This window comes from Ambystoma mexicanum, chromosome 11 (genome assembly GCF_040938575.1).
Source record: "Ambystoma mexicanum isolate Mex_15411 chromosome 11, UKY_AmexF1_1, whole genome shotgun sequence".
NCBI classification, from domain to species: Eukaryota; Metazoa; Chordata; class Amphibia; order Caudata; family Ambystomatidae; genus Ambystoma; species Ambystoma mexicanum.
Genome location: NC_090934.1, coordinates 96,007,134 through 96,248,980, shown reverse-complemented (window position 1 = coordinate 96,248,980; position 241,847 = coordinate 96,007,134). Strand labels below are relative to the sequence as shown.

Below are 241,847 nucleotides of genomic sequence, written 5' to 3'. Positions count from 1 at the left end.
TTACCCCATGTGACCAGGACACCAAAAGTTGAAGGTACCATGTCCCCCAGAGGGGTGACATGTAACACAACCTAGGGTGACCAGACGTCCTGAAATTGGGGCCATCTGCCGCCGTGTCCCGAGGAGGTTTTTGCAATTGAAAAACTCTTTCCCGCTTTTCGGGAGAGCTATGTGACTGGATGGAAGAAAAGCAGCAGTGAGGATATACCTCTTCACGCACAATACTCGTTTACCGACGATTCAAGATACATCTTATGCTTTGGTAAACTCACATTAGCAGCCGCATCTCTGCTGTATAGAAGACACGAACCCCCACTTTTCAACCTCTCACCTGCATGTACTGAGTGTGCCATAGAGAATGCGTTGGCAATGGCTCCACCAAGGCCTGAAATGCTAATCGGAGCAAACGCTGCTTTGTTTTTGACAGTTACACTCAAATGGCACAGTTAATATATCATCTCCCTGCCTCCCCAAACACTCCCATTTCCCCACTACTGAAGTTACAGTAGCTGCTATCTTTTGTAGTCCTACTTTTATGTTGCTTGCCTAGCCCAGGTTTTTTTTCTTCTTTTTTTTAATCTTGTGATTCTAACGTTACTTGGAGCATTCAATGTAAGGCCCCTGTGTGAGTTAAACATGGGCAAATGTTTTCACTTTAGAGAAATCTTTCACCCCATGTAAATCTGCTCCAGTGCAGCCAAGTGTGCAAATTAAATACCTCATTAAAAAAAGGTCTTATTTATACACTAAAAAATGAAACCACATTTCATTTGCTGAAACGCTTTGTGCGCATGTTCACACTCTGTTAAACTAACATTTCTCACTTGCGCACCACGACTCCAAAACCTATATTTCTATTACGACCGTACCTTTCGCCCCACAGACCTTGGGAGTGGGGTAATTATCGCTTTGATAATGACCCCTCTATTTGAACCCTACACTATTGAACGCCCCCCCTCCCCCGCGTTGATTTGTAGTGCTTAGTTATGTGTGCCATAGCTTTCCTGTGCTCTTACATGAGTTTCCTGCGTTTAGAGGGAATTAGTTCGGGTGAACTGAAACGATATTTTGAGTCTAGGAAGTGTGTCACAAGGCAGGTAGATACTTATCAGGTGGGTGTGTGCTGTTCATTAGTTACGCCAGCAGAGCCACAATTAGAGAGGGTCCACTTTGTCATCTTGCCCTTAAAATGGCGATGTTTTTTGCAGCTATTTTGCAGCAGTGTGTGGTTTTCATGTAGCATTTTCGGCCGATGGCCTTTCACACATTTCTTCCACTACACCTTTAACCAGAAGAAAAAAAAGAGGAGGAGAAAGGAATGGGGGTCAGGGGAGGGCGTAAGGGATGTGGGTGGCTTATTAAAAGTAAATTCCCTGGGGGAGGACTCAAGGCAGGTAGGTGGCTTTTTCAAAGTAAATTCCCTGGGAGAGGATTCAAGGCAGGTAGGTGGCTTGAAGTAAATTCCATGGGAGAGGGTTCAAGGCAGGTGGCTGGCTTATTCGAAGTAAATACCCTGGGAGAGGGCTCAAGGAAGGTGGGTGGCTTGAAGTAAATTCCCTGAGGAAGAGCTCAAGGCAGGTGGCTGGCTTATTTGAAGTAAATTCCCTGGGGGAGGGCTCAAGGCAGGTGGGTGGCTTATTCAAAGTAAATTCCCTGAGGAAGAGCTCAAGGCAGGTGGGTGGCTTAATCAAAGTATATTCCCTGGGGGAAGGCTCAATGCATGTACTTGGCTTGAAGTAAATTCCCTGGGTGAAAGCTCAAGGCAGGTGGGTGGCTTTTTCGAAGTAAATTCCCTGGGGAAGGCTCAAGGCAGGTGGCTGGCTTAATAAAAGTAAATTCCCTAGGGGGCGGCTCAAGGCAGGTGGGCTTGATGAAAATTCCCTGGGGGACGGTTCAAGGTAGGTGGTTGGCTTAAAGTAAATTCCCTGGGAGAGGGCTCAAAGCAGGTGGGTGGCTTGAAGTAAATTCCCCGGAAGAGGGCTCATGGCAGGTTGGTGGCTTGAAGTAAATTCCCTGGAGGCAGTCTCAAGGCAGTTGGGTGGCTTATTCAAAGTAAATTCCCTGGGGGAAAGCTCAAGGCAGGTGGGTGGCTTATTCGAAGTAAAATCCCAGGGGGAGGGTTCCAGGCAGGGGGGGTGGCTTATTAGAAGTAAACTCCATGGGGGAGGGCTCACGGCAGGTGGGTGGCTTATTCAATGTAAATTCCCTGAGGGAGAGCTCAAGGCAGGTAGGTGGCTTATTCAAAGTAAATTCCCTGGTGGCAGGACTCCAGGCAGGTGGGTGGCTTGAAGTAAATTCCCTGGGAGAGGGCTCAAGGCAGGTGGGTGGATTATTCAAAGTAAATTCTGTGGGAGAGGGCTCAAGGCAGGTGGGTGGCTTGAAATAAATTTCCTGGGGGAGGACTCGAGGCAGGTGGGTGGCTCATTCAAAGTAACTTCCCTGGGGGAGGGCTCAAGACAGGTGGGTGGCTTATTTGAAGTAAATTCCCTGGGGGAGGGCTCAAGGCAGGTGGGTGGCTTATTCGAAGTAAATTCCTTGGGGGAGCGTTCAAAGCCGGCGGGTGGCTTATTTGAAGTAAATTCCCTGGGAGGGGGCTCAAGGCAGGTGGGTGGCTTTTTTTCGAAGTAAATTCCCTGTGAGTAGGATCAAGGAAGGTTGGTGGATTATTCAAAGTACATTCTGTGGGAGAGGGCTCACGTCAGGTGGGTGGCTTGAAGTACATTCCCTGGGGGAGGGCTCAATGCAGGAGGGTGGCTTTTTCAAAGTAAATTCCCTGTGAGAGGGATCAAGGCAGGTGGGTGGCTTTTTCAAAGTAAATTCCCTGGGGGGGGGGGGCTCAAGGCAGGTAATTGGATTGAAGTACATTCTCTCGGGAAGGGCTCAAGGCAGGTGGGTGGCTTGAAGTAAAGTCCCTAGGAGGCCGGGGGGGGGGCTCAAGGGAGGTGGGTGGCTTGAATTAAACTCCCTGGGGGATGGCTCAAGGAAGGTGGGTGGCTTATTCAATGTAAATTCCCTGAGGGAGGGCTCATGGCAGGGGGTGGCTTATTCAATGTAAATTCCCTGAGGGAGAGCTCAAGGCAGGTAGGTGGCTTATTCAAAGTAAATTCCCTGGTGGGAGGACTCGAGGCAGGTGGGTGGTTTGAAGTAAATTCCCTAGGGGAAGGCCCAATGCAGATGGGTGGCTTATTCAATGTAAATTCCTGAGGCAGGGCTCATGGCAGGGGGGGTGGCTTATTAGAAGTAAACTCCATGGGGGAGGGCTCACGGCAGGTGGGTGGCTTGAAGTAAATTCCTTGGGGGAGGGCTCAAAGCAGGTGGGTGGCTTTTGCGAAGTAAATTCCCTGGGAGAGGGCTCAATGCGGTGGGTGGCTTGAAGTGAATTCCCTGGGAGACGGCTCAAGGCAGGTGGGTGGCTTTTTTTTCGAAGTAAATTCCCTGTCAGTAGGATCAAGGCAGGTGGGTAGCTTATTCAAAGTAAATTCCCTGGGGGAGGACTGTAGGCAGGTGGGTGGCTTGAAGTAAATTCCCTGGGAGAGGGCTCAAGGCAGGTGGGTGGCTTGAAGTAACTTCCCTGGGGGAGGGCTCAAAGCAGGTGGGTGGCTTGAACTAAATTCGCTCGAGGACGGCTCAAGGCAGGTGGGTGGCTTATTAAATGTAAATTCCCTGTGGGAGAGCTCTTGGCAGGGGTGGTGGCTTATTCGAAGTACATTCCCTGGGGGAGGGCTCATGGCAGGTGAATGGCTTATTCAATGTAAATTCCCTGGGGGAGGACTGTAGGCAGGTGGGTGGCTTGAAGTAAATTCCCTGGGAGAGGGCTCAAGGCAGGTTCGTGGATTATTCAAAGTACATTCTGTGGGAGAGGGCTCAAGGCAGGTGGGTGGCTTGAAGTAAATTCCCTGGGGGAGGGCTCAAGGCAGGTGGGTGGCTTGAAATAAATTCCCTAGGGGGGGCTCAAGGCAGGTGATTGGATTGAAGTACATTCTCTGGGGGAGGGGTCAAGGCAGGTGGGTGGCTTGAAGTAAATGCCCTGAGGGGATAGGGGGGCTCAAGGCAGGTGGGTGGCTCCCCGGGGGATGGCTCAAGGCATGTGGGTGGCTTGAAGTAAATTCCCCGGGAGAGAGCTCATGGCAGGTTGGTGGCTTGAAGTAAATTCCCTGGAGGAGGTCTCCAGGCAGTTGGGTGGCTTATTCAAAGTAAATTCCCTGGGGGAAAGCTCAAGGCAGGTGGGTGGCTTATTCAAAGTAAATTCCCAGGGGGAGGGTTCCAGGCAGGTGGGTGCTTAATGTAAATTCCCTAGGGGAAGGCTAAAGGAAGGTGGGTGGCTTATTCAATGTAAATTCTCTAAGGGCGGGCTCTTGGCAGGTGGGTGGTTTATTCGAAGTACATTCCCTGGGGGAGGGCTCATGGCAGGTGGGTGGCTTATTCATTGTAAATTCCCTGGGGGGAGGACTCAAGACAGGTGGGTGGCTTGAAGTAAATTCCCTGGGAGAGGGGTCAAGGCAGGTGGGTGGATTATTCAAAGTACATTCTGTGGGAGAGGGGTCAAGGCAGGTGGGTGGCTTGAAGTAAATTCCCTTGGGGAGGGCTCAATGGTGGCTTATTCGAAGTACATTCCCTGTGAGAGGAATTAAGGCAGGTGGGTGGCTTATTCAAAGTAAATTCCCTGGTGGAGGGCTCAAGGCCGGTTGGTGGCTTGAAGTAAATTCCCTGGGAGAGGGATCAAGGCAGGTGGGTGGCTTTTTCAAAGTAAATTCCCTGGGGGAGGGCTCAAGGCAGGTATGTGGTTTATTCAAAGTAAATTCCCTGGGAGAGGGCTCAAGACAGGTGTCTGGCTTGAAGCAAATTCACTGGGGGAGGGCTCAAGGCAGGTGGGTGCTTATTCGAAGTAAATTCCTTGGGGGAGGGCTCAAGGGAGGTGGGTGGCTTGAAGTGAATTCCCTGGGGAGGGCTCAAGTCAGGTGGGTGGCTTGAAGTAACTTCCCTGGGGGAGGGCTCAAAGCAGGTAGGTGGCTTGAAGTAAATTCCCCGGGAGAGGGCTCATGGCAGGTTGGTGGCTTGAAGTAAATTCCCTGGAGGAGGTCTCAAGGCAGTTCAGTGGCTTATCGAAAGTAAATTCCCTGGGGAAAAGCTCAAGCTAGGTGGGTGGCTTGTTCAATGTAAATTCCCTGGGAGAGGGCTCAAGGCAGGTGGGTGGATTATTCAAAGTACATTCTGTGGGAGAGGGGTCAAGGCAGGTGGGTGGCTTGAAGTAAATTCCCTGGTGGAGGGCACAAGGCAGGTGGGTGGATTATTCAAAGTACATTCTGTGGGAGAGGGGTCAAGGCAAGTGGGTGGCGTATTTGAAGTAAATTCCCTGGGGCAGGGCTCAAGCAGGTGGGTGGCTTATTCAAAGTAAATTCTCTGGGGGAGGGCTCACGGCAGGTGGCTGGCTTTTTCGCAGTAAATTCCATTGGGGAAGGCTCAAGGGTGGCTTATTCAAAGTCAATTCCCTGTGGGAGGGCTCAAGGCAGGTGGGTGGCTAGAAGTAAATTCCCTGGGGGAGGGCTCAAGGCAGGTGGGTGGATTGAAGTAAATTCCCTGGGGGAGGGCTCAATGCAGGAGGGTGGCTTTTCAAAGTAAATTCCCTGTGAGAGGGATCAAGGCAGGTGGGTGGCTTATTCAATGTAAATTCCCTGGTGGGAGGACTCTAGGCAGGTGGATGGCTTGAAGTAAATTCCCTGGGAGAGGGCTCAAGGCAGGTTTGTGGATTATTCAAAGTACATTCTGTGGGAGACGTCTCAAGGCAGGTGGGTGGTTTATTCAAAGTAAATTCCCTGGGAGAGGGATCGAGACAGGTGACTGGCTTGAAGCAAATTCCCTGGGGGAGGGCTCAAGGCAGGTGGGTGCTTATTCAAAGTAAATTCCTTTTGGGAGGGCTCAAAGCAGGTGGGTGGCTTGAAGTAAATTCCCTGGGGGAGGGCTCAAGGCAGGTGGGTGGCTTGAAGTAACTTCCCTGGGGGAGAGCTCAAAGCAGATGGGTGACTTGAACTAAATTCCCTAGGGGGGCTCAAGGCAGGGGATTGGATTGAAGTACATTATCTGGGGGAGGGCTCATGGCAGGTTGGTGGCTTGAAGTAAATTCCCTGGAGGAGGTCTCAAGGCAGTTGGGTGGCTTATTCAAAGTAAATTCCCCGGGGGAAAGCTCAAGGCAGGTGGGTGGTTTATTCGAAGTAAATTCCCAGGGGGATGGTTCCAGGCAGGTGGCTGGTTTATTCAATGTAAATTCCCTGAGGGAGGGCTCTTGGCAGGGGGGTGGCTTATTCCAAGTACATTCCCTGGGGGAGGGCTCATGGCAGGTCGGTGGCTTATTCAATCTAAATTCCCTGGGAGAGGGCTCAAGGCAGGTGGGTGGATTATGCAAAGTATATTCTGTGGGTGAGGGGTCAAGGCGGGTGGGTGGCTTGAAGTAAATTCCCTGGTGGCGGGCTCAATGACGGTGGGTGGCTTATTCGAAGTGAATTCCCTTGGAGAGGGCTCAAGGGTGGCTTATTCAAAGTAAATTCCCTGGTGGAGGGCTCAAGGCAGGTTGGTGGCTTGAAGTAAATTCCCTGGGAGAGGGATCAAGGCAGGTGGGTGGCTTTTTCAAAGTAAATTCCCTGGGGGAGGGCTCAAGGCAGGTGGGTGGTTTATTCAAAGTAAATTCCCTGGGAGAGGGCTCAAGACAGGTGTCTGGCTTGAAGCAAATTCCCTGGGGGAGGGCTCAGGGCAGGTGTCTGGCTTGAAGCAAATTCCCTGGGGGAGGGCTCAAGGCAGGTGGGTGGCTTGAAGTAAATTCCCTGGTGGAGGGCTCAAGTCAGGTGGGTGGGTGATTCAAAGTACATTCTGTGGGAGAGGGGTCATGGCAAGTGTGTGGCTTGAAGTAAATTCCCTGGGCAAGGGGTCAAGGCTGGTGGGTGGCGTATTTTTTTTTAAAACTTTTATTTTTGACGGCAGAGGTTCACAAGGCACATACACAAATCAACACGTGTATACAGCAGTTACATCATAGAGCAGCACGTTAATTAAGAAACAGCAATCACAGCATTTGCATAAGAGTGGCACTTGAAAGAAGCATTCGCAAGGCCTCATGTGGTGGGCTCAGGGTCCGGCAAGGCGGGGGACAATCCAGACTCGGGCGTGCCCTCGCTTTGATTGTTAAGATAAGTGTTAAATTCAACCCAGATGTTCTTAGGGCGAGATTAGGCGGGGAGCATAGTCAGGTATTCTTCCTCACAATTTCGTGACCAGGTGAGCAAGCGTAACCATTTCTCATAGACCGGGGGGAGGGGTTTTTCCAGCTCTGGAGTATACATTTTTTTTGCAATCATACAGCTTATGTTTAAAAATTTAGCCAGACGCCTTGTATCGTCTGTTTTCCAGGCCCCAAACAGGACCGCCAGAGGATCGGGGTCAACCACGGTTTTGGTTATCGCAGACAGTGTTTTCAAAATGCTTTCCCAAAAGCCAGATAGCTCACTGCAGGTCCAGAACATATGCAAGTGGTCAGCTTCCTCGGCACCACACCGAGGGCACAGGTGCGCCATGGTGAGGATGAACCTCAAGGTCCTATGTGGGGTGTAGTAGAGCCTGTTGGGGAGTTTGTACTGCATGGCGCGGTGGCGGAAATTGAGGGAGACTTTCTTGGTGTGTAGGCATATTTCACCCCAGGCCCCATCGGATATTTCTAGGCCCAGTTCGTTTGCCCAATCGTTATGCGCCCTGAGTGCTGGGGTCACGGTGCTCTCCTGCAGGATTTTATATAGTGAGGAGACGACGCCACGGGCGCTGCCGGAGTTAGCAATGTATGCGATCGCAGGGTGCTCTGGGGGTTCGTCCGGGAATGAGGGCCATGCAGTGGGGAACGCAGCCCGAAGTCTGTAGTATTGAATGGTCTGTCAGGCAGATCTGGTGTGCCCTTGCTTCCATGTTTGGGGGTTGGTGAACCTACCATCAGGGTAGAAGTCGGAGAGTGCCTGGTATCCCAATGCCCCCCAGTGTCGGTCTAAAGCAGTATCATGTGTGGGCTCCAGGCCAGAGAAGTCCCACACCGGGAGCCATTTATAGTAAGGGGAGGCCTCGGTTGTCGGATACAGCAAGCGTTTCCAGGCATAAATGGTCGCTCCAACGGGGTCAATAGGAGAGTCAGATGTATAATGACGCTGCAGTATAAGGGACATTATTTTGGTATCGGCGGCCGCAATGCGCTCCAGCTTGACATGTGGTTGCGCCGGGGAGCCAGGGTACCAATGAGTGGCATGCTGAGCCTGGGCCGCGGTCCAGTAAAATATCAGATCCGGGGCAGTGAGACCCCCTTGTTTATATGGGAGAGCCATATCCGTCCACTTCTTGCGCACCGCACCAGAGTGCCAGGGGAACTGTGCACATTGTGAGTGAAGTTTGGCGAAGTATCCCCTCCTGGGCCATACAGGAATGTTGCTGAAAGTATAAAGGAGCTTGGGGAGCAGAATCATTTTAATTAGGAAGAGCCAACCAGCCATGGATAATGGGAGAGAACGCCACCGTAGTATCTTGGTCTCAACCGTTTGTGCTACGGCAGAATAGTTGTCGGCGAGTAAAGTGGATTTGGTTAAGGAAATCTGCACACCGAGATATCGGACACCATTGGGGGACCAGCGAAGGGGGTACTCGGTGGTAGGTTGTTGAGTAGATTTAGTAAGCGGAAAGATCTCCGACTTTGAATAGTTGATCGTGAAGCCGGAGTAGGTGCCGATGCGGGTGATATCCCTCAATATGGGGTCAATATGGGTTGTGGGCTCTCTGATGTACAACAGCACATCGTCCGCGCATAAGGATATGATTTCAGGGTCACCTTGTAATCTTATTCCCCTGCGGGCATGGTGTGCACGGATATAATCCGCCATAGGCTCTATAGCGAGTGCGAAAAGAATCGTAGAGAAGGGGCAGCCCTGCCGGGTGCCTCTAGAAAGAGCGAAGGGGTCAGATGCCAATGAATTAGCTCTTACTCGCGCCACAGGGGAGGTGTATAGTAATTTGATAAATCCGATCATATTCGGTCCGACACCCATTGTCTCCAGCACTAGCCACATGTAGTTCCATGAGACCATGTCAAAGGCCTTCTGAGCGTCTAAGGCGACCGCCACGGCTTCAGCATCTTGATCTATGCGGGACATAACATTGAACAATCTCCTGATATTATGGGAGGTGGACCTACCAGGGACGAAAACTGCCTGATCCTCATGGACCAAATATGGCATAATGGGCAGAAAGCGGTTTGCTATGATCTTTGCAAAGATTTTAGTGTCCAGGTTCATGAGGGAAAGAGGTCTATAGGACCCGCACTTGTCTTCTGGTTTGCCAGTCTTGAGCAAGACTGTGATGACAGCTTTGTGCATAGAAGGGGCGATGATGGAGACGCGGAGTGCTTCGTCCCAAACCTCGAGTAGCTTTGGGGCTAATATGGCCACGTGTCCCTGATAAAATTCGGCGATAAGGCCGTCGGGTCCCAGCACCTTGCCTTTGGGTAGGTCTGAGATGGCCGTTACTATCTCGTCCAGCGGAATTGGTGAGTCCATCTGGTCGCGAGAGGTAGGGGATATTTCAGTGGTGGGGATCTGGTCTAGCAGCTCGCGCATGTGCTGTTCGGTGTGTTCAGCCGGCTGGGAGTAGAGGGACCTGTAGAACTCAGTGAACACATCTAAGATTCGTTGATCCGCCCATTGCACATTGCCGAATTGGTCTTTGATGGAGGTGATCTGGGTCTGGCCAGATTCCCCTCTCACCAGCGTCGCGTTTTCCCCGGTCTGTCCCCCTCGCCATATTTCCTGGCAGCTTGCGGGCGGCTGAAGTATTGGACTTCGCTAGTAGCCAACGCGTTGTACACCTGCAGTTCACTATTAATTTGGGCAAATATAGCGGGGTCGACGCCCGTGGAGCATTGCAGTTCCAATTGCTTCAGTTTGGCTTCGGAGCGGACGAGGGTACCACGGATTGATTTTAGTACCCCAGCCTCCAACGAGATGGACATTCCCCTAATGTACACCTTGAAGGCATCCCATCTGATCACAGCTGACGTGCCCTGAGGGGAGTTGTGCTCAAAGAAGGATTCGATGTCTGCCAGGATTTCAGCCTTAAACACAATATCCCTGAGCGCCCCGGACTTAAAGCGCCAGGTGCTGAGTGTCGGGATGGGTATCCCTAGCTTCACAGATAGTGTAATTGGAGCATGGTCTGATAGTGTACGAGGTAGGATCCACGACCCCTCCACCCTGCCCATGGTTTCTTTTGACACAAAAAAACAGGTCTATTCTGGATGAACTGTCGTGTACAGTCGAGTAATAAGTGTACTCCCGGCACTGGTGGTGCAGTGTCCTCCAGGCATCACAAATATTGAGTGTCTGCATGTGACCGTGTAGCCTGCGTGCAGCGCCAGATAGGGCTTGAGGGGCCGTGCCGGTTCTGTCCAGGGCAGTGTCCAAAATAAGGTTCAGGTCCCCCCCCCCATATAGTCTGGATTCCTACGTAGCCTAGCAGTATGGCGGCCACCGCGTCAAAGAACTCAGGGGAGTCCACATTGGGGCAGTATGTATTGACAAGTATTCTTTGGTCGCCAGGGTACAGTGCAGTATAACATAGCGGCCTTCAGGGTCTATTTAGCTTTTATGCAGTATAAATTTAATCCATTTATGGATCATTGTGAGGACGCCCCTGGATTGGGAGGAGTAGGAAGTGAAGAATCTAGCAGGGCCCCATGACTGGGCCATGGTGTTTGGAATACGGCCATTGGAGTGTGTCTCCTGCAGGAGTAATACCTTGGAACTATGCCTATTAGCGAGGGCCATGACCTTACGGGCTTTGGTGTGATTGCTTAAACCGCGGTTGTTCCAGGACATTATGACGGTAGATATTTCAATGGCAAATATCTTCGCACATAGTACACGTGTTAATGAACATCCCAAGTCCAGCGGTAGCGCGGATACCCTAGGTCAAAGTAGTGAGTGCGCTCATAGCCTTCCGGTGCGCGCGCCGTGGCACCTCACAATGCCTCTTATTTGCAAAAACCCATTCCCGCCCACCAACCTCACCACTAACCCAAATTCAGCAGTGTAAATGGCACCCACCCTCAACAGTGCAAAGCTGAGCCGACCCCAACTAGGCCCAGTCTGTCCAAAAGCCCAACTGGGGCTGATCCACAACAAAATCAATACCAGGAACAGTGCAATCGCAGTGGGGTGCGCTATTGCCGTGCACAAGCGCGCTTGGAACCAATTAGTTCCGTTACAAAACGAACAGTGTTAGCGGTCATATAAGAAGTGCCCCTATTCACTCAGTGGGGTATAGGAATCCACGCCTGAGCCGGAGTGGTGTCGCAATTCAGAAAGGGGATTCAGCAGTTGTGTAATGCGTGTCACCATGACTGTGAGTGGGGGATAAAGGCCTGTCAGCGGAGTACCGGGGCCTTTCATATCAAATAGCAGCAAGAGCAGGTGTGAGCGGATAAACGGGGCAGGGTAGCCACAGCTCCATGGCGAGTGTGTGTACCAAGCAAAAATGAGATGTGCGTAGTATATGTGTATACCAGGGAGAACCCAGACGTGTGGTTGCTCAAGGGTGCGCACAATAAATGGCAGGACTAGATCAGCATATAAGCACAACAACTAGACAGCATCAAACAAGCATGAATTTCAATTATCACTCATAGCGTCATCATCTGGGGGTTGCAGGGGGACGTGCGCTTCTATGAATTTAACCGCTTCAGATGGCACTGTGAAAAAGTACAGTTTGTTGTTGAACGTGAACTTCAAGCAGGCAGGAAAGAGTATGGCTTAAGGGATGTTCTTCTCTGAGGAGTTTCTTCACTCCAAGGAATTGGCGCCGTTCCTGCTGAACTCCGGTTGAAAAATCGGGGAAAATCCTGATCACCTTCGAGTCTAACTGTAGCTCGCCCCTCTCACGTGCGAGGCAGAGAATTTGGTCGCGATCCTTGAAGCTCAAAATCTTCGCAATGATGGGCCTTGGAAAGTCACCAGGTTTAGGCCGCGGCGACAGCGCCCTGTGGGCCCTTTCAATGGTGAAGAAGGGATACATATCAGGATTGCCTAATAAGTCTTTCAAGAGATTCTCAACTGCCAGTTCAAGTCAGCCCTTCAGCACATTCTCCGGAACGCCAACAATGCGTATGTCATTTCTACGTGACCTGGATTTGAGGTCATCGCATTTGGCCTTGACCGCCTTCATGTCCGTGACCAGAGTGGATACGTTGCCCTGGAGTGTGGCTATATTGTCTTCGTTGGTCCCTATCCTGTTTTCAGCCTCCGAGATTCTCGTCCCCTGCTGGTCTAGTTTGGCTCTGAGCGATGCTACATTGGCATTGATGTCGTCAAGCTTTTCGTGGAAGGCTGCGAAGTTCCTAGCCATTGATTCCATCATCCCTGTCAGGTCAGTGGCGGGTGCCTCGGCAGGGAGCGTGTCGTCCACATGATCGCCTGACGTGTGGGCTGAGTCGGACCTAGGGGTAACCTTAGCAAACTTGTCCATGGCCCCAGATTTGTTGGTATTCCTGGATCTGTTGGACATTGTGGAGGGTGGTGCCAAATCGCCAAGTGCACAGATCAGGAGCTTGAGTAAGCGTGTCGAAACAGAAGGGCACGTGGCGTGGAGGTGCGGGAGAGGGCACGGCTCAAGCCCCACAGCTGGGGAAACAGGTCGGTGGAACGGAGCGCTGGGCCTCAATCGCGAAGATAGTACTTAGGTGGAGGCAGCCGAGTCAATGGAGGGCGCAGAGAAACTGTGAGAATAGTGCACCCCTGGTGGATGTGGCCAGCGTATGGTCAGACCCCGGAGTGAGTGAATCAGGAGGGGTAGGTAGCAAGGCTAGCATGGGCCATCACCGCATGATGTAGTAGAGGCAGAGTCCGAAAAAGTCACAAGCTACGCCAGGGTGGAAATGACAAGTTGGCAGGCGGGCGCAGCGGCAGGAAGCGTGTGTCGAGGGCGGCCTCCTCTCCCCAGATCAGCCCTCCAATCAGTTGTTCAGCCGTGGCAGCAGTTATGTTTGGCAGGGGCCTACAGAGCCCAGAGCATAGGACTAGAAGCAATGGAGGCAATACCAGCGATGTAAGCAGAGGCCCGCCGGGGCGTGAACCATGAGAGGTGCCTCTGAATATGGGCCCAGCAGTGGAGGCAAAGTTCACATGTCACAGGGGTAACGCCGGGGTGCCCAGCACGGGGGACAGCCCCAGCCAGGGGGGGTGGTCCGCAGAGGTTGAATGGAGGGAGTACTGGAGTCCGGCACGCAGCGGCCCAGCTGCACCTCACCTGTGATGTAGACAGCCGCAGGCGGGTGGCCGAATCCACGAAAAGTCTTCAGGGTGGCCTACGGCTGGCAATCGCGGCAGATTGGCATCAGGCGCAGCCCTTCGGGCAAGGCCTCACCGCCTGGATGATTAGGGGGTGCGGGCGTGGGGCGGTCGAGGGCTCCCTGGCTCTGGTTGTTCCAGGCGACAGGTCTGGGCGTGGCGCGCCCAGGCGGCCCCGGCAGCAGTGCAAGGGGCCAAGGCGGCGCGAGCCAATGCAGTGCTCAGACCAGGCCGCAGGTGCAGGGCCAGCGGGAGCTCGACGCTGCCCGCAGCACCACCACAGCGGGACTCAGGCCGAGCGTGCCGCACGCCACGCAGGATTCAGGCAATCGAGGCAGGCAGCTCCAGCAGGTGGATCCAGTAGGCGGGTGGGTAGGCAGCAGCAGCGGGGCAGCCCGGGCCAAGGGGAGCGTCCCGATGGGCCGCCGCATGTCGCAGCAACCTCGAAGGTGGCTCACACGCCGATCTCTGGCCCCCAAAGTCCGATTCGTGCCCGGATTTCAATGGCAAATAGCCCCCATCGTGGAGAAGGCAGGGGATCTAAAATACAGGCAAGAGGAAGCGGCAGACTGCAGATGTCCTCGGATATGTAGCGACGGTGCACGGAGCTCAAGAGCTAGGCAGCCATCTTGACGGCTGCTCAACAGTGCCCCGGTGGATGGCGTATTTGAAGTAAATTCACTGGGGCAGGGCTCAAGCAGGTGGGTGGCTTATTCAAAGTAAATTCTCTGGGGGAGGGCTCAAGGCAGGTGGGTGGCTTGAAGTACATTCCCTGGGAGAGGGCTCAAGGCAGGTGGGTGGATTGAAGTAAATTCCCTGGGGGAGGGCTCAATGCAGCAGGGTTGCTTTTTCAAAGTAAATTCCCTGTCGGAGGGATCAAGGCAGGTGGGTGGTTTATTCAAAGTAAATTCCCTGGGAGAGGGCTCAAGAGAGGTGGCTGGCTTGAAGTAAATTCCCCGGGAGAGGGCTCATGGCCGTTTGGTGGCTTGAAGTAAGTTCCCTGGAGGAGGTCTCAAGGCAGTTGGGTGGCTTATTCAAAGTAAATTCCCCGGGGGAAAGCTCAAGGCAGGTGGGTAGCTTATTTGAAGTAAATTCCCAGGGGGAGTCATCCAGGCAGGTGGGTGACTTATTCAATGTAAATTCCCTGGGGTAGGGCTCAAGGCAGGTGGGTGGATTGAAGTAAATTCCCTGGTGGAGGGCTCAATGCAGGTGGGTGGCTTATTTAAAGTAAATTCCATGGGGAAGGGCTCAAAGCAAGTGGGTGGCTTGAAGTAAATTCCCTGGGGCAGGGCTCAAGGCAGGTGAGTGGATTGAAGTACATTCTGGGGGAGGGCTCACGACAGGTGGGTGGCTTATTTGAAGTAAATTCCCCGGGAGAGGGCTCATGGCAGGTTGGTGGGTTATTCAAAGTACATTATATGGGAGAGAGCTCAAGGCAGGTGGGTGGCTTGAAGCAAATTCCCTGGAGGAGGGCTCAATGCAGGAGGGTTGCTTTTTCAAAGTAAATTCCCTGTGAGAGGGATCAAGGCAGGTGGGTGGTTTATTCAAAGTAAATTCCCTGGGAGAGGGCTCAAGAGAGGTGGCTGGCTTGAAGTAAATTCACCGGGAGAGGGCTCATGGCAGGTTGGTGGCTTGAAGTAAGTTCCCTGGAGGAGGTCTCAAGGCAGTTGGGTGGCTTATTCAAAGTAAATTCCCCGGGGGAAAGCTCAAGTCAGGTGGGTGGCTTATTCGAAGTAAATTTCCAGGGGGAGGGTTCCAGGCAGGTGGGTGGCTTATTCAATGTGAATTCCCTGGGGGGAGGACTCAAGGCAGGTGGGTGGATTGAAGTACATTCTCTGTGGGAGGGCTATATGCAGGTGGGTGGCTTGAAATAAATTCCCTGCAGGAGAGCTCAAGGCTGGTGGGTGGCTTATTCAAAGTAAATTCCCTAGGGGAGAGGTCAAGGCTGGTGGCTGGCTTATTCGAAGTAAATTCCCTGCATGGGGGGGGCTCAAGGCAGGTGGGTGGCTTGAAGTACATTCTCTGGGGGAGGGCTCAAGGCAGGTGGGTGGCTTGAAGTAAATTCCCTCGGGGACGGCTCAAGGCAGGTGGGTGGGTTCAAGTAAATTCCCTGGGGGGTGGGAGGGGCTCAAGGCAGGTGGGTGGCTTGAGTATATTCCCTGCGGGAGGGCAAAAGGCAGGTGAGTAGCTTGAAATGAATTCCCTGGGGGAGAGCTCAAGGCTGGTGGGTGGATTATTCGAAGTAAATTCCTTGGGGGAGAGATCAAGGCAGGTGGCTGGCTTATTCAAAGTAAATTCCCTGCGTGGGGGGGCTCAAGGCAGGTAGGTGGCTTGAAGTAAATTCCCTGGGGGCAGGGCTGTCAGAAGATGTGTTGAAGCTCGGGTTAAAACATTTGGTGAGGCCCCCTTACAATTTTTTGCACTCAGCCAGCGGTGGCACCTCCACAAACAGGAGACTTGAGAACTCTCCCTTTGAGTTTGTGTGCAGGATCCCAAATCTGGTTAATTAATACAGCTCCAAATCAACTACAGCAAAGTTAGATTTCTCTACTGAAGAAAGTTTATGCTGGACTAACTTTTGCTTTTGTATCATATATATATATATATATATATATATATATATATATATATATATATATATATATATATATATATATATATATATATATTGGTATGAGCTCTCCACTCCGTCACCTCCAACTCTCTGAGAGTCAGTTACTTTTCCGAGCAAAGAGTTGAGGGCAGATCTCTTTCTTCGGCTGGGGCCTGCCTCTGAAAACAGCCTCCCTGCCTCTCTGAAACTTGAGGAGGACCATCTCCTGTTCCAGAAGCAACTCAAAACCTGTCTCTTTGCTTCTGCCTTCTCTCTTCCTCTCCGTTGCTGATCACCTGCCTGATCCATGCACTGGTCACCTGGTCAAGTTCTGAATTCAGGCACAGGTCCCTGTATGTCCTGTTGCAATCCCACACTGCCTCTTGGCTCCCCTGTGGTCTGTATCTGTAACCCTACAGTCCCTCTCTTTCACTTATTCTCCACCCGTTGGCTGTACTTATGATTACCCAGACTTGCCACCCGTTGGCTGCATTCTTGTTTCTCCTTTGTTCCTGCACTTCTGCATCCTACCCCACCCTCGTCACTTCTCCCCTCCCCCTTCCCTGCTATTGGCAAATCTGAATGACACAAGGCCTAGTAAGATCTGTTTTTTGTCCTACTCTTTTGTTTCCCCCTCCTTGCCTTGTCACGCCTAGCAAAGCTTGTGTACAGACATGTTATAAATGCCATATCATATCATTAAGGAGCACACTGCCCCTGTGTGCACATTAAAACACATATCATACAAAGTGACGAATGATGTCCAGTGGAGGCTGGTACATTTCTGAACTGAAGAGGCTTAGAAGTTTGTGCCAATTAGGCAGGATCAACAGAACACAGTGAGGGAGCCCAAACCAAACAAGGGTTGCTTGAGGGGGTAGGGGGGGGGATCTCACTCCCAAGAAAATGTTTGAAACATTGGGTTAAAATTATGCATTTTACAGCACTTTCTTTGCAAAATTGGGTAGAAATCCATAAAGTTTGCAATTGGTTTTGTATGGAAGCACAGGAAGAATCCCAATAGTTGCAAATCACAAACTGTGCGCATGAACATTTTCCAATACATTTTATGCCGCCTTTCCACGCAAGATATGCTAGCATAAAAATATATTCATGCTGGTTGTTCTCATGTATGTCCATGCAGACTGCATCAATATATGCCATTGGTATTATGTACGGACTCCCAGCCAGTAAAAATGCCATGCCACAGAAAGTATATCCAGGCTGACTGTGAACCATAAGTGTTATTACTGGCTAGATTGGCCTATATTCAATGTGGGCCAATTTAGCCAAGTAGTATGTTTGCTTTAACCTTGATGCATAGTCCTGTGCATCAAGGGTAAAGCAAAAATATTATTGGCAATGCTAACAGTTTGGGCATTCGTGTAGGCATGGCAAAGGCACTTCTGTATTGGTATTAGCTGCCCATTAATAGTGCCGGTGCAAAATGGTTTCAGTATCTGAGCAGCTAATAGCAGTCCCTGGCAAATGCCTAATACTTGTACACAAGCCAAAACTATTGGCTTTGCCAATGCTTGTTTTTAATAGGACTTCAGCAAAAGACACACAGGGTATTTTTAAATCGAGTGGCTACAGGCAGACCTGTTTAAGATATTTTTATTATACCAGTTCCATGTTTACAACTCCAATGAAGTCATGAACTCTCAGAAGACTCCTTTAAGAAAACACTTGCAGGCACATTGAGGGCAAAGTCTGATGGCAAGGCGTGTTTAAAGCTAGCTCAAAGAGTTCCAGTGAGGAGGTGTTTTGGGTGGGGAGGGCAGGAACTGGGTGAGAATTGCCATAGGGATTAGCATGGCCATGAGAAGTCAATTAGTGGGCAAATAACTAAACAACATCTACAAGTCCCTCCTCATATGGCATTTCTTCCTATCTGTACTCAATGCTATCATTGGGACTGATCTTCCGAGACCCAGGATCTGGCAAATAAATACTCGCCAGATTGGAAATACAGCTCCAGAATCTGGGAAATCTGTGCACTATATGTTTATTTTAGAATGCTCTGGTGTGTTCGTGCTTTAACCTATGTTGGGCAGGGATTTGAACTGTGGCCGCTAGGTTCCAAAGTGAGACACTTCCCCACAAGACCACTTGAGGGTCTGAGCGGGAGCCCTGTGAAATCCCTTGTCAATGTTGCACTGTACTGGCAGTATTGATGTGAATTTTTTTTTAGGTTTAAAAGGGTGCAGATTTTGAACTTTGCCGACGATAAATCCTCTGAGGGGAAAAGGCAAATGTTCATGGGGATGACTAAAATACCTGCCCTACACCCTCCTAATCCTCCCGTCACTGGCCCCAGCCTCTTTCACTGCAGTAGGAGGGATGCCCCACACAAAAAAGACCTTTTCCACTGTTAGGGAGAATTCTCTGTTTAGGCTGAATTTCCCTACCTAGTGAGTCCCCCAGCAGCTTTGCTGGATTTCTGGGGTTTATTTTTTTCTCCTGCCAAGAGTGAGACTCTTTTACCCTCACTCTTGGACATGTTGAACGGTGTTATCTTGGTCAAACCTTGTGTTGAATGGGCTATGGGGTCTTTTACTCCATAGGGCATCATGTATTTTTTGGATGTGGGTTACACAGCACCCTCTGTGCAGTGACCCAGGGGTGTCCTAGGGACCCCCCAACATAGACTCCATACCCTGGGACTGACTACTGTCTCCCAGGGCATGTAAAGTCACAAAAGGCTTTATTAGTCTTGAATCCTGAACAGAACCAGTACAAACCATCATATTGTGGACGTACTGGCTGGGGCAATTCGATTGCCCCAGGGTCTGTTAGTCGAGGGGGCACGTCTCCGTCCCCCCTGATCGAGTTTTGGCTGGTGGCAGTGGAAACTACTTTTTATATTCGACCGCGAATATTTCCCTATGGGATTTCCCATTGTTTTAGGCTAACACATTTAATTATTTATTTACGGTAGCCTTAAACATACCGCCGGTTTATATATTTATTATTATAACTCCGGTCGGGTTATTTTGCCAAAACTTGATCCTAAAATGGCGTTGGTATTCACCTCTGTAATTCTGACCCAAAGTGGAGCCCTTTGTTCCACTTTTGGCGGGCTTCTCCACAGAAGCCCTCCAAAGTGGTGCCACTCTGTCTGGGGTACTTAGGAGGGGTGGAGGGGAATTTAGGCACCCTGGACTGAGTTACCTTGGTAACTCAGGTCGCACTCCATCCTGATTGGCCCAAGTGGTGAGCCGCCCGGCTCACCACTTAGCATGTTTGAGTGACAGCTAGGCTGGGTGAATGGGGGTTTGCTGCATAAAAGCAGGGCTTTGGGGACTGGAACTTCAGAAGTCGCCACAGGACCAAGAATCCGACGAGGGAAGAGCTGAGCCGACCTGCTTCGACGACACCAACCGGTGGAGCCCTGCTGAACCGTCTCACCACTTTTCCCAACGACCGAGGAGAGCTCTTAACGGAGTGGCTCCTTCCTTTGACTGGTGGGGACAACCAGTTTTCGCCTTCTTTCCGCTTCTTTGGAGTTTCTCGTGGCCGCCTTGCCTGTGCCAAGCACCCCGGCAACCGGAATACCACACTTTACTCCCATACCGCGAAAGTCGGTACAACCCTTTAACCGGAGGACTCCGCGGCTGGTTTCTTCCCGGGCAGTGCTACGACCTTTCTCTTCTGCTCTTCAGCGAGATATTCTTCTCCCCTGACCGACGTCGAGCCTTGCTGTCACTGCCTGGAACAACTGCCCCCGCTGGAGGATCCTTTCCGTTTGAGGTACTGTGTTCCGCCTGGCTTCCCTGGCCACCGACTGTACGGGGTAGATTTAGTCCCCGGCTTTCGACCCTAGGAGTGCCTGGGACACTTTGGCTAAACTTTCTGAGCCACTCTAAACTCTTTTTGACTATTTGCAAGACTTTGAATCCCTAACGAACAGTGTGATCTTGGGCACATTTTCGCTCCGGCTGCTCTAAGAGTGAGCCCTGCCTAGTGACTTTTGCTCACCTGTGACTTTGTTCTTCTTTGAGCCTATTGCAAGTGTGTTGGACCTTAGAGTGGTGTGTTTAACCTATTTCTGCTTTTTCTCTCCCTTTCTTGGAAACTACTAGAGTGTCATCTAACGTTAAGCACTCACCTCTGTTTTAATTAAGTGGTGTTAACCTAGAGTTGTCTAGATAGGAGAAAGGATTGAATCTACTTTCATTATAACTGTGTTGAAGTGTTTTTACCATATTCTTTGCTAGAGTGATTTTACTTATGTGTGTTTTTAAATAAATAACTATATTCTTTTGAAACTAAGCTCTGGTCAGTGTTTGCTTGTGCTATTGTACGTTGGTACCTATTGTGTATACTTTGCATACTGCCTAACTCTTCTTGAGAGAAGTCTGACTGCTCAGCCACAGCTACCAGGTAAATCTGGGTGGTACAGACTGCTACCAAAGGGGTTTACTGCTATACCTGTAGTCTTAAATCTTTTGCAGTGTTCCCCAAGGGAACTGCACAGGTTTCTGCCTAACATCCACCACTGTCTGTTCGCTAAAGCAATAGTTTTGGCTTATTGGTGGCACACCTAATAACCCAAACAAAGAGAATGCCATGCAGTGGTGCAACACCATTGAGCAGATCAGGCTCTAGCCCCGTCCTGAAAAGTTGGGCTTTGTTGACTCGACCTGGGTCCACTTTGAGGCAGAAGGTCTCTTTCGATGTGTTGCCAGCCCATAGAACTCATTAAGGAGCAGCATCACCATCAAACATGCAGAGCACAAAAACCTATCCATGCGATATCAACAGACTCACTTTGATAAAGCCAAAGTCTTAACTTCTGGTTTTAGCTTTTAGATGGGCCACCTCTCCAGAGATTAGCATAGCACTATGAAAGTAAACGGCCTCTGAATCGGATCATTTTGATGTTTGGGTCACCCCGTCTGATTGGAACAATGGTCCAAGGCACCTGTGGAGTGCTTAAATCAATAATGAAGTCAAAATAATGCAGCATGGAGGTTCAAAGCTGCAGATTATCAGTGGGTTTCTGTGTCATAAGACTGCCAACAGGGGGGCAGCTACTTGGGGGCCCATTTCAACTGTTAAAGGTGAAAGGCCCAGATGCCATCCCTCAGGGGGGGGAGACCGAAAGTGGGATGGGTTTATTGACCCCACTCACTATCTGCTTTCAAAACTGTCATCTAGTCCCTGCCGGTTTGACCGACAGAGCCGTGGTCAGACCGAACAGAACACAAACATTAAATGGTGCCTTGGCTTCGCTGTTAACAAAGGCCCTGCAATTACTAACATAAAACATTTTACTGTTAACACCTGCATTCATATGCATACATTTTTAGGTAATTTAAATTGTGATGTGGGGTTAGCACTTGCATGCTAGGGGAGTGATTAGAAGGGAAGTGGTGACATGAGACATCTCATTCTCACAGAGGTCCTTAAGTGTGACGCTTCAGAAATGAAGGCAGAGGTAGCTGCTTGTAACATTGAAGCTTCACCAGAGTAGTCTCATTCGAATGTGAAAAGATGTTCAATGCCCCACACAAGGAACTTTGCCCCTCCCTCACAGCCTCTGATGTTAGCGCCTCTCCCAACATTTCAAGTGTTAGTCGTCTGCCCCCTCGACATTTTAGCTTAGGTGCACTTCTGATGCCATGAACCCACCACTTAATTAAGTGGCCCCCAGGACGGCTAAATTTAGGGGTGGGGCTGAACACAAATTCACATAAAACACTTTCACCCATGCATTCATCCACCTGTGACACAACTCTGTACATGCATGCATACATAAAACCAAACACAGGATTGACACAAACACCAACATGCACGCATGCATTCATACATACACATATACATACTAATTTAATTACACATATATACACATTTAATTTAAAATAAAATAAAAACACTTACCTTACCTCCACGCACCCTTCAAAAGCATCCACGCAGCCGACACGTGGACATGCTGCCTGACGAGAGAGAACTCCTCTCCCATCAGTCAGCGTGGTCACTCTGAGCAACGTGAACACACTGACTGACAGGAGAGGAGTCCTCTCTTGTCATTCAGCAGGTCCACGTTTTCAGCTGAATAACGGGAGGCAGCAGAACCCACTTCTGAGCCCTGCTGTCTCCCATTATTTTGCCGTTTGTTGCGGAGCCAAGCGGCTTCGCAAAAAACAGCAAAATCATTGCAGGGGCAGAGAGCAGACAGCACAGTCCCCCATGTGAATAAAGGACACGGGAGACTGTGCTGCCTTCTCCTTAGGAGAGGGGGACACGAGGCCCTCCCACCCGCAAGCGCAAGGCCTGGGGCAGTTTTCCCCCTCTGCACCCCCCTCGTAAAGGCCCTGCCTGGGGGAGGGCTCAAGGCAGGTAGTGGCTAGAAGTAAATTCCCTGGGGGAGGGCTCAAGGCAGGTGGGTGGCTTGAAGTAAATTCCCTGGGTGAGGGATCAAGGCAGGTGGGTGGCTTATTCAAAGTAATTACTGTCGATGAAATGACACGGAAGCCTTTTAAATTGCCCCTCTGCTTGCCATCACACACTTTATATTTTCTGGATATTTACCAGGGCTGATGCTTACCTCATTGATCGCAGAGATATTGTTTCTCGCCCCTGCGCGTGTTACAATTGTCATGAGCCGTTTTGGCTGAATAAACTTACTTTTTATTTTAAATCTTTTGAAGGGATGACCCTTGAAAGTCCATCTTTCAAATGTCCTCTGGCCATCTGTCAAAAGAATGATTTGTTGATGGGTCCTCCGTGTGTTTTCGGGGCGTTTAAGGTGCCCGGCTTGCGACCATCTCCCATCTTGGCGCTTTAGAACACTCTCTGGCACTTTAATGTTTGGCTCTCTGGCACTTTAATCCCTGTCAGGCCACAGAGCCAAACATCACACCAGTGTTTTTGTTTTTATATATACTTTGTGAACTCTTTGGCGGAGCCATAAACTGTGCTGAAGCTAGGACACGTCAATGACGGTAATCCGCGTGAAGATCTCCCCTGTTCTATCTACTCTGTGCCTATTCTCGGCTAGCGAGATAGCTCATTGGGTAGCAAGACAGCTCAGTGGGTTGAGTAGATATCTGACGAAACCTGTATGCAGTGGTCCAAGTGTATGAAAAGAAGTAGAGGAACTATGTTCCCTGTTGGCCTGTCCCCGCTCCCCACAAACCGCATCTCTTTGCTCCCTCCCACGTGCAATACAAACCCCCAGAACCGTGCACCAGCTGTTTAAGGTAGCGTTCAGAGCAGTGCGCTGAAGGGCAAGTTTCAACTTCTTCCTACACTTTTATTTTAAAACTAAACCATTTTGGAAAGGTTTCTTTTTTAAAGAAAAGTATAGAACAGTCAAACTTAATTTAAAAAGACTAAAGAAGCATCGCTCCCGCCCACTTCGACCACTGCCTGTAAGTCACAAATTAAAGGCCTGTTAAGGACGACTTTGTTGTTCTTCGTTCTGAAGTCAACAAAAACAGTCCCACAGATTTGGGGTATAATTACACTTGCTTGCTGTTAAGCGTGACAAGACAATTTACTTTGGGCTAAATACACAGTGACCTAATTTTATTGTGGACTGGGAGGATGATTGTTTTGGGGTGTCAGGTGAGTAGCTACATGCCACCCAAGGGATATATGCAGCTCTAAGGATACACAAGTTGAGTTGTTTTTTTTTTTTCTGGTTAAAACTGGCCTCCGCTTCCTACCAGACACTATGGGTGCCATCAGGGTTCGGGCGGACCGGTAAAAAAGCTGCGGTAATGCTATTATCGCTGCATTACCGCTCTGCCAAATCCTGAGTTTGTGGATCCTCAGAACATTCGTCCCCAGCTGAGTTGGGTGTAAATCCGCCTTTCCACCCTTTTCTGTGTAATTGCACCAAAAATGCCCCATTCAGTCCTATGGATTCGAGAAATGGGGATTTACTGCACTGCTGCAACTTGGTTTCTGTCGCTAATAGCGCTGGACCAAGTTGTGGTAACACTAATTGCATTTGGCGGTATCCTGGCTGATTTACTGCGATACCGCCTAACTAGTAATGACCCCCTTTGTCTTATCAGACTTTACCTCCATGGCTAGTCTGTTTTGAGCTCACCTGCTGTCTGTTTTCCATGTTCATTGATGGCTTTTTTTGTACTATGTCTTCAAACAAAATTGTTATTGAGGCCTTCTGACTAAGCTGTCTTTTGGAGCACAGGCAAGGTCTCTGCTTTTGTATATGTAATGTCCGTTTATCATGGAAAGTTTAGAACCAGCCAGCAACGCTCTTTGTGCTGAAGAATTGCTTCTCATGATGCTTTGCTGCCGGAAGGGGCCTCAGTCAGGGAGAGTAAGGACAGGACCGAGCATGGACCATGGGCTAATGTGTCAAAGCCACTGGAAGTCACCAGAAATGCCAGATGTGGGCCTGACCTGGTGAAGTTGGGTTTAGTCAACCAGGTGAAGCCATGAAACGGGTGCCACACGAAATCTGCCAGGGGTCTGGCAGGGTCAGTGGTCGAAGTGTAAGAAAAGAAGTAGTGGAACTATTTTCCCTGCTAGCCTGCTCAGCTACTCACAAACCCCATTGCCCTGTCCCCTCCCACACACAATGCAAACCCCCAAACACCTTTGCCTGCTGTTTAAGAGAAGGTTCAGTGCAGTGCACTGAAAGTGCAAGTTTCAACTTCTTCCTACACTGTTATTTTAAAACGAAACCGTTCCGGAACGGTTTCTTTTTTAAAATAAAAGTATAGGAGCTGTAAAACGAAATTAAAAAAAGTAGAGGAGCACCGCTCCCGCTCACTTCGATCACTGGGCAGGGTATGCCCTATCGACACAAGGACCCAGCAAGGAAGTGTTGCAGGTTCATTGGGTAATCGATTGTGTTGGCCAGGACATCTTCATCCAGGGTACTCCACTGTCTTTCCACGCATCATGGTCTAGCTTTGGTCATCATTGCTCAACTTTTGGTCGCTCCTCCACTTTCTTGTGGGCTTCATCACTTAGATACCAGAGGTACCAAATGATTGCTGGTCAGTCGCTCTATGTGACGTGTGACCCACTGCCCCAGATCTGCTGAAATATCGGGGAGACGCCTTGCGGCTCTGCAACCCATGAGAGAATTGAGGTGTAAATATAAGGAACTCACGTGATCCTTCCATGGTCTTCAAAGCAACACCAACGCTTTTATTGAGATCAAAGCCAGGGTAAGGGTTGAAAGCTACACTTCTCTTCATCTAAGGTTTTTCCAAGTCATGATATCTGACTTGGAACCCAATCCAAGCGGTTCCTGTGTTGTGAAAGGAGGGGAGCCGTACCCTGAACGCGCAGTACCTGGCCGGCCTTACAGTAGTTCATCTGTCGTCAACGCCAGCTTCACAGGGGGAGGAGCTCTTTAAAGTGTTCCAAATCTGTCTAGTCACTTTGAACAATTCTCCTATTACGTCTGGGCTTCATCATTTCATGACCGTATTCCAGCATTCCCGGCAGCCAGCAGCGTTCCAAGAATAATGCAACAAGCATCTTGATTATACGTGATGTTGAGCAGGATTGTTACTTAAGCGACAAGCCTTTGAAAGATGTCTTTGAACTCTGTTTCTTTTTCTTTCTCCTGCTTTTTTTGTACTATGACCCATCTACGAGCTCCCATTTCACTTTCACCCCCCACCCCCTTTCTCTTTTCATCTGCACTGCTTTAAAGTGGTCTCAGCTGGCATCAACTGCTGTAGAAGAAACCTTCATTTAAACATAACATGCCCACCATCCCCTTCGTACTTGGAAGGTCTGACTTTTGGCAGCAGGCTTTCTGCATAAACCAGCCAGTTCACACGAGAGCGGGCGCGCCTTTGCTTTGACTGAGGTCTACGTCACCACTTTACTTGAGGTCTACGTCACCGCTTTACCTGAGGTCTACGTCACCGCTTTACCTGACGTCTCTGTCACCGCTTTACCTGAGGTCTACGTCACCGCTTTACCTGAGGTCTCTGTCACCGCTTTACCTGACGTCTCTGTCACCGCTTTACCTGAGGTCTCCGTCACCGCTTTACCTGAGGTCTACGTCACCGCTTTACCTGAGGTCTACGTCACCGCTTTACCTGACGTCTCTGTCACCGCTTTACCTGAGGTCTACGTCACCGCTTTACCTGACGTCTCTGTCACCGCTTTACCTGACGTCTCTGTCACCGCTTTACCTGAGGTCTACATCACCGCTTTACTTGAGGTCTACGTCACCGCTTTACCTGAGGTCTACGTCACCGCTTTACCTGAGGTCTACGTCACCGCTTTACCTGACGTCTCTGTCACCGCTTTACCTGACGTCTCTGTCACCGCTTTACCTGAGGTCTACATCACCGCTTTACCTGAGGTCTCCGTCACCGCTTTACCTGAGGTCTCCGTCACCGCTTTACCTGAGGTCTACGTCACCGCTTTACTTGAGGTCTACGTCACCGCTTTACTTGAGGTCTACGTCACCGCTTTACCTGAGGTCTACGCCACCGCTTTACCTGAGGACTACGTCACCGCTTTACCTGAGGTCTACGTCACCGTTTTACCTGCGGACTACGTCACCGCTTTAGCTGAGGTCTAAGTCACCGTTTTACCTGAGGTCTAAGTCACCGTTTTACTTGAGGTCTCCGTCACCGCTTTACCTGAGGTCTACGCCACCGCTTTACCTGAGGTCTACGTCACCGCTTTACCTGAGGTCTCCATCACCGCTTTACTTGAGGGCTCCATCACCGCTTTACCTGAGGTCTACGCCACCGCTTTACCTGAGGTCTCCGTCACTGGCTGGTTTTCATGGTGTAAAATGATTGACTGCTTGTGAGTCTTGCAGTCATCCTCGCCAATCAGGCATACGTTGCCTTGGTTCTATGTTCTTTCATCGTCTGAAATTATTACGAATGGCTTTTAAACGTGTATAAATTCACGAAAAGGTGAATTTTTTACTATTCACGAACCCCACAATCCCTTATCTGCCTTTTCCCACACCACCCCAAAAATTTCAATTACCTTTTTCGTAATTTCATACACGTTTAAAATGCAGTCGTAGAAATGACAGGCGATGAAAACATGTTATACCGTTACCTTAAGGGGGCAAGTGTTTGATTGTACCCCATTATCCTTCCTCGTCTCCACCAATATTTCATGACCCCACCCCACCCTCTACATTTTGGTGGTACAATTCGAGAAAAAAATGGGCAAAATAAATTTGAGCAATTTTTGGTTGATCAATAGAAGAAGTGATGGATTAAATAATCACACCCTTTTTCTTTCCTCTGGGGAGACTTCTACATCCTAATTTTGTAGTCCGTCTGTGTCATTACAGAAGGGGACCAGCCATATGCTAATCAGTCTTGCTCCTTCCACCAATGGATGCTGTTCGGTCTGAACTACTTGAGAATGTGCCCTCTGCATGGCAGCACCAGTGGGTGGTCTCGCCGTTTGAAGCAGACTGCTCGCCTTGGTGGCAGGACGACTAATAATTGGCATTTGGTGGTATAGAATTCTGCCCAGGGAAAGGCAGGGTGGTCATTGATTTAAAGCTTCAATCCCCTGCTTTTTATTTTTGGCTATCGGTTGGTCTTTAGCACCAACTAAAAGCCTAAACTACTCCATTAAAGATAACAGGTCGATGGGATGTGAGGAGGGATGCGCTCAGTCTGTGGGTGTGGCTTATTTACCCACCCATTTATTGCCCATGGCCATGCTAATCACTATCGCCATTCCAACCCACTCCCTGCCCAAAACACACATTCCTGGACTCTCTAAATGCTAGCTCTATCCTGAAGTAACATTAAACCATCAAACATTGTGCTGTGTACGGCCTGCCAATGTTTTATCTAAGCAGTCTTCTAAGGGCTTGTTGACCATGCAAATGAGCTCCTTACTGAGTAAATGAGCACGAACATCCCAGTTTTGAAGCATGTCAGGACTCTTTGCGCCTACCTGGACGCGGAATTCAAGATGACCAAACATGTCAATGCGTTGGCATCTTCCACAGCATATACGTCCAAGCTCATCCCCCTGAGTAGGTAATTCCTCTCTCCAAACAACTGCCTAACGGTTGCCAGAGCTATCATAAACAGTCAAATGGACTACTGTAATGTCCTTCTCACGGGCACATCAGTCAATAACCTCGACACACTACAACATCTGCAAAACAAAGCCCTCAGTGAAGCTTCGGGCCTAAGACGGTGAGACAACATCTCGACAACCAGATGTGATGGCCACTGGCTCCCCATTAAAGCCTGCATCGAGTACAAAACGTTGGCTATTGCGCACCGCTCTGTATACAAAGAGGCACCCCACTACCTCAACCCCCGTATTAACACCAAACTCTGTGTGCACCCTCAACGATGCTCCTCCAGCCTAGCCCTGCTTACTCCAAGATTCAAAAGCAAAAGAGCAGGAGGCGCAAGCTTCTGTGTCACAGCACCCTCCCTATGGAACTCACTTCTTCCCAACATCAGACATTAGCCTTCTGTTATATTGGTGTGTGGATGGGCGCGTGCGCGTTGGACATTCTTTGATGTGTAGTTTGGGATGACACACCTAGAGTTCCACAGTGGCAGTTGGGGACGTTATTTGCCGGGTGGGATGTTGCCAGTGTCACTCTCTGTCTTTCTCGCTACCCAACACACGTTACATCAAGGAATAAAGTAACAAGGAACTATCGCATGTTTGGCAGTGATTTACTTACCATAGGAGATCACTACACTGGCGATTAGGATTCTTGCCGTTGCGGAGGGGGCAGCGCAGTGACCGAGGACACAGCCCTCCACTGTCATCCATCCCATCCGGCAGAGCCAGAATTCCGGACCTGAGGTGTAGGGTCTGATGGAATTGCTGCTGGCCGTGTTGTGATGGCCGGCGTTGATTTGGTCCCATTGCAGCTGGGCAGGAAGCGCAGCTGGAGTCCGGCGTAAAGTTGATGTAGAGCAGTACCCTAACTACTGGAGCTGGCTTCAGCCAGCGTGCAGTGCCGGAATATAATTGGAGCGTAATGACAACGCTGTAGCAGGGTTTTGTTCGGCTGGGTCCTGTGGAGCAGAGTGGCTATTGCCGGAGACAGAGCAAGTGTTTTGGCGTAAAGTTGATGTAGAGCAGTACCCTAACTACTGGAGCTGGCTTCAGCCAGCGTGCAGTGCCGGAATATAATTGGAGCGTAATGACAACGCTGTAGCAGGGTTTTGTTCGGCTGGGTCCTGTGGAGCAGAGTGGCTATTGCCGGAGACAGAGCAAGTGTTTGTAGGCCAGTGTGAGCAAACCTGCGGAGCGGACTCGACGTGAGCGGTTGCCCGTCCAGTGGGCAGAGAGGTGTGCGTAGAGGAGACCAGTTTGTTTAGTGTCCCGCGTACGCCAGCCCCATCTGCTGCTGGTAATGGCTGGAGGTGTCCCTGGTCCCGCTCGGGCGACGACGGTCCGGACCATTGAGTCTCCAGGTCTGTCTGGAGAGGTGGACGGTGCTCGATTGCACCAGGAACTTTATGACCAGGAACTTTGTGACCGAGGTTCGTGTGTTGACGGTCATGTTTTCCATGCAAAGTTCGCTACATGTCTGGAGAAATCGTTGGCTGAGGAGTCGACGTCCCAGCATGAATGTCTGGTGTGCAACGTTGGAGACGTTGCCTTGGAACAGGGTGTGTTCTCCATGGTTCCAGAGTGGTTATGCACTTCGCTTCAGTTCCTATTGGTGGTGAGCAGGGAGCAGCTACGTCTTGTATGACGGCTCCGGACACGGGAGTGGTTGCTATGGATGGTGAGGGGGGGGGGGGGGGGGAACAGCCATGAAGAGGAGGGCTTCAATTAACGTCTGTCTTTCCGGTGAGCAGAGCAAGAGGACATGCTGGCATCAATGTCCTGTTTGTGAAGCGGATGGGTGCCTTCATGACAGTTGTGATGGTTGTGGAGCCCTGCTTTGTGCCCTGAAAGAGTTGGATCCGAAGTTATATGACTTCTATGTGAGAATAAACAACCTCTCTTTGGTTGAAGATTAAGTCTTGAGTGTCTGTTGGGGCTGTGTACGGGTTGTCATGTTCGGTGTTGTGGCCTCATTAGTTTGTCAGTCGTTGGGCCTGTCTGGTGTGCATGCGCGTGTGTGTCATCGTTGTGGCCCTTATTGTGTGTGCACAGAGGTATTGTGATGTGAGGAATGTTTTGACGTGCGCTGGTCCTGGTACAGGCCTGCTGTAATTAATATATGTGTAACATTTTCCTTTGCAGGGGGGGGGGCGGACGTATTTACGGACTTGGGAGCCAGGTGAAGTGCTGGTAATAGAATATTTTTCGTGTGATGTTTTCCTTTGCAGGGGGGCGGACAGTTTTGGAACGCGGGGAAAGCGTTCCGGACTCCTTCATTTGTTTTCTGCGGTTCAGACGGAGTTGAGGGCGTGGGGTTTCCTCTTTTTGCTACTGATCACCGTAATAGAGCTTTGGGGTATTAGCTCTGGCTCATTTCGGGTCTGGCGCGCATAATAAACACTAAAACAAACAAACATTTGTATGGTCGTGAGCATGTGCACTGAGTTGATGTGCTTGTGAGTGTACGATGGAAAGTTTAATGTGCGTTACGTTCTTATGGGTAGTTTGCGTCGGCGTGCACGTTTAGAATATTGTTGACATGCGTGTGGTAAGTTGAGGTTTATTAATTCTCGACAGGATGTCAATGGGTTTTCATTTTGCCTTTGCCGTTTGGTCTGCTGAATGGTTGTGGGTTCAGTGGGAGTTGAGTGGAGTACGGTTCGTGGGTTCGTTTGCAGTTGGGTGAGTCCACTCATCACTGAGTTGTCCATATTGAGGACATCAGTTGAGTTCCGGTTTTGGAGTATGTCTAGGGTAACCGTGTTGTGCTAGGGTAGCACAGGGATTGTGGAGTTGGTTTTAGGCGCCTCATAGATGGCCGGGTGGGTCTACGTTTGCATTGGATTTTGTTCACCCCTAGTGGTGGTTTTTGTTCAGCCCTGTGTAGTGGGGGCCATTCATTCTTCTTCCGTAGTGGGCGCAGGATTCCAGCCGGGTCCTGTCTGTGGTGCTGGGGGTACTCCTGTATACTACTTGAGGTGCCTTTTACGAGCGTCTGTGCTTGAGTGGTGTTGTGTAACCCTGGTTGCGTGCCCTTCGGTGTTGCGTTATTTACTGAGTGTCGGCAGTGGCTTGGGTGCGTGTTGTTGCTCAGGGTGAGCTGGCATGTGCTCGGGAATGGCAGGCCTGAGGCCCTGAGGCGCAGCTCAGGGCAGAAGGGGCTAGTGCTTGCTGGTCTTTTGTTGGTTAGTTTTGGTATCTTGGGACGGTCTGGCCATGGCAGGCCTGGTTCCCGAGGGGTTGCTCGGGAGTGCTGGATGTGCAATTTTTTGTTTTAAGTCCTCGTTGGTTCTGGGTTTTCCCTTGTCATTGGTAGGGTCTTTATTATGCGGAGAGGTGGTTTGTGTGTGGAGTGTTGACGATGTGTGCTGGTGGTGAGGTGGCTGTGGTTGTCACTTTTGTTCTTGTTCTAATGGGTTGGTGTTTCGTGTCGAGTAAGTTGTTCCACCTTGTGCTATTGTGCGTGTTTGGGGGTTTATGGTTGCTAGTGCTGGATGGGGTCACGTTGTGGTTACCGTTCCATCGTGTTGGTTGTTTTTGTTCATTGCATGATGGCCGCTGTGTATGAGGGGTGAGCTGTGCAGGGCCTTTTCGTTGCAGACGTATTGACGGGCGGAGATGTGTTCTATTGGTGTTTTGATGGGCTCGTGTGCGTCGGAATGTGCGGGGGCATTCGTTGATGTGTAGTGTGGGATGACGTACCTGGAGTTTCACAGTGGCAGTTGGGGACGTTGTTTGACGGAAGGGATATTGCCAGTATCGCTCACTGTCTTTCTCGCTACCCAACCCACGTTACATCAAGGAATAAAGTAACGATGAACTATCGCATGTTTGGCTGTGATTTACTTACCCTAGGAGATCACAACACCTTCCTATGAAACCTTCCGAATGCGTGTGAAAATCTGGCTGTTCGATAAATATGATTAACACTAACGCTCCAGTCGCCTCATTGTAAAATATTGAATGCTGTACTTACGCCATGATACCCTCGGGTCTGGACATTATCTAAATGTAATAAATAGAAAGGTCCAAACATCAACCCTGGTTCAAATTGAAGAAATTCAGGGGGTCATGTTTTGAAATTCAGGCACCCCTGGAGTGGAATGGTATCCCTGTCACTCTCAGATCCTCTGCCTCTCTGGTTAAATTCAAAAAGGATGTAAAAACCTTATTGCTCAACTCCACCGGCTGATTCTTGGCTTCTCTTTCCTGATTCCTCCTTTGCATGTTTGTATGTGCTTATTTGTGTGCTCTGAGGCCCAAGGGCGTGTGGCGCTTTATGCACATTCAAAATAAATAAGTGTGCCTTCACCCCCTTGATTTATTAGCAATATGTGTGTCCTCGCATTTGTTCCTTGCACTCAAGTTCTGTTGAAGACTAGCATTGGGAAAGCCAACCTTTTTGGCTTGTGTATATGTATTTGGTAGACATTCGTCAAGCGGTGACATCATATGTCCAGGCACATGCACCATTTCCCACTGTTACCAACTTAGGGCCAGCTAAAGTGCCTGGCAAATGTGTATCCCATGCCCTCCCTAGCTGTGCCCCGCTGATTAGGCCAACAGAAAGCCCTAGGTTTCACGCGTGACATAGCCTGGCCGTTATAACCGAGCTGTTCCCAATTCTGGCAGACCCACGACTGGTTTGCAAATGGTTAGTCCCCTTTCTCTATTGGCAAAGAAAGGCTTAAAGAATGATGGTATGGAATGTTGGGTAGGGCAATGTCAGTTGTTATGAATAATATAAAACCTTCCATCCGTCACTTAGTTGCTTTAGAGGAGTGTAAAAACGAGGCCTAGCCAGGGAACCTCCCATATGCACTTGCCTGTGATATCATTTTATGTAATGTCGGACACCATTTTCAGAGGGTGCTTCATAGAGGCCTCCGGTGCTCCCAGCCCCGCTGTAAATTGAAATGTTGGCCCCTCTGCCTTTTGTTACCCAATGCATAGCTTTCAACTCATCCGCTTTTGGCGGGTGTTACCCGCCTTGCAAAGGGCTGACTCACCCGCCAAGCCTCCTGCACGCCCATTCATTCCAATGGGCGTCTCACCCGCCAAAAACAAAATCGGGTGATTTCACCCGCCTTTGCGAGACAAATGGTTGAGAGGTATGCTAATGACTGTAAAAATACAAATGGCAAGTTAATCAATTGATCCCAAGTTCACTATAGAAAAGTGTGTGTAAACTTGCAAGGGTGTGTACTTTACATGGCGGCTGTGAGTAAGACTGCCCATGTAACTTTGATACTTGCTAGCTGAAGTTAGCGCTGCCCAGATACTAGCTGCTTAATTGTACTGTTTAAAAGATTTTTTTTATCGAAATTGAAGTGAATCCTATTTTGTGTACTTCGAAACTGTTTGCCAGTTATTACAATCTGTTTTGGCAGTTGTGTTTGGAAAGTCTTTCCTCTCGCTCTACTACCACGTCATGCTCCCGCTCTTCAGGCTACATTTAAGCACAGCCTGGAGGGACGTGGGGTGGACGCGCCCAGAATCGCTTGCCTTTCGCGCGGCAAAGTGCCTTAGGCCCGGGCCTCTGCCAAAACTCTAACCGTGGAAAAAACCTACAAGGGGAACACGTTAGGAAATATGCTCACACTGAGCGCCTAGAGTTAGCCTCTCCTGGCACTAGGCTGTTCAGGGGAGCTGAAAGCTTGAGGAAAACTGCCGCTCCTCAACCACTCGCCCTCCCTGGTGAAGGTAGCAGGGAGGGGGAACTGCTTTCTCTGCCCCTTTAAGTGCCCGCTGATTAATGCTAGGTTGGCAGGTGCTCATCGTCATATTTATAATATATTGGGGGAGACCCCCAGGCTTTCTGTCTGTTAAAGAGACCTGGTTTTCACCTAGTTAATTCCCCGATCTCTGTCGGGTGCTGCCTAAGGACTACGCGGCACTACATTGGGATAGGCCCCTCCCAGACCGTGGTGGTGGTCTGGCGATAATCCATCACTTCTCCCTGCAGTGCTGGCCTATTCCGATAGAACAGTCATTGTCTTGTGAACTTTTCGTGACTTGAGTGCAGGTGGCCCATAATGTGACTATTCACTTCCTGCTGTTATACAGGCCAACCGCACACAGTCGTATGAATTTCCTTATTCGTTTTTCACAGTTAATGACTGGTTTAGTTTTGAAATACCCCAATCTAGTTTTACTGGGTGATTTCAATCTCCACCCGAATGATCCAACTGATCGTTGTGCAAAACATTTAGTGGCTGGCTTAGCTGACTTATCTCTAAGCCTATACAACGGATCCATGGATGGATTCATAGGTTGATCCATGAATGGATGGGTGTTTTCATGGATGGATTGATCCATGGATGGATCGGTTGATTGATGGATGGATGGATGGATGGATGGATGGATGGATGGATGGATGGATGGATCGATCCATGGATCCATGGATGGATGGGTTGATCCATGGATGGATGGATGGATGGATGGGTTGATCCATGGATGGATGGGTTGATCTATGGATGGATGGATGGATGGATGGGTTGATTCATGAATGGATGGGTTGATTCATGAATGGGTGGATGGATGGGTGGGTGGGTTGATAAATGGTGGATGGATTGGTTGATCCATGGATGGGGTGATCCATGGATGGGGTGATCCATGGATGGGTGGGTTGATGGATGGATGGATGGATGGGTGGGTGGGTGGGTGAGTGAGTGGATGGATGGGTTGATAAATGGTGGATGGATGGGTTGATCCATGGATGGATGGTTTGATTTATGGATCTGTGTATTCATAGATGGATGGATGGGGTGATCCATGGATGGATGGGTGTATTCATGGTTGGGTGTTTTCATGGATGGGTGTATTAATGGATGGATTGATCCATGGATGGATCGGTTGATTCATGGATGACTGTATTCATAGATAGATGGATGGATGGGGTGATCCATGGATGGATGGGTTGATTCATAGATGGATGGATGGATGGGTGGGTGGATGGGTGGGTTGATAAATGGTGGATGGATGGGTTGATCCATGGATGGGTTGATCCATGGATGGCTCTATTCATAGATGGATGGATGGGTTGATTCATGGATCCGTGTATTCATAGATGGATGGATGGGGTGATCCATGGATGGATGGGTGTATTCATGGTTGGGTGTTTTCATGGATGGGTGTATTAATGGATGGATTGGTCCATGGATGGATCGGTTGATTCATGGATGACTGTATTCATAGATAGATGGATGGATGGGGTGATCCATGGATGGATGGGTTGATTCATAGATGGATGGATGGGTGGGTGGATGGGTGGGTTGATAAATGGTGGATGGATGGGTTGATCCATGGATGGGTTGATCCATGGATGGCTCTATTCATAGATGGATGAATGGGTTGATTCATGGATCCGTGTATTCATAGATGGATGGATGGGTGGGTTGATAAATGGTGGATGGATGGGTTGACCATGGATGGATGGGTTGATGGATGGCTGTATTCATAGATGGATGGATGGATGGATGGGTTGATAAATGGTGGATGGATGGGTTGATTCATGGATGGCTGTATTCATAGATGGATGATTCATGGATCTGTGTATTCATATATGGATGGATGGGTGGGTTGATAAATGGTGGATGGATGGGTTGATGGATGGCTGTATTCATAGATGGATGGATGGGTTGATTCATGGATGGCTGTATTCATAGATGGTTGGATGGATGGGTTGATGGATTGCTGTATTCATGGATGGATGGATGGATGGGTTGATTCATGGATGGCTGTATTCATAGATGGTTGGATGGATGGATGGGTTGATGGATGGCTGTATTCATAGATGGATGGATGGATGGATGGATGGATGGATGGGTTGATTCATGGATGGCTGTATTCATAGATGGTTGGATGGATGGATGGGTTGATTCATGGATGGCTGTATTCATAGATGGTTGATTCATGGATCCGTGTATTCATAGATGGATGGATGGGTTGATAAATGGTGGATGGATGGGTTGATTAATGGATGGGTGGATGGATGGGTTGGTTCATGGATGGATGGGTTGATCTGCAGCCTATCGATGATGCTATTACGTTGAGGGCCCTTACTGGTCTGAAATCAGCTTCACCTCTTGATCCGGTGCCACTGCACATACTAAAAGCTTTGCCGCAGAGGGCCAGCTCTATGCTTACAGCAGCTCTACAGTGCTCTTTTGTCTCGGGGGAAATTCCTGCACCCCTGAAACATGCACTAGTCACTCCGCTTCTAAACCAATCTCATCAGAACCCTCTGTTGGCTGCCAATTACCGGCCTATATCTTTAGTTCCGGTCCTAAAGAAGCTTATGGAAGCTGTGATTACACCGCTCTCCTCACAATTCCTGGAGTCGAATACTTGCCTGCATCTATTTCAATCTGGCTTCAGGCCTCAGATGGGCACTGAACCGACATGATATCACTCCTGGATGATCTGACACTTCTCCAGGAACGCACCAAGGTCGGAATGTCAATTCCCCTGGACCTCTCTCTGGCTTTTGATACTGTGAACCGTGGTATTTTGTTGGCCCGTCTGGACCAGACAGGGATTACAGGGGGTTTACTGGCTTGTTTTAGGTCTTTTCTTGTTGAGAGGACACAAACTGTTTTTTTTCCCAGCTTGCTAGTCTCCGTCCTCTGCACTGACTTGTTGGATTCCCCAAGGGTCATCACTGTCTACCCTTAATCTGTATTAGCGTCCATTGGCAGACCTTATTTCGCAGTCGGGAGTCCTATTTTACACCTATGCCAATGGCATTCAATTAGTGTTTCGGTTGGTCTCCCCATCAACTGAGCCTCCCATCAAACTCAGATACTGTCTTGCCACTATAGGCAAATGGATGTCTGCCAGCTCAAAGGAGAAATGACAGAGATAATGGTTACCGTCCGCCAAACAGCTAGCAGCTCCTGGAGCTTCCGATTCTGGCCTGACTCACTTGGTATTTATACAACGACTAGCGCATCTGTAAAAATCTAGGAGTTCGGGCATAGCCAATGGCTCACGCGAAGCACAGATCTCAGCTGTTTGCAGTGCCGGCTTTGGTAAACTTTGAGTCCTGAGAAAGATCCTACCTCTGCTGCTACCAGACAGCTGTACTATGATGGTTACTGCAACCATAATGGGCTCGCAGGATTACTGCAACTGTATTTACGAGGGGTAACCTAAGTATCAGATGCATCAGTTGCAGGTACTCCAGAACTCTGCAGCTAGACTGGCTTTGAATGCGTCTCGTCTACCTCCCTCGGCTGTTCTGTTACATCAGCTCCACTGGCTGCTGGTTGCAACGCGGATGGAGTTTGACTCTGTTTCACTCATCAGGCTCTCCATGATGCAGGGTCGGGCTACCTTAAAACCAAGATAGAGCACTACCACGTCACTAGACTTTTACGATCTTCTTCAGTTGAGCTCCCTATGGTACCCAGGTACCAGTGTGCCCAGTCTGGGGGTGGGGAGGCTCTTTCTCCTTGCTTGCCCCCACTCTATGAAATGGTCTCCCGCTATCGCTGAGAATCATTGTGGGGCGTCTCTCCTTTTGCAGGGTGCTTAAAACCCACCTTTTCTAGCTAGTTTGGTGTTGCGATATTGCAGGGGCATCCTGACCTTCTTCCTACCTGTGCCTAGCGCCTAGACGCCTGAGGGCCTTATTTTTGCTTTACAAGTCTTTAAATAAATGAACAGTCAGCTTCTTTACATTCTCAAGCTGGCTCAGATGATATGCATAAAATGTCTGATTGGGCTGAGTGTGGTCAGAGATGAAATATGCGTTTCTGAGGAGACAGGGGTGAGGTAGTCTTACAGAAGCAGGTGTCAGAGTAGGTATAATGCTGCGTTAGAGAGTCCCTGATTTGAGTAAGTCTGATGCAGTGTGTGAGAGACTGCAAAGAATAGTTCAGAGGAACTGGAAGCCACTGCTTGAGGTAGGTGTGATTGGTGTGATGCAGTATCAGAGAATCTCTGATTTGAGTATGATAGCCAGTGCAAAGACTAGATTGGATGGATGGGTGAGGTGTTGAGCAGGGATGGGTGGAACCATACTTGGAGTGCATTGGGATGGAGCAACGGTCTACTGGGAGGAGGGACTCGGGGGGGAGGGGGTGGAGGAGGCGTGGCTCGCCTGATTCTTCTTGCACTAATAAATGTACCTGAGTGTGAGCCAGGTGCCGCTACTTCCTTCGCCGCACTGACAATATAAGACATGGCGAGGAGGGAGTTGAATAGGAAGCGATGCAAAAGCAAGTGGATCTGCCTCGGTGGAAATATAGAAAAATGTTTCCCTCATTTGTGCACCCCCACAGTCACTGCGACTTTGGAGGAGCACAAAATACTGACTTCCATTTCTGCACCCAAGCAGAGCGGGGATTGCAGGAGTGGGCCCTGCTCTCCTTGGAGGCAGTAACGGGGGTCAGGGGCTGCGGGGAAGAAGAATGTTTTTAAAAAAGCACCCTGCAGCATCAGCTCTGACCCACACAAGTTGAATGAACCGACGCTGCAAGGATAGCAGGGAGTCAGCTGCACACGCAGAAGTGTGCTGCAGTAAGGCAAGTGGGCTGGGAGGGGGTGGGAGGGGGTCGGGTAGGGGTATGCGGGGTGAGAAACGTGGGTAAAGTGATCTATTTGATCACTGCACCACGCCGTAATTGGCGTTGACATTTTCGTCGGTGCAGTTATGGGCGGCAAAGTGATCACATAGATTCGTCTCAGTCACTGTGCTCTAGAGAGTAACATACATTTTCTGATTGCAGTAGTAGTTAAGCGGGGATGAATGGAGAGGGTGTTAAGTAGGGTTGAATGGAGGGGGTGTTCAGCAGGAATAGATGGATTGGTGGAGGCAGTGTTAAGCATGGATAGTTGAGTGAAGGAGATGTTTTAAGCGGGAATGGATGGAAAACTGATTGAATGGATGGGTAGAGGAAGCACTAAGCAGGCATGGGTGGGTAGAGATGGTGTTAAAGGGGGATGGATAGGTAGGGGGTGTTGAAGAGGGGCGAATGGATGAATGCATGGAGAAGGTGCAAAGCAGGGATGGATGGGTAGAGGAGGTGTTAAGCATGGATGAATGGAAGGAGCTGTTAAGCAGGGAGGGAGAGATGCATAGAGGATGGGTTAAGCAGGGGTGCATAGATGAATTGGTAGAGGAGGTATTAAGCATGGATAGGTGGGTGGATGGAGGTGTTAAGCAGGGATGCAAGGATGGAGGTGTTAAGCAGGGATTAATGGATGGAGGTGTTAAGTAGGGATGGGTGGGCAATGGAGGTATTAAGAATGGGTGAATGGATAAAGGAGGGTGTTAAGCATGGATAGGTGGATGGAGGTGTTTAAGCAGGGATGAATGAATGGACGTGTTAAGCAGGGATGGATGGAGAGAGGAGGTGTTAAGCAGAGATGGATGGATGGATGGACGTCCGTCCGTCCGTCCGTCCGGACAGACAGACAGACAGACAGACGGATGGGTGGTTGGGTAGATGGATGGACAGATGGAAGGACGGAGGAGGTGTTAAGCAGAAAAGGAAGGGTGGCCATTTGGTAGTGTATGAACTAGAAGAGTCGATTGTCTGGAATTGATGAGCAGAAGTCTATCCACTGTATATTTTGGTGTTGTACAACTCCTCCAGTCATTTCATTTTCTGGTTCATCTTTTGATCTCATTCCCATCCCACTGTAACCCCACTTCCTATCGGTTTGAACTAATTTCGTGGCTACACCATTAACTTCCTACACACTGCAAATGCTACTTCCATCTGCGCTCTATGCATGTTACCAGTTTCCCAATGATCCACTTGCCCCCGTGCCTAATAACTTTACTTCCAGTCAGGGGTGTTGCTAGGTCTGGAAAAGATCCGGGGCTACGCTATTGTCCATACTGTCAGGACTCTGGGCTAGCTAGCCTTTTGGTTGTAGCCCCTTAGCTTCTATCCGGGGCAATGCCTCTGCTTCCAGTCCATCATTGCAGTGCTCACTAGAATTCCCTAACCTCAATTCCTGTCACCTGCCTCTTCATTTCCTGCCCCTGTGAACTCAATCACGATGGCCTTGTGACTTTCCTTCCAGTCCTCTAGCATGTTATTTCTGTTCCATGAGACATATCTTAAAGGGCTCCATTACTTGGATTCATGCTCTCAGTTCCTAGTTCCCCTCGACTCCATTTCCTGTCACACTGCAACCTTGTTTCGTGTGTGTTTTCTACCTCTCCTTTCCACCCTTTTAATAACCTGTCATGGCATCTCCATTTCCAAATTCTTACTTTGATCTAATATCCTATTGAGTTACAAGAGCTGCTTTTGTAAATGAAATTAAGAAAAATGGAGGCTACCTAAATCTAAAGCGAGAGGCACAGAAATGGTGGATAGCTGCTTCGCGTTTGTTCTTTTTTTCTTCAAATACCACGCTGATTTTCCCCACAAACTGTGAGTCAATATTTGAACTGCATTGTCAAAAACTCAGTATAAACTCACAGGAAGTCCTTTTTTACTTTCATCTAACAAACGGTACCTTACTGTGTTACACAACTGACTGTACAGAACTCAACAAATAAGAAATGTGGACTGTGTGAAATGCAAAACAGCATTGCATCTAATCAATAATAACACCATCCCCACAAATGGTAGCACGCAGAATGTCAGAAAGCCAAAGAACCAGTGCCAGTTATTACATCATCTGGAAAACATTGTTCATTTTTAAATTAAGATAGATGTGTTCACCTGTAATTTCATAAACCAACATTTTGTCATGTGTTTTCAAATGAAACATCACAATGTACAACCCTTTAATTTCATGAAGCGTCATTCAGTTTCAAACCAAGCATCATATTGTGAAAGGTTTTGCTTTAACTTTGCATTATCTCATTTAAAACCAAGGGGATTACACTTTCAAGAATATGTCAGAAATATACTGTGATGCATTTATAGATGCAAGTAAAAAGCCTATTGCAAATGTATTAAATGTTAAAGTTATATGTGAGACTTTAAGCAGGGTATACATTACTGTTTACATCTGTATGGCCAGATAGCTTTGCCATTGCTAGTTTTGCAGATTCGTCCAGGTAACCTGACAAAAACCTTGTTTGTATGTTTTTTCCTGCATATATTTCTGGTGGTGGGAAGGCTTTAAGTCCCAGGATATTACTTTGGCCATCTGGAGATAAAAAGACGTATGTATCTCGAACCTAAGAAACTAATTAACATCCATATGACAAAAGCCCATCTGTTCAAGGCCTGGGATGCTCCCACCCACATGGGCTCAACTCAAGAGACATATTCTTAGAACAATATTAGAATACATTCAGGTGGACCCAAAGCAATGGTCATCTGAATAGATAAGAATCTGGACTGAGCACATGAGATGAGGCCCTGTATTCCAGACCCTTGGGTTCAAACACAGCCCATTGCACCTAGATTGTCACCTTTGATATAGAATTACCCATTAAAATTCACTGGAGGGCCAGTTAATGGAAACTTAAAACAAAAGAGACCTGTAAGGTGCCCATATCAGTCATGGACTGAACTCTTCACAAAAAGGTGCCTCTGAGAGTTGCTCACATGGTTTATTGTGCTGACCCAAACAGAAATAAGATGGGCCATTTGAAGCAGCATTATTCATGCATTTAAAACAGTTTATGTTCTAACTCCACAGTGATAAGACTTTGAGCCAAAATAATTGGTTTTGAAACCTTAGGATTCTACTCTACAAAATGAGTCTAACTAAACATGTGTCTGGAGTTATTAATAATTAATGAAAATGTACATAGTAATAGCTTTCTGATATATAATTGTACAGACTCCTGTTGGGTGTTTGAATTCATGAGAAAGAGGCATGTCTATGAATCTGTCTTTTACTGATGGGATTGTACATATTGTATGTCCCCACTCCTTCCCTACTCCTTCACATGTTCAGATGTATGATCAGCCTATGAAATTAAGGGTAGTATTCTGTAGAGGAGTCAGCCTGTTGAGCATGCCATTAAGACTCAAAATGTGTGAGGTCACCATAACATAGTGTGGAAAAGTATCCCTTTTATAAACAGAAACCCACACAATTGTGAAAACAGCTAGGATTTGGAAAGTTGCTGAAAGGGGGATCCTTGTTCCAAATGGATGTGTGCTGAGATTGTATATTATCAGAGGTGACGGGGCCTCACCCAAGGGGAAGCCTGAAGTAGATTTGACCAGAGGCAGACCTGGTTTCCTAAGGGAGAAAAAGACCAGCAAGGGCCCTTGCTGACTTGGAATTTCCTGGAAACTCTTCAGCGTTCTTCGCTGGCTCTGTGTCAAAAGTGAGTATACTCCCCAATGTTATTAGATGTACAGGCCCTATAGAACCATCTCTTTGCTAAGTCACAGAAGTTGGTGGACTGGAACGGATTGCCACCAAGGGTGAGGATCTTATTTAAAATAGAATACTTTGACATTTCGGTGTGAACTGCAAAATTGCCTTCTCACTATTCAGTTGCTCTTCTCCATTCTCTGAGTTATAGAATATCAAAATAAAACATGATCAGCAAAGTATTTTCTCCTCTGAAAAATAATAAAATCTTCTTAAGTAAAAAGAAATAGGCATGAGGGCTCGTATTGGTATGGTAGACTTTATTGATGAGTTATCAATACAATCAAGTAGTGTACTTTTAATTTCCTCCTGCAGACTAAGCCAGGTATCCTTATCACAGACAGAAGAGTGGATATTTGTTTCCAAATACACAACAGTGCACGTACTGTAAATAATGAGCATTTACAAAACAAAAAACCAGAAAGATAAAGTCTACATGCTAAATCAGAAATGAAATACTGGAGGCGAGACAGAAAAAAACACAGTACACATTTGTATATCAATATATAAAAAACTCATGTCAGATTTCCTTTATCGTAGTTACAGGATTGGTGTGGTCTCATGGTCCATAGCGCAGGATAAGGCACACACTTACATACAGTCACATACACACACACACATTTGCATGATACAAAAATAAGCATTTGGCTGACATGTGCCACCATCTTGTTTTTTGGGAAGGAGAAATTGTTTACGGCTGTTCCTTAGAATCGTTGGAACTTAAGTGTACGAGGCCAACTTAGGGGTCTGCAATCTATGGCTCTTCAGATGGTTTAGACTACAACTCCCATGATCCCTCATTTGCGATGATGGATAGGGCTGGTGGTAATTGAGGTCCAAAGCATCTAGAGAGCCAAATACTGCAGACCTCGAGTAGTACGCTGCGCTTCCCAGCCCTGGATTAGACAAAAGCCAGAAACCTTCACTTCACTGCTCAGCGTTCCTTACGGAAGGATAGGAATGGGCTGAGATCCTGATGTTTGGTGTCACTCCAATGGCACATCTAAAATTTGTGGTAACAATGTTTTCTTGTGGCTAACATCTTGACTGTGGAATGACAGCATCTAATTTGTAATACCGGATTTCCTGCTTTTCCCAAACTGCGTCAGGCCACAAATGCTTTATCTCCTTTTGCCTCGGATTCCTTATCCGTGAAATTTAAAACTGAATTGAAAAAAGTGACTGCTATGTGGGAAATTGGACATATGCATAGTGTACGTCTTGCTAACATTGAGGAACTACAAACAACCAATTATAATAAAGTAGAAAAGTAAAACAAACCTGCCTAACCTACGGGTTTGTCCCAGAGTCTCCGGGTTTTCATGCTCTTCTTGTGTTCTCCGGGAAAGAGCATGACATCGCTGGGTTTGCAAAGGCCTGCAATAAAATGCAATTCTTGTCTTGCCTCGCCTCCTCCCTCGGCAGTGATTCGTGGAAGATTGTGAAACAATCAAGTTGAACAAAGCTACTGAGGCAGAAAAACCCACAGGGTGCCCACTGGGGCATTTGGCCACTTGAAAAGTAAGGTGTCCACAATTTGTGGACACTCCCATCCCCTGCGCGCCTTGGATACTGACAGCAAGGTCAGTCCACAGTTAAATCATATTCGAGATTCACTCTGGGTTAAAGTATAATATTGACTAAAAGTCATATATAATGGACATTGTCATAGACCAATCCAGTACATTTAAGTAAAACAGATGATTTATTCTCAATTTTCAACAAATAATACAAGTATACTAAAAGATCTCAAGGTGTTTTGAGAACTCAAGTCCCTTCATCGGGAACCAAAAATTCATAACATTTTCAAAATTCAGATACTTGATTCAATCTTCAGGCTTCAACTTTCTATTTCATCTATAAAGTAATCCAAAGACTGTGGTCAGTATAGATCTATCATACTTAATTTCTTTACATTACTCATTTGTATGGCTGTGCACAAAGGGCACCTCAATGCATGCCCAACCATGTGAGTTTGCTTATCTGTAGATCAAAGGATTCTTTTCAACTTAATGTTCACATAAGGGGTCACTATCATCTCTTCTATTCTATAAAATATCTTGAGAAATGATCTAGTGTTTCTCAACTACTGATCAATGTTATGAATTGGAAAGAAAGACCCTTATTTAAAGCAGTGCACCTTTCTCTCGGTTTTAGTGCACCCCTGAAGTGTTGTGGTATTTCATCTGTATCACAGTCACAGAGTTCCTATTGTTTCCTTGAGTCACCTCATCTAGAGAGAATGCATATATGCCGATCAGGTAAACATTCTCACTTCTAAATGTCCATAGAGACAATAATTACTTGGAGTGCTTTCTTACCTCACTTTCAAATTTAGAGTTAATCACAATGAGGTTGTAAGGATTCATGGTATCGAGAAAGTAGAGGGCCAGGAAGTTACAAAATCTCCAATCTAGGTGAGAGTAAATATCAGAAAAGGGTCTGAGACTCAAACTTAAATGTATCTCAGCTGCGATTAATTTGTCAAGATGTGGAACAACTCACTGCTGCTGGGCGTATAGTTAGGTCCGCACGAGATCAGTGCAGGGACGCACTGGTCTCAAAATGGTGCCTTAAAATGACGTTCAGCATATCCTTGTGGGCGTGCTGACTTCATATGTCAAATCGTTTGGTCTATCTGACAGGTGGCCAAAGCCACGCCTGTCCGGACATCATAGCATCTATTCTTCGTGTACAAAGCATCTCTCAAAATGTGGAAATACATCATATATGTGTACATCTACCAATGTGGCAACCATAATTAGTTCATATGGAGTAATGATTGTTTTGGATCATGTTTGATACAATTAGTAACAACCGATGGAATGTCAAACAATGCAGTCAGTGCAGCGGATCAGTGATACTCGTCACGTCTCATTGTCAAACAATGGCATCAATAAATACAGCTAGGTGATATGTCAGATGCTGGGATCAATACAACGGACAAGTGACACTTGCCAAACATCATTGTCAAAACAAAGACATCAGTAAATACATGTTGTTTGCTGTTTACACCATTACTGACCATTGGAGATATCTATTCTAATATCTTGAATTACATACAGAGGGTCAATGTTCAGTTTTTGTACAAGATAGGGTCTTTGAAGTGAACATACATATAATTGTGGTCGAAATTTCCAGTCAGCATTCTCAATGTTAATCATACATTATTGTGTACAATTTGGAGATCATATGGTGAATATATGTGTGTTAAAAATGTATATTGTTGACATCATATGCCACCACCTTGTAATGTATACAAACATTGGATAATCTTTTCCGTACATTTCTAAACAGACTTCTGGCATCGATGAGAACCTCAGTGAAATATGCAGCATTGTCTAGCTAATTCATAACATTGATCAGTAGTTGGCAAACACCATATCATTTCTCGATATATTTTCTAGAATAGAAGAGATGATAGTGACCCCTTATGTGGACATCAAGTTGAGAAGAATCCTTTGATCTACAGATAAGCAAGCTCACATCGTTGGGCATGCATTGAGGCGACTTTTATGCACAGACATACACATGAGTAATTTAAAGAAATTAAGTATGATAGATCCAGACTGACAACAGTCTTTGGATTACTTTATAGATGAAACAGAAAGCTGAAGATTCAAGATTGAATCAAGTATCTAAATTTTGAAAGCTTCGTGAATTTTTGGTTCCCGATGAAGGTTCTTGAGTTCCCGAAACACCTTGAGCTCTTTCAGCACACTTGTATTATTTGTTGAAAATTGAGAATAAATTATCTGTTTTACTTAAATGTACTGGATTGGTCTATGACAATGTCCATTATATGTGACTTTTAGTCAATATTACCTATATAACCCAGAGTGAATATCTAATATGATCTAACTGTGGACTGACCTTGCTGTCAGTATACTAGGTGTGCAGGGCACGGGAGTGTCCACACATTGAGAACACCTTACTTTTCTCAGTTTCAAGCAACTTTGGTGCTAGAGTCGCATTTTTCTCACCTCCACCATTTAATCTTCCATACATTTTCTGCCAACTCTAAATCAATGCTGTATGAATAAGGTGTGCGTTTCCAATACATTTCTGAACGCATTCGACCACTTAACGCTTCTTTGTGAGGGTGAGTGAATAGAAATGAGGGTTATTCGCTATTTTGCTTCGGAAAGCCCAAAATAATCCTTCAGATAAATATTCAAGCCAGTGCCTTTTTCAAGGTAAAGACACTCGAACTGTCACTCATTTTCATTTTGTTTCTATTTTGACGCACACAAAAAGGATTGCATTTAGCCGCAACTGAACGTTTTCTTGGAACTACAGATCAATAAGCAGAATGCCCAGGTTAACCAATGAACCAGCAAACCTATCACACTATCCTTTATTTTGGGGCTTTAAGTGCTAAGAGTACATTTGCAATACAAAGATAATGTTTTAGGCTTGCATTATTTTGCGTTCTGAAAGTTCTATTCCTTCACTCGGGGGGCAGTAAGGGGAGTGAGCTGCCATTCTATTGTTTTTGCTTAACATGTTCTGTATGGATTTGTATATTTCTCAAGCTGTTTGTTTGTATTGGCTACAGAATGTGATATTCTGTAGCCGACAAGTGAGTTCAGTAGTAGAGTATTCTTAAAAGAATAAACATTAATACATACTCCTACCAACTGCGCCGGAGACGATATGCAGTCAAGTGCTTAAGCCACTTCACTAAAGTGTGCGATCTTGGGCAAATAATTTTATCTCACTGCGCCTTCTCTACAGATTTGTATGTGCAAGCCCTGCTTTTGCCCTGGACATATGGTGATCTAATAATTAAATAGAACACATCTTTGCAGTCGTTTTGAATTAACAATGGAGGATTATTGAAATGTTCCCAGATGGAAAGTCATTAGAGCTGCTGGTAGTTCATAGCACTCAGGGATTCTCATTTCCAAATGTCGGCAGGTCTGACTGAAGTAAGGTAATGTTATGTGATGGGCCCTAATACGGAGAGTACATTTACTCGACCCGGTGAGCGATTCACATCGGTCATGGTGCATTTGTTTTTTCCTTCAAATATATTTACATTTTAAATACAAATGCACGCCATCCGTGCATTCCAAGGTCTATGTTGCACGTGTGCATCTTCGTCTTGCACCTTGATTCTCGTGTGAATGTCCCCGGGGGACACGGGATCTGGGATGTAGTGTGTGTGAATGGCCGTATAGTGCCTTTCTGTGCGGTACAGTCATTTTTTCATTTCCTTCTAAACATTTGCTCGCCCTAACATTGAAATGGTTTGCTCCTTGGTTTTGTAAATGTGCTACAGCCTTGGAGCTTGTGTTCTCATTGGCTAGTCTAACACCTGTTAGAGGATGCTCTGGTTACACCAGTGCTATATGGAATCTGCTAGAGTTCCGCTTCTTCCAATAATGGATTTCCCCTTTTCAAAAGTTTGTTTCAGCCTGATTCAGAAGTGGTGGTGCAGTGGCGCCCACTATATCTGATGTCATCACTGTCTAACAGAGTGGTCCAAAATAAGGTAGCAGTGTGTGTGCACTGCTTACCGGAGATGGCCTTTGACCATGCCTAGTTGCCCCACCCCCCCACTGTACCAGAAACCCATGGCCTTTGCTATGGCATGTGTATAGTGCACCTGGGGCATAGGCCTACTGGAGGGATCTGCAGTCTTTGGCTCACAAGATGCTTTGGATCCCCCATGCTCCCTCTCCATTGTCCATGGAGGCTACTCCTGATGGGAGTTGTAGTCCAAAACGTCTGGAGAGCCAAAGGTCGCAGACCTCTAGCCTACAGTCATTCTGGGAACAGGGACGCCATGTCACCAAAATGCCTGGGGTACCGGAAATGGCATCACATGGCCCTTGACCTCTGATGACATCACAGGAAGTGATGTCATTTGACCCCACCCCGAAGTGACATAATGTGACGCGATAGGACACGAGCTCTCAACCCTTTAATCAGACTAGCAATTATTGTATAGAATTCCAGAAAGACAAATTATTTGTTATGCCTATTCTTTCTTATTTAGGGTCACTGCTTAAAGTGTTACACTTGTAGAACCCCCTGTTTTTTTTATTTATTAAAGAAGCCTGAGCAAGAAAGCCAGCCACTCTAGAAGCAAAGAGTCACATGACATTGGCCACATCCCAGGAACTTCAATTTGTAAAAAAAACAACAACAAAAAAATTAGGGGTAGCAAGGGAACCTCTGGCAACCCCTAAATGACGTCCCTGGCTGGGAATCCCTGGTGATCAGAGTAAATTGTTCTGTGGGACGGTATTCTACTTTTTCCCGTAGACGTCTCAAGTAGACCAGGAGCAAATAAAGCAGTGGGTAAACAAAATGAAAGCGCGGATAGCTCCAGGCGCTGGTTTCTTTATTTATCTCAATGTTAATGTGTTTTGTTTCTTTATTTATCACACTGTTATTGTGTACATAGATGTCCAGTTTTATAAATATGGGGTACGTTTTTATACTGCCTTAAATCCCCTTTGTAGTAGTCTCGGAGCACCTTGGCCTGTCTGAAAAGAGGCGTACGTGCCCCTCTAGGGGGTTTCCAGACAATAGTCTGTGCAGAAAGAAAGTGGGGGAAAGGGTAGAGCACAAGAGGAACCAAACAAAGTACAAACGGGGTAAGACCAACTAAAGCGGTAAAGAGGAGGGGGTAATGACTGTGGAAGCCACGTAAACACACAATGGGAACACATCCTGCGGGAAGGGGCAAGTAAGGTCCAAGGTGCCCTTGGCTCGAGGAGATGTCTCTTGAGGGATGTGTACTATTAACTATTCTATGGAAGCGTGAAGGCTCGGGCTGTCTGAGGATGAGCGGAAAGTCCTTGATAAAAGAAGCAGCAGCAGCTTAGTACTAAAGGGACTGCCAAGCCAGAAGGACAAGAGCGCCCTCTCCAGGATGGACTGTGCCATAGCGGATTGTGAGGTGGCAGGGGGTCCAATTTACAGAAACCCGTGTAGGCCATGGCTCCCTAGTGTACAATGTTTTATGCCATCAAATTGGGATGGTTTTTGGATGGTCGCCACGCGTTATATGAAGTACTTGGCAAGCTATGCAAATGCTAGCTGACAGCAGGCCCGAGAGGCACGGGGGTCCAGCATCAGAGAGCTTGGTGAAGGTTTAGGGTTGGAACCTAGGCTAGGTGTCGAGCTTCTCCGGGGCCGACATATGGCACATCCGACAGCCCTACATATAAGATGCCAACTATAAAAGTAGAGACCAAGTGACCTCTAATCTTTAGGCCTGTCCTGGGAGGAACCTGCTCTCTCTGTGCCAAGTGGTCTTCTGTGCCTGGCACACTGGTGCTGCGTGGTGGCAAACCAAGCGGTACTTGAAAGACGAAAAGTGGACAAAGGAATACGGTCCATAATGGCTAATGGCCCTTATTGCTTATTACATGGGACAGGATGCTGTAAGCCACCAGGAATGGATAACTTGTCTGGTTTGGTAGTGGGAGCGCGTCAGACCACCTGCCTTCAGGTGCATTCTCCTCCCTCTCGCCGGACCTGTCCAGCAGGTTCACAGGCGTCACATTTATCTAGAAGCCTCGTTTCGTCTAAGCGGCACTCGTTCCGGGCACTAGAGTGCCCCCTTGTGTTTCTACCAAGACAGACAGTGGGGAAATGCTGAGCAGGAAGACTTCTAAGCGCTCTATGGCTGTAGAAGCCACTGAACTCTGGTTCCTGAGCAGTGCCTCCAACATCCGGGTCATGTCAGCAGGTTGCACTGAACGCAGTGGCCCGAGTTCTGAGGAATCTGGCCTGTCAAAGAAGGGCATGGCGTATTGCATGATTGTTGTGTAAATAACCTAACTACCACTGACCATCTAGATTATGGTGGGTTTTTAAAAAAAAGCAATAAAAAAAACCCTTGGACTTATGTGTGTGAGTAGAATAGGCCGTTTCAGCTAAAAGGCCACACGAGCTCAGCATCACCCATCAGCAATCACGGGAAGCTCGCCCCCAGACCAGAGCCACACAGCAGTGCACTATGGGTATGTAAATTAGCTGAAAGGCTTGCTTTTTGCACCATAGGAATGCACGTTGTTGGAAATAGCACCATTCTGAAAAGGAGGGCTCACAGGAAAGAACTGTCGTTTGCGCTGCAGTAAGCCTGTGCAAGAAACAGAACATACAAACAGGCGAATGCTTCACGTGTTACTTGCAGCCATACACACTCCCACACCCATGAGCAGAGACCAGGGGCACGCTGCAAATAAAATGCAGCCATCAAATCTTTACAAAAAGGGAATAATCGAACATATTGCCTAGACCAGGCTGGTTGCAGTGCACCAGGGGACATAAACCTTACTGAGAAATGTACAGGACCTGATAGGCTAGTTCTTCTTTTGCCATTGCCTGTGGGAGCTGCACAATGAAGAACCTTTGAAGAACAAGCAAGCTCTGACAAGGCAGGCATGCCTGGCGTGAAGCGGTGTCCGTCGCGGACCGATGGCCAGATACAGAGCCACACTCTGCTGTGCCGAAAACCAGAAGGAGCCATGCCTGCTATGTCACAGTCTGCTTAGCATATGGAGAAGTGCTTTTAAAATACCTGCCCTTGTGAGAATGGTTTGAAGGCATGGAGATGAACATGTGTAATAGGCATGCATGCATACGGTGTCCTATGATGTGTATACCTTCTGCACATATCTGTTGGCTCATGCAGAACATTTCTAGTTCTAGCAACCGGATTGGGTAGAAGTTTAATTAGGTTTAATCTTGTTCACCCTCTCCTCGTATTTTGGTTGGCTGATTCCAATTTTAACATTTGAATCGGCAGTCTGCCACCTTTGACTGCCAAGATGTTTTGTTTTGGAGTATAACGCCTATCAGACCTAGCCAGCACATTCAGTGGTGAAGGATCACGGTACTCGTAGTCCAAAACATCTGGCGAGCCACTGGTTGCAGACTCTTGATATGAATTAACAGACTCTATTGGTTGTCAGTTGTGAATGCTTGTCTCTTCAGCAACCTATCAACGCACAACGTGAATGGTCTAATGGTAACTGTACTATGGTAGCATCGTAAAGATGGGGCTTGGTACCCTAACTGATTTTAGTCAAACCTACAGAAAGGTTTTGCCATTTTATTTAGATGGCACCAACCAACTAGGTATAGTCGTAAAAACTTCAGTTTACTATTCAAATTGTGGCTTAAACGTTTTGGCAAACTCACCGGCAACATTATGGGTCAAACCACAGTGCATCATTTTGACAACATCCTCCTCTCGTTGGAAGAGGCGCTCTTGTGTATGTGGCGCACCCCACGGGCTGATTCATGTGAATCTTGAGTAATTTGGTCAATATCTTCTCCACCTCGTTCTAACACTGAGATACAAACGGGACATAATGAAAAGATGGGGTGGAGGCCTTTGCCGGCTCCCATCTAAGGTCCTGGCAGAAAGTGGTGATGGCGGGACAACTTTGCCTATGATTTCAAAGGGATCATACCCAGCGTTGGCACCCAAATCGACAGGACACTACGATTATTCCCTCTATGATGGAGCAATACCATGTTGTCCACGTTTAAGATCTTACGCCCCCAAATTATTGCACAGCCTCCTTAATCGAGGTAGGGTATATGTTCCGATTCCTATATCCTGCTGTGGTCCTTATGATTGTTGAACTTTCTCTGGGAATGTCAGGAGTGGGAACACACAGGGAGCTGTCTTCCTGGCAAGTGATGGCTAGAAGATACTTTTGTGCTTTAGCGTCGGCGATAGAGCCTCCATCACTTGAGTGCTTGACTTGTTCAGATGTGTTCCAGAACTGAGACTCCATGAACTACATGTGAGGTGCAGGACCTACCCTACCACCGCCGGGTGGGATCAACACCCTCTGTATTTGGCAACTCTGATGGGAGTGTGAAGTGACCTTCCATTTTTATTGGGCCACTGGATCGTACCCCAGTTAAGGCTGCAGTCTAGCACCCTTTCTTTGACAGTGATATGGTCAATTGGCATGCTTCAAAAAGGGTGATCAAACGAATGTATAAATAGAAATTCTCCTACATAGATTCCCTGTGTCATAATTGGGGGGCATTTTTACTGCCTCTCTCTTGGTTACATGACCATTAAAATCGTAAATATGTAGTTCTAATAAAGCACAAAGAAATACTCAATTTCCATCTCTCAGTTGGTCCAACCAGATCCGCCTGGTGGCAGCCATTTTGTTGGATCCATGTAGGAAGTGATGTCACTGTCAAGCATGCATTGGTTCATCAAAGGGCAGCCATTTTCTTTAACTTAAAAGAGGAATTGCGGTCACTTTCAGTCATCCGAAGGAGACCTTCTTTGCACACATGAGGAAGTGATGCACTGTCGCGGGCGGTGCCATGGTGTTGACTGAAGATCAGGAGAGATTGCATCATAACGGCCACCCAGGTTGATCAAAGTTCTGCAGTTTTGTGCCCTTCATACAGATCTTATCAAAGGGGAGTTCATTGTTCTCTAATGGACGCCCCACTATGCCACATGATGCCACAAAATGGCTGCCCCGTTGACCAATTAGGTTAGGAACTTCACCTAGCCTCGATAGCCTAAAATCAGGATGTTAATTGTTTGAAAACATTTGTTGTTATGTTTGGAAACGGGGGGAGGGGTTCTGTGCTTATTGCAATCACTTCTTCTAGAAGGTTTGTTGGTGCGAAAAGGTCATAATATCAAAACATTATGTCAAGCACGCGTTTCGATGACCAGGGTGTTTACAACAGTCTCATTCCAGAACTATCAAATCTTCATTCATTTACTAGAAGAAAGCACCCTATTATGGTTGCTGCTTGTCTCTCCCAGTGATGTATGTTTTTTAGCGTCTTAAAAAAGAGAGTTCATGGCTGATAAGCAGATCCTTGTCCATTAGCCGTTATGTAGGACAAATCAGGAACCCGGAGAAGGTTGAGTGGATATATTCTGTAGAGTATAGTCCATTGGCCTGATCCGACGGCATTTGCACCCAGACTTGGTCGTTCTCTTTGAGTTCAAGCACCGCGCTCCCTGAAGCTTGGTCAAGGAATCCTTTCTTGTACTCGTCGTAGGTGTACGTTGCAGGTATGTTGTTTTTGTAGAGTGCCACCCAGACGTTTGTCCCTTTGACGTGGACGTGGTATGCAAAATAGTACACCCCGGGAATTGGACATGTGAATATTCCAGTCGCTGTGTTGTAGCCATTGTGACCGTTGTACAAAGTCTTGTCAAACTTGACTGGCATCCCGGATGCCGGGAAGGGTGAGCTGAGAATGGCAGTGAATGCAGGAGCGATGCTAGCGGACAGTTCCCCTCTTCCGTACTGGGGCTTTCCTGGTTTCCCATTTCCCAATATGGCACCTTCTACACCGCCATCTGGCAGATGAAGGCCGGCTATACTTGATTCATCAAAGATGCCCGGTGGCCCTGGAGGACCTGGCAGACCCGGAGGCCCTTGAAGTCCATTGAGCCCGCGTTGTCCTGGAATTCCAGGTGGACCAGTGGGACCTGGCACTCCATTTTCTCCTACTTTTCCATTACCGGGAATTCCAGGGAGACCTGGCTCCCCCTTAAAGCCAGGTAATCCTTGTGGTCCGATCGGGCCTGATGGTCCTTGCAGCCCTGGAATTCCGGATGCGCCCCTCATACCAGGTTGACCTGGATATCCTGATTCACCCTTTTGACCAGCAGGCCCACTTATTCCTGGCACCCCTGGAGAGCCTATGAACCCCGCCTCACCTTTAGGGCCAATTGATCCACCGCTACCTGGCACTCCTGGCAAGCCTCTTTCACCTGGTACACCTGGTTTACCAGAAAAACCATTTGGACCTTGATCTCCAGGCAGTCCTTTAGAACCGGCAGGTCCAGAGGGCCCCATGTCACCCTTTAGTCCTGGCATCCCATGTTTACCTGGCATTCCTATTGCACCAGGAAGCCCTGGTGGTCCAATTATTCCTTGGGGCCCTGATTCACCTGGCTCCCCATCTAAACCTGGTTCGCCTGTGTCTCCCACTGGTCCTGGAGTACCGTTGGGTCCCCGATCTCCTTTCATACCAGGTAAACCAGGTTTTCCATAACCTGCAGCTCCTGGCATACCAGGTAAGCCACGCAGTCCAGCTTCCCCTTTAGGCCCAATTGGTCCTGGCATACCGGGCAACCCATTTGTACCAGGTTTCCCTAACCCATCAACACCTGCTGGGCCAGGTGCTCCCTGAGGACCAGGTGGCCCACGAATCCCAGGCTCACCAGAAAAACCAATGTCTCCTTTCTCCCCTGGAATGCCTGGTAGTCCATCAAGTCCAGGTTTTCCTATCCCATTTGGACCAGGAAGGCCAGGTGGGCCCTGTGGACCTCCACTCCCCTTAGGTCCAGGAATCCCAGGTTTTCCAAACCCATTTTCACCTTTTATGCCCTTATCCCCCCGAGGCCCTGCCTCACCCTTTGATCCAGGTTCTCCTCTAAATCCTGGTGGACCTGGTACACCTTGTGTTCCTGGCTTTCCATTTACAGAGAGGCCTGATGGCCCTGGAATACCGGGAGGGCCAGGCAATCCAGTTGGTCCATGCTCTCCTCTAAATCCAGGTTCACCTTTAGGTCCAGGAAGTCCTTTGTTCCCTCCTTTTCCTGGAACTCCGGGCATTCCTGGTTTACCCACACCAGGAAATCCTGGTGGACCAACGGGGCCTGGTTGTCCATGTAGACCCGGCTTTCCAATTCCTGGTTTTCCTGGAAATCCTGGTGGTCCAGGGGGTCCTCTTGGGCCAGGCTTCCCTGGGACACCTGGCTCCCCTTTGATGTCCATCGGAAGTACTGGTTGCATATCTGGCAGAGACACAAACCATAATAGAATATGTTAGATTACTTTACTTTATATGCACCAACAATAAACATCACATGATCTAAAAAAGATAACACAAGACGAGCTGAGTTAACTGGTCAGAATTTAGCATGCAATTGGGAATGAAACTTAATGCAAACAATATCTTGACTTCAAATGCCTCTCCATACCCGAGTGTCAGCACATGTGTTTGATGCAGAGCCACTGCTAGTAAACTGTAGGACCGGTCACGTTTGGACCACTTTGGAGGCCAACCCCACCGCGTGAAGAGAACTGAACATTGGTGAACATGTGGAGGAGACACAACATGCATCCATATTTGATAACCTTCAACTGCTACATTTCTACTGCCTAGAAATCATCAAAGCCAAGAAAGCGCTCTACTCCAGACGCACTGAATCAGCGCAACACAGCCGAAAGGAAATGTTCACGAAAATTAAAGAATTCCAAAACCCGGCAGCCTGCAACACAAACCTTATTCCAGCCCAAGATCTATGCCATCAAATAGCAATGCACTTCAAGAATCCCTGGAAAACAAAGGACAAACACTCCCCTGCCCCAACAACAAGCACTCCCCTGCCCCAACAACAAGCACTCCCCTGCCCCAACAACAAGCACTCCCCTGTCCCAACAACAAGCACTCCCCTGCCCCAACAACAAGCACCCCCCTTCCCCAACAACAAGCATTCCCCTGCCCCAACAACAAGCATTCCCCTGCCCCAACAATAAACACTCTCCTGCCCCAAAAATAAACACTCCCCTGCCCCAACAACAAACACTCCCCTGCCCCAGCAACAAGCACTCCCCCGCACCAACAACAAGCACCCCCTCCCCAACAACAAACACTCCCCTACCCCAACAACAAGCACCCCCCTTCCCCAACAAGCACCCCCCTTCCCCAACAACAAACACTTCCCTGCCCCAACAACAAGCACTCCCCTGTCCCAACAATAAACACTCTCCTGCCTCAACAATAAACACTCCCCTGCCCCAACAACAAACACTCCCCTGCCCCAACAACAAGCACTGCCCCGCCCCAACAACAAACACTCCCCTGCCCCAACAACAAACACTCCCCTGCCCCAACAACAAGCACCCCCTGCCCCAACAACAAACACTCCCCTGCCCCAACAACAAGCACTCCCCTGCCCCAACAACAAGCACTCCCCCGCCCCAACAACAAGCACCTCCTGCCCCAACAACAAACACTCTCTGCCCCAACAACAAGCACCCCCCTTCCCCGACACGCACTCTCCTGCTCGAACAACAAAAACTCCCCTGCCCCAACAACATGCACTCCCCTGTCCCAACAATAAACACTCTCCTGCCCCAAAAATAAACACTCCCCTGCCCCAACAACAAACACTCCCCTGCCCCAACAACAAGCACTCCCCCGCCACAACAACAAGCACCCCCTACCCCAACAACAAACACTCCCCTGCCCCAACAACAAGCACTCCCCTGCCCCAACAGCACACATTCCCCTGTCCCAACAATAAGCACTCCCCTGCCCCAACAACAGACACTCCCCTGCCCCAACAAGCACTCCCCTTCCCCAACAACAAAGACTCCCCTACCCCAACAACACGCACTCCCCTGCCCCAACAGCAAGCACTCTCCTGCCCCAACAACAAGCACACACCTTCCCCAACAACAAACACTCTCCTGCCCCAACAACAAGCACTCCTCTTCCCCAACAACGATCACTTTTTTGTCCCAACAACAAGCACTCCCCTGCCCAACAATAAAAACTCCCCTGCCCCATCAACAGGCACTTCTTTGCCCCAACAACGATCACTTCTTTGTCCCAACAAGAAGCACTCCCCTGCCCCAACAATAAACACTCCCCCGCCCCAACAAAAGACACTCCCCTCCCCTAACAACAAATACTCCCCTGCCCCAACAACAAACACCCGCCTGCCCCAACAACAAACACTCCCCTGCCCCACAACAAACACTCTCCTGCCCCAACAACAAACACTCACCTGCCCCAACAACAAACACCCCACTGCCCCAACAACAAACACACCACTGCCCCAACAACAAACACTCCCCCGCCCCACCAACAAACACTTCCCTGCCCAAACAACAAGCACTTCTTTGTCCCAACAACAAGCACTCCCCTTCCCCAACAATAAACACTCCCCTGCCCCAACAACAGACACTCCCCTTCTCCAACAACAAAAACTCTCCTGCCCCAATAACAAACACTCGCCTGCCCCAACAAAAAGCACTCCCTTGCCCCAACAACAAACACTCCCTGCCCCAACAACAAACACCCCCTGCCCGAACAACAAACACTCCTCTGCCCCAACAATAAACACTCCCCTGCCCCAACAACAAACACTCCCCTGCCCCAACACCAAGCCCTCCCCTGCCCCAACAACATGCACCCCTTCCCCAACAAGCACTCTCCTGCTCCAACAACAAAACACTCCCCTGTCCCAACAACAAGCACTCCCCTGCCCCACCAATATAACACTCTCCTGCCCCAACAATAAACACTCCCCTGCCCCAACAACAAACACTCCCCTGCCCCAACAACAAACACCCCCCTGCCCCAACAATAAACACTCCCCTGCCCCAACAACAAACACTCCCCTGCCCCAACAACAAGCCCTCACCTGCCCCAACAACATGCACTCCCCTGCCCCACAAATAAACACTCTCCTACCCCAACAATAAACACTCCCCTGCCCGAACAACAAACACTCCCCTGCCCCAACAACAAGCACTCCCCTGCCCCAACAATAAACACTCTCCTGCCCCAACAATAAACACTCCTCTGCCCCAACAATAAACACTCCTATGCCCCATCAACAAACACTCCCCTGCCCCAACAACAAGCACTCCCCTGCCCCACCAATAAACACTCTCCTGCCCCAACAATAAACACTCCCCTGCCCCAACAACAAACACTCCCCTGCCCCAACAACAAGCACTCCCCTGCCCCAACAATAAACACTCTCCTGCCCCACCAACAAACATTCCCCTGCCCCAACAACAAGCACTCCCCTGCCCCAACAACAAGCACCCCCTGCCCCAACAATATACACTCCCCTGCCCCAACAACAAGCACCCTGTGCCCCAACAACAAACACTCCCCTGCCCCAACAACAAACACTCCCCTGCAACAACAACAAGCACTCCCCCGCCCCAACAACAAGCACCTCCTGCCCCAACAACAAACACTCCCCTGCCCCAACAACAAGTACCCCCCTGCCCCAACAAGCACTCTCCTGCTCCAACAACAAACACTCCCCTGCCCCAACAACAAGCACTCTCCTGCCCCAACAATAAACACTCTCCTGCCCCAACAATAAACACTCCCCTGCCCCAACAACAAACACTTCCCTTCCCCAACAACAAGCACTCCCCCGCCCCAACAACAAGCACCCCCTGCCCTAACAACAAACACTCCCCTGCCCCAAAAACAAGCACTCCCCTGCCCCAACAACACAAATTCCGCTGCCCCAACAATAAACACTCCCTGCCCCAACAACAGACACTCCCCTGCCCCAAAAACAAGCACTCCCCTTCCCCAACAACAAAGACTCCCCTACCCCAACAACACGCACTCCCCTGCCCCAACAACAAACACTCCCCTGCCCCAACAACAAGCACTCCCCTGCCCCACCAATAAACACTCTCCTGCCCCAACAATAAACACTCCCCTGCCCCAACAACAAACACTCCCCTGCCCCAACAACAAGCACTCCCCTGCCCCAACAATAAACACTCTCCTGCCCCACCAACAAACATTCCCCTGCCCCAACTACAAGCACTCCCCTGCCCCAACAACAAGCACCCCCTGCCCCAACAATAAACACTCCCCTGCCCCAACAACAAGCACCCTGTGCCCCAACAACAAACACTCCCCTGCCCCAACAACAAACACTCCCCTGCAACAACAACAAGCACTCCCCCGCCCCAACAACAAGCACCTCCTGCCCCAACAACAAACACTCCCCAGCCCCAACAACAAGTACCTCCCTGCCCCAACAAGCACTCTCCTGCTCCAACAACAAACACTCCCCTGCCCCAACAACAAGCACTCTCCTGCCCCAACAATAAACACTCTCCTGCCCCAACAATAAACACTCCCCTGCCCCAACAACAAACACTTCCCTTCCCCAACAACAAGCACTCCCCCGCCCCAACAACAAGCACCCCCTGCCCCAACAACAAACACTCCCCTGCCCCAAAAACAAGCACTCCCCTGCCCCAACAACACAAATTCCGCTGCCCCAACAATAAACACTTCCTGCCCCAACAACAGACACTCCCCTGCCCCAAAAACAAGCACTCCCCTTCCCCAACAACAAAGACTCCCCTACCCCAACAACACGCACTCCCCTGCCCCAACAACAAGCACTCTCCTGCCCCAACAAGCACTCACCTTCCCCAACAACAAACACTCCCCTGCCCCAACAACAAGCACTTCTTTGCCCCAACAACAATCACTTCTTTGTCCCAACAACAAGCACTCCCCTGCCCCAGCAACAAACACTTTCCTGCCCCAACAACAAGCACGCCCAGGCCCCAACAACAAGCACCCCCTGCCCCAACAACAAACACTCCCCTGCCCCAACAACAAGCACTCCCCTGCCCCAACAACACAAATTCCCCTGCCCCAACAATAAACACTCCCCTGCCCCAACAACAGATACTCCCCTGCCCCAACAACAGATACTCCCCTGCCCCAACAACAAGCACTCCCCTTCCCCAACAACAAAGACTCCCCTACCCCAACAACACGCACTCCCCTGCCCCAACAACAAGCACTCTCCTGCCCCAACAAGCACTCACCTTCCCCAACAACAAACACTCCCCTGCCCCAACAACAAGCACTCCTCTTCCCCAACAACAAACACTCCCCTGCCCCAACAACAAACACTCCCCTGCGCCAACAACAAGCACTTTTTTGCCCCAACAACGATCACTTCTTTGTCCCAACAACAAGCACTCCCCTGGCCCAGCAATAAACACTCCCATGCCCCAACAAAAGACACTCCCCTTCCCCAACAACAAGCTCTCCCCTGCCCCAACAATAAACACTCTCCTGCCCCAACAATAAACACTCCTCTGCCCCAAAAATAAACACTCCTATGCCCCATCAACTAACACTCCCCTGCCCCAACAACAAGCACTCCCCTGCCCCACCAATAAACACTCTCCTGCCCCAACAATAAACACTCCCCTGCCCCAACAACAAACACTCCCCTGCCCCAACAACAAGCACTCCCCTGCCCTAACAATAAACACTCTCCTGCCCCAACAACAAACACTCCCCTGCCCCAACAAGCACTCCCCCGCCCCAACAACAAGCACCCCCTCCCCCAACAATAAACACTCCCCTGCCCCAACAACAAGCACCCTGTGCCCCAACAACAAACACTCCCCTGCCCCAACAACAAACACTCCCCTGCCCCAACAACAAGCACTCCCCCGCCCCAACAACAAGCACCTCCTGCCCCAACAACAAACACTCCCCTGCCCCAACAACAAGTACCCCCTTCCCCAACAAGCACTCTCCTGCTCCAACAACAAACACTCCCCTGCCCCAACAACAAGCACTCACCTGCCCCAACAATAAACACTCTCCTGCCCCAACAATAAACACTCCCCTGCCCCAACAACAAACACTTCCCTTCCCCAACAACAAGCACTCCCCCTGCCCCAACAACAAACACCCACTGCCCCAAAAACAAACACTCCCCTGCCCCAACAACAAGCACTCCCCTGCCCCAACAACACAAATTCCCCTGCCCCAAAAATAAACACTCCCTGCCCCAACAACAGACACTCCCCTGCCCCAACAACAAGCACTCCCCTTCCCCAACAACAAAGACTCCTCTACCCCAACAACACGCACTCCCCTGCCCCAACAACAAGCACTCTCCTGCCCCAACAAGCACTAACCTTCCCCATCAACAAACACTCCCCTGCCCCAACAACAAGCACTCCTCTTCCCCAACAACAAACACTCCCCTGCCCCAACAACAAACACTCCCCTGCAACAACAACAAGCACTTCTTTGCCCCAACAACGATCACTTCTTTGTCCCAACAACAAGCACTCCCCTGGCCCAGCAATAAACACTCCCCTGCCCCAACAAAAGACACTCCCCTTCCCCAACAAAAAACACTCCCCTGCCCCAACAACAAACACTCCCCTGCCCCAACAACAAACACTCCCCTGCCCCACAACAAAAACTCTCCTGCCCCAACAACAAACACTCACCTGCCCCAACAACAAACACCCCCCTGCCCCAACAACAAACAATCCACTGCACCAACAACAGACACTCCCCTTCCCCAACAACAAACACTCCCCAGCCCCAAAAACAAACACTCGCCTGCTCCAACAAAAAGCACTCCCTTGCCCCAACAACAAACACTCCCTGCCCCAACAACAAACACCCCCTGCCCGAACAACAAACACTCCTCTGCCCCAACAACAAACACTCCTATGCCCCAACAACAAACACTCTCCTGCACCAACGACAAACGCTCCCCTACCCCAACAACAAGCACTCCCCTGCCCCACCAATAAATACTCTCCTGCCCCAACAATAAACACTCCCCTGCCCCAACAACAAACACTCCCCTGCCCCAACAACAAGCACTGCCCTGCCCCAAAAATAAACACTCTCCTGCCACAACAATAAACACTCCCCTACCCCAACAACAAGCATTCCCCCGCCCCAACAACAAGCACTCCCCACTGCCCCAACAACAAACACTCCTCTGCCCCAACAACAAGCACTCCCCCGCCCCAACAACAAGCACCTCCTGCCCCAACAACAAGCACCCCCCTTCCCCAACAAGCACTGTCCTGCTCCAACAACAAACACTCCCCTGCCCCAACAACAAGCACTCCCCTGCCCCAACAATAATCACTCTCCTGCCCCAACAACAAACACTCCCCTGCCCCAACAACAAACACGCCCCTGCCCCAACAACAAGCACTTCTTTGCCCCAACAACGATCACTTCTTTGTCCCAACAACAAGCACTCCCCTGCCCCAACAATAAACACCCCCCTGCCCCAACAAAAGACACTCCCCTTCCCCAACAACAAAAACTCCCCTGCCCCAACAACAAACACTCGCCTGCCCCAACAACAAACACTCCCCTGCCCCAACAACAAACACTCCCCTGCCCCACAACAAACACTCTCCTGCCCCAACAACAAACACTCACCTGCCCCAACAACAAACACCCCCGTGCCCCAACAACAAACACTCCACTGCCCCAACAACAAACACTCCCCTGCCCCACCAACAAACACTTCCCTGCCCAAACAACAAGCACTCCCAGGCCCCAACAACAAGCACCCCCTGCCCCAACAACAAACACTCCCCTCCCCCAACAATAAACACTCCCCTGCCCCAACAACAGACACTCCCCTTCCCCAACAACAAACACTCCCCTGCCTCAATAACAAACACTCGCCTGCCCCAACAAAAAGCACTCCCTTGCCCCAACAACAAACACTCCCTGCCCCAACAACAAACACCCCCTGCCCGAACAACAAACAGTGCTCTGCACCAACAACAAACATTCCCATGCCCCAACAACAAACACTCTCCTGCCCCAACAACAAATGCTCCCCTGCCCCAACAACACGCACTTCCCTTCCCCAACAAGCACTCTCCTGCTCCAACAACAAACACTCCCCTGCCCCAACAACAAGCACTCCCCTGCCCCAACAATAAACACTCTCCAGCCCCAACAATAAACACTGCCCTGCCCCAACAACAAACACTCCCCTGCCCCAACAACAAACACTCCCCTGCCCCAACAATAAACACTCTCCTGCCCCAACAATAAACACCCCCCTGCCACAACAACAAACACTCCCCCGCCCCAACAACAAGCACCCCCTGCCCCAACAACAAACACTCCCCTGCCCCAACAACAAGCACCCTGTGCTCCAACAACAAACACTCCCCTGCCCCAACAACAAGCACTCCCCTGCCCCAACAACAAGCACCTCCTGCCCCAACAACAAACACTCCCCTGCCCCAACAACAAGCACCCCCTCCCCAACAAGCACTCTCCTGCTCCAACAACAAGCACTCCCCTGCCCCAACAATAAACACTCTCCTGCTCCGACAATAAACACTCCCCTGCCCCGACAATAAACACTCCCCTGCCCCAACAACAAGCACTCCCCCGCCCCAACAACAAGCACCCCCTGCCCCAAAAACAAACACGCCCCTGCCCCAACAACAAGCACTCGCCTGCCCCAACAACACACATTCCCCTGCCCCAACAATAAACACTCCACTGCCCCAACAACAAAGACTCCCCTTCCCCAACAACAAAGACTCCCCTACCCCAACAACACGCACTCCCCTATCCCAACAACAAGCACTCTCCTGCCCCAACAAGCACTCACCTTCCCCAACAACAAACACTCCCCTGACCCAACAACAGGCACTCCTCTTCGCCAACAACAAACACTTCCCTGCCCCAACAACAAAGACTCCCCTGCCCCAACAACAAGCACTTCTTTGCCCCAACAACGATCACTTCTTTTGTCCCAACAACAAGCACTCCCCTGCCCCAACAATAAACACTCCCATGCCCCAACAAAAGACACTCTGCTTCCCCAACAACAAACACTCCCCTGCCCCAACAACAAGCACTCGCCTGCCCCAACAACACACATTCCCCTGCCCCAACAATAAACACTCCACTGCCCCAACAACAAAGACTCCCCTTCCCCAACAACAAAGACTCCCCTACCCCAACAACACGCACTCCCCTATCCCAACAACAAGCACTCTCCTGCCCCAACAAGCACTCACCTTCCCCAACAACAAACACTCCCCTGACCCAACAACAGGCACTCCTCTTCGCCAACAACAAACACTTCCCTGCCCCAACAACAAAGACTCCCCTGCCCCAACAACAAGCACTTCTTTGCCCCAACAAAGATCACTTCTTTTGTCCCAACAACAAGCACTCCCCTGCCCCAACAATAAACACTCCCATGCCCCAACAAAAGACATTCTGCTTCCCCAACAACAAACACTCCCCTGCCCCAACAACATACACTCGCCTGCCCCAACAACAAACACTCCCCTGCCCCACAACAAACACTCTCCTGCCCCAACAACAAACACTCACCTGCCCCAACAACAAACATTCACCTGCCCCAACAACAAACAGCCCCCTGCCCCAACAACAAACACTCCCCTGCCCCACCAACAAACACTTCCCTGCCCAAACAACAAGCACTTCTTTGTCCCAACAACAAGCATTCCCCTGCCCCATCAATATACACTCCCCTGCCCCAATAACAGACACCCCCCTTCCCCAACAACAAACACTACCCTGCCCCAACAACAAACACTCGCCTGCCCCAACAAAAAGCACTCCCTTGCCCCAACAACAAGCACCCCCAGCCCCAACAACAAACACTCCCCTGCCCCAACAACAAACACTCCCCTGCCCCAACAACAAGCACTCCCCTGCCTCAACAACAAGCACCTCCTGCCCCAACAACAAACACTCCCCTGCCCCAACAACAAGCACTCCCCTGCCCCAACAATAAACACTCTCCTGCCCCAACAACAAGCACCCCCTGCCCCAACAACAAACACTCCCCTGCCCCAACAACAAGCACCCTGTGCCCCAACAGCAAACACTCCCCTGCCCCAACAACAAGCACCCCCTGCCCCAACAACAAGCACCCCCTGCCCCAACAACAAGCACCCCCTGCCCCAACAACAAACACTCCCCTGCCCCAACACCAAGCACTCCCCTGCCCCAACAACAAGCACCTCCTGCCCCAACATCAAACACTCCCCTGCCCCAACAACAAGCACCCCCTTCCCCAACAAGCACTCTCCTCCTCCAACAACAAACACTCCCCTGCCCCAACAACAAGCACTCCCCTGCCCCAACAACAAACACTTCCCTGCCCCAACAACAAGCACTCCCCCTCCCCAACAACAAGCACCCCCTGCCCCAAAAACAAACACGCCCCTGCCCCAATAACAAGCACTCCCCTGCCCCAACAACACACATTCCCCTGCCCCAACAATAAACACTCCCCTGCCCCAACAACAGACACTCCCCTGCCCCAACAACAAAAACTCCCCTTCCCCAACAACAAAGACTCCCCTACCCCAACAACACGCACTCCCCTATCCCAACAACAAGCACTCTCCTGCCCCAACAAGCACTCACCTTCCCCAACAACAAACACTCCCCTGACCCAACAACAGGCACTCCTCTTCGCCAACAACAAACACTTCCCTGCCCCAACAATAAAGACTCCCCTGCCCCAACAACAAGCACTTCTTTGCCCCAACAACGATCACTTCTTTGTCCCAACAACAAGCACTCCCCTGCCCCAACAATAAACACTCCCATGCCCCAACAAAAGACACTCTGCTTCCCCAACAACAAACACTCCCCTGCCCCAACAACATACACTCGCCTGCCCCAACAACAAACACTCCCCTGCCCCACAACAAACACTCTCCTGCCCCAACAACAAACAGTCACCTGCCCCAACAACAAACACCCCCCTGCCCCAACAACAAACACTCCCCTGCCCCACCAACAAACACTTCCCTGCCCAAACAACAAGCACTTCTTTGTCCCAACAACAAGCATTCCCCATGCCCCATCAATATACACTCCCCTGCCCCAACAACAGACACTCACCTTCCCTAACAACAAACACTACCCTGCTCCAACAACAAACACTTGCCTGCCCCAACAAAAATCACTCCCTTGCCCCAACAACAAGCACCCCCTGCCCCAACAACAAACACTCCCCTGCCCCAACAACAAGCACCCCCTTCCCCAACAAGCGCTCTCCTGCTCCAACAACAAACACTCCCCTGCCCCAACAACAAGCACTCCCCTGCCCCAACAATAAACACTCTCCTGCCCCAACAATAAACACTCCCCTGCCCCAACAACAAGCACTTCTTTGCCCCAACAACGATCACTTCTTTGTCCCAACAACAAGCACTCCCCTGCCCCAACAATAAACACTCCCATGCCCCAACAAAAGACACTCTGCTTCCCCAACAACAAACACTCCCCTGACCAACAACATACACTCGCCTGCCCCAACAAAAAACACTCCCCTGCCCCACAACAAACACTCTCCTGCCCCAACAACAAACAGTCACCTGCTCCAACAACAAACACCCCCCTGCCCCAACAACAAACACTCCCCTGCCCCACCAACAAACAGTTCCCTGCCCAAACAACAAGCACTTCTTTGTCCCAACAACAAGCATTCCCCTGCCCCATCAATATACACTCCCCTGCCCCAACTACAGACACTCCCCTTCCCCAACAACAAACACTACCCTGCTCCAACAACAAACACTTGCCTGCCCCAACAAAAATCACTCCCTTGCCCCAACAACAAGCACCCCCTGCCCCAACAACAAACACTCCCCTGCCCCAACAACAAGCACCCCGTGCCCCAACAACAAACACTCCCCTGCCCCAACAACAAGCACCCCGTGCCCCAACAACAAACACTCCCCTGCCCCAACAACAAACACTCCCCTGCCCCAACAACAAGCACTCCCCTGCCCCAACAACAAGCACCTCCTGCCCCAACAACAAACACTCCCCTGCCCCAACAACAAGCACCCCCTTCCCCAACAAGCACTCTCCTGCTCCAACAACAAACACTCCCCTGCCCCAACAACAAGCACTCCCCCGCCCCAACAACAAGCACCCCCTGCCCCAAAAACAAACACGCCCCTGCCCCAACAACAAGCACTCCCCTAACAACACACATTCCCCTGCCCCAACAATAAACACTCCCCTGCCCCAACAACAGACACTCCCCTGCCCCAACAACAAGCACTCCCCTTCCCGAACAACAAAGACTCCCCTACCCCAACAACACGCACTCCCCTATCTCAACAACAAGCACTCTCCTGCCCCAACAAGCACTCACCTTCCCCAACAACAAACACTCCCCTGACCCAACAACAAGCACTCCTCTTCGCCAACATCAAACACTTCCCTGCCCCAACAACAATGACTCCCCTGCCCCAACAACAAGCACTTCTTTGCCCCAACAACGATCACTTCTTTGTCCCAACAACAAGCACTCCCCTGCCCCAACAATAAACACTCCCATGCCCCAACAAAAGACACTCTGCTTCCCCAACAACATACACTCGCCTGCCCCAACAACATACACTCGCCTGCCCCAACAACAAACACTCCCCTGCCCCACAACAAACACTCTCCTGCCCCAACAACAAACACTCACCTGCCGCAACAACAAACACCCCCCTGCCCCATCAATATACACTCCCCTGCCCCAACAACATACACTCCCCTTCCACAACAACAAACACTACCCTGCCCCAACAACAAACACTCGCCTGCCACAACAAAAAGCACTCCCTTGCCCCAACCACACACACTCCCTGCCCCAACAACAAACACCCCCTGCCCGAACAACAAACACTCCTATGCCCCAACAACAAACACTCCCCTTCCCCAACAACAAACGTTCCCCTGCCCCAACAACACACACTCCCCTACCCCAACAACAAGCACTCTACTTCCCCAACAACAAGCACTCTGTTGCCCCACCAACAAGCACTCCCCTGCCCCAACAACAAACACTCCCCTTCCCCAACAACAAGCCCTCCCCTTCCCCAACAACACACACTTCTGTGCCCCAACAACAATCACTTCTTTGCCCCAACAACAATCACTTCTTTGCCCCAACAACAAGCACGTTTTTGTCCCAACAACAAGCACTCTCCTGCCCCAACAACAAACACCTCCCTGCCCCAACAACAAACACTCCCTGCCCCAACAACAAACACTCCCCTGCCCCAGCAACAAACAATCCCTTGCCCTAACAACAAACAATCCCCTGCCCCAACAACAAACAATCCCCTGCCCCAAAAACAAACAATCCCTTGCCCCAACAACAAACAATCCCCTGCCCCAACAACAAACAATCCCCTGCCCCAAAAAAACACTCCCCTGCCCCAACAACAAACACTCCCTGCCCCAACAACAAACACTCCCTGCTCCAACAACACACACTCCCTGCCCCAACAACAAACACACTCCCTGCCCCAACAACAAACACTCCCCTGCCCCAACAACACACACTCCCTTCCCCAACAACAAAAACACTCCCTGCCCCAACAACAAACACTCCCTTGCCCAACAAAAAACACTCCCCTGCCCCAACAGCAAACAATTCCCTGCCCCAACAACAAACAATCCCCTGCCCCAACAACAAACAATCCCCAGCCCCAAAAACACACACTCCCCTACCCCAACAACAAGCACTCTACTTCCCCAACAACAAGCACTCTGTTGCCCCACCAACAAGCACTCCCCTGTCCCAACAACAAACACTCCCCTTCCCCAACAACAAGCCCTCCCCTTCCCCAACAACACACACTTCTGTGCCCCAACAACAATCACTTCTTTGCCCCAACAACAATCACTTCTTTGCCCCAACAACAAGCACGTTTTTGTCCCAACAACAAGCACTCTCCTGCCCCAACAACAAACACCTCCCTGCCCCAACAACAAACACTCCCTGCCCCAACAACAAACACTCCCCTGCCCCAACAACAAACAATCCCTTGCCCTAACAACAAACAATCCCCTGCCCCAACAACAAACAATCCCCTACCCCAAAAACAAACAATCCCTTGCCCCAACAACAAACAATCCCCTGCCCCAACAACAAACAATCCCCTGCCCCAAAAAAACACTCCCCTGCCCCAACAACAAACACTCCCTGCCCCAACAACAAACACTCCCTGCTCCAACAACACACACTCCCTGCCCCAACAACAAACACACTCCCTGCCCCAACAACAAACACTCCCCTGCCCCAACAACACACACTCCCTTCCCCAACAACAAAAACACTCCCTGCCCCAACAACAAACACTCCCTTGCCCAACAAAAAACACTCCCCTGCCCCAACAGCAAACAATTCCCTGCCCCAACAACAAACAATCCCCTGCCCCAACAACAAACAATCCCCAGCCCCAAAAACACACACTCCCCTACCCCAACAACAAGCACTCTACTTCCCCAACAACAAGCACTCTGTTGCCCCACCAACAAGCACTCCCCTGCCCCAACAACAAACACTCCCCTTCCCCAACAACAAGCCCTCCCCTTCCCCAACAACACACACTTCTGTGCCCCAACAACAATCACTTCTTTGCCCCAACAACAATCACTTCTTTGCCCCAACAACAAGCACGTTTTTGTCCCAACAACAAGCACTCTCCTGCCCCAACAACAAACACCTCCCTGCCCCAACAACAAACACTCCCTGCTCCAACAACACACACTCCCTGCCCCAACAACAAACACACTCCCTGCCCCAACAACAAACACTCCCCTGCCCCAACAACACACACTCCCTTCCCCAACAACAAAAACACTCCCTGCCCCAACAACAAACACTCCTTTGCCCAACAAAAAACACTCCCCTGCCCCAACAGCAAACAATTCCCTGCCCCAACAACAAACAATCCCCTGCCCCAACAACAAACAATCCCCAGCCCCAAAAACAAGCACTCCCCTGCCCCAACAACAAGCACTCCCCTGCCCCAACAACAAACACTCCCTGCCCCAACAACAAACACTCCTCTGCCCCAACAGCAAACAATCCCCTGCCCCAACAACAAACACTCCTCTGCCCCAACAACACTCCACTGCACCACCAAAGAGAAATCACCCCTGGAAGCATCTGCTCTGTTGCTAACCACCTGCTGCCCCTTCTTCTTGAAGGATTGTCTCCCTACTGTAGACTCTTACCGTGCAAGATTTCCAGAAGATGCCTGCTCACCCTCATCCCCCCAGGTTTTTAAAAACCTCATGAAACATCAGGAGCTAATATCTGCATATTGATACTTCTTCGATAATTCAATGAAAACCAGGAGTGTCCCTCTACTATTAAAATCAGCTTATGTCAGGCAACTGCTCCAAAAATAGAGAGCTTACCCAAATGGCCCTGCCCACTATCGCCCAATCTCAAGCGATTCTTTCATCAGGGAAATACTGCAAAGGAAATCATGAATGGGCAATTCAGGGATTTAATTGAAACAAGTAACCTGCTTAATGCGGCACAGCAAAGCTTCAGAGTAACAAAGGGCTCAGAATCAGTCGCCATGGGACCCACTAAAGAACTATACGGCCAATACACCTGGAAGAGCTCTCATCCTTTTGGACCTTTCAGTAGCTTTTCATACCGTTATCCATGGGACTCTGCTGAAAGGCTGGTAGATATCGGGATGAAAGGAGTACCCTTTGCTGGGCTACCTCCTTCCTTACCAACAGAACTGAAACCGCTATTATGGCCCCTTTCAGATCCCAGCCACTTTGCCTCGACTGTAGAGTAGCCCAAGGTTCCTCACTGTCACCTCTCCTGTTCAACATCTACATGACTCCACTTCTTAGACTGGATTACCCAAACGGCCTTCAGCTAGGACTGCTGGAATATCTTCTGGAAAAGCTACAAAGAGCACAAAGGGCAACAGCTGGTCTACTCCAGAAGATGAAAAGGCTCAAACACATCACGCCGAACCTCTCCTGTTTCACAAGGTACCCATCAAAAACGAATACACTTCGAAACCCTCTGGGCTCACTACTGTGCTTACCATGGAAAGGGCCCAAGGTGCTGCATGAGGATTTTTCGGCATTGCAGACCCTCCTGTACTCTTAGGTCAAGTAGTACCACTCTCGCCCTTGTTCCCCATGTCAAAGGTATAAGACAAGGAGAACCCGCTTTCTCCATATAGGCTACCAGACTTTGGCACATCCTTCCCAAACATCTTTGCATGAAAGCGAACCACCAGGCATTCAGGAAGCACTGAAAATGTGGCTCTTTGAACCGGGTGAACAAGAACAACCCCAGATTAACCCGACTGGAATCACTGGCATCTATACATGCCAAGCCATTAAGCCTGTAAGCACGTACCTGGCCAACAAACATAACTTTAGACAATGGAGACGACTATGTTGAAACAAAGCAAGCTTGCCACAAACAACGCTAAAATCACTGAACATATACACCAGACCTTGTCACAGCTTATCCTCCCTCACCGATTTATCACTGCTCAATCTTTTGTTTAACATCACTTTAACACCCATGCAGCAGACAGGTAATGGGTGCTTCCAACCTGTACTCACCCGCATCACAGCCTTTCCGTCCCTTGCCGAACCCACTATCCCATTAACATTACCCCCAATCCCTTTTTTTAGAGATCTGCATTCAAAGTGGTCAACTATATCGGTAGAAGGGCGCTGTACAAGACTACTTTACCATACCCCACCTTTGCCTTCAACATAAAGGACTCTTTGCCTTACTGTGGAGGCATCCGGCTTCCCCCCCTAGAGTGGCACAATTTTAAACCATACCTACAAACGCAATAACTTTATTTAATTTATAAAGTGCCTTTCGCCAAAAGCGCCATTGCAAAAATGAGAAAACGGTACCATTTACATGATAATCCAAAAAAAAAAAACAGAAGGAGGGCGGATAGAAACAGAAATTCCCTAGGTAGAAAGAAGAGAGAGAAGTGCTTTCATGTTAGGTTGAAAAATATGAAGAGATGAAGAGCGAATGGAGAGAGGAAGAGAATTCCAGTGTTTAGGGGCTAAGAAAGCAAACGTTCACTAATGGGACGAAGCACAGGGGCGTTTGGGGACAGTGCAAAAAGGCAGATTCTGTGAGACCTGCAAAGAAAGATAAGGAGGAGTGAAGCTGTGAGTACATTTCAAAACAATAGAAAGCAAATGATAGACAAGACATGATTCAAAAGGAAGTAGTGAAACAGAAGGAATTGTGCGATCGGACCAACAAAAAAAAAGGTCCAACAGTACAAAAAGTCTAGAAAAATGCTACCACCAAAGGTTCGAAAACCAAAAGTTCGATCCATTATAGGTAAGTATAAAAAATAAAATTAAAAGAAAACTGTGGGGGATGTGGGGGTATCCCCCACAACACCCAGCTCACTATACTTTACAGTATAGTGAGCAGGGGTTGCAGGGGAAACTCCTGCAACTCCCGAAGAAAACAAAACAAAAAAGGAAAAGGACCCTGCAGCGCCAGTTCCCGATCACGGAAGTGAACAGGAACAGGTGTCGCAGGGACACAGCTTGAAGAAAAGCTAAGTAGGGTTTGTTTATGTTGGGGGTGTGGGTGTGTTGAGGGTGTGGGTGGGGGGCGTGTTGTGGGTGTAGGTAGGGGTGTGGGTATGTAGGGGTTTTGAACGTGTGTTCGGATGTGAAATGTACAAACCTTTTGTGGTTTGTACATTTCACATGCAAACTTTTCGGCCGCTGGAAAATCAGGCCAGGGGAGTCCTTACTCTCATCCACCCATCATCCTGCGGTCGGATCACGTAGATCCAAACAGACAGTAAAGAAGCTGTGATAGAGGAGCACAAAGGTTAATAGAAGAGAAGACAAACCGAAGAAATATAAACAGATCAGAGAGGAAGTAGATGTGAGGCAGGAAGGCCAAGAAGAAGAGAAGAGCAGTTGTCGATACGAGAAAAGACCAGGCAGAACAGATGAAGTTTAGAGATTTGTTAAAAAGTGCATAGCGGCAGGAGCGAGCAACAGAAGAGATATGCAGTTTAAAGGAAAGCGAGGGATTAAAGATAACCCCAAAATTGCATGCAGAAGAGGAAAAAGACAGAGAGGAAGGAGGAAAAATGAGACGGAGGAGGAAGAGTATACAGAATAGTTGAAGTCGGAAAAAACAGAACCTCAGTCTTAGAAATTTGAGATGCAGAAAATGAGAAGACATCCAGTTTTGGACAACAGAAAGGCAAGTTGATACAGTGGAGTGCAGAGCAGAGTCAAAGTAGAAAAAGAGAGAAAGATTTGTGTATTGTCTGCATACAGATGAAAGGAATGATTACATGAAGAAATAAGAGCAGAGAGTGGGACAGTGTAGAGAGAGAAAAGGAGAGGACACAGTAAAGAACCTTGCGGGACAACGAAGAGACGAGGAAGTGAGGAAGAGGTGTATCCAGCCCACGTTACTAAAACTTGTAGTTTTAACTGGAACTACAACTTTCTTCCTCATTTGAAATTGCCTCCTACCGCAGCCCTGCAGAACACCTTAGATTTGGGTTAGGACAGTAGCTGAGGCTGGCACTTGACAGACCACTTTTGGTTCTACTAGAAGCACCTAAACGGAACACTGGGCGAAACAGCCTGAGATACTGAGTACCGGGTAACCATTGATATCTCTGACACTCCTAATGGCCCACTCCGGGGACAGCTGATCTGAAGCGGGGGTCTGTTATAGGATTTCCTGTGAAAACACGTAGAAATAAAACTGGACATACGAATGAAGTACGAGGAGATAAAAGTACCAAATGTATTGATACAATTAGTCGAAATTGTAAACATATCAGAAAAAAACTGAACACAGTAAAAATAACAAACTCAACAAAGATAAATGAACCAATTTAACAACAATTTCACAAACGTAAAACAGTAGTTTAAACAAAACTAATAGGTGATTCTGAATAGCATATGGCAATCATAATATGTTGGGGAACCCCTCCACCCAGGCAATCATAATATGTTGGGAACACTCCCTAGATCTCCTAATCTCCAAGCCCTCCTTTCCTTCTACTGCACTATGCAGTTGCCTTACACACTAACACTACATTGAAGTCCTATTTCTAGATGAATCTATGCACACACACATATGTTGCTTAAACATGAACTCTTGGGATGTTGACCTCCATGGAGGAGATAGTTCACTGGTAAGGTAATGTAATGATATGTAAATAGGTTTGTATACTGCGTGTCTGCCATTTTGGTGGCCTCTTTGTGTGTGTGGCTTGGCCAGAAAAGAGATGGGGTAGGGGTTTGTGATGATTCCCTTTACTGACTAATTATAATTGTTCTTTTATAACGCACTCAATACCAGAGTTCTCGATACCAGAGGTTGATTTCTAAGCGCGGGATCGGGATTCAAACCTGTATTGTGCTGCGTGGCCTTGCTCCCAAGACAAACACGACACCCTTGAGCTATCCCCCCTCACTCTGAGGTTGAATGGCATGGGAACAATGGGGGTGAAATGCTGCAGCCCACTAAGCAATGCTGGGCCTGGGGGCGCTAAAGAGAGACTGCCCTCAATCATCCAGCCTCATCCCAGTTGTGGGGCACAGGCTTGTCACAGATAATGCACTAAAGGTCCTGTTCCTTCCAGGGGTGGCTGTGAACCAAAGGAAGTCCTAGACATAATGTTCAACGTGCCCCATATTACACATTTTCAGCAAAACCATCTCTTTTCCTATGAGAAAGTTTGAAACTAAACTAGGTTACCTCACAAAAGAGGCCCAGGGAGCAGAGGCCTACCAGGAAATCTCCAGAGTTCCGTATAAGCCAGTCCACCTCTGGTCCCTTTGAGGGACTTGGGTGCCGTAAAGCTCCCGATATTGATGCAACCTACGTCTGTCCCTGGTAAGCTGGGAAGTGCTGGTAGAGTATAGGTGGCACGGGAGACAGGAATGCTTGGTCAACATAAAACAGAGGACAGACTTGAAAGCACGTATGTTCATGCCGGGGAAACCTGTGTTGCAACCTCAGACTCACAAACAAGAGAACGTGAGCAGGTATGCAGCGTGCAGAGCTCCAGTACGCTCATCTCGCCGGATACACATTGAAGATGGCGCAGACCCAAATGTTACCTCGGTCTTTAGAGGCATGCACCCGGTCAAGGAATAGGAGCCGTGAACAAAGTAGGAACAGTAGAACATTAGAAACTTTCCATTGGTTCTTTCCCTTCAATCCTTTAGAAGTTGGGCATGTACTTAATATTTCTTAAGTTTAACCTTAATGACCTTCAGTTGAACTTATTCATTAGTTCCTCCAGGGCAAATGAAGCTAAATTAAATGTAACATATATTGTATACAGGCACAACCTTTGAATGATTGACTAGAGAGATCCACAGAAACGTGATAATTTTCTGCTATCCTTTTGCTTCGTCGGTAGTGGGGGCCACACATGTTGACCACGTTGTCTGCTCATTATCCTTAATGAGACTGTTTGGCCGTACATACATTGATCCGTGCAAAGGGGTATTAACACCTGCTACTATTTTATTCTATAGATTGAACCAATCATGTTACACTAGGGACAAGTAGATAAGGTCAGTCCATTGAGGTGGGGGTTAGACCCCGATTGAAGAAAGTGGATCTGACAGAAGAGTGTGGGATGTTGAAGCGAGTGGAAGCTCGGTGTAGTTGGCTGGAGAAAGGAGTTTTAGGAGATGCTGGAGAGAGGGGCAGGGGTATGGAGGGACAAGCACGGAGTCGAGGAGGAGAATTTGGAAAGTTGAAGAAAGGTTAATGAGAGAGGTGAAGCATAAGAAGGTGCTGAGAAGGATATCAAAAGAGAGAGAACAAGGAGAAGAAGAATCAGGAGTTGGCATGGAGCAATAACAGGAGACGCAGGGAAGAGTAAGGATGTGGTGATGCAGAATATTAGGATGAGGAGAAGGTGCCAGGAAGAAGTTGGAGGAAAGAAAGTGAGAGGACAGGAGGAGTACACACAAAAAGAGTGATGGAAGTGGAATGATATTTAGCAAGAAGAGGATGAGAATTGTGGTGCAGAGGACCTTAGGTTTGCAGAGGACCCAGAGAGTCATCCAAACATTGTGACATCCGCGAAAAGTAGGAGCAGATAAATGATCACATGACACAGCACCGAGGAGATGCGACAGCGGCCTAGAACTGAACTCAGAATCAAGAAGTTAGTAAGCCCTTTAAGAATGAGATCGCCCAACTCGTCAAGGAATATGCCAGAGCAAGAGGCCCAGCCCTTGGTGCAGACTTTTGGCTTTAGCCTGGCAGCACCCCTAACATGCCACCTTGGCCTTTAGAGTTGGAAAGAAGGATTTGCAGAGGACTAAACAATCATCCGAGGCCAATGTTTTGATCTGGGGGGGATTGTTATGGTGCCGAAGATCATAATTGCGATTTTGTTTGGGTTACGTTTGATCCGGTTTGCTATCATTCGAGGGTCTAATTACGCCGGGCAGGTGACAAGATCGGGCTCATTTGACCGTGAGTTGTCAGTACATTTGTAGATGATTTGGGTATCATCTCTGTAGTTGAAGCATAAGTGACCTGAGTTTTGTTCTGAGTACAAGGAGAGGTGTCTTGTACGTATTGAAGAGCAGCAGTGAAAGACTGGATCCTTGGCGTACACTGCACGTCTTTGCCCTGTTTGTGAGGAATGAGGTAAGCCAGTTTAGTGCAGTTCCCTCTAATTCAAGGTAAGCTCTGTAACAAGATGTCGTGCCTGATAGTCCAGAATGCTGCTGATATGTTAGGGTGCATGAATGCAAATGGTGTATTTGTGTCAGCATTTTCTCAAGAACCATTTGTGGTATGAAGACGGCCCTCACGCAGTGTTAGGATCTTTAGGTCAACTTTTATTCACACTGGTTTAACAATGGTGGGGTCGTGTAGAGACTAAACACAACCCTGATTATTCAACAAATGTTCCTAGTAACAGTGGTGTCGCTACCCATCATCCTTCTGTCTGAGCGCAGGTTCCTCCCCTTCTAGCCAACCCAGTGGGTTTTAAGTGCAACACGAGCTGGTTAGGGAGGTTTTCCTCCTGATTAGTGGCAAACACATAGGGCCCGCTTCATGGAACCTCTAGCGCGCTGCAAAGTGACGTTGCACTGCCACCAAATACCATGATTCACAGAGAGGTGCAAAGTGTATCTTTGCAGCGCACAGTGACTTTGAACCACTTTTGCACCAGTGCAAAGTCACTTTGCTCCGCATGAATACACTTTAGAGACAGGGTGTTTGTTGACAGTGCAAAGTCGCTATTCACCGCACTCAATGTTCCATGAATCGAGCCATAGTGTTTTATCATTCCCTCCTGCAGGTGGGCTTTCCCCTCCAACAGGAATATGATGCTGCAATAAGCAAATGACATGGAGGAAAAGAGTTCATAGAAATAAATGGGTTGGGTCCGAATGGCAACTTCTTCGAAGTGGCCCTCCCCAAGCGTGCAACCACAATGTCTGTCAAAATCAATGTCTCTTCTGGGCCTGCCCCCAGCCTCACTCACAGACCTGGTCTGATTTTTGCTGTTGTTTTATTCTTTCACGGGCCAGGGTTCGATCAGCACTTGGTCTTCAGCCAGGTCAATTCTTAGCTGCATGCCAGCAGCTGCTACATGGCACGCAATTCCTCCCAGGGGCAAAGCAGGCCTGGCGAGCTTATGGGTGGGACGCAGGCTTCCTGACCACCTCCCTGTGCCAGGCGCCTGGTACTAGTTTCCCCCAAGACACTCTCATTTTCCTCATTGTAGCCCTGATGGAACCTCATTCCCAGGGGACCTCTTGCTACTTCTTGGGGAATCTATCTCTTCACCAGCTCCTCAATGCCTTGCAGTGAGCTCATACCTTCTTCCACCATTCTCACACACCCCTTCTGAGTGGGGTGTGTGTAGCCCTCTCTCCACACCGCCAGCTCCTCTCCTCTGTTCTCCACCTCCTCTTCACCGCCTCCTTCCGTCCCACCAGCTGCCTGCCCTCTACTCCGCTTCTCCTCCTCTCACCACCTCATCGACAGAAGCATCTTTAACCCACAGCCTTCAACTCTGTGTTGACAGTAACTTACAAAGTCTAGCCAACTTACAATGAAGTGTCCACATGACTGGTGTATTGACCGGAAAGAGCAACGCCACCAAACCAGGGGGATAAGTCAAATAGATGAAAAAGAGGCCTGGTGTCCCTGCCTCCAGGCAGCAGCATTCCTATATCGGCCTCATGGAGTTTACAAAGGTCCTTGGGCTTACAAGCTTGGGAGCCAAGAAGCCATTCTGGTAGCCTGCTAAGCACTACCCTGTGTGGTTATGATTTAATACATGTCTACAGCTAAAACATTGACTATAACTAAACGTGCTTTCAGTGTACACATGGCTGCACTCACAAAGCGCATTGAGGCCATGCAATTGGGGAAATGGTGCTATATAAATGACGACTACAATACAATACAATACGCCAATCCTTCGTTGTTTGTCAATGTGAAAAACATTGATCGTTTTTTACGTTAACGGATAACAGTATTTGGGTGCACTCCTTCCTCCTCACTATTTTTAACTGTCCTGTGAGCTCTGCTTGGGCTCATATGGGTTAATGAGCATAATAAAGGATTGGCTATAATGACATTATATTATTTTCATAGCGCCACGAGGCCCTTCTTCCTGGATCAGAGCCCGACGTCTACTCTACTCAATGTTTCTACTCAATGTTGCAGCTGTATCAGGCCGCCAGACTAATCAAGGCCACAATGAAACATTATGGTGTGACCTTTAACATTGCAACATTTTAATTCTTCAGGCACACATTTGGGAAAGTTACCAATCATTTTCAGCACCTTTCATCAAAATGACTGAGGCTCACCTTTGTACTTGTGGTTAGGTTAGACCATCACATGATTTCCTTAACCCCCTGTACCTCCCATGTTATCCCTGTGCCAGCAACAAGACCATCAGTCCCTTTCATAGGACCCCAATCTTCTTCAATTGACCTCTGGTGAACTCCTTGTGTGCAATAGAAATGGTGGATTTGGTGCACATGTGAAGGGGGAGGGTCCTCATAATGCATGTTCTGATAAAGCTTTCAGCCCATGTCCAGTGTGTCTTTCCTGTCTAGGGTTCAAGTCCTACTTTAAAGAACCCCATCAAACTCCAGTCTAGTAAATACCACTACTGCTCTACTGGACGTCATAGCACCATTAAAATCAGCCTTCTCTGCTACACACAAAACAGAGCAGTTCTAATTCATATCTTAATGGAGAGGCAACATTGTGTGTATCAGATTGCCTTGCTGGTGTGCATGCATCTAAGCTTCATGTGTGTGTCGTAATTTGCTGCTTTTGGGTTTGGACAAATATAAGGGCCACCTTGTGGCCACAACAATGCTACAGAGAAGAGACAGATAAGAAAGGTTGTTCATAAGCAGTCTTGCCCCTTCATCACAATCCTTCTCCTTTACAGTCCTTTGTCACAATCCTGACTCGTCAGTACATCTGAACTGTCCTCCTGCTTCACAATCCATCCTTCTCCTTCATCACAGTCCTTCTCCACAGTCCTTCTCCTTTCTCAGAGTCCTTCATGACATTGTTTCTCCTTCATCACAGCACTGCTTGTTTCTCAGTCTTTTGTAACAGACCGGCTAACCTTTCCTTCCCCTTCTTCACAGATCTTCTTTGTCTAAGTCTTCCCCCTTAATCAGTCCTTCATAACAACCCTCTCCTTCATCACAGTCCTTCCCCTTCATCAAGGTCCTTCCTTCTCCTTCATCACAGTTTTCCACAGTTCATCAGCTTTATCAGAGTCCCTCATTACATTCCTTATCCTTCATCACAGCCCTTCTCGTTCCTTACAGTCTTTTATCACACACCATCTCCATCTTTACAGTCCTTCATCACAGACCTCCTTCATCACAGTCCTTCTTTGTCACAGTCATTCTCCTTCATCACAGTCCTTCATCACATTCCTTTAATTTCTTCCTTTCATTTCTTTAAATTCCTTCTCCTTCGTCACATTGCTTTTCATCACAGTCGTACATCATAGTCCTTCTCCTTCACTCCCTTCCTGCATTAGAGTTCTCTTTCATCAAGGTCCTACTTCATCACAGTCCTTCTCCTTTGTCACAGTGCTTCTCCTTATTTACAGCCCTTCTCCTTTTCACAGTCCTTCACATCCTTTCTTCCGTCAGCCTCATTTGTCACAGTTATTTTCTTTTGCCAAACTCTTTCTCCTTTGTCAATAATCCTCCTCCTTTATTACAGTGCTTCTCCTTCTTCACAGTCCTTCACTTTTGTCTCAGTCGTTCTTATTCACACCCTTTCTTCAGTCAGCCTCCTTTGTCACAGCTGTTTTCTTTTGACACAATTCTTCTTCAGTGTCAAACTCTTTTTCCTTATGTCACAGTCATTTTCCTATATTACAGTCCTTCGGTTTCATCACAGGCCTTTCTTGGGGTGGTCAGAACGGGCCCTCATCATTACGAGGGGTTCATGTTGCGCGCAACATATTGATGACTGGGGGTGCGGTGAACTGAGCACTAGTGTTACTTTTTGTTTAGAACTGATACATATTAGCTTGCATGCGTGCAGAAAGATAAAGTATTAAATCCACCAAATGTAAAAATGTGCATGCACATTAATGGGAATACATGTGGAATGCATTAACCTCAATATAAGTGGCCTTTTCACAATGAATCAGAACACAGTGGTTAGGGCTTTCTTGCTAAATGCACTTTGACTACTAAACAGGTTTTCAGACAGCAGAAAAGTAGGTGAATGAGAGACTTTAGCCTTTCGCGGTCGGCAGCTGCAGGAATAGCCATGAGTTTTCGTGGTCTGATAAATCTCGAAGATAGTAGATATAATCTCCTGCTGTTTGAGAGCGTGACCAAAAGAGTTTTGTTATTTATTTTGGTCATTAGTACAACACGGGGTAAGCTGGTGCCTAAATCTATTTAGGAGTTTCAATTGTGCAATGAAGTGGGAGCTTTGTAGATTGGAAAGTTTCAATTGAACAGTGACCTGGTCGATGAGGTAGCATCACGAACAAAGAGAAATCATTCACCCAGCCTCCTCATATTGCGGGAAATGTCCATCGGAGCCATCTGCAAATCAAGAGTTAGCGTTTAAACAGCTTAGGGCAGTTATTGCTAGTAATTAATTATTTTTTCAATACCAATATTTAACCATGTGTTGTCGTCATGACCTACTATGGATAAATCATAAGAAGATCTGTGTTACGAATAGAATCGGAAGATAATTATTGAGATAAACCTGGCCAATGATAATGTAGGAATTGGGAAAAGGTGGGAGTTCTTTGAAGAGGTTTGTGCCCAATCATGTTGGATTGCAATAAATTATTTTGGGAGCATTTTAACTGTTGCATATATTTATAAAAGATGTGAACTGATATGGTATTGTTGATACTTGGGTTAGTTTGGTCCTGAAACACCATCATACTTCTCCCCGGTATGTTGTACAATAAACTTGCTATATGTACAAACGTGTACTCACTTCTTAAGTGGTGAGCCTGTTTGGGTTAGGGGATTGAAGGCCCATCTGTACACATTCTCCTTCATTACAGTGAACCGTCTTTTATTTCATCAATGCATTTCATCATTGTTGTTCTTCTCCTTTGCCATAGTTCTTGGATCAAAGATAAGGACTGTGATAAAGTCCCTCATCACAGTCATTCTGTTTAGTTGTGGAAATCAAAATAATATTGTACCTCTAATCACATTGTTTAAATGTATGTTGGCCTACGCCAAGCTGTCTAAAAGAATATCGTGTACATAGGTTCCGCGGCAAGGTCTTGACCTTAATGTGTTGTGCAAACCGCCATCTTGGATTAAGCCGCCATTTTAGGTGCTCTTGCAGTGTGGAAGTCACCCTGAAACAACAAAATGGAGGCCGAATGACATTTCGAGTGAGATTCTGGCCGTTGTGACCTCCGCACACGTGAATAAATAATATGTCCGCAGGCCACTTGTTAGGGTCGCGAACTAGGACCTTGTCCTCTCTTTAACCTATGTGTAAATGTATAACTGTATCAGCGGAACTGATCAAATTGCATAAATTATGTGTTCGACCTGGCTACGAACCCTAGCTACTGTTCCGAGAATGGTTAACTTGTAAGAGGGCTGGCCAATGCTGGACAAAAGTATAAAAACCCAAACATCCCGATGATCGGTCTCTCCCACTTCCATTGCGAACAACGTTGATGGTTCGCTTTGTTAGTCTGAGGGCCGAATAGCTATCCGTATGTCAATTGACTTTTGGTAACTTTGTAACTTTGAAATAAAGCGCTTTGTATGTCCTTTGTAACCTGTGTTGGTGTGTTTCCTTTTGGGCTTCCCGGCCTCATATCAATTTCTCTGTTTCCACAGTTGGTGCCCGAATAGGGACCCTCAAGATTGATGCCGGATCATTGAAGGTTGACGCAGACTATCGAACCGGGATCGGACGGTGTGATTCTGCGGGCCCGACCGATCGAGACGCGATACCTCGGCAGCGCTGCACGATCCGATCCTTGGACGATAGTCGTGTGGTCTGACACGGCATCTTGACGAGGGTCCAATTTCGAGGCGGGCAGATTTGCCGAAACCACTGAACGCAGGTAAAATTTGTTAGCTAAGTCCTTTGTAAACCGTACGGTCCTCCTTAGGTTTGGTCAGGTGCAGTCGTGACCCGGCTCTTAATTTAACCCTGACAATTTGAATTTGGCGTATTGTATCTGCAGACACAATTATTGGACCAGGTAACACCAATTCTTTGAGAAATGCCTGGGAAATTGTCTAGCTGTTTCAGGGCTCTGTTCCGCAGCGATCGACAATCTTTGGAATTTAGCCGTCCGGCACCACAGGAGGGGTCGCCGGCGTGTACTATTTACTGTAAGTATGGCATTGGTAGTATTGTATTTAATGACATTTGGCACAGACAGACCAGACATGCCTCCGAATTTCAGTGGCCAATCAATGGTAGTTTTGAGATCCCCCGTATTGAATACTTAGAGTCGATCTTGTTAAAGAAACAGGCTAGGCCAGCAGCCTTTGATGTGTTACAAAATTGGAAAAAAGAAGCATTGCAGCAGCTTAAAAGTAGGGATAAACATGCACGCCGTCACAAAACAAATGCCGAAAAGGCATTGTTGTATGATAAAGAAAAACGGTTAGAAGTAGTTCAGAATATGGATAGAGCCTTTTCACTCGGGGTCCAGAAAATTTACCCCTCTAAAGATTTCCATGTTTCTGAGGAATTTATTGAGAAATTGTTGAATGAACGGAGGTCCGACGCCTCAGCGCCACCTCTGTATGCTCCTGTCTTGGGCGCCTTGCCCGTTCCTGCTGTTGTTCCCGCTGCTATTCCTGCTCCCCTTGCACAGCCTACTGTTCCTAGTTCTCTGGTTGTCGTTCCTCCGCCTATCGCACTGCCCCTTTTCCCTGCACCTACACCCTTGTTAAGCTCACCTTCACCTCCGCTCCCGAGTAGCCCCGTACTGATTGAAGTAGATCCTGGTGCAGGGTCAAAAATCGTGACTCGTAGTACTGTTCCTGTGGGCAGGAAACAGGAATTATTTGCGTGGGCTAAGCATTGCATGGAGAAAGGTGATCAAACTGATGTATTTTCTACATTATCCAATCTGGATAGTTTTCCCGAGAAAAATGTTTTTATCGAAGGGTTGGGGACTCATTTGTGTGTGATGTGGGGTAGATTGCAAAATTCGGATCTCCCACAAGGGGTGAGAGATCTGAATGCTTTGGCCCTTTCGAGGGATACAGAACAGAAAGTATATGGACATGTTGAAAGGTTGTTTGAGTTTAGGAGAGATTTTGAAAAATCACGAGATGAGGATGAGGAGGACGATAGGATATATGTACAGAAACGGTTCCTTTCGTGCCGGAAAACAGCACCTGAGGAAGTACGAATTTGTACCAAAGATGCGGTTCGATGGATCTCAGATTCATCGATACCGCCAGACGAAGTGTACGACACATACAGTCAGTACACAGTAGAGATGCAAAGAAAAGTAATCCAGGTGATGGTACAGCACCTACAAGAGGAATGTATAAGAAAGAAGGTTAGTTGCCCCATAGAGTTATTGGTTATTTGTAAGAGAGCTTTTTCGCCCGACACTTCTACAGCTGCCTTAGCGCTCGATCTGGCTTTATTGCTTAGTAAGCGGCCGGAGGTCCCTATATCTCAGTTGCCTATGAGAGAGGTTCCTCCGACCTTCGTCCCAAAAGTTGAGATCCCGGCCAACGCGGCGACTGGTGCTCCCGCGGTGGATATCCCTGCACATTATGTATCGCAGTTTGTTCACGTCCCGTTCTCGCGACAGGAAGTGAACACGATTAGACAATCAGTTCCCGATATTAGGAAAAACCCGACGGGGTTTTATAAAGAAATAGAGTCCGTCTTACAGTCTTCTGTGTTCACCTTGAGTGACATTGACTTGTTGTTTCCCGTGCTTCTACCTGTAGATGTGTGGAAGCAGGTACGGACAGTAGATGATGTGCCGGGGTTGGGCGATACATGGGTGAATCTAACTAGAATAGATGGGGAAAGACCAGCTGGTGAGAAACCGCCCCAGGTAATACTTACTTTACCTGATAGGATTGTTGCTAAATTAAAAACTATAATTCCAGAAAAAAGGATTATTTGGGACAAGCTTACGGCCTGTGTCCAAGGGAAAACTGAAGGTGCCACCGAATTCTTCAATAGGTTCGAGCAAGTATTTTCTGACTTCAGTGGACAGGATTTAGGTACAGAGTCGGGGAAGAGGTTGTTTGTGGACAAATTCGTACGTGGATTGTTGCCCGACATCCAGTCATAAATTATGTCCTCTGAGAGCGCTTGGCAGGCAAAATCTCAATCTGAGGTTTTGCACATGGCTCAATACTATGAGAATCGGGTTAATAATGAAAAAGAGAAAATTGAAAAGAGAAAGGGTGACTTGAAGACTAAGGTATTGTTGCAGCAAATTGTTAGAAACCCCAGAGGAGGTACGACACAGACTAGAGGTCAGTACATTCCAAGAGGAAATACTCCTCCAAGTTCTATAAATATTAATCAATGTGCTTATTGCCGTCAGGAAGGTCATTGGCGAGCACAGTGCCCTGCCCTTCGTCAGAGGTCAAGTGGTACATTTGGAGGTATGGGTAGGCAACCTAGGGGCCGCCCTGGAGCAGGGGGCCCTGATAGGGGTCAGCTTCTGCAAGATCCCCAACAACCTTTTTCACGGGAAAATCAGACCTCGAGTATGGACTCGAGAAACATATTTGATCACCCTTCTGCTGCCTATCTTTCTGAAGAACTTCCTTCTGACGAGGTTCTGTTTTATTAGGATTGCCCGAAGCAGTGTTTGGAACCTTTGCCTATTCCCGTTATTCAAAAAGGCCCCTACGTTGAATTAATAGTGGGGAATAGTAAACACCAGTTTTTGATTGACACTGGGGCACAGAAGTGCTCCATTGATCATTCTAGGGTTCCAAACATTCCACTGTCAGGGCAAACGAATGTTTCTGTAGGGTTTTCTGGTATACCAACCGTCTGTCCGGTTTCTGCGCCGGTACCTGTCTCTTTGGGTCCCTTCACGGACCATTGCCCTTTCCTTCTCACTTCGAACTGTGGAGAAAATTTGCTGGGGTTGAATCTGTTAAAGAAATTGAACGCAGTCATTCATTGTTCCTCTGATGGGATAAGGCTAACGGTTTCACCACAGCAACCTTTTAACTCCCAGTACCTGATTCGACCACTCCCTCTCGAGTTTAGCATTGTTCCGGAATGTCTGTGGTCCATGGACGACAATGATGTCGGAGTATTGCACATTGAGCCCGTTAAGATAGTCCTGAAACATGGGGTAAAACTGCCACGCATTCCGCAATATAAAATATCAGCTGAGGGTGAGCGTGCTTTGAAATGCATTGTCTCCGATTTTGTACATCGTGGGGTGATCGAAGAGATTACAGGTAGTTTGTGTAACAGCCCGATCTTACCAGTATATAAGAAAGGCGACAATGCAATTCCGTACCGGTTTATAATAGATCTTCGTGCTATTAACCGAGTGGTTGCCCCACAATTTCCAATTGTGCCCGATGTGACGACGATAATAACAATGATCCCTGCTTCGGCTACGCACTTTAGTGTTGTGGATCTGAAAAACGCTTTCTTTAGTATTCCGATACATAAGGAAAGCAGGTATTTGTTCGCGTTCACCTTGGGGGGACGCTCATTTACATTTACAAGGGCACCTCAAGGGTATACTGAAAGTCCTAGTATTTACAGTAGAGCTTTAAAGGAGCAGTTTGACACCCTTGAATTGCCACCTACTTGCACGCTGCTTCAATATGTTGACGATTTGCTTTTAGCCGCAGACTCTGAGAAGGCCTGTAAAGAAGGCACTATATTGTTGCTTATTCACCTAGCTCAAAATGGTCACAAAGCTTCGCTTAAAAAATTTCAATATTGTTGTCAGGAGGTTGCCTATTTAGGCTACCTCCTGTCAAAGGAGGGGAGAAGATTGACACCTGAAAGAATAAAGCACATTTCTGGCATGTCTGTCCCAAAGATGCAGAAGGACGTCAGAACCCTGATAGGGATGGCGTCCTACTGTAGGTTGTGGATCCCGCGCACTAGTGGTAAAACCGATGTTGGCTTTGACGAAGAAGGGCATTTCTCTGCCACTGCCATGGGAATCGGAACATCAACGATCATTTGAGCTTCTCAAAACCGCGCTATGTTCGGCACCGGTTCTGGCTATACCAAATTATGACAAGGCCTTTGTGTTGTTTGTGCATGAATGTGATGGATGTGCTTTGGCTATGTTAACACAGGAGCATGGAGGGAAGAGTAGGCCGTGCGGCTACTACTCCTCCGCCCTTGATCCTGTCGCATGCGCTTTGCCAAAATGTTTGCGCGCTGTTGCTGCTGCTGCTGCGTCTGTAAAACAGAGTGAGGGGATGGTCCTAGGCCATGATTTGATTTTGATGGTACCTCACTCTGTTGATATTCTATTGAATAAAACCCAAACGCAACACCTCACCTCTGCTTGGTTGACACGGTATGAACTAATTCTGTTTGCCCCTCATATCCAAATTAAGAGGTGTTGTGTTCTCAAACCAGCTGAACTTTTACCTTTCCCGCAAGACACTGTTTGCCGTGACAAAGGATCACATGATTGCCTGCATACCACCGAGCAAGAAACAAAGGGCAGGATAGACCTCTTAGATACTCCTTTGGAGAATGCAGAAGGGGAGCTGTTTTGTGATGGCTCCTGCTTCAAACTTTCGAATGGTACATCTACAGCTGCTTATGCAGTTACTACATTGAGCAATATTGTTGAAACTAAGAGAATTTCGTATAACTCCGCGCAGGCCGCAGAGATTATAGCATTGACCCGAGCTTGTGAACTGTCCCAAGGGCGGAAAGTAAATATATATACCGACGTCAGTACGCCTTTGGGGTGGCTCACAACTTCGGAAAACTTTGGTCAGAAAGAGGGTTTCTGACCTCACATGGGACCAAGATTCAGCACGGTCCCTTAATAGTACAACTACTTTCAGCGCTCTCACTCCCTAAACGATTAGCGATCATGAGATGTGCAGCACATCGTAAGGTCACAGATGATGTGGGCAGAGGGAATGCTTTTGCAAATTTAATAGCCAGACAAACGGCCACAGACCTTAGCACAGACATGTATACCTCGAGGGAAGTGAGAGATGTTTGTGTAATAGATGAAGGCATTGGGTCTGTACGAGATATTCAGACTGATGCCTCGATGGAAGAATCTAGAAAGTGGGCTGAAGGTATGGGAAAGTTGGATGACGAAGGGTGTTGGGTGGATACATCCGAAGGGAAATGGTTGCTTCCTGATTCTTATGTATTAGCAATGGTTACGATGGCCCACGGTCCTACGCATGTGTGTGCCCAGCAAATTACGAAGATATTACAACAGGTTTGGGTGAATGATAAAATTCTGGAAACTGCGAAGAGACATGTTCAGAACTGCATGATTTGCCTACAGCATAATGTGGGTAAAGGGACAATGACTCCAAGGGGAAGTTTTGGGCCCCCCTCTGTCCCATTTGAAACCATTCACTTTGATTTTATTGAAATGGAGCGATGTAATAATTTGAAATATGTTCTTGTCATTATTTGTGCTTTTAGTAAATGGGTCGAGGCTTTCCCCGTCAAAGATGCTACCGCCATGACCACTGCAAAGATCCTGGTGAATGCTGCTTTACCTGTACGGTTCACGGGCCCAGGACACGATATACAGCCCGGTAGCTGGGTCCTTGTGAAGGCCTACGAGAGGTCTTCCTGTCTCGCGCCTCGCTGGCGTGGACCCTACCAGGTGCTGTTGGTCACCAGGACAGCAGTGTGGGTGGCTGGAAAGAAGAACTGGATTCACGCGACGCACGTCAAGAAACTTCCTCACCCGATGCCACACGCTACAGAAGAAGCAGAACCCCTTGCTGACGCTACAGTCGTTGATCTCGGAGTAGCAAACAGCGCTGTGAGTGCGTCGGAGAAGTTCTCTGAGCCTGAGGAGCTTGGGGAACCGTCCATTTTGTCTCCGCACTCTTTCGATCAATCACTTCCGGAGAATCTTGTTTCGAGCTCTGCGACTTCCGTCGCCACCGACACGTCGCTTCCCTCAGGAAGTGACGACACTTTGCTTTTGGATCAGACAAATTTGGGTACCATCAGGTACAACCTTCGACCGCGGAAATAGAACTACAGCACGAGTGTCGTGCATCTGGAGGAAGAAGTGATTGAAAAATTGTTTTGTTTTGTTGAACAAAAGGAGGGTTCTGCTGGCTAGGGTTGGGAAGGACTAAGAAATCACGCGACCGAAGTGTCGCCAGCAACGAACATTGGGGCCGTCGATTGAGAAAATACGATGCCTGCCGCCTTCACCGCTGCTCCCCGCACTGGACTATTAGATAAGGGGGTGACCAAATCGAACAATGAACAATGTGCCTGGGCCCCGAAAACGTACTGTTGTACTTTCATTTTGATTATTGTTATTTTTGCAACTGCTGCCGTAGGACTTTGGTATTTCGAAGAAATCTATCCTTTGAAACCTCTATTACCGACCAAAATCGTACCAACTGTTTTGACTCCCTCTGTACACCTTCACACTCTGTCCCCTAGGGACTCCCAACATAGACAGAAGTATCATAATAACACCTTGATGATAGTGATGAATGCTACACATGCCATTTTCAATAAGAGTAATTGTTGGATTTGCACTCACTTACCGCAACATGGGAACAAGGGACTGGGATGGTATATACATCCTCTACCTCTAACGACTTCTTGCTATGCCTCTCTTAGAGCACTATTCTTTGGCCGATGGAATGATAGCATCTCAGGGAACTTCGATGGGACTAATTTGAATGAATTTGAGAAACGTGAATTGACTCCCCTGGGATGCTCGCTTTTTGCAAATAGAAGTAAACCTAACGTCGCTTCTATTAGGCCGTCTGACAAACTATCTTTTCCTTTTCAAAACCTGGTTTCTTTTAAGATGGCTCCGATAGGCAATAAGGATGCCATGCCTCCTTCTTACTCTGTGAATCATAGTCCTGATTCGGTTCCCTTTTGTGTACAGAGAAATGGCACTAGGCCAATGGGAGACTTCGAAACTTGTATAAATATTGTAAATTTGACTGGGGAAAATAGGCCTCTGTATGTAGGGAGACCCGTTTATTTTGTTTGTGGTAGTTTAACATTTCCCTGGTTGCCCAAGGACTGGCAAGGTACTTGTTATTTAGGAATATTGTTACCCGGGGTATTTATAGCCAGTACCTTGGAAGTATCTAAAGCTCGCCCACGACGAGACAACAATGGAAATACCCCTGGGCAGGTGTTTGGGGATATAGCCAAATCAGTTGTGCCCTTTTGGGGACAAATAGAAAATTCAGAAAATATTAGCGGATTAGCGAGGGTATTGGAGAGAACGATCAACCGGACCACGGACATACTCTACAATATGACCTTAGAGCAAAAGGCGATAAGATTGGTAGCGCTCCAAAATCGGATGGCGTTAGATGTCATCTTGGCAGAACGAGGTGGAGTATGTAAATTAGTGGGGTCCGCTTGTTGTGTTTTCGTACCAGACTCTTCGCCAACAATTTTCAAAGCAATTCAGAACTTGCATACTCTCAGTTCTGAAGTCCATATCCCTGTAGGAGACTGGAACCTTAGTACTTGGTTTTGGGATTCTTTGCGATCTTGGGGTTGGAAGGTGCTTTCTGTCATTCTGGTTATTTTAGGGATCCTGTTATTTCTTTGTTGTTGTTTTCAATGCCTCCCGAGTATATGTGGAATGATGGGAGGGTGTTGTGCGCAGGTAGTGAGTGCAATAGGGCATAAGATATATACCCCGAAGACAGCATCTAAAGAGTTCATGTTGCAAGAGGTTCTTATGAACGACCTTATGGCTATCGACATTACAGACAATGATGCGGAACCTATAGATGATAATGCCTTCAGTCGTTTTCGAAGGTATTAGAGATGATGTTTTAGCACTTGGCATAGGCCAAAAGGAGGGTCTGTGGAAATCGAAATAATATTGTACCTCTAATCACATTGTTTAAATGTATGTTGGCCTACGCCAAGCTGTCTTAAAGAATATTGTGTACATAGGTTCCGCGGCAAGGTCTTGACCTTAATGTGTTGTGCAAACCGCCATCTTGGATTAAGCCGCCATTTTAGGTGCTCTTGCAGTGTGGAAGTCACCCAGAAACAACAAAATGGAGGCCGAATGACATTTCGAGTGAGATTCTGGCCGTTGTGACCTCCGCACACGTGAATAAATAATATGTCCGCAGGCCACTTGTTAGGGTCGCGAACTAGGACCTTGTCGTCTCTTTAACCTATGTGTAAATGTATAACTGTATCAGCGGAACTGATCAAATTGCATAAATTATGTGTTCGACCTGGCTACGAACCCTAGCTACTGTTCCGAGAATGGTTAACTTGTAAGAGGGCTGGCCAATGCTGGACAAAAGTATAAAAACCCAAACATCCCGATGATCGGTCTCTCCCACTTCCATTGCGAACTACGTTGATGGTTCGCTTTGTTAGTCTGAGGGCCGAATAGCTATCCGTATGTCAATTGACTTTTGGTAACTTTGTAACTTTGAAATAAAGCGCTTTGTATGTCCTTTGTAACCTGTGTTGGTGTGTTTCCTTTTGGGCTTCCCGGCCTCATATCAATTTCTCTGTTTCCACATAGTCACAGTCCTTCATCACAGTTGTTCTCCTTTGTCACCATCCTTATTCTTCATCAGTCCTTCTTTCTCTTTCCTCACTCTCGGGAGGATAGCTCAGTGCCAAAGTGCTCGACTTGGAAGCAAGACGACATAAAGCAGCACACGTTCGATCCCAGAGTCCGTGCTTAGAAACCTCTGGGTATTAAGCGTGTTATAAATAACCTATCATATCATACTTTTTGTCCTTTCTGACAGTCTGTTGCATTTCTCTTAGTCCTTCTTCATCCCAGTCCTGTCCTTCATCGCAGGGCTTTGTCACAGTCCTTCCTCATCACAGTCCTCCTTCATCACAGTCTTTCATCATAGTGCTTCTCTTTTGCACAGTGCCTCATCAAAGTCCTTCCCCATCATCACAGTCCTTCCCCATCATCACAGTCCTTCTCCTTCATCAAAGTCATCTTTCATGGTGCTTTTTCTTCACAACCCTTCTTCTTCATCACAGACCTTCCTTGTCAGCCATTATCCTTTGTCACTGCTTTCTCACTGTCCTTGCCCTTTGTCAATCCTTCTCCATTATCACAGCCCTTCCCTGTGACAGACTTTCTCCCCCATCAGCCCTTAGGCATAGTCCCTCTCTTTTGTTGAAGTTCACTTGTTTTGGCACAGTCCTTTATCACAATCCTTCCCCATTGCTGCAGCCTTCGTCCTTCATCACAGCCCTTCATCATCATCCTTCTCCTTGACGTAGTCCTTCATCAGCCGGTCACCTTCATCACATTCCTTCTCCAATTTCACAGTGATTTATTATATATTTATATAACACTTTGCCAAAGCGCTGTACATAGAACCTTTTACATACAATTATCACCTAACCGAACTTGGTACTCATTTGTCGACCTTGGAATGATGAAAAACTGGGTTGGCCTTCCTAGGATTCAGACTTGCAGATCATACAAAGTTCACAACTGCGAGCACTCCACTCGCTGAGGTGTCTCACTGGTTGTGTGCCATAAGAATCCTTCTCCTTTGTCACATCTTTTAACCATCATCATCTTTATCTTTCTTCGCATCCTTTCTCCATTTTCACAGTCCTTCATCACAACCCTCCTTTGTCACACTCCTCCTTTGTCGCAGTCCTTCTCCTCTGTCACACTCCTCCTCCTTTGTCAGCCACACACGCAATCTTCCTGTCTCTGGAATCCCCTCTGGATCACTTTATCCATCTTTTCTTCTTTTCCCCCTCAATATAATTTCTGTCTTGCTCGCTATCCCTTTCTCTCATCATCACTTTCACTTTGTTGTGTAGCAAAGGCAGGTTCAATATAACACAATATAAAATCATCATTAAAAGTTAGAATAAAATATGTCATGTGTATGCCACAGTCCATAGAATATGGCACAACCTTTCAGATTCCATATAACAACCCCCACGCCCCTTTCTCACAGGTCGTTCTACCTTGGTATTAGTAATGCAAGCAAATCTAGGGGACAAAGGTACCCACTCTTTTTACTGAAAAGGTTTTACTGCAGTATTTTTTTACTGCAATTTTTATATGGCATTTTTGGCTTTGTGCAGGTTTTTTCTTTTTTTAAAAAGGTCATATGAACTAATACCCTTCACACTATTGGAGGTTCCTTACATTGTTATAACTAGCATGTTTACATGAATGTTGATGCCCTCTTTGAAAAGGCATGGCTGTAGAATCGGTGCAGTGTCTTTGTACAACACTATACTCGTGGTGCGGACTAGCTTTCCAACAGTAATGACATCATGTGGTCGCGCATTTCACGTGCTCTATTCCAGAGTGGTACAGTCCTACCTTTCCTTTTGGATTGTTATGGGTTATTCTGTTTTTCATCGTTTACTGCCCGGCTTAAAGTTATGCTGTAACATTGACGATGCCGTTGTGGAAGGCACAGAGATCAAAAACATCTTTAGGACGATCAGGACCCGTGCCTCAGATGCTGGTTTAAAATGTTAGAAGTATTTAATCAACCTGCAGAGGCTAACAGCTCACCGGATAATAGTCACGTGGTGGCCGGCACTTGAGCTTGTATGCTCTTTGAGCTGTATGTGTGGGGTGAACACAAATGCGAGCCTAGAGACACGGAACGCCACGAACAACTGCAAAAGCCAAAACTGTGTTTGGCGAGGCGCATGGGCGTAATTATAGCTTGGTACAGGGGGGACATGTCCCCCCCCAACTTTTGAGGCCTGCCAAACTGTCCCCCCATCTTTTGGCAGGGACATGGGGGGCTACATTGCAGCTGCTGCATCAATTAAGTAATTGGACAGTGCAAGCCTGCCTGAGGCGCCCATCCAGGCTCGCGCTGTCCATTACATTCAAGCGGGCGGCAGGGATACCCCACGCGGCTCAGTCCCTCACCCTGGCTGGTGGCCTGACTCAAAGTCAGCAGCCACTGCCAGGGTGCTGGACTGGGTGGTATACATAGTGTTCATCCATGTTCACATTTAGTCTGTTAAATAAAAAAATAATTTTGGTAGGGAGAATGTCACTTTTCACTCGCATCATATAAAGCATGCCTTTGCCAAACGATGCAAAAGGTTACCATATCGCCTTATCTTTTGTTATGATTTAGTCATCAAAGACAGCCTCTGAGCCATTCTTTATAATTTTGTGGAATTGCATTCTGGTATTTGTAGTCTTCGAGATGCAGTGAAAATAACACATTTGTACTCTTATTGTTTGACATATTTCAAAAGGTATTCCTATATTTCTGCAGTACTTTAATTATGAGGTGTGTACTATTTAAGTCCGATTTATAAAACAGAGTATTGTGGAAAGCCAAGCCAAACGTTGTGGTGAGGTGGGGAAAGGATCAGAAGGCACATTTGTTGTGATGATTTACCAGGTTCATGCATGTGGGAAGAGATGTTCTCCATGGTCCTGTGTTGATTTTCAAGGTACAAGTTGAGATTACTTGTGGGGTTTTTCACAGTGTTGACTCCATTCCCTGTTCGTGGTGATCGTGGAAGGAGGGCTGGAGCCCTCCCTCCTCCTAACTGCTGCAGAACACCATCGTACTTCACTGGATCTCCAACTGGGGTAAGGCACTGTGCTCAGCTGCACCTCCGCCTTTTACAGACCCCCCTATCTATCGGTGGACACCGCCCCCCAATATTTGCAGTCTGCTTCCCGATGACTGCGTGGAATTCTGCTTTGCTCCACCGACACGCAATTTGATCGAGTCCTTCAGGGCCCTTCTAAGATGGCTGCCACCATCACGGGCCAACTAGTAGCCTAGCAACACATCAACTTCCCAGATGCGTGCCTCCGATTGGTTAACCCATTGTTTTGTTTCCTATAAAGGAACCGGAAGGCGATAGCCAGTGAGCCCGATCTCTCAGACCCGGCTGGTAATACCCATCGGCTGTCTGCGGCTGTCTGCGGATGGAGGTGGATCTGTGAGTACAACCTGCTATTCCTACGCTTTAATTTGACACCTTTTTGTGGCAAAGCATATGGTATTTCCAGCCCATTCTAATAACCACTGCACATCATGCTTATACCTGCAGGACTCCCACTGCTATCCTAATCATCTAATTGGACACCCCCCAGTCTGTAGAAGCAGGAGTCCGATCGGAGTTCTCTTTGACAATGGAAAGAGATTCCTAAGTAAGGGATTTTCAGCTGCATCACTGTGGAACCTGCTTCACAGCTCCAGAAACCAGGACCACTTATGGCTGCCTGGACAGAATTGACCTGCTAGACATCAAGGGCCTGGGCAGATGCACTTTCGCAAACTTCCTATCGAACCTCTGAACGCAGCCGGCTGTTTGCCCAAATGTGATCCCACCTCTTTCCACCTGCAGACCCCTTTCGGCCCCCCACTGTATTATTACCACATCAGATGCCCCCGGCAGCCAAAGTGAGATACTACCTCTAAACACTGTACTCCACCTAAGGAATTTAGCTGGGTCCATCTGGTCTTTAATGACCATATGCTTGTGGATTAAGTAGTCACAAAAGTCTCCCAGTAGTTTTTGCATTAATGTTTCGGTGCTAGTGAGTAGGACAGTGTTTTCCACAGACCGCAGGGGTCGAATGCCCTGGCCTCCCACCCTTGCATATACAGTTGCTGGCAGGCCAGAAGCTCCTCCAAGTAATTCCTATGAGAGGTTAAATAGGGTGGGCGCAAACACACACCCCTGTCTGATGCGCACCCCTTTAGGTGACCGCCCTATTAGTTCTCCATTTAGGCCGCACCTGGCACTTAGCACATCACACATCGCCATTGTGAAGCGCTCCAGTATCTACACAATCCCTTCCCTCCTTGACTCCCACAGCAATTGCCCTTTTCATAGCTACACATTGTTTTCCTCTCCCTTTTCTCTGATCTGGCACGGGATTGTGGTGCACGTTGGGATGTGAAGAGTGCAAGTGAAGGCTCAGAAAGAATTAAAGGTTGAAAGGAGAATATGGAACATAAAATATGATGAGATGTAGGATCATTTTGCTCTGGTGGGCTGAAACAACTCCTCCGAGCCTGCATATGGATCTGCGTGTGGTATTTCTACATTTTGCAAATGCGGGCCTCACGTGGTTGGAGGGTTGGTGGTATGCATGGAACATGAACTATATATTTAAGTCTGAAATTTGCAGGCAGGGCAGTTGGTAGAGCAGGTTAGGGAGAATTTTCATTTTTGTGCTTAGTTCCTCCCACCTTAGGGGACCCCCCAGCTCTTTTGCTGGACTTTAGAACTTTTTAATTTTAACCCTGGAGTGAGTGAGCCCTTTTTCTCACTCTCTCATGTGTTTTAGATTATGTGTTTCCTTTGTTTTTGGATTCTGACAAACTCTATAGGCATCAACGTTTTGTATGGTGACACACAGCACCTTCAGTTCAGTGTCAAAGAGAAATCGTTAAGATTTCTCATAAGTTTTAAATACCTTTTCTTGTGTGAACTACTGTTCCCAAGAGTAGTAAAGTGAAATTGACTTTACTTATCTTTTCTCTTTGTAGGTCTGGCACACCCCATTTTATGTGGAGTGCTGGGGGGTTACTTAGTAGCCCCTTTTCCTACCTACTCATGTAACATTTTTTATGCTACCCTTACTACTTTAAATGGCTGGTGGCAGTGGATTCATTTTCCTACCATTGTGCTTTTCTACCGCAGGCTGAATCCTCAGCTGCAGTATAGCACCCATGGGTGACCATTTTATCAAAATTGCCCCAGTCTTTTTTTTTCACCATTTTCTCTTTGTGAGGTCTTTCTTGGGTTTTACTCTGTGTGCCAAACCAGGTTTGAGCCCTTAGTTCATTTAGTCTTTGGCGACTTCAGTACTGAAATCCGTCTCTGGCTCCAGTGTGTCTGGAAGAGCAGGAAGTGAGGGAGGTTCCCGAAACTCCCCTGTCCTTTGTCTTTAGGAATGCCTGAATGCACCCAGTCCTGATTGGCTAGTGAACAAAGCTTGCTGCATCCTCCTAGACCGCTGAACTACCGCCCAGTGAAGCCCTGCTGCTGTGCTTTAAAGTTCCTTTAAATGTCCTTAATGTTGTGTTAATAGGTACAACTATGTCCTTTTTGCCTATAAAATGTACGTGCTGCCCGGTACTTTCAGTTGTTGAGCTCTGTGTGCTCTAATTCTTTTATTGTCTTTTCTTGCAAGTCCGGACCAGAGGGGGAGCTGTGATGCCGGCAGATCGGGAGTAGCGTCAGAGCTTCGGGTCTCTGCTGATGAGGCGGCAGCCACATGAGAAGAGGAGCGGCGCAGCAAGTGAGTGGTTCAGGTCTTTAGGGAAGGTTTCTGGAGGCTTCCTTCACTGACCTTTTTTTTTAATGTTTCAGGTGCTGGCGTGGGCCGGAAGATCACGGTAAGCATTATGCTGCGTTGGCAGAATTAACGCAAAGCACTGGAACATGTGTGGGTGTGACTTAAATAGCAGCCCACCCACGCGTATTAGACCGTATCCAATAGAACGTGCTGGCCAGGCTGTCAGCCCTATTGGGGGAACTTAGATGCAAGCATCTAACATGCCAACTGCATGGCCCGATGAGCGACAGGCACACCATAAAGTGGTCCAGCCTTCCCTTCCTCTCGCCCTATTGGTCCTCAGTGTGCAGTAAGAGTGTGTGGTGTGAGAATGAATACCAGTGGTCATGGCATGTGCTGAAACTCCTTTTTCTGTTTGACAAGTGATGCTCCGGAAAGGACGACTTCTTCCCTTGGGTTAGTGGGACCAACTAACCCCGAGACGAACTCTGCTGGACCATCTTCCCCCACTGGCTGTACTTCTTTGCTGCTGCAGGAACCGAATGCCAGGGGTCGAGAAATCCATAGTCGAGTGCAACGTCTGTGATCCGGCCAGAAGCTCCAGGAGTCTACCCAGGAGCCTCCAGAAGCAGGATGACCAGAGTTTGAGTCACCACACCAGAGTGCAGGCCTCATGGAGTGAAGAAGCCCAAACAGTATCCAAGATCTGCGGTGGTGTGAAGTGCCGCTGATCCGAAAAGAGCCCGTAGCTGCCGCTGATCATTGAATTGCTACCGCAGCAGTGCCCAGATGTCCTCCCGCTTGTCCCCATGACTGAGGCCCAGGAACACAGGATCTGCATCGCTCCAAGCAGACAGAAGCCAGCTGGACCACTATTCTTCTAACCAAAGGTAGTGTTCTGACTTTGGGGTACTAACCTCAGTGTCTGTAGTTTGCTCTTCTCAGTTGAGACTTCCAGTAGCTGCTTTTCTAGAGCTGATCTCAGCTCTAACCTTCACAAGTGTAACAGCTTGTGACCCTACAGTAATTTTTATTCAACAAACTCTATAACTTTGTGTACGATTTTTACTATCTAAGAAGAGCCTCAGCTTCATAGACTTTGCCCCAATTGGCTTTGGCTCTCCAGGCTCCCTGCCGACTCTTCTATTCCATTTTAATTTGATATTTACTGTCCCTCATAGGTGATGCATTGGTTTTAAATGGATCCATGTGATTATTGCGACCCTCACCAATGCGACGGCCGAAAATGCCAACCTTTTTTTTTAAACCCTTTTATACCACATATATATGCGGGGGGAGACCCCGCGCACCACACCCAGATTAATATTATATTCTATACCCCCCACATATATATGTGGTGTAAGGGGGTGGTCTAAAAAAAAGTTGGCATTTTTGGCCGTTGTAATTGTGAGGGTGACATTTTGGTACGATTCCCGTTTTAAACTAATATTTCTAGGAAAGGTTTTGATCTAGACTTCATTAGAAGATGTAAAGTGCTCACATGCTCTGAGAACCTGTTCAACCTTTTTCCTTCCCCTACCTTTCCTTTCTGCCAACATAAGGATCTACAAAGTGTACTAGTGATATATAAATGCAATTACTGTCCTACTTAGTGAAGTCACCTCAGGGTGAGTGTGTAAAAAGCATCTCTAAAGAGTATCTACTAGCTTTGTCTTGATTCTGGAAAAGTATTTGAAGTGTATTTTATTGCTGCATATATTGCCCTTTTTAAAGAATGCGTATTTAAAAACGACTGTTAAATAAATAAATAATTATTTTGTACTACAAACCTTGAGTGTAAGTGTTACTTGGCTACTTGTATTGGTGGATGTCATTTCTACAGCTCTACAGCTCTACAGCTCACATGTACCCCTCCTAAAATAGGCCTGGCTGCTCAGTCACACTACCAAATTGTCTAGTACAGGCCTATACCAAGTGGACAAGTGCTGTGTAGTCTTCCACAGGGTTACGACGTCATTTATTGCCTAACAGAGCAGCTACTTCAGTTGCTGCAGTGGTGAATAGCAAGGCATGAATGCTCCCGGAATGTTTGTCCACCAGGAACGGGCACGTGGCCTACACATGGCTCCATGCCATTTTTTCGATTTTTTTAGGGCGCCTAATGAAAAGACAGATTGTTTTCAGACGATTTTAGGAGGCCTACAAAACTTTTTTTTTAAAGGACATTTCTTCACTACCATCACCCACCCCTCACGCCCAGCCTCCAACCCCCATCCTCTCTTGCCTCATTTGTTAATGAAACGGGGGGTTTACCCCCCAAAACTCCCACCCTCAGCCCCTGCCACCTCCCTTCCCAAGACTACCCCCCGCCATTACACACACAAAAATACACACAATTACGTACACCCAACACAAACAAACACACAGGCACACGTGCACTTACCCGTTCTCCCTCTTGACCGCTTCCGGGTGCTGGTGTGCCTGTCAGCCCCTGCGCGCCCTTGTGTGCACCGCAGGGGCTGACAGTTCGATTTAGAAAGACTGCTTTGTGCTGGTTTTTTTTTAAGGTCATATGACCTAATACTCTTCACGCTGTTGGAGCTTCCTTACATGGTTATAACTAGCATGTTTACATGAATGTTGATGCCCCCTTTGAGAGGGCGTGGCTGTAGAATCGGTGCTGTGCCTTTATACAGCACAATACAGGCGATGCAAACTGTAGCTTTCCAACAGTAATGACATCATGTGGTCGCACATTTCGTGTGCTCTATTCCAGAGGGATACAGTCCTACATTTTCTTTTGGATTGTTATGGGTTATTCTGTTTTTCATCGTTTACTGCCCGGCTTAAAGTTATGCTGTAACATTGACGATGCCATTGTGGAAGGCACAGAGATCAAAGGAGGACGCGCAGGCTGCGGGACCCGTGCCTCAGATGCTGCTTTAAAATGTTAGAAGTATTTAACCAACCTGCAGAGGCTAACAGCTCACCGGATAATAGTCACGTGGTGGCCGGCACTTGAGCTTGTATGCTCTTTGAGCTGCGCCATTCTGTGTGGGGTGAACACAAATGCGAGCCTAGAGACACGGAACGGCACGAACAACTGCAAACGCCAAAATAATTGTGTTTGCCCAAGGCGTGTTCCCATTTGGTTCCGTGTTTTTATTTCTGTATTACCATTGAAAGATTGAAAGTGAAAGCGGCAGCGTCTGACGCGGCCGAGACGTCCAATAATGATTAGACGTCCTTTCACAAGATGGATGCTACTGCTTTCTGGGAAAAGGAACGAGGGGGAAGAAGGCGACATTTCTTCTTTTTCTAAAGCTGTAACCAGAGAGGAAGAGTCACATTATGAATGAAGTTGTAGGGCGCTGACACGGAGCCCTGCCAGTCCCATCACGCCTATATAATGCAGGATTAGCACTAAACGTGAGTGCGTGCTTGCACGCAGTAACACCTGGGCAAGCATAATAACCGAGAATGAAGCACACGGAGGTGAAACGAGGCCGTGAAAAGTGCAACATTGACACGGACAGTGTTTGAAACACAAACAACTGTAAAAAAAATATATAAAAACGTATTATTTTACTTACATTATGTTCTGTTAGAAGATTATGTTTGGCTTCTTAGTTTTTAGAATTCGGATCTGGCCTGTATCACCGATTCTGCTACTAATTTCTCCCTGCGCAATATTCTAAAATCTCGGGAGGATAGCTCAGAGGCAACGCGCTCGCCTAGGAAGACGATAAGCAGCAACACAGGTACGATCCGCGGGTCAGTGCTTTAAAAACTCTGGGTATTAAGTGTGCATTATAAATATCCAATATAATTATAAAGTAAATTCACATATTATAATTGTTTATTTATATATCCCCAAGACACCTGGCTTTTAAGTTTGAAGGTGCGCGTGCACGCACCAGATCCCCCAGACTCTGGACTCCTGTGATATGGTAACTGAAATTGAAAAAAACTGAAAAGAAACGGGTGCAAAAAATGTTTGCTGAAAATAACCAAGTAAAATAATAAAAATGAAAATAAACATAGGCTGTATTAAACACACTTGTGACAAGGATTTAAGAGGTGACCACTTGGTGATTTACAGCAAACATTGTACCCGTTTCTTTTCAGTATTTTTCAATGTCAGTTATTTTTTTTTTTACTGAAGTATCACAGAAGGAGTCCAGAGTCTGACCCAGGCCCGTTTCTTGGCCCGGGCGAAGCGGGCGACTGCCCGGGGCACAATCGCCTCGGGGGCGCAATCGCCCACCGTGATGAGGGATCAAATTGCCCTGGGTCGAATTTGCCTTGGAGCGGACACCATTGCCTTGGGCTTTCCGCGATTGCCCCGGCACATAACGTGAGCATATCAGAGGTAGCGCCAGCTCCAGCACCTGCTGCCTCTACTCGAGCAATCGCGCACAAATGACTTCCGATTAACTTCCCAGTCCCGTCAGCCTTCTTCCTTCCAATCCCCGCTGCGGCGCCAGGACCCCTGCTGCTAAGTTTCATTAGCAGTAGGGGGCACTATCAGACTCAGCGCGACAGCGGGTGAAGTGAAGAAACAATACGCCACGGGGAAGTTAACTCCTTTTTCACTTATGTTAGGCTTATCGGCAGCGCAGAGCACTGCTGCAAAGTTTCATGGGCTCAGCGCCGCAGCATGTCCTGAGACCCCTTCATTTTGCACATGCGTCAGCTGGTACCACAGCAGACAATACTTACTACTCCAGTGTCTACTGATGGTACATATTTCACAGGTTCAGGTCATTTCATTTGTGGTTTTATGGGGGCAACACTTTCATAACAAGTGTGCGCAAATAAAAGGAAATGCTGTTTTGAAGAAATTAAATATTTTTTCTACAGAACTTGTACATTAGAAATGTCTATAAAATAAAGAAACAGGAATAAAGATTATACTTGGTGTGTCTCACACAAAAGTACTGATCAGCTGTGGAATGATTATAGCATACCCTCTATGAATCACTAGGCGGGACAGTCTTGCTTTAAAGGGAGAAAAGGAAACGGGATCTGAGGAAATTAAAGAAAAGCATGTCCATTAGCACTTTTTATGACCTGGGCATCTATTAGCAGTACCTGGCAAATGCCTAAAACGTATACACGAGCCAAAATCAGTTGGCTTTGCCAATGTTTTTTTTAACAGGACTTCACTGATGGACACGCACAGTGCTTATAAATCGATTGGCTGAAGGCAGACCTGGTTAAGACATTTTTACTACACCAGTAGTGGTTACAGCTCAAATTAAGTCATTAGCTCTCAGAAGACTACTTTGAAAAGACACTGCCTGCACTTCGAGTGCAACGTTTGATGTTAAGGCTTAAGTAAAGAGAGCTGAAAGAGTTTCCTTCTTGCTCAGTACATTGACAGGCCAACTCTAGCGTGAACCAGATGACTGAGTCTTTTCGCCAGTACTGCCATAGCACTTGGCACTTGGCTTGTTCACTTGGGGGAGTACAAGTGGATGCTTTGTAAACACACTATTCTTCCCTTATTTTACCAAAAATTCTTGGTAACCACCCAGGTATTTTATGATTAGATCAAAATGTGAGGAGTGATTAACTAGAGGAGCAAATCATGAGGGAGACAATAACCAGAGGCTTGATGTGCCATATGTACCAAGGACCAGAGGAGTGATGGACCAGAAGAGCAACTTGTGAGGGAACCAATGACCAGAGAGGTGATGGGCCATATGGACCAAGGACCAGAGGAGAGCGATCAACCAGTGTCCCCAAGACCAGTAGGGCGACTGAGCACAGAAGAGTGACTCACAAGGGAGTCAAGGACCAGAGGGGTGATGGGCCATATGAACCAAGGATCAGAGGAGTGATGGACCAGAAGAGCAACTCCTGAGGGAACCAATAACCAGAAGGTTGAGTGGCCATATGAACCAAGGACCAGAGGAGTGATGGACCAGAAGAGCAACTTGTGAGGGAACCGATGACCAGAGAGGTGATGGGCCATATGGACCAAGGACCAGAGGAGAGAGATCAACCCGTTTCCCCAAGACCAGAAGGGTGACTGAGCACAGAAGAGTGACTCACAAGGGAGACAAGGACCAGAGGAGAGTGACGAATCAAGGACCAGTTAAACGATGGACCAGAAAGGATCCAAAAATTAAATGATGTGCTTTTATAAGTCACACATACAAAACTTTAAAATAGACACTAATTGTAAGAAAACTAAAAAGCAATTTTGATAAAAATGTCTTCAATCACAATGTAATAAAACCTGTTTCATGTGTATAACAGTGATTGATTGACATTGGGTAGCAGTTATTTAACGGCAGGGTATAGTTTGTGAGTGGCGCACATGCCGAGTGTGCGCAGGGCGCAATTTTGTGTTTCGCCCTGGGCACCAAATGGACTAGAAACTGCCCTGGTCTGACTCCTCTCTGCAGAGGAGCTGGGACCCCTGCACATGCGCAGTGAGCTAATAGAATTCGAGATTAAGTTTAAAACAGTACATATCTAGTGCACACAGATGACACTCGGGTGGGATCCGGTGCGTGAACCTTCAAACCTAACATGAGGATAGCAACATGCATTCAACACGAGACAGCTATTATCCCTCCCGCAGAACCTCTGGTGTTCGTACTCCTAGCAGATAAACTCATGCAATTGCTGCCACCTAGTGGTCAGTCTGTGTTTGCAAGCAAGCCTGCATTCCGCTTCTCTGGCAAAGGGGGTCGCCGGAGAGTCAGTCTTTACTGCTGCATGGGCGTGGAACGAGGTGTGCTACAAGGCGTGGGTGGAGAATTGCAGATGGCTTTTAAGTCTGGGGCTCGGCCCTCTGCAAGTTCAACCTTGTGGGGCAGAGGGTGCAGCATTTTTAAATACAGCATTCTGTGTACACGGTGTGCTGGATTTGAACATTTAACAATGAGTTAGTTGTCCATATTAAAAGAACAATTTCAAGTGGCCTAACACTGCAGTCCCACTCACCACACGAAACAAATAACAACCGACAGGCCAGCATGTCTGACGGAGGAATTGCACAGCAGCCAAAATAATGGAACGTGTACAGACATGCGCCTTGAATCAATAGTGCTTTTGACAAGGTGCTATTCGTGGTTTACTAGGAACTGTTGAAGTTCTTTACTTACGTTTTGGCACTTATTCTGACACCGATAGGTGATTCTCTGTTACTGCCTCTTTTTGCCAACACTTTTGAAAATCCTGCTTTAACTCAACCGGATATCATACAACTCACTCTTGAAACCAGTCTATTTTTGCAAAATGTGTGTACGCTGCGGCCAGCGGCAATATCTTCTTTTTCATGTTTAATTCTTGTATGCAAGCTCGCGGAACATCGCTGCAGCCTGCTTCCAAGCGCTGCACGTCATTTTGTAACAATCACAACACTGGTCTAGGCACGGCATTTGGTGTTGCCCCTTAAATTCACGTCAGTTAATCTTTGGTCACAACACTAATGGGCAAGCGTCTGCCCTTTTGATGGTCGCGTACATGCCAACACTAGCCATTGAGTTTTGGGAGATGGTAGTCCAGTCCTGTTTTTGACTCTCTTTTATGGGGCTTGTAACCCTGGACTACCCCATTATGAATCCAGAAATGCAAAAAGAGAAGAAAAAAACAGGACCGGACTAGCATCTGCCGAATGGAACGGGTCATGGTGGAGTGTGTGAATGTTTTAGTATGAATTGAGAAAGCCTTTCAGGACAGCCGTGATGTTCTACTGCGCTGCGATCACTTTATGGAAATGATTCCACTTATGTCCACTAGGTGGCAACATTGTCCTATTGAAGAGTGAGACACGTTGTCCCTGCCAGATCAGGGCTCCCCATTCCTCAGACTATTTTATAGGAGTCGTTATGCTGTTGGGATGTCAGTGCTCCCGGAGACATGGGCTCATAACCTTTCAATAAATGTCCAGAAGGGGCATCATCAGTCAGATCTCATCACAGGACCACTGCGCCCCCTACGGGTTTATGGGTGTCATTGCACTGTGAAAGATCAGTGACTCGATTCTTAGCAGCAATGTCCCCACTGAGCTCTTGCTATTATTCTACGTTCTATTATTATTAAGTAGTACCCAGTTGTGTGGCAGCCTCCCAGCCAATGGCGAGGCTCAGAATGTGGGCATTACCACATTGTAATCCCGCTGCCCTGAGCCTCCTCACGGCCGGCAGCCGCCTTCTCCCCTCGCCGTGGAATCAGGTAAGTCTTCTCTCCCCCACAAACGACCTCACCCATCCACAGAATTCCCTTCCCGCCCTCCCACCCCCCACTTGCTTTCTTTTTGTCCATTTTACAGTCCCCATCGCGTCTGCGACCAAGCCGTCATGGAAAGGGAGAAGGGACAACGTGTAGTCCATTCTCCCTTCGCCTGGCAGCAATTTTGTTTACTTTTTTCCCTATCTTTTCAATGGCCTCCATGGAAAGGGATGACAGACTTTGTTTTCCTATCCCATGTGGGCATTTAAAAAAAGAAATTCTGTTTCTCCAGCATTGGATCTTTCATGGATTCACATGCTTAGAATATTCCCCGTCGTCAGGCTGGGAATCCTCAGTAAGTTATTTAGACATTTTTCCACTTTTGTGTCCTATCTACGTCGTTTTGGGCCGCGCACGCTGGCGCCACTAGGACGTAGAGGTATATATAGCCCCGCCCCTGCGGCTCCCTCAGATTTCAACCGTCTTCCAAAGTAGTGGGATTACCTCACATATCTGCTATTTGGTTAGGTTGTACTTTCTACTTCTGCGACTGTTTTTTCTTCTCGAAAAAATGTCTGGAAAGGCGTTGTTTCGTCCGTGTGCTATATGCGGTCTTAAGAAGGTGTACGAAGGGGATGGTCATATGGACTGCATTTACTGTCTTCATCCTCACCACACAGCAGACACATGTGAAATCTGTCAGGGCTTCTCCCAGAAGACCCTCAAAGACCGAAAAAGACGCCTTGTCGATTGGCTCAATGACGGGGCGGGTGCGTACCCGGCATCGGAGGTGGGCTCCACGGCCTCGAGAAGTAAGTCAGAACCCCCAACGAAGAAGGCGCGTTCTGCTGAAAAACGCCCCTCGGAGAAGCATTCGGAGAAACATTCGAAGGTCCCCTCTTCACACAAGGCGTCGTCTTCTTCCTCCTCGTCTAAAAAGGAGAGAAAAGAACCATCTAAATCCTCCTCAGGAGACCGTCATAAGTCTACCTTGAGTCGAGAGGCCTCGGCCAGCAAGTCGGCCCTGAAAGCGGCGGGAACACCTCAAGGCCCTGCGCCACTTGCTTCGTCGACAGCCCGCTCGTCGACGCCTGTGTCATCGGCGGCTCCTCCCACGGTTCAGACTGCGGCTGTAGGAAACATATCGTCGTCGACGGTGGTTCCGTCTTTGGGATGGCAACCAGAGGTTTTCGACCCCGTTCCGCCTAAGGCCCTGCTGCAACCAGAGGCGGCTCTTTCCATCTCGTCGGCTGACGAGGCACGTGGCCCGGTCGCGCACCCAACCGATCTGGGGTTGCAACCAACCAGTGCGGTGACGCTCTTGAGTGGGGGTAGCATCCCTATGACCTCGTCATTACTGAACCCCCAGGCAGTTCTGTCCTTGCTAAATACGCTACAGAACCTGTTAGAGCGTTTGGACACACGGATACCTCAGCCCAGTGTCCCGGCACTGCTACAGTCTACGCCACTCATCGACGAGCCGGGCCCGGCTCCTCGATCGACGACCAGGATTACTGCCGCTTCCCAAGTTGTGGAAGATCGCCCTCGTCCACAAGAAGAGAGAGAACTACCGGACTCTGATTCAGACCGCGAAGGGTCGGGTTCAGACATCTCACTATCCCCCTCAAGGGACCCACATGGGACTCTGAAGCGGAAATGGAAGCTCCGAGAAGTCCGGCGCAGCCATCACCACCTGACGGTGTGGGGCCGTTCTATGCCATGATGAGTAAGGTGTGTGCTGAGTTTGGCCTAGTCCCTGAAGAAGAGAAAAAGGATTGCTTTCTTTTTGATCATATGGGCAAGAGAAGGAAATCCATATTCGCCATCCCTATTTTAGACCATGTCTGGCAAGAGGGCCTGAAGACCATGCGTCATCCTTTCTCGGAAACCGGCAGTAAAAGGTAGTTTGGAGAAGAAATTCAAGGCTCTGGAATCGACTCCCAAGTGCTTGACGTCTCAACCTTCGCTGGAATCGGTGGTATCTGCAGCGGCGGCTAGAAAGGCCAGGTCTCAACATAAATGCACGACCCCGCCGGACAACGAAGCCAGGAGGCAAGACGCTTTTGGCAAGAAGGTGCTGTCGGTTGGCGCGACTACAGTTAAAGCAGCCAACTTCTTGGCGATTATGTCTAGGTATGACAGGGAAATGTGGCACCGGCTGGCTCCTATCTTGGAACATTTGCACAAAGAACATAGAAAGTCCGCCATGTTGCTAGTACGGGAAGGAGAAGAGGCCTCCAACCATGCTATAAACATTGCTGTCGACCTAGCCGAGTCCGGATTTAAGCAAATCAATAATGGTGTAGTACTACGAAGACAAGCCTGGCTCAAGTGCACTACGTTCAGACCGGAGGTGCAATATAAAGTCTTGGATATGCCGTGTGAAGGGGAACAACTGTTCGGTGAAAAAGTTGATGAGGCCTTGAAGGGCATGAAAGAGGATACTGACACAGCGCGCTCACTCAGAGCCCTCCAGAGTGGTAGGAATTTTCGTTCCTTTCGTCCTTTCAGAGGGGCTTCTGGTAACTCCCGGTTTGGGTCATCTAGAGACCGAGGTTTCAACAGACCCTCCTACTCGTCCCAAGGCTACAGACGTGCAGCCCAGTCTTCTCGCAGAGGCAGAGATTACCAAACCTCCAGACGGCAGGGTGCCTACCCTTCATCGACGAAAGATAAACAAGCCAAGAACCAACAATGACATGTTTCAGGATGTACTGGGGAGCCGAGTGTCTCGTCACGTAGACGAGTGGGAGCGCATAACAACAGACCAATGGGTTTTGGACACGATTCATCTGGGACACTCTCTACAGTTCAAGGACAAGCCACCAGACATTCCACCGGTGTTCTCAGCTCAGCCCCACCTTCAAATACTACTGCAGGAGGTGGCGCTTAAGCTGCAGAAAGGGGCTATAGAACTGGTCCCGGTGGCAGAAAAAGGACAGGGAGTGTACTCCCGTTACTTTGTCGTCAAGAAACCAAATGGAAAATGGCGTCCCATTCTGGATCTACGAGCACTCAACAAACTGCTCAAGAATTTAAAATTCAAAATGCTTACGCTCCAGGAGGTGATCCGATCGATACAACCCGGAGATTATTTGTCGTCGCTAGACCTTCAGGGCGCATACTTCCATATCCCGATGCGTCGATGACACAAAAGATTTCTGCGGTTCGTCGTCGGACGAACCCACTATCAGTTCAAGGTCCTCCCGTTCGGACTAAAATCGTCCCCCAGGATGTTCACCAAATGTCTGGCTCCAATAGCAGCCTGGTTAAGAAAGGAAGGTCAACATGTGTACCCTTATTTGGATGACTGGCTAGTGAGGGGATTGTCTCCGGAAAGGGCACAAGAAAGCCTAGATGCCACGCTGTCCTTCCTACAATGTTTGGGCTTCGCAGTGAACTTTGACAAGTCCTCATTAAAGCCATCAAGGACCTTGGTCTTTTTGGGGGCAGAGTTCCACACACAGTCGGGGCTGGTGAGGCCATCCCTCGAAAGGATTTGCAAACTGCAACAAAAGGCATCGGAATGGAAGGTCGACACCAGAGTGTCAGTGCGAAGGTACATGTCCCTGCTGGGGACCATGTCGTCCTGCATACCCTTGATCGACAATTGTCGCCTCTTCATGAGGCCTCTTCAGGAATTCTTGGCGGATCGATGGGCATAGAGTCAAGGGCGCTGGTCTTGACCATCAACGGCCAGCTCGTGCAGGCTCTTCAATGGTGGAGAATTTCCATACATCTGACGAAGGGAATCCCTCTGCTGGAACCTGCGTTCCAGAGGACAGTGGTGACGGATGCTTCTCTAACTGGGTGGGGAGCTCATCTGGAGTCCCTACAGGTTCAGAGTCATTGGTCATCGGAAGAATCTGCCCTTCACATGAATCTGCTAGAGTTGAGGGCGGTGCGTTGGGCCCTGAAATCCTTTCTACCACAGATAAAGGGCTCAGTGGTGAGAATCATGACAGACAACACGACAACAATGTTTTATCTATGAAAGCAGGGAGGAACTCGCTCCAGGATCCTGTCGACGGAAGCCCAGGAGATCTGGCATTGGGCCCTCCAACACGACATACATCTGTTGGCGTTCCACTTACCAGGAGTGAAAAATGTGCAAGCAGACACTCTCAGCAGGGAGATGAATGGTCTACACAAATGGGAACGGAACGACCAACAACTGCACCGTGTCTTCGCGAAATGGGGTCATCCGGCCCTCGATCTCTTTGCGACGAGAGACAACAAGAAATGCTCACAACACGCGAGCAGGTGGCCGCAACAAGACTCGCTAGGGGACGCGTTCTCCTTCCCGTGGAAGGGCAAGTTTCTGTATGCCTTCCCCCCATTTCCTCTCATCGTCAGACTTTGCAATGGATTCACAGATATCTATGTCGGGTGATCCTGGTGGCCCCGTATTGGGCCAGACAAGTGTGGTTCTACTTCACCTTTCAGCGGCAGAACCAATGAGGTTCCAGAAGATCCCCAACATTCTGTCTCAGGAGAAAGGGGTCATTTGCCATCACGACCTGGACAGCGTCAGTCTGACGGCCAGGCTCCTGATTTCTCCGAGTTTGGCGCGTTAGCGATTCCAGCGGATTGTTGTCGCATTTTGCAAGCTGCAAGGGCACCTTCCACGAACGCTTCATATTCATACAAATGGAAAAGGTTCTGCATATGGTGCGCAGGTCAACCAGGTTTGGTCCCGCTGACGATCACACCGGAACAGCTCCTACCATACTTGTTGCTCCTGGCTAAAAAATGTTTGTCTGTTTCATCCATAAAGGTGCATCTGGCTGCCATCTCGAGATTTACTCGGAAGAGACATTCAACTCCATTGTTCAGTGACCGCCTAGTTAAACACTTCCTTAAAGGGTTGTTTCGAACCTTTGCTCCCATGAAGAAGTTTCCTCTGATCTGGAGTCTAAACCTTGTTCTGGCAGCCGTGATGAAACCCCTTTTTGAACCAATGTCGTCGACATCATTAAAATGTCTGTCTTGGAAATTGGCTTTCCTGGTGGCCATTACTTCAGCTCGACGTCTGTCAGAAATACAAGCTTTAGTGATCGACCCTCCGTATTTGAGGTTTTTCAGTAATAAAGTTGTGCTGGCCACTAACCCGCATTTCATACCTAAATTGCCTTCCATGTTCCATAAACACGCTTCTATAGTGTTGCCTACATTTTTTCCAACACCGTCTTCGGTGGCAGAGAAGACTCTCCATACATTGGACGTGAAAAGAGCTTTAAAATTTTATCTCCATTGCACTCAAAGCTTCAGAGACACGAGACAACTTTTCGTAGTTTATGGTCCTGTGGCTAAGGGTAAGGCGATCTCCAAACAAGGACTATCCAGATGGGTGTCTTCGGCCATTTCTTATTGTCATTCCAAGGCCGGAAAACCTCTAGAAAAGCGTCCAAGGGCCCATTCGACAAGATCTACATCGTCGTCGACGGCGTTGTGGTCCGGAATTCCACTGGGGGATATCTGCCAGGCGGCTTTCTGGTCGGTACCACACACGTTTACCCGGCATTACTGTCTCGCACAGCAACATGCTGAAGATACACAGATGGGGCGTGCAGTACTACGTCACCTGTTCCAATAAGGTAAGCCCCAAGTGGGGGTTACACCCTTCGGCAACTATACTTTAAAGTGTTGTGTCTTTCACTGTTAACATACTATAATGTAATGTGTTGCCATGGTAAATATGCATTGTGATTATTGTGATGTTGGTTTGCATACACGCCTCCAATGTTGGGGGATACTGCTATACAATCTATTCTAAGCATGTGAATCCATGAAAGATCCAATGCTGGAGAAGGGAATAGTTTCTTACCTGTAACTCCATTTCTCCAGCATTGGTATCTTTCATGGATTCACATGCGCCCGCCGGCCTCCCCTGAGCATGCAAACCAGAGATCCCCCCCATACTACTTTGGGGGACTGAAATCTGAGGGAGCCGCGGGGGCGGGGCTATATATACCTCTACGTCCTAGTGGCGCCGGCGTACACGGCCCAAAACGACGTAGATAGGACACAAAAGTGTCGGAATCGTTCCTATGGAAAATGTCTATATAACTTACCGAGGATTCCCAGCCTGACGACGGGGAATATTCTAAGCATGTGAATCCATGAAAGATACCAATGCTGGAGAAATGGAGTTACAGGTAAGAAACTATTCCCTTCTGAAACTTTCTGTTTCTACGCTTGGGCCTGTAACTATGGGCCCCGGGGGCATTACCTTATGCAGTAATGGCCCGCAGTCTCAGGCTTATTGCCTAATGAATTCATCTTTTATAAGACGCTCCATACCAGAGACCAGTCTTCGGGATTCGGACCTGTCTTGTTCTGTATTGTCTTGCTTCCTCGGCTGTTCTCCAAACACGTGCGGCGGCTGCCCAGAACGTCTGGTAGACTATTTGACCCACTTACATTTGATAATGCCCAGCCTTTGTAACTCAGCCAAAATAATGGAACGTACAGACATGTGCCTTGAATCAATAGTGTGTTTGACATGGTGCTTATTCATGGTCTGCTAGGAACAGTTGAGGTTCTTTACACTGCATGTTGGCACTTATTGCGACACTGATAGGAGATTCTCTGTTCCTGCCTCTTTTTGGCAATCATTTTGAAAATCCTGCTTTAACTCAACCGAATAAATATTCATAAAATTCCCTCTTGAAACCAGTCTATTTTTGCAAAAGGTGTGTAGGCTGCGGCCAGCCGGAATGGCTTCTCATGTATCTTCGTCTTAATGTTTCATTCTTGTATCCAGACTCACGGCATAGTGCTTCAGCCTGCTTCAAAGCGCTTCAGTTAATTTCTAAACTTGCTTAAAAGAAGAAAGCAGCTCTCGCAGTAAAAACAGTTCCTAGTAACTCTACACCGTCCAGCGATATGCAAGTTTTCAGCCAGAAAAGAAGGGAACCCAGGACAGGGCTGGAAGGCCGGGCAGTATACTTTAAACTGAATACAAAACTGTAAAGCAGGGGTCTGCAAGCTTTGACTATCCAGATAATTTGGACTTCAACCGACATCAGCCCCAAACAGCATAGTGAATGGTGAGGGATCATGAGAGTTGAATATATTAAACCAGCTATCCATGACCACCATATTAAAACTTTACTTATTAACACTAGATCCCTGGTAAAACATGCTATAGAGATTGCCACTCACACTGAGGAGCACAACATAGATATATGTGTGATTACCGAGACATGGGCATACTCAGCTGCTGGCCCATCGCTCAATCTTGCCATTCCTGTGGGTTATGGAATGATCAGATGCGATAGAAAAGATGGTAAGGGAGTGGGGGGTTGCTATCATACATAAGCTAACCTGCAATATTTGGGAAATCAATGCTTTCACAATGGATGGTGTGGGTTCCTTATGTGTAAAAACCAGTTTGAGTGCAGAGAGCACCCTGAACATTCTTTCGTTATAATAACCAACTCATATAACGCATGACTTTGTTAAAAATCTTTCGACGTTCTTACTTACTACGCTCAAAACAAATACGAAATATCTGATCTTGGGAGACTTTAACTTATGGTTTAACCCTATGGAAGATAAAACTGCTCTTGAAATGCAAAATACTTTGCAAGAATTAGGCTTTACACAACGTATCCAAGAGCCTACACACTCCTTGGGCCATATCTTAGATTGGGTGGTTAGTCATGAAATCAATATTAATAATGTATTGGTCTCATTATGTCCCTGGTCAGATCACTTTTTTGTGAATTTTGATGTCCCTATTGATTTCCCTACTAAATCTAAATCTCAGATTCCTGTTAAAACGCCATATCGAAATCTAAAGAACATTAAAAAGACTAAAGTGGAATCAATTCTTAATACTATAAATGACCCTATAATGGACACTCCGGAAAACTTAGATAAAAGGATTTCCTACAATCTTGAATGTGTTGCCAACACTCTGGCACCTATAAAAAGGAAAACGGCAAAAACTGAAATTAAACAAAATATACGGTTCACATCAGAGCTTCAATCTCTGAAATCAATAACCACGAAATGTTACTACTTGTGGAAGAAGCATAATACACCATTGTTTCTTAACAAATACAAAGCCGTGATTGGCATTTACAAAAAGGCTATTCTCAAAGCTAAATCTAGTTTTTTAATGACCGAATTCAAAATGCACAGCACAACGCGAAGGAGCTCTTCCGCATCCAGAAAGAACAGGAAAGAACTAATCATTCTACGCCTGTTAGAATTATTGCGGTTGATGCCACCTGGTTTAATGTCATGCAGCAATCTATGCATAAAAAACTAGCAATGATTAAGGAAGACATACTGGAGAAAAGCACTCATTTAAACCGTTCCAAGGCCACACCCACAGACTGGGTATATCACAGACCTCCAACTATCCCAATCTTTAATCTATTGCCTATAACAGACAAGGATTTAGAAATTATTATCAATCAACTAAAACCCACAAGAAATAAGAATGACATCCATACTGCTATGATAATCAAGACCTGCACCCCCTCACTAATCTCATCTATCTGGCAGTTTGTAAATACTTCCATATCTACCGGTACTGTTCCTCAGGAACTTAAGCAATCATGGGTTATGCCAATCCTAAAAAAAACGGGGCTTTCAGTTGACATGCCAAATAACTATAGACCCATTACTAACACTGCGTTCCTGCTTAAGATCCTCAACCGTGTAGTTTATATACAAATTGCAGAACATTTAAAGGCCTATCCTATCTTAAATGACCATCAGTCTGGATTCCGGGTTGGATACGGTCCTAAGACTGCACTACTCGAACTTAAATCCAAATTGATGGCCTGTATGGATAATAAGGAAGCATCCTTGCTCATGTTGCTCGACCTCTCTGCGGCCTTCGACCTGGTGGACCATGATATAATGGCCACCAGGTTGTGTGAAGTGGCTAATTTCTCACCCCTGGCCTGCAAATGGGTATTATCATTCCTTAATAACCGAGAAAGTAGAGTCTTTTGTGGCAATGGGGAATCAGAACCTATTGTAACAACATGTCGTGCTCCACAGGGTGCTTGTACATCCCCATGTTTCTACAACATATTCACAGCCCCCTTGTTTGCAATGCTCGATTATGAGAATAGAATTTTTACCAATTATGCGGATGACACGCAATGTGTCATCCCGCTTACTGGTTGTCATAGGGAGGATGAATTGGCCATTTACAGAGTTTTTACGCTTATTGAGGCCTGGATGGTCCATAATGAACTAACTATCAAAAATGGAACTACTTGTTATAGGATCACCTCATACTATTAACAAAATGGGGCCAAAGTATGAGAACTTCCAGCTGGGAGGAGAATCCATCAAACCATTAAAAAAGGTGAAAACCCTTGGAGTAACTTTCGATCAACATATGACCATGAGACGACATGTCAGCAGTCTTGTATCCTCATTGCATATTACATTAAATTGTTAGCACATTTAAGGCCACTGATCTCACAAGAGAGCGCGGAGACTATTGCGAGAGCAATAGTCGGCTCTAAAATAGACTATTACTCTAGTTTACTCATGGGTATCAATACGTCTGATTGCAATAGACTGCAGGTATGCCGAAACGGGGCTATTAGAGCTGTTATGAATCTTAAATATAGAGATCATGTAACATCGGCAAGACGTGAGCTACATTGCTTACCAGTGGCTTCTAGATCCCTATTCCGAACTCTGACTATTATACATAAGTGCAGATCTGGAAATATGCCTTGATATCTACAGCAGCTGATATCCACTAAAAACAATGCACAAATATTAAGGTCGAACACTCGGCACTTTCTGTTTGAACCGACATGTCACACCGTTAGGGCAGCTAAATCAGCCTTTGCTTTCTTTGGTCCTAGAGTTTGGAATGCTCTGCCGTTAAAGATGAGATCAATTGATTCCCTGGAATTGTTTAAGAAGAGTCTAAAGACCTATTTATTTAACTAGGTGACCCTTAGACAGTTGTAAACTCTCATCTCTGTTATGGTTTTGCTTCCTGTACTTTATTATTTGTTATTTGTTGTATAATGTCTTGTAGCGCCCTTACGCCGTAGGGTTTATGGCTGCGCTATACAAATGTATTAAAGTAAAGTAAAGTCCAAAACATCTGGGATCCAGCCAAATGCAGCTATCTGGTGTAAAGGACGCCAGAGAAGTTGAAGGGCAACAGGAGTGATGGCATCAAATTTATGAACCACCATCACCTACTGGGCAGCAGAGGGCAGAGCAGGTTTTAAAGGGACAAGTGCACTTACATGATGACCCGAGAAAAAGCGTCTTTCAGCACCCCCTCTCGGGATAAACAGGGACAAGGACCTGGGAGGACTTAATCGCGATATCCGTAGAAATGACCGAATTCCCCAAGAAATGAGGAACACTGAATTTTGTCCAATTTTGTTTGAAATGTAGGTACATTTTTAATAAAATATAGGGGTGGGGTAAGTCTATTAGTTAAGGTAGGCGGTGAGAGGAGGTGCAGGGGGTGCCCCCCCCAAATTATTTTTAAAAAAGTGCAAAAAGCAAGTAGGAATTTTGTTTTTTTTACCCAAAAAATGTAGTCATTTCTCCATTCATTTTTTAAATTTTAGTTTAATTTCATGAAAACCCTTTATCACATTGCGAATTCTACAATCATTATTGGTGATAGGGAGCATGACAGTGAGGTTTGTGCCGCTGCAGTACGCTACAAATGAGTGGTCCCTGTCTCCAGACGAAATCCAGTAGGCCACATATTCAACTACTATCTTGCGACATGTCCACACGCTTTCAGACATACAACATTTCAGACACACGCCGCCTCTGCCACCATCTTCTGTTGTGTAGATCCAACATGACTGGGGCATCCCAGAGCCGGAGGCCGATGAGCATGGCACAAGGTTTGGAGCGACGCTCCGAGGCGTCATCCCACAGGCGTCTCTGCTACATGAACAGTGCTCAACCTTTTTTGTCCCCAGGGTGAGTGAAAACAGACCATTTTGGTTTTGGTGGCTGAGACTGTATAAAGGGCTTAATTGATGAATGAACTGATTAGATGGCATGTGACACCCGCCACCAGCGTGTCAGATGAGAGGTCAGCGGCGTGTCACATGGAAGCCCTTTGGTTCCGTGGCCAGTTGCCTAGGCGTGACTCTGGCACTGCCATCTGTTGAGGGTTGTCTGTTGCGCCGGCAATGCAGTCTGATGGATACTTCCTGATGAACTCTTGTGCCTGGCTGATGAGGCTCGCTCTGGCATCTGGGCTGGCTATTTTGCGGTGTGTGGCCTTGGTGGTTTGGGGGTTTGCGGATTCCTCTGAGACTGCATTGACTTCTGCTCTGCATTTAGCATCACCCTAACTCCAGGATGAGCCCTGAAGCTGACATATAAAGAAGGCTCCCAGCATCATCTCTTCTATTGAAGCTTACAGACCGGCAGCCATCTTGAAACGGGCAGGTCTTGCTTACTCCTCTCAACTTTCTGGACTTTGCGTGCCCCTGGAGCAATGCTGTCCTATCTCTCAAGCACCTCTTGATTTTGGCCTTCTTTGTCTCACTCATCCCTTCATTCTGGAACAGTCTCTTTCCCAGCTTTTCTAATGTACTGCTAACCAATGGATGACGAAAAGCACCTTCACGACCACGGAACTGCTATGCTTGTCTACATTTCTGCCTTTGCTCTGCCTCCAGACTGCCTGTGTACTTCTTGCCTCTGACATGCTTCCCTTGCTCGGACCTAGCAAACCTTTCTCCTGCTGGATTCGAATGCGCAGCGCTTTAAATGGAAAAAGCAGTGCAGTTACTCACCAAGCTACGAAGCCAGACATTACGGCACATTGCTTTTGGCACTGGCTGTTGCGGCGCGGCACCTTGGGCACAGGTCCCCCAGTGGTGGCACTTGAACTGCTTTGTGGGACGCACCCTCGTCCCCAAAAAACACGAAAACAGGTCTTCATTTAAGTGTGAAGACAGAGGTCTGCCTCCTTGAAAACCTATCAGAAGGGTTTTTATTTTTTTGCATTGTGCAGGTTGGCACTAACCAGTGCTTTGAAGTACTGATGGTAAAAGCCGTAGCTGGGCTTCACAGGTCACAGGTCATTCCCCAAGTCTGTTTCTTTGGTGTCTTATCATGTATTGGGCTGGGGAAGAGACAGGTGGGAAATGGAGAGGGCTCATTGCCCCATTCCCTGGCCAGTCACAGCTCACTGGGAAAGGGCCATTAGCATTCCAAAGCCCATCATTCTGTGTATTCTCCACAGTAAACGCCTGCACCACATACGCCTGAAACAGTGTAATGCATGCACACTTGCACATTTTATTCAACAGATGCTTGTGTGAAACAATTCCATGATGTGAAGACAAGTCGGGCAATAAACAGATGTCTGGTTGTCTTGTGCGGGCAAGAATTCTTCAAGCATCAAGGTGTTGTCATTGTTTGCGGACTCCTTGATTTCGGAAACAGGGGGTATTGCAAATACTGTTGAAAACAAGGAAAGTGGGTGTTTTATGAAAATGTGGATGTCACCTGAGGGTGCCTCCACCGGGACAGGTCCTTTTTAGGCACACCCTGTTGTTTGAAGGCAATGCACAGTGAGATTAAATAATGTGCCAAGGAGCACACGTCTTGGTAAAGCAGTGTATCGGAGATTCTTGCACACAAACTACCAGTTTGTTGTTATGCATTGTGTTAAGAAAGTTTGCATATCTATATTAATATCTGTATCTATATTAGTTTATATTAGTTATTTTAATTGTGATGAAGTAAAATGAAAAGCTTTCATTTTCACCTCGCCACATAGTTGAGTACCAGTACTCTCTTTCAGGCGCTCAGAAGTGCAGGTACTCAAATACTCAGAAATAAGAAGTGCAGGTACCGAGGGCCGGGTAGGAAGCACTGGTAACGCGGGTAAACCTGCGGAGGAGCAAGGGTTTGCGAGACGTGGAGGTGTTCAACTGCGCCTGTGTCTTCTTCAGCCCGCAACAGCACGACTCAAGTTAGCATGAAACTCATCGCAACAGCACTGTAGCAATCTGATATTTAATAGCTGCATTTAGAGAAAAGAGAAAGCTTGCCTGCAACTGCACCAATGAGGTTGGTGAAATTGTCAATCACCACAACAGCACGAAATCGACACTGAAATCCAACCTCGATCGAGAGAGGACTAGAGAGGACATGCTGGCGGAAGAGGGAGGGCATGCACATTTCGGACTATCTCGAACAAGTGCTGTCTGATAGAGGTGGGACACACCTTGAGCGACCAACCCGGAGGCCCTGAATGCCGCCATGACCAAAATAAAAGGTTAGAACTGCCCTTAGTGCAAAACGGACCACTTATTAGGACATGCATTTACGTTCAAAGGGGACTCAAATGGTTAGGGAAGGCGTGCAATGAGTTGGGAGGACTGAGATTAATGCTGATTATCATATATCTTCCGGCGCCATGTTGTTTTGCGGCATGGGACTCTAGCGCCACAGCTTCACAGCGCAGAGTTTTTACAGCGCCGCCAAGTAGGGTGTAGGAGTTGAGGTAAGTTGGGGGTGGGAGAGGTGAGGAAAGGGCAGTAGGAGATGGAGGAGAGTGACGGTAATGGGACGGAAGCAACAGGGAGGACGGGGCGGGCAGAGACACACAGCAGGGAGGAGGGGCAGCAGAGGCGGAGAAAGCTGTGAGTGGGGTGGTTTTGTGCAAAGGCAACACACAAGTAAGGGGGGATCCCCTTTAAAGAGAGAGACCAAGGGTGGACCCACCCTTTGGAGAAGAGGAGCAGGCCGGGGCTGAAGGCTCATTGAAGTAGAGAGTTGGCGCGGTATTGGAGATGCGCTACAAATTCTGCACCATCTTCCATACCAACCCAGTGATGCTTCAGCCCATTGTCACAGCCTTCTTTATGCAAACTTAAGGCTACTTTGGAGTTCCTGGTGAATGCTAGAAGAAGACTCCTAACAATGATGTTGAAGAGGGAAAGGCCACCCCGTGCATAATTAGAATTCTTCCTGCATTGAAAAGGAAATAAGGGCACGGGTTGAACGGATAAAAAGTGAACCCGACCCATTCATTTCTTGAAGGCCCTACCATGAATTCCTACTTTTGCTTCTCATTTTCTGTGGCTCTTTTTTTCCTCGTCAATTTCTAGAGATCCAACTCTGCAACTAGCGATAAGAGTTGATCATCTCCAATTTAATATCACAATTCCAACAATGAAACTTTTGACTACCATTTAATCCAAATGTCACAATTTTTCTCGTAATCTTTTTTGCTGGCAAGGCCATCGGCCCACTAGAATGCCCCTGTTAAATGCTACAACTCTATAGTGCCTTGAAAATGTGCTTGTTATCATCAACATGTGTGATTTCCCCCACTGGCATGGGTCCCTATCTTTGGAAGGAATTCCTAGCCTTACATTACTAAGTAGGGAGGCTCCCAATATATGATCTATATGAACAGGATTAAGTGTACCTCCTTTCTTCAGACCCGGAGCAGCAGGAATAGTAGCAATTTTTCCCCGGCCCCTATTTGAGTAAAACTCTACAATTATTCTAAGTCTTATAAGCCATTTAGCTTAGATATCCCTTTTCAAGAATTTATTCCAAAAACGCACCTCGATGCGTGCTGTCAAACGGAGTCGAATAATTATATAATAGCCCGATCATTTTCAAATTTGCTATAAACATATCTGTCAAATTTTTCAAAGTAGCGCAGCCAGGAGTTGTTGAGGAGCTTTTCCTAAACCCCAGCTCAGACCATGGCATTAAGTTGGATTCTTTCCTATTAACTTGTCCAATTGAATTTGCCATCTGCGTCTGTTAACGCGACCAGCCTGTGGTTGGCTGCCTCAGAGAGAAAGCCTTTATATTTCTTTTTTTTTATATGTGTTTTAAACTTTACAAAAATAGACGTCTAACACTGTGCAAATCGCTAAAACACATTACAAGATAAATGTAACATTTCACAGATAAAGATGGAAATACGTAAAAACTAATTTAAAAAAATCTGCATTTCCAATACTGGTTACTACTATATACACAGTGTGTTCTTGTATCATAAAATGGCCAGTATCAAAATGTTATCTTGTCCCCGCGCCAACTAACCAGGGTCGGTCTGGGCCATAAAATTGTCTCAGGCACCAATGAAATTGTGGCCCACAGTTGCAAATGGGAATTCATTCCTTTTGTGACGCTGTATGAATAGTACCCGAGGGGGAGGTTTTTGATAAAGTGTTCTGGAAATTGTGCATTTTAAAGAATATTTATTCAGTAACACTGGTAAAAACTACTAGCTGCTGCATGGCGAAGTAACTCATCAAACTGGCCCACATTGGCCAAAGAAGTGTCCGACTTTGACCAAAGAAATGGCCCACACCAGCATTTTGTGTTTTTGGTTCGGCCCTGGGCCTATTGCCCTACAGGCCAGTCCAAGCCTGCAACCAGCTGCAAAACAAGTCTGCCTTGACTTCTGTGGGGTTTGGAAGGAATCGATTGAATACTAAACATTGATCAAGCTTTGAGCATTCGACAGACAGGTGTCTTAAAGTTTTAACTCCCCCACCACCCCTGCAGAAGTGGTACATTCTAAGGCCGAGCGGTATATTGGTATGCTCCTCAATAATTTCTAGTTCATTGACTGTGAATAATGTATTTGCCTCATCTTTAGGCGAGAGGGAAACAGACTCAGGTGCGGGGTCGATTCACTGCACCCTTTCAGAATGTGTCCATGTTTAGTCGGACTCTTTGTTTAAATCTCAGTTTGCCTCTAACCCATGGCCAATCACAAGTCTTCATGGCCTGTATGAACTGACCCTTAGCTGACCTGCTAGGATCACCTCCCAGGAAATGTTGTCAAGTCCTCCAATCAGTTGTCAGGTGGGCTCTTTGCCTCATTCATGTATTATTTTATTTATTTTATTGGAATATTTTCTCCACGCTGGCCCTACCCAGAGGATCTCGGAGCTACTTACAAGGTTCAAAGGTTCAAAACAGTGGTTAAAAAAATGTTTTCAGGATGGGATAGAAAGATTAGGATAGAGCAGTGGAAGAAGGGGAGGTGGATGGGCGGGGTTATGTGTGGGGAAACAGGTATGTTTTCAGGCTCTTTCTGAAAGTATGTTGGAGGGTGCAGTGCGGATGTGAAGAGGTAGGGTGTTCTATGCCCTGGGTGCCCACTGGGCAAATGCTTGCTTTTTTGTGCATGGTCGTTTGCAGAGTGGAATGTGTAAGGGATGCCGGCTCGCTTGTCTGGTGTTGCTTTGCATGAAGGGTTTGAGTGTGTCGTGAAGGTAAGATGAGCATTTGAGGTGGATGGCTTCGAAAACAAGGCATAGTCCTGTGAAGGCAATTGTTTGCGGTACAGGGTGCCAGTGGAGCCAGGCAAGAGCTGGGGTGATGTGTGTATTTTTGGATAGAGTGAGAAGGAGTCTGGTTGCTGCGTTTTGTATGGTCTGCAGGGGGGGGCAAGGATGCTGCTGGGGGGGGTCCAGTGCGGTGAGCAGTACCGTAGTTCAGCTTGGAGAGCAGCAGTGCTTGGACTCCGGTGCGGAAGTCGTCAGGGGGAAGGATGCGTCTGATCGCTCATGGGAGGCATCGTTGTAGATTGCATGTTTTGGCGACAGCAGGTATGTGGTTTGTGAAGAAAGGTTTTGGTGTGGGTCGTTGGTGAAGCAAGGGAATTGGTTGGTGTGGAGCGGGATATGTGTGGGTTGTCCACAGCCAGCTCTTTGATCCAGGGGTGAGTTTGGATGTGTGCCGGGGTGCGGCGTAGAGGGGGTGGTATTCTGTTTTGGAAGAGTTGAGCTTGAGGAAGTGGGAGAAGCAGACATCTACGTGGGCCTGTAGCCTTGCCCATTCGGAGGCCAGTGGTTCATAGACAGGGGTCCCCTTCTGGCAGCAGCGCCCCCCTTTAATCCAAACACCTAAACATTGACTAGCACACAGAAACGGGCTCCTTCCCATCTGTCACATCACCTCACCGCTCCCTTTTGCGACACTAAACCTTTCGCAACCCTCTCCGTGCAGGGCTCAGCGCCAAGAGAGCACCAAGAAATGGCAAAGGAAGGGGGTGTCGCTGAGGCTTTTGACCCTCTGCAGTCAATGTACACATTGTTCATGTCTGAAGTGTTTACGGGCACCTATTGAAACACAATTGGCAGCCCCTGCGGCTTGGCTCAAGCCACAGGTTTCCGAGGTGAACCTGAAGGCAGTTTCCCGGCTTCTAGGCCAGACATGCTCCCCTGAGTCCCAGGAGCCAGACCCTCTGGCTTCCCGATCACACAGGAGGCTGGTCCTCCCGACGCCGAGGCGCCTGACCCATCACTCGCCGCTTGGTTGGCTGCCCGTGCCAACAGAAGATGCCAGCTTGCTTGCTTTCCCTGGCAACTCCTTTCTCGGGTCTTTGTGACTTTGCCCCGTCATGGCTGCTGACACCGCAGCTGGTCGCTGTGAATGACTCCGCTGTTTGCAGTGCCTCCTGGGCACAGCCTTGGAGAGCTGGTTCTCATGGCGACAGCCAGGCCTCCTGGGGCAGCTGGGGGTGCTCTGTGCCCTCGGCGCTGCAGAATGTGGAGTGGAACCAGCCTGGGGGCCACTGGGGCTGCAGCACTTTCTGAAACCTTAGGGTCCACAAATCACACTTAAGCACCCTTCAAATATGGCGCAATCATGTGAGAAACCCGTAGTATGATTATTAGAGTATATAGTGAGCGCAGACCTAGCTTCGAGCTCGCAATGGGGGGGGGGGGGGCAGGAAATGTGGCAGCAATGGATCTACAAGCAAACAGGGGAGGAGCTGTCAGTCACATGTCAGGCTGGCCTTGCATTGCCTGACTCTACCCCAGCCTCACTGGCCTTCAAGGTGCACCAGTCTTTTGCAATGGAGCGTGCCATTTCTAAACTTTACTGGGCATTGGATTCACTGCATGGGATTTCTGGGGAGAGAGGCAGAGACATATTTTGTTTGGAAACCTAGGCTCATGGTACCAACAATGACCTACAGAGAGGTTAAAATGAGCAGAAACATGTGTGAGCTGCAAGGCGAGCCCAGGGATGGTAGCCACACTGCAGCACGGGTGAAAGCTTTGCCGGGCGCGCTGGGCTCTTCATTAGATGCATTTCAAGCTTGCTCTATAATTATAATAACTATAATTGCTTGCTATGGGGCTGTGCTCTTTCGAATAATTCAATGAATACCATTTTAAATGTTGCATTTCAAGCTTGCTTAACGGTACCCAGATCAGTGCTTTCCTTTTTCAAACTCACTGGGTCGCACTTTGAATTTTGCATTTCAAGCTTGATTCATACCACCATGATAAGTGCTGTGCTTTTTCGAACTCACTGGGTCCCACTTTACATTTTGCATTTCAAGCTTGATTCATGGTACCATGATAAGTGCTGTGCCTATTCGAACTCACTGGGTCCCACTTTACATTTCGCATTTGAAGCTTGATTCATACCACCATGATAAGTGCTGTGCTTTTTCGAACTCACTGGGTCCCACTTTACATTTCGCATTTCAAGCTTGATTCATGGTACCATGATAAGTGCTGTGAGTATTCGAACACACTGGGTCCCACATTACATTTTGCATTTCAAGCTTGATTCATGGTACCATGATAAGTGCTGTGAGTATTCGAACACACTGGGTCCCACATTACATTTTGCATTTCAAGCTTGATTCATGGCACCATGCTAAGTGCTGTGCTTTTTCGAACTCACTGGGTCCCACCTTACATTTTGCATTTCAAGCTTGCTATACGGTCCCATGATATGATATGATATTGCATTTATAAAGCGCCTGCACAAAAGTGTTTCTAGGCGCGACAAGGCAAGGAGTGGGAAAGAGAGGACACAACAACGATTTTACTAGTCCGTGTGCCAATCAGATTGTGCAAGTGCGGGGGAGATCAGTGCTGTGTCCAAACTCACTGGGCCGCTCTCTATGATGCTTTGCCCTTCATTCACAGGGTGAAGATAGAACTTTGGGTGTCCCATTTAAGGCACTAGAAAGACGGGAATTAGAGGATCCCTCTATGAGCCCGCTTGGCTTTGCCAAAGAGCAGTCTCTGCTGCTGGTAATACTCACGCATTCAATGTCTCTGTAGCACAGACAACAGGTCCCTGCTGCCTGTAAAACTCTCAGAAATGCCTGGTGGGGGAAAGAGTGCATGATCCTATGAGATCAAGTCTTAAGTGAGCGTGGTTGAACCACAGGTGAACCTTCTGGGCCATTGGGCAGTGTAAATAGAAACGTATTTACAGGCCTGCCAAATAAAGCATTAAACTTCAGGAAGTCAGGATATAATCCAACAAGCAGATGAGGAGCCGTGTCCTTTGGAAGATCAGTTTGAACTCCATCTTAAAATAAAGTGGATAACTATGTCACTAAAAGATTGTGAGCGGAGGATCTGAAAATAGAACACTGCTAGGCATAAAAACCTGATGAAAACCATCTGAGAATCACTGATGCGACTGAAACATGGCGATGAATAATGCGACTAATGCTCTGCAGCAATTGATTTTGGGTTGACAAGGGCATGACCATCATGAACATTCCACTGCTTGCCAATCTGGTTTGAGCTCGTTTACTGGGGATGTTCAGATGCATTTTACTATATGTTCACAGACAGCAGCAAAGTGTGGAGCTGGTGAATTGCATTTCTTGGGTTATGTTAAATATGGATTGCAATCACCCAGTGTGGGCATTTCTAGCACTTGTATCCCATATAGGATTGACAAACCTAAAGTATAGCATGTAAATGAACCAGTTCAGGCCTGTTTCATGATTAAAGATGTTTTTGATTTCTTCCTAGAATTAAGATAAGAGGCAGATCAGAGCTCAAGGTGCATAGCATTCCAGTTCCAAAAAGACGGTGCATTAATTACCATGTAAGGAGTTATGGATAATCCACAAGACGGCGAACAGCACTCGTTTAGTTCCTGGAAGCCAATGAAAAGAGCATAAAGCACTGGCTCTTCCTGATTATCTAACCACATGTATGTGCTAATCTAACTAAGCCGATTCCTTGTAACAGCGCGTCAATGCCTCTGGACTATTTGTGTGCTTTATAAATGCAAATAAATAAAAAACAAAATGATGAGTTAGAGTGAAATGTATCTTGGTGTCTTCGGATTGCACTCCTTGAAGCAGAGCTGGTGCCTACTGCGATAGCCCAAAGCACACTGAATTTGAGTAATCTAGCTGGGAGGTGACTTAAGCTAGCTCCTCTGAAATATGTTGAAACGGGTCTAAATAACCCAACTGCCTCCCACGTTTGCACCACTTTGCTTATCTGAGGTTCAAAACAAGGCTTTGAAGCAAAAATGACTCCCTCCTTGCGGACTCTGCTACTGAGGGATGGAGCGAGACTCAGAGCTGCTGGCCAGCAGGTGGAGGTCCAGTTCTCCAAGAGGTTTCCAAACAGAATGACATCAGTTTTGATGAGGTGAAGCTTTGAGAAACTGATGATCATACATTGGTTAATTTTACCGAGACGTTGGGGGCGAGGAATCGGTAAGACTTGTATTGTGCGACTGGCCGTGCGCAGCGGGCACCCTTACAGACAGGTAAGCAACCGGTTCTCCTTTTCAAGCACGGCTGTTCCAGAGCTTTGCAGTAGAGTTCTGGAACACAACATATCTTATGCCGGTAAGATAGCTCAGCGGGTTGAGTGCTTGCTGCTGTGATCTGAGCGTGATCTGCAGGATACAGGTTCGAATCCCAGCAAGGCCAACTCAGTCTTTCATCCTTCCGAGGTCGATAAACGAGTACCAATTTTGGTTGGGTGATATTGTATGTAAATATGTGCTTTGGATTAAGGCGCTATATAAATAACACATAATTATCATTATCATTATCTTCCTTCTCATAGAACAGACAAGAGAAGGGAAGTAGGGAAGGGAACAAGAGAGCGGTGCAGGATTCGAGGGGCGAGAGGAAAAACAAAAATAATTTGGAAAGAACACGGCAATACATTGCAGAACTACTCAGACACAAAATACATGAACCGGGTGGATACCTGCCTCACCCTTTCACTTGCTCTGGCCTTTTGACCAAGACCGAATCCGCTCTAAGCGGCACGACTACCAACCCTGGCACAACTATTCCCCACATCAGGGTCAGCACTACTACCAACCATGCCAGAGTTCTTCCTGAACACGGCTAGCCTTCCTTTCGAACACACTTCTCCTCCTTCCGGCACAACCACACTGTCCCTCACGGCTGAAATCCTCTTGGGACCAAAAAGCCTACTTTCCAAACATCTGAGGCCAAATCTGGGGTTCTTAATGAACACTAAATCACCAACAGCCCACCCTTGGCACCTCAACCTATGTTTCTCGTTGAACACCATCTTATAATGCTCATGGCCCTCGCCAACCATTTTCATAACTTCCTCTCGTTCAACAATCACCGTACATGCTGAACCCATCCACCCTGGACACAGCTTGGTGCCGGGTTGGTGACCCTTCAGAGAAACAAAATGAGATACCTTTGTCACTGAGTAAGGCGTAGTAAAGCTCCACAGATTTCATTGCCAACTGAACCCCTCCTTTAAGAAATCTGTTCACGCGCTCCACCATCCCTTTGGCCCTGGGATGATATATCGCTGTATGCACATGAACAACGGAATATTGCAACAAAAACCTTTTCATAACTTCAGAACAAAATTGAACACCATTGTCGGTGACAATCTCATTGGGAAAAGCCTCACAAAAAATACCTCCTAAAAGAACTTAACTAGCTCCACCATAGTGGCATCTCCCACCGCCTTCCACTATATCCATTTGGAATGGTACTCCACCATGACAAAAATGAACTTGAGACCATTCCCCAGACCCTGAATGGGGCCCATTACATCGACTGCCACCTTCTGCCATGGATGGGCCAGAACTCGGGCGGGGAGAGGAGCTGTCTCCCGAACAACTTTACTTATGTCACTAGCCAACCACTCACTACAATCCCTCACCTTCCTTTCCACACAACTGTGCATCATTGGCCTACAATAACTTTGGGGCAACATTCTCTTGGTGCCATTTACCCACAAATGTCCCTGATGGGCAATATCCACTAGATTTTCTCTGATACTCTTGGTGGGAACCAGTTTAACCCCTCTCCTGAGTTCGGCCCCAACAACAACAACTCATCCTTTACTTCAAAATTTGGTTCAAACTTCCTCTCCAGAATGTCTCTACTGGACCAACCTACCACTGTCTACTCCACTGTCCTTAGAATCTCCGCCACAGACCCGGAAAGTTCCCACTCCCCCTCACCCAGAACTTCCTTCTCTACACTGGCCAATGCCATTGCCTCTGTGGACTCTCCTTCCTCCACATCTCCCGCCTCCACCACAGGGAGACGGGACAAACAATCTGCAACCACGTTTTTTACTCCTGGCAAATAACACACGTGAAAATCATAACACTGCAATCCTAACAGCCACTTAGAAATCCTAGGTGATCCATTGGACCATCGTCCACAAGACGGAATCTGCACAAGGGGTCTCTGATCTGTTCTCACAATGAAACACTGCCCCAACAGAAAGAATTCTAAATGAATAATTGCCCAAAACACAGCGAGGGCATCCCTCTCTACAACGGAGTAGTTCACCTCAGCTCATTTGAGTGTTCTGGAAGTGAACGTCACCACGTGCCCCTCCTTCCCACCTTCACACTGCGTCAAGGACATTCCCCGACAAGCTGGAATCTAACGTTAGTACATATTACTGCCACTACAGAATTTTCCCAACGAGGGAGCAATGGGCAATTCCTTCTTTGATCGTCTCAAAAACATTCTTAAGTAGTGACCTTAAAGGTCGCAAAATAACAGAAACATTCTGTACAAACGTATGATAAAATTCCACCATGCGCAAGAACAACCTTTGTTGGCTCTTGTCCTTTGGCTCTGGGGCACAACTAATCACTTCCACAAGCTGTGTTTTGGAGAAACCCACTGCGCCAAAATCCTGTGACCAAGGTATGCCACACTGTCCATGCCAATCCCACACTTTTTGCGTTGCACTGTCAAACCAGCCTCACATAGTCTTCCCAAAACCTGTATCAACTCCCTGTCACGCTCCTCAAGAGAATTTGCCTAAATCAACACATCATCCCGAAAGATAGCAATATTTTTGACATTTTCAAGCACCTTCTCCATGATGCGCTGGAATACCGCCGTTGCTGAAGCCAAGCATTATACGAAATGTGAATGTTCCCTCAGTGGCAATGAAAGGTGTCAGCTTTTGCCACTCCTGTGTCAGCTGCACCTGGTGGTAGGCAGCAGAAAGGTAAATAACAATGAACAACTTGGCTTCCCTCAAAATGGCCTAGTACCTCCAGGATAACTGCCAAGGGATGTTCAACCAGGATATTTTTGTTCAACTCTCTCATGTCAATGCACAAATGCAGTTTTCTATTGCTCTTTGTCACTAGAACAACAGGGCACACCCAATCCATGCCCTCTACCTTCTCAATTATTCCTTTCTGCAACAGTGCTTTGAGCACAGTATATAGCTGATCATTTAGGTGATGTGGCAGTGGCAGCAACCTGTAGACCACCGGTTTGGCACTACCTCTCACTGATGCAATGTTCAAAGTCTTTCAATCTCCCCAGCTCATTAGTAAGCACATAAGGAAAGTGCACAGCCCACCTATCCTGCACCTCGCCACTGACACTGGGTCACTCAAGTTGGCTTGAATTCAGATTCCCAAACTCACCTGAGGTTCCCATCCAAGAAAAGATGATCCTTTTTTGCCCCAAAGATATTCACAGAGCACACTCTGCTCTTGTATTCAATCCGTGCACGTAATTTGCTGAGTAGTTCAATCTCGACTTCCCCATATCCATCGAGCTGAAAATGGTGTTGTTCCAAATCTTGAATCTTGCCTGATACAAAGCCCCAGTGAAGTAGTGAAGGTCTCACTAGAGCTGATCGTCCATGGAGACGCGCTGTTCACCTTCATGTATAGGACAAAATCATCCACAGGCCCTTCTTTGCCACCTGTAACAGCAGAAATCTCAAAAACGCATCGAGCACTTCCTTTGGAAGAGGACGACTGAGCCATTTGGGCTACTTCTTCTTCAGGGAGTGCTGACACTGGCTCAACCAGATTAGCCACACCCTCCTTGCAAACTCGGGCGAAGTGTCCCCTGCGCTTGCACTTAATGCACTTCATGTTCCTGACATGGCAGAAAAGACTAGAAGCCAAATGTTTCGTACTTCCACACTTAAAACACTTGATATTCTCCCCCCCTTCATTCCTTCATTGGGCTTGAGGACACATAGTTCATGACTCAGTTTCTCTACTCTCATATTTTTCATATAGTGAGCCGTTTGTTCAATGCTCCTGGTTAACTCAACGGCTTGCTCCAAAGTTAGGTCCTTTGCCAACAGCTTTTCTCTCACCCTGGAGCTGTTAGTGCATCACACCATTTGGTCCCTGATTAAGGAATTCATCAGAACACCTGTGATGCTGAAAATGCATCGGAGGGACAGGGCCTCCGTATCCTTGTCCTTTACTGCTTTTTATCGTGTGTTCTGTTGTGTTTTCCATGCAGGAGTTCATGGGGGACTCCTGGCGGTGCAGCTCTCTCTCTTTTGGTTTGGGCAACAGACCCATGGGATACCCTTATGGCACCCATGGGTAGGGGTACAACCCTTTGCCTCTAGTGGATGTTTTTGTGCACCTGTGTGTGTCCCACAGAGCAGGGTACGGGCTGGTGGCAGCTCCGTGCTGAAATGACTTGTGCCCTGAGCGTCCTCCATTTTGGGATGCCCAGGCCCTGTCATTGGAATCGGTAGATTCCTGATGGAGACAAAATGGCCCCCATGGCCTCTTGCCTTCCATCACCTGTTACCCTGATCTTCCCTAAGTCCCGGGAAGCCCTTCCTCTGTCCCTTCCCCCTGACTGGCTGTTGGGTGGAAGTTCCGTTTATGGTAGTGTGGGGAAGTGCTGACCAGACTGGCTGGAGCCTTCTCCATGACCGTATGTTGTGGGTACGCCTGTGGCTGGGACCTAGGTGAATGGAGTGTGTGACGAATATACATTCTATGTTGTGGCTGTCTAGTATCTGGTGGTTGACACAATGGTTGAGACAGCCCTGCCCGAAACCGATATGAATGCAGCTTGGAGTGTTGAATGGCTCGGTACTTGTCCCAATACACATAACTTGTTGTGAGTGTCTGGAGATAAGTGAATGGCCTGAATACCTCGTGTGCCTGATTGGTTGCCTGCCTGCATGAATGCCTGTAGTCATGATTGGATGCTTGAGTGCGACCCTGCGGAATTAATGGGTTGTTCTGCATCTAGCAGCTGGACGCTCACCGTGTTTGCTCCTGCATTCGGACTTCTGCCACGCCTGCCAGCATCCTGATCACCCACAAAGGAAGAGAAAGAGAGAATAGGAGAAGGAAAAGACTTTACCTGCAAGATCTGCATTCCGGAGTCAGCTCGCCAACGATCCTGCAAAGGAAGACACTTAATTTAAAAGCACATCGCATCGACCGCCGCAGCGCCGCATTCCACTCACCTTCACAGGGCGCCTCCATGTTCAGCAGCGATCAACCGGATTCGCAGCCACGCTTCCACGCCTAGGGAGAAAAAGACAAGAGCAAAGGTGAGAGAGAGAAGGGAATGAGGAAACCAAAACCTCCATGTTAAGACTTACCTGTTGGGTCATTCCCTCTTCATTTCGGGTCCGCGCCGCATCCAGGTGTTTCCGGACCCCGGCCCCTATGGGGAAAAAGACCTTAGCGTCAATGAGCGAATGAAAAGACATTACCCAAAAACGCTCATCAAGACTTACCTGATTTCTACAGGGATTGCATCTCGGGTCGGTGCCTTTTCCCTGGCATTCCGTACCCCGGCCCCTATGGGGAAAAAGACATTGACATTAGCATATTGATGCAAGGACAAAAGGGGAACCTTTCAAGGAACTTACCTGGAAGCCAAGCAAGTTTGGTTCTCATAAAACCAAGAATCCAGTGAAGTAACTGGATACCAACGCGCCCCTGCATCAGAAGCAGGAAGGAGAGCTCGCCCTTCAAGACCCTAAGGTGAGACGCCACGGGAAGCACTGAACGGTTTCGAGGAGGGTGAGAGGGGAAAGGGGGAGGCTGGTAGCATTCCCCGCAGACAGTTAATCCCTTATTCTCGCCTACAGAAGGATACTTTTGCAAGCCGGACAAGCAGGAGTTGGGAGTCCGGTCCAGTCCATCTTCTGAGCCCCGCGCAACACCTTAGAAGAGGTCACAGCAGCACGATCCTGGCCAGCGCCTCCGTGGGAGTCAGGTGAGCGTAACACCTTGAGCCCCACTGGGCGAGAAGAATTGATATTGCTCTCCTTCGCAATCGGAAAGCTGCTGTGCTTCAAGAACTGACCCAGAGAGGACCTGGTAAGGCGCCCTCTTCCCGAGCTACGAGGGACCATCGTGCACAGCGGATCTTTGCCTAAGCTCCCTGGTAGACAGACCTTCAACATGCTGCCGACCCGATACGGGACCTGCTGCGGAACTCCAAGGAGAAGCGCCCGGACTGTTGTCCGTCACTGTCGCCGACCACCGTCGCCGACTGGAGCCGCCGTGCTCCCATTGCCTAAGAACTTCATTCATCCAAGGACGCTCTTGTCCACATCGTCACCGTCGTATCCTGCTGGAGAAGGCCTGACCGTCGACGCGCCGAGGAGCATCCACCGGTGGGTTTCCCGCCACCCAAAGACCACAGAGATGCTGACGACTTGACGCCCTTGCTGGGACACAGTTCTTCAACTCTTTGTGGTCCAGAACTATCGACACCGAGGTGCCCCGCATGCCTCTTCCTTGCAGGACGTTTACGCTTCCCCTTCAACAAGCACCGCTAGGAACGACGCAGCCACTTCACCGTCGTAGCTCAACCTGTTCTCCGTAGGACGTTCGACGACCCGTGACTCCCGTCTGAAAGGGAGGACACTGGTTGTCGATTTCCCCGACGCGGAACTCTACAACATCAAGGTACTTTGGGGTTGCAGAACTATTGGGAAGTCTAAGGGTGAACAATATATGGACTGGGCTTGTATCTTTCTTCTACAGGTTGCCCAGGTGGGAGGATCTCCACACAGAGCTGTGTTTAACGGTAGTTACCAGTATTCTGCCAATTGCTCAACCATCTTGCTTTCCTTCCTCTCTCTACTGCTGGTTTCCTCTTTATTTTGATCTGTGTGTCATTCTGACCGTATGCACTTCAATAGATCGAGTAACGTTAGTGGTACCACTTTAGAATTGTACATATTTACCATTGTTGATTTTCAGAGTGCAAAGTGAGTTATCGTGATCGTGTATATGACTTTGAATATTAATTATATAAAGACTGTGTTTTAACCGATACAGTGTGTGGACATTCCTTCGTGGGTGCTGGGGGACTACACTGTACTTAAGAACCAGATCGCATCACCTCCCGAGAAGCTACACCTTGATTTCTCGACTACGTTACCATAATAGAGAATCTTTGCAGGGGTCTCTGTGCCTCCCCTCTACCAAATAGAGAGCGGAAGTGCAGACCCCCCCTCTGGTCTTGACAACCCCAAACTCACAAGTGTGGCCAAAGTCCTCAAAACGGCCACGTATCTCTCAACAAGCTCCATTGGCTCCTGACACCTCTGAAAGAACTTGGTTTCTAAAATTTTTCTTTGATTCAAAATGTTCCCGAAGTCTTTTGATGGAATCCCAAAGTCAGTTAAATCTCCTGCACCTGCGTCCAGCAATTCCGGAAGCCCATCATAAACACTGCGACCACCTGGGCCTAGATTATGAAGTAAGACTGACTGCTTCCTGGTCGGCACAAACTTGTCTCCTCCCATCGCGATCAGGTAGATCTCAAACATCCTTTGCGCGCCTCTCCCATCTAATGGGTGGCATGCCTGGCTCAGCAAGGAAGGGGAGTGGAGGAGGAATAGTTGCAGCTGCCGTTGCACAAAAACAAAAAATGCGGAGTGATGACTCCCAATGGGCAGATGCTGAATTTGTCATAGGCCTGGTAGAGGAAAAACTCTCAACAGGGCACGCTCAATAGATGCTGTCTGCAAGGACATGCAATCAGATGCTCCTTACTTGCCATCCAAAGTAAAGGTCCACAAGTATCCTGGTATACAAAGAGCACCAAATGTCCCAGATGCACCAACACAGGATAAAAAGGTGCACAACACAGTAGAACAGTCCACAGGCCCAAACGCAGCAAAGTCCAGTGCTCCGGAAACAGTTGCAACCTAAGAACATGCTGGCACACAACTGGCTTGGGCAACACTTGTTCAGCTTTGGTAAACTGAATGGAGCTCCACACAGCATCTCCGGTCACCGTGGCAACCGCACCAGAGGCAGCAGCTTCCCTGCGGCAAACAGTCCTTTCGTTTAACTTCTGTCGGCAGGAGTGCAAGCGTGGCGATGAGTGGAGGGGTACCTCATCTGAAGCACCCTCTGAGGAAGAATTGCCCAAGAGAGAGCCTTCTGCATCAGCCAACCACCAGGTTGGAGATACCTGACAACACTGCTCCGAGCCGTGGACCAGAGTGGAGGATCGCCTCGGCAGCACCAGTGCCCCTGCTGCGTATGGAGAGGGGGCCTCTGCCAGTCCCCCCCATGCAGAGGTCTCCCATTGCCACTGAAAAGATGCACTGCAGAGAGGAACGGGTAAGACATTTATTATGTGACCTGCAGAGTGCAGCGGGCACCCGTACAGACAGGTAAGCAACCGGTTCTCCCTTTCAAATCTTGCAGTTCCCAAGCTCTGCGGCAGAGTTCTGGGACACAACAGTCTTCTTAGGGATATGAAGTCTCTGGGATATTTGTGTATCTTTGGCATAGTTTTAGAATTCCAGACCATAAGATTGGATGGTACATACAAGAGGCAGCATATAGATATTATAGAGAGCCGACCCCTGAGGGACTCCAGGTATGGATGTGAAGGAGAAGGGGTAAAAGGCCTGTGGCTGGCAGTGGATTGAAAGAAATGACTAGCACTATTGCTGAAGCTCATTCAGTTTGATGAGTGCTCAGGATGCTAAATTCATGCCATCGGCTGCCATGCCTATGAAGAGTGTTTGACAATCATTCTGTTAATTGAGGACCCCCATTAAAATGGGCAGTGAAAGCCATGCCTTCTGCCACCATGTTGGCATCAGTCTTTTTGGTGGAACTAATGTAAGAAGCTTCCTTAACACAAAGCATGTCGGTTCCTGATATGGGGGCCTGGCGTCTCCGAGTGGTTGGGAGGCTGTGAGGTAGGGCTGTTGGCAACTTTGGGTTTTATGAGCTGTAGAGGAGCAGGTGGACTCGTTATCCCTAACTCACGCCCCCTCACCACCGCCATACTGGAACAGTAGGAGAAGAGCCCTAAACGGGTCTCCATGTGTTATGCTTATACCGCATCGAGTGTACGAAAGACATTATGCACTCAGACAACCGTATCGAATGTATCCCGGCACTGAGAGAGTGGAAGGATATCGTGTGGAAGGATGTCAGCACGCACTATTGGAGATCATGTAGTGCTGAAGCGAAATTTGACGAGGGCAGAGTGATGTCATGAAGAAGATATACAAGGACAGACTGAAACAATATGAAAATACTTAAGAATGACAATGTAACTGAAGCAATAAGACAAACATGTATGACATGATAAGAGTAATCATGTGTACAAAGAAGAATGAAGTAACTTAATGATCAAGATAGATGAGACACATAGAAGCTTGCTATAGAGGAAAAGATAACGCAGCAAGGACGGCCATGATAGGAAAATGGACGACGGTTCATGCAAATATTCAATCCAGCTACCTCAGAAAGAGACATGGGCTGCAGAGTCAGGAGACATTGGAGAATTAGCTTCATGTGTGAAATGTAGAGGAGTCTATGTTGTCCTGGGATCAAGGATGCTATTTCAAAGAATAGCTGCAAAGCACAAAGGGGGTGCAGACAGATCAGCCATGGATGAGACATATTTATTTTAGATTAATGAAGAAGAAAATTTGCAAGAGCCGAGTATTGGACAATTAACAATGTATAGGGCTCCAACAAAATGCAAGTCTCTAGAGGCCAAAATGAGCAATGACACCCAGCATAATTGAATAAAACAGCAGTAAATACAAGGTCAAAATGGACAAATTTGCGGTCTCCTCCATCGTAATCCATATGTTGAAAACAAGGGCTATTTGTTAAGCCTCAAATGAAGATAGTGATGTGCTTACATTCCCTTCAATGTCCCAGAACAGAGAGCCAGCAACAAGGTCAACTGCAGACAGCAAACTCTGGCTCATGATCAGACTGATGAGAGATGATGGACTAATTGGGAAAATGGTGAGTAATCTGACGTGACTCAAGCACCTGGGTTTCGGTTTCCTTACGTGTTGCTAGCCGAGTCGAAAGTCCAAGGTTGGGTGGGGATACCAACCAATGTGTGGGTCTATGGAGCAACCTGCTTTACAGTGTTGCATAGACCAATCCGCTGCCGTTTTGTCTGCTATAATCAGTATTGTACGTATTTAGAGGAAGTTTGAGGCAAGTCCAAGGTTGGGTGGGAACACCAACCAATCTGTGGATCTATGGAGCTACCTGCTTAACAGTGTTGCATAGACCAGTCTGCTGACATTTTGTCCACTATAATCAGTATTACACGTATTTAGAGGAAGTTTGAGGTATGCCTCACCGATAAGGGACAGCCAATGTAGTAACCCATATGTATTCTATAAGTAGATATGTTTCCCTACCCAATCCCTCCCTTCGATAGGTTTTACAGTTTGCCATCTAGTATGACGTCATAGATGACGCATATTGGGGTATAAAACCTCTGCGTAATCAAGTTTGTGTGTGAGTGTGCAAGCATCAGCCCGATGTCTGCCAGTTGACCCTGCCTTATTAAATTGAGAATACAGTAGTACTTTGCCATATTCTTTGAGTCTGCCCGCTCTTTTGGTCTGAGATCTTTATTGGTAATCCCATGTAGGAAGAGACGCCTTAAGGTGCTACAGCACAGAGCAGTGGGGCAGAGCCCAAAGTCTTGGTAAAACCAGAGGCCCCCAAGGGGCAGAAAGGGCTGCAGGAAATGAAGATAAATACCAAAAGGCTGGCGCTTCTGAAAGGCCAGTGCGGACGTGCAGAGTTAGCGACATAACAAGCAACGGGTTCAAGAAAGGTGTAGAATGGAAAACACACTAAGGCTGCAAAGAAGGTCACACTAAGACGGAAGAGAGATATGTCGAGGTGGGTGTGTTGTCATCTGAGAAGCCAGGAAGTTTTTTTGTTACGTGACTTCCCAACATTACAGAACTGTGTGATCCTGGACAAGCGTCTTCATCTGTCTGAGCACTGCGTCCCTAGCCTACTAATAGTGGGAGCGCTATTGTGTAGCACCACAAGTACTCTTCCGAGTAGACAATCCTCTATAAAATATCCCGTACCATTATATAACACAATGGAGTTCCTATTAAATGTATTTGGACTGAAGCAGGCTTGACGGCAGTATCCATTCGGGCCAAAACAGAAAGGCATACATTTCCATGTGGAAGTTGCAATGGCTAAACCTGAAACGTTCTTAAAGCTGCTTTAAAAAGCCATTGAGGCCGAGCTGGCCTCTTCTGCGCAACTTCCAAAATTGTGGATTGTTCATTGAAGACAATAGTTTGAAAACACCAAAAGAATGTCTGCTTATAAGAGAGCAATGCAGAAAAGTAGAGTGTAAAGTTTACCACACGCTGGCCACAAGACCATCATCAGTTGACGGATTCCCTTGTCCTAAAGAACTGAGGAGTTATTAGCACCTGAGACTGAACCAAATGACAGCCTCTGAAGTCTTAGGGCGCAGGCAGGGGAATCATTGGCAAGAACAATGGAGACATTAGTGCCGTTGAAACTCTTAAATTCTCAAACCGTGAGGGCCTTGGACAGGAGCACTGGCAATTTATTTGTGACTCCACTAGAAACAATTATGACGCTAAATTAGCCTGCCACTGACTAATGAAAGGGTCCGTAACCTGTGGCTCTCCAGATGTGTTGGACTACGACTCCCATGATCCCTCACTCTAGCTGTGCTGGATAGGTCTGATTGGAATTGTAGTGCAAATCCTCTGAAGACTAGAAGGTCCAGACCCCTCCACTAACAGAAAGCGATGATAACACCTTATGTTTAAGGGTAATTTACAGTCAGACTATGCTATGCCATTCTATGCCATGCTATGTTATGACATGTTATGCTATGCCATGCTATGCTGTGCTGTGCTATGCCATGCTAGGCCATGCTATGCTATGCATGCTGTGCTATGCTATGCTATGCTGTGCTATGCTATGCCATGCCATGCTCTGCCATACTATGCTGTGCCATGCTGTGCTATGCTCTGCTATGCCATGCCATTCTGTGCTGTGTTATGCTATGCTATGCTGTGATATGCCATGCTATGCAATGCTATGCTACACCATGCTATGCCGTGCTGCGCTGTGGTATGCCATGCAATGCTGTGCCATGCTCTGATATGCCATGCTATGCGGTGCTATGCTATGCCATGCCATACTATGCCTTGCTGGGCTGTGCTATGCCATGCCATGCCATGCTGTGCCATGCTATGCTATGGTTAAGACTCCTGGAAGCCGTGGCGATGCTGTCGTTGAACTGCACTCCTAAATTGATTGGCGGGTCTTGGTCTTACTTAAATGCGGCGTATTTTATATGCAAGATGGCATTCATGATTTTAGAAAATTAAGTATTTTAGATATCAAATTCTCTGTATTTTATCTGTGGTGGTTGCACATTATATGGAAGACTGCACTGATGGTTTTAGGAAACTGGGACTCTAAACATCAATGTCGTTGTATTGTGTCTGTTTATCATCCTGTGCACGTGTGTGGAAATCATTGTATTGCCTGCGTGTGTTCTTATAATGTCAAGCTGTATGGGTAGTGCTTAAGGTTTTAACCAAACGCACAACACAAATAGAATAAATAATTCAATACATGATAATCGTCTTTACAGCGTGTGTTTTTGATTTGTGTAGATAAGTAGATGTGCTTTTAACATGCAGGTGATTCCGTTTGCGGTTAGGCCCGTGTGGACTTCACGTGCGTTATGTCCTTTTAACCAACGCAGCACAGGGCAGCCTTCGACCGTGTCGCTGAGTTTGCAGAGACTGGGATATAATGGGGGTGGGGGTCCTCCCAGCCAGATAAAAGTGGGTTCAGTACCACTCAAGCGGCTCCCTGTTGAAAATCGGAAGTCAATGATTTCCCGCGCTTTTAACGCACTTTATCACGACCGGCGTTACTGAAATACAAGGTGTTCTCCTTCCCAGTCCCTCCCTCGTTCACACCCACATGCAGCAGAGGGTTAAACACCCCTGTTACTCCCCTGCCTCCAGACGGGCATCGCCTGTAGGGTACAGTTGCCGCCTGCCCGGATTTCGTCCGGACTGACAGTATTTTTCAAGCTCGCCGTTTGTCCGGTTTAGAACCAATACATCCGGACTGTATCTGTCTCCTTGCACGTCAGTCTGAGTTTCAAGACTCAGAAGCGAGGGGTGTTGCATCGGGTGGCAGGAGCGGCCTTTGGGGGTTTAAGGTTTTTGATAGCCAGAGCTGGATGGGGTTCCTGCAGGGTTCTTTGGAGCTGTGACGTACAGCTCTGTTGTCCGATAAGGGTTGCCCAGGAGGCAGCAATTAATGGAAACCGGGTCAGTGCTGCACGCTTTTTTCATGTGCAAAATACCAACTCTCATTGCAAAGTGCTAATGTTGGTGCTGTTCATTTTGATGGCCCATTCAAGGCAAGTCCAGGCAACTGGTTTATTTGCGAAAGAATAGCTCAATTGTATATTAATAGAAATGTACAATCCTGCATGCTTCCTTAAAGGACAAACATTTTTTTAAATGCTGTTTTTTATTTGCACTTTTGCAAAACTATATGCTGGAAGCCTGTTTTCAAAAATGAAATAAGCAAGAAAACTCCTTGTTGCAGTGTCTCGCAACACGTATTAATAATACAACCAGCCCACAGCAGACTTCAGACAACTCCTTGTTGCAGCATCATGCAACATGTATTAATAAACCAGCCCTCAGCAAACTTCAGAAAACTCCTTGTTGCAGTGTCACGCAACATATATTAATAAAACAACCAGCCCACAGCAGACTTCCGAAAACTCCTTGTTACAGTGTCACGCAACATGTATGAATAATACAACCAGCCCACAGCAGACTTCAGAAAACTCCTTGTTGCAGCGTCACGCAACATGAATTAATAAAAACTCCTTGTTGCAGTGTCACGCAACATGAATTAATAAAAACTCCTTGTTGCAGTGTCACACAACATGTATTAATAATACAACCAACCCACAGCAGACGTCAGAAAACTCCTTGTTGCAGTGTCACGCAACATGTATTAATGCAACCAGCCCACAGCAGACTTCAGAAAACTCCTTGTTGCAGCGTCACGCAACATGAATTAATAAAAACTCCTTGTTGCAGTGTCACGCAACATGAATTAATAAAAACTCCTTGTTGCAGTGTCACACAACATGTATTAATAATACAACCAACCCACAGCAGACGTCAGAAAACTCCTTGTTGCAGTGTCACGCAACATGTATTAATGCAACCAGCCCACAGCAGACTTCAGAAAACTCCTTGTTGCAGTGTCACGCAACATATATTAATAATACAACCAGCCCACGGCAGACATCAGAAAACTCCATGTTGCAGTGTCAGCAACATGTATTAATAATACAACCAGCCCACAGCGGACTTCAGACATCTCCTTGTTGCAGTGTCATGCAACATGTATTAATAATACAACCAGCCCACAGCGGACTTCAGAAAACTCCTTACTGCAATGTCACGAAACATGCATTAATAATACAACCAGACCTCAGCAGACTTCAGAAAACTCATTGTTGGTATGTCACACACGAATAGGTCATCAAGGCGTCCCTCCTGTTTTCGAATTCTGTCACTTACAGAATGAAAAGCAAAACTATAAATACCAGAATGGACCACTCCCACCTGATCGGCATGGTTTTAGGAAATACACATCTCTGCTTCGCAGGCACCATATGTTTAAGGAGGCCATGGTGGGAAAGAAGTGGACTGGTGGTCAGTGTTTGCTTTTTAGCCAATGGCAATTTGTATTTGATTTGCGGTACACACATTTGGGAAAAGCTACACTGTAGGTCCCAGAATGCAAACCGCTGTTGAATAAACAACCAGGGATGGGTGGGAGAGGCGTCAGACATGTTATGAGACCACTTATGAGTGATTAGAGGTTTGTTCCAGTGTAGCCCCCTCTCTTTAGATCGATGTATTCATCAAACCAATGTAAAGTGAGAGTTACACCCTTCGCGGTCGCCAGGCCCACATCAACCTTCGAGCTGCTACTTGTAGGTCTGTATTTCCGTTCGGAAGAGGGAACTTCAGTAGTGTGCAAGGGAACACGTTATCCATAATATGGCTGTATGATATGTGTAACAGGGCCGGTGCTACCACTAGGCAAGGTTAGGCGCTTGCCTAATAATGTGAAAATGGTAGAGCGGCAAATGCCACCGAAGGCAATAACACTGTATGCATTCTTTGTATAGATATATGTATTATTCGCTCTCTCGAGCCGTCTTCGCTACTTGAAGGCGGCACTCTCAGCACTGTTTGCAGCAGGCAGCGCAGCAGGCACAGTGAGGGTCGGCTCAGTTGTGGCCGTGGTGCTGTGCCATGCGCAGGGCCTCAGGCTGCAGCTGCGCTTTAGCACCGCACGTGCCATCGTGAGGCTCGTGCAAAGGCTCTTCTTCAGGACCGACCATGGCGCACCATGCCCCTGTATTAGCCGCAGCCTACCTCTGTGGGCCGCGGGTGGTTGCTCTGCCTGAGAGAAACTGAGACACGCACACAGACAGGTGAGATGCTTTATTGTTGTGTAATTGTTGCTCTGCCTCTCGGGCTCTGGAGCTGCAATAGCCGAACTTGGAAAGAATTGAGAAAGAGAACATTTATCTGGTGAAAGTACATGGATTGCAGGTGGGCAGTGCTAATTGCCAGCCTATTCGATGCTGCCTACGTCCGGTTGGCATTAATCAAGTCTAAAACTCAGAACACATTTTACTTTCATTGAATGAGGTTGCAGCGTGCAGGACTAGGAAAACAGTGTGACACGGCCTCCTATCTATGATCGGGTGAGTTAGAATGAGGGAGATGTTTACCCTTGTGCATCAACCTCGGTCCGCTCCGTCCCCCACATGCCTTCAATGACTGAGCAAACCTTTCCTTTGCTTTAGGCCCTCTGTAAAGGGCCCCGCTGTAAATGAGTCTTTAAGCTGTCAGGGATCAACTTCCCTACAACACTCCCAAACATGGCTGTCAACGTGTGCAGGTTTGCTGTGTAACGGGCAGCGGCAGCTGGGGTTGTAATGTCACTCGGCTGAATTACACTGCAGTGGATTTTGAGTGCAGCTTCCCTGGGGGATTAAGTCCAATTCATTCTGCATTCTTATGTGTGGAATTGACTGCAGAGGCCCTGGTGTGCTTTTATCTTAATATCTCAGAGCGGCTCATATGGCTAAATGAAGGGGCAAGGCCGATACAATTTTAACTTAACTAATGGAGCCTCAAAAGTAAGCGTGAATGCGCTGGTTTAGACCACACATAATCAAGTCTCAAACAAAAATAACCAATGAGCTTCAATATCAAGTGAGAAACAATTCGATTGGGCCGTAGACATTTCACAAAAAGCGCACCGAGCCAATGCTAAGGTTTACGGTGCAAAACATCCAATATGCTTAGTCCTCTGCACTGCATCTCTGTCCAAGAACTGCCCCACGGTCACATGGTGTCCTGGCGGCATCTGGACCCCACGGTCACACTGTGTCCCGGCTGCATCTGGACCCCACTGTCACACGGTGTCCTGGCTGCTTCTGGACCCCACAGTCACACGGTGTCCCGGCTGCATCTGGACCCCACTGTCACACGGTGTCCTGGCTGCTTCTGGACCCCACTGTCACACGGTGTCCCGGCTGCATCTGGACCCCACTGTCACACGGTGTCCTGGCTGCTTCTGGACCCCACTGTCACACGGTGTCCCGGCTGCATCTGGACCCCACTGTCACACAGTGTCCTGGCTGCTTCTGGACCCCACTGTCACACGGTGTCCCGGCTGCATCTGGACCCCACGGTCACACGGTGTCCCGGCTGCATCTGGACCCCGCTGTCACACGGTGTCCTGGCTGCTTCTGGACCCCACAGTCACACGGTGTCCCAGCTGCTTCTGGACCTCGCAGAGCAGACAGTGTTCATTTCGCTTTTTCAGAACTACTGTCCAGTCACACACTGATCCTGAATTCCTGTGAATGGTGTTGTTGACTATGTTGGCATTTTATTTAACCCTCTACATCCTCTTTCACCCTTTAGCCTTTCCCCTTCAGCATTGCAGAGTGCTGCCTTTATCTGCAAGCAATCTTCTGAAAGGTAATGGCTTGATAGCAGTTGTAAATCAGAACCTAAAATAACAAAAATGTCATAACCAAGTGTGCCTTCTGGCACTTGATTTTTAACCAATGTTTGTGCTTCCTGCTAAAACGAGCTTTAGCAAAGCCAACAGTGTGACTATTTTATAGACGCAGCATAGCATTTGCCAGGGACTGCCATTAGACAGATGGTTCATCAAAGCATCCAGTGTGGTGCTGGACTGACCTCCAGGGAACTCTGGAGATTTCCAGGTGGTCCACTGCACCCTGGACCCCTTTTGTGGAGAATTGTATATAAAGCTTCCAGTATACTGTCCCTCACTTTTAACAAATGTTATATTTTTTGTATATCTATGATCAAAGTAATGTGACAATCACATGCCCGTTTTGTGCTATAATATTGTATTTTGTGATCATTTCCAGGACAAATGTAATTTAAAATGCACTATTTGGACACATTTGTCTAAATAGTATTGTACGGCAACCCTCAAGCCCTATTTAGCTGGGTTTAGCTCGTTTGTACGGTGTAATTTGGGACCCCTATTTTATTTATTTATTTATTGTGCATTTGTAAGGCATTTATGCATCAAGAAATTGTGTTTTAAAGCGCCCACAGGGTAAAGGGGGAGGCAACAAGGGAACAAAACAGTCAATGGAATAAAATAACAATGAGCCAAAGGCAGAGGCGGTCCTACTAGGCCTTGTGAACATTCGGAATGTGCGAGTGCGGAGAGAGAGAAGGGACAGAGGAGGGGAGTAAGTGCTAGAGGGTCTACAGAGGGGGAAGTGCCAGAGAGCCATTTGCGGGGCAACTGGTAAGTGCCAGGCAACGACCACTTGGAAGGAGAGTGCTCAGCTGCAAATACAATAAGTGCAGGCCTGTGAGAGAACACAGGCCAGTGGGTGCCCAAAGGCAAGTTCAAGGGGAGGGTGGAGGCTGCAGGCGATCAGAGAGAAGACCAGGGCCTAGAAGGACACATAAGGGCCCAGGCCACCAATCTCAGCGACTGGGGGATAGCACGCGAGGGAGTGGGGGAAGGAGGAAGACAAGAGGAAAGTCTTGAGGAGCTTGCAGAATTTGAGGAGGTCTGGCTCAAGACGGAGAGGAAGGGGGAGGCTGTTCCAGAGGAGGGAGCCAGCTGAGGAAAGAGATCGACTGTCGCGCGCTGCTTAGAGAAGTGATTGACACGCAGAGAGTTGGAGCTGGATGATAGGAGACATCTGCAGGGAGAGTATTTGGTGAGAGCAAGTTGTAGATAGCGTGGTCCCCGGTCTCAGACAGCCTTATGGATGATGCAGAGGGATCTGAATTTGATTCTTGCAGCAACCGGGAGCCAGTGGAGAGATTTTAGGGCTGGAGAGATGCGGTCCTTTGGCTTCAGACCAAGGATAAGTCTCGCAAAAACATGAAAAACATGCCCTTGCCCACTTTTTATTTGCAGTGTATCCATGATCCAATGTTTCTGATAATTCTGAAACTGTTGCACTGTTGGAACATGGGCAGAGAAAATTAAATATGTCAGAGAATGGGCAAAAACAGCTTGAAAATATGATTTACTGTGCAAATGCTGGCATACGTTTAATGAAGCATCATGGTTTTCTTTGGTCAAAATAAGTATGACAACATTGTTGTGACTCTATGTATAATATTCTGTGGGCATAAGTAGCATTAGTGAATTAGGCCATGATGGCATATGTCAATGTGATGATATTCTATGGGCGCCCACAGAGTAAGATAAGGGGGCAGCACTTGCATGTATCGTATTGACTGGCCTTGTGATATTCTTAGGACACAAGCAACATAAGGGGGCATAACTGGCCTATATTGTTATGACTGTGATATGCTTTGGGCAGAAGCAGCATGACAGAGGCGAGTCAACATTGGCATATATAGTTGTGATCGGCCTCATAATATGCGCTGTGCACTACCTGGATGAACATGTGTTTTACAGTGCCAATGATGGCAAATATTGTTGAGCCTGCCCTGGTGCTATTTGTTGGGCACAAAATGTATGAAAATGTGTTAAATGTTGCCAGTGCTGACATATACTGTGGCAAAGGCACGTGGCTTTGTTTGGGGATGGCCAGCATGAACATGTGTTGCAGAATTCTACTGAGTACTGTGGGCAACCAGGATTCTATTGAAATATTTCCTGGACCACCCAAAGAACTGATGGTAAACTCTATGGCTTTTCACAGACTTAACCCCTAACCAGTGTCATACAAGGCACCATTTTAATGCATTCTGTTACTACATTTCTTGGAGGTGAACCCCGAAACATCTGTGCTTGTTCTGGGCAGTAAAAACATGCATGTCCACTTTAATAATTCACTTGCCACCACTGGACGTACGGACCTGAGTGAAAGTTGCATAATGGTGGCACAGGAAAGTTGCATAGTGTCTGCACTTCCCGTGCATGTTCTTTTTGCGGGGGGGGGGGGGCTTATTGCAGTGATGCTCCTGCTGCTTTCTGTTCTGTGTGTGCGGGACGAGGGACGTTGCAGCGCTGCCGCTGTTCTCAGTGGGAGCGGCTTGCCACGCTGCAGCACATGCTGTTCGGTCTATGCGAGAAGAAAGCGTGCACTTCTGTGTCCCGTGTTGTTTCTGTTTCTTGAGGCCGCATGTCATGCCACGCTCGTGTTGATGCCTAAGGGAAGCTTAACACTGCTACCTATTCTCTGCCTTGATTGGGAGGAGGGAGGCTTGCAGTGCTCCTACCCATGCTGTGCTGTCTGAGCAAGTGGGGGTGCAGGGGGAATGGGGTCATGCTTGACTGATGTTCTTTGTTTCCATTCTATTTGTTAGGGCAAATTCTGTTTCTGCCAAGTGAGAGAGGAGTTATGTGGGATTTACTTTTAAGATTATATAAAGTGCATCTCTGTGTTTTAAATAAAGCACAAAAAACACAGGACATTACGGAGATGGTACATTTAATAGGATAAATCATATTCTTGTCCGCCAGCTTCCAGGATGCAGTCAGTAGAGGAAAGAAATATGAGTTAGTCTAATAAAGGCATCATTACCACAAGATCCTTTGCCGTGGTAAAACGCAATAAGCTTCACGTTATTCCAGCCGCTGTGTCAAAAGAAAGTTTTAAACAGGAGTAAAGGGAATGCTGTGGGTCATTCAGACTGTGTGAGGGCACTGCATGTAACTGACGTGGCAGAACATGTAGCTGTTGGGGTGCTAAGGGATGTGGCAAAGTTACCTTTTGCAAAGAGCTGCGAAGTTCCTTGCACCTGCCCTGGACCTACGGATTGCTGGTGCGCGCAGCCGACTCAGTGGGGAGGTGGGAGGCGCGATAAAGCTATAAAGCTTGGATCCGCCACCCGGATTCAAGCCTGTGCAGTGTCCTCAGCACAGTGAGAGGAATGTTCGTATCATGCACGTACAACATGCGATCAAGTCCCTAAGTGGTGGACTGGTCTCAGCGGCAAGCTTCATCTTTTAACACCTGGGCCTCATTATAAGTATGGTGGTAAGGTAGCAACGGTGCCGGTAGCGCGCCGTTGCTACCGTACCACCATACTAGGAGCTGTGCTCGTGGGTGCCTGTCAGACCTGGCGGGCAGAGGGGCACCCGCGAGCACAGCAGGTCGGATGCACCGGCTCCATTGATACTGTACCGCCATACTACGAGCTGTGCTCGCGGGTGCCTGTCAGCCCACCAGGTCTGACCTGGCGGGCAGAGCGGCTCCCGCGAGCACAGCAGGTCGGATGCACCGGCTCCGTTGATACCGTACCACCATACTACGAGCTGTGCTCGTGGGTGCCTGTCAGCCCACCAGGTCTGACCTGGCGGGCAGAGCGGCTCCCGTGAGCACAGCAGGTCGGATGCACCGGCTCCGTTGATACCGTACCGCCATACTACAAGCTGTGCTTGCGGGTGCCTGTCAGCCCACCAGGTCTGACCTGGCGGGCAGAGCGGCTCCCGCGAGCACAGCAGGTCGGATCACCGGCTCCGTTGATACCGTACCGCCATCCTACGAGCTGTGCTCGCGGGTGCCTATCAGCCCACCAGGTCTGACCTGGCGGGCAGAGCGGTCCCGCGAGCACAGCAGGTCGGATGCACCGGCTCCGTTGTAAACGGTGCCGATGCATCCGACGTCCCCATTCCCATTGATCCCTTTGAGGCTCAAATGGGGGTGTACTGGCTCCGGTGCCCGCGAAAGGGCAATTACCGGGTCCGGCGAGGCCGGAATACCCTGGTAATTGCCCATTCGCGGGTGCCTGACTCGGATGCGAGTTTTGAGGTAGCCTTGCTGGTTTTACTGGCAAGGCTACCTCGCAATGAGGCCCAGGTGTGATCCTGGGCAACTCAGTTTATCCTTCTGTGCTTTATCTGTGGCACATGTAATATGAACCCCATAAGCCCTGTTTTGCATCAAATGGAAGATGGTTGAATGTATATTTTTAGATTTGCCTAGATGAAATGTATTAAAAGTAAGGATTCTAATGTGAAATGGTTACATTTTTTTTATAGATAGTTAGAAATGTCGGCACGAGTGTGTGTGCATCTGTGTGGTATTACCTCCATAGCGTTTTTTACCCCGAGATACCTCATTACGAGTCCGGCGGTAACCGCGGCGGTAAAACCGCCTGGTTACCGCCGGACTCGTATTACCATTCCGCCTCCGTGATTCCCGGAATTACCGGGGCATTACAAGCACGGTTTTCCGGGAATCACGGAGGCGGAATGGTGTAAATCCCCATTCCCATTGAGTCCTATGGGACTCAATGGGAATCGGGATAATGGAAACACCGGCAGCATCTCGTAATGCTGCCGGTGTTTCCTCGTCCGCCTGCATGCGGGAGGTGTTAAACCCGCCAGGTCAGACCTGGCGGGAACATCACCTCCCGCCTGCAGGGGTCGGGATCAGGCGGTCCGGAAACAACGGTGGCGGCGGGTTTACCGCCACCGTTATTTCCGGACCGCCAGGGTCGTAATGAGGCCAGTGGCTGCAAATAGCAGAAATTTCCGACATTTTGATTGGTAGAGTAGGCAGGTCTGTTTCGACGTCATTCATCCAGTTTCACCGGAACGATGGAAATCTGAGCGGGTTCCAATATATATATATATATATATATATATATATATTTTGAAAAAAAACTTGCACTGTAAACATTTTATCTTCATAAAATTCGCGTCCCTAAATTGAAAGTTGTCTTATTTCTGTTTTTTTAAGCGCCTAGAAGCAAATGTACGGTGTTCTTGATTTAGAAATAATGTGTTGAAATCATTTAATGAGACTTCAGTATAACTTCTAGAGGAGAGTATACGATCCTGCGCCGTGTGGCATGGTGAACTAGGGGTGAGCGTGCACCCATGTGGCGTGCAACACAAGGGAGCATGACACCGTTCACATGCGACACATGAGACGGCTGCACAGTCGAATGCTGTAGGAGCACCCACGGATGAACTCCAGAGAACGAGGCACGTGATGCAGGACCACGTGAGACGGCACTGCAGTCTACGAGAACAAATGAGACCGCCTTGTATGATGCCCGTGAGACTGCACTCCAAACGCTGAGGCCCACTATATGCAAATGCGGGAGACTCCCTCTCCGTACACGAAAGAGGTGAGACTGCACTGATCGAGGCCAGAGGTGTGTGCAGACATGAGACTGCCCTCCCCGCAATTCACGAGACCAGCTTTCCGCAAATGCAAGAGGCGGCAGGCGGGTTGCGGCCTGTGCGCTAGTGTACGTGCAGTATAAACCAGGCTGCACCCCGGTGCAGAGTACCGTTCCCCGGAAATACACGAGACGGCACTATAGTGCAGGAGGCTAGCTAAGTGGTAAGGGGTTTCGCTGCAACGCACGCGGCCCGTGATCTTGGGCAGTGTGCGCGCACGCCAGGCTCCCCGGGACCACACAAGGCTGCAGGACGCTGTGTGGTCGAACCTACAGCCCCCAGAAGAATTATAAAAACTGTCATCGTATCCCCCAGCAGCCCGCCTCGCAGAGCTAGAGCGGGTACCGATCTCCAAAGCAAACACCGGCGCCGCCTCCGTGCGGCTGTGGGTTGTGAGCTTTGGACGCTGTCGCTGCGTCGAATAGGAAACCGGGAGGACCTCGAACCGCATACACTTGATCGGGGTGGACCCCGATCTCAGGGCGGTCCTGGAACTGTACACTTGCGACCAGTGCGTGATGGGGGGCCAGGGAGAGGCTGCACATGCCCACACTCAACCATTGCCAGATGGGGGCCCAGGGAGAGGCTGCAACAGCACACACTCAACCAGTGCGAGATGGGAGCCAAGGAGAGGCTGCAACTGAACACACTCAACCAGTGCGAGATGGGGATCCAGGGAGAGGCAGAAACTGCACACACTCAACCAGTGCGAGATGGGAGCCCAGGGAGAGGCTGCAACAGCACACACTCAACCAGTGCGAGGTGGGGGCCCAGGGAGAGGCTGAAACTGCACACACTCAACCACTGTGAGATGGGGAGCCAGGGAGAGGCTGCAACTGCACACACTCAACCAGTGCGACGTGGGGGCCCAGGGAGAGGCTGCAACAGCGCACACTCAACCAGTGCGAGATGGGAGCCAAGGAGAGGCTGCAACTGCACACACTCAACCAGTGCGAGATGGGGATCCAGGGAGAGGCAGAAACTGCACACACTCAACCAGTGCGAGATGGGAGCCCAGGGAGAGGCTGCAACAGCACACACTCAACCAGTGCGAGGTGGGGGCCCAGGGAGAGGCTGAAACTGCACACACTCAACCATTGTGAGATGGGGAGCCAGGGAGAGGCTGCAACTGCACACACTCAACCAGTGCGACGTGGGGGCCCAGGGAGAGGCTGCAACAGCGCACACTCAACCAGTGCGAGATGGGAGCCAAGGAGAGGCTGCAACTGCACACACTCAACCAGTGCGAGATGGGGATCCAGGGAGAGGCAGAAACTGCACACACTCAACCAGTGTGAGATGGGGGCCCAGGGAGAGGCTGCAACTGCACACACTCAACCAGTGCGAGGTGGGGGCCCAGGGAGATGCTGCAACTGCACACACTCAACCAGTGCAAGGTGGGGGCCCAGGGAGATGCTGCAACTGCACACACTCAACCATTGCCAGATGGGGGCCCAGGGAGAGGCTGAAACTGCACACACTCAACCAGTGCGAGATGGGAGCCCAGGGAGAGGCTGCAACTGCACACACTCAACCAGTGCGAGGTGGGGGCCCAGGGAGATGCTGCAACTGCACACACTCAACCAGTGCGAGGTGGGGGCCCAGGGAGATGCTGCAACTGCACACACTCAACCAGAGGGAGATGGCGACCAGGAGAGGCTGCAACAGCACACACTCAACCAGTGCGAGATGGGGACCCAGGGAGAGGCTGAAACTGCACACACTCAACCACTGAGAGATGGGGACCCAGAGAGGGGCTGCAACTGCACACACTCAACCATTGCCAGATGGGGACCAGGGAGAGGCTGCAACTGCACACACTCAACCAGTGCGAGATGGTGGCCCAGGGAGAGGCTGCAACTGCACACACTCAACCAGTGTGAGATCGGGAGCCAGGGAGAGGCTGAAACTGCACACACTCAGCCACTGCCAGATGGGGGGCCAGGGAGAGGTTGCAACCTCACACACTCAACCAGTGTGAGATCGGGAGCCAGGGAGAGGCTGAAACTGCACACACTCAACCACTGCCAGATGGGGGGCCAGGGAGAGGTTGCAACCTCACACACTCAACCAGCGCGAGATGGGGGGTCAGGGATATGATCCAACTGCTCACACTCAACCAGTGCGAGAAAGGGGGCAAGGGAGAGGCTGCAACTGCACACACTCAACCAGTGCGAGAGGGGGGGCCAGGGATAGGCTACAACTGCGCACACTCAACCAGTGCGAGATGGGGGGCCAGGGATAGGCTACAACTGCGCACACTCAACCAGTGCGAGATGGGGGGCCAGGGATAGGCTGCAACTGGGCACACTCAACCAGCGCGAGATGGGGGGCCAGGGATAGGCTACAACTGTACACACTCAACCAGTGCGAGATGGGGGCCCATGGAGAGGCTGCAACTGCACACACTCAACCACTGCGAGATAGGGGCCCAGGGAGAGGCTGCAACTGCACACACTCAACCAGTGTGAGATGGGGGCGCAGGAAGAGTCTGCAACTGCACACACTCAACCAGTGTGAGATGGGGGGCTAGGGAGAGGCTGCAACTGCGCACACTCAACCAGTGCGAGATGGGGGGCCAGGGATAGGCTACAACTGCGCACACTCAACCAGTGCGAGATGGGGGGCCAGGGATAGGCTGCAACTGCCCACACTCAACCAGTGCGAGATGGGGGGGCCAAGGAGACGCTGCATTTGCACACACTCAACCAGTGCGAGATGGGAGAACAGGGAGAGGCTGCAAATACACACACTAAACCAGCGTGAGATGGGGGCCAGGGAGAGGCGGCAACTGCACACACTCAACCAGTGCGAGATGGGAGCCAGGGAGAGGCTGCAAATACACACAATCAACCAGTGTGAGATGGGGAGGCCAGGGAGAGTCTGCAACTGCACACACTCAACCAGTGTGAGATGGGGGGCTAGGGAGAGGCGGCAACTGCGCACACTCAAGCAGTGTGAGATATGGGCCCAGGGAGAGTCTGGAACTGCACACACTCAACCATTGCGAGATGGGAGCCCAGGGAAAGGCTTCAACTGCACACACTCAACCAGTGAGAGATGGGAGCCCAGGGAGAGGCTGCAACTGCACACACTCAACCAGTGCGAGATGGGAGCCCAGGGAGAGGCTGCAACTTCACAGACTCAACCAGCACAAGATGGGGGGGCCGGGAGAGGCTGCAACTGCACACACTCAACCAGTGCGAGATGGGAGCCTAGGGAGAGGCTGCAACTGCACACACTCAACGAGTGCGAGATGGGGGGCCAGGGAGAGGCTGCAACTTCACACACGCAACCAGTGTGAGATGCGGGCCCAGGGAGAGGCTGCAAATGCACACACTCAACCAGTGTGAGATGGGGGGCCAGGGCGAGGCGGCAACTGCACACACTCCACCAGTGCGAGATGTGGGGCCCAGGGAGAGGCTGCAACTGCACACACTCAACAAGTGTAAGATGGGAGCCCATGGAGAGGCTGCAACTGCACACACTCAACCAGTGCGAGATGGGATGCCAGGGAGAGGCTGCAACTGCACACAGTGAACCAGTGCGAGATGGGGGCCCAGGGAGGGGCTGCAACTGCACACACTCAACCAGTGCGAGATGGGGGCCAGGGAGAGGCTGCAACTGCACACACTCACCCGGTGCGAGATGGAGGCCCAGGGAGATGCTGCAACTGCACACGCTCAACCAGTGTGAGATGTGGGGGCCAGGGAGAGACTGCAACTGCACACTCAAACAGTGCGAGATGGGGGGGCAGGGAGAGGCTGCACTCAAACAGTGCAAGATGGGAGCCCAGGGAGAGGCTGCAACTGCACACACTCAACCAGTGTGAGATGGGGGCCAGGGAGAGGCTGCAACTGCGCACACTCAACCAGTGCGAGAGGGGAGCCCAGGGAGAGGCTGCAACTGTGCACACTCAATCAGTGTGAGATGGGGGGCCAGGAGAGGCTGCAACTGCACACACTCAACCAGTGTGAGAGGGGAGCCCAGGGAGAAGCTGCAACTGCACACACTCAACCAATGCGAGGCAGGGGGCCAGGAAGAGGCTGCACCTGCAAACACTCAACCAGTGTGAGATGGGGCCCAGGTAGAGTCTGCAACTGCACAAACTCAACCAGTGCGAGATAGGGGGCCAGGGAGAGGCTGCAACTGCCCAAACTCAACCAGTGCGAGATGGGGGGCCAGGGAAAGGCTGCAACTGCCCAAACTCAACCAGTGCGAGATGGGGTGGCCAGGGAGAGGCTGCAACTGCACACACTCAACCAGTGAGAGATGGGGGGGCAGGGAGAGGCTGCAACTGCACACTCTCAACCAGTACGAGATGGGTGCCCAGGAAGTGGCTGCAACTGCACACACTCAACCAGTGCGAGATGGGGGGCCAGGAAGAGGTTGCAACTGCACACACTCAACCAGTGCGAGATGGGGGGCCAGGAAGAGGTTGCAACTGCACACACTCAACCAGTGCGAGATGGGGGCCCAGGAAGAGTCTGCAACTGCACACACTCAACCAGTGTAAGATGGGGGGCTAGGGAGAGGCTGGAACTGAGCACACTCAACCAGTGCGAGATGGGGGGCCAGGGATAGGCTACAACTGCACACACTCAACCAGTGCGAGATGCCGGGCCAGGGATAGGCTGCAACTGGGCACACTAAACCAGTGCGAGAGGGGAGCCAGGGAGAGGCTGCAACTGCACACACTCAACTAGTGCATGAGGGGAGCCCAGGGAGAGGATGCAACTGCCCACACTCAACCAGTGCGAGATGGGGCGGCCAGGGAGAGCCTGCAACTGCACACACTCAACCAGTGCGAGATTCGGTGCCAGGGATATGCTCCAACTGCGCACACTCAACCAGTGCGCGATGGGGGGCCAGAGAGAGGCTGCAACTGCACACACTCAACCAGTGTTAGAGGGGAGCCCAGGGAGAGGCTGCCACTGCACACACTCAAACAGTGCGAGATGGGGGGCCAGGGAGAGTCTGCTACTGCACACACTCAACCAGTGTGAGATCGGGGCCCAGGGAGAGGCTGCAACTGCACACACTCAACCAGTGCGAGATGAAGGGCCCAGGGAGAGTCTGCAACTGCACACACTCAACCAGTGTGAGATCGGGGCCCAGGGAGAGGCTGCAACTGCACACACTCAACCAGTGCGAGGTGGGGGGCTAGGGGTAGGCTGCAACTGCACACACACAAGTAGTGTGAGAAGGAGGGCTAGGGAGAGGCTGCAACTGCACACACTCAACCAGTGTGAGATGGGGGCCCAGGGAGAGGCTGCAACTGCACACACTCAACCATTGTGAGAGGGGGAGCCAGGGAGAGGCTGCAACTGTACACACTCAACCTGTGTGAGATGGGGGCCCACGGACAGGCTGCAACTGCACACACTCAACCAGTGTGATATGGGCACCAGGGAGAGGCTGCAACTACACACACTCAACCACTGAGAGATGGGGACCCAGGGAGAGGCTGCAACTGCACACACTCAACCAGTGCGAGATGGGGGCTGTTAAGACGGATTTCTGAACTCTGTCCTGGCGGCGCAGAAGTTCAGAAGGCCAACCTAATTACTTAAAACAGGGTAACCTCTGGACAAGCAGACCAATCAGGGTAGCGATCGCGGCGGTCAAGACTAGGTCTCAAGAGGGGTGAGGGTGACTGAAAGCCCGCAATGAGCACACAAAGCAAGGACACTTACAAACTACTCCAAACAGGTGTTATATTAAAAATATATACACATTTATTCCAAGGCCTTTAAAACAATGACCGTAGCGAGAAATCACAATAAAACTCTAGTAAACCAACACATACCAAACCAATACAATATATATACAAATACAAACAAGTCTAAAGCGTTAGATGCACGAAATGTGTAGTCCACCTAGAAGGGAAGGAAAACAGGCAGTGCGAAATAATGCTTAGACCCAGTCCGCCTTCAGAGGCACCTAGCTAAAAGGAAGTCCGAGCCCTACGAAGAGTGGAGCCTTGTGCTCAAAAGTACCTGCACACGCTGGTGCCAACGGGCAAAAAGGGAAGTCTCTTCGAGGGAATCAGGCAGTTCAGTTTAGTGCACAAATGAAGAAGAACAGAGTTCCGCGACTCAAGCGCAGCCTCCACTGTGGGCAGAAGCAGAGCGCGAGTACGGAAAGGCGTGCTGTTTTGACACAGCGGGGAAAAGCTATGGGCTCCTGCAGGAGGGCGACCAGTTCCTAGCTATGCTACTCACCGGTCCCCGATGCAAGCAGACCCAGGCTTCTCCGCGTCAGTTTCAGTCGCTGGCAGGTTCAGGAGAGCAGGGGACGTCTCGTCGTCGTGTAGATTCTGCAGCAGCAGAGTTGAGTTAAAGATTTCCCAAACTAAGGGAACCCGCACAGTTTGTTACCACAGCTGGGCAACGGAGCGGCCGTGTGTATCTCAGCCAAATGTACACTACTCACTTCAGACCTGGGAACGCCAAGTGCACGAATCGTGTGAGAGTGACAAGGACTAGAAATACAACACAACCTGGCGGCGGTTACAGAGCAAGACTCCTGTGTAGGCTGGTCAGTCTGCTGGATGGCCCAGAGACACTTCCGAAGGCTTACGTGCAGGAGATGGTGAAGATGCCGAGAATAGCTGTCCCCGCTATTCCAAGGGTCGAAGTACCAGTACAGGCCTTCTGGTTCGATCAGAGGTAAAAAGGGTTTCACAAGGCGACAGCAGTGTAGAGGAGCAGTCCTTCAGCGGGTCACCAGCGATTCCTCGTTCAGCCTCGTGGTTGCAGGATACTTGGCTCCTGTATTCCTTCGTTCGTGAGAACTCAGGAGATCGACCTGGTAGTGGCGTTTCCAGCCCCCTCTTATCCACGGTTCCCTTCGCGCCAAAACGGAGGGGACCCAATGGGAGATCCGCTCATCAATACTCACACCATACGTGGACCTATCACGGACCACGGTGGTCCCAGGCATTCACACCACCCTAGACTCTCTGGCACCCAGGATGTGTATTGGGTCCAGACATCCCAGCCCACATCCTGGAGGCACACACAAGGCCTGTAGAAGCCCTCAAAAGCATCCGTGTTTCGCGGGAAAGTACATGCCCAAATAAGGAAGGCCCCGGGTCGGCTCGACCTGGGGAAGGTGAAGGGAGCAAGACGGTCAGCGGACAGGACAAAGGAGCCTCGTGGTCTGGCCATTTTGGGAGCCAGGCCACCATTTTGGGCTAAGCGCGAGAAACGTGCTTAAAACGCCAAAAGGAGCTCAAAACACAAGAAACGATCACTGCCACCATTCCCGTCCGTGATTCACTTGCACCGATCAGTTACAATCCAAAAAGAGTATCTAGGGCCTGTAGAAGGCTAGAGTCCCAAGAGAGCAGTAACTTAGCTTACAGTGCCCTCTTGTGTCATGTTGCACGAAAGCCGCAACATGATAAAGAAACTACGGAAAACAGCGTTTCCCGGTACTGACTGTCTTAAGGGCATGTCAGTTTCCCCGTAAGAATGGAGCGAAAGCCCAGAGGAGTGCGGCAGAAGGCTGCACTTCTCTGGCAAAGTCTAGATCATGGTGAAAAACAACAGCAAAAAGTTTAGGGGTTGCCACATGGAAGGAAAATTACCCACAATTATGAAATCTTTCCTAACAGGGGCCAGGGAGAGGCTGCAACTGCACACACTTAACCATTGCGAGATAGGAGCCCAAGGAGAGGCTGCAACTGCACACACTCAACCAGTGTGAGATGGGGGCCCAGGGAGAGGCTGCAACTGCACACACTCAACCAGTGTGAGATTGGTGCCCAGGGAGAGGCTGCAAATGCACACACTCAACCATTGTGAGATGGGGAGCCAGGGAGAGGCTGCAACTGCAAACACGCAACCAGTGCGTGGTGGGGGCCCCGGAAGAGGCTGCAACTACACACACTTAACCAGTGCGATATGGGGACCAGGGAGAGGATGAAACTGCACACACTCAACCACTGAGAGATGGGGACCCAGGGAGAGGCTGCAACTGCACACACTCAACCAGTGCGAGATGGGGACCAGGGAGAGGCTGCAACTGCACACACTCAACCGGTGCGAGATGGGGACCCAGAGAGAGGCTACAACTGCACACACTCAACCATTGTGAGATGGGTAGCCAGGGAGAGGCTGCAACTGCACACACTCAACCAGTGCGAGATGGGAGCCTAGGGAGAGGCTGCAACTGCACACACTCAACGAGTGCGAGATGGGGGGCCAGGGAGAGGCTGCAACTTCACACACGCAACCAGTGTGAGATGCGGGCCCAGGGAGAGGCTGCAAATGCACACACTCAACCAGTGTGAGATGGGGGGCCAGGGTGAGGCGGCAACTGCACACACTCCACCAGTGCGAGATGTGGGGCCCAGGGAGAGGCTGCAACTGCACACACTCAACAAGTGTAAGATGGGAGCCCATGGAGAGGCTGCAACTGCACACACTCAACCAGTGCGAGATGGGATGCCAGGGAGAGGCTGCAACTGCACACAGTGAACCAGTGCGAGATGGGGGCCCAGGGAGGGGCTGCAACTGCACACACTCAACCAGTGCGAGATGGGGGCCAGGGAGAGGCTGCAACTGCACACACTCACCCGGTGCGAGATGGAGGCCCAGGGAGATGCTGCAACTGCACACGCTCAACCAGTGTGAGATGTGGGGGCCAGGGAGAGACTGCAACTGCACACTCAAACAGTGCGAGATGGGGGGGCAGGGAGAGGCTGCACTCAAACAGTGCAAGATGGGAGCCCAGGGAGAGGCTGCAACTGCACACACTCAACCAGTGTGAGATGGGGGCCAGGGAGAGGCTGCAACTGCGCACACTCAACCAGTGCGAGAGGGGAGCCCAGGGAGAGGCTGCAACTGTGCACACTCAATCAGTGTGAGATGGGGGGCCAGGAGAGGCTGCAACTGCACACTCTCAACCAGTACGAGATGGGTGCCCAGGAAGTGGCTGCAACTGCACACACTCAACCAGTGCGAGATGGGGGGCCAGGAAGAGGTTGCAACTGCACACACTCAACCAGTGCGAGATGGGGGGCCAGGAAGAGGTTGCAACTGCACACACTCAACCAGTGCGAGATGGGGGCCCAGGAAGAGTCTGCAACTGCACACACTCAACCAGTGTAAGATGGGGGGCTAGGGAGAGGCTGGAACTGAGCACACTCAACCAGTGCGAGATGGGGGGCCAGGGATAGGCTACAACTGCACACACTCAACCAGTGCGAGATGCCGGGCCAGGGATAGGCTGCAACTGGGCACACTAAACCAGTGCGAGAGGGGAGCCAGGGAGAGGCTGCAACTGCACACACTCAACTAGTGCATGAGGGGAGCCCAGGGAGAGGATGCAACTGCCCACACTCAACCAGTGCGAGATGGGGCGGCCAGGGAGAGCCTGCAACTGCACACACTCAACCAGTGCGAGATTCGGTGCCAGGGATATGCTCCAACTGCGCACACTCAACCAGTGCGCGATGGGGGGCCAGAGAGAGGCTGCAACTGCACACACTCAACCAGTGTTAGAGGGGAGCCCAGGGAGAGGCTGCCACTGCACACACTCAAACAGTGCGAGATGGGGGGCCAGGGAGAGTCTGCTACTGCACACACTCAACCAGTGTGAGATCGGGGCCCAGGGAGAGGCTGCAACTGCACACACTCAACCAGTGCGAGATGAAGGGCCCAGGGAGAGTCTGCAACTGCACACACTCAACCAGTGTGAGATCGGGGCCCAGGGAGAGGCTGCAACTGCACACACTCAACCAGTGCGAGGTGGGGGTCTAGGGGTAGGCTGCAACTGCACACACACAAGTAGTGTGAGAAGGAGGGCTAGGGAGAGGCTGCAACTGCACACACTCAACCAGTGTGAGATGGGGGCCCAGGGAGAGGCTGCAACTGCACACACGCAACCATTGTGAGAGGGGGAGCCAGGGAGAGGCTGCAACTGTACACACTCAACCTGTGTGAGATGGGGGCCCACGGACAGGCTGCAACTGCACACACTCAACCAGTGTGATATGGGCACCAGGGAGAGGCTGCAACTACACACACTCAACCACTGAGAGATGGGGACCCAGGGAGAGGCTGCAACTGCACACACTCAACCAGTGCGAGATGGGGGCTGTTAAGACGGATTTCTGAACTCTGTCCTGGCGGCGCAGAAGTTCAGAAGGCCAACCTAATTACTTAAAACAGGGTAACCTCTGGACAAGCAGACCAATCAGGGTAGCGATCGCGGCGGTCAAGACTAGGTCTCAAGAGGGGTGAGGGTGACTGAAAGCCCGCAATGAGCACACAAAGCAAGGACACTTACAAACTACTCCAAACAGGTGTTATATTAAAAATATATACACATTTATTCCAAGGCCTTTAAAACAATGACCGTAGCGAGAAATCACAATAAAACTCTAGTAAACCAACACATACCAAACCAATACAATATATATACAAATACAAACAAGTCTAAAGCGTTAGATGCACGAAATGTGTAGTCCACCTAGAAGGGAAGGAAAACAGGCAGTGCGAAATAATGCTTAGACCCAGTCCGCCTTCAGAGGCACCTAGCTAAAAGGAAGTCCGAGCCCTACGAAGAGTGGAGCCTTGTGCTCAAAAGTACCTGCACACGCTGGTGCCAACGGGCAAAAAGGGAAGTCTCTTCGAGGGAATCAGGCAGTTCAGTTTAGTGCACAAATGAAGAAGAACAGAGTTCCGCGACTCAAGCGCAGCCTCCACTGTGGGCAGAAGCAGAGCGCGAGTACGGAAAGGCGTGCTGTTTTGACACAGCGGGGAAAAGCTATGGGCTCCTGCAGGAGGGCGACCAGTTCCTAGCTATGCTACTCACCGGTCCCCGATGCAAGCAGACCCAGGCTTCTCCGCGTCAGTTTAGTCGTGTAGATTCTGCAGCAGCAGAGTTGAGTTAAAGATTTCCCAAACGAAGGGAACCCGCACAGTTTGTTACCACAGCTGGGCAACGGAGCGGCCGTGTGTATCTCAGCCAAATGTACACTACTCACTTCAGACCTGGGAACGCCAAGTGCACGAATCGTGTGAGAGTGACAAGGACTAGAAATACAACACAACCTGGCGGCGGTTACAGAGCAAGACTCCTGTGTAGGCTGGTCAGTCTGCTGGATGGCCCAGAGACACTTCCGAAGGCTTACGTGCAGGAGATGGTGAAGATGCCGAGAATAGCTGTCCCCGCTATTCCAAGGGTCGAAGTACCAGTACAGGCCTTCTGGTTCGATCAGAGGTAAAAAGGGTTTCACAAGGCGACAGCAGTGTAGAGGAGCAGTCCTTCAGCGGGTCACCAGCGATTCCTCGTTCAGCCTCGTGGTTGCAGGATACTTGGCTCCTGTATTCCTTCGTTCGTGAGAACTCAGGAGATCAACCTGGTAGTGGCGTTTCCAGCCCCCTCTTATCCACGGTTCCCTTCGCGCCAAAACGGAGGGGACCCAATGGGAGATCCGCTCATCAATACTCACACCATACGTGGACCTATCACGGACCACGGTGGTCCCAGGCATTCACACCACCCTAGACTCTCTGGCACCCAGGATGTGTATTGGGTCCAGACATCCCAGCCCACATCCTGGAGGCACACACAAGGCCTGTAGAAGCCCTCAAAAGCATCCGTGTTTCGCGGGAAAGTACATGCCCAAATAAGGAAGGCCCCGGGTCGGCTCGACCTGGGGAAGGTGAAGGGAGCAAGACGGTCAGCGGACAGGACAAAGGAGCCTCGTGGTCTGGCCATTTTGGGAGCCAGGCCACCATTTTGGGCTAAGCGCGAGAAACGTGCTTAAAACGCCAAAAGGAGCTCAAAACACAAGAAACGATCACTGCCACCATTCCCGTCCGTGATTCACTTGCACCGATCAGTTACAATCCAAAAAGAGTATCTAGGGCCTGTAGAAGGCTAGAGTCCCAAGAGAGCAGTAACTTAGCTTACAGTGCCCTCTTGTGTCATGTTGCACGAAAGCCGCAACATGATAAAGAAACTACGGAAAACAGCGTTTCCCGGTACTGACTGTCTTAAGGGCATGTCAGTTTCCCCGTAAGAATGGAGCGAAAGCCCAGAGGAGTGCGGCAGAAGGCTGCACTTCTCTGGCAAAGTCTAGATCATGGTGAAAAACAACAGCAAAAAGTTTAGGGGTTGCCACATGGAAGGAAAATTACCCACAATTATGAAATCTTTCCTAACAGGGGCCAGGGAGAGGCTGCAACTGCACACACTTAACCATTGCGAGATAGGAGCCCAAGGAGAGGCTGCAACTGCACACACTCAACCAGTGTGAGATGGGGGCCCAGGGAGAGGCTGCAACTGCACACACTCAACCAGTGTGAGATTGGTGCCCAGGGAGAGGCTGCAAATGCACACACTCAACCATTGTGAGATGGGGAGCCAGGGAGAGGCTGCAACTGCAAACACGCAACCAGTGCGTGGTGGGGGCCCCGGAAGAGGCTGCAACTACACACACTTAACCAGTGCGATATGGGGACCAGGGAGAGGATGAAACTGCACACACTCAACCACTGAGAGATGGGGACCCAGGGAGAGGCTGCAACTGCACACACTCAACCAGTGCGAGATGGGGACCAGGGAGAGGCTGCAACTGCACACACTCAACCGGTGCGAGATGGGGACCCAGAGAGAGGCTACAACTGCACACACTCAACCATTGTGAGATGGGTAGCCAGGGAGAAGCTGCAACTGCAAACACTCAACCAGTGCGAGATGGGGGGGCCAGGGAGAGGCTGCAACTGAACACACTCAACCAGTGCGAGATGGGGTGGCCAGGGAGAGGCTGCAACTGAACACACTCAACCAGTGTGAGATAGGGAGCCAGGGAGATGCTGCAACTGCAAATACTCAACCAGTGCGAGATGGGGGGCCAGGGAGAGGCTGCAACTGAACACACTCGACCATTGTGAGATGGGGAGCCAGGAAGAGGCTGCAACTGCAAACACTCAACCAGTGTGAGACGGAGAGCCTTGGAGAGGCTGCAACTGCACACACTCAACCAGTGCGACATGCGGGCCCAGGGAGAGGCTGCAACTGCACACATCCAACCACTGCGAGATGGGGGCACAGGGAGAGGCTGCAACTGCACACACTCAACCACTGGCAGATGGGGGCCCAGGAAGAGTCTGCAACTGCACACACTCAACCATTGTGAGATGGGGAGCCAGGGAGAGGCTTCAACTGCACACACTCAACTAGTGCGAGATGGGGCAGCCAGGGAGAGTCTGCAATTGCACACACTCAGCCAGGGTGAGATGGTGTGGCCCAGGGAGAGGCTGCAACTGCACACGCTCAACCAGTGCGAAATGGGTGGCCCAGGGAGAGGCTACAAATGCACACACTCAAAGAGTGCAAGATGGGGGCCCAGGGAGAGGCTAAAACTGCCCACAATCAACCACTGCCAGATGGGGGGCCAGGGAGAGGCTGCAACTGCACACACTCAACCATTGTGAGATGGGGAGCCAGGGAGATGCTGTAACTACACACACTCAACCAGTGCGAGATGGGGGCCCAGGGAGAGGCTGCAACTGCACACACTCAACCAGTGTGAGATCGGGAGCCAGGGAGAGGCTGCAACTGCACACCCTCAACCAGTGCGAGCCGGGGTGGCCAAGGAGAGGCTGCAACTGCACACTCAACCGGTGCGAGATGGGGGCCCAGGGGGAGGCTGCAACTGCACACACTCAACCAGTGTGAGATGGGGGCCCATGGAGAGGCTGCAACTACTCACACTCAACCCCTGCGAGATAGGGGCCCAAGGAGAGGCAGCAACTGCACACACTCAACCACTGCCAGATGGGGGCCCAGGGAGAGGCTGCAACTGCACACAATCAACCAGTGTTAGATGGGGGGCCAGGGAGAGGCTGCAACTGCACACACTCAACGAGTGCGAGACGGGGTGGCCAAGGAGAGGCTGCAACTGCACACACTCAACTGGTGCGAGATGGGGGCCCAGAGGGAGGGTGCAACTGCACACACTCAACCAGTGTGAGATGGGGGACCATGGAGAGGCTGCAACTACACACACTCAACCAGTGTGAGATGGGGGGCTAGGGAGAGGCTGCAACTGCGCAAACTCAACCAGTGCGAGATGGGGGGCCAGGGATAGGCCACAACTGGGCACACTCAAGCAGTGCGAGATGGGGGCCAGGGATAGGCTGCAACTGGGCACACTTAACCAATGCGAGAGGGGAGCCCAGGGAGAGGCTGCAACTGCACACACTCAACTAGTGTGAGGTGGGGGGCCAGGAAGAGGCTGCAATTGCACATACTCAACCAGTGTGAGATGGGGGGCCAGGGAGAGTCTGCTAGTGCACACACTCAACCAGTGCGAGATGAAGGGCCCAAGGAGAGTCTGCAACTGAACACACTCAACCTGAGTGAGATCGTGGCCCAGGGAGAGGGTGCAACTGCACACACTCAACCAGTGCAAGATGGGGGGCTAGGGATAGGCTGCAACTGCATACACTCAACCTTTGTGAGATGGGGGCCAGGGATAGGCTACAACTGCGCACACTCAACCACTGAGAGATGGGGACCCAGGGAGAGGCTGCAACTGCACACACTCAACCAGGGCAAGATGGGGGCAAGGGAGAGGCTGCAGTTACACTCAGCCGGTGCGAGATAGGGGCCCAGGGAGAGGCTGCAACTGCACACACTCAGCCAGTGCGAGATGGGAGCCCAGGGAGAGGCTGCAACTATACACACTCAACCAGTGTGAGATGAGGGTCCAGGGAGAGGCTGCAACTGCACACACTCAACCAGTGCGAGATGGGGGACTAGGGAGAGGCTGCAACTGCGCAAACTCAACCAGTGCGAGGTGGGGGGCCAGGGATAGGCCATAACTGGGCACACTCAAGCAGTGCGAGATGGGGGCCCAGGGAGAGGCTGCAACTGCACACACTCAACCAGTGCGAGTTGGGGGGCTAGGGAGAGGCTGCAACTGTGCAAACTCAACCAGTGCGAGGTGGGGGGCCAGGGATAGGCCATAACTGGGCACACTCAACCAGTGCGAGAGGGGAGCCCAGGGAGAGGCTGCAACTGCACACACTCAACTAGTGTGAGGTGGGGGGCCAGGAAGAGGCTGCTAGTGCACACACTCAACCAGTGCGAGATGAAGGGCCCAGGGAGAGTCTGCAACTGAACACACTCAACCAGAGTGAGATCGTGGCCCAGGGAGAGGGTGCAACTGCACACACTCAACCAGTGCAAGATGGGGGGCTAGGGATAGGCTGCAACTGGACACACACAAGCAGTGTGAGATGGGGGGTACGGAGAGGCTGCAACTGCACACACTCAACCAGTGCGAGATGGGGGCCCAGGGAGAGGCTGCTAGTGCACACACTCAACCAGTGCGAGATGAAGGGCCCAGGGAGAGTCTGCAACTGAACACACTCAACCAGAGTGAGATCGTGGCCCAGGGAGAGGGTGCAACTGCACACACTCAACCAGTGCAAGATGGGGGGCTAGGGATAGGCTGCAACTGGACACACACAAGCAGTGTGAGATGGGGGGTACGGAGAGGCTGCAACTGCACACACTCAACCAGTGCGAGATGGGGGCCCAGGGAGAGGCTGCAACTGCACACACTCAACCATTGTGAGATGGGGAGCCAGGGAGAGGCTGTTTCTGCACACACTAAACCAGTGCAAGATGGGGGCCCAGGAAGAAGCTGCAACTGCACACACTCAACCAGTGGGATATGGGGGCCAGGGAGAGGCTGCAACTGCACACACTCAACCACTGAGAGATGGGGACCCAGGGAGAGGCTGCAACTGCACACACTCAACCAGGGCAAGATGGGGGCAAGGGAGAGGCTGCATTTACACTCAGCCGGTGCGAGATAGGGGCCCAGGGAGAGGCTGTAACTGCACACACTCAACCAGTGCGAGAGGGGAGCCCAGCGAGAGTCTGCAACTGCACACACTCAACCAGTGCGAGGTGGGGGGCCAGTTAGAGGCTGCAATTGCACAAACTCAACCAGTGTGAGATGGGGGCCGAGGGAGAGGCTGTAACTGCACACACTCAACCAGTGCAAGATGGGGGACCAGGGAGAGTCTGATACTGCACACACTCAACCAGTGCGTAATGAAGGGCCCAGGGAGAGTCTGCAACTGCACACACTCAACCAGAGTGAGATCGTTGCCCAGGGCAAGGGTGCAACTGCACACACTCAACCAGTGCAAGATGGGGGCTATCGATAGGCTGCAACTGCACACACTAAACCAGTGCAAGATGGGGGCCCAGGAAGAGGCTGCAACTGCACACACTCAACCAGTGGGGTATGGGGGCCAGGGAGAGGCTGCAATTGCACACACTCAACCACTGAGAGATGGGGACCCAGGGAGAGGCTCCAACTGCACACACTCAACCAGCGCAAGATGGGGGCAATGGAGAGGCTGCAGTTACACTCAGTCGGTGCGAGATAGGGGCCCAGGGAGAGGCTGCAACTGCACACACTAAACCAGTGCGAGATGGGAGCCCAGGGAGAGGCTGCAACTATACACACTCAACCAGTGTGAGATGGGGGCCCAGGGAGAGGCTGCAACTGCACACACTCAACCAGTGCGAGATGGGGGCCAGGGAGAGTCTGCAACTGCACACACTCAACCAGTGCGAGATGAAGGGCCCAGGGATAGTCTGCAACTGCACACACTCAACCAGTGTGAGATCGGGCCCAGGGAGAGGCTGCAACTGCACACACTCAAACAGTGTGAGATAGGGGCCTAGGGATAGGCTGCAACTGCACACACACAAGCAGTGTGAGATGGGGGGCTAGTGAGAGGCTGCAACTGCACACTCAACCAGTGCGAAATGGGGGCCCAGGGAGAGGCTGCAACTGCACACACTCAACCATTGTGAGATGGGGAACCAGGGAGAGGCTGCAACTGCACACACTCAACCAGTGCGAGATGGGGGCCCAGGAAGAGGCTGCGACTGCACACACTCAACCAGTGCGAGATGGGGGCCAGGGAGAGGCTGCAACTGCACACACTCAGCCGGTGCGAGATGGGGGCCCAGGGAGAGGCTGCAACTGCACACACTCATCCAGTGTGAGATGGGGAGCCAGGGAGAGGTTGCAACTGCAAACACTCAACTAGTGCGAGATGGGGGGCCAGGGAGAGGCTGCAACTGAACACACTCAACCATTGCGAGATGGGGAGCCAGGGAGAGGCTGCACCTGCAAACACTCAACCAGTGTGAGATGGGGAGCCTTGGAGAGGCTGCAACTGAACACACTCAACCAGTGCGAGATGGGGGCCCAGGGATAGGCTTCAACTGCACACACTCAACCAGTGCCAGATGGGGGGCTAGGGAGAGGCTGCAACTGCACACACTCAACCAGTGCGAGATGGGGGCCAGGGAGAGGCTGCAACTGCACACACTCAACCGGTGCAAGATGGGGGCCCAGGGAGAGGCTCCAACTGCACACACTCAACCAGTGTGAGATGGGGAGCCAGGGAGAGGTTGCAACTGCAAACACTCAACCAGTGCGAGATGGGGGCCCAGGGAGAGGCTGCAACTGCACACACTCAACCAGTGCAAGATGGGGGCCCAGGGAGAGGCTAGAACTGCACACACTCAACCAGTGCAAGATGGGGGCCCAGGGAGAGGCTGCAACTGCACACAGTCAACCAGTGTGAGATGGGGAGCCAGGGAGAGGTTGCAACTGCACACACTCAACCAATGCGATATGGGGGTCCAGGGAGAGGCTGCGACTGCACACACTCAACCAGTGCGAGATGAGAGCCCAGGGAGAGGCTGCAACTGCACACACTCAACCAGTGCGAGATGGGGGCCAGGGAGAGGCTGAAACTGCACACACTCAACCGTTGTGAAATGGGGAGCCAGGGAGAGGCTGCAACTGCACACACTCAACCAGTGTGAGATGGGGAGCCAGGGAGAGGCTGCAACTGCAAACACTCAACCAGTGCGAGATGGGGGCCCAGGGAGAGGCTGCAACTGCACACACTCAACCATTGTGAGATGAGGAGCCAGGGAGAGGCTGCAACTGCACACACTCAACCAGTGTGAAATGGGGAGCCTGGGAGAGGCTGCAACTGCACACACTCAACCAGTGTGAGATGGGGAGCCAGGGAGAGGCTGCAACTGAACACAACCAGAGTCTGCTGCTTCCCATCTTGTCTCCATTGCCCCTCCTGCTCATTCATCCAGCGGTGCTTGTCTACCTGCCCCGCAAGGTAATCCTGGCAAACGCACCACCACTAACGTACTTTTTGACTTTATGATACGGCGCTTTGCTTGTGTCTACAATGCATGCCCCCAGTCTGTTACCGACATGCTTGCTGTAGCACCCAATGTTTAAGGCCTCACTGTACGTGTCTAGCCGAGAAGAACACTATCCCTGTTGCCTATCCCTACTTACGATGCTCCCCGTTGCGCCTGCCGACAGACAGCGCGATATGTAAGCTAACTCCCTTATTTCCGGCATTGTCTAAAACACGGTGCGCCCATATTCCGACCTGCTTTTCTTGTACGTTACATTGCTTAGCCTAATAATGTCAGATGTGTAACACCCAGCCTGATGCGACACACCTTTTGAACTATGCCCGTATACATTGCACTGCCCCCGTCCTGTTATGCCCACTTTTGATGCAAACCTCAGGTTATCTGTATAGCCTTATCTTGCCGCGCCTCACAATTTGAAATTGAGACTGTTTGCCCACACTTGTTACCAGATTAGCCCATCTGCATTGCCCAATCTCGTGTGCCTTATAATTGAATTTGAGACTGTTTGTCTACACTTGTTGCTAGCCCAGTGCTCCCGTCGTAGTGCATCTGCATTGCCTAATTTTGGTGTGCCTTTTAATTGATACTGATACTGCTTTGCCCACACTTGTTGCTAGCCTAGTGCTCCTGCCTGTGCATCTGCACTGCGCCCACCTCTCCTCTAACTGTGGTAACATGTTACCACGCCTGTCCACCCTAAGGTCTTTCCTTTCCTTATTACAAGTACCACTTTTAGTGTGGGTATCTACCTGGACGTTCTCCCTCTCATCAACACACTTAGCTGCACTTAGCACCTTGCACAATACATCCATGGCCCCCACCTACAGACCTGCTGACATGTATCCAAGTACTGGACCTCAAAATCACAACATCTATCTCAATGCTCCAGCATTATGGCTTGACCATTTCGCAAAAAAAACCCTACACCAACCAACCTTGCCCCACCGCCCTAAGAAACAAAAGACTAGGCTCTAGACTCATGGGCAAGAAGGGTCACCCCATGTACCCGAGCTTACATTTGAAAACCCCAACGCTTAGCCCGCCCCCACTAACATCCACCCCACTTACGCCCCATTGCCCTCAGACCGACCTTGCTTCAACAAGCAACGACGGCTTGATCAAGGCTGCGCTGATCAACGCATGGTCCTTAGCTGCCCACGCTCTGGACATTGCTGATCTTATCAAGACTCAGGAACTTGACCTCATCGCCATTTCTGAGACCTGGTTACACGCTGCATCCGGCCCTGCACTCTCCCTGGCCATCCCCTCAGATTACTCCATCTTCAGATGCGACCGTACCTCGAGAGGTGGCGGACCTGCATTTATCTACAGAAACTCACTAGGACTTAGCGCCATCCCTAGCATTAAGGTGGAATCCCCAGAGCTACTCTCTGTCAAACTCCAACTTTCAGCCAACCAAACAGTCACCATCCATCTAATATACAGACCCCCTGGTCCTCCCACAACCTTCGTAGATGACATCTCTGCCGTAGTACTTGATAAAGTGAAAGCTAATTCTCAAACAATCATTCTGGGAGACCTTAATCTAGGCTTCCAAGACCCCAATGTCTCCGCGGCCCTCGGCCTCGCCGACACCCTAACAGATCTAGGATTCTCACACCATATACAGGAACCCATCCACATCAAAGGGCGGTCCCTTGACTGGCTCAGTGACACCAACTGCAATATCCGCTTACTTTTTAACACCCCCTGCATTTGGTCGGATCACCACATTATCACCTTCAGTGTTGAATCAGCCTCCCTACCCTCGCCTCCTGTCGCCCCAGCCACCCTCACCAGAAACAAAAAGAACATAACCAAAGAAAAACTACTCCCCCTTATTCTTCCCACCCTTAATAAGGCTCCTGACTCGTGCTCGGACCCTACCATCTTAGCCGACATGTACAACCAGTCAGTGCTAGCAGCCATCGACTCCATTGCCCCGCTCAAACTTAGGAGAATCAAACAGCGCGGTCACCTTAACTCATGGTTCACTCCCCAGCTCAGAGTGTTACGCAAAGAGAAACGTATTGCAGAGTCACGTTGGAAAAGCCACCCTTCTGACACCCATAAGGACGGTCTTCTGCTAGCCACTCTTAACTATAAAGAAGCCTTACTCCAAGCAAAAAAAGATTCCTATAACATCCGTATTGTGTCAGCCAAGTCTAACACCAAGGAACTATTCAAAATACTTAAGGAACTTGAGACACCTGCAGCCCCCCCGACTCGTGTACCAAAGATAGCACCTGGTGCACGAATATTCAGACAGCACTCCTGGGTAAAATTGCCACCCTCCAAACTAACATTAGAGAAAAACAAAACTCTCTACAGTCAGACCAACCTCTGACCACACCCATACTTAATACTCACCAAGCCAATCCCACTCATAAACCCTTCTCCTGCTCCCCGCTCACCACCCTTGAAGTAGAAGGAATCATAAACAACCTCAAACCATCCAACTGCCAAGGCGACCCATGCCCGGCAGCCATCATCAAGGAAGCATCTCACGACTTAGCCCCTTTCATCACAGCATTCATAAATGCCTCTTTTAAGACGGGTATAGTCCCGGATAACCTAAAGGATGCGTGGGTTATCCCACCTCTCAAAAAATCCTCCCTTGACCCCAACATCCCAACCAATTTTAGACCAATCACTACGGTCCCATTCCTGCTCAAGATCTTGGATCATGCAGCTTACCTGCAGATTCAAGAATACCTCGAATCTAACAATCTTCTGGGGCTAAGACAATCAGGATTCCATCCTAAACATGGCACGGAATCAGCCCTGATTGATCTAAAAAAACTCAGATGGAAACACTAAAGGACAATGGGAAGTTAGCCCTACTCCTTCTCCTTGACCTCTCTGCGGCCTTAGATTTGGTCAACCACCAAATACTCTGCCAACATCTTAAATCTGCGGCCCACTTCTATGACTCTGCCAATGCTTGGATCCATTCATTCCTGAGTAACAGATCCATGAGGGTCTTCTCACCTACACCATCGGCAGACCCCTCCCCCATTCACTGTGGCATTCCTCAAGGCTCCTGTGTGTCCCCTACGTTATACAACGTATTTACCAAGCCCCTCTTCGATGTGCTTAACTATCTGGGTGTCTCCTACACCAACTATGCGGACGATACCCAGATACTCATTCCTATCACAGGTGACTACACAGCCGACACTAAAGCCTTGAATGATGTCTACCTGTCATTCAAGCCTGGATGGCACATCACGAACTTTGTCTTAACAATGATAAGACCGAGTTTTTACTACTAGGATCAAGCCACCGTCTTAACAAATTAGATCAAACTTACAAGTCTTTCCCCATTGACGGCAACAATATCATGGTCTCCAAAGACACCAAAACTTTAGGCGTCTATCTTGACTCCACGCTTTCCTTGAACAGACAAACAAATGCAGTAAGGGCTGCATCAGTTTACACTTGTAAGCTCATCACTGCCTGTAGACCATTTCTAAATTCCATCAACTGCATCACCCTCGCCAGAACACTCATTATGGCCAAAATCGACTATTGTAGTGCTTTCTACCTAGGGACTAGTCAATCCAACCTCAATAAATTACAAACTGTACAAAATAATGCCATAAGGGCAGCCTTAAACATCCCGAGACGCTCCCATATCTCCACCGTCAGATCTGACTTACGTTGGCTCCTGGTAAAACAAAGAATTGCCCTGAAAACGCTAGCATTGACCCACAAATGCTTGAATAACAATGCCTCACCCTAGCTCTCCGCTCGCCTTACACTTCATACCTCCTCTCGACCCACTAGATCAGCCCAAAGTCATAGCCTCATCTTGCCCAGATTCAAACTCCAAAAAGCGGGTGGCGTGAGTTTCCCTTTCCTAGCCTCCAAACTCTGGAACACTCTGCCTACCCCTATTAGAACTGAACCGTTGTTCCAAACCTTCAAGAACAACGCTAAAACCTGGCTGTTCTCACATGATTTATGAGGCCCCTCACTCTGTCCTGCTTCTACGTGTAATATAGGTCTTGTGTATATACACCTCTTATTGCATTTGTATTTTAATTTGCCAATGTTATTTTTCTGTACATTTTTTGTATATTTGTGTAAAGTTATTGCGTATGTACTGATTACTGTAACCTGTTGTCAAGAGTATGCGCCCAGTTGGCCCTGGCCCTGGTTTGCGCTTTATAAATAAACTAAACTTCAAACTTCAGTGGAAGATGGGGGCCCAGGGAGTGGCTGCAACTGCACACACTCAACCAGTGCGAGATGGGGGCCAGGGAGAGTCTGCAACTGCACACACTCAACCAGTGCGAGATGGGAGCCAGGGAGAGGCTGCAACTGCCCACACTCAACAAGTGCAAGATGGGGGCCGAGGGAGAGGCTGCAACTGCACACACTCAACCAGTGCGAGATGGGAGCCAGGGAGAGGCTGCAACTGCACACACTCAACCAGTGCGAGATGGGGACCCAGGGAGAGGCTGCAACTGCACACACTCAACCAGTGCGAGATGGGAGCCAGGGAGAGGCTGCAACTGCACACATTCAACCAGTGTGAGATGGGGGCCCAGGGAGAGTCTGCAACGGCACACACTCAACCAGTGCTAATTGAACAACAAGGTCAGCCCTGGAACCACACTCAATTAATCAGTGCAAGATGGGAGGCCGGGGTGAGCCGAAACTGCACACGCTTAATCCCTCCAAACTCCCAACCAAGGGCAGTCCTTGAACTGCACACACGCTCGACGACAGAAGCATTTAAAGTTGTGGTATTCATTCCATCAGTGTTGGAGTGAAAAGCAGCACATGCCCAGAGTAGCACACACACACAGTCACTGTGGTGTGTTAGATGGAAAGTCATAGAGGGACTAAACCCACGTCCACGGAGGGATGGACGCCGCACTCACTTGAAGATCTAGAGGAGGGGTCTAGAATTGTGCACCTTTGATCAGAAGATGGGGAGGTTCTCGAGCTACACACAATAAGCCTCCCTTTCATCAGTCACCATGTGTCAGTCAAACAACTCCTCGTTTAAACCGAGGAGCTATGGGATCTGGTTGGTGGACCCTCACATATTGCTCCCCTCAGGCAGACCCAGTTCCCTGATCTTTTGCATCCCAGCTCTATTCTCTTGATCTCTGTATTCATATTCGCCCTCGTAGTAATGGCTTGCATACAAAATATCCTTTAACATTAACATTAACATTATCCGCCTCCTGCCATTTCCCTCCATACATTTTTCTGGGTTGCTTGCTCCCTTTTTGATGGCATCCGATTAACTCTCATGTTGGGATAACGTGTTATCTTTCTTCGTCTCTCTCTGCATTATTTCTTTCTCTCTTTTTCACTTTTCCTTTCGCCTTCTGTCCTCACTTTCTTTCTCTCTCACTTTCATTTTCCCTTCTCTTTCTATCTTTCTCCCTTTCACTCTCACTTTCCCCTTTCCTTACTCTTTCTCCCTTTCATGTTCTCTCACTTTCCATTTCCCGTCTTGTCCTCTCATTCTATCTCACTTTCCCTTTCTCTCTTTCTCACTTCCACTTTCTCCTTTGATTTGTCTTGTTTTCTGTCTGTCTCGCTTTATTACTCACTTTCTCCCTCACTCACTCTTTCCCGCTCTCCCTTTCTCTCTCTTCTCTGATTACATTCTCTTCCAGTCTTTAATTCTAGACATAACAATGCCCACACCTTCTTCTGTGGATGAATGTGGAAGAATTTGTTTCTCTGAGTATTTGAAATACAATGTAAATCACAAAACTGTGACAGACTCGACAAAATAAAGAAATGACCAATTAAGTAAAGCATGTAACAAAGTATTATTTTAAGGAAAAAACATGTTATCGAGTTGACACTAAGTGGTTCAAGGTCGAGGTGTCCCTATACCACACTCTCTCCACATACGCACCGACTGTCTTACCCACCAAAACCCTACTCTGTCTGCCCCACCTATCATTATGCCCACTCTCTCTACACCCACCCACTGTCCCTACCCAAATTCCCTCTACCGCACATACACCCCACTCTCTCTACATACCCACCCTCTCTCTACCCCTGACCACCCACCAAACCCCCACTCTACCTGTATCTACCTCGACTCCACCCTCTCATTTACGAAACAAGTGAATTCTATGGCTTCCACAACTGCATACACATGCAAACTTATCAGAGCAGGTAAAGCTTTTCTTCCCACAGATAGCTGCACCACCCTTGCCAGAGCCCTGATATTGTCTAAATTAGACTACTGCAACGCTCTCTACATTGGCTCCAATAAATACATCCTGAAGAGAATTCAAACACTTCAGAACAAAGCCCTTAGAGCAGCCTTGGGAATCTCCAAGAGTCCACATATAGGAGATCAGAAGACAAAACAACTGGCTCTCGACGAGTGACAAAATCTAACTCAAAACAGCCTCACTCACACACAAATGTCTTAATAATGCAGCCCCCCTCTACCTTCGTGAAAGATTCTGTAGAAAATCTTCAACTAGGCTCACTAGATCAGCAAATGCAAACTGTTTCCCTCTCCCACGAACAACCTAGCCAAGGTGGGGGGGTAATCGTTTTCCTGTAAAAGCTGCTCAGCTATGGAACTCTCTAGCTCACATGATTTTAGCGGACCAGCCATACTTCCAGTCCATTCAGAAACTTATAACTCGGTTAAAAGCCCTTGACCAGTAAGGCCTGACACTAGCCTCAGTCTTCAACATTGATTGACCGCACCAGTATGACTAGTAAATATACACTTCTCTGCTTGTCCTTTCTGTACATTCTGCTGTATTGTTAGGCTTTGCTGTTATTCTATGCACTGTACCTTTGCCTATGTAAACAAGCTGTGAAACTTCCTGTAACTTCTGTGCCCTGATACCTTTGGGTCTGGTGCGCATTATAAATGAATAAACAAACAAACAAACAAACATGCCTTGGTAATGTGGTTTCTCAATGCGTTTCATGAACTCTCACTATGAGTTCCCGCATGCAGCAGTGGTGGCCGTGTGGTTTCTCAATGCGTTTCATGAACTCTCGCTCTAAGTTCCAGCATGCAGCAGTAATGGCAATGTGGTTTCTCAATGCTTTCCAGGAACTCTCACTATAAGTTCCTGTTTGCAGAAGTGGTGTCAATGTGGTTTCTCAATGTGTTTCATGAACTCTCGCTCTAAGTTCCAGCATGCAGTGGTGGTGGCAATGTGGTTTCTCAATGCGTTCCTGGAACTGTCGCTCTAAGTTCCAGCATGCAGTGGTGGTGGCAATGTGGTTTCTCAATGCGTTCCTGGAACTGTCGCTCTAAGTTCCAGCATGCAGCTGTGGTGGCAATGTGGTTTCTCAATGCGTTTCTTGAACTCTCGCTCTAAGTTCCAGCTTGCAGCAGTGGTGGCAAAGTGGTTTCTCCTTTGCGTTCCAGGAACTCTCACTCTAAGTTCCAGCATACAGCAGTGGTGGGAATGTGGTTTCTCAATGCGTTTCATGAGCTCTCGCTCTAAGTTCCAGCATGCATAAGAGGTGGCAATGCGGCTTCTCAATGCATTTCAGGAACTCTCACTCTAAGTTTCAGCTTGCAGCAGTGGTGGGAATGTGGTTTCTCAATGTGTTTCATGAACTCTCACTCTAAGGTCCAGCATGCAGCAGTGGTGGCAATGTGGTTTCTCAGTGCATTTCAGGAACTCTCACTCTAAATTTCAACATACAGCAGTGATAGCAATGTGGTTTCTCAATGCGTTCCAGGAACTGTCAGTCTAAGTTCCAACATGCAGCTGTGGTGGGAATGTGGTTTCTCAATGCTTTTCATTAACTCTTGCTCTAAGTTGCAGCATGCAGCAGTGGTTGGAATGCGGTTTCTCAATGTGTTTCATGAACTCTCGCTCTAAGTTCCAGCATGCAGCAGTGGTGGAAAAGAGGTTTCTCAATGTGTTTCATGAACTGTCGCTCCAAGTTCTAGCATGCAGCAGTGGTGGCAATGTGGTTTCTCAATGTATTTCAGGAACTCTCACTCTTAAGTTCCCGCTTGCAGCAGTGGTGGCAATGTGGTTTCTCAAATGCGTTCCAGGAACCCTCACTCTAAGTTCCAGCATGCAGCAGTGGTGGGAATGTGGTTTCTCAATGCGTTTCATGAACTCTCACTATGAGTTCCCGCATGCAGCAGTGGCGGCCATGTGGTTTCTCAATGCGTTTCATGAACTCTCGCTCTAAGTTCCAGCATGCAGCAGTGATGGCAATGTGGTTTCTCAATGCTTTCCAGGAACTCTCACTATAAGTTCCTGTTTGCAGAAGTGGTGTCAATGTGGTTTCTCAATGTGTTTCATGAACTCTCGCTCTAAGCTCCAGCATGCAGCAATGATGACAATGTGGTTTTTCAATGTGTTCCAGGAACTCTTACTCTAAGTTCCAGCATGCAGTGGTGGTGGCAATGTGGTTTCTCAATGCGTTCCTGGAACTGTCACTCTAAGTTCCAGCATGCAGCCGTGGTGGCATTGTGGTTTCTCAATGCGTTTCTTGAACTCTCGCTCTAGGTTCCAGCATGCAGCAGTGGTGGCAATGTGGTTTCTCAATGCATTTCAGGAACTCTCACTCTAAGTTCCAGTTTGCAGCAGTGGTGGCAAAGTGGTTTCTCAGTTGCGTTCCAGGAACTCTCACTCTAAGTTCCAGCTTGCAGCAGTGGTGGCCTTCTGGTTTCTCAATTGCGTTCCAGGAACTCTCACTCTAAGTTCCAGCATACAGCAGTGGTGGGAATGTGGTTTCTCAATGCGTTTCATGAGCTCTCGCTCTAAGTTCCAGCATGCATAAGTGGTGGCAATGCGGCTTCTCAATGCATTTCAGGAACTCTCACTCTAAGTTTCAGCTTGCAGCAGTGGTGGGAATGTGGTTTCTCAATGTGTTTCATGAACTCTCACTCTAAGGTCCAGCATGCAGCAGTGGTGGCAATGTGGTTTCTCAATGCATTTCAGGAACTCTTGCTCTAAGTTGCAGCATGCAGCAGTGGTTGGAATGTGGTTTCTCAATGTGTTTCATGAACTCTTGCTCTAAGTTCCAGTATGCAGCAGTGATGGAAAAGAGGTTTCTCAATGTGTTTCATGAACTGTCGCTCCAAGTTCTAGCATGCAGCAGTGGTGGCAATATGGTTTCTCAATGTATTTCAGGAACTCTCACTCTTAAGTTCCCGCTTGCAGCAGTGGTGGCAATGTGGTTTCTCAAATGCGTTCCAGGAACCCTCACTCTAAGTTCCAGCATGCAGCAGTGGTGGGAATGTAGTTTCTCAATTCATTTCATGAACGCTCGTTCTAAGTTCCAGCATGCAGCAGTGGTGGCAATGTGGTTTCTCAATGCGTTCTAGGAACTCTCACTACAAGTCCCCACTTGCAGAAGTGGTGGCAATGTGGTTTCTCTATTCGTTGCAGGAACTCTCACTCTAAGTTCCAGCATGCAGCAGTGGTGGCAATGTGGTTTCTGAAATTATTTCCAGGAACTCTTACTCTTCGTTCCAGCATATAGAAGTCTTAATCACTGGGGATGGGGGTACTGACTTGTGATGCGCAGGACTAACTTGGCAGCTCCACCCCATCTGTCACTGATTTACGCATTCCAATGAGACTATTCTGATGGCTACAGTCCGGTTTTTGCCGGGAACCGATAAAGAAATCCCAAAATCGGGCCCGGGAACAGCTCCTCCTGCTTGCCTCACCGCCCCATTTCCTCTCCTCCAATGAGAGGAGTGTGTCTCTGAACCCCCAACCCCCGACCCGCATCAGGCCAGTGACATAGACGAAGGACTGCAGTTTTATCAGAGTTCTGTTTGTGTTTACTGGAGTCCTACTTCTATGCCTCTTGCCTGTCCTGTTTTTTGTTTTGTTATCTTGTCACCCTACGTCTGGTGCTGTTCTGGACATCACTATCTCCTCGCCTTATTTCTTGGACTGCTCGGTGGCTTCAGTCCATGTGTGGCTGGGAATCCAGTGGCTTTACTAGGCCCCAGTGGTTTGGGCCTCCCAGTTTTTTCCCGCTCTCACATTTTCCCAGCTTTGCATTGTCGGTCTGCTCCTCACCAGCATGGATTCTGATCTCATCCTTATTGCAGTGCTGAGAGCTTCTGTGTCAAACATTCTCAGACCCAAACCGCAAGGCCCTTTAGTCGTTCACAGACCTCCTCCAGATCCTTCTTGCAGCGTAGCCCTTGCCACTTACCATGTCATTTCAGAGCAGCTCTTCTTTCTTCTTCTTGCTGACAGATTTTATCCATCAGCTGTGATTATTGGATACGGAGGCTTGAGCCTCCATCTTCTTGGCTTGAGTGTGTAGTCATGGGTTGGATTTCTTCATGTTCTGTGTGGACTTGTCACAGTAACGCTGGCCTTACAGGGTCTTCGCCGTGATGGGCTGCAGGTAGCGGTCAAAAGGGTTTGCAGTGGTGGCAGTGAGTCTTCTGATCATAGGGTTTGGGTTCTGATCCAGTCCTTGGCAGAAGTTCTTGCTTAGCTTTGCTAGATGTTGGTCCAACATCTTGAGGTGAAGTGAAGGCCAGCTATCCTTGTAAAGAGTGGAGCTCCAGACGCTATCCGTAGGGCCTTGTTCTGGACTAACTGAAGACTCTTCTGGTGTCTCTCATGGCAGGACATCCATGCTGGGGAGGCATACGTCAGGGTAGCTATGATGAGTAGCCAACACCATGCACTCTGAGATGATTCTCAGACGCGTCATCAAGCCTACTCTGATTCTGATTGGTCAAGAGTGAAAACCCTATCAAACATTCCACCGCACTTGAATGGCATCCCACCGCTCTCATCTGAACAGCCTGTCATGTGTGGCATCATGCGTACACTCAATCTGATTAGTGTGTTCCGATGTAACTGTTGATAGGGCGTTCCCTCTGTGAGGAACATGATTGGCCCATTTTGATAGGATTGTCACAAGTGATTCTCCGTCAGATTGACTATCTGAAGTGATAGACCCCACCAACACTGGCTAATACTGGTCCAACCTAGACAGGTTATCAGACATCAACTCACATATATTGTTAATTGAATGGCTATTCCAAAACTAATACTTAGCGGTTGTTCTTGTCCAGGCCATCGGAAACTCATCACCACAACCAGCTGTGATTTGATTGGATGAAAGGTCATGCACAGGTGATACTTACCTAAATATTGTCCTTTTCCTTCTCTGAACGGTGGCCCCAGGGGGCCCTTCACCATGGGCTGTATGTATTTCACCTGAGGGTGGAACCCCCCACCTGCCGCGCCCCCGGCCACAGGGTGAACCCCAGCCAGAAGCAGGCATATGGCGACGGCCTCTGACAGCATCCTTCGTTTGGTTCCAGTGGCTCTGTGGAGAGAAGGGACTGTGTTAGTTGGCCACGTCCAGCAAGGAGCCGGTCTTCTGTTCTCAATGCATATATACCAACAACTTTTAATAATAGTGAGTAGAGAGTGAGTAGAAAGTGCATTAGAGGCAATCATTGTCCCTGCTCACCCCGCCCTGTTGCCATTTAGAGAACTGCGGAAGAAGCAGAAAGAGCTGCAAGGAATTTCCAGACATATCCAGAACTTCTTCTTGTACCTTAACCTTGGCATGAAAACCCTTGAGTAGATTCTATGGGGCTAGGGAGGACTGGCCCTTGAGAGATATGGCCTGGGCTTATGTTTCCCAGAGCAAAAGGTAATTTCCTGTGGGGCCATGAGGTAGACCCGTGGCAGATATTCTCAGGGACCATGTTTCCCAGAGGATTAGGCTGTTCCTGTGGGGCCACGAGGTAGACCCGTGGCAGATATGCCCAGGGACTATGATTCCCAGAGCCGTAGTCTATTCCTGTGGGGCCACAAGGTAGACCCGTGGCAGATATGCCCAGGGACTATGATTCCCAGAGCCGTAATCTATTCCCGGGGTGCCACGAGGTAGACCCGTGGCAGATATGCCCAGGGACTGTGATTCCCAGAGCCGTGGGATATTCCTGTGGGGCCACGAGATAGACCTGTGGCAGATATGCCCAGGGACTGTGAGTCCCAGAGCCCTAGGCTGTTCCTGTGGGGCCACGAGGTAGACCCGTGGCAGATATGCCCAGGGACTGTGATTCCCAGAGCCGTGGGATATTCCTGTGGGGCCACGAGGTAGACCCGTGGCAGATATGCCCAGGGACTGTGATTCCCAGAGCCGTGGGAAATTCCTGTGGAGCCACGAGGTAGACCCGTGGCAGATATGCCCAGGGAATATGATTCCCAGAGCCGTGGGATATTCCTGTGGGGCCACGAGGTAGACCCGTGGCAGATATGCCCAGGGACTGTGATTCCCAGAGCCGTAGGATATTCCTGTGGGGCCACGAGGTAGACCCGTGGCAGATAGGCCCAGGGACTGTGATTCCCAGAGCCGTGGGATATTCCTGTGGGGCCACGAGGTAGACCCGTGGCAGATATGCCCAGGGACTGTGATTCCCAGAGCCGTGGGATATTCCTGTGGGGCCACGAGGTAGACCCGTGGCAGATATGCCCAGGGACTGTGATTCCCAGAGCCATAGGATATTCCTGTGGAGCTAAGGAGTAGGACAGGGAGCATGTTTCCCAGAGCCACAGGCTATTCCCCAGAGGCAAAGATGTAGGACATGGGCAGATATTCTCAGGGACCATGTTTCCCAGAGCCATATGATATTCCTGTGGGGCTAAGAAGTAGGACACTGGCAGATATTCTCAGGGACCATGTTTCCCAGAGACCTAGGGTATTCCTGTGGGGCCACGAGGTAAGCCACTGATAGATCTTCTCAGGGACCATGTTTCCCAGAGCCATAGGATATGCCAAGGGCCAAAGAAGTAGGACACAGGCAGATATTCTCAAGGACCATGTTTCCCAGAGGATTAGGATATTCCCGTGGGGTCAAGAGGCAGGCCAATGACAGATAAGCCCAGGGACTATGTTTCCCAGAGCACTAGGCTATTCCTGTGAGGCTAAGAAGTAGGACACTGGCAAATATTCTCGGAGGCCATGTCTCCCAGAGCCCTGGGATATTCTTGTGGGGTCAAGAGGTTGGCAACTGGCAGATATTCTCAGGGACCGTGTTCCCAGAGCCCTAGAATATTCCTGTGGGGCCAAGAAGTATGCCACTGGAGGATATTCTCAGGGGCCACGTTCCCCAGAGGCCTGGGATATTGATGTGGGGGCCACGAGGTAGGCACCTGGCAGATATTTTCAGGGGCCATGTTTCTTAGAGACCTGGAATATTCCTGCCAATACCAATATTTTAAAAACAAAACTCCTCTGGGCATTCTGGCTGCATTTGTTGTGCTTCGTCAGAACTAAGGGGACATGAGGTAGCTTATTGCCGCACTTTGCATGTTTGCCATAGTTGACCACTAGGGGCCAGATGCTAGAAAAATGGGGCATCTAAAAATAGAGCTGAGGGGTGCAAATTCTCAAAATATTTCTTGGCTGCAAATGTTGAAATGCACTAGTGCACCTCATCATTTTGCAAATAGTGCCCTATTCTAAAAGGTTATTTGAATGCACAGGTTGTACATGCACACATTCAGCTCTCCTCTGTTACCCCATTCAGGCATTTGCTCCAATTATGAGCTGGAGGTAAGTTGGCCAACTTTCCACTTAATTTTACCAGAATTACCACTGGCTGAATAACCACTGTGGTAATTCTGCCAAAATCCCCATTGAGTCCCATGAAAAAAATGGGGATTTACACCACCTACTGCCACTTGTAATCCAGCGGTAATACTGATGGACCAAGTAACGGTAATGGTAATGCAGTTTGGTGGTATCACAGTGGATTTACCGGAGAGATACCACCAAACATATCATGAGGCCCATCGTCATGATTTTTTTTTAAGTGCACCCGCTGCTGTCCTTCTTGCATGTCTATCTCTCAAACAGGGATAGAAATGCCTTTATTCTTTCCAGCATTTCACAGTGACAAGCCACTGTGAAATTCGCTCCCAGCATCCACGTGGCTGTACGTGGTCAGTCATGCATTAGTCTCAGGAGCACGCGCCCAACATTAATGCATGCAAAGGGTCAGCTAGCCCATCACTTGGGCTGCAGCTCACCCCTGTGGAAATGCGCAGGTCACCTTTATGGATAAGGTGACCTTTACATTTCCGAAAATAGGACATCTATAATAATGCGCATCCAGTGTGCTATTTTTTAGATGCTCCATTTTTGGAAATGCGCAGAATGCGCAGAATGCGCTTTATGCTGCACAGAAACACCCCCTTATTTGCGCAACATACAAAAGGAGTAAAATAGGTCATTTGCATGCAGACATATATGATGGGCTCGTTCAAATGCCCTTTTAGAACAGGGCACATCTCATTTTGGCACAAATGATGACATGGGCTAGAGCACCTCACCATTTGCACCACAGTACTTTGATTGATCAATCCACGTGATTGGAAGCGGTGGGGCATCCTGTGTTAATGAAATATGTGACTCCGAATTAGTGCCGGACTTCCCCTCGTGTCTTTGGCCATGAATTGCCTTTTATTCCTTTGGCACCCCAGGGTTCTCCTCTACAATAGGGAGGGTGCCCCAATGGGAGATGGCGGCTTAATCCATCTTTACCATAGATGAGGTTGAGGCTTGTCTCCAAAGGTTCAAATGGAACTTCGACCACTGCATTGCTCCAAGGATGTAATTTCATCAAAATGCCAGGGGTAGCGGAAGTGACATCATATCCCCCTTGACCTCTGATGATGTCATTTGACCCAACCCCAAAGTGACATCATGGGAAGCGATGGAACATGACCTTTCAACCCTTGACAAAACAGGAAGTGGCATTACATAGCATTGTTCCTAAGTACACTACGAAAAATATGGTTATATCATTTCATACAAGAATGGATCACCATAAGTATCGTTAATATAAGTGTTTATAGGCCCATATTACCAAATTACTGTGAATGCAAGTAGACGTCCATGGACAAATGATGATGATTTGTTATTGTATAGCACTTGAGCTTAATCGCTTTATATAGCACAAATATACATACAATATCACCCAACCTGTGTTGGTACTCATATCGACCTCAGGAAGATGAAAGGCTGAGTTGAGGTATTTAAGAACAGGCTAAATCAGTGACTCACCCCTTGAAGTGTGCCTGAAATAGACCTTTAATGAGTGTAGAAATTATTGTATACAATTCTCCAGAAAGACATCTTATTTGTTATTCCTATTCTTTCTTATTTAGGGCCAGTGCTCAAAGTGTTACACTTGTGGAACCCCTTTTTTTTAAGAGGCCTGAACAAGAAAGCCAGCCACTCCAGAAACAAAGAGCCACATGGCGCTGGCCATAGCCCAGGAGCTTACATTTAAAGAAAGAAATATAGCAAAGGAGACCACAGGAGTAGCAAGGGAGACCTCAGGGGTCGCAGCTGCGATCCCTGGTGACCCCCAAATTACGTCCCTGCATTGCTCCCCGAAATGTAATTTGGAAAAAAACACACAGGCTAATGGCTGAATGGTTAAAGAGGAAAACTTTGCAAAGCGAGAGGGAAAGTTAAGTTGTGTGCAGCTTGTGGGAGACCTGCTTCTGGGAAAGATGCCTGCAGTGTGGGGGCTGTGTGGTGCACCCAGAGTTAAGGGAATTAGCCTATCAGCTCAAAGTTTGGTGCTACTTGAACTCCTCTCTGAGGCCGTGCATAACACACCCAGCAGGAACCGAATGTCCACACATTGGAGCATGTGCAAGAGATGGTAATTTATTTGGATAGTATACTCATGGGGGTCGCATACACCCCCTAGCCCAATCTCCCGGGGTGGTCTGCGGTGTACTCAGGCGCTGCCCAAGCCTCATGTTTCTCCTCTGTCTGTGGATTTACACCCTGTCCAGATTTTCATAAAGTGAATTCCTGCACTTCCTGAACAAGGAAACCCAATAAACCGTCAAAGTGTGGAGAACTGCAGACAACCGCAGGCGGCGAGCCAGAGAGAGGGGTACTGGGACATCACAAGCATTTGACAGCCTAGACCTGGACAACCGCAGGCCGTGAGCAAGACACCACACACTGGGACATCACAAGTGCTTGACAGGCTAGGCTGCGACAACCGCAGGCGGCGAGCAAGAGACAAGGCACTGGAACATCATAGGTGCTTGACACCCTAGGCCTCGACAACTGTACGCAGCGAGCAAGAGACAAGGCACTGGAACATCATAAGTGCTTGACAACCTAGGCCTCGACAACCGCAGGCGGAGAGCAAGAGACAAGGCACTGGAACATCATAAGTGCTTGACAACCTAGGCCTCGACAACCACAGACGGCACGCAAGAGACCAGGCACTGGGACATCACATGTGCTTGACAACCTAGGCCTCGACAACCATAGGCGGCGAGCAAGAGACAAGGCACTGTAACATCATAAGTGCTTGACAACCTGGTCCTCTAGAACCACAGGCGGCGAACAAGAGACAAGGCACTGGAACTTCACAAGTGCTTGACAACCTAGGCCTCTACAACCGTAGCCCATGAGCAAGACAACACACACCACGAGTGCTTGACAACCTAGGCCTCTACAACCACAGGCGGCGAGCAAGAGACACAGCACTGGAACATCACAAGTGCTTGACAACCTAGGCCTCGACAACCATAGGCATCGAACAAGAGATCAGGCACTGGGACATCACAACTGCTTCACAACGAAGGCCTCGAAAACCGCAGGTGGCGAACAAGAGACAAAGCACTGGGACATCACAAGCAATTGACAACCTAGCCCTGGACAACTGTATACGGCGAGCAAGAGACAAGGCACTGAAACATCATAAGTGCTTCACAACCTAGGCCTCGACAACCGCAGGCGGAGAGCAAGAGACAAGGCACTGGAACATCATAAGTGCTTGACAACCTAATCCTCTAGAACCGCAGGTGGCGAGCCAGAGACAAGGCACTGGAACTTCACAAGTGCTTGACAACCTAGGCCTCGACAACCGCAGGCGGAGAGCAAGAGACAAGGCACTGGAACATCATAAGTGCTTGACAACCTAGTCCTCTAGAACCGCAGGTGGCGAGCCAGAGACAGAGGTACTGGGACATCACAAGCACTTGACAACCTAGACCTGGACAACCGTAGGCGGCAAGCAAGTGACCAGGCACTGGGAATCATAAGTGCTTCACAACCTAAGCTTCGACCACTGTATGCAGCGAGCAAGAGACCAGGCACTGGTACATCACAAGTGCTTCACAACCAATGCCTCAAAAACCGCAGGTGGCGAGCAATAGACCAGGCACTGAAACATCATAAGTGCTTGACAACCTAGTCCTCTAGAACCGCAGGTGGCGAGCAAGAGAAAAGGCACTGGAACTTCACAAGTGCTTGACATCCTAGGCCTCAACAACCGTAGGCCATGAGCAAGACACCACAAACTACAAGTGCTTGACAACCTAGGCCTCTACAAACACAGGCGGCGACGAAGAGACACAGCACTGGAACATCACATGTGCTTGACAACCTAGGCCTCAACACCAGTAGGTGGCGAGCAAGAGACAAGGCATTGGAGCATCACAAGTGCTTGACAACCTAGGCCTCGACAACTATAGGTGGCGAGCAAGACACAAGGCACACGGACATCACAAGTGCTTGACAACCTAGGCCTCGACAACCGCAGGTGGCGAGCAAGAGACAGAGGTACTGGGACATCACAAGCACTTGGCAACCTAGACCTGGAAAACCATAAGCGGTGAGCAAGAGACAAGGCACTGAAACATCATACGTGCTCGACAACCTAGGCCTCTAAAACCACAGTCCATGAGCAAGACACCACACACCACAAGTGCTTGACAACCTAGGCCTCTACAACTGCAGGCCATGAGCAAGACACCACACACCACAAGTGCTTGACAACCTAGGCCTCTAAAACCGCAAGCTGTGAGCAAGACACCAAGCACTGGGACATCACAAGTGCTTGACAACCCAGACCCGGACAACCGTTGTCGGCGAGCAAGAGACAAGGCACTAAAACATCATAAGTGCTTTACAACCTAGGCCTCGACAACCGCAGGTGGCAAGCAAGAGACCAAGCACTGGGACATCACAAGGTCTTGACAACCTAGGCCTCGACAACCGTAGGCAGCGATCAAGAGACAAGGCACTGGAACATCACTAGTGCTTGACAACCTAGGTCTCGACAACAGTAAGCGGCGAGCAAGAGACCAGGCACTGGGACATCACAAGTGCTTGACAACCTAGGCATGGACAACCGTAGGCAGCGAGCAAGAGAAAAGGCAGAAGTGCTTGACAATTTAGGCCTCGACAACCGCAGGCAGCGGGCAAGAGACAAGGCACTGGAACATCAGAAGTGCTTGACAACTTAGGCGTTGACAACCGCAGGTGGCGATAAAGAGACCAGGCACTGGGACATCACACGTGCTTGACAACCTAGGCCTCGACAACAGTAGGCGGCGAGCAAGAGACCAGGCACTGGTACATCACAAGGTCTTGACAACCTAGGCCTCGACAACAGTAGGCGGTGAGCAAGAGACAAAGCACTGGAGCATCACAAGTGCTTGACAACCTATGCCTCAACAACCGTAGGCAGCGATCAAGAGACAAGGCACTGGAACATCACTAGTGCTTGACAACCTAGGCCTCGACAACTGAAGGCGGCGAGCAAGAGACCAGGCACTGGGACATCACAAGTGCTTGACAACCTAGGCCTCGACAAACGCAGGATGTAAGCAAGAGACAAGGCACTGGAATATCACAAGTGCCCGACAACCTAGGCCTCTACAAGCATAGGCGGCGAGCAAGAGACCAGGCACTGGGACATCACAAGTGCTTGACAACCTAGGCCTCGACAACCGCAGGCGGCGAGCAAGAGACAAGGCACTGGAACATCACATGTGCTTGACAACCTAGGCCTCGACAACCGCAGGCGGCGAGCAAGAGACAAGGCACTGGAACATCACAAGTGCTTGACAACATAGCCCTGGAAACAGCATCAGGAGAGCTGGGAAAGGGGGACACAGACTAGGTCATCTCGAGCGCTTGACAACCTTAGCTGCAGAGAAAGAGGTACTGAGACATTGCAAGCGCTCAACAGCCTTACACAGAAGCCATGGGCAGAGGTACTGGGACATCACTAGCGCACTACAACCTTAGCTGGAAACCATGGCCAGAGTTACTGGGGCATCACAAGTGCTCAACAACCTTATTCTAGAGACCATGGCCAGAGGTACTGGGACATTACAAGCACTCAACAACCTTAGCTGCTGAGAAGAGCAGAGGTACTGGTGCATTGCAAGCGATCGACAGCCTTAGAAAGAGACCCTGGGCAGAGGTAGTGGGACATCACAAGTCCTTAACAACCTTAGGCAGAGACAATGGGCAGAGGTACTGGTACATCACAAGCACTCAATAACCTTATCCAGAGACCCTGGACAGAGTTACTGGGACATTCCAGTGCTCGGCAACCTTAGCCAGAGACCCTGGACAGAGTTACTGGGACATTCCAGTGCTCGGCAACATTAGACAGAGACCCTGGACAGAGGTACTGAAACATCACAAGCACTCATCAACCGTAGCTGGAAACCATGAGTAGGGGTACTGGGACATCACAAGCACTCAACAGCCTTAGAAAGAGACCATGGGCAGAGGTACTGGTACATCACATGAACTCGACAACCTTAGTTGGAGATCATGAGGTTTTGGGACCTAACAAGCTGAACAACCTTAGCCAGAGACCCAGCACAAAATACTGGGGCCACACAACCCATGCATTAAACCTGAGGTGGCAGGTCAGGAACACTGCCCAGCGCCCTTTACTTGCCCTTTGATATTGTGTGAAATGATATCCTCATTTTGTGCATCTACTTATGACTTCATTCTCACACTCATTCACCCACAAAACACACATTACTTAACACACTTATTCACAACCCAACTAGTTTCTCAATTAATTCATCACTCTCTCACAAATTCGGGCAGTCACTCATTCACTCCTTCATTTAATTATTTACCTATTCACCTAGACCATCACAAACTCACACAATCACTCCTTGATTATTACACTAACTCCTTCATTCACACACTAACTCATCTATCAAGACACACATTCATTCGTCTAACCACCCATTCATTTGCACCCTCACTCATTCATTCAGGCCTGCATCATCTCACTCTCGTTTTCATGCCTTCACTAATGCACACACTCTCTCGTGTGTACACTCATCTGTTCCCTCACTCATTCCTTTGCTTACTTTCTCATTCACTCACTCATGTGTTAATAAAGCCATTCATTTAGTCTTGTGATTGGCCCCTCATGGATTCACACACTTACAATTTAATTCACTCCCTAATTCACTCAATCCCGCACACCCTCACTCACAGTCATTTGTGGCTCCCCTGACATTTGGATTTTACAAAGGTACTCCATGTTAATGCAAGAAACATTTTGGAAGTTGTTATCCCTGCCAAACGTGAAGAGATAACCCTGCTGCAGGGAATATAGTCACTGAACAGCCGAGTTCCTGACCCGGATTTGCTAATAACCATACATTTTTCATGTAACATGATGTACTCTGTCTCTAAAAATTGGATGGTTGCTTACCACGTTATATATTTTTGCACAGTTGCTCATTCTTTTGCCCTACAGGTGTTTTGGACTTCATCTTCCTTCATCCCTAGCACACGTATTAAGTAATGTATTGTAATGCAATGTTAATGGTATTGTACAGCACCCACCGGCCACTATTAGCAGCATCACTGTATGTGGATCTGTAAGAAAAAAGGAGTGGTGTTTCATTAGTGGGACAGTGGGAGAGGCAGATGCTAAACCTGTGGTGTTGCTGTTTGCAGGCTGGGAAGTACCCTGATCCTGAGTGCCAATATTCTTTCTATGGTCACGACAGAGAAACCTAGGAGTACATTTGCCATAGGGAGGAGCTGAATATCTGATAGACTACAGCACTTTGGGTCTTATTAGTTGCTCATGTAGGAGAGTGTGATGTGGCCAAAGAGGAGAGCTTAGTGGTGGCACTGTGAGTGGTGCTGTGCTAATGGCTGGGCCTGTGGTGGCCATCTGAGGGGGATTGTGTGTGTAGTATAAGGTGGCGCAAGATCTAAGCAGATAGTAGGTTTGTCGGGGGATGGGCGCCTAGTCCTTTCAAGTCACAGCAACCTGCAACCTTGCACTCCTACCTGAGGCTATTTGCAGACAGACCCCGTTTCCCCGTACACTGCTGTAACAGAGGTCCCAAGTACATCCTGCACTCCAGCCGTCCATTTTGAAGTACCAGGAACGTTCACGCCGAAGTATGTGACGTACGAGGAGCAAATAAACCAGCAGAGAGCCGCAGTGGGGCTCTGTCCAGTACCAATTAGAAGAACCGCACCCATTGAGATACCTACACCTAAGAAAACCTGGACAGTAAGGTATCCATTGAGAAAACCATAGCAACAAATTAAACGGAATGAAGATGGTCTGAGTACAGTCCCTGAAGAAGACAAAAAGGTCTTAATGGAAGATGAATGGTGATGTCACAAGAACCCGGACTGACTCACATATGGGCAACTGAAGCAACCGATCCAAATGAAGATGATTATGTCCAGGACATAAAGACATGAAACAATGGAAAAACAAAACACATTGTGATCAGATACGAGAAGCCTGGAGTTAAAGGAGCAGAAATAAGGAGAGAAGCAAATCACAAACAAAACATTCGAGGAAAGACACCAGAAGAGAGTCGAAGTTGGAAGAACAGAGGCCAAATGCAAATTTGGGGAACAGTGCTTTCACCAGACGGATGGGAGAAAGGAGTGGTAATCTGCAGAGCATGGATGGTCATTGGTCGTTACCAAGGCACCATTGACATAGTACAGAATGGATGCAAGCCATTGTGGCCGAAGCTTGCAAAACTGCTAACATGGGTCGAGGATAGAGGAGGACCCTTGCAGATAGTGCCATTGGAAAGCCCAAAATTCTGCTTCAGGAATAATGGCACCAGGAAGATGGGGGAGAATCAGAACTGTGGATGAGTTTTTGACGCTCCACAAATGGTACACGGTACTGCAGTGATCATGGATCATTATTGGGCATGTATATCCAAAGCATATATCAGACTGCCGAGAAACTGGGGAGGTATATGCACAATAGTGAATGTCCAAGTTCCAGCGTTGGTGAATCCGAAAAGTGACCTGAATATTGACAGTTTCCCAAAAGCAGATGCTCACCAGAGGAAGAGATCTGTGGAACTGATGAATCGAATGAAGCGAGAGAATTACTTTTCTGCCAAATCCATAGAAGCTTTTGATGCTATCCCTTATGAACACAGGCTGTTCAGTCAGACTTCTTCAGTGTTCATGACAATTTTCATGCCAAGAATTCAAGTTGGAGCAAATACTAAATGGTTGCAGATAACCAGATGGGAGTTATTGCAGACCATCATCACGACCATAAACGGATTCAACGCAATCAAGGAAAAATTAAGAGCGATTCGACTAATGACTCTCTATAACAGATATGTCCTTGACATGACCACAGCCATGGATGGAGGTGTTTGTGCAAAAATTGGAGAATCATGTTGCACATTTATTCCTTTTCACGACAAAGAAAATGGAACTCTGACGGATGCTATAGGTATGCTGACAAAACTACAGAACCAAATTATTGAGGAAACTGACAAAGTGGACGACGACAGTTGGTTTGGATCACTATTCTCATGGGTTCCACAATGGATGGCAGACACATTCAAATTCCTAGGATCCCTACTAGTGATGATATTGCTCGGATTCTGTGTTATCAAGATAATAATATGTCAGTGTCAGAAAACTGCGAAAAAAGCCATAGGGATGAAGATCATAATTGATGTCGAACCAGGATGGAAGCCCAAGGACCTGACTGATGAAGAAATAAGAGACTTTGCGAAAGCCAGAATTCATGCACCAGAAGGAACAAAGTTTCGATATCCCAGGAAGCATAGAAATTATGTGGGAAGATGGATCTATTGCTGCCCAAATGGACAGTGTCAACTAATGAAGTGGAACAAAGATGAACACGTAAGAACAGCGGGAAGTCTAAAAGGAGTCATAAAAATATGGACCCCAAAGAGACATTTCTTTCGACCATCATGTATAGATCCAGAAGATGAAGAAAAAATGAACCAGAAGATGGAGTGAAAGTGAATACAGAGGAACCAAAGAAGATGGATACAAAGAAAGAAATGAAAGTGGTCGAGGAATCGCCCAGAGGGGGGAGTGTAGCGGAGGTCCCAAGTACATCCTGCACTCCAGCCGTCCATTTTGAAGTACCAGGAACGTTCATGCCGAAGTATGTGACGTATGAGGAGCAAATAAACCAGCAAAGAGCCGCAGTGGGGCTCTTAGAAGAACCGCACCCATTGAGGTACCTATACCTAAGGAAACCTGGACAGTAAGGTACCCATTGATAAAACCATATCAACAAATGAAATGGAATGAACATTGTCTGAGTACAGTCCCTGAAGAAGCCAAAAAGGTCTTAATGGAAGACGAATGGTGACATCACAAGAACCCGAACTGACTCACATATAGAAGATATGACGTCCTGCGAATGACGAAAAGAGACGCACCGCCATGGATAAGGGACATTGCGAACCTAAAGTGAAAGGACGATGTCAAATGTAAGAAGCTTATGCCATGAGCATGACGAAGATATTCAGTTAGTTTACGCATGTACATATGCTTGGAACCGCAAGAAAGCTATGAAAATCATGAGGATTACTATGCTTAGTAGTAAGATAGATTGCAGCAAGCACCAACTATACCTATCTACCTCAAAATAAGCACGTTATATAAGTATACTTCCACTATGCACAAGGCAGAATCAACCAAAGGCTACTGGAGGACGCATGAGGAGAGTTTCATAGTTAACAAATCAAGAATAAAAAGCAGAAGCGAAACCCAGACAGAGACAAATCGTGCCAAAATGCCAAGGTCGTATCAGCTCAAATGGACCTACAGTAGCTACAATTAATGAAGCAATGAACAGAATATCCTACTCAGCAGGGGAGTTGCTAGGTCTGGAAAAGACCCGGGTTTATGCTGATGTCGAAACTGTTGGGACTGGGGGCTAGCTAGTCTTTTGGCTGTAGCTCCTGAGATTCTGTCCGGGGCTACAACCAAAAGATCAGGGGCTATAGCCCCCTTAGCCCCCCCTAGCAACGCCCCTGCTGCTCAGAAAGGTCAAGATAAGAAGCCAAAGGCAGGTGATGGGTAAACCGAAAATCAAATTCACGAATTACATGAAAAATGAAGCGATTTCACAGTGTCTGAATCACGTGACCTGCCGAGCAAGAAGAAGGGGGACTTTCACACCTATGCATGGTAGTGGGCCATGCAAAGATATCAGAACTTTTCCAGACAAGAGATGCATTCTCGAGGCCAACTACAGTGAATTAATTGACACATGACCGCTGAAGTGATGATTGTAGCAATAATTGGAGGAAGGCCGGGAGAGCTGACAAGCACCCTGAACCTGGCCGACCATTCAGCATGCTGCTAGGCAGAGTGGAAAAGTATGAGTGGGGTTGGTGCCAACCCAAGCATAGTGGACCAAGTAATCTAGGGTCCTATAGTTAGTAGAACCAATGGGACGTCGTACTTTTAGTGACATCTATAGTAGCCATTATTAAGGTAGGCCTTAGATGCCCCACCTGACAATATTTACCCAATCCCTTCTCTCCGTTACCATATACAGATATAGCACCTATATTAAAGTTACCTTCCTAGAACCAATAGAATTGCATGCAACAATTTAAGCATTATACGTCAGTGATGATGAGTTTTTAGTGTAAAAGATGTGTTTTTATGAAGTTTGTCGGAGTTGTGAAGCGAGAAGGAAGATCAAGCAACTGCTGATATTCATGAAACTCTCGTTTTTTTTGTACATGTCATTAAACGGACTCCCTTTGCCAAACTATCAAGTTGTCATTATTGATTTGATGCTAGAGTATGAATCTGCATCCTCATCCATCTCACGGGTGCTGCTATTCCATTTTAAAGTGCCATGGGCAACCCCCAGCTTTATGGGCCAGTTGGGATCCTAGTGCACACTGCCACCTGTTAATACCCTCTCTTGGTCTCGCTCACTCTGTCTCTGTCAGACACATTTATCCCATAAGGAGCAAAACACGTATCTGCAAGTTGGCAGATGAGGGAAAGGGGCGGTCTGGAAACTCAGACATTATCATGACCTTCTGAGTATTATGGGAGGGAGGCATGAACCTTTGGTCCAGATCAAGGGCTACTTTAAATTGGAGGACCGCAGTCAGACATGTCACCATACTTTGCAGGTTGGTTAGCAGACTGAGAGATGCCTCAAACCTCACTCTAACATGCTCAGGAGCTATGCTCAGTGGTCTGCTGGGACTTATAAAGTGGTGAATGAAGGATTCGGGGAGCTGTAGTCCAAAACATCTGGAGGGCCACTTCCTGGGTAAACCCTTGATTAGAGCTTAAATTACGTGATGGCAACGCCATGTCGTCCGTGTTGACCCCGTTGTATGCATAGGGAGGGAGCTAGAAGGTTCCACCCATTGAGATGCGCTCCAGACATCTTACTGGAACCACTAGTGAGCCAGTCTTAACCAGCACCCAGCAGATGCATTCTGGTAAGTCAGATCTGCTGAACAGACTGGGATGGCAGACATGACAAAGCTACTGGACGCACTGTGGTATTCTGCATTAAAAATAAATAAATAAATAAAAGCATTCTGGGGCGAGGCATCGGGTGAGAGTTTTCTAGTTTCCTGACTATACATGGATGCTCCCTCTCTGGAACGGCCCACCATGTTGAGGGGTACGGCCTACCACACAAGCACCTTCATTATGCCTGCTGTGCATGATGGATGCCGCCAAGATAGAGACAGCGTTTAAAGATATATGCAGAGCCTTAAGCAATGAAATCAGGGTGGAAAAAAACACGGGCAGAATAAAGGGTATAATGACTCAGGACATGGACCGAAAACTCACCTCAAACAATGATATGGGGCCTCATTACGACCCAGGCGGTAAGGGGTTAAGGGCGCCGTAAAAAGTGTTGGCGCCGTTAAACCCTTACCGCCTAATTACGAGGTCCCTTTGCTGGTCCCGACCTTAACAGCTGGTTTTTACCAGCCGTTAAGGAAGGAACCCGCAAAGGGACTTTCAAGGTAATTACGGTACCGCAATTTGCGGTACCGTAATGGGGAATGGGGAAGGGCCAATGGTTAATGGGGAATTACCGCCCCGCCAACCTTGGAATGGGGCGGTAATTCCGCCATTCACCATGGCGGAGTTGGTAAAATACCAGCGGCAACCATGGCGCTACTAGCGCCATGGTTACCGCCTGGGTCGTAATGAGGCCCATGGAGTGCTACTCTGCCTGGGCGCATGGACAGGGCTTAAACGTTCAGTGAGGGCTCAGAGTGAATTGCACAAACAGACCCAGAGCAGGGTTGCAAAGTTTGGGCAAGTTATTTATTTATTTATTGTGCATTAGTAAGGCTCTCAATAAATAAATAACTTGCCCAGTTAGGACTCGGCACTAGGTCTTTTGTACGTATTCATTGACAAGGAGACTCAGCAAGGGTCAAGGGGCATCCAGGAAACTCCGTTGTAACCTATGACTGTGTTACTATGGAGTACCAGCCTTACATAGTCTTTGGGGAAGAGTTAAACCAAGTGGGGTTTGCTAACAATGCGAGACCCCTATACTGAGAATAAACGAGGTCCTGTTCTATAGAATGGGGTCCACTTAGGAAGTTCTAAGGTCAGGTTTTAGCTCACAGTGCCGCACCAGAGTAGAAATATCCAATCGCAACTCAGCCTGGAACAGTCTACTACCCATGTTCTCTTCCGCAAGGAGAGGAGGGCATGCTACACTATTGCTGAGTACCCTGGTAGTGGGGACAAGCGTGCTTGTGGGGGATAGTCGGATCCTTTTGTTCACCTAGCAGTCTACTCATGGGGTGTTTATGAGCCCACACCCCTAATTCTTTCTCTGTACCAGGTCTCGAGTTGGGGACAGTGGATTGCATTGTAGTTGTCATTCGGATCGTGCCATTTTCTCATTTGTATGGCCTCAATGCGCTTTGTGGTTGGCACGCCCCCCGAGAACCGAAGTGCAGGTATTGGAAAGTTCTCAGAGGAGGCGTTAGATGAGTGTGTGCATTTCGTCAAGAGTAGGGCTTAGGAGGGCTGGCTAGGCTCCAGTAAGCAACCCCAAGGGGTCAGGCACTTGGACGGGTGCTGCGGGAGGTCACGACAGGGCACTAGTGCAGGAGACTCTATATGTACCCAGCTAGACCGAATGCTGTCATAGGTTATCACTGCGTTCCAGTGGCAGAGGTGTGGCGGCAAGTCTGGTGTTTCAGTGTGAGCGGTTGTGTCCAGCTAGACCGAATTTGACATAGTTGTAGCTGCATACTACAGTGCGTGGATGGCTAGCCGCGCCTGCGTTAGATGTCCACCGAAGTGATGCGTTTATACATACCTTAAGCTCAAACGGAGCTTATCTTTGATGTCGATGTGTCCTCCAAACCTCTTTATATGACCTGCATAATGAGAAGCGTGTAGCGCAGAATAGTGAATGAATGAATGTTTACTGATCATCTATGTAAGGGTGAAGGCAGGTAGGTGTGTAAACTAAACTCTGAATGTAAGCATTGCCCAACAACCATGCCAGCCTATTTTTGGCTGGCATGTGCATTTTCTGGGTGCAACACCTTTTCATGAGGCAGAGCAGGATCAACCAGCAGCAAAACACAGAAATAGAAATGTTAATATTTATTCAGGGTAGCTGAAACGATAGATTCAAACATTGGGCCTCATTATGACTCCGGCGGTAGCCGTACCAGCTGCTGCCGGAGTCATATTTATTCCGGCGCCAGGGAATGGGAAGTTACCGGGGCATTACAGCCCCGGTGGACCCAGTAATTGCCCATTCCCTGGCGCTGGAAAATATTACTCCCCATTCCTATTTGAGTCCCTTTGGACTCAATGGGAATTGGGAGGTCGGATGCACGTGCACCATTCGTGAATGGTGCCGGTGCATCCGACATGGTCTGCTTGCGCGTGCCAATCTGCCCGCCACGTCAGACCTGGTGTGCGAAAAGGCACCCGCAAGCAGACCTCGTAGTTTGCCGGTCCGGTAACAATGGTACCAGCAAGCTTACTGGTACCGTTGTTACCAGACCGGCAACCTTATAATGAGGCCCATTGCACCAGGAAGATTCCTCACAACTCATTCCCCAGTCCCTAATTGATCCCGTTCCCAGATGCCAGGAATACCCAAAACGGTGTATTTTATGGGGGCCGACAAACAATCTGAGTCCTCAATTCGGAGCCTCTCATGGACGTCATTTCACCAAAATGCCAGGGTTAGCGGAATTGACATCACATGACCCTTGACCTCTGGTGACATCACAGGAAGTGGTGTCATTTGACCACACTCTGAAGTGACATCATGGAAAGCGATGGAACATGACCTTTCACCCATTGGCAAAAGAGGAAGTGGCATCACATAGCATTGTTCCTAAGTACACCACAAACAATATGGTTATGATATCACTATAATGTGATAAACATTTCATACAAGAATGGATCGCCACATGTATCATTAATATCAGTGTGTATAGGCCCATAATACCAAATTACTGTGATTGCAAGAAGATGTCCAAGGTCAAATATTAATGATGGGTTATTATATAGCACTTATGCTTAAGTGCTTTATATAGAAGAAATATACATACAATATCACCCAACCTGTGTTGGTACTCATTTATCAGCCTCAGAAAGATGAAAGGCTGAGTTGACCTTGCCAGGATTTGAACCTGCAACCTGCAGATCACACACACATCGCAGCAGTGAGCACTCAACCCACTGAGCTATTTTACCGGCTATAACCATCTTACCGGCTATAGTCAAATGAGCAATTACATGTCTGAATGTTCTCAAAGTCAAAAAGCAAATTACTCTCTGTAGTGGATACCATTAAACTGGTAACTGAGATTTAACAGCAGGCCAGTTCATCTGCAGGTCTGGTGCAACGTTGGCCACATGTCAAGCCTGCTTGGATCAACACACATACCATTGGGAGGGTTCATAACTGTGTATTGTAGAATTTAGAGTAGCACAGGGAAAGCAGCGCACTCACACGGCATCCTGTTTTTTGTCACTCATTTCTTCAGACATGCAAACGAACATCCTGAACAACATGCCAGGAAGATAGGAGACACATTACAACAAAGCATTAACTGTGGCACAACAAAGTCAAGGGCCACTTGCTGTGCTATGGTCAAACATTTCTACACTGTACACAAGCTTCTAGCCACAAGGATTTTGTAAAGTGACCAGGGACACCGAGATGGAATGTCTTGTGATGATTGTAACAGAGACAACGGCAGAAGAAAACATGCTATAACTGCAACTTGCGAAAAGCAAAATACATAGTACGAAATTAATGCTATTCTACGCTAAATCTGCATTGTGAATTTGAGGTCTTTCAGAACAGACTAAATCAGCAACTCACCCACTGAAGTGTGCCTGAAATAAACCTTTAATGAGTCTAGCAAATATTGTATACAACTCCAGAAAGTCAAATTATTTGTTATTCCTATTCTTTTTATTTAGGGTCACTGCTCAAAGGGTTACACTTGTGGAACCCCCTGTTTTCTTTAAGAAGCCTGAACAAGAAATCCAGCCACTTCCGAAAAAAGAGCCACATGGCTTTGGTCACAGCCCAGGAGCTTACATTTAAAAAAAAACATTTTTTTCCTTCTTTGAGTGGTAGCAAGGGAGACCACAGGGGTAGCAAGGGAGATCTGAGCGGTCGCAGGTGCGACCCTTTGTAACCCCCAAATGACACCCCTGGAGCCTCTTCCAGGCAGAAGTCATTGCTACCTTCCTTGAAATGAAGATATGGGTTACCAAGCAAATTATGTGAGTTTTGGCACAACTCTACCAACATCCTCAGGGCTGTCATCCTACTGCAGACCCCTTCCGATGACATCTTTGCCTTCCCAGTCACTCACAGTCTTGTGGGGTTTTAAGTGGCCGCACACTTCTTCCTTGACTCCTTATTCCATCGCTTTATGGATTTTCGACGAGCTTGGTACTCTAGGTAAAACCCTAAATCCTCTACTAGGAAGCTGACCACGTATGCTCATCTACTGGCTGGGTCTGTGACTCTGCTTTTCCGGCCAGCATGAGGGTCCTGTATCGAGCACAAGCACCCTGTCCTTGTCCTCCTCCTCAATGAGTCAGTACAGCCTCAGTCTTAGTGGCCCTTGTCTATTTCTACTCTTCTCTCCATTGGCTTCTTCCTTCAAAGCCTCCTGCCCCTCCTCGACGTTGCGCTATGTACATGTATCTCCACCCCCCCCCCCGTCTCTCCACTGCCATCTGGATGCCATCTCCAACCACTTTCTCTTTCCTCTTCCTGTCTCTCCTCTAAATGTTACAAGTCACTTCTCCTCTCTTACTGTTTTCTTCATCCCCCACTATATTCCGTCCTCCTCTTCATCCCCAACTATATTCCTTCCTCCATCTTCATTCCTCAGTATACTCCATCCTCCTCCTCGTCTCCCACTATATTCCTTCCTCCTCTTCATCCCACAATATATCCCTTCCTCCTCTTCACCCCACAATATATTCCTTCCTCCTCTTCATCCCCAACTATATTCCTTCCTCCATCTTCATTCCTCAGTATACTCCATCCTCCTCCTCATCTCCCACTATATTCCTTCCTCCTCTTCACCCCCCACTGTATTCCTTCCTCCTCTTCATCCCCAACTATATTCCTTCCTCCTCTTCATCCCCCACTATATTCCTTCCTCCTCTTCATCCCCAACTATATTCCTTCCTCCTCTTCATCCCACACTATATTCTTTCCTCCTCTTTATCCCTCACTGTAATCCATCCTTCATCTTTAAGATAAAAGAGGAGACAGCTTAAGAGAGAGAATCCTTGACAAGGAAAGCCTAAAATGGGATGATCAATATAAACCCAACTTAAGACCGCCTGAAATAACTGACTGGGAAGAGTCTATAAGTGATGGCAAGAGTGTGAGGAACTACTGCAAGCAAAGATATTCTAGTTTTAGGACCACAGAAACCACGAAACCCAAGAGTGTTTTTGAAGAAATCAAAGAGTTGATAATGGAGACTATCAAAGTAGAATACATTAAGATACATCTATACCAAAGAGAAACCTGTATATAAAGAAACTGTGAGACACGAAAAGAAGACTAGGGGAAGGAGAGACATTCTCTTAGCCTATTTACATATAGTGGTAGTATATAGTGGTATGGTCAGGTAGATTTAGTTTGGACAGAGAAACCTTTTACTTTGGACTTCCTGACATCCGATGAGAACCGAAGGTTCCTTTAGATATGTAGGTTATTCCCTCTGGCAATAGGGAAAGATAGGCCTCGTGCTTATTATTTCATTAAATATGAGCTAAAATGTCCTCAGCGTGTCCGCCTTCTTCTTCAGGCTCGCCACAAGAGGCAGAAAGAGAGAGCAAGAGAGACAGAGAGAGAGGGAGGGAGGGAGAGAGTGAATTCGATTTGCTTATTATGTACCAGGTGCAGCTGGTTCATTCATATTATCTCAACAAAATAAGACAAATCCTAAAAAAAGTGAGACAAAAAGAATACTGAAAATAACTTTATTAAAATGGAGACTATTTCATTTACTTTGCACTTTTTGTAAAAATGATATGATTTGTTGTTTAAAATAGAATTTTCAAAGCCTTTCTAAATTTTCAAAACGTCTTGTTTAGCACTTCAAATATAAAGATTAACAAAAGTACTGTTGGTAATTAAAGCAGAATTAAAGGCAGGGGCTGACTCAAGAGGTCAGAGAATTGTGTTCCAGCTCTGCGCTTCCCATTGGGTCCTCATGGGAGCCTCTGTGAGGTGGTGCGGTGCTCAATGAGGATGGGTGACGGTGGGACCCGGCCCCGTTTTGGTGCCTGGAAGTGGTGGAAGAGTCATGACCCGGTGTAAGGGCTTGCGCAAACAAGCAGCGCCTCCAAGATGGCCACAACCGTTGTTCCTGTGAGTGACTCCATCAGGGGCCTGCGATGGGGCCTGTCTCTCTGCCCTGGACATCCGCTTCAGCACCCTGGTCCCTTGTGGGAGGGAGGAGGCACACATCTGATGGACATACTGCATTGGTCCCAACTGGCGTAGAAAGAAAGTCCCGCCTCGACGCGCAATGTGACCGATCAGGCAGCGGATGAAGTGTCTAAGGTGCCATTCTGGTCATGGACAATGGAGTAACCACTTTCCCCCACATCCCCGAGGGGTGATTGTGAGGCAACCCCCTCCTCTCTGCCAGCATTAGATCAATTTAACTCTGGGGGCTCCAAATACTGTATCGCTCAGATTCACCCACTAGATGATCCTCACATCCTGCTGGACCGGATCCGGTGCGGCCTCACACCGGAGCTCCAGGAGAAACACCTGATTTCGAGGCGGAACTGCTGTAACCTCAGAACGAGGAGAAGAAGACGGGGACTGCCCTTGCATGCATGTCTAAGTAAATGCTGGCCCAAGTCCTATTAGAGGTCCCCACCCGTCGTGGAACACAAACCAGCCCAAAATGGCGGACGCTCCACCCCAATCAGTGCTGCTGAGAAAAGATGAGCTGCAGCAATGCTTGAATTCTTTTCAAGACACTGGCAAACTCCTTCCAAACTCAGTTCTCCATGTTGGAAACGGAACTGGCACAATAGCAGATATAAGAATCCACAACTCCTTCAATAGGAGAAGTGGGGTCCCCGAATGCACCATTGCGGCAGGACCCCAGCATTGTAAAGGATAGATTTTGTCATAGTCATTAAGTCAGGGGCACAGGCATGCAGGGGTCACATGCACAGGAGACCTGGGTGGACACGGTCCAGGCGCCTTTGGCGCCAGGCTCATGAACAAAAGTAAACAAGAACATCCATTTAACACCAAAAAGCTTTTATTATGGACATAGCACTTCAGATGCATTAACCTTGAACATTCCACCCATTAAGCAGGATGCATTAACCTTGAACATTCCATCCATTAAGCAGCCCCAAGTGCATTCTTGGGTGTGGATGCTAATGGATTGCCTTCGCACATGCTCACTCTCTAGGAGTGGCAGGGTGTGGCTGGTAAGCCGGCCCTAATGGGTGTGCCCACGATCTCAGCTATATAAGCTGCCCCGATCATCAAGACAGACGCTTTGCGTTATTCTGCACTGTAATGCACACCGTCGCCTGAGGTCAGACTTACCTTTGAAGATCCTGCTTCCTGGACATCCTGCTTCCTGCCAGCATACTTACCAACTGGGGGAAGCTGTTATTACCTGTACATCTCTTCGGTGAACCAAGTATTCATCTTTACACTTTCCGGAATGCCGAAATGTTCATCTTGGCACAGCAGCACGACACGCTCCATCATCGACAGCAGCGCCTGCAAGGAAAAACAGAAGACAAAGTTAGACATCAAAAAAACAGTCAGTTTAAGGTTGCGCTTTGCCATACTTCGCGCTTTTCCTTAAACCATCACTTACCTGCTGTCGAACATTGCGGTAGCATCCATCTTCCATCCGGCCGTGTCTCGCGTCTCACAACTGCATTGAGGCCGCATTTCCATCTAAGGGAAGAAAACAGAAGAGAGACATTATTGCAGGCATAAATAGGAGCAACATATAAAGACATTAAACAGAACAAACAGCATCACAAGAGCTCAAGAAAGACTTACCAATCATAAGGAGAAGCATAGTCGCAGCTGCACTGGACTAATCCTTATCAGGGATCAGTGAAGGAACTAGATCCCATTCGATGCGCCCCTGCCAGAAGTAGCAGATGGAGAGCTTATCTTCCATAATTCACAGGTTACCTTTATGGGCCGGCGTATTCTCACAGAAACTGTACTTTGGGGTGAAGGGTTCAAGAGGTACAACAATTACAGATTGGCGCACTTACACACTCTTATCTCCACGCAGTAGTAGTATCACCACGTACCACCGCTCACAGCTTTTCTACTGAGGGAGAGGCCTGAAGGGGGTGATTTAAGTTTAGGGAGGGCTGCAACCGTGCCCCAACGTCTCCGCAGAGACCAGGTGAGCGTAACAGATTTAGAAGCCATCCCAAAAGCTCTGGCCCTCAAATAAGATGACCTCGGAAATCGCTCACGAAGGCACAACCTATGGCTGAAAAATCTGAAAGAGGGGATCGAGATGATGGACATGTCCCTGTTTGCTCATTTCCTGGACATTTCTAACCCTGACAAAGTTCTGCTGGAAAAAGAGCTAATTGTGTAGGATGTCTGATGCAGCAAAACCCAGGGACATATCAGTTAAACTGGCGTCATAGCAACATGAAGAGTGCCTTCTGGGGAAGCCAGGTGGCAGGTATCAGCAGCAGAACTTGCGAGGAGATGAGAAGATCTAACGGCTTTCTCCCGAGAAGCCAATCTGCCGCCTGAATGTGGTAACAGGTACGGAAAAGGCTACCTTGGGAGCACTGGACCCAAACAGGAGGAAAACTTCCAGACAAGAGACCGGTACGCTGGCTGTGAAAGGTCTTCTGTGGAGCCTTCCAAGTGCAGTACAAGAAAAGAGTGTAACCAGTTATTGATTCAATCCGAATAAGCAGTGTAGCAGGAGCCAACAATGATAGCTGACACAAGGACTGGGGCGAGAAGGAGGACTCCAGAGGACCAAAGAAATCAGGGAAGCAGCTAAGACACATGCGAGGCAAAATCATAGCCAGAAGGTAAGAAATAGCTGTGCCAGGAAGAAGACGGAGGAGGGACCAAGGAAGGGACAGCATGGAGCGGGACACACTGCTTAACTTTCATGGTCCCCTTTTGAGGAACCTGCATTCGGGTAAGCGTTGGAGCGGAAGCCTCCCAAGCGTTGTGATATCATGACGTCGATGAGCGGCTGCCATCTTGGGATGGGCTTGTGTGCCCTCCAATGTCGTCATAGCGATAAAAACATTGCCAAGGACCAGACCCGGAACGCCGGTGAGCGGCTCTAACATCATGCTCCGCTGACGTCCAAGTTTACCTATACTTTGCGTAATCCAATCTCAGGAAACACAGAGGGGTCATTTTCAAATGTGTGGTCACAAACTGAAAGGGTAAAAGTGCCTTTACACTTTCATTGTGTGCTGCCTCTCATTTTCAAGGTGTAGGGGGGCAGCAAAGCAGAGTTTATATCAGAGCTTTGCTTTCCTCACGGTCTTGGAAGCACCAGGTTTTACGCTTGCATGAGAATTTCATGCTGCGTAAACCCAAAAGATTCCTATGAAATACACCTTGGTATAGCACCTGCTAAAGACAAAGCGGGTTCCTTAAGAATCCAATTTTTTTTTTTTAAACGTATTTTATTGGTTTTGATAGGAAAAAAAGAAAAAGTGCAATACAACCGAAAATCAACAGTGGTTCAAACTGGGGAAGGGACGGTGTGGGGAAAAAAGGGAGGGGGGAACAAACAAGTCAACAACAGTCTTCATGCTGTAGCAAACTCACAGTGGACGGATGGGTTAGGGGCAATAATCCAAAGTTTCAGGAAGCAAGAGGGGTCGAGCACAGGGGTGGTTCCACCAATGTCGGCATCCAAGCAGTGTCAATGCAGTGGTGTGGGACTTCAGGGGGGTTTATAGTCAGCGCTGAAGCGTATGTCTCTGAGGAGGGCCTTCCATGATTCCAAAGTGCCACCTTCGGTTTCGCCGCTTAGCATGATTCCTTCCTGCCAGGCCCTGGTTTCAGCTGTTGTCCATCTCTCGAGTTCTTTAAGCCATCGCTCTTGCCTGGGGCCCGACGGCGTCTTCCAGGCCATCGCGATTGTTCTTTTAGCCAGAATACATGAGATGTCCATTAATTTAACAGCGTGCTTGGATTTGCTAGGTCTGGGGTAGGTCCCCAGGAGGCACTCGCCAGGAGTCCATTCGTAACTTGTCATTCCAGCGTCCTCGCAGGTCTGTTTGGCCTTGGACCACAGTGCCACCGCCTTGGTGCAAGTCCAGAACATATGTATCAGATCTGCTTTATCATTCCCGCACCAGGGGCATGCAGGGGAGGATGTCTTATTGAAGGAGGCAACCCTATGTGGGGTCATGTATGTCCTGTAAAGAACGTTCAATTGGATCTGGCCAAACCTGGTGTTCCTAGATACTTTTTTGGGAAATATCAGCGCTCTCTCCCATTCTTTATCCGAAATCGGGGTCTCAAGGTCCGCCTCCCATTTTGTCTTCAGATCTTCGCCTTTAGGGTTGGTTTTATCACATAGTTTGCTGTAAAGCCTGGAGACGGGTCTCCAGCCGTCCGAGAGGTCATGCATCTCTTGTAGCAGGGGGTCAGGGGAGGGTTCCTCCGGCCATTCGGTCCATTGTTTCTTCGCAGTTTGTTTGAGGCGATGGTACCAGAGGAACTGGCCCGGGGGAATTCCATCGGCAGCCTTAAGAGATTCGAAGTCTCTGAATTCTCCCTCCTCGTACATGTCGCTCCATGTGTAGATGCCGGCTTCTTCCCACCTCCTTGCCGTAGAGATGTCTGCAGCCGTATGACAGGTGTCTGCTAGGATGGGGTTGTCCGGAGAGTATGGGTGCCGTATTCGCCTGATGTAGCAGGACCTGGCCCATATCCTTCTTCCCAGGTCAATCACCATGGAGGGGACCGGGGGTTGCCCTGTAGGGTGCCACAGGATCTCCTTGGGGATCACATTATCCGAGGGTTGCTTCAGCAATTCGGTCTCTGCTGAGGGCTCGTCCGAGAGCCATCTCGTTATGTGACTCAGCTGGGCGGCCAGATAGTACAACTGGAGATCCGGTAACTTTATTCCGCCCTCTTTGTGTGGCAGAGAGAGGACGGACAGCGACAGTTTATGCCTGTGTGGGCCCCACAGGAAGTCCCTGATGATGGCCTCCATCTTCTTGAAGAAGGATGGTCTAACGTAATGGCAAATGTTTACGAAGAAGTACAGGAATCGGGGGAGTACGATCATCTTGACAATCGCTGCCCTGCCCACCATGGCCAACGGGAGCCTGGACCAAAACTTTATAGAACGTCGGAGACTCGTGATGGCGGCCTCGGTGTTGTGTTCATGCATGAGTAGCGGGGTGTGGCTTATGTTGATCCCCAGATAACGGAACTGGGCCAGTTGCCAGCTTATTCCTATCTCTGGGAGGTTGTTTTCTGGAATGTTGCGTAAGCCCGCCAGGGGGAAGGCGGAGGACTTACTCCTACTAAAGCGGATCCCTGAGTACTTCGCATAGTTGTCCAGTATCTCCAGCGCGGTTGGCGCGTTAACTTCGGGAGAGCTTAGGTAAAGAAGGACGTCGTCTGCGTATAAGGATATTATGTGGTGTGCGTTGCCCACCTTAATGCCAGCGTCGAAAAGCTGTTGCCTGAAGTATAATGCAATCGGTTCCAGGCCCAGTATATACAGCATGGGTGATAACGGACAGCCCTGCCTTGTTCCCCTTTGTATATCCCAAGCCGCTGAAACCATTCTTCCCGTTCTCACTCTCGCCGTCGGGGAATTGTAGAGGACCTCAACCCACCTGATGAAGGACCCTCCAAAGCCAAATCTTCTCAGGACCTCCCTGATCCACTCCCAGAATATGGAGTCGAAGGCCTTGATGGCGTCAAGCGACAACACCGCCAGGTCCTCGTCCCTGTCATATGTTTCGGCCATGACATGCTGCAACCTCCGGAGGTTAGCAGTGGTGTTGCGCCCAGGGACAAATCCGTTCTGATCCTCGTGAACGATGGAACCCACCACCCTGGCTAGCTTGCGGGCCAATATGGATGTGAGGATCTTGGCGTCGTAGTTTAGCATAGCCAGAGGGCGATAGGACTCACAGTCGGTGGGCGATTTGTGCGGCTTGAGCATGGGGACTATTATGGTTTCCTTCATGGTGTTGGGGAGAATCCCATTCGTGTATGCCTCCTGGTAGACCTCGTGGAGAACTGGAGCGAGGATGGATTCATACGCTTTATAGAACTCAGGTGGGAGGCCGTCGCTGCCGGGGGCTTTGTTATTGGAGAGGGACCTAATTGCTCCTTGAACGTCCTCAAGAGTGATCTCTGTTTCCAGCTCCTCTCTCTGCTCGGGCGAGATGTGGGGGAGTTCTATCTCCTCGAGTGTGTCTATGATGTCTGCAGCAGGAATCTGGGTCTTGTGGGTATACAGTTCTGTGTAGAATTTAGCAAAGGCTTCATTGATTCCCAACTGGGTCGAGTGGGATATCCCATTAGCGTCCCGTATCTTCACTGGGAGATGTTTGGGGTGTTCCCGTTTGCAGAGCCATGCCAGTAGTCTTCCCGGTTTGTCTGATTCTTTATGGGATCTGGCTGTGTGCGTGGCGAAATCAAATTTTTCCAGTCTTTCCCATGCCTGCCGACATTCTGTACGGGCTTCCTTCAGCTTGGTCTCCGTCTCCATGGAGTTGTCGCATGTGGACTCCAGTCGGGAGATCTCAGCTTCCTGTGCTTCAAGGGTTCTCCGCAACTGCCTGCGAGTTCCGCCGGCTCTCGATATAATTTCGCCTCTGGTCACCACCTTCATGGCTTCCCATAATGTGCCCCAAGAGGAGACCGAACCGATGTTGTTCTCCAAGTATTCCTCCAATTTTACGGCAAGGGTTTCCCTGAACTCGAGATCTGCAAGTGCCGCGGTCGGCATTCTCCACATGGGGATCGGGGGTCTGGGGCCTCTCATTTGCCATAACATGGTCAGTGGAGAGTGGTCGGAGATCGTCCGCCCCAGGTACTCCGTGGTTGCTATGTGTGGGGTAAGTTCCTTATTGATGAACAGATAGTCAATTCTTGTATGAACTCCGTGTGGAGCCGAGTAGTGGGAATAGGACCTGTCGGTCGGATGGTGCTCCCTCCAGATGTCCACTAAGTTGAGTTGCTCCAGAGTTTCCGTCAAGGCACCAGATGTGAGGTTGCTCGGGCGTGGGGGGGGCAGCGATCTGTCCGCACTTGTGTCGGCAACACAGTTGAAGTCCCCTCCCCATATGAAAGTGCGGTCCCGGTACCGAGTCAGCTTCGTTATCAATGTGGCGAGGTACGCCGCTATCCCGTGATGTGGGAAGTAAGAGTTGATGAAGCAGACTGGGGTTTGTTCCAATGTGCCCCAAATCGCTGCGAATCTCCCTTCTTTATCTTGTTCGCTTCCCTCCATCTGGAAGGGGACGTCCGGGCTTATCCATATTAGCACCCCTCTGGCGTATTTAGAGTAGGGGGACCCTCTAACAGTCCCAGCCCATCGATCTGCAATTGTAGACATGGTCTCCATCGTGAGGTGAGTCTCTTGAAGGAGTGCAATGGAGATTTTCTTCCTCCTGAGGTAGGACTGTATACGATTGCGCCTGAGGTATGAGCCCATACCCCGCACATTCCAGGTCATTACAGTGTATTGTGCCGCCATCCGGTTCGGGTTTCAGATTTGGTGTGGGACTCTGGGGTCCGACTCCGCTTCAGTCTTGTTTGGGTGGGCTGCGGGGGGGATATCACTGTATTCCGTTCATCTGTGTCGTGTCTTAGACCCATTCCGGTCTGTGTTGGCAAAAGAGGCATGAAGACTGTACAACTAATAAAACTAACAATAAAACTTAAACTGGTGCGCCCAGCAACTACAACGTTGTCGCGGTGCTCAGGCGCTCTCGAGCCGTCGGAGCCCATCCGGGAGTCGGGCGCGAGCTGGGTCCGGGGGTTGCCCGGACCGGGTAAATACTACGCTGGGGGTGGGGCAAGGGCCAGGCGGCAGAGCTGAACGAGGCCGTTTCCAAGTGAAAAAACTGAAGTTGGATTACCTTCTATAATCCGGCTTCACGTGCGACACCCCCCACATGGGGGCCGCTGGGGGGTTAGATCTCAGTCTGTGAGTTGTCCTTGCCATCTGCCAGGTTATTATCCTCAAGCCACATGTTGGCCGCATCTGGGTTTTCCAGAAACACCACTCTCTCCTTGTAGACAACCCTGAGTCGCGATGGGTAAAGTAGTCTATATTTAAGGTTCAGTTGTCGGAGCCTAGCTTTTATCGGGACAAATGAGTTTCGCTCCCTTTGTACCTTCTGCGTGTAGTCCGGATAAATGGAGATTTTGGAGTCTCCTCGCTCGATGGGGCCCCCCTCCCTGGATCGCCGTAAGATAGTTTCTCTATCCTGGAAGTTCAGTATCTTGGCGATTATAGGTCTGGGGTGCGATCCGGGGGGAGGGCGCCTCTGAAGGGATCTGTGGGCCCTTTCGACTGAGAATCCCTGGGTCAATTTGCCGGCCCCTATTTCTTGTAGCAGAAGAGTTTCGACGAAGGATGTGGTATTTACTCCTTCGTTCCCCTCCGGGACCCCCAGGATCCTAATGTTGCTCCGTCTGGCCCGACCTTCGGCCTCCTCCGCCTTTTCCTCCAAAAAGGTGACTTTCCTCCTCAAGAGGGTAACTTCGGACTTTATGGCTGTGATGGTCGTGGAGGCTTCCTCTGCCGACTGTTCAACGGTCGCGACCCTCTCCGTTAAGTTGCGAGCGTCTTGGCGGATCAATTGAATATCGACTTTGAATTCGTCGATCTTGGAATCTATATGCGTCTTTAGTGAGGCTATCGCTTCAAGTATCTGAGCGTGGTTATCGGCCGCCACCTCTTCGTTCGGCTGGGCAACTTCAGAGGAGCTGGCCTTGGATTGAGCGGGGGTCTTCGCCCTGGTGGAAACAAAGGAGTCCATGGTGGCGGCTCTGGTCTTGTTCTTGGCGGCCATCTTGGGACGATGGTTGCGGATGTCTTAGGCCTCAAAAGTTAGTTCATTTGCGAGATTACTGGTGGGGCCCTTCACCTGGCCAAATCTCGGGCCGTGAGCTGCTGTCTGCTCCCGTATGCGATGGTGTGGTCCGTAGAGGTGGTCTCCAGAAGAGCGGAGGCTCTCTTTAGCTGCTGCCTCTCCCCGCCGGGCCCTGGAATACGTTGGGGGAGGGGGTACCCTTCGCAGGCACCGCTATGCTGTGCGGGGCGCCATCTTGGATCCAGTCAGAACGGGAGGGGGGGGAGAACCGTTTCAGGGCCACCACAGTCTCAGGGGGGTCCAATTCGGTGGGCCCAACAGCTATTCAGGTGCAGGGCTGCTTCCCCCAGCCGTTCGTTCCTTTTCAGTAGTCGGGGTCGCACGCGAGCCGGAGAAAAAGGATCAGGAAACGGCGTCTCGGCCGGAGCTCGGCGGATCAGCTACCGCTCGCCATCGGCACCAAGCCACGCCCCCCTTAAGAATCCAATATAGAAGACAACCTGCAGTGCGTAATTGGAGGTGGGGTTTTATCTCTCACATAGCGGAGAGTAAAAGTGACGAGTAAGTGTGATATTGTCTTAATTTACTCTTCACAAATACACACCGCATTGTGAGTGTTGGAAATTGCATGCAGGGGACCATCAACAAGTAAGTGCAAGTGTTGGTGGTATGCTGCATCCAATTAGCATGTCTTTTAAAATGATCCCCAGAGTGTTCTCAGAAACTACAAAGGAATTAGTATTAGTATTATTATTATTATTATGGTATTTATTGAGCGTGGACCTCGCTTTGAGCGCTTTTCAGAGGTAACAACCGAACGATATATAGCAGGGGTGGGAAGAGGGGGCACAGCGGTACCAGGTGGTGGATAGGATAGGGAGGGTGGCGTCTAGCGAGTCAGGTTGGCGAGGGGTGATGTGATGGCCTTGGTGTTGAGGCAGAGAGATTCCTTGATGAGGTCGTTCTTGAGTTCTTTTCTGAATTGTAGGAGCGCGGGGGCAAGAAGATACTGACAGGGAGGAGATTCCATAGTCTTGGGGCGTAGGCAGAGAAGACTTGTTTTCTGGTCCTTTCCTTTTTGCAGCAGTGGATTTTAAGTCTGGCTTCTGGATTCTGGAGATGTTGAGTTTCTCTGCAAGGTAGCTGGGTGATTTGGGCTTGTTTTTCCGCGACTGAAAAGTTTGCGACGGAAATGACCGCATGAGAAATGTACGTAATACAAAATTGTTGGTACATTTCCCATTCGGTCATCCAAGGTAAAACAACCCCAAATCTATAGAAACCCTAACCCTCCTACCACAACCCAGCCCCCACCCCCACCCACAACCCTACTTACCTTTTCTTCTGTCTCGCTGGTCCCTGCGACACTGGTTCCCTTTCACTTCTGTGATCGGGAACCGGCACCGCAGGGTCCTTTTTTTTGATCAGGTCAGATGCAGGGCTGTCCCCCGCAACCCGCGCTCACTAGTGAGCGTGGTGTTGCAGGGGACACACCTGCAGCCTTTTTTTTTTTTGGTCAGGTCAGCTGCAGGGGTGTCCCCTGCAACCCAGCTCACTATACTGTAAAGTATGGTGAGCTTGGGTTGCGAGGGAAACCCTGCAGCTGTTCCGATCAACAACAAAAAAATGACCTACACCACCAAATAGATACTTCTAACTGTCCTACAAACATTTAGTCAGCTAGTCAGCAGGACATTTAGTAGTATCTATTTTAGATCATTTGGTGGTGTAGGTCATTAAGATTTGGTCATTTTGACCGAATCCAGCTGGGTGACTTCAAGGCGACTGCCCTATAGATGATGCAGCAAGACTTGAAGTTGATTTGTGTGGGCAGTGGGAGCCAGTAAAGTTCGATGAGGTCTGGGGTGATGATGTCATATCTGCATAGACCATTCATGAGGCATGCAGCCACTTGTAGGATACTTCTCAGGGGCACAAGGGAGGATGAGGGGTGGCCTTCGGGGAGTGCATTTCCCCCATCCAGGTGGGATAGGACGAGTGCTTGAACAGTGGATCTAAAGCTGTCCGGAGGGAGGAAGGGCTTGACTTTCCACAGGAGGGACAGCTGATCCCAAGTGTGCCGAGTTTTCTTAGCTATGTGTGTCTTGAAGGAGAGGGACTTGGCAAAGGAGTGTGCTCAGGTGTGAATCTCTCATGGTTGATAGCCAGGTCTGTATGCCTGGGTGTTCGGTGTTGTTTAGTGTTGTTGGTGAGGAGTGGAAATTCAGTCTTGGTGGGGATGAGCTTCAAGTATGCACTGGGCATCCACGACTGGATGAGAGAGAGGCAGGTTTTGAGCCTTTGGATGTCCTTGATGTCGTCGATCTTGAGGTATAGCTGTGTGTCTTTGGCATATTGGTAGATGTGGATGTTGTGTGTGGCTAAGAGGGCTCTGAGAGGCTCCATGTATAGATTAAATATCACTGGGGTGAGGATGGAACCCTGCAGGACTCCACAGGTGACAGGTAGAATTGGCGATCTAGAGGAGTCCATCTGAACAAACTGCTGGTTGTTGGCGAGGTAGGACTTGCACCAGCGTAGGACAAGGTTGCTGATTGACAATGCGCTAATGTAAGGTGTCCATAAGCGCCTGGTGGTCTACTGTGTCGAAAGCGGCCAAGAGGTCAAGTAGAACCAGGAGGCAGAGGATGCCGCCATCAAGGATGTTGAGGGCGTCGTTCATCACCTGTATGGTTGCTGTCTCTGTGCTGCATCTGGGTCTGAAACCAGATTGGTAGGTTTGAAGATGACTGTTGGTGTTAATGTGCACTGTCTTTAAGCCGCGTTTGAACCTGATAAGGGGTGGCAGGACCTCACGTCAGGTGGGAGCAGGGGAGCCGACTTATGAATTTCCCAAGGGGGGGCCAAATACAGGAAGTGACATCACTGGCAGTTATATGACCGCAAATTTGCATTTAGTCCCCAACTTGGTGCAACGGGGCGCGGGGGGGATGGGTGTTGGCGCGCGCAGCGCAGAACAGTGGAAACATTGGCTAGCATGCACTGCATATACTAAAGTCAAGAAAGAAGGAGATTTAAGCCTTCGAGTTGCTTTCCAGTAAGACATCACTGCCCCTACTCCACCGCTCTATAATCGTCCAGCAACACAACTAGGATGGGAGAATGAAATGCTTGCTAAACAGAAGGTACAGCTGCAAGGTGGAGTACCACCACCAAAAAAAAAAGTTCCCAATTCAAGGGAAACGAGAAGTAAAGATGTTTCCCGATTAAAAAGTACCAAGCAAGACGTGTGTGGTGGCATAGTTCAGTAAAACATCAACAATTCAAACTTACAATAGTGCTGCTGTAAATTGGCCAGCCACAAGTGACATTTGCAAAGATGTTACCTCTGGGTAACCAGATAGAGTTAGGGATGTAGCTTAATCTTAAACCTTTCAGTGGACACATCAGATGTGCTGCTGAAGTATAATGCAATCCTGGCTGAAGTATAATGCAATCCTGGCTGAAGTATAATGCAATCCTCGCTGAAGTATAATGCAGTCCTGGCTGAAGTGTAATGCAATCCTGGCTGAAGTATAATGCAATCCTGGCTGAAGTATAATGCAATCAAGTGTGGTTTCAGACTTGGGGGGGGAAGAGTGTTAACTTCTTTTAACATTTTAGTTTATCAGAAATTCTGGTTAAGTAGTGTACAATGTTAAAAAGCAGTTATCCAGGCTCACCCTGCACCCAGGTGATGTTTGGGACTGATGGAAGCACTCGCGTCTAAATGTTGTAGCCATGGTTGTCTCCATATTTTAAAAACTCCCACTTTCGGGTTTTCAACGTTCATTTGAAACACCCCTTATTCAAAAAATGAAGGAGTCAGTAAAAAAGCCAATACTGAAAAGCCTATTTCGCACAAGTAGTAAGACCCAAAGGGTAAGAGCGACTGTATAGCAGACCATGTCAATGTAGGATACTCCAGGATTACCTTCAGTCAAAATTCACCCACTGCAACGTTCCTAAATTCAGATTGCAGAGTAGTGTCCGACTGAACCTCAATCAGCTCTTCCTGGGCATCAAATGCCAGAAAAGTCTGCATCAACCAGTCATTAATGCCAGCATTTACTTCAGGGAAGTATTCATCAAAGCTGGACCTTAATGTTGCTAGGTGGCTTGCCCAGCTCCAACTGTTCTTTTGCAAAGGTCTAGCTTCCTCTTGAAGGCAAATACTTTTTTATTCATTCTTTCCTCTGTGTTCCCATGTCCACAGGAATGCCCCTAAAGGTGGGATTGGGAGTTTCTGGGGTGGTGAGTTCTAGTGGTCTTAGTTTCCTTTATAAAATACACAAATCACATAGTATGTCAACCAGACAATGTATCATTGTGTACAGTTTAAAGGGGGCCACCTGACCCAAAGCAGCACACTAGGAGATGTATTTTGGAACACTCAACATTGTAAACACTCCTCTAGTTTAGATTGTAAAGAGTGCTTGTGCTGCATAATAAAGTCCAGACTTAAAACACTTGGGGCCTCATTACGACCCAGGCGGTAAGGGGTTTACGGCAGCGTAAACAGCGCCGACCCTTACCGCCTGAGTACGAGGTCCCTTAGCGCCATGGAGGTTTTAACACCTGCTTTTAGCAGGTGTTAAAATCCATGGCGCTAAGGGACCATGGAGTTAATTACACCACCGTAATTTACGGTGGCGTAATTAACGCCTTCCCCACTCCCATTATGCCCTATGGGGCAAAAATGGGAATGGGGAAGGGTAAATGGGACATGGGAATTTACCGCCCCACTCACCTCGGAATGGGGCGGTAAATCCCCATTCCGCCATGGCGTAAACTACGTTTACGCCATTGCGGTAAAGTCACAACCCAGGCGGTAACTTACCGCCTGGGTCGTAATGAGGCCCCTGATCAGCATTCAGTGAGTAAAATAACCTTATAAAAATAAAATGCAGCTTTGCATAAAATTACAGAGAATTTTGGAATTATCAAGCACTGGCAAGCGTGCTCTGCTGTTGCTGTGGGAGAAGTGAGACTTGCAATGGCGACAAATTTAAGGTTAATAGCTGCCGTTTATCACAAGATGGCAGGCCAGAATAGATCTTAACCACCGAATGCCCACTGAACAGCTATAAACCCTTCTATGTCAGCAAGAGGCTGATGTAGAGGAACCAGTGTTAGAAAGCAATGAGGTAATTATACAGTACCATATCCCGTGGGAGGTGATGCCCCCCTCCCCCCAAGACTCAGTGAAGGCCCCTTGTGTCAAAAGGTTGAAAAGTCCTGCCGTCTCAGTCCCCACAGTCCTAACTTCTCCCCCGCTTAGAGTGGAAGCAGTCTGCGGCACACAGCTTGTAATGCAAATCGCAGATTTTAAGCGTCAGGACAAAAAACAGAGAACTGAATACATTGCTGAGGTAAATGAGTTCTGACTGGCAACACTGGTAATACCGTATAGAGCCACATTATCGCACCGCCCAACTATGAGTTTGAGGGCAAAGGTGGAGGAAAATCCTCCAGCAAGAAGCTGGAGGTATTTCCTCCACCATACCGCCCAAAATAGAACAATTTGGGATATTACCACCAGCAAAATTACTACCAGCAGTAATACCGCTGAAATCCACCATGGAGTCCTATGGACTCCAATTAATGGGGACTAACACTACCTACCAACACTTGTAATCAGGCAGTAATACCGCTAGACCAAGTGGCAGTAATGGTAGTACAGTTTGGTGGTATCTCGGCAAATTTACAGGCCACACAGAGACATCACCTCTCTCCATGTTGTCTTTTATTGTAAAGTGGATTACCAGGTTTCAGACCTGTAAAATACCCCTGTCTCCTCAGGTGACTCAGACCCCCCACCATTCCATCCTACATAAACTTGATGCCCCCAGGCTGTTCTTCTAGTCTACTTTTATTCTACCCATGTAGATCCAGGAACATCATACTCCTGTTACTTTCATGGATTATTTTACTTACTGTTCCTTAAAGCCAGGGGTCTTAAACATGTGGCTCTCCAGATGTTTTGGACTACAACTCCTATGATCCATCACCATTGACTATGCTGGCTGGGGCTGATGAGCATTGTAGTCCAACACATCTGCAGAGCTAAAGGTTACAGAACCCGGCGTCCAAGCAGAGGCCTGGAACTCCATACTGCCACAAGCACCTTATCATTTGACTGAAATAGAGACTTTATGCCGGCCCTTTACCCACAAACACTGGTTGTTAATATTATACCTTGGAGCTGCACGCGTTAATAGCACTAGTGCAAGAAACAGACGTTCAGGACGGGCGGTAAAAAGACTTCTGTGGGTTGTTTGCGGCCTATGAGTTCACAGGGTTTGGTTGACCAGGGAATATCACACGAGGCATGGAGTTGGGACAGGATGGCAGGTTAGCTGCTGGCAACCTTTCAGGTGGCAACCGTAAACCCATGAAGAGGGAGCGGAGATGTGCAGTGCTTCTTTGCCCCCCTGATTCTCTGATTTGTCAGAGCTACATTTTCAAAGCCTCTCTCTGAATGGAGCATGAGTGCATTCATCTCTCAGTTGACTCACACAGTTATTGTTCTGTCTGCGTCTTTCATTTGTTATAAAACAGCACCCAAGGTTAGTGGCTCTCAGGGGGTAGGGAGCCTGGGACGCTCCAAGGGCAATGAACTGGCAGCCAGGGGGTTTGAGCAATGCGCTACTTTTGTAAACAAAATGAACCTCCAAAAAATCTTTTTTTTGTGACTGCCCCAGTAAATCATCAAGAATCGATGACTGGGAGAGGGGCTGCAGGAGAGCGATTCCCCCTAATTTGTATGGTACAGTAGCACAGATAGGAGAAAGAGGTTGGTTGGCTCTCGACTTACATCTACCTGTTCAGTAGCACACCTGGGAGTGGGTAGTTGAACTGGCTTTGGGGTCTCCGTTTCTCTGTGATAGCATACTCTTGAGGGTATACTTTTTTAATGAACATTTAATTGCAACTGCATGTTTATACCAAGTGCTTAATTTGTAAAACAGTAGGTGCCTGTGCCCAAATATGTTCTAGCACTTCTGTGACACTTGGGCAGTTCCACACCACTGCTGCTACCCAGGGTCGGACTGGGACAAGAAATAGGCCCGGTCACCCAAAGAAAAGTGGCCCACCCCTCGCCTCAAAAAAGTGGCCCACCCTTCGCCTCAGGACACTTGACCTCTGATGATATCACCGAAACTGATGTAATTTGACCCCACACCAAAGTGACATCCAGTGAAGCGATGAACACAACCTTTCACCCCTTGACAAAATAGGAAGTGGCATCAAATAGCATTGCTCCTAAGTAAACTACACTACGAAAAATATGGTTATGATTTCACTAAGGTGATATACATTTCATACAAGAATGGATCACCATACGTATCATTAATATCTGTGTGTATAGATCCATATTGTCAAATTACTGTGACTCCAAGCAGACGTCCAAGGCCACATGATAATATGGTATTATATAGCACTTACCCTTAAGCTCTTTTTTATAGAATAAATATGCATACAATATCACCCAACCTGTGTTGGTACTCATATCGACCCAAGAAGGATGAAAGGTTTTTGAAGAATGAAAAATGAGAAAATAAATTTGAAAAAAATGAATTTTTCCCAATTTTTTTTTTAAACCGGCCCAAGCATGGCCTGAAAACGGACCTTACTCCCCACTCCCCAGGGACGATTTCAGCCGAGCCAGGGGCCAATCCGACCCTGCTGCCACCACCCATAGTGCGACAGAGGCCGGGCCTTTGTGGGGCCTCAGGCTCCAGTAGGAGCCTATTCATGAAGACAAAAAAAAGCACACACATTCTTTTGCTGCGATGACCAAAAGGTGTGCGCATTTTCTTTTGTCTTTATAAATAGGCTCCTAATGGAGCCTGAGACCTCACACAGTCCTGGCCCCCCTGTCGCACTAAGCATGTGTGGCAGGGGCCATGGATCGGGATGCTGCTTGTTAATGAAGCAACAGCCCGACCCTTTGGTCATTTAACCTCTTTTTATTTTATTTTTTTCAAACTGTGGATGTGCGCCGCCCCTGGGCATGAGGCTGAGGCCCGCCAGAGGGGCGCGCCCCACAGTTTGAATACCACTGCGCCTAAACCCTCCCCTCCAGGACCATACACCAATGAGTCCTAGAGGGGAGGGCTTAATCACACATTTTCGCGATTATACCCGGCCAGAGAGAAGTGATACAATATAGATGGAAAGGGCCATCGATGCTGCATCACTTCTCTACGGCGCGGGGGGGGGGGGGGGGGGGGCTCAGCCCCGACTTGATTTTGCGGGAGGGGCTCGGCGCCGCTGGGTGGGAGGGTGTTCCAGCATTATCAGAGCCACAGCACAGGCAATTCAGCTTGTTGTCCATGTTATAAGGGAGGCCGTTGGGCAAGGAAGCCAGGAGCCAAAAGCACAGCACCTGGGGCTGGTAAAAGGGACGTCCACCGGCACACCCTCTCACCCAGCCAGGCTCTCACTACATAGCATACACATGACACTGAACAGGTCACCCTCACAGCATTCCACACTCAGACCTCTCATGACATCATGCATGCAGGCAGAACATTTTGTCTTTTTTTCACCATATTTATACCATCAGTGATGTTGCCTTTCAGAACCACTCTTTTAGAGGCCAAAGCATGCTGGGTAATCACTTGATTCCACTGAAGGAATTCTGCCTCCAGCTGTCATTGGTCCTTTGAGGAGTTACCTCTTTTCACTAGTCTCAGAGGATAGCTCACGCATTAAGCACTCGCCTCTGCCAGGGGCACCCAGCATGTTACTAGGGTTGAGTCCCAGCAGGGTCTGATCCGGCTCTTCATCCTTTGGAGGACAATAAACGGAGTAGTTAACAACTGGACTTTAATAACCGCTAAAATTACAAAGCTTAGAAATGGGAGTAATCCTGCATATTAAAACCTACCAACATTAATATTCTCATTTTATTCTCTCTTTTTTAATCTGTGTTCACAAGAACAGAAACCAAATTAATATCACCTCAACTAGACCACAAAGATTCACTTACCTAGAAGATACATTGACAAAGAAAAAATAACTTTATTTTTACATTTGCTATGATTTAATGTTACCTGGAATCTTACAGATGATATCTAAGGATATTTCCTATAATGTTAAAGGTGTCACAGAAGTACCTCTGTCTTTTTCTCCAAATAAACAATTCAGCTTGTAAAGTTCTCAATTTAAATGTGGCTCCAAAAGAAAGACCGGCCTTTTAAGGCCTACACTAGCTCCACTACAGGCACGTATAGGATGCCATAAACCAAAGGTTGACAGCCTTTCCTTCCCCACTCTCCCTGATAGAACTCAACTCAAACTTTGCCCCAACTTTGCAGGGACCTGCCAATCTGTGCTGGAGAAGAGCCAATATAATACATTAGTTCCCAGCAGGGGTCAATGAGCTTGTAAAAAGCAAGCTCATTGGCCCTCATCCGGGACTTACCTGCCTGAGAAGGCTGCAAGCACCGCTGCGTCCTGTAGTTCTTTCTGTGAGTGGCCAACATGGAAAGGGCGCAGGGACTACGTGTAGTCCCTTCGCCCTTTCCATGGTGGCCATTTTGTTTGTTTACTTTTTTTTCTTCATTTGTTTTATTGGCCACCATGGAAGAGGAGAAGGGACTACATGTAGTCCCTTCTCCCCGATCCCTGGCGGGCATTTTATTTTTTTCAAGTCGAGAAACAGTTGCAGTGCCATTTGTCAACTTGAGAAAAGGTGCCCTTAGTACCCCAGTACGATGTGCTTGGGTACTAATGGCAATATAACCCTTGGAGAGGGGACATTACTGGTAGGGTAATGCCTCAGGGCTTCGTTTAAACCCTCGCTTTGCTCAAACTTCTAACTATGGCCCCGGGGGCATTACCCTACTGGCAATGCCCCACTTCTCGGGTTATATTGCCTAAATAAAGGATATCCTTAATCCGACCATATAAGAGATTATGAGAATTTCTATACTTAATGGCCAAGCAAACACCTGTGCTCCTGGGAACGCAGGATACTTCCCTTCATGGCCCTGCCAACTCTGCATGGAAAAGTCTCTGTTCCTTACTGCTAGCAGTTAAAATGCACATAGCAGCTATGTGGATGAAATGTGGAGACCCTCACCCTCTAATGACGATGGATGTCCCCACCGCCACTCACAATGGACGTCACAAGTACGGAAATTAATGTCATTACTTGCTTTCATTATCGTTGAGTGATTGAAATTCTTAAGTCTGGTGTTAACAATTTATTTTGCACCTGGAAACCGAGGGCACTACACCTATTTGAAAATGTTTCTTTATTTTATGGAGCATTGATGGGGGAAACTCCATGGGGTGGTCAAGAAAGGTTTGTGGCTCAGACCAATAGATGGGATTACTTCATTCTATATGTTATGTCATGTAATTTATGATTTGTATAGCACCATTTCCCATTGGTATGGCCTCAAAGCGCTGTATGTGAACGCCCTCGGGGGACCGAAGTCCAAGGTGTGGGAACATTGGTCAGAGAAGTTTAGAAGGCATGTGTGCATTTAAGCCGATGTGACCAAGTCCCTATTAGCTACCGATATATCGAGCTGGCATGTGAATGGGTACTTTGGGGTTCTCTGACGAGTATGCGAGAAAGACTCATTATGTGTCCAGCCAGACTGAATTTGTGTCGTGGGGATATCTGCATTCTAATGGCAGCGGTGTTGTGTGCATTGATTTCTTCAGTTTGTCTAAACAGCCGACCAGCTTTAACTGCAATTGCGAAGCCTTCAGAGTACTTTTTGGGCATTATCCCTTCAGCTTAAATTTCACGCTCTATCCCTATTAAGCCTCAGATGAAGAGCCGTGGAAGGCTCGAAACATGTGTTAGGCTGTTGCTTGTACTAAACCTTGAACTTTAAAGGCTGTTCTTTCATACAAATCACTTGGACTCCCGATTTTTATTTTGCCATACTTGGCGCAGTGACACTGGGATTGTTTGGGTTGCAATTGTACTTACCTCAGTGGAATTATACTGGCAGTATATCCACACTACCCAGATACCTGTAGCCTAGACCCTCTTTGTCTAATTTATACTTACAAGCGCTGTGGATCGTGACTTTTTCTGTCAATGTGTTGTGCGAGGTGTCTTGAACATGGTGTGTGATTGCAGATGCGTGCGGGCGGCTGGCCTTGCCTTCGGCTGTCTTCCATAAGAATGCAGTGTGATACGCACCCATGTGTTCTGGCTGCTTTCCCAGTTTCCTAGATGTATTTCTAGGGACAATAAAATGGGGGGATTGCATGGGTAGGATGATAGTTTACTGGAGGCATCCCCGCTGCTGATCTCCAGAGTGTTTCCCAACGATGCCACTTCCGAAACTCCGTTCTTTGTGCATTGATGTTTTTTTACAGGATAATGTATTCTTTCTTTTCATGGGTTATGCTTGTTGTTATCTTGTTTTACTGTCTTTACCTTAGTAGCATTGCATATTGTTATACAAGAAGGAAGGGAAATCATTTAGGGGTCACCAGAGGTCGCAATTGCGACCTCTGTGGTCTCCCTTGTGACCTCTAAAAAAAAGGTCTTTTTTTCAAATATATATATATTTTTAATGCAAGCTCATGTGCTGTGGCCAGCATCATGTGGCTCTTTACTTCTGGAGTGGCTGGCTTTATTGTTCAGGCCCCTTAAAAAAAGAAGAAAAATATGAACAGGAATTCCACAAGTCTAACACTTTGAGCACTGATCCTAAATAAGAAAGAACAGGAATACCAAATAAGGTGTCTTTCTGGAATTCTATACAATAATTTCTAGGCTTATTAAAGGTTTCTTTCCGGCACACTTCAGGGGGTGAGTCACTGATTTAGTCTGTTCTTAAACCCCTCAAATCAGCCTTTCATCCTTCTGAGGTGGATAAATGAGTACCAACACAGGTTGGGTAATATTGTGTGTATATTGTTTCTATATAAAGCCCTTAAGCGAAAGTGATATATAATAACACATACTTTTCATTTGGCCATGGACGTCTGCTTGCATTCACAGTAATTTGGTAATATGGGCCTATACACACTGATCTTAACGATACATATGGCGATCCATTCCTGTATGAAATGTACATCACATTATAGTGATATCGTAACCATATTTTTCGTAGTGTACAATGCTATGTGATGCCACTTCCTTTTTGTCAACAGGTAAAAGGTCGTGTTCCATCGCTTCCCGCGATATCACTTCGGTGTGGGATCAAATGACATCACTTCATGTGATGTCATCAGGGGGTCAAGGGTCGTGTGATGTCCCTTCTGCTACCCCTGGCATTTTGGTGAAATGACGTCCCTGAATGAAGGGCCCAATCAAAATATTTTATATAAAAAATCCCTTAAAGAATTGGTTTTTGCCTGACCATTTTAATAAATAGAGATGCCTCATTTTCTGGGTAATGCAGACTTACTTATTGCTTTTTTACAGTAAATGTAATCTACTTTAGTCTGCCCTTGCAGTATATATTGTTATATGTAACCTTTTGTGTCTTGTTTGTGTTATAAAAATCAATTGAATTTTTATCTTAATCCTGCATTAAGCGCTGTTAAATAAACCTCCTTTTTTCAGTAGCGGCTCGAGAACGTATTAATTGGAGGGGTGTGCATATTTGCCACCAATATGGAAGACCACTGCAGGGGATCCTGCAGTGTTTTCCCCCTGAGAAACTATTTTTAATATTGGGTTAAAATGGTGCATTATACGATACACTTTCTGTGAAAAAACTCGGTAAAAAGCCAGACAGAATCAAATCACCAACAGTGCATAGGAGTATTTCCCAATGCTTTTTCATAATGCTTTCACCCACAATATAGGCCAGTATAAACACATTTTCACACTGGATGTGCACATACATCTCCATGCTGGCTGCACCAATATATACAAGAATTCCTAAATTAGAACATATGCAAGTTGGAATGCCAGTAATCTCAATGTACAATATAGGAAAACATGTCCACAATATATAGCAGTATACCCACATAAAGACATACCTCTAAAAATGCCATGCCGCGATAAGAGATCATGTCTAAAGTGGTTGCACAATACAGTCCAGTCTAGACACATAACAACACACAGCATATTTACTTTACCCTTGGTGCCCAGAATAAAATGCTATGACACAGTTAGAAAGGGCTGGACTGACTTGCTCAAAATGACAGTATAGCCAAGTAATAACACATAGCATGCTTGGTTTATCATTTATGCCCAGAAAAAAATAAGTCATGACACAGTAAGAAATGAATAGACTGGCAGCCCTCAAAATGCCAGTCCAGCTAAGCAATAACACATCATCCTTTCTTTTATTAAACACAGGTGGATGTGGTTGATAAAAGAAAGGATTATCATTTCTTACTGGTCAAATGTTTTAGAAAAAATGAGTTAAAAATGCATTGTTGCTGTGCCCCATCCCCCACCACTACCCTGGCTCAGCACTAACACACACGAAAGAGAAGCCAGGAAGTTAATTAAGGCGGGACCTGATTACCCATTTCAAGCGGTGCTCTTGGCTGGCTGTGCCGATGCCTGCATCTCCCCTGCAAGACTAGTCAGAGTGGAACCTGTGACTTGAGGAAATGCATAGGTACAAGTTTCCCAAGTGGTTTGTGTGCTCTGGGTAAGTTACCACCTGGTTTTGGTGCATAAATAAAAACTGTGACTGACTGATTTACGGTGCTTCAGTGACCAACCCCACGTCGGTCCCCTCACCCAAAGACATGGGAACCTGGCCGCAGCCTACCGCAGTGATCCAAATCCCTGGACTACCCGTGGACATCACTCAGTTGAACCGCAGGTAAAAGCCATCGTAAGAAGATGCTTCTTCCAAGCCTGCACTATCCAGCGCATCATGTCACACAGGTCTTCCCATGTCAATCACCACGCTAGTCGTCTCCACGATCCACTGTGCCGTCAGCCCTTACCTGGACCTCTTGGGAAACGTATTAAACCAACTACAGAGATCCGAAACGGCTACAGTTAGGCACCTCCTAAAACTCCAACGATGGTAACACATCACCCCACTTCACTGGTTCCGGGAACCATAGGACGCCATTAACCAGCCTCTGCATCACCCTCTGCATCGCCCTCTGCATCGCCCTCTGTGCCTTGCATGGCAGCGGACAAGTTTACCAGATAGAAATGTATCCACAGAAAACCAGACCGAACGCTTCACTCCAGCACCGCCGTCTTAGTAGCCGTGCCATGCTTGAACAGGCCAATCCACAGAAGATCCTCCTCCTCATAGCTGTTGACCATTCCTAGTTACGCAACACCCAGGTATCTCTGCATCACCCTCTGTGCCTTCCGTGGTCGGGTCCGAGAGTCTACCAACAAGAAATTCATCCACTGAAAGCCAGACTGAACGCTTCACTCCAGCACCACTGTCTTAGTAGCCGTGCCGTGCTTGAACAGGTCAATCCACAGAAGATCCTCCTCCTCATAGCTGTTGACCATTCCTAGTTACGCAACACCCAGGTATCTCTGCATCACCCTCTGTGCCTTCCGTGGTCGGGTCCGAGAGTCTACCAACAAGAAATTCATCAACTGAAAGCCAGACCGAACGCTTCACTCCAGCACCGCCGTCTTAGTAGCCACGCCGTGCTTGAATAGGCCAATCCACAGAAGATCCTCCTCCTCATAGCTGTTGACCATTCCTAGTTACGCAACACCCAGGTATTTCTGCATCGCCCTCTGTGCCTTCAGTGGTCGGATCGGAGAGTCTACCAACAAGAAATTCATCCACTGAAAGCCAGGTGGACCGCTTCACTCCAGCATCACTGTCTTAGTAGCCGTGCCGTGCTTGAACAGGTCAATCCACAGAAGATCCTCCTCCTTATAGCTGTTGACCATTCCTAGTTACGCAACACCCAGGTATCTCTGCATCGCCCTCTGTGCCTTCCGTGGTCGGGTCCGAGAGTCTACCAACAAGAAATTCATCCACTGAAAGCCAGGTGGACCGCTTCACTACAGCAACGCAACCTTAGTAGCAGTTCTGCACTTCACCCAGCAACTCCACAAAAGAACTTCTTTCTCATTCCTGTCGGCCAATCCCTCACAACCAGGCTACTCCCAAGTGTGCAAGAGAGAAGCTAGCGTAGCACCTTCCTTGATCTAAGCAGAAGAAGATCTGGAGACCCAAAGGAAACAATCACACAAATGAATACGGACCCGCAATCCACAAAGGGCAAAACACTTGACAACATAAATAACAACCACAAACCCTAAACCGAATACCAATCACAACACCAACAGCCAACCCAGGGGGGAATCTTTCAGGTCAGCTAGAAGAGGAAGGACCGCTCAAGACAATGACACAAGGAACATCTGCTCTCAGCTCAACCACACGCTGGAACTTCAACAGTTAAATCTAGCCCTAAACTCCAATAACAGGACTCATCACAAACCCCAAAGTTCCACCTCTTTTTCCCCAACTAACCGACCCACCACTCTAGCTGCAATCACACTTACACTACTCGCACAAACCCCCTCCCCCACCACACACAGCTTATGCCTATCACTACCACCCTCAGCATATTAACCCCAGGGAGCATTTCCTGCTAACCCTTTAGTTCTATCGCACCCACGCCGACCGCTACCCCAGTGTCCCCGCGCTGATATCCAAAAGATCTGGGTTCTACCCTCACTAAGATGAAACTCATACACAAGTGTCACTGCCACATGCCACATGGACCCATACCGGCACTCAGGACTCAGGAACTTCCAGCCTGCACTCATCAACACTTCAGGCTATGCATCGCCCTGTCCCGGACCCCCAATAGAAGCCCAATCCCCCTTGCTTCTTGTCTTAACACACGCGCGACGGCAGAACGTTACTGTCGCGCCACGTGACACTATCACAGTCTTGTAGCGATATGTGCAGGGAGGGTCCTAAAATGGCAGAGGGGCTCTATACAAGGTCGCACATTACTCTGAATAGAGGGGCGCCATTCGGCGCCTTGCAAAGGGGTAGCACTTATCAATGTTGGAACGTCCCTTTCACACCCCATGCTTGTAGTAGATCGACCTATGTCATTAAAGCCCAAGATTAAAAGTCCCATAAATCAGTGCGTTGCCATTGATTGTCCAGGATTCCAAATGTGGCCAGTGACTTGCATTCATGTGGTCCTCACAAGCCTGGTGACGTGCCCTGCCAGAGGCTGCGTGAGATTAGTGGTCCGTGTTACACCATTCCTAAAAGTGTGTTTCTAGATCCGTTTTTTGGTTGCAAGAACCTGTGGAATGCTGTGTTGTCTCCTCAGTAGATGGTTAGGACCTAGTGTGCAATGGGAGAACGGGGAAAATTCCAAACAAGCTAGCCGGGCTGGGGCGGATTCACTCATATGTTGGGGGCACATACATCCAAAATGGATCCATTCCACTCAAGAGACGGCAGTGCAGTCCTGGTTTTAACTGTGCATTCTGGGACATACATTCCTAGATTTCTAATAGGGAAATCCAGCACTACAAATCAAACCAGGACTGGACTAGAAGCTCCTGAATGGAATGGATAATGTTGGCAGGTATGGGGGCAGCTTTGCTCACGACTTTCAATTCTGAAGCACAAGTCTTTGATCAGTTTGCTTCCATTTTGATAACAAGCCGTTGGAGTCTGTAGAAGGTCGAGATGGTGTGGCCCTGGGAAGAAAAAGTACAAGAGAGAACATAAATTAAAATGGCGGGAGCCGAGAGAATGGGAAAGAGAGATGATGAATTAAAATGGCGGAAGACAACAGGCGATTAATTAAAATGGCGGCCTATCAGTGAAGAGAAAGTAGAGAAGGAAGGTGAAAGAGAACCGATCAATTAAAATGGCGGGTGTCCAGTGAAGAGAAAGTAGAGAAGGAAGGTGAAAGAGAGATGATTAATTGAATTGGCGGGAGACGAATCAAGAGAAAGAAGAGGGAGAGAAAGAGAGATGATTAGTTAAAATGGCGGAAGACGAGAGAAGGGGAAAGAGAGGCGATTAATTAAAATGGCAGCCTGCCAGTGAAGGGGAAGTAGAGAAAGAAGGGGAAAGAGAGACGGTCAATTAAAATGGCGGGAGGGGAGAGAAGTGGAAAGAGAGAAGATGAATTAAAATGGCGGGTGACCAGTGAAGGGAAAGAGAGGCAATTAATTTAAATGGCAGCCTACCAGTGAAGAGAAAGTAGAGAAGGAAGGGGGAAAGAGAACCGATCAATTAAAATGGTGGGTGACCAGTGAAGCGAAAATAGAGAACAAAGAGGAAAGAGAGATGATGAATTGAAATGGCGGGAGACGAATCAAGAGAAAGAAGAGGGAGAGAAAGAGAGATGATGAATTAAAATGGCGGAAGACAAGAGAAGGGGAAAGAGAGGCGAATAATTAAAATGGCAGCCTGCCAGTGAAGGGGAAGTAGAGAGAGAAGGGGAAAGTGAGGCGATGAATTAAAATGGCGGGAGGGGAGAGAAGTGGAAAGAGAGAAGATGAATTAAAATGGCGGTTGACCAGTGAAGGGAAAGAGAGGCAATTAATTTAAATGGCAGCCTACCAGTGAAGAGAAAGTAGAGAAGGAAGGGGGAAAGAGAACCGATCAATTAAAATGGTGGGTGACCAGTGAAGCGAAAATAGAGAACAAAGAGGAAAGAGAGATGATGAATTGAAATGGCGGGAGACGAATCAAGAGAAAGAAGAGGGAGAGAAAGAGAGATGATGAATTAAAATGGCGGAAGACAAGAGAAGGGGAAAGAGAGGCGAATAATTAAAATGGCAGCCTGCCAGTGAAGGGGAAGTAGAGAGAGAAGGGGAAAGTGAGGCGATGAATTAAAATGGCGGGAGGTGAGAGAAGTGGAAAGAGAGATGATGAATTAAAATGGCGGTAGACTAGTGAAGGGAAAGTAGACAAAGAAGGGAAAAGAGAGGCGATTAATTAAAATGGTTGGAGACGAGAGACGGGGAAAGAGAGGCGATTAATTAAAATGACAAAAGACCAGTGAAGGGAAAGAGAAAGAAGGGGAAAGAGAGGCAATGAATTAAAATGGCAGAGGTGAGAGAGGGGGAAGAGAGATGGTGAATTAAAATAGGGCGAGAGGGCTGTGAATAGGAAGCAGAAAAAGAACGGGAAAGAGAGACAGAAAAAAGATATATATGAATGGGATGGAATTTAGAGGCGAATAATGAGAAGCAAATATATTAAATCATTAATTAATGCTCCGGAATCAGGAAGGAAAGTTCTATATATTTGTTCTTGTTGACTTAAGACTGTCGTGGGCGCCATCCTTATTCGCCCAGGTAAGCAAAAGAAAAAAACATGGTCTCTAAAACTCTGACTGGGGTGCAGTAAAGCATCGTTATTCATTTAGCAGGCTGCCTGGGAGCTGCGCGCTCTGAAGAAGACGCATTTAATTACTCATCCATATGTGGGACCTGGAACCAGCAGAAGCAATAAAACAGCAGTCTGTGTGTGCGGGTGCTTGCTTTATGCAGGAAACTGTCTCTGACAAGGGTGGGCCTCTCATAGCCAAGGGGCTGCCCGCGGCTGAGGGCCAAACTGGACTGCCTATGCTAGCACCCGGCAGGGGCTTGCAGCCAGTACCCTCTTTTGTGATGGCTTGAAAGTGCTGTTAGCAAGCTATTGAATTAATAATATTACCTATTTGCATTGAAAGTGTTTTAAGTGGACCAGGGCTAGCTCTGGCATTCTCCCAAAAGTGCTTCTGAGCCAGGGCTCTACCGGGCACCCCCACTACCCTAGGGGTGCCAACCCCTGGCAGGTAGCCCTTCAAGCCAGAAGAGATGTCATCTGTGTGTGGTAAAAGGGCTGCCCGCTTGGGTCAGCACTTCTGATTAAACAAATGAGAGACGGGGTGCACTCCAGATATGATAACAGTGTGCCTGCCTCTCTTTTTGTTTCTTAATCAGAGGAGCTGACCCCCATAGGCAGCCCTTTCTTAATCAGAAGCGCTGACCCACGTAGGCAGCCCTTTCACCTTTTGGCAGAGACATTCTCTGAAACGGCTGCCTGTGGGGGTTGACATCTGTGATTTGTAACAAAAGGAGAGCTGGGCGAGGCAAAACAAATAACGGAAACGTATCTGCCTCTACTGCCTGTCTCCCAGTGCATGCCGTCGTTCAGAGATATGTACAGCCCACCAGCCCTTAGGTCAGACCCTCCTACTTACCCCTTCGCCATTCATCATCCTATGTAATGCCCCTTCTGCATTGATGGCTCTGGAACTGAACCTGTCCCTCGACATTTTATAGTACCTGCAATTTCCCAACTCACAGAGAGGTGGCGCGCCCTCCCCATTTGGATTGAGTGATAAGTCCAGCAAGGCACACAGGCAATGCAGCACTATTAGCGTGCTTCACCGCAGCCTGACACAAAGCCCGAATGTCAACACTGCACCATCTCGTTCATATGCTTAGTGCAGCCAGACACAGGGGCAATAAACACTGTGTTATTTGTCCAGCACACTCACTTCTCCCAGACAGACTGTACACAGAGCGACCTTTGTCTCATGTTGTGAAAAAGTCCCCGTCTAGAAGTTGCGGCAGAGCGAGCAGAGACTGGAGGTGCGAAGCCTTGCAGAGAATGTCCCGCAGACAGGTTGAAACAACACATTCCACAGCAGAGCGAAAGGTACACATGCCAGTTACCACAATTAAGTTTGCAACACATTTCCAACTGCATTTATAATGCAAGACGTTTGCCCTAGAAAATTGCCTTTGTTTTACGGGCCAGTGCTACTTTATACATAGCTTAATTAACCCAAATTATTGGCAGTTTGTGTATTCATGTTTGCACCTGTAGATGGAAGCTTCTACGGTGCTGTAAGTGCACCCTACATTTCATAACATTGCATGCGGCCTTGAGGTATGGCTTCACTTCTCAGGACTTGCACTGAACTGTCCCAGCATGAAGGAAATATTGGTGACTTTACCAGCAGGCCTCAGTGACCACTTACTGTACGGACACAAAGGTAGGGTAGCCATAAGAGGCCGGCTTACACCTCCTGCAACTGGCATGAAAGCAAATAGTTGTAGTCAAATATTTAGTAAAAAAGAGTCTGGTTGTGGCTCTTTTCCCCCCACCCTGTATTGAAGTCTATCAGCATGTGAAGTAATGTGAGCCTAAAAAAGTCTCCTCTTGGTTTTGCAGTTGTATTATTAAGACACTGTGACAAATCAACTTCTGGGGCGCTAATGGTCCAGGGATGAATATCGGTTTCTAAACCACCAATCAACCCCACACCTCTAGTACTCCAAAAGGCATCCGAACATTTTGCAATACAAGAGAATAATAAACCTTCTTGTCCAATTTTGGTAACGTGGACGGAACAGCAGGCTTATCTCCGCAAAGTAGTGGATCCTTGGTTAGTTGCAAGACAGCGAAAATACAATTATTACACAATGATAAAAGGGACTGTCCAGTCAAGGTTGTATACACATATCTACTTTATTATTATCACAACAGACAGTAGTAGCCCACTTCAAAATACAACCCACCCTGTGAAGGAACACAGAGGACAGACAGTTTCACAAAGGAAAGGGATGCACTCTGGGTACTGACAGGAGGGTAGTTGGTAAAGTAATGAGTCTTAACTGTTCATGGTTATTTGGTTTCAGCACCAAGAAGGGGAAAAGGGTCATAACTGTCTCTAGGGGCCTTCGGAGAAGGACCAGGGGGCAAGGCCACAATTGCACTTGGTGCTGAAGCAGTTTTTGATGCTAGACAGTGTTCAGGCGGTTCCAGGGTGCTTTGCAGCTCCTGAGACAGAGTTCGAGAGAGGAGACAGCTGCGGGTATCATTCAGCAGGCAGTTCGGCGAGCGAGGCTGGATGGACGGCTGCAGGCTGGCCTCCACGGCGGCTCAGGTTCAAGAATCATTGTCTCTGTGCTGGTTGGCGGATGTGGAGCGCTGGTTGAGGCGTTTCAGATGACTCTGGCGACTGCGGTGTGACAACAGTCAGCGGTACAGCTGGTTTTGTTTCGAGGGCTCGACTGTCTTGAAAATGTCCTTATAAGATGGGCACTGATGGCACAGTGGCACTCCTCCTAGCTTCTTTGCAGGTCTTGTGTCGTTCTTTTAAGGCAGATGTCCCAAAGCTTAGGAGAGTGTTTGTAGGCAACAACCTTGTCCTTAGTTCAGATACTCTCCAGCACTTCCCACCTAGGAAGCTTGCTGGCAGAACCTTGCAGGGTACGATGTGTGCTAGCTGTGTACCGGCTCTGGAGCTGCTTGACGGGTCTTCCTAGTCTAGTATCTCCCTCTGTTCTCTGGGAGATGTTTAGGGGAGGGATCCTGCTTCCCTCTTGGAACTCCTGGCAGAAGATGTAAGGTAGACTGTACCTTCAGCTCAGGTCCAAATGAGTCCTTCTTTCTCCTTTCAAAGTCGTCGGATGACCTGCTAAGTGAGGGGCTCAGCCCTATTTCTAAAGCCAAATGGGCCCCAGTGATTGGTGCAGGCTAAGCCTACCTTAATGAACCAATGCTAGATATCCAACAATAATCTTCTGTTACGCATGAGGTCAGGACCAGAGTGCTCTGCAACAGGAAAGGTAAGTGGGAACAACATATACCTAAGTCCCACCCATCTTTCTGTTTGTTGTAGATCAAAGTGTGTCTCTGGTTAACTGAGCCCTCTGTGACTCTTGATCAAAGTGCAGGTCTCCCTTGAGGTTTGTGCTGAGATCTGACTACCTGTCTTCCTCAATTCACATACTTTGTCCCCCTGAAAGGGGTCCGCTTTGCAGGGGTACCTGTGGTAACTAATGGACCCAGACATGCCATTCACTGCCTTTCATACAGAGGGGTGGGAACTAGCTTCAAGTTAACACATTGCATATCAAAGGGGGGATAGCCCACCTTCCTGTTGTCTGTTCAGCAACCAAGCCCCTTCCAGGTATGCCTCAATTATCTCTCATTAGTATACACTGCCACCAGCTGAACCAAACAATAGGAAAGCAGATCTATGGAGTCTTTGATATTTGAATTAGGCTCCCCATGGCTGGAGGATGGTGTGCCTTCCCCCTTCTTGAGATGCTCTGATGTACTTGTGGCTGTCACATTCCAGCTGAACATGACAGGCGAGGACGGCTACTGTAGGCTGTGTCCTCATGGAGTACATGTGACTATGCGTTTCATGTGGTGAGCAGAGAAAATGTATGCAGAATGGCCTCACACATTTTCGGAGGTTGATCGCCCATAATTCATTTTCATTATCAAGAAATAAAAAAAGATCAGGCGAGCGCACACTCCCCATGCGGATGGGCGAATTCCTCACAGACACACAGTGAAACAAAATGCATGATAAGGTCACCTGTCTGTAGTTATTGTTTCACACTGCTTGCAGCTCGTTTCTTTGTGCCTAAAAATGCAAAATGAAAAAAGACATTGGGGTTCATTACGAGTTTGGAGGTAGCCATGGAGCTATTAGCGCCATGGCTGCCTCCAAACACGGGTCCGGGTCCGATGTCACTGAATGGGGACTTACCGGGCCATTCCGACCTATGCGGACCCGGTAAATCCCCATTCAGTAAACCATTCCCCATTCCCATTCGAGCCCCATAGGGCTCAATGGGAATGGGGAAGGCGCTAATAACGGGCCCACAAATTACGGGCCCGTTATTAGCTCCAAGGTCCCTTAACGGGTCCCGCAAAGAACGGCTGGTCAGACCAGCCATTCCTGCTGGGACCCGCTAAGGGACCTCGGAATATGGCGGTAGGGGCTTAACGCTGCCGTTAAGCCCCTACCGCCATACTTGTAATGACCCCCATTGATTTTAGCAGCTGGCCTCAAAGATAGTCTTCCAGTGCTGGAAGCAGCTGATCTAATTCTTGTAGAAGACGCATTGGAGGTGGGCTCATTGTCGGTACATGTTTTACATTTTCTCATTCTGGGCGCAGTGTCTTTTGGCATGGGCTCTTAGTTTCCCCAGAAGCGGGAGCCAATGAGACAGTATTTGCAGGATCCCAGTTCTCTGGAAACTCAGCCCAATTCTTGCACTAAGTGGATAGGGATGTTGCAGAAGTGGCCAGGGTAAAGATTATATTATTTCAAAGGAGACAAGGTAATCAGAGACATTTGTATGGTAGGGCATAAAGGGGACTTGCCCCGGGCCCCCACCTTTAAAAAATATATGTTTTCTTTTGATTTTTTTAAGTCTCAAAAGTACATTTGCAAAAACCACAGGGCCTTTGTTTAGCCTTGTGCTGAATTGTATTCTGGTATTTGAAGTCTTCCATTCATAATAGCACCTATCTATGAGCTTGTTCAATGCCATGCAATTTGCACTACGCTGTCAGTCCAAGAACTGTACATGCCTGCTAATTCTCCTAATCTGGAAATCATTGAGCAGAAATATATACAGAGAAATGTTCTAGCACTTAGCCTTTGCTAAATCCTAACTATCTGGGAATGTATTTAGTCGAACCTCCGACCGAGGACGTCTCCAGCACCTACACAATAACGACATGAGTTGGGACAGATCTGCCGATCACCACCCGTCAGTCTTGGCCACAACGATCTGACCCAACAAGAAACAGGGAGGACCTTAGCTTAACACCCCGAAACACAAACGGAGATACCATCCCCCTGACAGGCACTGTAAGCTCAAGTGGAACATGGTCCCCCTGAAAAGCACACAGACACTCAAACACACCATTATGCTATCTTTCTCCCCTGTACCAAAAAATAATAGAATACAGCTACTCGCTTGAGTAGTTTGGCCTAGCTGCACACATTTATACAACTCCACATAATCTCATTCACAAACTCCAGTGTTTGTTTTGTTTGTTTATTGAATTTCTAATGTGCACCAGACCCAGAGGTAACTGGGCGCAGCAATAAGAAGGTGCAAAACATACAAAGTTACATAATGAATAACAATATGGCATAAAGGGTAACTCCAATACCAAGTGTAGATATGAACATACAGACAAATAGAGTTTCAGTACAGTGAATTCCAAGAGTAATGTACAATAGTTTACAGTGTACAGTAATGGGTAGCGAAGTATACAGTTATGCAGATGTCCCAATTTACACTGGTCTTCAGTCCGGTTGAGAAGGGAAATATAGCTCTTTCTAAAATGTAAATAAGGTTGGTCAGCTCTCAGCTCGTGGGGTAGGGAGTTCCAAAGTTTGGCGGTCTTCACAGGGAAGCTATTGCCGCCATTCTTTGTGGATTTGAACCTCGGTACCACAAGGCAGTTCGCATTAATAGCTCTAGTAGGCCTATTGGATGATCCTCTCATCAATCTGTCAGTTAGATAACTAGGGGCAGCATTGTGTAGTGCTTTATGTGTTAAAGAGGCGATTTTTAGCTGTATCTTATTATGTGTGGACAGCCATTTATGTTGGCACCTGATGGAGGTCATGTGCACTCTTTTGTTGATGCCTAGTGCGGCTCTGAGAGTGTTATTTTGTAATATTTGCAATTTTTGGATGCTAGTTTTGTTAGCGCCACTGTAGAGGGCATTGCAGTAATCTAATCTGGATAGAATTAATGCTCTGGCCAAGATGATGCAGTTGTCATTTGAAAGGAAAGGCTTGCCCGCTCCGATCAGCTTACATGTGTGTGCTGTTGTAGACGCCAGGGATTTCACTTGTTTGTTGAAGGACATGGTTGCGTCCAGATAGAAACCCAGGGTTTTTACCTCCTTTGAGACTTTAATGTTGTTACCATCAATGGTGAATGATGCATATTTATGACCTAATTTAATGATGTTAGAGGAGGTGCCTAAGATTATCAATTCTGTCTTGTCATCATTCAAGCAGAGACCGTGGGTGGTCATTCATGCCTGAATGATGAGATAGATCCTATTCACCAGCGCCAGGTCCTTGCCATGATCCCCAGAAAGCGGGAGGAGAATCTGTGTATCGTCTGCATAGTTAGTGTAGGTGATAATCAGAAGGTCCAGATCATCGAACAGAGGTTTGGTGAGTATGTTGTAAAGAGTTGGCGACACGCATGAGCCCTGAGGCACCCCGCATATGATCGGGGTCGGGTCGGCCTCTGCTGATGGGGAGAACACTCTCATGGTTCTGTCACTCAGGAATGATTCTATCCACCTGACAGCTTCAGTAGAGAAGTGGGCTGCTGAGTCCAGGTGCCTGCAGAGGACCTTGTGATCCACCAGGTCGAATGCTGCTGAAAGATCGAGTAATAGAAGTAATGCAGTCTTCCCTTTATCTCTCAGCTCATCGATTTAGGTTTTTAAGTCTATCAATACAGTTTCCGTCCCGTATAACGGTCGGAAGCCTGATTGTCTAACCCCTAGGAGTTTATGAAGCTCAAGGTATTTTTGAATCTGCATATAGGCAGCTTAGTCCAGAATTTTTAGGAGAAATTGTACCGTCATGATTGGGCGACCGTTTGTGGCATGAGGGGCTCTAAAGTTTTCTTCTTTAGAAGTGGGAGGACCCAGGATTGTTCAAGGTTGGCTGGGACAGTGCCAGTGGAGAATGAGATGTTAATCAGTTTAGAGATAAATAGAGAGAGGTCTCTGGCCGCATCTTTTATAATGTGTGCTGGGCAGACATCACCTTTACAGTTGGAAGGTTTGAGTGATAAGATAATTTTTTCTACCTCTAGAGCAGATGTTTCAGTGAAGCGGAAACTATTGTTTTGATCAGTAGTCGCGTCACTGGGTAGGAGAGAATTGGCCGGCTGTGGTAAATTCAGAGCGTCTTTCTTGGTTTTTATTTTGTTTTGTAAGGTGTTTATTTTGTTGGTTAGAGCTTGTTGAATCTCTGAGCACCAGGTTTTATTTTTATTGCATACGTCTGGTGTTGGGATCGGGGATTCCAATTCTTTTAGTATGGTAAATAATTCTTTCATACTTGAGTTGGATTTGGCAATACGTTCATTGTAAGAATTTCGTTTTGCCAGACACATTTGTTTTTGTATTTGCGTTGAGGTAATGGTTTGATTTATCTTATTCTCGCTGGAAGGGCATAGTCTCCAGGTGGTTTCAAACTTTCTTTTCAGTATGCGTAGGTCCTTTAGTTTAGGAGTGAACCACTTATTGAGGTGTGCTTTAGTTTTGCTTGGTCTCAGTTTGAGGGGGGCAATTTTATCTAATGTTGTGAGCATGATTTTGTTGTATTCTTGCACAAGGGTGCTTAGGTCAAGATTATCCGGCAGAGAAGTTAAGATTGGTAGAATATCAGGAATCATGTGTCCACTGTAATATTCTTTTATTTCTGGTTAGACAAGGTGGCGCTGTTTGTGAGCCCAAGAGTCGTGGTCTAGTAGTTGATAGTGTGATGGACACGAGGGAGTGGTCGCTCCATGATTGAGGGGAAATGGAGGTAATGGTAGCTGTGCAGTTGTAGTCGGCTACCCAGTCCAAGGTTCTGCCCTTAATATGGGTAGGTTTGTTTCCTTTTTGTGATAGTCCAAGAGCATTAAGGGAATTGGCAATTTCCTGGGCATGTTTATCTGCTGGATTGTTAAAACCTAGATTAAAGTCGCCTAGCAACAGAAGGTGGGAAGTAGGTTTGAGTTTATTGGCAAGTACATTATGCAAATGCTCCTCAAATGTTCCAAGGGGACCAGGAGGTCTGTATATTACATGCATGGTAAGTGATTGGGAGTTATTTAATGGGAGTTTGGCAGAGAGGATTTCACATGATTGCATAGTTTGGTGAGGGACTAGTCTCACTGAAAGGCTTTCTCTGGATATAATAGCTATTCTACAGCCTCAGGATTCCTCTGTATCTTGTCTAGAAATCGTGTAGCCTTCTGGGATGGCTAGCATAAGTGCAGGTCCTGCAGCATTGTGTAGCCAGGACTCTGTTTTAGCTAAGAAGTCCAGGTTGCCTTCTGTAATTAAGTCAGATATGTCAATGGCATGTGCCACGAGGGATCTCACATTAAGAAGAGCTCCTTTAATAGGGTGATCTTCTATAGCTGGAGTCAAGCATGGAATATGGGTACTAGGAACCCTAGGCTTGGTCAGGGGTGTACTCGTTTGATTTGCCGTGGTACAGAGAGCGAGTGGGGAAGTGGGTCGGTTGCCAGAGTTGGTAACCACGCTGTGGTGACAGTTTGTTTTCTTATTTGTAGGTGGTAGGGATCTGGTCAAAGGTTCGTACAGTTTAGGAAGTGTGGCGCGCAATTTGTGATTTCTAGTGATCATAGTACATGGGGCTGTAGTGTAGTCTCCTAAAGTAATGCACAGGGCAGGACTACAAGTATTAGGAGCCATGTTTATCGGATTGTGTGGGACTAGTCTGGTCTTCTGTAGTGTAGACCCGTTAATGTAGTCTGAGAGAATGGTGGCCAAGAGTAGTAAGGCAACGAAAGTGAGGTAAGTAATACTTTGGCCTGTCATGTTCATCAAGAAGTCAGAGTGTGGCTGTGAGTGGAGGAGATTTCCAGTAGATAAAATGCGGGTTATAGGCAAGAGCCAAGTGTTGCTCTCAAGAAAGTTCGGTATATAGGGCATAATCGTGGACAATAGAGTATTCAGGGGAGAAATGTATAGAGGTAGGTATTCAATAATAACTAGGCTCACAGTTGGATAAAGTCCTAGCTACCAGTAGAGTTCTATGTTTAATCGCTAGTACGGTAAGCAATGCATAGAATAGGGTATGCAGTAGTGGCTGTGCTCACAATTGGGTGAATGAGTTAGATAATGCACAGAGGCGAACATTCAAAATGGCAGGGCTCACAGTTGGATGAATGAATGAAGTGAATCACAGAGGCGAACATTCAAAATGGCAGGGCTCACAGTTGGATGAATGAATGAAGTGAATCACAGAGGCGAACATTCAAAATGGCAGGGCTCACAATTGGATGAATGAATTAAGTGAATCACAGAGACGAACATTCAAAATGGCAGGGCTCACAATGAATCAGATAATGCACAGTGCCACCAGAATGCAGATAACCAAGTCCATTGGCCTTGCTGCGCACATTCTACTGATCTCACACAACCACCGCACCACACCTGGCACTCGTATGCAGCTACACACCACTCATTCCACACTGGCTGCACACATATTGAGTGCACCCAGGCGCGTTTTACTATATTACTCTCTCGACTGACCTAGAATGCAGTCCGTGAGGGTGTTCAACCCATAGTGCTTTCATACCAATGGTAAACGGCGCCATACAAATGCCTAATAACAACATAGCATTCAGGATGTGGGACAATAGTGCTACAATTGTTGCTAGCCTAGATAGGGGTGTTTTCCCTGGTCCTGGCCCTGTGCTGATTTTGTTAACAATTAAAGTACTGTGAAATGGCTTCATCTCAAGACCTCAAAGGTGAATAGGTTTTACTTTGATCGCACTATTAGGCAATCCTGCGGGAGAGGCAATTTTCCGTGTCCGTCCCATGCCCTGATGGCCTTGGAATCTGTGGGCACAGATGAAGACATCCATGAAGTATGTGGCTCGCCTTGTTTTATAAATAGTAAAAGCATTGCTTGGGGATTCATTGGAAATCAGGATAACCCTCATCTGTAGCTTCTAAATTAGGAACAGATTGCTAGTGTAGGCAATATGGCCGTATATATGCTCCGTAACAATATCAGTAATTATGAAACCGCTGGAAAAACAACTGTACTCCAGTTAGCAAAATGTAATCAACATTTCTTACACTGCATTACAAAGTCAAATGTGTTTTCAAACCACATTTGTCATAATATTCGTGGCAAACAAAATGTCTACCAACTACGCCTGGGATATGTGTTAAAGTGGCTGAGTTGCTCACTGATCTCCAGTCTTGGCTCCGCCGCTTTACCAAAGGGTGTGATCCTGAGCAAATCACTTTATCTCGCAGAGTTCTGCCTGCCAAAATTAGAAGTCCCTAGAAGTGATTCAGCTGACACAGTCTGCTGTTCTAAAAAAAAAAGCCTCACTCATGATATTGCAATATGTATAATGATACAAGTGACCTTTCGTAAAATGGACATCAATTAATGTAGCTTTCCATGATGCCGTCATGTATCAGACTCACTCTGTGACTTCATCTTCTGTGATGTCACTGATGTCCCTACATATGCAAATGGTGGCGGCCCGGGGCCCTCTGAATCCTACATCCAGTCTTGTCCAGATTGGTGCTTGATATCCTCCCTCGCCCTTTCCCTTTCTGTCCCTGGGGTCTTGAAGTGACTTGCTTTGAATATGGCATGACCCAAATCGAAACAAAGCAAACAGCCATTGACATCGTTTTGATGGGGAAGTTTAATGGGGATTGTCGAGTGTCCTCAACCCCAATCGATGGATGTCTTAGATTTGTTCAATCGGGGCTAGACTGGTCATCACCAATCACATGCTTGTTAGTTACTGGGGGTGGGTATCGGGGTTGCCGTCCCTGCTGTCGTGAATCCTTTAGACCAACTGGTGTGGCCCTGTCCCATTGTAGAATGGCATTGCTTCAGTTCAGCTGTGTAACCAGATAAATGGATTCTGTCCAAGTCTTTCTCCATGTTCAGTTCTCTGGGCCCCTGAGGGACTGTGCTAGGTTGCTCGAGACCTGTGCGTCTTATGCTCCTAGTTTGCTTCTTCTGCTTTGCCGTCTCTTGAGGCGTGTCTTGATATTACGTTACTGGTCGAACAGTATCGTGGAGTTCCATTTTTGAAGAAATGTGGGTAATTTCGCCCAGGACGTTCTTGGTGATATAAAGGACTTTGGATGGTCTTCTTGGTTCTGCCTGGAACCAATGGTGATCCTTCCTAGAAAAGCAATTTTGTGCTAAAATTGTGTTATGGCGAGAAGAAGTACATACGAGGAAGCTTCTGTGTATATGCCGAAACCTGTATCGCAACCTGGCTCATAAGTGTCGCAATCATAAAGGCTAAAGAGACACATGTGAATAGCAGACCTTCCTTCATCTTAAATAGCATTGCTTGAAGGCAGGCCAGACTCTCCAAAGAGGTAGGTCAGCAGGTGCTGCAACCAAACAATCGCAGGACAGTAGGTACTAAATGAAAGGATTGTCCAAACAACTCTATGCAAAAATAGCACTCCTTAAGGTAAGTAGGTGTCCTTGTAACATGCCCTTCTGTCACTTTTGGAAGCCTTGCCGAGCCTGGCTGTGTAAGAAAAAGCTCGGGGCACGTTGGGGGGAGAGGCCAATGCACAACCTGTGGTGTTGATTGGTACAGGTCAGGCATGCTCATTTTCTGTTTGCCAATCTGCTTTCTATGGGCGTGGCAGAGAGACATGGGTACTTGGCAGTATGTTATCCATAGGGAAGAGCACACAAGACTACAGTGATTTGGGTCTGGTTAGCCGCTGATATGGGAGAGTGTGATATGGCTTTAGTTGTGTTGATGTGCTAATGGCTAGGCCTGTGACGGCCTTCGGTGGAAGATTTCTTTGTCTAATATAAGGTGGTAAGAGATTTTAGATGGTGGTCATTTAGTCAGGTGAAGAGGGGGGTAGGTCTTACAAGGCACAGCAATGTGCAACCTGGCACTTCTACCACAGGCCTCTAGCAAAAAGGTTAATTTATTTATCTCACAGTACCCCTTCAATCTCCTTCTCTTCTCTTTCTCTTTGCCCTCCCCCCACCCTTCACCTTTTCTCTTTCTCTCTCTTTTACCTTGGTCGGTCTCTCTTTCTCTCTCTCGCTATCTTTATCTCTCTCTCACATGCTTTTTCTCACTCTTCCTCTCTCTCTCTCCCTCTCTTTCTCTCTCTCTTTCTCAAATGGCTACATTGAATTCCATGTGCAAGAAAAGAAGACTCTGTGAGCTGGCAGATGAGGGGACAAGGGTAGTTCGGAAGCTTCACTCATCACCATGAACTAGATCAGAAGTCTGCAATCTGCGGCTTGCCTGATGTTCTGGACTACAACCACTAGATGGCTCAGCCAGCCTAGTCAATGGTGAGGGATCATGGGAGTTGGAGTCCAAAGTATCTGGAGAGACTCCCGAGCTAGATGCTAAGCGCTATGGGAGGCAATACCTTTTTGGTTCAGAGAAACGGCAGCTTGAAATGTAATGGCAACAGGCTCCCATTTTATCTTCCTTAGTATCCTAGCTGGCAGCCTAGTGGACTCCTCGAACCTCACTCTAACATGCTCAGGAGTAGTGCTAAGTGGCCTGCTCAAACATTTGCCTAACAGACAAGGCAAAGTACACACTAAACACGCTAACTCTCTACCTCTGCAAGGGTAAAGACCAGTATATACAGCCTGAACCACCCAAGAGGCAAGTGAGATGGCTGCACATTGCAATGCAGGAGGGAGGTTCAAAACACAGCAATGGTCTGGTCTTTAAGAAAGCTTTCTGGAATCAAGTTAATAACAAAGGCCCCCCAGCTTTAGGGCCGAAGGCAAGTCTGGTGATCTGGGTGCCTAGGGTGCCGAAATAGCCCCTCGACTAATAGTTCATATACCCTAGTCTGTAATGGCTGGACATTATTGCACCTGGCTTTTGGGAGCTTTGCATGGGTTCCAGCTGTGGTTCAACGTCGCAGAGCCGGTTTAGCCGTACTTGCTTTACCGAGCTGTGTCTCTCTAGCTGAGCGAACTCGGTGATCTTGAGGGTGCTGAGTCCCAGCGGTTTGCCAGATAGGCGGCTCAACTGGCTCAACCATCGGCTTTAGGGTGCAAAGCAAGTTCTGCCAAGTTGCCCTGAGGTCTGACCGTTGAACCTGAAAGTGTTGTCCCGGGAGTATAGCTCAGCGGCAACATGCTCGAAGCAAGACGGCACGAAGCAAGAAGGTTCGATCCCCGGGTCCGCGCTTAGAAACCTCTGGGTATTAAGCGTGTTATAAATACGTACAAACAGTAAACAGTAATGCTATGTCTCAGAAGTGAGCTTCTGGAAGCAGCTGCCTTGACCGTCTCAATGGTGCAAACCTGGCTCCGTGGCTCAGTGGGCAGTCTCTTTCCTGGGGGAATGCTGGTTCTCCTGGCAGTTGCATTGTGGCTCGACCGCTAGAATCCGGGTCATTTGTTCTTTTAGGGTCTGTTTGGCTATAGCAGCAGCCAGAATTTGCATTTATTAGCATTTGGCATCCTCTTGCAAGAATGTCTGATTCCGGTATCTCTTCTGATATCCGGGGGCACTGACGGGCACAATCTCTGGGTGTTTGGTCCTAAGCAGTGGATACGAAGTGTCCCTTCCGGGACGCCAAGACAGAGGTCTCCAACATGTGGCTCTCCAGATGTTTTGCACTACCACTCCCACACGCTCTAGACAGCATAGTCAATAGTGGAGGGTCATATAATCCAAAACATCTACAGGATCACAGGTTAAAGCCATTTACACTAAGGAAAGGTTCTTTCTCCCTTCTTGATTCTCGTGCTCCTCTTATGGAAGAAAGCTCAGTGTCCTTAAAACACCACCAAGTACCCAAAAGAGTGAGCCTGTCTCGCCTTATTTAATAGTATTATATCCTAATAAGGGACAGGCGGGTCACAAGCCCCTCTCTAAGGCCCCGCGTCTCTAAAGACTCTTGTGCGATGCGCTCCCTCGTTTGCTGTGATTCTCACCGGGCCCTCCTGCTCCTGGAATCACAATGGCAAAGATGCTGATCGTGCAGAGAGACCCAACTGGCCCTGCGCTCCCAGCCGGCCCCCGTACCTCCTCCTAGAGAACCCAGGGCCCTGTCTGTATTGTTAATCCCTTTCCCTAAGCCCTCAAGGGCCTGGAGTTCGGACCCACCCTTCATGAGATTTGAAGCTGTCACTGGGGCGCAGACAGCCTCAATTCTGAGAGGGGCCTCTTTCTACAGTCTTTGTCTGAGCAACCTTTTTCCAGTACTTACCTTAGCATATTACTTTTGCGATGTTTTTTTTTAAATGTAGTTATGAGCCTCTATGAACAAGCGTGTGACCCAGGCCCCGGGCCGCATGAAATGCGGAACGATAGAGGGTCTGGGAGTTTAGGCGCGGGGGTGGGGGGAAAACGGTGCGAAGCGTAGGGAGGGGCGTCCGAATGGCGCCACAAGAAGCAAAGGCCCAGGAAGGGCAGGAAGCAGCACCTGGGTAGGTGCGAAATATAATAACAGGAGGTCAGGGGGTAACCCGGCCGCCCCCTGGAAGGAACAAAGGGCCGGGGGGGTATAAGTGAGCCTGGAGAAGGAGAGGCGGCACAAACCAGGTAAGAGCTCACCTCTCTCGGGTAGGCTCTTGGTACCTGGAGAAGGGAAAGGAAAAACGTTGCCACCCAACCCACCCTGCAAAAAGAAACAGAATAGGTGGGGGTGTGCAGGCAGGAGCCAGGACGCCGAGTACTCCTTCGGTATACGGTACAAGATGGTGCAAAAGTGGAAGAACGAACGCTGAGTACTCTTTCGGTACACGGTCCAAGGAAAGAAGGAAGAAGCAAGAAGAAAGAACGCCGAGTACTCTTTCGGTACACGGTTCATGTGCCCAGGAACGAAGGCTCAGGGATAGCAAAGACTCAGAAGGAGCCTTGAGCGGCTTCGGAACTGGACACAATGTGCCCAAAAGCATATGTATATGTAATGTTTTGTTATAATGGTTTTTCTGTAAGAAAAATAAAATGCCTACGGCCTACACATTTTCCATACACACAAAGTTGTCTGTAACTTATTATTAGGTATGGTTCTGGTAAGAGCAGCAAGGTGAACCCACACTACTCAGCCTATTAGCTGGCAGGGTGGAGGCGTCAGGTAGGACAGAGCACTGGAAGCCATCAGGGTGGTTCTTTTCAGTATCCTGGACACAAGCCCACTGGGCCCTGGATGGAGAGGCACCAGCAGTCCTCAGGAGGTACCCCCCTCCCGGTCCTCAAACACTGAGGCTGGAGGTCATCAGAGCCCTGGGGTAGAGAGACGCGGACATCCATGCCAACTCTTTGCACATCACTGGACGCCAACATGTTCAATGATGGATTGAGTCTTGTGCCCCAAAGGGTTAGACCCATTGCAATCTACCCGAATGAGAGTGCCAACCTCGGAGTCCCTGCAGGGTGTGACCGCCGAGCAACCCCCACCTTGGCCCTGCCCTAGACTCCCCGGCTGAGCCCCGTTTCCGTGGGGATGAAAGGACGCAGCTGCGTGGCTCAGTGTTGCCGTGCTACGCTTGCCTGTGATCTGAATTTTAAACTGCTCTCGGTGGAAAGCTTGCGGCATCCCCCCAAGCACGTCCAGCGGCATCCCCCCTGCACGTCCAGCCGCCAGAATCTGGATTACCTCCGCAGAGCCATAGGGACCAATTAATACCGCCAAACTCTACTGTTACCGCAAGCAGAAATTACCAGGTGGGCCAGTAGGTCTCCATGCAATGTAACGTAACAGTATTTATAAAGTGCCAACTCAGGTAGCTAGGCGCTAAAACAGCCAGTGAGATAAAACCTCTACACGAGGGTTAATTCTCCGTTGACCAGTAATGCACTTTCTTTCTGTTATTCCCCATTTTGGATTCCCATAGGATTCCATGGGGTCCTGTAATTACCACATGGACATTGTCATGTTACTGGGTGCTTTATCAGTACCACCGAACTCGTGATCAGGCCCAGCTGTGCTTACTACAGCCGGGCGCCCAAGGTCCGTCCAAACTCTGACTCCTCATCACTTACAGTCCCTCTTCACATGTGAGGAGCTTCAGGTCTTACTGTATTATTAAACTTCTAGGCCATCATTCTGGTAAGAGCGGTAATGCTTCCACCAGCGGTAAGCAGAAAATACCACTAGTGCGAAATCACTGCCAATTAGATAAGAGACAGGCCAAATAATGTTTCACTGGAAAATCATCTCTGCCGGTTTGCTAGTGGCTTAGTGAGGGGCTGACTCGGAGGTGCGTGCACATTTAGGAAAGTGTTCTTCTGTGAAGGAAGAACACTTTCCTTACAAACACCGTATTCTGATAATGAAAGGATGTGGTGCAGGAACATGAAAGCCTCGGCTTTTGCGTGTAACGGATTTATACCTTGACAACAGCCCTAGGAACTATCAGGCGAGTGGGGGGAAACACGAGGGAGGGGGGGATTGGAGGAGAAGAGATCCGAACAGGAGGGTGTTGGGGGGCTTTGGGGAAGGGGGGACAGGGGGTGAGGGAAGTGGACAGCATGGGGGGTGGGGATGTATGGGATCTTTCTTTATGATTGGATCGACCTATGGTTACAATGGTTGCATTTGATAATGGTGTTATTGACAATAAAATCAATAAAAATGTGGTATTAAAAACAAAAGAAATGCAGGGCAGCCACATGGAGGGGATTCTCCGCCCAGCAGC

The 241,847-nt window shown here is 48.5% G+C and overlaps 1 protein-coding gene across 2 annotated transcripts; it reads right to left on the bottom strand.

Annotated features, from left to right (window-relative positions):
- Positions 1 to 50,699: 50,699 nt before the first annotated feature.
- Positions 50,700 to 177,352, bottom strand: COL8A2 (collagen type VIII alpha 2 chain). Of its 2 annotated transcripts, none has more exons than XM_069622611.1 (2): positions 177,172 to 177,352; positions 50,700 to 55,060 (listed from the first exon to the last, which is right to left on the bottom strand). In XM_069622611.1, exons 1-2 carry the CDS (start codon positions 177,332 to 177,334, stop codon positions 53,139 to 53,141), a joined length of 2,085 nt encoding a protein of 694 aa, XP_069478712.1. In that variant the 5' UTR covers positions 177,335 to 177,352; the 3' UTR covers positions 50,700 to 53,138. The 2 variants fall into 2 exon arrangements, with proteins under 2 accessions (XP_069478712.1, XP_069478713.1); XM_069622612.1 differs by lacking the exon at positions 177,172 to 177,352 and adding an exon at positions 99,028 to 99,185.
- Between the last annotated feature and the right edge of the window lie 64,495 nt (positions 177,353 to 241,847).

Bases quoted from the DNA above. Each gene is read 5' to 3' on its own strand.
- COL8A2 (XM_069622611.1), bottom strand. From the start codon at position 177,334: ATGCTGTCAGAGGCCGTCGCCATATGCCTGCTTCTGGCTGGGGTTCAC. The intron at 55,061-177,171 runs GTAAGTATCACC...TGTCTCTGCCAG, and splicing joins AGGAAAAGGACAATATTTAG to ATATGCAACCAGTACTTCCG.